General features: G+C 36.9%; 1 protein-coding gene and 1 non-coding gene across 3 annotated transcripts; both read left to right on the forward strand.

The window, feature by feature from the left end:
• The first annotated feature begins 55,235 nt into the window (after positions 1 to 55,235).
• On the forward strand, positions 55,236 to 158,638 carry EMCN (endomucin). Of its 2 annotated transcripts, XM_016223644.2 has the most exons (12): positions 55,236 to 55,389; positions 93,515 to 93,649; positions 100,665 to 100,742; positions 109,551 to 109,661; positions 120,653 to 120,691; positions 139,606 to 139,698; positions 140,133 to 140,183; positions 141,780 to 141,875; positions 145,860 to 145,884; positions 147,327 to 147,388; positions 152,745 to 152,817; positions 157,724 to 158,638. In XM_016223644.2, the coding sequence occupies exons 1-11, from the start codon at positions 55,323 to 55,325 to the stop codon at positions 152,777 to 152,779; spliced, it is 792 nt and encodes a 263-aa protein (XP_016079130.1). In that variant the 5' UTR covers positions 55,236 to 55,322; the 3' UTR covers positions 152,780 to 152,817; positions 157,724 to 158,638. The 2 variants fall into 2 exon arrangements, with proteins under 2 accessions (XP_016079130.1, XP_016079129.1); XM_016223643.2 differs by lacking the exon at positions 152,745 to 152,817.
• LOC148094428 (U1 spliceosomal RNA) lies at positions 116,021 to 116,186 on the forward strand. Its single transcript, XR_015713670.1, has one exon. It is a non-coding gene; the product is annotated as a U1 spliceosomal RNA (small nuclear RNA).
• Positions 158,639 to 288,358: the final 129,720 nt, after the last annotated feature.

Genomic DNA, 288,358 nt, shown 5'->3' on the forward strand with positions numbered 1-288,358 from the left:
GGTGGCAGGTGGGATTTCTCCAGGCCCATTATACACTGCAGAGTCCTTCCACGGACATTCTTGTACGTGTTTTTGGAAAGCATACATATGTATTTCTGTTAGATATAGTCATTTGAATGGAATATCTGGGTGTGCTAAGATATCTTTATTTCCCTAAGGTGAACCATAATTACCCATCCAATGTAAGTTCCCTTTAGCACTTAACAATAACAAGTTTTATCATTCTGAAATCCAAATGTACTTGTTTGTCATCACTTATTTGTACACTTGATTTGTCTTCATCTTCACTCACCTGATTCCTATGTTTATTTCTCCTTTTTCCCAGTAAGAAACTAAATTCCCAGAGAAAGACATTGGCCTTCATGTTCTTTAATTTGTAAACATGGTTAGCGCCTTCCTCTTCTCTTTCACATTAGGCACTCCTCACCCCTCGGTACTTTTTGCATTTGCTTAACTTTTCATGGTCTTCCAAATTCCCAGTTTCCCTAGTTATCTATTGTTGATCCTTCCCTTTGAATGCCATGCTTTCTTTGAATACTCCAAAGAGCACCTATTCCTTACAAATTGGGTCCTAAACACTATTCCTAATTTCTCAGGCTCACTTTTACCCGGGACTTACCCCTTGTTTCTCCTTTGCTCCCTGATTGATAGCCTCAGGGCAGTCTCAGTGGAAGGGGAGTTTAGACTTGTTTTAAGTGCCTATGATTTTAACAGTATTAAGTTACCCTCAGTGAAGAATATAAATATGAGTAAAAACTAGATACATAACCCCTTCTCACAATTTGATCTAGTTAAGCGGATGCCAAATAAATTCAAATAATGATGCCTGATTAGTACTGTTGTTAGAAGTGGTAAGCAATGAAAAGATTATAATGCTTAATATCATCCAAAATAAAAAACAACACAAAGCCATAAAGTTAGTGTAAGGAAATCCAAATTATTTTCACTTTTCCCATGATGACAACATTTAAAAAAAAAAAAATCAACTATGAAATTATTAACATAAAAAAATCTCACCATTTTATAAGTTAAGATGCACCTGTATCTTAGCCCAGCTTCTCTAGGAAATACAAAGGCAAGCCTTTCTGCATTACAAGTCTGTTGGGGAATGCAAGCCTAAGAAGCAAGAGGCAGTGGAATGGGAACTGAGGCAGAGGGAGAATATATATATATATACATATATATATATATATAGAGAGAGAGAGAGAGAGAGAGAGGTTATCGCCAACTGGACAGTTTCCTGACAAGCTGATACTTCAGCCATTCAGGATGTTTATAAAAGCCATATATCGTCACTACAACTCCAAACAATCCATGGTGGTGGGGGTGGAGAGACTTCTAGCTTTCATTGGTCCAAACTCCTCCCATGAAGCATCTACTCTCTCAAAATTTTGGGTTGCGTGTGCATGAATGCCAAGTGAGTCCTGCACTATCCATGTCATGTTGGCATCAGGGAAGCATCACAGCAGTAGATGAAGGTACACAGCATGTGAGGCAAGGAACTGTTGGAGCTTGTATGTGCGCAACAGGTGCCATGGGGAGCCTTCTGCAAGGCAGGCTTTAGTTCTGTGATGGCATTGGCACCGGTAGCAGCTATCTGGCTGCACAGCCATAAGAACAGTGTCAGCTGCTGCTAATGCTTTCACTTAAAGGCAAAGCAAGTGCATGAAGCTGAGGTGTCATATAAACAAGAACTACATTTCAGACCCATTCATTTCTCTTAATGACATCCACGTCTTTCCTAAGATAAAGATGCTCTCAATTCTTCCTGGGATAGGAAGTTCAAGTCTAATTCATTAAGGTGGCAGAAAGCTTTAACCTTCCAAAGAACCTTAAAAAAAGTTAGCAAGGCAGGCTTCTAGTATCCACTTCTACAATCTGTTCCTAGTCTGTAAGTGATACTCATCCTCTCCCTCCATTACTCAACCTCCCTGTTTAGATTTTCCTCACTCTCAGCTAACACCCTTGCTGGCCTCGACTGCTAGCCTAGTAGGATGACCCAGATCTTCATCCCCAAGAGGTTAAAGCCCATAGTTGCCTTGCCCTTGTCAAGCTGTGGTTGCTACAATTGCCCATTCATGGTTTTCATTTGACATAGGAGTGCCAAGGGACACCACAGTTAATTCTCTGTTCAAAATACTCCTCCCTGTCTTCATTGTATAGCAACAATGCTAGCTCCCTGTGGTAATCAGGCTCAATTACCCCCACTAGCACAGTAACTCCTTTCTTTGCCTAAAAAGAGGCCAAATGATACCTGCAACTTCTAGTTCAGTGTAATTTATATTGTATTCCTTTGCAGTCTTCCTGTGAGTACACATAATTGTGCATCCCAGGAAATAACATTTCAATCCCACAGGGTGATGTCCTCTACTTAGCAACTCTGTTGAGACTTCAATAGGCCTTTCCACTTTTTTATCAGACTGGCTATTTCTGGATTATAAGGTACATGGTAAATGAGTGAATGCTATAGTCAGGTGCCCACAGTTGCATGTCTTTCCCATTAGAATGGGCCATTGGTCAAAGATGTATAGAACACTATTTTCATAGATAAGCCATTATGTCCATATTTAGATAATGGTGCAGGAAGAGAGACTGCAGACAGGGACTAGAAGTCCACAATCAGAGCACCTAATAATTCCTGAAAGAACACATCACTGCCCTTTCTAAGGTGGAATCAGATAAAATTGACCTATCACTAAGTGGCTACCTGGTGTCCTTGAGGAATGAAGCCATATTTAGTGCTTAATGTTGGTTTATGCTGCGTGCAGGTTGAGCATGTAACAGGGGCAGTAGTTAGATCAGCCTTGTTGATGGAAGGCAAATGTTGTCAGGTCCAAGCACAGTTTACAACTCTGCCTCTCTTTTGCCTTTGCACCAAGTCTAGCCCATGAGTCTTCAATTTCATCTCAATTATGGGCTATTAATTGTGGGCACTGAGTAGTTTCCATGGCATGTGATGCCTCCAGGAGAGCCCTAAACATAAACTGAGAAGCACATGGTATATATTTAAAACCTATATGAGGAAGAAGTTGCCAAGCTGAGCCCCAGATTTATAGTGTTAGAGGAACAGTGTGTGCTGGTGCTACTGTGCTTCTGACCTAAATGCAGAACAAGTGTATACATACTGAAACTGCTGTGTCATGATTTTCTATCTCCTTAAGCAGCTATTTAGTGTGCTTATTGGGTAAGTCAGCACTGCAAGCATAATAAAAGGCAGATTATGTGATATACCAAAAGTAGGATTGACATTTGGTTAGTGTGTCCTGTTGTGGCTTATTAACCAGTGGGTCTGATGTGTCAGGCTACCCTCTGATAAAACTTCTGAAGTCATGACAAAGGTAAATACAGATTTCTAAAATGACATAGTTCAAAGAAAGGCAGACAGGTAGAAAAATAGAACATGTCACATTAGAACTGGCAATCAACTCATTGTTTGTGTTTAATTAGTTAAAGGCAAGATCCTAAAAGGACTGGGATGACAAACTAAGAAATTTGTTGAAATATAACAGACAAATAGAGGAGGGATATCAAAGGGCTATCATGATCAGAACTTGACTCAGGGGAAAGCAATAGTAGTAATATTGAGAAGAATAAATTGAAAGGTTCAGAGACCAAATGACTTTAGCATTTGGGCACAATGAGGCTTGAATTTTGCCGGCATCAATGGTAGTGGGGAAAAAAGAGGCTTAAACATTGACTGGGTGGAAGCAAGAAAAGATGTCAAAGATGACATGAGATGTTAATCCTACATTGTTGATATAAAAATTGAGCCATCTTTTAATTTTGATTAAATTTCAGGTGTTAGAATGGCGATAGCTTTGGCATGTACTATATATGTATATATGCATGTATTTATGCGTGCATATATGTATGGATGTGTGCATATAGCTGATGTGGACACGAAAATGCCCAGATCACCTTTCAAGGGAGGTTGTGCTGGTTAGAAACAGGGCACATGGTCAGTAGTCAACAGCCAGGTGTCTTACCCATCAGATTTGCCTCAGCTTCAGAGAACATCTTTGCCTGAGGTCACATCCCCCCCAGAGCAGCTTATATTCAGTGACTGGGTAAGGCAGGAGTGCAAATGTCTGGCCATTGTGACCTGTTGCATGATGCTCTGATGGGCAGCATTTGCTTCAGAGTTCCCTTCAGGTTCAGCTTCTTCCTCTGTCCAGTTCTGCTTCCTATCCTTTCCTTTACACACTTGTTGGTCCCTAATAAACTTCGTGCACCTAAACTGCATCTCAACACCTGCTTCCAGAAAACCCAACTCATGGCAGTAGTGATGTATCATTTGGTGTTCTTTTAGACACAAATAATGGAAAAACCAACTAAACATCTTAAAACTTCATTGTCTCATAAAACACAAAGTTCTGAAGCAAGGCAGTTACAGAGTTGACCAATAAATGACTCAGTGATATCATCATACCTTCAAGCTCCTTCTATATTTCCATTTTCTATTCTTTAAGGTTTATCTCTCAGATCATTTGTTCTCAGGTTTGCTCCCTCATAATCAAAAGATGGTTGTCACAAGTTCAGATGATATACTCTCATAGCCAATTCCAAAGACAGAATGATAGTTTTATTTGAATGACTTTTTTGTTTGTCTCAATCAGAGAAGAAACTCTTTCTCCAGGTTTCAGTGGCCTGCATTGGGTGATATTCCCATAGCTTATTAAGAGGCTGGAATAGCAATTTCAGCTCTTACAGCAGAAGGCAATTTGACAACAAGGAAAAATTTGGGGAAAGAAGTGACTTTAAATGAGTAACAGTGTCTACCACAAAAAGTGTCTGAATTTGATTCCATAAATGTGGTATGGAAGAAATATCTCATTTTACTATTTATTTTAAATCACTTTTCATTAGATTCTAAAGTCCCTATACTTCTGTGCATTGTAGGAAATTCAATCAGTCTGTAATCTGGGTTACCCTGGTGCAAAAGTTCTGTGATATTATTTGATGCCAAAGCATGAAAGAAAAGAAAACACTGCAGTCAGCACAGGTTTCCACTGAAGCACCCATTGCTGCAATGCACATAGAAGCTTCAGGCCTGATGTGCCACTCACTGCAGACATGTGAACTGATAGTGAGGCTGAGAACTTTGGTGTCATGGATAGTACCTCCCTAGATACACCAATTGTCATTCTTTTGAAAGTCTCACCATCCTTCTGCTCTAGTGCTTCCAAAGCAATGCACTGGCCCCTGATAAATGCAAGACCTGAAAACCTCTGATTTCCTACAATCTAAGGGAAATATTTCCCTCAAGTCACTCTTCCATCATCTGTCCTCATTCTCTTCTCTTTAAACAGCACATATAATTTTTTTCACTGAATTTCAGCATAGACTTTACATCCTTCAAAGATACTTAAGACTAAGAAATGCTTAGGTAGGGCTTGATTACTGCTCAGAATTAGAAGGGAAAATGCAGAGATGAAAACACAAAAGAACAAAAACTCATACCAACCTCCACCCCAGGGTTGTTAGAATTAAAATACAGGAAGCCTAGCTCAATTTGAATGTCAGAGAAACAATAAACACTTTTTTAGTGTATGTTTGTCCCATAAGTTTGGAACAAATTTAATTGGGTGTCATGCATTTTATCTGGCAACTTTATACCTTTCCTCCCCTGCAATAATGTTGGCTTGAAGCTTGGAAGAGAGGTTGCTACTAAAACTACAGATTTCAAAGAATATAGTTCTCTGAATTAGCATATAGCTGAAGCTATGTAAAAAGATTTAAACTCCAAGGGATAGGATGTATAGAGAAGGGGAGAATCTTTATATTCTCCTTGATGTCTGGAATAGTGCTAGATGTAAAGCTCTTAATAAATTTTTCTGCTATAGTCATAGATTCTTTCTCTCCTGTTTTCATTATCTCTTGAGTAGACTGACATAAATATACGTAGTAATTACTGGGACATCTTTTATGAATTCTTTGGAGAAGAGAGATTCATGTTTACATCATATTTTTATGGTCATTCAAGTTGCCACATAGGTGGCTTGGACATTATTACATTGGTAAAAAGTAAATAATTAGAAAACTTTTTTGAGAAATCAATGTCTGTTTCCAGATGCTATCAATAGAGCTGTAAACTTCAAACAGTTTAAAAATCTACACAATAGAGATGCTGTTTAATGTTTCTTTATAGGTAACTTAAACTTGTCATGCTTTTTACATGGGTTTTCCTGGGCAGACTCAGCTATTGTTTAGAAATCAACGTTAAGTACTCTAACATATCAGATTCCAGAAAGTTTGATTCTGGTTGCATTGATCTCATATGCTCTGCAATACAATCCATATAGCTGGCTTTTCCTCATGGAATAATCAAGAACACAGAGAACCTACTACGACAAGACTGGGAGAGGATTCTCTCAAGCACAGTCAGGACTCGAACCACAGTTGTGGAGACAGAGCCCAGGTGGCCAGGAGACAGTGTTGCAAGTGAAAGGCCTCTCAGTCACTGCCTCTAGTTACTGAGAAAACACCAGTGTTCTATGGAGCACTCACAAAGACCTGCCTTTGAAACTCAGCTTCCCTATAGGCATCCCATGGCTCCCTCCACAGCATTGTATTCAAATGCAGGGCTCACACTAGTCAATAAACACCTTAACTTTGTTACATTTCCAGAAAATAAGAATACCTTAAAAGTCTAAATTACCAGCAGAAAAGATTTTGAAATCAAGCTGGAGGAAGTTTCTTCGGATGAGAAAGATTGTGCAGTCACTTTGGTGATTATTATTCCATCTGTTGATGTGATTATGAAAATTCTGGCTGCAACTGAAGTCTTGTGCACTCAGCTGTCCCTGCTCTTTCCAAAGCATGGATCGCTGCCAGCTATGCAAAGTGCTGGACCAGGATGAAAGCAAACCACTGACCTTGAAGTGCTGTTCAGGAGTTCCTAACCCTTTTGATATAGGTAGAGTGAGTTTGTTTATACATAGTTATACAGCCTTGCAAAGCTCTTCAGATGTTCTTAACTGAATTTTTTTTCTTTTAAGCTGATCTCTGAACTCCATGGCATGGCACCCAAACAAGCTGATGAAGCTCAGAGGGGATAAAATGAAAAGCAGCAATAAGTTTAGTTTTTGTGTGTTTTTTAAAGGGATATTATGTGCACTTGGCACTGTGAGCAGCTGAGGAAAATGTGAGTTGACCAGAACTTCATGTTATGCAGCCAAAACCAATATAAATGAATTAGAACTCTTAACTCTTATGTACACTTTGTTGTTGGCAGTTAAGATGGTCAGAGGATGTAAGAAATGCTACCACTTAAAAAAAGTATTTTACTTTGAGTCATTTATTCATTTTTAGCATAATAGACCAAGACTAAGATGATCACTTTATGGCATCGAATTTCTTAAAGAGAGTGGAAAAGGTCATGTGGAAACTCCCAACTCTCTGGAGTTTTGACACCACCTAGATTTAGTATGGGTTTATAAGATGTTCCTACCTGAATGGTTTGGCTCCCTTAAGGTATGTTCTTCCACCACCTGTGTTTTTTAATGAGGTAAGATATTTTCTCTCTGAAAATAACAGGGTAGACAATCTGTGTGTCTCTTTAGAGCACTGGTATGAGGTGCTTTGTAATTTTTGGAATTCAGTATTTCCAGTGAGCCATAAGATCCAACTGACCCTGTTCAAGAGAAACATGAATTCTTTGTGAATCAGAATTTGTTGCAATATCTTTAAATATGAAGTGATTCATTTCAGCCTCTGAGAGACAGCCTTAAGTAGATTCATTTATATTATTGTCCGTTAAACCTATTTATTACCTACAAGTTTTCTTGTTTGTTTCTAAGTCATATTTCCTCTCCTCCCCAGGGTAGCAGGCCTGAGGGCAGAGATTAATCCATGGCAGTTGAAAATGGATGGTGGAAACCAGTGTGCACTGCCATAGATCCAATGGGATCAGTAGAAGATAACACATAATCATAGCTGAAGCTCTTCAGTGTAGTATGTTTCTTTGGTTAAAAAAGAAAAAAAGAAAAACTTTATTTGATCTCTTTAAACCAAGTCATTTTTTGGTCAGACTATGGGAATTCTAATCCTAATCTTTGAAAAATCAGAATAACCTCATCAATTTAGGGCCTAAATAAAGTCAGAACAGTTTTATAGAGTTAATCAGGAGCCAAGTAAACCTATTATTTGAACAAAAATTGGGAGTATGAATGAAATTCATAGCATTAGCATTAATATTTTTAATGCCAAATGTGTTTTTCCATTAAGTAGAATATCATTGTGATTTGGAAATATGACAGTGTTGTTGAATATTTAATGAATTCAGGAAAATGCTGTTGGCTAATTTTTAGTCAATCAGCCTTTAAAATTGTTTTCTCCTTCCTAAGTGTTTGCTCTTGAATATTATAGAATGACATCTGTTTGGCCTGGGAACCAGATGTAACAGGTTGGCTGACTGTTCCATGGAACCACAAGGCCAACGCAGGAGGAACATCACAATCATCTGGACTGCCACAGTTCCTCAGATTTCTTCTCCTTCTCTTTAGTTATGAGTCCTGGGACCCCTCAGATCTGTTTATGCAAATATTCATAGTGAACCAGAGCGGCACAGTGTTATAAGTAGTACAATTGGGATTATTTGAAGAATTCTTTTCATCATTTTAATGAATATTTACTGAGTACTTACTTGTGCCACTATTATAGTCACTGTGGATATAGCCACAAAAGACAAAAAAATAAACATCCCCAGTGGAAGAAAACACATAATAAACAAATAAATAAAATTTGTAATTTCTAAGAGACAATTACTGCTATAGTTAAAAATAAAGATTGGAAGGGATCAAGGAGTCCTGAGAGTGAAGGAAAAAAACAGCAGTTTACAATAAGGTAGTAATGAAATGCTTTACTGATTAAAGTAAATATTTTTGACCGAAGACCGATAATAGGTGAAGAAGAATATCAAAGGGAAGAGCATTCAGGCAGAAGGAATAGCAAATACAAATGTCCTGAGGCAGGAGCATGCTCACGTTGTTGGAATGAAGAGGGAGAAGGCGTGGTGGTTAGAGAAGACCTCACAGAGGTAGACCTGATGAAGAAGGGCCTTTTAAGATACTATGAGCAATTTGGATTTTACTCTGAAAGACATGGGTAGCCATTGATATGGTCTAGCTTAAATTTTAACAATATCACTTAGCTGATGGTTTTAAAGTTAGACTACAGAGGGACAATAGTGGGAACAAGAAGACCAATTACAAATCTATGATGACAACAAAATGGGCAAGTCACTTGCACTGGGGTGATGTCAATGCTGCTGGAATTCACAGCTTGATTAGATACAGGATCTGAGAGAAAGAGAGGAGTCAAAGGTGATTCCAGCATTTGGTCTGAGCAATTGAAAAAGTAAGTTTTTATTTATCTAGGTAGGGAAGAATGCAACCTTGTCCCTCAATCTGCTGCAGTTCATCCAGAGACAGTCCCTCATTTCACTTTCTTCCTCCATTTCCCAACCATTTGGAGCCTTGAAAAACCGAAACCCTCTGGTATTTACCTTGTAACTCAGAGCATGGACAATGTGATAAGTTTTATATTTTATCAACATGATTGTTATCAAACATTTTACAAACATAATAAAAGTATGTATGTTTGTGTGTGTCTGTTTTTGTGATGGTTGCTTAAACATCTTAATGTCTTAAAAGGACAATCATCATATTCACCCCTCAGAATTTTGCTTTGCTCTGTGCCCCAGGCAGAAGGCACTTTGAGTGCTTGACTCACTTTTGTGGGTGACTTTTAACTACACTATTGTTTCCATCTTGGACACTTGTTTATTTTAGGCCTCATGACAGATGAGCTCACCCAGATCTTAAAATGCAGAATTTAAGGTTGTGTCAGACTATAATTTTATGCTAACTTTGTTTATTCCCCTCTTCAATTACTGAAGCTACCACCCTAGACTCTGGAAAATAACTGGAGACACTGTTTGTTTGGTGGCAAATTAGAAGCTGATGTCCCAGCTCTCCCAGAGTGTGACTACGTGTATTCAATTTAATTATACTGAAACTTAGCATTATGGTGTCTCAACCAACGTTCCTTTACTCTTTGATATTTACTTCATGCTTGGGAAAAGCAAGGGAAAGTGGTGAGTGTCTTCTAAAGTGGAAAATTTTAAACCCTGAGCTACAGAGACAGAATGCATATCCATAATATTTACATAAAACATAATCATTTCTTCTGTCCTAATTGGAGAGCTGAGAGCAGAAGTGAGGACTCGAGCTACCACCTTGCATTGAGTTACAGGAGTGATGTTCTAAAGCCTGTATCTTCAGGCAATGCAGTAAACCGTGATTATGTCTGTGGCTGGGAAAGCATTTTAAATGTAGAATAAGGTAGCAGAGAACCAAGAACATCTACTTTATGGACTCTCTGGGTTTTATTTTTGGCTTTTGTATAACTAAAGGTCTTTATAGACAGAACAAAGTGGTCAATTTTCACAGGGGCTGTGCTGGCACAATGGTACCAAGGGCTTAGTTTGGGAACAAAGTCATTAAAAATAACTATGTACAAAGAACTCAGTCATAAATAATGTGCCACAAAGGATCTAAAGAAATCTAAGGGCAGTAAATGATTTACTTCGGTGTATCTGAAAACCTGCTTCAGGCTGCCTGGCCCTGAGGATGATGAAGCCCCAAGGAACGCCTCTGATTCTCTCTTCTCTATCTCTCCTGTCTCCTTTCTTTCTCCTTTCCTCCCCTCTCACCCCATCTTCCTCTCCCCAAAAGCTGGTGGATTTTCAGTAATTCAGACAATCAGCTGGATGAAAGAAAGAAATAAAAAAATAAATTCCTGAGGCCCTTTTTCCTGTCCACTCAGGCCCCAAATTGTAATGTAGCCTTCCTATGATTTCTTTTCCTCCATCAATGCTACCTTTAAAATGTAGTTTCAGTGAGGATAAAAAAAATGTTAAAAAAAAGAGGGAAACTAACATAGCTTGGAACCAGAAAGATAAAGGCCATTCAAGACCTTCGGGATCTGGCTTGTTTTTGGTCTGATCTTTTCCTCTTTCTCAAATTGTATCTCTTCTAATTACTTGTGGCTTCCTCTGTGACTTCTCTCTTCCTCTCATAGCAGATGTGCAATATTACAGGAAATTCTGTTTTCTCATTCATGTCTCATTCATGTGTCATTCATGAGTATAGTGTGACCTCTTCCTACCACCTCCTCAAGCCCAGCCCTTCAACACTTCCCGGACTTTACTCATTCCGGGCTCTCTCTGTGGCTCAGGTCTTCTTTATGAAGCCTTTCTTCACTCTGCCCTTCGCAAATAGAATTAACCTCTCCCTTCCTCGGGACCCACCTACAAGTTATTAAGGCAAATATGACATTTAATTGATTTTGGAAAACAAACAAACTGCTCTTCTTTCCTCACTAGATGAAGGCCAAGAAAATATTTACCTTCGAATGCCTGTCACATATTAGGTTCTTAAATGATCCTTGAATCTAAGTGTATATTATATACCAGGCACTTTCAATTGCCTTCAGATAGATTGTTATTTAATCTTTATGACAAGTCTGTGATTATAAGTATAATTTTTGCCTGCTTCATTTGTTTTCAGTTGTTTATGAATGATAAAACTGAAGCTCAGAGGATATAACTGGTGGGAAGTCACAGGTCTAATTAGTGGTAGTGACAAGATTCAACTGTCACACCCTCTCCTTCTCAGTGGTTCTCTAATTTGAGAGAGCATCAGGATCACCAGGAAGTGTCATATCCTTAGAGCTTCTGATTCAATAGGCCTGAGGTGGGGCCTGATAATTAGTATTTTTAGCAAGTTACCAGGGGATGCTGATGCTGTTGGTCCTGGGATCATACTTTTAGGACCACTGCCTGGCATCACCTGTGCATCCTAATCTGTGAGCATCTGCACTCTAAGTGGGGCAGTGTATGGCTGAAAATTTGCAAGGAGGTTAAGGTCCAATTTGTGTATCACACATGTCAGTAAATTGAATAGTCCTAATATTTTATCTATCTAATTATTTATTTATCTATATCTATCCATCTATCCATCTATCCATCATCTATCTAACCATCTAGCTAAGTTTTAAGTGCAGATAAATTCAGTTCTGGTCACTAACCTAAAAATTCACTGAAAGTGTCACTGGATTTGTGGGATTATTATCATTATGTGTTCTCTCTTTCCATGAATATTGGAAACACAATGCCTGTTATGTGAAGGGAAACATATTTAACATTATAAAGGGAGATTGTCATGAGGCTCCAATGACTGTATAAATTATGGCTCAATTGTGTGATGAATAGCTATACAGCCAATAAAAAGATGCAGTCAAATGAGTTTATGGCCATGAAAAGATGGTGCAAACAGATGCTGAGTGAACATAGTAGGTTTCTAAAGATATTTTTAAAATCTATCTATATTTTTATAGAACCTGAATTTAAAAAAGAATAAATAAAAGATGAATAGTACTTATGTTTCCCTGGTCGCTTAACGGGTGATTTCTTCCTCCTTCCTCCATGTCTTTCTTCTTCCTTCTCTCTTCTTTCTTTATGTCTGTACCTTCTTAATTTTCTACAATAAATACTTGCAATAACCCAGCTGGGCGTGTCTCAGCTGTTGAGTGTCGACCTAAGATCCAGGAGATCGCAGTTCGATTCCTGGTCAGGGCACATGCCCAGGTTGCGGGCTCCATCCCCAGTCGGAGGCGTGCAGGAGGCAGCCGATCAATGACTCTCTCATCCTTGATGTTTCTATCTCTTCTTCTCCCTCTCCTTTCCTCTCTCTGAAATCAATAAAGATATATTAAAAATAAAAATTAAGAAAATATTTGCATAAGCTTTATAAGTTTCTATAATAAGTGTTTATTTATAGGTAAACACATTTTCCACAATAAATATGGCTCATGGAATAAATACATAATCCAAATGATAAGAAGCACCCTTCCACAATATACTCTGCATGTAAACTAGGGCTCCTTCTTAGCCTAAAACCCTGAGTCTAGAAAGACTCAGGCTATGGCAGCTCCTATGCAGCATAGTTCTTCACATTCACTTCATGCCTTGTCTTCCTGAGGCCATCAGTTTTGGGCACCCCGTGTCCAGAAAGGCACAGCAGTGTGCTGTTAGGCCTCCGGGTGGGGCAAGTCAAAATCGTTGCTCCTTGCTCTGTCCCAACGAGAAACCCAGTCAGCTCATTTCTTTTCACAGCAGAGAGCCTATTTGTAGCTTCTGTGCCATGGTTAGCATAATTGGATCCTCTTACATTAAACAAAATAAGAAAAGGAGGAAATATTTCTGTTCCTGGGCTTCAGATTCTAAGCACAGTTGCTAATATTTATGGAGAACTTCCTAAGCCCCAGGCACCGTGAGAAGCATGTCATGATCTCATTAATGATATCACAATTCACCCAGCTTCTCAAACATGGCGGTGATACTCCCAACACTGCACCTCGTAATTGTTCTTTCCTCTGCCTGGAACATTTTCTCTCCCAGTATTTGCATGACTTGCTTTCTCAGTTCATTCAGATTTCTGCTTAAATTAAACCTTCCTTGAGCAGCCTTTTCTGACCACCGTATCTAAAGCAGCACCCCATATTCTCTATCCCCTTAGCTTACATTTATTCATCATAGCACTTACCATAAGAGGTACCCCAAAATAGTTTTAAATGTATGAATAAATTTTATCCTATGAGGCAGGTACTGACATGAACTCTATTTTCAAAGCGCAAAGAGAATTAAGTAAATTACCCATTTGAACCAAGTTGTCTGACATCCGAGTATGTGTTCTTAATCACAGCACATTGGAATGTTCTTTTATTGATGGGAGAAAGTCTATTGTTTCAATGTTAAACACAGGCACTTGAAAGAACAGAGATGGATAGAGAGTAAAATATTGCTGATAATGAAACGTCCAGACACATGACAAATTACTAAGGTTATGAGTATGAAAAATGATGTGTGCTTCCAAGCTTTCATCAAGCAATTGAAAATAACTTTTTTTTTTTTTTTTTTTTTTTACGAGAGGGTCAAGATGGTTTTATTTTAAGATCTGTACTTACTGGCAAAATTGATTGCAGTATATTCAGGGAGAAATATTTCATTCTCTTCTATCTCTGATAGAAAGTGGAAAGAGGAAACACTGAAAACAAGAAAATATGTGTGATATCTATAGAACAGTAGATACGTAAGCCACCGAGCAGCTGAAGAATGAAATCAGAGGTATGTTTTGGCACTCTTTACAGCTGCTATTCACTTCCCTTCAATTCTTTTTCTTTTTATCATGCAGGTCTTGGATCTGATGCTCTTTTTCTGTCATTGTGCCTGGGAGTTACAGAATGTCACAGGCTAGGCTCTTCCTAGAGGCAGGAGGAAATCAGATGGACACTCCAAGAAACCAAAGAATGGGAAATCCAGCGCAGGGCTGAGTCAGCTGCCCTTGCAGTAGCCCAGACCAGTAACATTAGGGACTTATTGGCCAACATGATTATTTTTCTGCTGTAAAACCTACTGATACTGTAGGTTTAAGTAGTAAGTTAGTTACATTGAGGCTTGAAGTCTTTATGTCTGATCCACTCTATTTCTCATTGTCAGGGCCAGATATCTACCTTAGTCTTATAAGATCTTATTTCTATTCTTTTAGAGATTGTCTCTTAAAGTAACTTTAAACATCTTCAGATATTTTAGAAAGCTTTATAAGATGAGATAGCAGGTAGGTAAAGTTTTAAAATTTTACATTTCAGAGTCTATGCAGCAAATATCACAGTGTTTTGGGTGGATGACATAATGTGGGGGGACTTTAGGTTTCTCTCCCATGATATTTTCACTTAATACACTGGGCCAAGAATCTGTTTCAGTCTCCAACAGAAAAACTCACACACTATATTGCCTTCAACAACCTGGGACTACCCACTTTGCATATCCTAATGTAACTTCAAATGAGACCTGAAACAGGTCTCTGGTTAAATTACATGCTGATTTTAATACTGATTTATGAATCAGTATTAAAAGAAGATTTATTTGCTTCCTTTTCAGTTTTTTTTCTTCATAAAAAGAAAAAGGAAAAATAATAAAAATCCCAGGATATGCTATTACATCTTCATAGATATGGAAGATAAACCAAGGAAACTTAAAATACCATACTAGGAAATATAGAAAAATAAATTGAAATAAAAGGAAACAACATGAGTATTTAGAGATAAATTTATGATGACTTTTCTGAAAGAAAAGACTATTTCAGCTTATATATTTGAGAAGTATACAAAAAGCAAAAATTCAAGGGAATCTTCCCATCTGTTCTTGAGTAACCTAACAATAAGCAAGATTTAGCCAATTGAGAAATGATTGGAAAAGCCTCAGCGAAGAAATTTGTTCTGATCACTGAATCTATGTAACCATAGAACAAAGACAGAAATAAATGTTAAGATTATAAAACTTGATCAAAATACAAGTAATCTAATCTGCAGTGGTTAGAAATGAACCAAAGTTAGAAGAGTAAATATTCTGATCTCTTATTTAACAAGTCAGAGAGTAAAGATGCTGAGTATACTTAATAGCACAAAAATAAATGTACCAAACACAGAACAACCCTCATCCCATATCACCATTGTTTCCAAGGATCCTGTAAAGTATTTTTAAAGCTATAAAAAGAAAAAATAATATAACAAAAAAATCAGTCAAATTAATAAATGTAATTAGACCAAACTCATATAGTAGCACAACATAAAAAGACTATTTGGATTACAAAGCAAAATGCTATGCTAAAACAAAAGAAGAAAGTCATGCCAGGACAATGTTAACAAAAGGAAAGCAGGGTGCCTTACTCAATATGAGGCAATATTACTGTGAAAGAAAGATATCAAAGAAGTTCCTTCCTGTTCAGCTCACTTATAAGCACTGCACCCAGATAATTTCACAGAGAATTCTAACAAATTATGTGATAACAGAGAATGAATGAAACTATTTTGAATTCCATTCAAAAAAGAATGGAATTGCTTAGCATCAACACACACACATTTGTTTGCATTTGCAAAATATGTATTTTTAATGTTCCCTAAAAACATACAATTTTTCTTGCTTTAAATTCCCTATATTTTTCCAGGTAGGACAGTCACTCTTCTGTAATGATTACCCCAGCCCTCATCTACCATTCAGACTCAAGGATACACAGAACTGAACCACTTTATTCTTATTTCATAGCTGCTATACAATAGCAAAAAGGGTCCTGAACCTGTAATTATTTCAGGCAAAGAAAAATTGAGTGAAGAAAGAAAACCATGCACAATTAAAATTTAATCACTGTTATATAAAAGTGTGTTAAAGCAGGAATATAATCATGGTAAAGCTTTCAATTATTGATTAGTTAATTATAAAGAGGATATGTTTTCTATCTACTTAGCCTTCAAAGAGAAAATGCTTTTCACTCATATGTGGGATATAAAACTGAAACTTGTGGACACAAACAGCAGTGTGGTGGTTGCCAGAGGGAAGGGGGTTGGGAGTGAAGGGGGTCCTAATATATGATGAAGGGAGAAGATATGACTTTGGGTGGTGGGCACACAGAGCAATATACAGATCTTGTAACATAGAAACCCACACCTGAAACCTACACCTTCATATTAACCATTGTCACCCCAATAAAGTTAATTAAAAAATTAAATAAAAATTTAAAAAATAATTATCAGGGGAAAAAATAAAATAATAAAAGCTTTATCATGATAAATATTTAGTAAGTTATTTTTATTGACTCATGGTGAGATAAGAGAAATAGAAAAAGCATGCCAATTTTAGTATTTTTTTCTTTTAATGCTTGCTGAGAAATTTGTGAGAAAGCATTACTTTCTTCAAGCTTTTTCCTTTTCACCCCCTGGCTCTCACTCAGAGTTGGAAAACTAATCATCCCATGAGGTGGTGAGTATCTGAAGAGGCAGCCAATCCCCTCTGGCCACTCCGGAGGGTAAATCTCATGTTACCCCACATGAAGCCAAGGCCTCCTGGCTCTGTTCTCCTTTCCCTTGTGACTTGGAGAGAAACAGTTGATAGGTGGGTTCACCAGGTCCCTCCCCTGTATAGGCACCTTGAAAGGCCTAGGAAAGGCTCTAACAATGTGACACTTGGTCATATGTTGTTTCCAAACTTGAATATTTTCCTAAATTTCCCTAATAAGTTCCCAAACAATCCTACACATTTACATAGTATTATATTACTATTAATAAATTATGACTATGAAAGAAACATTTCTAAACTCTCAATAATTACAAATTGATCAATTTTATTCATAGAAGGTGCACAATAATTTATCTTTCAATTTTTCCTATAGAAAATGGCATTACAAAAATTTTGTCATACGAACAGATTATAAAGAGTATGCAAACAAAATATTACAGAAATGTGTTCGCTTGTTAACTTTTAAGAATTATGCTAATTTTCTAGATTTTGAGATGCTTATAGTATTAGACTGCTTTTTTTCAATTTTTATTTATTGATAAGAGAGAGATAGAGAGAAAAAGGGAGAACGACATCAATTTGTTGTTCCATTTATTTATGTATTCAGTGGTTGATTCTTGTATGTGCACTGACTAGAGATCAAACCCAAAACTTTGGTGTATTGGGTCAATGCTCTAACTAACTGAGCTACCTGGTCAGTGCCTGGACAGCTTTTAAAATATACAATTTGCTGTGATTTCTTTTCTCATTCTAAATATTTACTTCTATATCTAATTTTGTAGCTATAAATTTATGTTTTTTTAAAGAAGCCTCCCCAAATTGCATATGCTTTAGACATAGCAAAACCTGTATCTACTTGATCAGGAGGGTTTTAAGTTGAATTGGGAATTAGGGATATCTAGTCAAACAATGTTGGTACAAATCTTGCCCTTGAGGCTTTCTAGCAATATAACTTTGACATTGTTCCTCTAATTCTCTAATCTCACGTATCAAGTTGGATAATATTATCATCTATCTCATAAAATCAATAAGACAACATCACACATAACGTGGTGCCTATGACAGCAGTTGACACAGTTTTCAGAACTTCCGTGAATGTTCAAATAGCTGTCAAATAAATTTCTTAAACTTATAAAGCCCCAAAACTCTCTTTTTCTCTCTCAAACTGACTTTCCCTTTGCCTTGCCCTTCTAGTATTAACATTCATCCCATTTTTTCAGACCAAATACCAAGGAGCTTTAAAATAAATGACCCCCAAATGACACCTCATCACCTCCGCCTCATTGTCCTGGCCCAAACCACCAATGTCTGTCTCCTTGCTCTGCAGTAGCCTGCAAATAGTGTTCTTGCTGCCTGGCTTAACTTGTTTCTGCCACCCCAGCTCCATTCTCTTAGGCTCCTGTTGCCACTCCTGCAATTAACTAACCACTCTCTTCCTCTTAGGAAGCTTTAGTTGTCTGTCTACACTATCCCTAATCCCACTCCTTTATCTACTTCTATCATCCCTTCTATCTAATTCTGTGAGTCTGTATCACCTATAGACTTCTCAGTCACTTTCACTTTCATTGAAGACATTGGACATGACTCAGAGGACACATCTCCAAAAAACTCTTGACAACTCAATCTGGAACCTAATTCTCTATTCCTTGGCCTTCTCCACCCATACTATATGCCACACAAACCTCAAACCCAAGCAGTCTACTTCATGCTAACATTTTACCTTGGTCTCAGACTTAATCTTATGACCCAGAAACTGAAAGGCTTCTTAAATAATAAATTCCAAAACAAATTCAGAAAACACCCAACAATTATTTGAAAGTGCCTGTTCAGACCAATACTTTTTCTTGATGAAAGGAATACAATAGTGAACAGAATAAATAAAATAGCACTCCCTCATAAAGTTTTCATTTTAGTGAGGGGATGGGGAGAAAAAGACAGTAAAAAGAAATTTAAGTGTGCGTGTGTGTACATATCTAATATATGTTAGATATATCAGATATTATATATATTACATGTGAATATATATATATACATATATATGTATATATATTCAGATGAGCAAGGTAAAGGAGAAAGTGGTAAGGTACAGAATGTCAAGTCAATAAAACTACTCATTAAGTTAAATAACTTTCAGAAATCCCATACAGCCTGTAAAGAATGAATATGGGAGAACCAAACTTTGTATTCTATACCCACAAAGATAATTGACCTAACCTAATAAGCAGATAAAAAATGGGAAGATTGGCTGATCCACCTCTCTTCCCTTCTTTGCCTTTTCTATAAGGCCAGGGTATAACAAAAGGAATGTTCAAATGTTCTAGATCATAAGTTGTCAGGTTAACAAATATTCCAAAAGTTTTAGGTTTACATAAATTCTGGGATCCCTAAGATAGCACTGACCTCACACACATTTTAAAGCCTCCCCCACCTGGCCATATGCATCTCCTTCTCCAGCTTTTTATGCTGATATCAAGAGAGAGAACACAACCATCTGCTTTCAGCAAGTACACTCAATTGCCCTATAGACAGATTTCCATGAATTTCAAACAAAAAAAGAAATAGAAAGCAATGGATTTAATATGTTTTTCTCAACACCCACCCATCAGTTTCTTCACCAAATGTCCTGAGCATATGTTTATTGGTGGCTGTTTCATTAAAATATTTTTTCCAACTGAAAATCAAAATTTTCCTTTAATTGTACATTACTAAGTTTAAAAACTTGTGATTTCTAGTAGAGTTTTCTATAGAGAATGACATTGTATAGTAGAATTATGTTCATCTTTGGCCTCTTGGAAGCCAGTCACCCTGGAAACCATTCAGCTTTCCCTAATTGTGCCTCAGTTTCCCTCTGGGGAACCATTCCCTCCCCAAACCCAAGCATATGGCTTATAGTGGGGCTGACTGACTCAAATCTCAGCTACAGCATGGACCTGTGGTTTAGGCCTGAGCAAATAGAAGGCACAGTAGTTGTTTTAGAAATGTTGTGTGGTCCAAGCAGCTCCAATAAGGGCTGCTGGATGAGAGTGAACTGCTCCTTTCAGCCAAGAGCTGATGAGGATGAGATGTAACTAGAACATTCTTACACTGCTGGGTGGAATGAATGTAAAATGGTGCACTAGGGAATTGTCCGTTTTTAAGATTAAAACATAAATCTACTGCATAATCCAGACATTCCACTTCTAATAATTTCAATGTGCTTATTTTACAAATGAGGAAACTGAGGCATAGAAATTTTAAATAATAGTTCATATTGACAATGTTAATGAGTGGAAGCAGAAAGCATTTTAAAACTCTTGTCTATTTTACTTTAAAGCTCATGTTAACATCAATGCTAATAACTCTGGCATTAAGTATTAAAGTACATAGATAATTTCCATTTCAATTTGGCTTGTGTTTATAAACCCAAAGACTTCCTGGTAAGAGATTCAAAAGTTCAGAAATGGAAATTATAACATGAAAAGAAGGTTTGGAGTTTGCTATGACTCCAGTCAAAATTGTCATCCTCTTACAAATATTCCTCTGAACTCAGAAGTGAGTATATTCATAATCACTGCTTTTTATCTCTGTCCAGATAATCAGTGTATGGCAGCAACTTACCTTGAAAAGTGTCATTATTTTTTAGGGTAAAGAACAGATCTGTCATGACCATCAATTCCGAAGACCATCACTATGTTAAAAAGAAACTAAATCATTCATATACTCAGTCCATTTTTTTAAAAAAGAAAGAAAAAGACATTGAAGATAAGTTTTCTGGTTAATGTTAGCAGAGGCTGTGTATTTCCAACTTGAATAATGTTCCTAAGTTATTTTGCAGGTAGATAAGGAGAAGGATAGTGAATGCCTCTGTGCTTCTGTGTTGAATTAATGTGGTTATGTAAAATTTATCTGTCACATTTAGGTAGTATTTTTATGCATACAATCCTTGAACTCAAAGTAATTTTACAGAAAAGAGATACATGCCTGGAATATTCATTTCAGTGAGTTAAGCACTTCTGAAAACCCTTTTTTATTTTTATGCAGGAGTAAAAAAACAATGGGTATTGGATGCTGGGCTGCAGTTCTAGTTTTATCATTTACTGGCTAGGAGATCTTGGCTAATCCTTTAACTTCTCTTAGCTTCAGACTGTAAAAATGGTGATACTATAGAGCCTTGTGAGATTAGTGGCTAGCAAGACACTGTTTAATAGTAATAACCATAATTCTTATTCATCATTCCATTACAAGCTCCCCTTACTTCCAGCAAGCTCAATAGTCTACATCCATGGTTTTGAGACACATGATGAAAATTTCCCATGCTTCTCTCCTCTTCAACTATTACTTCAATCAATTAGTTTCACCTTATATGTGTTTATTTATTTAATATATGTTGATATACCTATCTTGTCTTATCTATTTTTTAAAGTTTTGTGTTTTTTTTAAAAATTAAATGTTTCTACTGATTTTTAGAGAAAGGAGGGAAAGGTATAGAGAGACAGAAATATAGATGAGAGAGAAACGTCATTGATTGGCTGCCTCCCATACGGCCCCTACTAGGGATCTAGCCTGCAACCTGGGCATATGTCCCTACAGAAATCAAAAAGTGACCTCCAGTTCCTGGGTCAATGCTCAACCGCTGAGCCACATGGGTGGGGTGCCTTATCTATTTTAGCTATGCCTCTCAAATGCACCAAGTTTTGCTCATACACTGTTATCATGGTATATTTATCCAATGTGTTAGCTGTTTTCAAAATTTTCTGTACCTACACTTTTTCTAAGTATCTCTGTCTTCATTTATGTTGTAGATTTTGTAGACTGTCAACATATTTTCTACAACCTGCAATTACTTTTGCACCCTAGAATGTAACTCATGTGGACTTTTACTCTCTACTCAAGAGAGAGTCACATAATAGAAAGCAGAAAATACAAACAGGGTTAGATTACCATTCTAGACTAAATACATTTTATGAGCTTAGTGAGCTTAGTGACCTTCTCTTTGCCTTGAGTTCCTCTTCTGTAGAAGTAATGATACCTTCTAAATTCCTAGGAATACATGAGATTTGTGTATAAGATTTCACTGTCAATCAAAGTTCCTTAAACTCAGACTTATTTAATTTATTCATTGTTATATACCTGAGCCTGTAATAGTACAAATAGTAAATTTCCAAAAAAGTTAATTGCTAAATAAATGCATATATCAATAAATGTAGGTTTAATTTATCCTTCTTTGCCTACCTTGAGCCAAATTTCCTTTTGGCAAGGTTTTACCATGTACACTTTGAAGATTATTGTCTTTCATATGGAAAGTGGAAGTAAAATAAACATTGACTTCTTCTTTCTCCCTTTAACATCACAACACCAGGGCCAAGGCTAATCAGTCCTTCCTTATGGTCTTTTTCATACAAAACAGAAAACCCAGACACTTTTGTTATCCTCAGTATACTTCATGAACCCTAGCCTATTCTGGGTTTTAGTATTTTTATAACAAATTTTCTGATTAGAATACTTCTTTATGTTGTTCCTTTGAAATGTGTCTCTTCTTCTATCATTTTTGAATTCTTAGATAACTCCCTGTAGAGCTACATTGATGTCTTTAGAAGTGACCTCTTTTTTTCTTATTTCAGGGGATTATTTATGATTGAATTGTCAGAATTTATTTTCTTAGAGATCCGTATTCTTTTTGAATTATCCTGTTCTTTTAAGTTCTTGAAGATAGACTCATGTTTTTGTGAATATTTTGAAGTTGCTTTCCTAAAGGCCAGTGCACACATCAGACTATACCCTGTATATATTTTTTCTTTGATTTTATGCCAATGTTATACACCAAAAATCAGCTCTTCATTTTTTTGCAATGATTTGCAAAGTAGTAGTCTCCATAGTTACTTCCAACACTTTCTAGAAAATGAATCTATTAATAAGAAATATCAGTAATATAGCAGGTTTTGTACTTTCAGTGGAATTCAGTTTCCAAAAAACATCTTTATATAAGAGCGCTTCAATACACTTCTGTATCTTGTATGTATTATTACATCCCTCTGTCCCTATATTTTGATTGCTTTATCCAACTCAGCCTACTGATTTAATGTGTTAACTCCTGCAACAGCATTTGTTAGTGTCTCTCTCTTTTGTCTTTATTTTTACTTAAACACTTTCCAAATGCATGCAAACATAATAATCTCTTGATAAATGCTCTAATAATTTGGATAAGACTTGGCCGTGAGCTACATGAGATTCTTATTAAAAAAGATCAACAAGAAGATGCTAGGCCAGGCTAAAATGACACTGACATAGCATAATTCCCTCAAATTTGAGGGCTAGTCATGGGGTAAAGATCAGATGAGTAGCAGAAATTTATTACATAATTTTTCTTCTAGTAAACCAAGCTTGAGATCATCTGAAGGGGGAAATAGGGCAGCATGTGTTCAGGCTATCAGGTAAAACTGAAAATCAGATAGAGAGAATGGAGCCCTCAAGTCTAAGACTTCAGTAACTATTGTTGAGCAAAGATGGGGAAAGTAGGGGTAAGAATATCTTCTTACACATACAAGTGTGGCACCTTTCTAATCAGTTTGATTCCATAAATAAAAATTTATTTTCTATTTTCAGTGTAGCCAGGTGCTCCAACCACCAGATTTCACTGATACCCATGAGATAATATACTTCCTTCTACTATAATTTTAAGTTTTACTATGTGAAATACACAAAACAATGAGCAGACATCTCAAGAAACAAATATTACTCATGCTTCTTCTCTCTGTTATTTTATCAAATACATCAAAATTAGTGGGCATTCTTTTTAACATTATTCATTCATGAACTTTCATAACTCATAACTCATTGGATCATTTTATCAGTGTATTAGTTCTTTCTCAAATTCAGCTTAAAACAGTGATCAGCTTGTTTAGTTGCTTAGTAAGAATATAGTGGACACTATCTACTGAGTGACATGTCAGAGTAACTGGAGTAACAAACAACCTCAAAATCTCAGTGGTTAAGCACAATAAAGGTTTGTTTTATTTTTGTAACCCAATGTCAGCAGACAGAGACTTCTGTTCCTCATGATCATTTAATGGCTTGTAAGGGTTTTGCTCATAACTAATTCCTTCATTTCTCCTTACAGATAATGTTGGCTTACCTCAATGATAAACATGTACTTTGATTTAAATCCTGTGTTTAACACCCACTATGCTGTAGTAATTATAAAAGCATGATTATCTTTCCTTACTCTTAAGAAATTTATGGTATAAGATGATTCATACATGGAAATATGTTTGTTTATTGAGAAATATGCATTGAACGTAAATTCTAACTTATTCTGTGCCCTTCATTAAACATAATTCTATTTAAAAATTAAGGCATATTTTGCTTTCCTTTAAATTTTAATGCCTGAAGACAAAAACCTAAAGTCTTATTGTCATCATCTTGTAGTCAAATTTTAAAGCATTTTTAAAAATCCTGAATTACTTGAATTACATGCTAATTAACTGTTCTTTTATATTTATATCACATGTTGGCTTTAGAAATCTTGGTTATGCTATCAAATATGTATGCAATAAATTATTTTAGTTATGTGAATACTAATTTTAAATATGACAACTTTTAAAAAATTAAATTCTATTACTTCAATATTATAGTAGTATTTATTTTACATTGACATTTATTCAGTTTTTTGGAGTAAATTTTCTGTGCTGATTACACTTTTACATAATATACTTTCTATAGTCCAAAATAGTAGAATTTAAAGAATTTACATGTAAAGTCACAAGCACTATATTTTAATGATCTTAATTAAATTTCATTATTTCTACCCACTATTAAAAAGGAAGGAAAGTAAGCTAGTGAAATTTACACAATGATTTCCACCATGGATTAAAGCTGACAGAAGAGAGAATAAATGTAGAGCAAATGCTGAAATACTCTTGGGTTGGCATCTTCCCCACTGCCCATTACAGTTAACCCAGGCCCAACAGAATGAGCTCCTCCTGATCAGAAAAAAAACAAGATGAGACTTCCATCTGGGCAGATAGTGATTGAATTTTTTAGTCTTCTGGAAAATTAAAGCCTGACCCAGGCATACACTTCTGTTTTGTTTCCTTTGAGACCGCCAAGAGTATGAGATAATAATTCCAAGCATCTCAAATACCAAGAGATGCCAAGACTGGTGCATTGTTTCCTATTTCATGAGCTTGGGACAGGATGCTCAGCTCATAAACACATTTAGGGAGCTTTCTGGGACACAAAATCACTGACAAAGCACTATGAGTCTCCATTTTTAATTCCCCTCAAAATTAATTTTTATGACTTCTCAGGGAGTCTTTTCAATTCCCTACACAGATCATGAAATTTTGATTAAACATTTAATGAAATTCTTTGCATAGATCTGTCTTATTTCCCAAGCTCCTTCATTCCACAACGTCTATTCAACTCAGTGGCCCTTCTCTAAAATAAACTATTAAAAGAAGCTCATTATCCCTTTAGAGTATTATGTCATACAGTCTTTTGAATTTTGGCCTCCATAGTCACAGGTCTTTAACCATTGTTGAGAGCTTAGTATGTGCTAGACACTGTGCCAGAATTTTTTTTTTTTTAAAGACAAAGATGAATTAAAATGGTGATTTCTTCTCTCAAATAATTCATAGTATATTTGGAGACAACAGTAAATGTATTAAAATGTAAAGGTGAGAACACAGATTACTATGAAATACCTGGTGCACTGGCATTCTCTGGTACATTATTTTTTTCAAGATTACATGGAAATAAATTCACTAAAAAAAATTTAGATTTATCCATTCAATGGAAACAATAAAATTGGGCTGTGCATGATTCAACCCTCTTGCTTTCTACCAATAAATACACAGCAAATTATATAACTATGCATTTAAAAATAACCTTTGTTTCATATTATTATTATGGTCATAGATATTAATGTGTGTCTAATATTCAACACTTTAAGCATATACCACAGATTGCAATACTAAAATAAGGTAAAATAATGATAGAAGAAGAAATTAAAGCATCTTTGATATAAGAATAGAGAACATAGAACAATTTGGAGGAAGCAACTTACTGCCTGGGGCTAAAGAGTTAGACAAGGCTTCATGAGGGAGTTACATGTATATTGAGATTCAAAGAATGGATATATAGATACATAGCTAGCTAAATGTTAGCTACATAGATTAGATAGATAGATAGATAGATAGATAGATAGATAGATAGATGATAGATAGATGATAGATAGATAGATAGATAGATAGATAGATAGATAGATAGATAGATAGATAGATGATAGATAGATGATAGATAGATAGATAGATAGATAGATAGATAGATGATAGATAGATGATAGATAGATAGATAGATAGATAGATAGATAGATAGATAGATGATAGATAGATAGATAGATAGATAGATAGATAGATAGATGATAGATAGATGATAGATAGATAGATGATAGATAGATAGATAGATAGATAGATAGATAGATAGATAGATAGATGATAGATAGATAGATAGATAGATAGATAGATAGATGATAGATAGATAGATGATAGATAGATAGATAGATAGATAGATAGATAGATAGATAGATAGATGATAGATAGATAGATAGATGATAGATAGATGATAGATAGATGATAGATGATAGATAGATAGATAGATAGATAGATAGATAGATAGATGATAGATAGATAGATAGATAGATAGATAGATGATAGATGATAGATAGATAGATAGATAGATAGATAGATAGATAGATAGATGATAGATAGATAGATAGATAGATAGATAGATAGATAGATAGATAGATAGATAGATGATAGATAGATAGATGATAGATAGATAGATGATAGATGATAGATAGATAGATAGATAGATAGATAGATAGATAGATAGATAGATAGATAGATGATAGATAGATAGATAGATAGATAGATGATAGATAGATAGATAGATGATAGATAGATAGATAGATAGATAGATAGATAGATAGATAGATGATAGATAGATAGATAGATAGATAGATGATAGATAGATAGATAGATAGATAGATAGATAGATAATAGATAGATAGATAGATAGATAGATGATAGATAGATAGATAGATAGATAGATAGATAGATAGATAGATGATAGATAGATAGATAGATGATAGATAATAGATAGATGATAGATGATGATAGATAGATATAGATAGGTAGGTAGATGATAGATAGACAGATGGGGAGACAGACAGGAGTTCACAGCCAGGAAGAGAACAAAGAGAGAATACCCTATTCTGTAGGAAGAGTAAATACATGAAGTGCAGTAGATACCATGGCAAATTTTGGGAATGGCTAAGAGAATTGGTTTCTGCCAAAATTAGAGCCTTATGATGTATATAATGGAGAATTGAGAGTATGAAATTTTTTTGGTCAGAGCTGCAAAAAATGCTTATATATTTGGTTGAATATTGTTAAATAGCTCTGGTTATCACTGTAATATTTGAAGGAGAAATGGCTGAAAGTAGACCAGTTAAGACACCTTTTGCAAAATACAACCAAAATGGTAAGGACTAATATTTTGCAGAAGCAGGAATGGTTTTAAAAACTGTTTTAAGTAGAAGGTAAAAAACTTGGTGACTAATTAGATAAAAGGAATAAATAAGTAGGAAACAAAAAGTAAGAGTGGTAGGTGAAGGTTATTGATTTATTTAATCAAGCAAAGAGAAATTAAAAGAAACCATTTCATGGACAAAATGAAATCAGGAAAAAAACCAGAATTATTTATTTGTGATGCCTACAGTTCATCTAAACAGTGTGGTATATAAAAAAACAATTTCCCTCCTACCTTTTAAATTCTTCTAGCTAGGCTAATAATTAGATTAACAAGAGACAATGTTCAAAGTTTATTATAAGAATGTAATAATGAGACCAGGAGAGGAACTGGGCACTTGAGCTTTATATGCCATTTTGGACAAAGAAGAAGGTGGGGAGGGGTCTGGAATTTTGAAAGAGAAATAGACAATTCATAGGTCTCCAAGAAAGGGCAGAGCACATGGTAAACAAACTCTTGCTAGGCAACCCAGAAACAATAGGATTGAGAGGAGCATCCACCAAAAGAGGTTTTTGGATGGGTCCTTTCTGTTCACCATACTTAATTCAAATAAGGCTAAAATCTGAAAAAATAAATTACATAGAAGGAAACATGGGTACTAAACTCATGGACTTTGGTCTTAGACAAGATTCTATGAATTTTCCCCAAAGGTAAGGGAAATAAAGGCAAAAATAAATGAATGGGACTATATCAAACTAAAAAGCTTCTGCACAGCAAAATAAACTGCCAACAAAACAAAAAGGCAACCAACTGAATGGGAGATGGTATTTGCAAACAACAGCTCCAACAAGGGGGTAATATCCAAAATATATGAAGAACTCATATAACTCAACACCAAACAAAATATCCAATTAAAAAATGGGCAGAGGACCTGAACAGACACTTCTCTCAAGAAGACATACAAATGGCCAGCAGATATATGAAAAGATGTTCAACTTCACCAACTATTGGGAAATTCAAATCAAAACTAAAATGAGATACCGCCTCACACCTGTTAGAACGGCTGTTATCAACAAGACAAGTAATAATAAGTGTTGGAGAGGTTGTGGAGAAAAGGGAACCCTCATTCACTGCTGGTGTGAATGTAGACTGGTAAAGCCACTATGGAAAACAGTATGGAGGCGCCTCAAAAAATTAAGAATAAAGTTACCATATGACCCAGCAGTCCCTCTTCTGGGTATCTACCCGAAAAAGTTGAAAACATTTATTTGTGAAGATATATGCACCCCTATGTTCATTGCAGCACTATTCACGGTGGTGGAGACACAGAAACAACCCCAGTTCTTTAATAGATGATTGGATAAAGGAGATGTGGTACATATATACAATGGAATACTATTCAGCCATAAGAAAAGATGAAATACTTCATTTGCAACCACATGGATGGATCTTGAAAATATTATGCTAAGTGAAATAAGTCAGTCAGCAAAAGGTAAGAGCCATATAATTTCACTCATATGTGGGATATAAAACTGAAACTCATAGACACAGACAACAATATGGTGGTTACCGGAGAGAAGAGGGGTGGAGGAGTATTAAAGGGTAAAGGGGACCAAATATATGGTGATGGAATATGATTTAACTTTGGATAGTGGGCACAGAATGCAATATGCAGATCATGAATAATAGAAATATACACTTGAAACCTATATAATCTTATTAACAAAATGTCATCCCAATAAATTAAATAAAAGTAAATAAATTAAAAATAAACAAACAAACAACAACAACAAAAACCAAATATGGCTAAGGAGAAATTCCTAAGGTAAATATGCTAAGATGCTCTGTCTAAAGCAGACTTTTTTTTTTTTTTAATCTGAATTTTTTTAGGTAGAAAAGGGGAGAGTCAAAGGTTGGAGTTTTTTTTTTTGGTTTGTTTTTTATCTTTTGTTTCTTAATAACCAGCTTAAAATCAATATCCTGAAAGGCACAGCTTCATTCAAGATGACAAAGAAAACACTAATCATCGAAGGAAAAAAAAAACTGTTGGACTACATCAAAATTATAACTTCTGCTTGACCACCCTGGCAGGTTTGACTCAGTGGTTAGAATGTAGGCCCATGGTGTGGGGTTCAATTCCTGGTCAAGGGCACATACTTGGGTTGCAAGTTTGATCCCTGGCCCAGGTCAGGAAGCATGTGTGAGGGAACCAACTGATGTGTCTCTCTAGCATTGTTTCTCTCTCCACCACCACTCCCACTTCCACGCTCTCTAAATAAATAAATAAATAAATGGAAAAAAATATCCTTGGGTGAAAATTAAAAAAAATAAAACAACAACAACAAAGAGCTTCTGCTTGACCAAACTAACCACTAAGAAAAGGCAAGTCATTCTTTCCTTTGGTGGGGTGACCTCCATGTCTCCACCTTTTGCTGGTGAAAGTGAGCTTCTTGGGATGCTGCAGGAATAAGAATTTTTTGAGGCCCTCATAGGAGGATGAGGTATCATAGAAAGCTTTATTTCTGTGAAATTAAACCCTAGGTTTCCAAGGTCATATCTCCTTCTATCCTACCATGGAAAAAGTCCTATATTGTCTTCAACAGGGCTAAGATCCAAGCCAGTGCCTAGAGTTTTTGTTCCATATTTGCACAGTCAAGCCCAGCATCTGGCTAGGTTAGCTTGTGTTCACAGCTGCAGACTATTGCATGTGGGGTCTGCATGGCTATGTGCCATGAGGCTTCTAGGGCCACATGGTGGGCTAGTGTGAGTCATGGAGCAAGTGAGTGCAAGGGCCAGCAAGGGGGCAAGAGAGAGAGAATTCTTTGTCTGGGGGATTTTACCCTTCCAACCCCTAGTTAATTATCTTTGTTCCCAGGTTAGACTAACAGAAATACACCTTCCTTCTATCACCCTGACTTCACTGCACATGCATCTATCTTCCCCTTTGTTGGACGCCTTCCCACAGTGATCTGCAGGGAATGGACCCTGGAGAGTGTTAGCTTACAGTTTCCTGGTGAAGCTGCCCAGATGATCATGTTTATAATGTCTGGCCTTCCCTTTGCTTTCTTCCTATTATTAATATTAATAACTAGCTAATTATGACAGTAACAATAGATTGGAAATAAATATTTTCAGTACATATAGCTAGCAAAGTACATGTATCAGGTACCCTGAATATATAAAGGGTTTTTACAAACAAATTTATATTAAAAAATGCAATCTAATTTAAAAATAAGCATAAAACTTTTCCAGTTGTCTATCACTGCATAATGAGCCATCTCAACTTAATGACATAAAACAGAAAGTATCATTTGTTTTGCTCACAAATCTTCAATTTGAGATAGGATCAGAGAAGATAGAATATATCTGCTTTATTAGGCAACAACTCACACTCCATGAAGACTGAAGATAACTCAGTGCCTGGAAGTTGGAATCATCTGAAAGCTTGTTGATTTACATGTCTGGAAGTTGCTTCTGGAGAGTGATTGGTACCTTATTGGAGGCTGTTGTTCATAAAACACTATACATGTCCTATCTATGTGACTGCTTGGCTTCCTCATAGCAGAGTGGTTGGGTTCCAAGAGTAAGCACCCCAAGAGAAAGTGGGAGCTGAAGGTTATTGAGGTCCAAGCTCAGAAACTGGCACTGTTGAGCAAGTGGCCATTTGTTGCCTATTAACAGGAAAAGTCTGAATACTGCATCTTGGTATTAAAGTTGCCAAAAAATACAACACAGTCAAGTGTTCACATAGAGAAGAGACAGATCTTGCTTCGGTAGTGGGTGTTTGTACCATGTAGCTCATGGGTCTGAGAGGCTACAGCTCTAACAAGCTCCCAGGTGATGCTGCAGTCATCAGTCCAGGGACTGTCCTAAGAGTGGCAAAGCTCTAGTGAACAGTGGTGTGGTTTCCTCTCTGACTCACTGCCCTGTACTGGCTTAAGCAGGAATCTTCCCCAATTTCTGGGACCTTAAAAACAAACTATGGCACCATCCTTCAGACTAATTCTTATGCTAGGCCAAGCCTAGATCCAACATAAAAACATTAGTTAACCACTATACACACAGAAAGTATGTGAGTATCTCATTAATCTGGGGAATAAGATTTTTCATTTCCGTTAATTTTCCAAATAACTGAAATTTACTCTAATCTATATTTAATATTATTTTTGTGCATCTAACTCTTTGTAATACTCATTACACTTCCCTGAAGTCTTAAACAGAGAATACTAAGAATGATTGAATCCTTCGTTATTAACTCAGGGACACTGCTAGTCTGTAATGCAGTGATACTCTCTGGAGCTATTGAGATCTGTTTATTTCTACCTAAAGAGGTCCTAGACTGCAATTCTTTCTGTGTTCTGTGTACTTTTGGAAATAGTTTTGTTTTTCTAATTCCCTGACAGACTCTCAGATATTAGTTCTTATTATTAGACTTCAGATTGCCTGGCTCTAGCAGGCATCTTTCCCTCTTCTAATTGCTTTTTTTGATTCAATTATAAAAATTTAAAATAAATAACCAAGCAATGGTATTACATATTTGTTTAAAATAAAAGTGAAAAGACTCTGGATGAAGATATAAAGCTTCCTCCTGTAGGAAGATACAGGAGCTTTAGTATCTAACTTTCATCAATTTGGTAACTTAGAGGCTAATTTTGCTTTCTTTTTATTATGGGTTATATTCTACAGTGTTTGTTTAGGTTTGGCTTATGGACAACCTGCAGTATAATCAGCTGTGGTGCTTACTAAAATTTAAGTTTCTAAGGCCTTGCCTTCAAGATGCTTCCATATTAGGTTCTGAGTTAGACCCAGGATTCTGCAATTAGCAAATACCTCAGAGGTTTCCTGTGCCCAGAAAATTTGCAAAACCACTGTTTCTGTATGTGTCATTATCAGTTGAATATTAAAGCACCTTCTTTAAATTCTCATTATAGTGCCTCCTTTATTCCCTATCTTCTCCATTGGTTAGATCACCTCTCCATGCTGCACTAGAAGACTTGTTTGTCACAATGAGGAAGCTTCTTATCATTATATGACTCAATCTTTTCCATTTCTTGGAGGTGGAAATTAGATGGGAATGTACTAACTTACATATCAGGACTCTAAGCCTGGTCTGTGACCCTTTGAACGTAAACATCTAAGCAGCAAATTTTTAATTCACAGATCTGCCAACAAATACAAGTTTTTCCTAGATGAAAAAGACAGATATACAACTTAAGGTTTGAACTTAAGCTCACATTGTTGATGTGAAAACAATTTCCTTTATTCAAAATATTTATCGAATATCTAACAATAACATCCATCTGTATTTTAACATGTCGTCTAAAAGTGGCTCATCTTTAATTCTCAACTGTCTGAAAATTAATGAGACATTGAAAAAAAGCCCAAAATTTTCTACTAAAGAAGTAGAAAGGACATTTCTGAGACAAAATTCTGGTGGCTGAAAAGCCCCTCTCTTTCCTTCCCCTTGCCTGTACCTTAGCAATGGACAGTTGTAGAAAAAAAATAACATAGTCATGGTCACACCCTCAACCTGGTGGCCTGTATTGCCTAGCTATCTTAGTACATTTTACTCAGCACCTGGCTCTCTCACTCTCTACAAGAATTCATTCACTCAGCAAATATTTATTGAGCAACTGTGAGCCAGGCACTGTGCTAGCTTCTAGGGATACAGTAGTGAAAAAGCAGATTAAAAGCTCTGCTCTTAAAGACCTTTACATTCTAGTGAAAAAGACAGACCACAAACAAGACAAAAGTTGAGGAATATAATATAATAGGTGATTACACATGTTAAGGACAAAGTGGTAAAGTGGGGATGGGGATGAGGAATGTTGACAGGACAGTTGAGATCTTAGTGTGGCCAGAAAGGCTTCTCGAAGAGGCAAGTTTTGAGCAAATCTTAAAATATGTGAAAAAACTAGACATTTGAACATCTAGAGAAAGAGAATTCCAAGTAGAGGAAGTGGTAGGTGCAAAGGTCCTGCACTGGAATCATGACTGGTGTTTTCATGGGAGTTGAATAAGCACAGAAAGTAGTAGAAGAGCTCAGAAACAAGGCATGTAGTGGTAGGAGTAATGGATGCCTTACAAGTTTTCCTAAAAATTGTCCTGTTCTTCCTCTGAGGGAGATGGAATTCATTGGTGGGTTTGAGCAGAGTAATGTGATCAGACTCAAGTTTAACAGGCTCACTCTGCTAATATGTTGAGAATATATTGGAGAAAGATGAGAGTTGAAGCAGCATGAATGACTTGGAGGATATTGCAGTAACCTAGGTTATAAATGAAACGACATAATTTTCTATACTGTTGTTAAATTTCCAACATACCATTTTTTCACTCACACTTAACTGCTGGAAAAATTGGACCAATTTTCTGAATTTGGAAATGAGGGAATTCCTTCACCATTCCACCACAAACGTCTTCACATCTGCAACTGTGTTGAACCTCTCTTCTAATCACAATGAAGGAAATTATCTTAGTCTAGTGAAGGATAAGTAGTAAAATACACTGAGTGAGAATATTGGTTCTGAAAATAGATGTTTAAAGTATAATTCTGTCTCCTCCACTTAAATTCTGTGTGACTTGGGAAAATTCTTTAGTACTTCTGTGCTTCAGTTTCTTCATCTGCAATATGAGGGGAATGGTGAAAATTGCAACAGATGTTGTGAAAACAAAAAAATAATTAAAACAATATATTTCTATCATTGAGAAGAGAACCTGGCATATAATTAGAGCTCAATAAAACTTAGTTTCACCTTCATCTTCCATGCATTCTATGGAGCCCATTCTACCTCCTTACTTAAAAAACATACCTCAATGATGTTTCTCTCATTCTTCGGCAACATTTTTTTCTTGACAAGATCCTTTTCTTCAGTAACATGCTCAGACCCTTATTAGCTCACATTTACTATAAACTAGAGATCCTGATATAAAAATTAAAGTTCTGATGCCATTTTTGAGAAGAGAAGTGTGGCAAAGAAGGACATAAAGCAACCTAGAATGAGGTGTTAGCAAATAGCCACTCCTTCACTATAAGCTCTGAAGAGTGTAGCAGGTTGTTCAACAGATGACTGCTTGACACTTGCAGTATCGCTGGACAGACAGAGTGCAAGAAGAAAACTTTTCCCTTGTAGTCCAGGGGAGAAAGAAAGGTGGGGGGATTGACTTGCTTAACTCCCTTCTAGCTCTTCTTTTCCACTGGGCAATGTGTAGCCCTTGAGTGATTAACTTTGTTGCTCTTTTGAGTTTTGTAGTCTACTACTCTTAAATGCCAGATTCCACCCTGGAATCTGTTAATGAGGCTGTAATCCACCCAAGTTCAGAAGTGATAAGAGAAGCCAGAAAACCTAGCAGTGCAGCTGGTCAGCTTGGCTGCATAAAGTAGCCCAGGGGGAGAGGTGCTGCTCCCAGGGCAAGTGACTGGTGGAGCCCAGACAAGGAAACTGTGTTGCTCAGAAAGAGTTGGTTGGCCTCCACCGAGGCCAAAGACCTGAGTGGTGGGCAGTGCCAAAGGAATATGTGTCACATGTAGCCCCTAAAATTTACTCCTGCCTCTTCAACACTTTACAGACTTCTTGAAATGGCTGTCTATGCCTTGGTCTCTTCTTTATATCCTATTAACTCTGAAATTTGGTTTCCACACTAAAACTAACCCTAATCCTATATTCAACTAGCTCCCAGTATAGCCATTAGTAATCTCCATTACCCTAAATACAAATGACATTTTTAAATTCTTATCTTATTTGACTTTTTGGAATTGTTTGCTGCAAATTGTCAATTTTCTTTTCTAATTATTCTCTGTCCTTAGCTTCTAAAACAGGGACCTCTTCTGGATCTCCACCTATCTTTCTGGTTGCTGCTTTTCTTCTTTTCCTCTACTATAATTCCTTTAAATGATAAAGTCCCTTAGGGCTGCATTTTAGAACGTCCTCTCCTCTCTCTACATGTTGTTTCTTGATATTCCATCCATTCCACGACTTTAATTACTCTACAAAATTATATCTTTGACTCAATCCTCTTTTCTGAGCCCCAATCCAACTGCTGACAGGCTATTTTTATTTGGTGTTTTTATAGACACCTCAAACTTTAACCCATACTCACACTTTAATGTTCAACATGCTCAAATTTTAATCCATGCTCTGCCCCACAACTCCTTCTTTTTAGTAGATGGTTCTGTCACCCATCTGATTACTCATACCAGAAATTCAAAAATCACCCTTGACTCCTCTCTCACCTTCTCTCCATGTGTACAAATAATCACCAAGTCTTATAAATTTTACTTTAAAAATCTTTCTTAAATTCATCTAGCTCAGTCCATTTTTGCCCTAGCTCAAGCCATCTTTTGCTGTACTAAAACAATGACCTTATCACTGGCTTTCTGCCATGGGCAGTTCCAATCTATTTATCCCACTGCAGTAAAAGTTCAAAAACATTTCCTAGACCTTGTAGCTATCTCCCAGTAATTATTCTCTTTTTCCAAGTTGAACAAAAAAAAATTTCTTATATCTACCTGCAATTTACATTTCCTGGTTCCCATATCTTGATCATAATCAGCCCACACCAAAAGAGTTTCCCCTTCTCAGTCATTCCTTTTCTCTTCTCCTACCCTTTCTAGTTAAACTTCTCAAAAAAGTTCTATTACACTTGAAGTCTACATTTCCTCAGGATTGTGTCCAGCCTTCTAATCATGCATTGGTCCATTCCAATATGGCTTTCATCCACTTTACCTGTTGAGATATTATTCCATCCATAGGCCATTTTTAAAGCCTCGTCTTACTTAACTTTGTAACTGTATTCCATAGTGTGGGTCTTTCACTCTTCTTGTGACACTCTTCCCTTTTTTCTGTCAAGATATTTTAATCTTTTTAGAAGTTTTATTTTGTCTTTGTAGACTCCTCATTCTTCACCCAACAATTAATGTTAGGATTACTGTAGGCCTTTCTTCCTTGGCAATTTCATCAATTGCTATTCCTTTAAATGACAATATATACATAACATGCACTAAATTTACATCTCCAGCTCATGCATTCTCTTTTACCTTCAGATAGACACAAGCACATAGCTACTTGTATCTTCTCTTGGATATCGCCAGAGAACCTAAAACTCAAACTTCAAAACCAAACTTTCGACCTTCTCCTGAAAGCCTGTGTATTTCTATTGTTCTTTATCACTCTGAATGACACCACTATTATTTGAATTTTGCAAGTCAGAAACTTAGCAACAGTTTACTCTCCCTCAATGATTAATTTAAACTTTCATCAAGCCCTCTCATTATGACCTCTTAAGTATGTTCCTAAACAATGTTTTCTCTCTCACAGAATCAGCAACTTACTCTCTTGCCTGGAATAAGTCCATGAAAACTTTTGGCCCTTAAAACAAAGTTCAATATCCTTGTCATGCTCTATAAGATAGACTTTTGCATTACCTGCCTACCTTTCTGATCTCATTTTTTGCTACCTCCTTACTCATTTGTCTGTAGCCATGATGACCTATTTTCCTCTGCCTTGAATGCAGTGATATTTTTCTGTTTCCAGACTTTCATGTTTTCCCAAAGCTCTTTTTGTTTACCTGTCTAAAACTCACTCATCCTCTGGGTTTTGATCTAATGTCTTATCCTCATAGAATTTTAAATTACTAGAATTGAGTAGTTTTGTGATATATTTTCATTGCAAATTTACATTTTCCTTATAACCCTCATCAAAGCTTTAATTAAATGATAATTTTAATAATTTAATATTTATAATTAAATTTCTATATTTTTATTTAAATAAGTGTTATAGACTGAATTTGTGTGTTGAAATCCTAAACCCCAATGTGATGGGATTTGAAGATGAGATCTTTGGGAGGTAATTAGGTTTAGATAAGGTTATGAGGTTTGGCCTTCATGATGAGATCAGTGTCCTTAGAAGAGACACTGGAAAGTTTGTTTTTTCTCTCCCACCATCTGAGGACACAGTGAGGAGGCCCTTTGCAAGCTAGGAGGAGAATCCTCACTAGAAACCAAGTCAGCTGGCACCTTGATCTTGTTTCACAAAATTGTGAGAAATATACTTTTGTTTTTTAAGCCACCGGTCTGTAGTATTTTGTTATGACAGTTTGAGCAAACTAATACAATAGGTAATTAAATATTATTAATTCAATAATTTTAAAGTAATTAAGATTTGCCTTCATACCATGTGGGCAGATGTCCTGTTCGCTGTTTTATACCTAGTACCTATACCAGAAATGAGCTCATAGTAGGTATTCAATAGATATATGCTGAACAAATGATGATTTAACCTTCATAAACTGCTGCATTTTATTTGTTTGACTCCAGTTTCTCTGAGAACTCCCAAATTGTTCACAAATCTGAACTCCATCTAGTTGTTAAGCTCTGGATTTATTTTGTGAGCTGAACTTTAATGTATTGCTAATATAGTCCTGTCAGCTCTTGTTGGAATTGTGGACAGAGCATAGGAATGTAAGCAGAAAATCACTGGACCAAGAAAAGGGAAGTTGGTTCAGATCCTGACCTGACCTACTTAGCTTCTAAGACTTCAGTGTGAGTGTTAGACTAAATAAAGACTTCTCAAGTTTCTTTTAGTGTAAACTCAGCCACCTGAATGATTTTCCTTTATTTCAAAGACTGTGTCCAAAAAAGAAGCCAGTCATTAATCCTGTAGATTTAGTTATACTATCTATTCATCTGATCAAGGGGTTTTCCAGAGACAACAGGACCTTTCTTCTGCATGGTTTTGAGTGGTATTCCTAGTTAGCATCTACAGCATAAATAATCAAGGACAACTACTCAGAAATATAATAGGAGTTTAAAGATAACTCTCAGGAACAGAGCAGATAAACAGTGTTTAAAGACATAGAGGCTTGAGAAGAGTGAACTTTTCAAGTAGATTTGCAATCAATAGAGGGGAAGTATTAATTGGCCGTTGTGGAGACAAGAAAACAAAGTTAGTGTAGAATTCTCTCACTGAGGCTTAGTGATCTCCTATGCAAATTACAATGTTGAATGTGGAGAATGTCTGCTCTATTCTCTAAAGCATGAAAAGTCTAGACAGTCTGTGTGTGTGTGTGTGTGTGTGTGTGTGTGAGAGAGAGAGAGAGAGAGAGAGAGAAAGAGAGAGAGAGAATGAGAGACTGAAAGAGACCTGGTATAGTTTCATGCTGCCCTATAGTGATTTAGATAATTTGTTTTCAGAAACATATTATTTTTTAGTTGAATACTTAAAACATTTTAATAGCCTCATTTAACTCCCCCAGGAAGAACAAGAAAGATTTTGTGGGGCCTGAAGTTTATAAAGTATAGTCTTCATTTTTAAGGAAAAGATATAAGGTATGAAGGTAATTATTCATTAGAACTAGAGAAAAAGGCACAAAAATAACATATTTAAAAAGCCAACAAATATCACAAATGTCACCCCAAACATGCTTCTATAATACTTATTTTCTACATGTTTTGGCTTTGTAATATTTGATCACTTGTTCACATGACCAAGATTTTGTAAACCATTTTTTACAGGAACAAGAGAAAGCTAATCAATCTTTCTCAAGTTTGATTGAACAAAATTTGTTTTAGGTTACTTCTAGTTGAGGTGCTTAAACCTGTGAGACTGCACACACATATATACGTGTTTTTTATAATATTAATCCAAGAAATACTGACAACCTGATAAAGTCTATTTCTCATGATTCTTAATAAAAAATAAAAATTTACATTACATTTATACTTCAATATATGACATTTATTAAGTGTTTTTCTGACAGAAGAGAGTAAAGAGAAACACATGTTCAGAATGTAACTTGATATATCTGATAATTAGAAGAATTATCCATAAATCAGCATCCAACTCCACACATTTCAAACATTGCTTTGCTTCCACAATCCAAAAAATTCCAGTACCAATAGTCATAAAATACATTCATATCATAATCAGACAATGGGTCTTCCCTATGGATGCACAAAGCCAATTAGTGCAGTGATCAGTGAAGACATTCTGACACACTGTACATATGGAACAGCTTGCCATATCTTCATGAAACTGTAATGAACTGAGTAAGAAATAACTCTAGACCACAAAAAATATATACCCCTAAATCTTAACTAAATTCCCAATTCAATTTCCCCTTAGCCATTTCCCCATAATATCCATTTCAGTGCTACCCAGAAGGAGAGGAAGAGAGACAATGGAGAGGGAGACAAACATCTTAACAGATTTCAGTTTAAAGCATCTTCCTTTTGCAAACTTTATAGCAAAAATGTGTAACTACATAAAAATATTTCTAGGTTCCACCCAGATGACCTTGATATAAGTATATGCAAGTGAAAGGCTCTGAAGTGTAAATTTCATTAGGTTGTGGTAATTCTACTTCTGCCCGTAGATCTGTCTCTGGTGAAAGTCTCATCCATCAATCTTTGGTTTTGCTTTCAGAATGAAGACTGGGGAGGAACACATAAGTTGAGAGGAAGGCTGGCTTCCTGCAGAGCCGAGTTCTTGCCATGGGCTCTTAAAGGACCATTAATCCTGAGCCTCATATTTTGTCTTCTAGATATTCTGTCTCCTGAAATGTCAAGGGGAAAATGAACTTATGTTTGGAATAGCAAGTGTTTTTATTTTTTCATTATTTTCATCATGAAGAAAATGAACAGAAGAAACAGGCTCTGCTATTTCTTTTTGGAGTTTTAGGTTGTTCTCTATACATGAGTGATAACTACCATAATAAGAACTTGTCTGAAAAAATAAAATACAGGAAGTCTCAGGCTATGAGTTCTTCTCGCATCTCCAGTGACATCTTTCTCATGTCTATATTTCTGCTTTATATATAGTCTTTGTCCTTCAAAAGTCTCAGATCATTGTAATCATCAAATAATTGCATACTGTAAGACGACTATTCATCTCAGCCTCAGGTCTACCTATGAACAAATTTCCCAAAATTTGTTCTGCAGGTTTGGGTTTAGCAAAATGTCTGAGTCTGTGGTTAATGGGCTTTGTTTTCTTTGTGAAATAAAATCACTAATCCAGCCTTTAAGTAAACAGAAGCATTCCCTTCTTTCACTCCTCACGAACATTCCTACACCTACAAATGAGCTAGAAAGGATGTGTGTGAGGTAGACCTGGAGTCCCGGGTATTGATGATTGATGGACGCCTTGCTTTTGGAGCTGGTTTTGAACAGCTAATACAGATTGAATATCTTTGCGAAAACAACATCAATTCTCATCAAGTTCAAAGGGTTTGATTTTCTTAGTTGCTGATTGACAGATCCCAGGCTCTACATAGAATTCACACTTAGTAAGCCCTAGGGAAAACAAGTAAACAAAATCAAACACACACAAAACAAACTCTAGCTGTGCTTCCCAAACTTCAGCATGCAGAAGAATTGCCTGGTTGAACTTCTCGATAGTATAATTTCTGGGGTCCTATCTTTAGGACTTTTACTATCTTCTCCAGACTTAAACCTATGTTCCTTATTTTTTATCATGCACTCCTGGTGATTTTTATGCTTAGAGAAGCATTGTGCTACAATATTTCCAAGTTCAAGTTGACAAACCAGGATTCTTGATGGCTATTACTTAACTTAACCTAAGATAGGGTTAGCCAATAGCCAATCCTAATATGCAAGCATTGAGTATTTTCTCTTTCTTGTCTTTCCACATATAATAGTTCTTTCTATTTTTTGTTTGTTTCCATGTGTGCATTTTTTATTGTGTTATAATCATTTAAATTTGTTTTAAAATACTGAATTTAGATACTTTTCACAAGTTAACATTGAACTTTGGGATAAGAGATCATTGTGGGTAAATCTTGGTATTTTCAACAATTGTTAGATATTCTTTTTTTTTTTAATTTAATTTTTTTTTAAATATTACAGATGTCCCCTTTTCTCCTCAATGACCCATTCCACCCTGTCCTACCCCCCTCCCCAGTCCCTCTCCCCACTATTGTCCATGTCCTTGGGTTGTTTGCATATATGCATATAAATTCTTTGGTTACTCTCTCCCCGCCCACCCACCTGCCCTCCTCCATCCCTTTGACATTTGTCAGTCTGATCTATGCTTCCATGTCATTGAATCTATTATGTTCATCAGTTTATTAAGTTCTTTAGATTCCACATATAAGCGAGATTATGTGATGTTTATCTTTCTCTGCCTGGTTTATTTCACTTAGCATATTAATATTTTCCAGGTCCATCCATACTGTCCCAAAGAGTACGAGATCCTTCAACAATTGTTAGATATTCTAAATCATGCACTTACAAGTTTCATCTTTTCTTGACTTTTCATCAATAAACTATAAATGTCTTTCAAAAATTATGCTTAAGAGAAAGCAGGCAATATCAATTGTGTCCAGCGTACTATGGAAATTTGGCATAAATTATTTAAAAGTCAAGTCAGTTTTAGAAATTTAGACATATTCAAGTCAAGACCAGTGTCAGCTATCAAGTTTATATGATCTTCTCATTCTCTAAGTGCAGAAAGAGCAGGCTGCAAAGAGAAACTTCAAGATAAAGCACCTGATTGTAATGCAAGACTTGGCTACCCATTGCATAGAACTGTGAATATTGTGAAATTGAGGCGCTTGCTACTTAGCTTCCTTCACAACATGCATAAGCTTCCGCCAAAAGGTATTTGTCGATGTTAACAAGAATGTAAAGCAAAAAGATTCTATTTTTAAACAAGTAAATAATTTAACAAATCAGAGTTTCAGTGAAATGGTAAAAAAGACAAAATAAACTAACATTAGAATTTATCAAAATGGGAAAGCAATTTTTTTTTTCCTTAAACTCTAGAATTCAAGGCTTAAAGTGCCATCCTTGAAGTTTAAAATAATTCTTTTGGAAAATAAAAGAAAATATGTTCTACATAGTTCAATGAATAATAAAGTTTAGAAATTCCCTGTTTTGAAAGGAACAACAGCAACAACAACAAAATAGAGTGTCATCAGTGACACTCAGGCAGGGTTCCATAGGGGAATGACTTGGTTGGGTCACAGTGGATCAGCTACTGGTTTTCAGTTTCATAGACCCAGAAACTCAAATTTGTCAGATGTGGGAAATTAAACCAAGAAAGTCATATTCAAAAGAGACTGATTGTATAGAAACACAAATGCTAATTTATTAATTTATATAGAACATAATTACTGCTAAGGAGCTGAGCCACTTGCCCTATGGGTATTTTTTTTTCCAAAGAGCATAATTCTATGGTGGCAAACTTATAATTAAGATATTATTTGGACAGCATGAAATAAAACATGGTATAATTAAACTGATTAGACAGAATGCCATTCTAATGGAATCACACCTTAGTCACCATCTCTCAAATCTGAGTGTTTAACTCAGCCAAATAGAAAGGGGGGGAAAAAAAACCCTAAAACCACTTGGAATATAACCATTACCTCAAGAAGATGGAGGTATTTTATTCTTGTTCTATAAATCAGGATGCAAATATAATGAGATTCAAAGGGGGATTTATGAACAATTATTCAAGGCTATTTAGAATATTTGGGATTTTAAAGCTCAAAATCATAAAAACTAATTATGTCTTTCCATAGACTGGACTCATTGCCACTTTAAAAGATCAAGCCAGGTTTAATTAGCTGTGAGTTTGACAATATAAATGAAATTTATATTTTAATTTAAAGCAGTAAAATTTCTGTAAAAGTGAACTTCTAAAATACTGTTACTGCTTTTGAAAATTCATTATGCTGATTTGAGAAAGCTTGATAGGAGTCATTTAGAAAGACTTATAGCAGTGATTTTTAACCTTTTTCATCTCATCACACACAGAAACATTACTAACATTCTGCAAAACACCAAAAAAATATATTTTACTTTTTGCCAATCTGACACACACAAAAAAGGGTATAATTTTGATTCATTCACACCAGGCAGCTATTATTGTGGTAACTGTTGTCATTTTTTTTTTATTTGACAGTCTAAGGGAAAAGAGGTCAGTGCCCCTGACTAAATAGTCAGGTATTGCATGTTTTAAAAATCCTTGTGGCTCACCCATGTGCTTCTTGTAGCACACAGTGTACCACAGCACACCCGTTGAAAATTGTTAACTTATAGAATCTCAAAATGAAGACTTTTGGAATGGTTGCTGAGAGTGACGACCAGAAAATGCAGCTGCTTCCTTTTACATATTAGCAAGCACACATTTTAAAAAATATATTTTTATAATGCTCTAAGTCATTAATTATTAACTAAAGATGACCGTCAGAACCACCATAAACATATATATTTTTTCCTTATATAAGTTCTAGTCCCCACCCTGGACTTCCTAAATTGAAATTTTATAGATGAGGCCTACAAATATGTTTTTGAAAAACTCCATATGGTAATTCTGATATTAAGATTCACGGATAAACATGGGCAAAACTGTCAGTTGTATAGCATCAGGCCAGTCCAGGATATCAAAATCCCAAACCTCCCAAGACAGGACATTTGGATTCTATGACTGGAAATGTGCTCAGATACAACACTCATCTTCTTGTGAAAGCCATTACTATGTCATTTCCTCTGACCGCAGTCTGGCTTTGAAAGGATTAGTCAAAGTGGGTGCCAGCTTTGTTTTTCGTCCAAGATATTTTTATGTTTAGTTACACAGGGTGGGAAAATACTAAGCCAATGTTAGTCTAATAAAGTTGAAAACATTATAAACAATTGTAGGTGGTGATGAAATAGAAGTGACTTATTTTGAAAAGCTTAGTTCAAAACCATATGCATTTTGCTAAAATTGTTTGCATTCTGGCAAGGCAAGGCATTTAATGATGACCATGTTCTTAATTATGAACTCCCTGTTCATAAAACTATTTGCACTAGTTTATGAAAATATTCTAATTTTCAGAGAACTTAAAAGGCAGTATCTTATTTGTATATAGAAACTAATAGGTTTTAGCATACTTCCATTCAAATTATTTTTACTTTTTGAAACAATACTATCAACTTAGTAGTTTTCAGAACCAAGAACTGCCATTGTCAGTTGGTAAATGAGTAAGACTCAAACAAAAATTATTTCTATTGTAGTGTCATGTAACAGGAACGTGAGGAGTGCCAAATGCTTCAGGTAATTTACATGTATGAATCTCAGGTATTATTTCCACAGTTCCATGAGAAAATTATTTGTTTTCTCCATTTTAAAAATGAGAAATTGAGTATTAGAGAGCTTTATTAACTTGTCCTTAGTCACATAGGAAAAATAACAGAGCTAAGACTGTGTGCCCCTAACACATGTTCTCATATTACACTAATGTCTCTCAGTAAAATAAGAAACTCTTCATGATCTCTAAGAAGCTGTTTGGACTCCCTCCCTCTCAACCATCTCCTGGTCCAATCAGTGAGCCTTCAATTAGATCAATGTCTTCCATTGCTGGAGGAAAAATGGAGCAGGTGAATGTGGAGGAGAAAATAAGACTCGACATAAGATCTTCTTAAAAGGTTAGGGTCAGAGCTGACATATCAACCTAATTGATATAAAAAGTTAATTATTTTGTGTCAGGCACTATGCTAAACTGTGGGAATAGATGACAAGGACAAATGCTCTGCCACTGAGGAGTTTACTATTTAATGTGGGAGGCTGATGATATCTGAAAAGTCTAACCAATTTAATTTTAATTCTATCAAATCAAGATTTTTAGGAGAAAGTAATGAATAAGATCCTTACTGGTCGGGATAGACTTCAGTAACAAAATAAACTTGAAATTTCATTGATTTAATACAATAGATGTTTATGTGTTGCTCATGAAAATTTACAACAGATCTATGATATTGGAAGTGGAAACCTCTGCTCCACACAGTCACACAGGGACCCAGACTGCCCATCAGGAATACATAATCTCAGAGTCGCCATAAAAGGGAAATAGCAAACATAGAGGACTCATACCTGTTCTTTCATGTATTGTCCTAGAAGTAACACATGTTATTTTTTTAAAGCCTCTGGCCAGAACTAGCCACATGAACCTACCTAATACAAGGAGTTGGACATTCAGTACACAGTAAAAATCTTTGCTACAAATCTCAGCTGATTTTGACAAGAGTCAAGGTGGAGAGTGGAGAACATCAATATCTGGGAAACCTCTCCATAGGTTAGCAGAATGTTGATCTGAGATACAGTATCCAAAAAGAAAACCAAACTAAAACACTAATAGGTAGAGGCATAGACTAAGCTAAAAGTCAGAATTCTGGAAGAAAAAGAACTAAGATTAGGAATGAAATACAGACAAAGAGCAAGCAGCGGTTTCTTGAATCCCTGGGGTATAGCCCAAGAACAATTAGTAAGGTAACTCTCTCATGGAGTTATGGGTAGAGTGGTTTATTAAGAAAAATGGGCTAGTACAAGCATTCTGTTTCTAACTTTAAGTTTACATGTTTCTATAAATACCAGAAAGCTGTGCCTGCAAGTTGCCTTTCTTTACTTGGAAAAAAAAGAGAGAAAAAAGCAACACGATTTTTAAAGAATTAGCTTCAACTTCCATTCATCTGGAATTTGGAAGGGACATGTAAATAAATCACTTCATCATGCTTTGAAATTGGTTCTGATCTAGTCCGGCGAAAGATTCTTTCTAGTATTACGAAATGGCCACAGAGACTGACAACGCAAAAAGGGATTTGAGAAATGAAAGTAAGAACTAAAATGGGTGGCGGGGAAAGGAATAAACTTATGAACAGGTAAATTAATAAAGCAAAATTAGTAAATTAGTGGAACATATATAGAGTGAAAAGTAAAGGTACTTAGATGTTATTCACGTTGTCAACTGAAAGGTCCTTGGCGGAGTCAGTTCAACGTCTACAGGAATCCCCAATTTGGGGTGCGGTCAAGATGAAACTGTTCAGTGCAAACAGCTCGCTTGTGATACAGCACAGCTGTGAAAACAGCACTGCTGTTAGAACCTCATAACTGCTATTAGGAGGCCCTGAGACAAGGAGGTGGCCCTGGGGCCAGGGCTCTCTCTGGCTAGACAGCTCTGCTCTGCTCTTCGCTGGTTTGCTCTGCCCTGCCCTGGTCTGCTCCACTCTGTTCCAGTGAGACATCTCCCCTGTTCCATCTTCAGTGCTTCAGCTCCAGCAGGGGACACATCTCCAGTCTTCAGTGGAAAGGAAAAGTTCTCTGAGTTAGAAGGGCACGGACTGATACAGAAGTCTCCAATGCTGGTCCCAGATTGGTTAGGCCTCATGCAAATGAGGACACCAAGGCCTCACAGTTTATTTGGTCTAAAAAGCACTGTCTTGTTTGGTCAGAATGGAGCTGCCCTGACTGGTTGGTGAAGAAGCTGATGGGGAATATAGCTGCACAGCTCCAGCTGGATGAAGAGAGCCTCAGTCCTACTGGTTGAAATAGAATTTCAGAAACTCCTTTATAAGAGTTGGCTCAATTGGAGGAAACACAGTGAAGGCAGGCAATTCAGTGCAGAGGCAGGTAGTTTAGTGCAGGCTTCTCCCTGAAATGCAGTTCGCATGAGAAGCACTCATATAGAAATAGCCTCAAGGCTCAGTTTTTTAAATTTGAAACCAATAGGCCGCTGGGAGCCCTTCTTAGTATGTATCTTATTTCTCAGGGTCCACAACTTACATATCACAGTTTTCTATGAAAATAATCTATAAAAAAAATCCCTGGCATATACTACACAGTTAATAACTTTTAATAGATATCATTTGACAAAAGAAAAGAATATTTCCCTAAGATACTCTTTTCCGGCACACTAAAAGTGAGCTGAGCAGAAACCTTGGACATGGGGTATATGGCAACGGCTGAGCTAAATGGAACATTGAGGAAAACTATTGAAGAAATTTAGACTTGCTTGTTTACTTTTCAGTTAATTTATATATTCTAGATTTCCAGAGGTAATCATACCTGTGCTTTATCAAATATACTTGAATAAATTATAAGCCATCCTATTTCCCAAAAATTCTTAGAAAAATCTCATTTATTTATTCATATGATTTGCATAATTAATGGAATAAACACACTTCAATTTACTTTTGTACATAAAAAATCAATTTATGACAGTGATTTGCAGAGCATTGTAAGGCAGATAAGGAAAATGAAATTTTTTTGTATTTTTTTTACAAGAAGAATGGTCCAACAGGAGAATGGACTGTCTCACAGAGTAATGAGGTTCAATCGTTTCAACTGTTGACATGCAGGCTCACCCATCATTTGTCATCATTCCTGACAAATGATAATGTTAGGTAAGAATTTGCACTAAAGTAACTTTTTGTATATCTCATCTCTGAGAGACTGTGTTTTTATGATCCCCACTGCCCCCATGTTCATGTACTTTAGTATCAATAGTCTTAAGAGATTAATCCCTATCAGGTTAAGGAGTTGTTGTGAAGTAAGAATAGTTTTTCTATTTTTTTTATTTCATTATTTTATTTTATTTCAATTACAGTTTACATTCAACATGTTTATATTAGTTTCAGGTGTACAGCATGGTGGTAGGCAATCATTTACTTTACAAAGTATTTCCCCTAGTATTTCAACTATGCCCCCCCCCCCCCTGCCTGGCACCATACATAGTTGTTACAATATTATTGACTATATTCCTTATGTTGTACTTTACACCCCCATGACTATTCTGTAATAACCAATTTGTCCTTCACCGTTTCACCCAGTGTCCCAACCTCTCTCCCCACTAACTACCATCAATTTGTTCTCTGTATCTATTAGTCTGTTCCAACTTTTTTATTTGCTTATTCTGTTCTTTAGATTCCATATATAAGTGAAATCATATGGTATTTGTTTTTCTGTGACTGACTTATTTCATATAGCATAGTACCCTCTAAGTACATTCATGCTGTTGCAAATGGTAACATTTCATTCTTTTTTATGGCTGAGTAATATTCTGTTGTTTATACATACCACCACTTTTTTACACACTCGTTTATTGATGGGCACATAGGTTACTTCCGTATCTTGGCTATTGTAATTAGCACTGCAATAGACATAGGGGTGTACATATTCTTTCAAGTTAGTGTTCTGGGTTTCTTCTGATAAATACTCAAAAGTGGAATTGCTGGGTTATAAGGCAGTTTTATTTTTAAATTTTTTGAGGAAACTCCACATTATTTTCCATTGTGGCTGCACCAATCTTCATTCCTACCTATAGTGTACTAGGTAGGGTTCCCTTTTCTCCTCATCATCACCAGCACTAGCTCTAGGTTGATTTTTTTATTTTATTTTATTTATTTTCTTAATTTATCTTTATTGTGAGAATATTACAGGTGTCCCATTCCACCCCCCCAATTGACCCCCTCCACTTCCCTCCCACCCCCTCCCCAGGCCTTTACCCCATTATTGACTGTGTCCATGGGTTATGCATATATGCATATAATTTCTTTGGTTAATCTCTTCCCACCCTCCACCCCCCTTCCCTCTTTCCCCTGAGATATGACTGTCTGTTGAATGCATCAATGTCTCTGGATCTATTTATTTTGTCAGATTCTTTTGTTCATTAACTTCTTCTTAAAGAAGACCCTTCAACTTTTCCTGTAGTGCTGGTCTGGTGGTGATGAACTCCTCTAGCTGTTTCTTATCTGTGAAGCTCTTTATCTGACCTTCAATTCTAAATGATAGCTTTGCTGGGTAGAGCAATCTTGGTTGTAGTTCTGTTTTTCATCACTTTGAATATTTCTTGCCACTCCCTTCTGGCCTGCAAGGTTTCTGTTGAGAAATCAGCGGACACTCGTATGGGTGCACCCTGGTAGGTAACTAATTGCTTTTCTCTTGCTGCTTTTAAGATTCTCTCTTTGTCTTTAACCTTTGTCATTTTAATTATGATGTGTCTTGCTGTGGGTCTCTTTGGGTTCCTCTTGTTTGGACACTCTGTGCTTCCTGGACTTGAAAGTCTATTTCTTTCCCCAGGTAGGGGAAGTTTTCTGTAATTATTTTTTCAAGTAGGTTTTCAATTTCTTGGTCTCTTTCTTCCCCTTCTGGCACCCCAATAATACAAATGTTGGGCCTCTTGAAGTTGTCCCAGAGGCTCCTTATACTATCTTCATATTTCTGGATTCTTTTTTCTTTTTGCTCTTCTGATTGGGTGTTTTTTGTTTCCTCATGTTCCACATTGCTGATTCCTCAGCGTCCTCTACTCTACTGTTGATTCCATGTAAATTATTCTTCATTTCAGTTCCTGTAGCCTTCATTTCAAATTGATACTTTATTATCGATTTTCTCAGTTATTTCCCTAACAGTCAGATTAAACATCCTTATAAACAAAATTCTGCACTCTGTATCTGTTAGCTTGCTTGGATCTATTTCATTTAGTTCCTCTTCTAGAGATTTCTTCTGTTCTTTCCTTTGTGACATGTTTCTTTGCCTCCACATTTTGACTGCTTCCAGGTGTTTGTTTCTATGTATTAGGTAGAGCTGCTATGTCTCCTGGAATTTGTAGAGTGGCTTTGTGTAGTAGGTGTCCTGTAGGGTGCAGTGGCTCAGCCTCCCCAGTCACCTGAGCTGGGCCTTCTAGGTGCTCCCCTGTGTGGGCTGTGTGCACTGTCCTGTTGTAGTTGAGCCTTGGTTGCTGTAGGTGTCACTGGGAGGAATTCGGCCCCCAGCCAATTGGCTGTGAGGACCAGCTACAACTACAGCCAAAGAGCCGCTGTGCTGGAGACACCTCTGTGGAGCAGGATTTACTTTAGTGGGGCTTTGATGTTCACCAAGTGAGCCCCTTAAATGTGTCACTCGTGGATGTGGTAGGGTTGTGATCCAGCGTGGTCCAGTCTGACCACCAGGTGCACTGTCTTCCGGCGGGTGCAAAGTCAGCCTGTGCCAGTGCCTTGCCCAGGGCCACCCAGCATGAGCTACACAGCAAACCGTAGTTGGCCGCTACTTGTGCTGGGCTTGGAGGTGTCCAGGAGAGGCCAAGCTATGAACCAATGCAGCTGCCACTAGTTCCAGGCCTGGGGCCGCTTACCAAGACGTTTAGGGCCCACTGCTGCTTGTTTGAGAGATTTTAGGAAAGTCCTAAGCATGAGACTCGAGAGGCCACTTGCATAGAAAAGCCCCTGGAAGTGGCCTGGATGAGCTGCAGGTGGGGAGGGGCGGGGCCTCTGGGAATCCCGGGGCGGGGCCAAAGGTGGGAGTCAGGTGCTGACGATTCAAATATGGCGCCTGCCTGCGGGCTGTGTGCCCGGAGGACTCGCCAAAGGAGCCATGGCCTCCGTCAGCCCCTCCGCCTGGGAGGAAGCCGCCCCTCCACCTCTCGCCCGGATCTCAGGCAGGTTAGTTCCTCCCCGAGTGTCCCGGGTCCTTTCAGGCTGCTGCCCGGCGCTGGGCTCAGAGGGAGCGTCCGAGTGAGTCCGTGCCGGGCCCTTTAGAGGAGCTGCTGGGGCTCCCGCAGCCTCCGTGACCCTCAGCCACAGTCCCCGCTGGTTTCACAGCCCGGAGTTGTGGGGCCGTCTCTTCCCAGCCCTGGAGCCCTGGGCTGGGGCCCTGCTGTGGGGATGGGACCCCTCCTCCAGGAAACCCCCATCGCTGAGGTTCCCTCTGGGGTTTAGGCCGCAGCACCGGGTGTGGGCCTGCGGCCGCATCTCCAGGATCCGGCCCGATCCGCCCGTGTCCCCGCCCCTCCTCCCGGTCTCGGTGCTGCTTCAGTTCCCTGGCTGTGGGGCTTCTGTGCAGCCAGATCCCAGGAGGCTCTGAGTGATGGTGGTTCTGTATCTTAGTTGTAATTTTGATGTGGTTGCGGGAGGCGGCGGGTGCAGCTGTGACCTATGCCACCATCTTGTTCTACCCCCTTAAGTTGATTTATTGATAATAACCATTCTGACAGATGTTTTTAATTTGCATTTTTCTGATGATTAGTGCAATTGGAGATAAAAGACCTGCACTCAGAAAATTGTAAGACACTGAAGCAAAGAAATTGAAGAAGTTACAAATAATTAGAAACATGGATAAGAATTGACCTCATTAGCCCTGGCCCTTATGGCTCAGTTGATTGGGCATCGGCCCATGCACCAAAAGGTTGCCAGTTTGATTCCCAGGTTGCAGGTTCAGTCAGCAGATTGATGCTTCTCTCTCACATTGATGCTTTTCTCTCTCTCTTCCTTTCCCTTCCTCTCTTCCTAAAAATCAATAAAAACATTTAAGAAAAGAATTAACATCATTAAAATGTCCATACTACCCAAAGCAATCTATAGATTCAATGCAATTCTTATCAAAATACCAATGGATATTTCACAGATCTAAACAAATAATCCAAAAAGTACATGGAACCACAAAGACCCAGAATAGCCTCAGTAATATTGAGAAAGAATAAAGTTGGGGGTATCATGCTACCCAATATCAAAGTATGCTACAAGGCCAGAGTAATCAAAACAGCATGGTACTGGCATAAAAATAGACATATAGGTCAGTGGAACAGAATAGAGTGCCTAGAAATAAACCCACAAGTATATTGCCAATTAATATTTGACAAAGAAAGCAAGAGCATACAATAGGGTAAAGATAGTCTATTCAATAAGTGGTGTTGGGAAAATTGTGCAGATACATGCAAAAAAAGTAAAACGAGACTACTTTCTTACATCGTATACAAGAATTAACTTAAATGGATTAAAGACTTACATATAAGTTTCAAAACTATAAAACTCCTAGAAGAAAACAGGCAGTAAAATCTCTGACATTTCTCTTAGCAAGATTTTTTTCTGATATATCTCCTTGGGCATGGGAAACAAAAGAAAAAAAATCACAACTTATCTTTTCGATTATAAAAGGTATACAGAAGACAAATTGAGAAAAAAAAAAACAAAACAGAAACATCTTTTCCTCTCTCAGGTTAGGGTGGTTTAGTTCTTCTCACATATTTTATTTCATTAAAGCACTCAAGTAACATACTTACTAATAATTAAAATATTCAATTAAGGTAGAATGTATATAAAATGTTTGTATAAATATTCCCTCAAAATATTAAATTAAACAAAAAGTATCAGGTAAAACAAAAGATTTGTTATTTAAAGGTAGAAATATGTGTTTACAAAAAGGTTTTTAAGAAAAATAAACAAATATAAGTTAAAAACCATCCATAATTAACTACCAGGAGATAAACAGTGTTAACATTTTCTAATTCTTTCTCTCTCTGTATATATATACACACATATGTATATATTTACTTATATATTAAATGCATAAATACATAAGTACATGCAATAAAGTATCATATTTTCACATGTATAAAATTTCTCTAATACTATTTTGTTACAGAATAATATTCCATCTTATTCCTAATAATTAATGTTGTTAACAAATGTTCATAATAACATGAACTTTAATGAGCATCTTCATTTTTAGCACAAGTTTCTAACCATATAATTGCAAGCTCAAAGAGTATGATTCTTTAAGAGTTGTAATGTATATTGTCAAGTCACAGGCCAGAAAGGCCATACACCAAGGATAAGACATTAACCACTCTTGAGCATTCATCAAAACTGAGCATTGTCAGAAAATATACCTAATTATATTTTAAAGTAAAAAAAAAAAAGTTATTTCAATTCTTAAATAATCATTTCTTTGATTTCTAGTGAGATGAACACTTTCTTCCATTTTGTGGGCCTCTGTTTCTTCTTTTATGTTCTTGTCTATTTTTCACTTGCAGAGTTGTTGTCTTATTGCCGATTACTAAGAGGTCTTTACACATTAAAAATATCAAATATTTATTGTGTATTATATTTTTCAAATTTTTTATTTGCCATTTCGTCTTATGGTGTGTTGAGCCAAAATCTTTTAATTTTCATGTAAGGAAACAGATCAAGTCTTTTTTTTAGGTGCTCTGCTTTTGATATCATGTAAAAATGTCCTCTCCACCCAGTTATATGCAAATAGTCACCCATAGTCTCTCCTAAAATTGTGTGATTTTGTTTATTACATTTAAATCTTTAACAGTTAAGAAATTTATTTTGGTATTTGAAGTAAAATAGAGACCTAACTTTAATTATTTTAAGATGGCTAACAACTTGTCAAAATCATTTCTTAAATAATGCATGGTATGAACTGTTTTTACTATATATCTAATCTCTCTCTCCAGACACACATAGATACACATATGTGCAAATATATCTATATCTATATATCTATATTTACATTTCTGTCTGTGATTTCTGTTTATGTTATCGATCAGTCATCTCTTCAGTGGCAATCACTGTTATTTTAATTATTTTATCTTAAAAATATCTTCTGATTTATAAGATAATGATGACCCACTATATTACTTCTATATTTTTGCCTAGTCACTTAAAAATGCAAATTTTTTAGTTCTAGTTTTTAAATCTATAGGTCCTGTCTTTTAACTACACATACTTTTTTTATCAAGTATTCTTAGAATAGATATCTAGTCTTTTTCATGGAAATGCTTAGGAGTCAGGGCTGAGAAATCAAAATGCTATTGAATCCTTATAGCAATGATTGTGAGCAACATCAGTGGTGACCCTGTGTGCTGAAAGCTCCAGGGATAAAGCAGAGCAAAGTGCAGGAAGTGAGGCAATGTGAGTACTTGATGGTGAGCTCATGGCCACACCCCATCTTATTTCTGGAATGTGCATGTGACATTTATTCACTTACATTGCTGTCTCTATACTCTCCAGGATATGCCAGATAAAGAAACAACTCCAAAAGTAGTCGGTTTTAGAAAATAAATTAGAAAAGTTAGTAAAATTAAGTCTTGTTTATACACAAAATCGAACTTGTGAGGTTTGACATAACTTTGGATGAAACAAGCTAGTGTTCTGGGGAGTTCTGATTAGTTAAATTGCTCTAACCCCTCTTTAAAGGAATCCTTCCCAGCCCTATGCAGCAGTGAAATGTGTGTAGTCCTTATAAACAGATTAAAGTAGAATTTTGGAATAGTTTTTTGTGTGTGTGTAGCAGATGAATTTATACTGATGCACTGACCCTCTTTTGTCCAGGAAGCTTATGCCTAAAGGTATAGAAAAGGGCAATCATCTGAGATGAGATGTGCAGCCTGTGGCTGAGGAAGAGTGTAGAGTTACTTGGCACACACGGGGGTTGCAGCCAGGGTTGTGGCTGTGTACTCACCATGTTTTAATCAATTACTACTAATATTAAAGAGATCCCCGATCTACAGAATATCTAGCCTGCTCTTCTGATTTGAAGAATCCATCCCTCCCAACTTCACCAGTTTGTTGCTGGAGCATCCCACCTCAGTGCCATTCCAATTGCACCCTCAGGGTATTGTAATTTTTTCTTCTTCTTCATCATTTTCCACCAATAAAACCCAAGAATGATCAGTGAACATTTACATGTCTTTGCTGAGTTCTATTAGGGATATCCTGAGACACTTCCCTGTACATCCCTTCAGAAGTCTCTTTGCTTACTTTACGGGTAGGGTATGCTCTACTTATTAAGATTTTGGACTTATCTTCAGAAGGCGGTCCTTGCTAATCTGGCTTTCAATTTGGAAAGAAAAGAAAAGTTGATTCCTTGTGGACTTTACTCTAAAACTTAACCCTCAGGCAGTTAAAGCTTCTTTATCCAAACTGAGTCACTCTTTAGTGAGGTCCCTTTATAACCACTCCAAAACGCACTTTCAAAACAAAAGTTAGAAAGCTGCATGATCCATTCTCAAGAAAGATCTGTTTCTGTTCAAAACCCGCCCTGACCTTTTTGTTGAAGAACAAAATAATGTAGTAACAAAAACACAAGTGGCTGCCAAAGGAAGAGAGAAAAAAAAAAAAAGTTCCTGTAAGGGACTGAAACAATAAATCTCCTCTGCTGAACTCCCAAAGGGAGTGTGTGTATTTCCTCCCTTCTTTATCAGAGCCCCCGAAATAAGTAGGCATGGGCAGTGGCTGCTCACATTCAGCACACCTTTTCCATTTGCTAATAAGGTCCTGCCAGGCTGCAAGGGAGCTATCCCTGCCTGACTCTGGAGTGAGGAGCCACTGCGACAATCCCCGGGCACCATGAAACTGCTTCAAGTGACCGTCCTTTGTCTTCTGTCCAGTCTTTGTAGCAGTGACGACAACATAGGTACCATTTTCTCTTATTCCTCTGATAATGTGGATCAGATTTCACTAGTAGGGGCTGTTAGCCTCAGTTTACCATCAGGGAGCTTCCCCTGAAGCTTAGATGCAGCGATTCATCTGCTGAGTGGAGTGTGTGGGTGTTGACTGTGAGTGCATAGAGAGGGCTCTACAGAGAGGAGGTTTGTTTTCACCGAAGGGAAATGTTTGCTGGCGCAGCAGCCTTGCAGTGTCGTTGACAACATCATAAAGGTACTGGGAATATACAGTGACCTTTTCAGAGCATAAAAATCTGGGGTAAATGCTGGTTTAAAATGTCCTCTTTTCAGATATAAGTCTAGAAATAACAAGATTGTCGTGTGTGGGCGAAAGGCTGTAATTGGAAATATCACATTGCAGATGCTGGCCTGTGTTTGTCCCAACTATATTTTGGCTTTGATAAACTGAGAGGTTGAGTAAGCTGCTTAGGGGAGTGAATCCTAATACCCTGAGAAGGTGGGGTGGGTAAAGACGGGATTCATTTGATTAAAGTTTATAGATGTTTGCTCCAGAAATATGCACATATCTACACACGACATTTTGCATAACATTTCGGGTATTACAGACATAAAACCCTGCCCATTGGCTGCAGGTTCTGAAACTCGGATAAAGGCTATATGTGTACCTACATAAGCCCTGACTATATTAGTGACCAGTTGCAAGAAATGATTGTAATTGACTTTTAACTCTTCCAGAGAGATCCACAGTGAGCAGTTAAATTTAATCAATATTTATTAGGCTCCTACCATATTCTCAGCAGTGCAAGGAATGAAAAATGAGCAGGACGTTGTTCTTGCCCTCAGTGGTAAATGTGTTATTGGGAGAAATAAGCATGTAAGTCTAGTACAAAACAGCCTTAATAAATGAGAAAACCGAAGTACAAACTGTCATAAAAGAGCACAGTTGGGAAAGATTGACTCTGAGTTTGAGGAGCCCTGGAAAAAAACCCAAAAAACTCCATTCTAATTTCATTTTGCTAGTGCTGTTTTCAAAAGTTTGCTTCCTATAGAATTCTAATTTCCAGTGATAATGTACGAAAAACTAAGCATACTCCTTGAAAAACATTTATCATTAATTTCTCAAATATATCTGTAAATTTAGAACAAATCCCCATATATTTCAAAATTACATATGATGGCTTACCAGGCATCTTGAAGATTTCAGGGTTAAGTTTCTGTAGCTGTCAAGGCCATCCAATTGACTTGGAAGAGCCGAAGAATCTGATTTCTTAAAATAAAGAATTTTTATGAGGTGTCACAGAAATCAATGCACCAGTTTAGAAGTAACTCTTCAGTATGCATGGGAGAGATTTACAGAAGCCTTGAAGGCATGAAAAACACTGCTCACAAACAGGTGTCCGGTCAGTATAAATTCTGAAAGACTGGGCTAGGCTGCTCTGCGAGCATCAGGACACTACTTTCCTGGCATCGTTAAACTCTGAATGCATTACGTGTCTTTCTGAAAGCAAAGTGGAATAGGATCAATAGGAACAGCCTGCAAAATGTGGCCGTTAAGAAGGTGGAAAGATTAAGGATGACCCAGAGATGATCTGGCAGATTTTTCTATATGGTCATTTTTTGGAAAATACCTGTCTCCTTTAGCTCACTGGTAATGAGCCTAACCTCTCTTTTAAGGGTGTCTTCTTTCTAATGAACTATTAACCCAAGTAAGATAATTTCCCATTGGAGCAGAGACAGCAGTTAAATAATGACTACCTTCTTCAACCTCGCCAACAAGCCTGTCTGTTAATTTCAGGCAAGTGTCTGTATAAACCACTCCGTTTATCTTAGAAATTTCTAGCCTGGGAGCATAATTTGACCGACTGAGTGGTGCCTAGGAGTTGGAGAGATTTTCCCATATAGTTGTATGATTTTGTTGCGCCTGGTTCTACCTGTTTTATGTTTTCCTTGCCAGATACTGTGCAGGAAATGAAGCATTTCCTAAGCTGATTTAGTAAGTTTTTTTCCCCCAACCCCCTTTACCGGAAACACATTGATTTCAAAGCTTTATATGTTCCCCAAACTTAGAGTGCTTAACATATTTCGGTACTTCATCTGTCTTAAATTCACAAGTTGTCAAGAAGATCCATGCTTTTTTGCATAGTAATTTATTCTTAAATAATGATCTTTTAGAGAAATTGATGGCTTTCTTTTTCTTTCTGACTTTTTTTGTTAGCCTGAGGTTTAAATAAATACAATATAGTTTTTTGTACTCTTTCTGAAAATCAAGGGAATCTTTCTACATGGCAGTGAGTGACTTTCTATTACTTGGTTGGTGGTATAATATTTTACAATTTCCAATTTGCAAAGCTTTCTATTGAGATATGTATGGGAGTTTCCTGAAAAGGAACTGTCATTCTTTGCAGAGGTTTTCAAAATTGTATTTCAAGCTGAACAGACCCCTACAGTGGCTTTTAAGCCCCTTTGGCTTTTAAGTCTAGATCCATGAGCTTTTGACTGCTGGGACTGAGAGAATTTAAATGAAGAGGGATTCCAACAAAAAGGAGTCCCTGGAAGAAACTTCCTCTTCAAGTGCCATTAGCTTTTTGAACTTTACATTAATTTAGGAAAGATTATAATGTTTTAGGCATTTGCAAGCAGGAACAAACATCAATTTATTGGTATCTGAAGAATTTAATTGCTTGGAGAAATTCATTCGCTAATGATTGAACATTCAATTTCCTGGGGAAAAAATGGATTGTACACATTTTTAGACACACTATGCTAAATGCTGAAGGTTTAAAGAGATCAATCGGACTCAGCCCTTGCCTTAAAAGTGGTGAAAAAAGGAGGAGGAGCCAACTAATTACAAGTTTGATTATACTGTAGGCCTTCAATGGTAAATCAAAAATGAAATGGAGAATTCACAACTAGCTTAGTTTTGTGTGTAGGGACATCAGAAACGTCTTCATATAAAAGTGGAAATTATGATGAACTCTGAAGCTTGAAAATGAGGAGGTTCCTGATGAATGTAAATTCCTGAGTAGGAACATTAAACATGTGTATAAGCTATCCTAGAAATGTAAGGCAATCACTGGTTGAACAGATAAGGTTGGAATTACAGCCTCAGGATATGTTGAATACCAGGATGAGAAATATTGACTCATTTAGTAAATTAGTTTAGAGCCTCTAAATGTGTTTGAGCATGGAAATTACATGATTGGGTTATAAACTTGGACGATTAATCTGTGAGCAGGATAGAGGTAGACTATTACACAGTCGGGAAAGGTAAAAGTTCAAGAAAATAGTTCAAATGTTATTGAAAGTCTAAGGGTCTGTCAGTAAACGAAAAGAAGGGTATGAGGGAAAGTTTTAAGGAAGTAGAAAGTCTGTGATTTGACCTGCTATTGACTGGCAATAGGGAGAAAGTGACTGAGATATACAGAGAGGGTTACTTTAGTAGTAGAAGTAGGGAAATCGCTTGGGAGTAGAGATAGGGAACAATAGATGGTTTAGGGAGAAAAATGATATATTTGATTTGAGACATGGCGAATTTGAAATCCCAGTAACATATCCAAATAGAGATAGCCAATGGTAAATTGAAATTGTCTGGTGGGTAGTTGGAACTCTTCTGGAGCTGGAGGTGATAGTGAGGGAGTGAGTTTTTTTACTCTTGAATCCCAAGAATTCTTCATCATGCCTATTGTAAGATTAATAACATAGAGAAACAATTTATTTCTCTTCTGGATGCTCATATACTGTCTTATGGCACTTATTTTCCAAATCTGTCATAGTTATTTTTGTGTATATCTCATCTCCTTTACCAGACTATAAGTGCTTTGATAATAAGGCCCGTATTTATTATTGTTTGTCTAGTAACAGTTCTAAACACATAAGGACATAATTTGCTAAATGAATACATAAATGAATGATATAGTTGTCTTCTTATTTTTTATTTTTTTCTTTCTTTCTATTACGATCACATCAGATTGCTTCCTTGTCCTTGTGAAAAGGTTATGGACAGGTATGAATCACAGAACAGAACATAGACACAGTAGATTATTTTGACTCTTGGCTATGAAAGTAGGTATCATCAAAAGTAATCCAATTCCCAAGCTCCAGCAGGAGAAGAGATGATAGGGATAGATGGACAATGTAGTGCCAGGTAGTAATAATTTATAAAAAATCTGGAAGAAGAAAGTGCTATGTCTATAATCATTGGGAGGATGAATATCTAAACAGAATTGACTACTTTTTTTTTTCCTTTTGGGACATCAAATACTTTATATAATATTTTCTTGTAGTTAGAAATATTCAAGGAGAAATCTTATTATAAACCAACTTCCCAAAATACAAAATGGCTTTCTAAACAAGCAAAATTCAAAAAAGAGAAGTTGCAAGGAAGTTAAATACTACACATTGCTAATTCATGTATTAAGTAACGTGAATTGCTTTAGCGATCATTTTACTTATCACTTCCATCTAGCTTAATTACTCTCAGCAGATCTTACCTAAAATGGGGGATCTATTATAAGAGTGAGCCAATATGGAAACAAACTCAAGGGGAAAAGTATTCAGTCCCCGATCCATTTGTTTAGCATTCTTTCTTCACTACTTATTTTTTAATGGCTTCTACCTAAAAGTAGACATGATCATTCTAGAATTTTCTGGCAATTTTATCCTGCTGATTGTAATTATTCAGATGATGAGAAAAAACAATGAATAGTTGAGTCTCAGAAAAGTTTTTAATTTAGTGGGTAATTACCCATTTTTTCATTGACAAAGTTACATTTCAAGCCTGAGGTAAATATTTTAACTTGTAAAGAACTATCTAATCCAAATAATTTATATTCTTTTTTCTCTGTCATCATTTCCAACTTCCTCTTCATCTTTGAGAACAAATTGCAATGCACATTGCTAAACAGTGATTGTCAAAGCAGGAATTTACTCTAAGGGACATTCAATTCCTGTGTAGTAAGTGCCTCTTTCCTGTTACTGAATTCCTGTGAGTCATTATAGCACTATCAGGTTAGGATCATAGTGCCTGTTGGGTGTTAGAAAAGCTCTTTTAGTTAGCAAACAAGATCCTTTTGTACTGTTACTCTCAAAATGAGCATCAGCATGGAGATCATTAGTTGCGTTAATTACATCTAGAAAGGCCACTATATGGTAGCTAAATTTCAGGCAATCTAAAATTTCTATTTCTAAACTTGAATAGAAATTTTAGGTCTTGTAGAATAATTTATTCATAGAGATAATCATAACTAGTCTCTAAATAGAAGCAACTACAATATTAAGTATTAGACACCTGTAGTGTTTTTCCCTATATTCTCTCTGGCCATGTTTAGTCCAGCCATTGTTATGGCAACCCAGAATTTATTATTTTTCCTAAAGGAAACATTTTTGTTTGGATGATAATGTATATCTAGGAATAGATTAGTTATAGTTTCTCTGACACTCTGATTAATATTCATTACCTTTCTTCCTCTTCTCTTAAAAACACACACACGTAAAAAGCTTTAATCAAACTTTTTGTTGCATAAATTAAATAATATTCTACTCAGGTTTTATTCATTTGGCAAATTCTGATCAAAAAGGCAATCATTTGTCTGTAAGTCAATTATAAATTATATTGTGAGGTTAGTAGTAAAAAATGTCAGTGTCATTGGTTTCATTCTTGTCATTCTGCTCATCTAAAATGTAAACCACTTTTTAATCTGTTTAATCAGTCATATAATGAGCTAATCCTAAATTAGTTGTATCAAAAAACAGAGACTGGTACAAGTTAACCCAAATAAGTATCATCATAACATCTACTGACATCTACCACTTATTGTGCCTGGCACTTTAAACACATTACTTCCATCACAACACTTCAAGTTCAGTTTTATTATTCCTATTTACTGATTAGGAAACAGAGGTTTGGAAATAATATAAAGTTATATAAGGGTGATATGGCTTACAATGAAACCAAAGGACATTGTTCTTCAAAATCTTCCCCTATAGTTTGATACCTTCCAATGTTGTGAAACTGCAGTAGTTGAATTTTTCTGATAGAAAATAACAGGGATAGAGATTTGCCCTATAAGGTAATTCAGAAGGTATTGCTGACTCTCATAGTATCTTTGGCACATCTACACCAACAACTAAACTCCATGTTGCTTGTGGGAGTGGGCTTCTTGTGATATCCTGAGAAAAGGAATTTTCTGAGATTTGCACTCGAGGATGAAATATTGTAAAAAGCTTTATTTCTGTGAGATTAAACCCCTGAGTCTCCAAGGTCCCATTTCCCTTTGCCGCAGCATAGAAGTATAGCTGTGGCTTCAGCAGAGCTAGAATCAAAACCAGGGTCCAGAAATTTTGTTTCATATTGGAGCAGTGTCCAGTCCAGCATAAGACTAGCTTGGTCTGTGTTCCCAGTTGCAGTCCATCAGTCTATTGCATGTGGTGTATGCAGGGCCACGTGGCTATGGAGGAAACACAGGTGATGCAAGAGAGCCAAGAGCAAGCCTGGAGCCAAGAGCCAAGAGGGTCAACTCCTTTGTTTGGGGGATTATGTAACCCCAAACTTCCTTGGACTTGCAGTGCCCCTGCCCATTCTGGTCAGTGATCTCTGTTCCCAGGTTTGACTGACAGTCACCTTACCTAGTTACCCCAACTTCACTACACATGCGCCTCTCTCTCCTTTGTTGGACCCCTTTCTCCAGTGATCTGCAGGGAGTGGGCTGGTGGTTTTCCTGGGGAGTGTGAAATTGCATTGTCCTGGTGAAGCTGCCCGGATAGTAATGCCCATAATGTCTGGCCTTCCTTTTGCTCCTTTCGTGTTATTAATAACTAGCTAATTACAATGGTATCACTAAAACCACAGAACTATGAATGAATTTTTACTTAGATATAACAACCCTCAATATTATGAATTCATCAACAAAACGAAAAGGGAGCCCACTGTATGGGAGAACATATTTGCCAATGACACATTGGATAAAGGGTTAATATCCAAAATATATAAGGAACATATACAACTTAACAAAAGGAAGACAAACAATCCAATTAAAAAATGGGCAATGGACCTAAATAGGCATTTCTTTAAAGAGGACATACAAATGGCTAACAGACATGAAAAAATGCTGAATATCACTAATCATCAGAGAGATGCAAATTAGAACCACAATGAGGTAACACTTCACACCTCTCAGAATGGCTACCATCAACAAGTCAATGAGCTACAAGTGCTGGCGAGGGTGTGGAGAAAAGGGCACCCTAGTACAGTGCTGGTGGGAATGCAGACTAGTGCAGCCACTATGGAAATCAGTATGGAGTTTCCTCAAAAGATTAAAAATTGACCTGCCATTTGACCCAGTGATGCCACTTCTAGGAATATATCCCAAGAAACCCCAAACACCAATCGTGAAAAACTTATTCACCCCTATGTTCATAACAGTGCAATTCACAATAGCTAAGATTTGGAAACAGCCCAAGTGCCCATCAGTAGATGAGTGGATAAAAAAAGCTGTGGCACATTTACACCATGGAATACTATGTGGTTGTGAAGAGGAAGGACCTTTTGGCCTTTGACACAGCATGGAGGAAACTAGAGAGAATTATGGTAAGTGAAATGAGCCAGTCAGAGAAGGACAAGTACCAAATGATCTCACTTATATGTGGAATATAATAAACAAAATAAACTGATGAACAAAGTGGATCCAGAGACACAGAAGCTTGGAACAAACTGAGGGATCTCAGAGGGAAGGCTGGGAGGGGAGTGAAGTGGGGAGAGATTAATCAGGGAACTTGTATGTTTATGAACATGGCCCATGGACAGGGACATTGGTGTGGGGAGGCTCTGGGGGTGGGATGGATGTGGGGTGGAGGGGATCAGTGGAGTTAAAAGGGGGACATCTGTAATGGTCTCAACAATAAAGATAAAGAAACATTAAAAAATATATATTCTGAATTCAATGAATTCTTAGGGGCTCTGTTGAAAGGAATTGTAGAAATTTGCCTACCTACTCATTGTTATGTTGTTTGAAAAAAATGTGCTTAGGATTCTAATATTAATGTCAGTGCAGTTAATGTGGGACTTGGAGAAAAAGAAAAAAAAGCAAAGAGGAAATACTTATTAGTGAATTAATCACTTGGTGTCACATTTATAATTTTTCTGGAACCAAACTGTCTGTATTCAAATTCCAACTCTGTTACTTACTATTTGTATGTACTTAGGCAAGTAAGTTATATACATTTTAGCTTTCTTAGCTATAAAATGGGGTGAGCACAGTCCCTAACTCACAGGGATATTGAGAGGATCACTAGAGGTAATGTACATAAAACGCCTAGAATAGTGTTTGGCATGTGGTAACTTAATAAGTTTTGCTGAGTTTTAGAATGTAGAGTCCTACAGTTTATTATATCCCATTCCTTAGGTAACTTAATTTATTTCCAAGTTGATTCCAATCCAGAAACAGCAAATATTTAAATAATTATAATGTTAATTCCCACAAAGTGAAAAAGTAGCATATGAAAATTTTTCTCAATAGAATTGATACAGGATACTAGAAAGATGAGTGCCAAGATACATTCTTAATCACAATATATAGAGGAACAATTTAAAATACACAGACTGGTGTATTCTCCAGAATGTCTTTCAGATTTATAAGTTCTTAACTCACTGTGTAAACTAATTATTCAAATTAATAAGCAAAATTATGTTTGTATTTAATGAGAATTGTTTTTAGTCTGAAAATCATCGAGCTTCAATAATGCCTTTTCAAATAGGTATTATTACCTATTTTAAACTATTAAGCATTGCTTAATCTGACAGGTAGAATATGTTAGTGAAAAAAACCTAGGTCTTAATGTGAGAACCAGCTTTGAATCTAGCTTATTAATATGCTGAAATTAGTCAAGACACTAAACATTTCTTAGCCCCATTTTTTTTTCTAATGAGAAAAAATATTTGTTGAAACAGGGTTGGTGTTACATGAAAATAAGAGTGCCTATTTTAGATGCTGTGTAAGTTACAAATTACTATCAGTTGTTAATATGCAAGCTAACATTTAACTTATAGAATCAATGGATAAATAAGAAGGCATTTTATAAATGTGAGAATTTTTCCTTATTGGCTGGGCCTTTAACTGCCAATCCACCATTGTTCTTTTACCACAATACCTTTACATGTTTTTTATGGCTGATACACATTTAAATTGTCGTGTGTTGAAATAATGCTTGAATTATAAAAATCACACACACAAAACACAGAAAAATATTTGTGTAACATATTGAAATTATTTTTAACTGAAGGGAAAAGAAATGAATTTTGGGTATGAACTGTGAAATTGTCCTCCTAGGGTATTTGGCAAGTGTAAGGGCAAAGACACCCGAAGTCTTGGACATTCTCTTTAGGGTACAAAGGCCACAGTCTTGAATAGGTCAGCTCAAGGCCATTGTGACATCTCCTCTGTCCTGTTACAATGAGACATCCCTCAATTATCTGTCTCCCTGCAAATCCAGTTTTAAAAAGTGAGACTTGCTGTTTTAAATGCAAAAGAATGAACTAATTTAAAGATTTCTTCACAGTCATTGCATTATTAGGATTAGGACAATTCAGTTACGTGAATCAATAAACTTTTTGTTAGTTTTTTCCTCCTTTCTTTTTCATTTCTGTCAGCCTCATTTATTGGGTACAAGTTTTATATCAACTAAGTTTAAAACTCTATAGATTTGAAAGTAGAAGAAAGAAAAATGATAATGCTGCCAACCATTTAAAAACCTATTATTATGGTCTATTACAGCCTAACTAAATATAAATCTCTTGGGATCAAGGACCATATCTAACTGATCTTCACCCCAACATATCTTCAGACACTTAGATGATGCTAACTAACTAGCTCTTGCTTTAATTTGGAGAACTTTGTTTCTCCGAAAGTGGGCAGGGTTGAAAATACCCAAGGCAGTTTGGATTTGTTTTCAGTAACTTGAGGGCAATATTTATTTTTATCCTTGGCCTGTGTAGGGGAGAAGTTGTGAGTGTCGTTTTGAGATACTCTCTTGGTCAACTGGACTTATTTGATTTGCTTTATGAAGTTGACTTGCCATCTTATTATTGTATAAATAATAGAAAATGCTTGTCTTTGGTTTATATTGACTGTGCAAATCACACAAGAATGGCCTGATTATCTGAATGCAAGTATTGAATCATTCCTGCGTCTTGCTCACACGCACACAAAAATGGTATCCTATAATTCTATACATCATTCATCAGGTAACCTGAACCATTTAGAGCAGACTAATTCTCATCCCCACTACAATAAAATGTAAACTTATGGAAATTCAGTCATAAAGACACATTGATTATAGATTTTACTTTTCCACTTCTGAAGTCTTGGTCCAGTATTTTGAGAAGTGAACTTTATTCTAATGATGTCCAGAAGCAAAGGCATCAGAAAATTCTGTTATTCCCAGGTTTTTAAAATTTCATTGATCAGTAAATGATCAAAATGTCCTTCCAACAGGTGACATGGTATTAACAGCTTTTTACTTTGTTAAATAAAGACACAAAACCTCTACAAATATATAATATTTACCAGTACACACATAAAATAAAGGCTACTTTAGCTCCCTTTCTCTCTGTCTCTCTGTCTCTCTCTGTCTCTGGCAATACAACAAAGTTCTTATATTTTATTCTCACTGAGCTCTGATTGGTATCATAAGTCAGCACTGTGAGATGGTGGAGAGTGTACTGTCCTTTGAGCCAAGAGCCCTTGGTTTAGTTACCAGGGGTCACAAGTTTGCTGTGTGACTAAGCCAAGCAATTTTTTTAAACTGCTCAAGACTTTAATTTCCCCATCTACAAAATGATCATAGCTTAACTAAATGATATTAAAGACTTCTTCCAGATCTTACAGTAAGACCTTACAGTAATGCAGCCACAATTTCTGTACATTTTGCTTCAAGTTACCTGGCTTCAGTTTCATCCTGTTATTCTTAGATACATTCACAGGAGCAAGGTTTCAGTTGTATTCCCTAATGCTTACTTCCCTGGGGAATTTTCAGATAGGTCTGTTGGGAAGTATTGCTTTGCATGTGAAAGGCTGATTCTCTGCTTTGAGAGACATTTCTCACAGTACGCACCAACAGATGGCATTTAAAAATTTTTTTTCCGCCCAGCTGGGCGTGGCTCAGCGATTGAGCATCGACCTAGGATCTAGGCGATCGGGGTTCGATTTCCGGTCAGGGCACATGCCCGGGTTGTGGGCTCGATCCCCAGTAGGGGGCGGGAAGGAGGCAGCTGGTCAATGACTCTCTCATCATTGATGTTTCTCTCTCTCTCCCTCTCCTTTCCTCTCTCTGAAATCAATAAAGATATGTGGGTTTTTTTTAAATTTTTTTCCATGTGGTATTATTTGTATATAAATTGGAGAGATTTGATGGTGGGAGGAGAGAGAGAAATTCATTTATTGATGTCCAGAAGAAGATTGAAAGTAAGAACAAGGTTAAAAGAAATTGAGGAAGTGATAGAGACGGAGAGAGAGAGAACCCATGTGATAGGGTTGCATGGGAAAGATAAAGAATGAAAAAGGGAGAGAAAACAATAGAGAGATGAGGGGCATACTAAATGCTCTAAAGATTTGGGAGAAGTATTCCCCATAACCCACTAGCCACTTTTACAGGCCCAGTACCCCATAGAGGTCTTTCCTCTTATTAAATCTCTTGCCATTCCTTCAAATGTCCATCCATTTCATTTGTAGAATATTGTACATTTTCAAAGTACTTTCAATGATCAGTTATCTCATTGAATCCTTGCCATTGGCCATGGGATTGGGCAAACTGGTGTCTGTGCTCATTATCAGAGGAGAAAAGTCCAAGGACACACACTATGATACAAAACAATAGCTCTTAACATTTATTACTCATAAAAATCACCTAAAGTATGTGTTAAAATATATTTGTCCAGTGCTCAGCCCCAGAGATCCCTAGGACCCCTTTAAAACCAAACCAAACCAAACCAAACCAAACCAAACCAAACCAAACCAAACCAAACCGTTTCCAGCAATTACTACAGATAATTTTTGCACATTCGTACATCAACACACTCTCTGAGAGATCCTGGACTGGACTCAAGTTTCCTGACTAGGCATCTGAGCCCTTTTGACTGGCCCATGTCCACAAGATAACCAGAACTGTTGACTTTTCAAGGAAAGTGCTGGGGTCTAGTGCTTCCAGGGAAAATTTTCATATTAATTCAGTGAAATATATATTTTTTTTCTTTTTGATTGTACTAGTTTAGGATAATAGGAAGCTAGATTTGGCCAAGACAAGTATTAGTTGAAGGACTCCAATCTCCCCTGGCACGCAGGCTTAAATTTCAGCTTTTATGACCATCACTCCCTACTCATTATAATATCTCATTGATTGCTTTCAATTCTATTATTAATCTCCCTCCTGTTTAACACCGAAAGAGTCTGGGTCTCTGCCCTACAGACTTCTCAAGAAAATTAGCCACCTTGAATAACAGTGTTTGATTAGGGAGACAGCCACGGTGCCACGGTATTTCCATCGAAGTTTCAAGTGGGGTCAAGATGTGTCTGATACTCCAAACACAATTTATTCTGGTTCCCAGAGAACTCTTAAGAGGCAGGAGAGTTTGAGAGGATAGGGAGAATTAAATGACTACCATTAATAAATACTATAAGAGCATGAAAGAAAAAGAAAAAGCTGTGACATTATGAATTTGAGCTAGATATGCAGGAAACCTTCTAGTATTGAAAATGGCAATATTTGTCAACTGGTTCATTACTTTGTCATTATTTAATAAGCTGGGATAAGTCACAAGAGTTTAACAGCCTTTCTTGTAAGGTTCACAAACTAACCTCTAACTAGTAACCTGCAGGTGTGTATTGTTCGGCTTCACTGTTTTAAGACTACAAGAGAATAGTAGCTACAAATAAGAACATTTCACAAAACAAAAACAGTAACAGAAAAGAAAAAAGCAGAGAAAATCATATTTTCAGCTCTTCTGGAAACTCTGGGCTTTATATTTCCTCATAGCAGCATTCAGTTAAACCTGAGCAATAAGTGTCCCTTTAAATTGTGAGATCCTCTCTTTCCTACAAACATATGTACACTTGTACCCTACCTGACTCTCTCACTTACTTCTCTGCCCAGTCCTTGTGCACACTGAGTTAATCCCTTTTCCTATTTCATAGAATCTGTAGAATTTCATCAAAGCATTAGGTGTGAAATTTGCAAAGCTATCACCACATTTGTTGTGGTTCAATGGATTTTGAAAAGGCAGGGTTCTGGGGAAATTTCCTTCAACTAACTAGGCTTGCCAGCTAAATCTCAGAATTTTAAAGACGTGTTCCAGTCATCATTTTTTTTCTTTTTCATTTCACACGAAGAAGAATGCTTTTATTAAAATATTTCGATAAGTAATTAACAGCACTGATTACTACTCTTGTTTCATAGTCTTAAGAAAGCATAACACTTAGAAAATGATTTAAAGAAAGTATAAACTACACATTATAAAATGTAATTAAAATTCTACTTCATTTTTGTTTCCCACAATCTCTTTATTTGATGGACATTAACTTCCTGCCCTTGATGAAAATATTGGAGGCCTGTGGCTTTTTTTCTTGCTCATTCTTAATAAATGCATAGTTCTGTTGACAACTAAAAATGCAGTGTACTAACTCAAAATTTGAATGTACAATCCAAAATAATAATTGAAAATTATCTCCTCTAGTTCATGCCAGTGTGGAATAAAATTCTACAAAGTGACTTTTTAAAATAGGGTCTCTATTTTTCTTCTTCTCTGTTCTCCTCCAGCCCCTTTCTGATCATTCTATGTTGGGAGCAGGGTGAGGGACTAGTAAGAAAATTGAATGAAATGTGTTACTTGACCTGGCACCATAAGTTGTGCCTAGAGCATGGCAGATGGTTAAAGCCAGCTTCCAAATGGTGCATGTTCATGAGTTGTTTGAAGGCGTGCTTTTGGGCCTCTCTTCCCTGTATCTCCTTGGTTCATGAAAATGGATCCTCATTCTGGGAGTTCACTCTTACTCTTTCCAAAGCAGTAGTAGTTTTGTGCTTGTGTCCAACTCTACACAGCCCTAAGGAACAGAACTCAAAGCTCTACGCCCACTCTCTCCTTCTCTCTCTCCATTTGATCCACAGGGAAAGGTCATCTCTCTTTATATATATATAATCACTGCCAGGGCAAGCTTATTATCAACTTAGTAATAACTCCCTGGTCCCACATCAAAGCAGCTAGACAGCAAACTTTCATTCTCTTGATTTCCAGGTGTGAGTCAGATCCAAGGCCACTATACCTTTCAACTGTAGTAGGGCTCACATAATACAGTAGGCTTGAACTGAGGGGGCTATCAAGTCTTGCTCCTTGGAGGTGGGAAAGTGGGAATGGGACTAAAAGAAGTATTCTGCAAAGACAGCCTCCTCTCAGATAATATCTACATGTCTCACTCCATGCTTTTTTTTTTTTTAATGTTGTAAGTGGGTAAAGGAACTCAAGTGTCTACAGAACAGGTTTTGGATATTTTATTTGAAAATCTGTATATAATTATTTGTCCCACCCTTTTGTAATTTTGCATATCTTAGTACCTGATTAAAACTTTAATGTTCATATGCTGTGCCAGATATCTTGCATGAATCTTTCCTTTGAAACAAAAGCCCAAATGTGTATTTCCTCTGAGCTGAATGCAATTATGCTATAAATCAAAACTATAATTAGAACAATTAAAATCTCTGTATGTTTAAAAATTAAGACAGTCACTTATAAATAACCTATGGATCATAGGAAAAAAACATGATAAAAATATGTTAAATAGAAAGAGAAACAAAATATTTTATAACGATATGTGCATGATAAAACTAAACCAGTGATTATAGGGAACTTTGTAGTCTTAAATGCACATATTACTTAGAAAAATATTTAAATAGCAAACTAAACCCTCAAACAAAGTAGATGGGGGAAAATAACAAAATTAAGGGCAAAAATTAATGAAATAGAAAATAAATATATAATGCAAATGATTTCTGTATTAATAATAAGATAGCTAAAACTCTGACAAAACTGATCAAGAAAAAGAAGAAAAGTAACAAATAAACATTAAAAAGAAGACACATTACCACAGGTGCTGTTAAAAATTTGTTTCATAGGTAGATATGATGAAAAGTTTTATGCAAATAATTTTAAACATTTATATAAAATGAATAAATTTATAGAAAAATATAGCCTATGAAAACTAACTCAAGAAGAAATGCAAATTTTTGTAGACCTTTAACCATTAAAAAATTAAATAAGTAATTAATAATCTTCCCACAAAAGAAGTCTCAGTTCAGTTGATGTCACCAGAAAATTATACTAATCACTTAAATAATAAATAAAATTAGTTTTATATAAAATCTTCCAGAGAATAGAAATAGAGATTTTACTTCCTAACTTATTTTATGAAACTAGCATGTGGGTGAAATCAAAACCTACCCGAAATAGAAGAGGAATAGTATAGGCCAATCTCATTATGAAATAAAAAGGAAAAATCAGTAAAACATAAAAAAAGGTACTTAAGTGTGTCAAAATTGGAATTGTATTACCAATGTGAAGTAGATTTAAACTAGACAAGCAATCAATGTAATTCACTACATTGATAGAATACAGAGAAAAATATATAATCATCTGAGCAGATGCAGAAAAAATACTTTTAATAATTCAATATTCATTCATCATAAACACATGTAGGAAATAAGGCTATTTCTTAATTTGATAAAGTAGCTTCAAAAACTATAACCATCATCATCATGCATAATGAAGGAATGTTAGATTTCCCTTTGAGAATGAGAACAAGACAACTTTGCCCAGCAATGCTGCTTTCATAAAACATGGTACTAACTATGCTAGCTAATGTTGTCAAACAGGAAAAATAAATATCACAATTAGAAAGGAAAAAATAAAACTGTTATTTGATATGATATGATATAATTTTATAAGTAGAAAATCCACAAGGATTTACTGATAAATTGTTAGAACTAAATTGTATTTAGTTAGAATTAATTGTATTTCTATCTATGCAAACAAAACTTTTAAGTAGAAAAATTAACAATATGCCATTACATAAAATAAAAAAATATCAAGTACCTATAAATAATTCTAATAAAAGATAGACATGATTTCTACAAGGAGAAGAATAAACATTATAGGGTGCCATTAAAGACAACCTTAAGCATTAGAAATGTATAGTATATTCATTGATTGGGCAACCCAGTATTTTAGTTTTGTTAATTGCCTCCTAAAAGACCTATAGATTCAGTAGAATTACAAATAAAATCCTAACTGATTTTATTGTGGAATATAAGATTATAAATTATATATGGAAATGCATAAAGTCAAGAAAATCTTAATTCTTAAAGAAGACATGCAAGAAAAGAGAACTTGTTCTACCGGTTATCAAGACCCATATCAAAGGAATCAATGTGGGGGGAAAGGGAGACATCTGTAATACTTTCAACAATAAAGACAAATTTTAAAAAATATAGTAATAAAAATTGTCAAATTGTTGCACCTTAGACATATTAGGTAATAGTTGCATTGATACCATGTGGATCAGTGTATAAAATAGAGAGCTCTGGAATTAACCTATAAATATATGGATCTTTGATATAAAAAGTATGGTACAACAGGGCAGTGAGAAAGCATTGGTTTTTTTAATAAATGCTGCTGACACATCAGACAGCCATTGGGGGAAAATTATATTGGATTCCTATAAGGCAATTCAACTAGTAAATTCCAGATGGATTATTTACTAGGATGTAAACTTTAAAACATTAAGAAGGAAATATAAGAGAATATTCTTGTTACTTTGCTGTAGGAAAGTACACAGAAAACACTCACCATAAAAGAAAAGACATATATTTTATTGTTTTAGAATTACTCTGTCAAAAGACACAGTAGCAAAAGTGAAAAGACAGCCACAAAATGGGAGAAAATATTTATATAGAAAAAAACTACAAATCAGTAATAAAAATAAAAATAACCCAATCCAAAAAAAGGGGAAGACTTAAATAGGTACTTAACTTTTGCATAAGAATAGAATACACATATGTTTATAGCAATAGTTTTATAATACACAAAAATTAATGACAACTCAAATGTCTAGAACTGTAAATTAATAAGCAGATTGTTTTTTAATTTATTCATTAAATGAACTGTGTACAGTGACAGTGAACAGACTACAATTTTAATCAACAAAATAAAAAATCTTAAAATATAGAATTAAACAAAATACAAAAAATACCTACAATATATTTCCATTTGCATCAAGGTATAAATAGCCAAATCTAAGTTTTATTATATTGAAATATGCACATAGAAAATTTACAAAGCAGTGATTTTTGAATGTTTTCATCTCATGGTGCACATAAACGAATTATTTAAATTGTGTGGCACACCAAAAATTATATTTTTATAAAATTATATCATACTTTACCTGATCTGACAAAAAATAGGTAACATTTTGATTCATCCACACCAGACAGCTATTGTGCTGGCTGTCGTCAGTTTTTTATTTGACAGTCTAAGGGAAAAGAGGTCAGTGCCCCTGACTAAATAGTCAGATATTGCATGTTTGAAAAATTCTTGTGGCTCACCGGTTGAAAATCGCTGCTATAAAGAATGGCTAGAAATGATTGCTATAAATCAGATTAGCTATGGGAAACCTCTAGGGCAGTGGGAGAGGGATATAACTCACAGGAGCTCCTGAATGGCTGGTAACATTCACTTACTTAAACTGGGTCATAATTACACCAAATTCTGGACATTATTTAGGCATTATACGTATATTTATTTATTTTTTCAGTTTTCTATTCGTATTACCTTTTATGGTTGGGAAGAGTGAATAAATTCAGATCCCAAGCTTCAGAAACTTAAAAGGGATAGAAAATAAACCTGCCTATATCTGTTGGGGAGCAATGGGAAATCTGAATGCAGACTCAGTGAATAAAACTTTGTTCTTTTAAAATTTGTGAATTTTCTTCTAAAATTTGTGAATTTTCTTCACAAATGTGATTGCCAGTCTCCAACACGGCCTCCAATGATCCTTGCCTCTTGAATAGTCCATTCTCAGGTAGGGCTGAATTGTGTGATTCAGAATATAGTGAAAGTGATGTGGAATTTCCAAGGCTAGGTAGTAAAACACATTATGGCTTCTACCTCAGTCTCTCTGATTGCTATCTCTTGGGGAAGCTAGCCATCCTGTTGTGAGAACAGTCAGGCAGGCTTGAGGAGAGAACAAATGGAAAAAAACTAGGGCCTGCCACCAACAGCCAGCACCAAGTTGCCAGCACTGTGAGTGAGTCACCTTGTAAATGTCTCTTCCAGTCCCATCAAGCCTTGAGTTGATTGCAGCCCTAGCTGTAATTTCTAGAGATTGCTATCACATGAGAGACTCCAAACTGGATTAGCTCAAAGCTACTCTTAATTTACTGCCCCATTAAATACTGTGAGAGATAATAATGATTGGTGTCTTAAGACTCATATTTAGGTACAGTTTGTGCAGCAATAAATAGCTAATACAAGTGCCATCAATTAAAACTTGTAATACATTTAAAGTTTTGACACAAATTAAATTGGTATTCAGATGACCAGAAAGAATACCATGTATCAAGAAAACTTTTCTAAACTCAAGGTAAATTATTTTCTCTCAAGCTATATCCACAGTAAATATTCAGTTAAAATTGGCTGAATTAATTTACTTGATCCATTATTTAGTTGCTCCATAAAAACCAAAACATCTTTAGGATTATATGCCTTGCCTATTAAATTCTTTAAGTTCGGTGTTTTAATTTATCATTGAAGAAGAACTGGTACAGATAGAATTAGAATAATGCTTTATCACCATTTTTGTAATAGTATAATAATCATAGCAATATATTTTATAAGAAATATAATTTTTCTATTCTTCCAACATAGATAATTTTAAAAGTTATACATTGTTATTATGGAAGTTATCATGTTATTTTTTTTTAAAACTTATTTTTATTGTTGAAAGTATTACAGATATACTCCCTTTTTTTCCCCCCATTGATCTCCTCTAGCCCGCATCCACCCCCCCACCAGGCCTTTACCACACTATTATCTATATCCTTGGGTTATGCATATATGCATACAAATTATTTGATTAATCTCTCCCCACCCACTCTCCCACCCCTGCCTTCCCACTGAGCTTCAGCAGTCTGTTCCATGCTTCTATGTCTCTGGATCTACTTTGTTCCTCAGCCTATTTTGTTTATTAGATTCCACATATGATTGAAATCATGTAAAACTGAATCAGGAAGAATCAGAAAATCTGAATAGGCTAACAACAATTGATGAAATCAAAGCAGTAATAAAAAAAACTCCTAGCAAACAAAAGCCCTGGTCCAGGCGGTTTCACAGGGAAGCTTTCTAATTCTTTAAGTTGTAGGGTTAGATTACTAAAAATTTTTCTTCCCTTTTGAGGTAGGCCTGTAGTGCTATGAGCTTCCCTTTTAGGACTGCTTTCGCTGTGTCCCATAGATTTGGCTCTGTTGTCTGTTCATTTTCATTTGTTTCCAGGAAGTTTTTTATTTCTTTCTTGATCTTATTGGTAACCCATTCATTGTTTAATAACATGTATTTAGCTGGGCAGGGCAAGAGGCTCTCCAGCAGGGTGGGGCAATTACTTCCTCCCTCAGGCAAAAGCCAAAAGTTCACCTCCCAAGAAAGATGTCCCCCCACAGTCTGGGGGAATGACTCTCCCCAGACTCTCCCCACATAGCTCCAATTCACTCCACTCCCCCTCTGCCAGAGCCCAAGGTGAGTGGCTACACACAAAATGTTGTGCATTGGCTCTTTAAGAGGGTGCCTGCACTTCCAGCTGCCTCTCCCTGGCAGACAGAAACCCGGCTGCTTTTCACAGCCAGATGTTATGTGGGCACCTTTCTCAGTTCTGGTGCTCTTGGCTGGGAGTCCCAGCCAGGGGTTTATGCCCCAGAGTCCTCAGTGGGAACCCCCACAGCTGAGATATCCCTTGGGACCTTCAGCTGCTGCCTGTGGGAGCCCAGCCAGCCCTCTGGTGTCCGCACTTCCTACCAGTCTACTTGCAGACTCCACTTTTCTTCTTTGGTTATGAGGGTGCTCTCCAGCTAGTCTTCAGTTGGTTTTCAGGATGGTTTTTCTATGTTTTAGTTGTAAATCCAGATTAGTCCTAGGAGAGTGTCAGTGTCGCTTCCACTGGGTCTGCTCCATCTTGGACCTCTCCTAGAATGTTTGAATTACTGTAGCCCAGAACCTCTTCTTGGCCTGTCTTTTGGGATCTTAAAATGCTGACAATACCTTATTAGAGCACTTAAACCTAGTTATAGAAAGCAGTCCATCCTGAAAGGTACCCTAAAAAAAAAAAATAAAAAATAACATGTATTTAGCCTCCATGTGTTTGAATGTTTTTGAGTGCTTTTATACTGTAGTTGATTTTTAATTTTATGCCATTGTAATCTGAGATGCTTGATATGATTTCAACCCTCTTGAACTTGTAGAGTCTTGTTTTGTGTCCTAACACGTGGTCTGTCTTTGAGCATGACCCATGTGCACTTGAGAGGAATGTATATTCTGCAGCTTTGGGGTGAAATGTTCTGTAAATATCAATTAAATTTTTTTGATCTAGTATGCCATTTAAAGTCACTGTTTCTGTGTTGACTTTTTGTCTGGAATATCTATCCAGTGAAGTCAGTGGAGTGTTAAAGTCCACAACTATGACTGTATTGCTGTTGATCTCTCCTTTAAAGTCCTACAGTTATTATTGAGAGGCCCTTATTTATTGCCATTTTAATTACTTATGCCTATGTTTCTCTCTCTACTTCTTCTTCTTATTATAGCAGTCCCTTTAACATTTCCTGCAATGATGGTTTGGTGGTGATAAATTCCTGTAGCCTTTTTTTGTCTGGGAAGCTCTTTATTTCCTCATCTATTTTGAATGATAGTCTTGCTGGATAGAGTAGTCTTGGTTTCAGATCCTTGTTTTCCATTACCTTGAATACTTCATGCCATTCCCTTCTGGCCTGTAGAGTTTCTGATGAAAAGTCAGCTGACAGCCTTATGGGAACTTCTTTGTAGGTAACAGATTGTTTTTCTCTAGCTGCCTTTGAGATTCTTTGTCTTGAATTCTTGGCATTTTAATTATGATGTGTCTGGGCATGGGCTTCTTCGGATTCTTCTTGCTTGGGATTCTCCGTGCTCTCTAACTTGTGTGGCTTTTCCTTCACCAGGTTAAAGAAATTTTCCACCATTATTTCTTCAAACAGGTTCTCTAACCCTTGCTTACTTTCAACATCCTCTGGCACTAGTATGATATGAATATTGTTACATTTCATGTTGTCCCACAGCTCCCTTAGACTGTCCTCCTGCTTTTTAATTGTTTTTTCTTTTTTGATCTCTGATTGAGTGATTTTTTTCTACCCTGTATTCTAATTCACTGATCCAATCCTCAGTTTCCTCTAGTCTGCTGTTTATTCCTTCCAATGTATTCTTTATTTCTGCTATGTCATTATTCACTTCTGACTGATCATTTTTCATAGTTTTCATATATTTTTTCATGCTCTTGAGCATTCTTACAATCAGTAATCTGAACTCCATATCTGATAGATTGCTAATCTCCATTTCATTTAGCTCTTTTTCTGGAGACTTCTCTTGTTCTTTCATTTAGGGGTTGTTTTTTGTCTCTCCATTTTGGCTGCTTGTTTGGGTTTGTTTCTATGTATTAGGTAGGCCTGATAGGACTCTCAGTCTTTTTGGAAGGTCTCTGGTGCAGGCCAATGTCAGATGCTGTTTGTAACTGGCCTTGAGTACCCTGTATGGGGCTATCAACAACCCATGGCTTGAGTACCCCTCTGCTGGGGCTGGGTGCATTTGGACAGGACCAAGATGCACACCAAAGTCTGCTTTTCGAAGGCTTGGGTCCAGGAGCAGATCAGGCAAAGACTCAAAGGACTCTGAGGTCTGCCTCTGCTTGCAGCCTGATAATCTGATTCTCTTAATGAGCCTCAGCTGTAGAAATCCCACAGGTTGGGGTGGCTGATTGTTATCAGTCTCTTAATGAACCTCAAGCTGTATAAATTCCATGGGGTAGGGCAAGAGGTTTTCCAGCAGGGTGGGGCAATTTCTTCCTCCTCAGGCTAAAGCTTCTTGGAAGGTAAATGTCTGCCGGTGAAAGATGTCCTCTGCAATATGGGGGAATGACTCAGCACAGGAATCCAGAGGGGTGCCCTCTGAGCTCTATTTCCAGAGCCAACAACCCTAGATTCTCCTCACACAGCTCCAGTCCACTCTGCCCTCCCTCTGGAGCCCAAGGTCAGCGGCTGCACATGAAGCTTTGTGTTGGCTCTTTAAGAGGGTGCCTGCATTTCTAGTCACCTCTTTTTGGCAGACAGGAACTCAGCTGCTTTTCATAGTCAGATATTATGTGGGTACCTTTCTCAGTTCTGGTTCTCTTGGCTGGGAAGCCCAGCCTGGGGTTTAGGCCCCAGAGTCCTCAGTGGGAACCCCCCACAGCTAAGATCTCCCTCCAGAACTTCAGCTACTGCCTATGGGAGCCCAGCCAGCCCTGTTGCACCTCCACACTTCCTACCAGTCTCTATGTGGTCCCCACTTTTCCTCCTTGGTTATGAGGGTGCTCTCCAGCTAGTCTTCAGTTGCAGTTGATTATTCAGGATAGTTTTTATATATTTTAGTTGTAATTCCAGTTTGGTCCTGAGAGAGTGTCAGTGTAGCTTCCACTCAATCTGCCACCATCTTTAATCTCTTCATGTTGTTTTTATAGCAGATATATTTTACTCATGAATTTGGCTTATAGTATTATTTGCATTTCTTGATGTGCTTACATGAGAATTAATTTGTTAATGAACTATATTTGCCTATTTATTTTCTCTACATATTAGTAAAATTATTGATTTTTTTAATCTAGTGAAATATCAGATATTAGAAGGTGAAATTCTTTCCACTTTTCTTCACATATTTGGAAATGAAGTTAGAGAGATAAATGATATTATAGAAACTTAAATTTGGAAAGGATTGAATTTAGTTTCAGACATTGTTTCCTCAGCTTAAACAGTAAATTATTTCAACTCCTTTTTCTTTTCCTCCTGGAATTCAGTTTATATCTTTACTCACATTAGTTCCTCTTCTTTGAATACTTTGCTCCTGCTTGCATAAAACGCAAACAAAAAATTGAATTCATGTTGTAATAAAGATCTAACCACAGTGAACAAAATAACAATATTTACTTTTTAGTTATAAAGCATAATCTCATCACTACCGTTTCATTTGAAAATACAGTTTTAAGGTAATATATTAATTATTTATTACTTGCTTGAGGCTTCCTTTGGCTTTACATCTTTTCCTGGTGTATTTATTCTTATACTGTTTTACTAAATTTGCATATTTTTTGCTTTTGCTCTTTTTTTGTTTACTTTATATTTATTTCTACTGAGCTTTATCCTGTAAATGAACAATAATTTATCTAATTATTTTATATCATTAATTTCCTTACTATTAGCAGAGATTTTAAAACTGTAGTTCAGCATACTGTCCTTTAAAAACCTGAGTCGGATTTTTTTTTTTTTTAATGTAAAGGTCAGATTTGTTTGCAATGCTATATTAAAATTTTTCTTAAATTGCTTTTATCCTTTTTGGCTTATAATTTAGTGCTTAATGTCAAAATCAAAAGCCTTACTCAAGCCTAACTAGATTATTATAAGCCCTATGGCTTCTGATTTGTACAGTAGTCCCCACTTATCTATGGGTAATAATTCCAAGACTCCCACTGGATGCCTAGGACCACAGGTAATACCAAACTTTCACTTTTTCATTTAAAGAAAGCATTTAATGGCTTTTCTTCAGCAGATCTGAATTGCCAGCAATACTACTCTTCTGTTCTGAGGCCACTATAAGTAAAATAAGGGTTACTTGAACACAAACAGTGAGATGCTGTGAGAGTCGATCTGATAACTGAGAAGCTACTAAGTAACTAATGGGCAGAAAGTGTATATAGCGTGGAGACACCAGACAAAGGGATGATTCACAATGCAGACAGGAAGGTTAATGGCATGAGATTTCATCATGCTTCTCAGAAGGGTGTGCAATTTACAACTCATGAACTGTTTATTTCTGAAATTTTTAATTTAACATTTTTAGACCATGGTTGGCAGTGGTTTACCGAAAATGTGGAAAGTGAAACCATGGATAAGGGGGGACGACTGTATATATTTTCTCCACAGAAGTATTTAAGACATTAAGTGATTATTAACCACTCAGTCGGCCCTTACTTTCCACCTGTATTTATCAGGCACTTAAGCAATACTGATCTTTTGACTCTTTTGACCCTGGTTTTTAAAGGGTGGGAATGAATGCATGTTAGTATGAGAAAAGAGGATAACCATGGAGGCAAGGCTGACTTACTTCGATATGGACAAGCCATAATTTGCTGCATTACTAGGTACTTTGGAACTGATTGGGCGGCTTTAAAAGGCTTTCACCCAAAGCAGTATTTATAGGGCGTGTAATGACTATAACTGGTAATACTTGAGATAACTTTAGGCATAAATGGCCACAGAATTAAATAACATTAACTCAAATTTCTACGATACTCCTGGTTATCTAGGCATACATTTGGTGTTCTTGTGTCTTTACTATGTTTTACACTCACTAATTTCACTTGTCCACATAAAAAGAGCAGGACTCAAGCAAGGAACCATCATAGTTAGTGGTATCTATATTAAAAATGACTTTTTCATAATATTTATTTTTGTGGTTAGTTCAATTAATGATTAGAGATATTATTCTCTTTTTGTGAGAGTATTATTGATTGGTTGCCTCCCACATGTGCCCTGACCAGGACCAAGGATCAAACCTGCAACCCAGGTAGGCACCCTTGACAAGGACTCCAACCTGCAACCCTTCGGTCTGTGGGCTGATGCTCCAACCTCTGAGCCACACAGGCCAGGGTGAGATTATTATATTTCTTTTTAAAAACTAAATTCAATTTTCAAAAGTTTTTATTTTAAGAATAAGAGTAAGGAACTAGTAGTAGATAAAGAATATGAAGATCTCAAAAGTAGTACAGGAGTGAATTAAATTTTGGACACACTTTCCTGGAGATTAAACCTTAGGAGGCAGCTGTAGCTAAATTTGGCATTTCTTTTTGTCAACTCTTTTGTTCTCAAAAGTAGGCTGCTAAAATAGACAAGAGTTTTGAGGACACTTTGATAGTTGATAAGTGACTCTTCTGAATTTAACAAATACATTTTATTTCAACCTTTATCACCCAGAAGAATATGAAGTGTAATGCTTTCAAATATTTCAGAAGACTCATGAGAGATAAGAGAAATGCCAAAAATATATTCTTCCTACAAATTCTTCCCAGATTTTAAAGTGACACTACATCAGAAAAAATATCATAAATCCAAATTTATCAAGCATTTGACACTATTGCTGTCATAAAAGAGCAGAGATGTATTTACAAATATTAATAGAGCATAAGAAATGAGACCAATAAATTAAAACCCCAAATTTTTATTTCAATATATAATTTCAACAGATCATCTGTTCAGTATAAATTCAATCCAAGTTTTACTTTCTAGCCATTGGTATGATAGAGTAATTATAATATTTTGAGGATTCTGGCTATTCAGGAAAATTTATTTATATTTACAATTTAATAAATATTTAATAAGGACCAATTGTTAAGTATAGCACTCATAGTGGAAGATACACAGAAATGTTAATGCTATCCCAATTTTCAATTCTAATTGTTTGAAATTTATCATTCTGGTATATCTTACATAATGATTCTAAACTAATAAAAAATATTTAATTATACAAAGCACTGTATTTCTTAGGCTTCTGAATAAATGAAACTAATTACATATTGATGATAATAAGAGATTGTATCTATTGATTTCTCTTACTATCTCTGTTACTCTGTCAGGCAAGTAAATTTAATTTTTCTGATTAGAATTCATCTTCAAATCAAGAAAAAAATCAGTTCCCAAATAAATGCCAACTGTAATGGCAACTTTCACATGTAGAAAATACTTTATTGCTTAATACCAGTGATATCTCAGATTCCAATAATTATTACTGCTAATCTACATAGCTCTAGAATCTATTTTTCTGATTATCTATCTTGCCATATTTGTGAAGCAAACTATTTATAGCCAACTCTGTCTGGAATAATTTACTATAAAACAAATTTATGATTATCCTCTGCTTAGCAAGAGCATAACTATGACTCAGCAATTCTGAATCCAGTAAACAGCATTGAATAAACTAAGAAAATAATTTTATATAACTTAGATGTCACCTGGATATTGCCATCTTTTAATATAAAAACATGCTCAGATTGAAGACTTCTCTGCTCAGAGGAAAAACCAGTGCCCCATATTTCTGCAAACAAATCCTTTGTGACAGAGGGATGATTAAATTCTCAAGCTCACCTTTCCTTCCAGCTTCCTGCATCCTTCAAATCCTGTACTCCATTTGGTATCTTGCAACATATAACTGCAGTGGCAACAATCAAAATGTAGTTCCCCTTTCCTTGGTGCATGCCCAGAAGATCCACGTAACTAAAGCTTTGGTGAGCATTTGCAGACTGTGTGTGTAGAAACTGACTTTACTGAAGGAAGGAAGGAAGATTTTACATCAGACTGATGCAAAGTTATGGTTGAGTTTTAGATATCCCAGTTCTTTTTCTTAAAAGAAATAGTTTATTAATTTTTAGAGAGAGAGGAAGGCAGTGGGAGAGAGAGAGAAACATTGATGTGAGAGCATAACATCTCAATTCAATCGGCTGCCTCCCGCAAGGGTGATATCCCAGTTCTTAAACTCTTTTCTTCTTGGCCTTCTTATTCCTGTTTCCCCACATCTCCTGCCCTTTCACCCTCAGGGGAAAAAAATAACAAATTGTTTTTGTTTTCTTGGTCAGAAGAATTCAGCTCTCTCTAGCTCTTTCTCTTACATCCCTTACAACCTGGACACACTTTGAATGCCAAAATCACCTTTAGAAAAAATACATCTGACCATTTGTTCTTAAGACAAGAACAAATTTTCCATGCTAGTCTTGATCTTGGCATTTGGAGGGTTCATTCCTCTAGTTAAAATGGGATGATACCATGCAAAAGGGTACTACTTTTAAATAATAAGACATACTTGAGTTGATTGAGAAGTAAAAGTATGCAGTTTACTTCTTGCTCTTTTTTTCCTTAAAAATGAATTTCCTGATTTCACCCCCTGTCAACAGAGCAGATAGTTTCCAAATAGGCTTTGAGGGCATATTCTGGAAACGTGCATATTGCCTACTATTAAATAAAAAATCAGAGCAGATAGTTTCCAAATAGGCTTTGAGGGCGTATTCTGGAAACATGCATGTTGCCTACTATTAAATAAAAAAAATATGTTGCCGTGTTTGGTGTAAGATCTTTCTTTTTCCAAGGGCTGCATCTGTCCCATGACATGCGGAGTTATTTTTAAATGTGTTAGATTTAATTAACCCACTGCGAGTCACTCCTTTGATGGCATCCTAATGAAAGGTTCAAAATAGTTTTAATTTGGAAAACATACTGTATAAAAGCTAGTCTCTAAAATCAGAAAGTAGACACCATGACTTCTCTGTTCTTGTGTAAACACATGATGGGCTCCTGCTGGGCATGTGGTTCAGAGCAGTTTTCCATCTCCTATGTGGAGGAACTGTGGAGAAACGGGTTTGCAGAAAGCACTTAGAACTGGGACACACTGGAACCAAAGGGGCTTATAAATCCTCTGCTCTGTAAGTCTTTGCTTGTTTGTTTCTAATTAAAAAGAATGAGTTACCGTGTTTAAAGAGTGGCCCTAACCATTTGCAAGGAATGGTTGAGGCAAGATACGAAATTCTGATTTAGTTTGTGATGCTAGATGAAGCTTTCAGTTAAAATAACAAAACTGTACTGTTACTAATATACTAAGATATACAAGGAAATGGATCCCAATTTTCTGAAGATAAATCTCATTTACATGGAATTTATTGTGAACTCCCTTCCCAAGAAGATTTTGCACCCACATACTTAGAAGTAGAATCCTTCTAAATATTTATAAATTTAAAAAATTTTGTATTTTATTAATCACTGAGGAAGCTATGTATATTTAAAAATAGTAGCATATATGTATAAATTAATTTTTTTAGTATAAAGACAATGTTGAGTGTGGATACATATTTAATAATCTCTGGTAAAACTCTGCAGATCCCAGTAGGACCATACCCACAGCATCGTAGCCACCATGGGCCTATGGAACTGCACTACGTAAAATCTCTTTTACTACATGAAAGCAACTTCCAAGTTTTCTTTTTCTTACCCTGTGATCTTTCCATTCTACTACTATAATCAAAATTTCTTGAAAGAAATGGTATAAGGGTGTTAGAAAAAGAAAGTAATGAAACTAATTTATAAAATCTGGCAAAGTAGTTTTCAAAGTTAGGACTTAAATGGGAGGCAGGTTATGATTTAGGAGGACTTAGGTCTTTTTCAGAAAGACTTTACTAGCTTGAACCTGCTGATTGCGTTGAACATGGCCCTGTAAGAAGTTAATCAAGTATTAAGGGACAGTATAAGCAAGAAATATAAATTTATCTGACCTAATGGTTTTAATTAGGATAAATTTAAGTGCAACCCAGATATTAGTTGTACCTCTCACCTTTATATATATATATATTAACCTTTTGGTCTGCACAAAAACCCTGTAGGGTAGGTTTCTATAATATTGGAAACTGAAGCTGAAGAGTTTAAGCAATTTGTATAAAGTCACATGGCTGGTAAATGGTGGGGCCTGAGCTCAAGCTGGGTGACCTTTTAAATCAGCTAGAGAGTTTTCCTTTACATTTAGAGAAGCCAAAAATAACAGTAGATTAAATGATAAATAAGACATCTCAAATTTAGCCAAATATCATTCGTTTTCTAGCTCCAAATTAAAAATTGTAGACTATTTTTAGAAACTCAGTTGTCTTTAATTAAATATAGACATGAACACACATGCACATACATACACTACACATACACACACACATACTGGCGGGAGGGAGTTGACTAGCTTATAGGATATGAGCTCTATTTGTTCCCATAGGAATTAACTTACCTATACAAAATACTTCATCTTATTACACTTGGTCTTCTATATTGAAAACAAAGTATTTCAAATGTCTGTTTCAAACTTTGTCTTTCACATTTTCTCTAGGTCTAGGTAGACCAACATTCTAAAGGGGAATACACTTAGTCTGGGTAACATTATCAGATTACAAATGAATGTAGACATTTTTGTTCTTAAAGTACGGAATTCCCTTTAGGGCTCTGATTTCTGCCAGGTAACAAGTTAATAAAGCCCTTGTGTAAAACTGCTAAAGTACAAGCCTCCTCTTGGTTTGTAGAGATGCAACTTACACTTTATTTTTTGCCATAATGAATATTTACATTATAATTCATCTTAGAGGTAATACAATCTTAGAGTTGAAAAAATATTGTCCCACAGCCACTTTTTGTAGAGCAAAAACTGAGGCTCAGAGTGGTCAAGTGGCTCACTCAAAGTTACATAGTTAGCTACTGTCAGAATTGTCAGGTCTTTGTCTTCCTTCTACCTCCCAGCATGTCATTTCATTTGTGTAAGTCACTATTCTAAACTAACGTGATCTGCTAGTAAAGTGTCTAGTAAGACCTTCTCTCTTTCTGAGGAAATGCTCAGGAGAGCGTGTAAAGACCCAAGACCTCAAGTGGCTACATTCTAAGCTCAGAGGAAAGCTGGAGGTGCCATTAGGGAGGTAATAGGATTGTACGCTCCTGTTATCGCTGCCCCTATCTGGAGCCCAGCGAAGGGACTGAGAGGTGCTGTTTCTCCCAGAATTTAGAGGGCACCCAAACTAGTCCCCTTCCTGAAGTTATGATATGGGCCTAAGAGACTTGTTTGTGAAGGTTGCTGGAGCATATAAGAGTGTGTGAAGCATAAGCATCTTGTTTTGGGGGAAGATGCTTTCTGAGCTGCAGAACCATAGTTCCTCTCTGGAGTCAGAGCATAGTGTGGGACAATTGTCTACAAACCGGGTTGTTCCTTTCCCCTCTTACTCCCACTCTTATAAATATTGAATATTGCCTTTGCCTTTTTACACCTCAAAGAGTTGAAACTCTTCAATCAAATTTGGTACAGTAAACAAAAATCCTGTATCATACAGCCCACAATTTAAAAATATCTCATTATTTGGAACATGATTTTAAAGAATTGCAGTTCTTTTGCAAAGGAAAAATAACTGCATTGCCCCACAATTTCCAACCTAACCCCTAGGTGAGGGGAAGCATTTGCCTTGTACATCTTCATCCATTTGTCAGCAAAACACCTCAGATTTCCAGGTCCATTTTGCAGATATTGTTGTTTTCTGTTTAAGGAACTCACCAATGTAATGTTGCCTTCCTGTTCTCCCCAGAGGGGCCAGGTGGCTGAGGCACCTGTCCGTGCTCAGAGCCTGCTGGGCTTGGCGCTCCCTGCACACCTCACAGATGGCTGGCAACCTGAGGAGATTCCTGTTTCGGGCACAGCTTTCTCCCACTGATCTGAATATTTTCCTCTCTGTGAAAATGAGATTTGCTTCTTATTTATCCCCCAAATTTATTCCACCTAGAAAATTTAAGCATTCTCAAAACGCATCTGCTTGCTACTGTACCTGTTAGCCTTAACTGAAAATATACTTTAAATTTAAAATTCTTTTATCAAGAGTGCCATTAGTTCTGATGTTTCTTTTGAAAAATGGGATTTTCCTTTTTATCTCTCCCCAAAGATTCTGCTTATAGTGTCTAATATCATCAGTGTCTCCTTACAGGCCTTTATTATACAGCCTCTATTTTATTTGACACTATTGACTTTCCCTTCTACTTCAATATACTTTCTTTCTTTTTTTCCATGAAACATTTTTTTCCTTGTTGTCCTCAATTATTTGATTCCTCTTCAACCTCTTCCTCCAAGAAAATGATTCTAATTATTCCAGACACATAGAGAGATGTCACCTTACTTTGATTCCCTTAACATTGTGTAGAGCCAGCTGTATGTAATATTAATTTATGACACCATTTTCCATATCACCTTAACATGATCTTACAGATGTTTCATATATATAACTCAAGTCTCAAATACCTAAAAAACATATTTTTATCTATGAAAATTGAGGTAAATAATGTATTGGTTAATGCATTACTTTCACATTTCATAGAGGATTTATAAAGTTTGGATTGATGCAAATAGAAGAAATCATCAAGGATACATCCCCACATAATAATTGTTTTTTTCTTTTAATTGAGAAAATAATCAACTATGTTATATTTGGTTGGCAGTGAACCTTTGCTGTGTTGAAAGAGAAAGATCCCTATTAGTGTAAATATGTGTTAGTATGAAACTGATCATCTTAAAGAATTTGTGCCTTATCTTTCATGAAGGCTCTGTTTTGGTGGGAACATGAAAAACAAAAATCATATTTAAATAAATTAATTAATTAAAATGTATTTTAACTTTATACATAAATTTGCCATATATTACATTTTTGTTTTTTAATATACATTTTTCATGAGAGAAAATTGAAATTTTCAACTTAAGCTTCACTCATGATCATTTACTTACAAAGATATAAAGTACCCATGGAACAAAAATTATTATAATGATGTCAATTACTGACAAATTATTATGAAAAGAGACCTTCCTACCACTTGTAATACCCTGATTTATGCATTGCTATCACATGCAAACTTCAGAGTGGATCTATGTTCATTCAAAACTGTGATGCATAAGGAGCTAAGCATCAGAAAATCATAACTAAATAATCGACAGTTTATTTCAAGATAAAACTTGTATAAAATTTCTGAATGCCTGAAAGCATAGGGATATATAGGATGTGGCATTGCATGAAGATATCAATTAGTGGAAATAATATATAATAAGCTATTGAAATATAGAGTTATCTACTTTGTCTGAAATTCTATAGATTAGTTGTTCTGGGTTAGAAAAGTATTACCTAATAATGGTACTTTGAGGGTTTATGAGACCATTTAGTAACTAGCATTTTGTATGTACTGTAATTTCTAAAGAGATCATTCTTCTGTTTCCTTAAAAAATTTAACTCTTCTGAAATTTTGTTTATGATTAAAAGTGGCAAAGTAAATATTTTCTCAGAGATAGTTCAAGGGAAAACTTCAACACTGTCTCCTTTAGGATTGCTTTTCACATGACCATATAGTAGAATGAGAAACCAACACAGATCTTTCTAGATTGCATAATAGACTGCTGAATCGGGAATCAGGGGAACAGTTTTACTGGAGTGATATTCTTTTGAAACTGTCTTAAACTCATATATTTTCTAAGCCACTGATAAAATGTAGAGATTCTATTAAGTTAGGATACTTAAAAAGTTCTTGCTAGGTCTCAGTTTCTAGAAATATAACAGCCATTCAGTGTTCCTGTTGACCTAGAAGAAGCAAGATCTATTTCCAGTGGACTTTAGACATAGACTTGGTAGGGGAACAAATCCTGGAGAGATAGATGCTTATTATAAGGATAAATGAAATTTTAACTTTTAGAGACTATTTGTGAGTTACCTAGAAAGATTGGAGTAGGTGACTAGGTCATTTGACAACATGAGAAAATGTGATACTTGGCTTCCAGACATAAGCTGAATTCTCAAAGACAAGATATGCAAGTTCACAAGAAAGATCCCATATGGTGTTACTGTATATATGAATAGTGGGGGATTCCCTACCTTGAACTTCAGAGAGTGGAAGACTATTTAGCATCTATGGAAATACCTTAGCATAAATCTATCCTATAATTTCCATAATTAAAATAGTTATTTTATTAACATCCCAACAATGCTTCATCCTTTCGAAGCACAAGAAACTAGTGTCATGGTATCCCTGTGCTCTCTCAGTCTGGGTATATGGACATAGGGTGGAATCAGAACAAAATGCCATCTGTTTCTCTTACAACTTCCCAGGAGCAAAACTACCTATCTGACTTGGCACAAACAAAGCACAGATCTTATTAAATTTGTGTTGAATCACCTTGGAGAGAAAGGGAGGGAAAATGCTACCTCACTGTGTCCTGTAAAGAGAAAATACTTCAGAATAAACCATTTCCTTTTATAGTTTGTGATGACATCATATCAAGCCTAGAGGAAACTTTAGGCAATAAATACAGCACAATCATAATTCCTTCTTGCATTATGGTCAATAAAGCCTTCAACAGTGGTAGGTAGTTCTTACCCACCAGACAATAAGAAAAAGTTTCTATTTGTAGAATTTTTGAACTGGCTAAATCTCTATTTTTATTTTTCAAATACTATTTTTAGCAGATTGGAAATTTCCTTTAAAGTGTTAAGTCTAATATGGAAACATTTTATATGTGTGTGTATATGTATGTGTATGTGAAAGAATGAATGTTTGTGGATTTTTGTAAGAAAAAATGGTGAATTATTATGTCTATTTCCTCATTCTAGGTACATAAAGGCAAAACATTGTCTAGTCACTTCCCTCGTTTTACTGTCACACCTTGTTAAAGACAGAGAGCAGGTGGAGCTGGAGTATGTGGCTTTGCAGGGAGCCACCACCCCATGGCAAGATGTGTGGTTGTTAAGGGCATCTTCTCTGGAGTAAAGGCTGTCTGAATTAAAACTTTGACTGTACTACCTCCCCATGTACAATGCTGGCAAATTGCTTAGCTTCTTTGAGCTTCAGTGCCTTTATCTGTAAAATGATGCTCATAACCGTATGAGCATTGTACTGTCTTTCTTAGGATTAAATGAGATAATCCACAGAAAGAGCTGACACTGAGCCTGGCACATGGTTCACTCAGTACTTTTAGGAGTTGTTGTCAGTCCTTGCCAAAAGAGGGCATCTTCTCTGTTAAACAATATGAAGAACTAATAATAGGGATTAATTATGAGTATGAGTGCTAATGGATTAAGGTTTACTCAAGGAAATCAACGGCCAAATGTGTAGGAGGATGGTGAAAGGGAAGTCTTACAGTACATCTCTACTCTACCTCATCAGTGGTCTGAAATTTGCCTCCTTGTAATTTGCCTCAAGTCATTTCATGGGTGGGAACTCATTGATCTCACTTGCTGACTTCAAGAGGGCAGAGAACATTGCTAACAAAAATGGGAAGTTCAGTTCATTTCCACTGGTGTTTTTTCATTCTCTGCCACACCATTTCTCATCATTTTTCCTATTGGGGAATTTGTGTTTGGTCATTTTCCAAAGCTCCCCACTGACTCCTTGATAATGTCCCAAATCCCCAGCTTGGTGTTCAAGATTCTGGCGTCCAGAATTTTACCAAACATCCACTACATCTTTTCATAGGATACTGCCGTCCAGCCAAACAGAACTGTTCGCAGTCTTCTCAGTTACTTCTCAGTTCTCCACTCCAGACCTTTGCTCATGGCCTCTCTTCTCCCTGTATGGAAACATTCTTGAAGCTCCAGCTTTTATGTCAACTCTCTAATGAAAAATTCCTTGCTCATGACTGCACAGTGGTCATCTTTTATTTATAAACTCTTGCCCAATATTTTGTCCAGTCGCTTTCAAATTTTTAGCTGGAATCAAAGTAAGAAATATATTTTGCATTGGCACATATTTCATTTAAATTTACACACACATGCATACACCTATAAAAAGCTTCGTGAAGTTATTTGCAAAATCATTCTAATGTTGTCCCTTTTCTCTTTCATTTGGCAAAAGCTCTGATTATAATCCATTAAACAGATTTTGTGGGTTTTTTTAAATTTAATTTATTAGGGTAACATTGGATAATTATATAGAATTCAAGTGTATAATTCTATGATACATCATCTATACATCTATACACCTAAAAAATGCTTCATGAAGTTATTTGCAAAATCATTCTAATATTGTCACTTTCTCTTTCATTTGGCAAAAGCTCTGATTATAATCCATTAAACAGATTTTGTGGGGTTTTTTTTAATTTAATTTATTAGGGTAACATTGGATAATTATATAGAATTCAAGTGTATAATTCTATGATACATCATCTATACATTGCATTGCATGTTCACCACTCAAAGTTGAGTGTATGGCAACAGAAGGAGATTTGACTTTGGGTCCTGGCCATTAGACAGATTTTAATTTCTCTTTAAATGCCTTATAACCTGCACTGTGAAAAACACTTTGAAAAAAAAAATATCCTTTATTATTTTTTGTGTATAGGCATTATGTTCCCTACCAGATTGAAAGCTATTCAAGGGTGATACTATGTGGTACATTACAGAATATTTTACTGTATTAAACCATGCTTTCCATATTTGTTCCTAAGTGTTTGTGAAAGAAAGGAAGGGAGGGAGGGAGGGAGGGAGGGAGGGAGGGAGGGAGGGAGGGAGGGAGGGAGGGAGGGAGGGAGGGAGGGAGGGAGGAAATAAGAAAAATATTTCTGGAAATGTTAATTATACTCAGAAGTCAACAGATGGGAATCATTCAAGTTATTTACAAGAAAATTTTCCAGTCAGTGTGGTGTGTGCTTCTTTGAACAACTTCTTCAACCTTAATTTAAACTGAGATATTAGGGTCACTTCATGGACTCTAGGAGAAAAAGAAAGCAAAAACAAAATGTCCAATAGAGAGAAGATAACCTCATCTATGCTACGTTCCATCTCCCCGATCAATATTGTGGGAGGGAGAGGGGTGACACCAAGGGTGTGAAGTGTATCTCCATAGGTGAAAAAAGCTTTTGGCTTGATTTCCATAAAACCTGTGAAAAGGCAGCTCTGTCATTTCTGTATGTGCTGAACACACCTATATATGACGAACACATCAAGCAATTTCTGTGTACTGTCATAGACAAAGTTGGTACTAAGTGCTGACTCTTCCAAGCACCTCAACACTATAAAGCAGCAATTTTCAACCAGTGCACTGCAAGAATTTTTAAAACATGTACTACCTGACTATTCAGTCAGGGGCACTGACCTCTGTTCCCTTAGATTGTCAAATTAAAAAATGACAACAGCCAACACACCAATAGCCACCCAGTGGGAATGAATCAAAATTATACCTAATTTTTTTGTCAGATTGGCAAAAAATATAACATATTTTTTGGTGTGCCACAGAATTTTAGTAATTAGTTTATGTATGCCATGAGAGGGAAAAGGTTGAAAATCGCTGTTATAAAGTGAAAAAGGAAATACACCCAATCTCATGGCACCTGAGATATTACTTTTCACTGACATGAGATTACTGATTTTTCCGAGATTCAAAGAGGAATTTTTTTTAAATTAACTTTATTTTTATTTACTATAACTGAAGAAGTTAACATATTATATTTTCATGTAACAAAAAGTTATAATTGATGAGTTTATATCTACATTTTAAAGGATTACAACAATTATTTTAGTGCAGCCAGAGACAATATTTGAATTTTGCTATTTTTAAAATGTAAAATGTATAATTATAATACTCAGGCTAAGTATATTTTTTTATAATATTTTAATTAAAAATTAATTGCAGTTGACATTTAATATTTCAAAGGGGGAAATTCTGGGTGAAATTTAAACTTGAGAAGTCATACTCGTGATATACATTTACTGAAATGATATAGACAGTTGGGATTTGAAAATGTCTTTGTTATTCAAATCTATCCTTTTAACTAAATGCTACACTATACGTTATTGACTATACATACAAAGTAACAACATAAAAATAATGCCTTCTGTGGATATGAGTACTTTTTCCAAATCCTTTGTAGACATTTGTGTGTTGTTTTTTGATCTTCAACCTAACAATGAGTGTACTGAGACAAGAGCAACAAAATAGAGGATTAAGAAGCTTATATAAGTGCTAATAAATTATAATATTACATGAAATAAATCTTTTATAAATCACTGAGAATCAACTCCTACTTCACTTTGAAAAATTAATAATATTTCAATGGAATATTTAAGAATTATTATTAAATATTGACTTTTTTGCCAAAAATAGAATTATTAAAAGTAAATTCCCATGTCTAGGAATATATCCTAAGAATCCTGAAACACTACTTAGAAAGAATATAGGCACCCCTATGTTAATAGTGGCACAATTTACAATAGCTAAGATCTAGAAACAGCCCAAGTGCCCATTAGTAGATGAGTGGATAAAAAAGCTGTGGGACATTTACACCATGGAATACTATGCAGCTATAAAGAAGAAGGATCTCATACCTTTGGGACAGTAAGGAAGGACCTGGAGAATATTATGCTAAGCGAAATAAGCCAGACAGAGAAAGACAAACCTCACATGATCTCACTGATATGTGGAATCTAAAGAGCTTAATAAACTGATGAACAGAAATGATTCAATGACATGGAAGCATGGATCAGACTGACAGATCTCAGAGGGAAGGTGGGGGTGGGGAGAGATTAACCAAAGAATTTATATGCATATATTCATAACACAAGGACACAGACAATGGTGTGGTGAGGGACTGAGGTGGGGCGGGGGGCAGTGAAAGGGGTCAATGGGGAGAAAAGAGGATATCTGTAATATTTTGAACAATAATTTTTAAAAAGTAAATATATAATATAGATCATAGATCACAATTGCCTTCATTTCTATGCTCTTGCTTGTTACAATTTAGAAAAGTAAACCATTTGAAAATGCAGATTTGTGGTGGCTCAGTGGTCAAAAATTTACACATGTTGCAATATTGAAAATATTTAGTAAAATATCCACTGCCCAGAGTGTCTATTTAATCATTTCATCTGACATTAGTTTAGTTGACTTAAAAATATAGTTAAGTTTTAAATTGACACACTTGTTCTTCACTAGTTTTGTCATATATTATTTTGTCTTAGACCCACAGGCTACTCCTGCCAGCCATATTGAAAATGCCATTGGTGAGAAGCATATGGAGTTCTGAATTAATATTAAGCCCTAGGCTGAATTCATAACAATTAGAAAATTAATTTCAAATTCATGCCCTACTGGATGCCTTACCAGCAATATACATACAGTTCATTTATTTAAATAAAATAGTCTGTTGATTGGCAAAATAAATGTAAATTTCAATGCAACCACTTTAACACAATTTACTTTTTTCAGATGCTGGAACTGCTACCACTCCTGTATTAAATTCATCAACAATTTCTGCAGCAAAAACAACTGTACCAACACTATCAGCAACAGTGAAATCACTAAATTTTTTTGAAAAATCAACAGTTGGAACATCTCCCAAAGGTAGGATAAATACTTAGTGAAATTTACTCTAACTCTAACAAATAAAATTAGTAGCTCCTATGTAATTTAATCACAGGAAAATAAGTAATTGGGACCTTATATCTATTGTTATGAAGTTCTGTGCTATTTAACTATTTTGAAACTCATGCTATTTGAATTGAATACAGAACCCTGAGATCTTAGTGGGCTTCTTTGGTAATGTCCCTTAGATTACTTCCTGTTTGAGAATTATCCTATTGTGAAAATTACATACACACAGTTTATTTTTAGAGAAGAAAAAAAATTGCCATTTCCTAAATCAGAAAAATACCTTTCTAAATATTCCAGTTCTCCACTTAAGCAGCACAGTTGACAAGGTGAAACTACATTAATAACAAGCTGATTTTGCTAGTTATATTGGGTTGATTATAGCTTTAATTTGTAGGTTTCAGTAGCAATAATGTCATCATTATTGTTATTGGACTAAGTGAAAACTGTATCAGGTTTCATGGATCTAGGTATAAAGGGGATTACCTTACCATCCATGAAAGTAAAATGAGCCATTGAGATCATTGAATTAAAAACTTCAAGAGATTATCAATCCAGTGAATACTAAATTGTCTATCCTGCAACACACATGAAATGAGGCAGATAGTTCAGGCCCAATTATCAACAGAGAGAAAAAATAAAAAATTTTGTTGATCACCTGTGGGCAGAAAACCTGCTTAGAATGCTAAGTTCACAGTACCTCCTGATGAATTGATGACTGAAATTCCCGTAGCGATCTTCATTACCTCTCTGTTCTTCATTCACCTTTCATTCCGATACCAAGCTCAAACACATGCTGAGGACTGATGAGGGCTATTTCACTGGGCCTGGATGGGGTAGTGATTCTCAGAGAAAAAGGGTATTATAAATATAGTCCACTATTTCTGAAATGTTTAATTTTAAAGTGAAACCTTAAACTTCAAGAACTGCCCTACCAAACCAGGAGAAAGCATTACACAATGAGGGCAACACATGGTATTTTATTTCCAGAATATGGCACAACCTTCATTTTCAACCGAGAGGAACTCCAAATGATATAATCAGAAAGCCAGGGCCTATGAGGCCTCCAGCCAACTCCTGCACACTATATTTTTATTTGGCTTTTAAAAATGGTCTCAATTCTTTTTCCAGGGTTTAAGTGCTCTCCCCCCCCCCCCCCCCCCAGCTGAGAGCTTGACATAAAATAACACTAATTTGGTAAGAGCATATTATTTTTGCAATCAATAATGCCACCCTTTTCAAAATAAGTGCTGACTTGACATGCAGACCCAAAGGGTTGAAGTTTCATAGTTTTTAATGTTAACTACTTGGGACTTAACACTTTTTGGATAGAAAGATCCCTAACCTTGCCTACAACGATTGATAGTGAGTACACTGTCCAAATAATAACACATATCCTAACCACTATGTTAACTGATGGTGAAAAGCCAGGGGTGGGGGATGGTTCAATGAAGGAATTCAGACAGAATTGTCATTTGTGATACCAGGAATGCATCTTACATTTCTGACTGGAAGGGACACTCTAAACCTACTCAGATAAAGCATAACTGAGAGACATTTTTAGTGACTTTAGAGTCAGGGGCTCCTGTAAAGGGACAATGAAGCCCCTTTCTCTGAAGCAAGTGCATAGAACACTTGAGATTGTATGTACACACACACACACACACACATGCGCGCACACACACGCTCCTCATTCTTTTCCATGGTACATTTACTGCTTCATAGTACCCAGTTAACAAAAATTAAACTCTAGTCTGTGTTCTTCAGAAGTTCTCCTAAAGAATTTTAAATTATTCACATTTAATTATAAAAACTGTACTAGGCTAGAGAAGCTTTTGTTTTTGTTATTTTTATTATAAAAATGTTCCTATGAACCCAAAGGTAGAGTACTGTAATTAATAACCATATGCTCATCTCCCAGAGTCAATGATTATCAAGACTTTAGATTTGCCTCATTTTTCTCCTTCCTTCTCCTGCCTACATTTCCTCTCCCTCTGTTCCTCCTTCCCTCCCTTCTTCTCTCTTTTTCTTTCTCTTCTCTCTTTTTATTTGGTTGTAAAGTATTTTGAAGGGAATCCAGACTTTATACCATTTTCTCTCTACACACTAAATACACATCTCAAAAATATAGAGAATTTTTTGCAAAGCTACAATGTCATTATGAAATCCCTCAAATTAATAATAATTTCTTAGAATCATCTAATATTTGTTTAGAGGGATTTTAAGGATTAAAATCTAGGAACCATGAGGATAGCAGTGAAGAGGGGTTAGGGAAAAGAAATGACTCAATTTTTGGGGTCTCTCAGGGAAGAGGCTGAGAGAGTGATGGTGGAAGGCAGGTGAAGAGGGAGAGGCAGGCAGGCTCTGATGGCCGTGATATGCTCTGATGCAGGGTGAGAAACAGAAAGTCTGGCAGGGTGGTCATGACAGGTGGAGCCATCAGGCAGCTGGGGGGCCACGATGCCTATAGGAAAAAGAGAGAACCACAGTGGAGAAGGAAGACAGAGAGAGGAACTCCTTTTTGTCTGGCCTATCTCATCACCATTTGTGTATTAGGGTGTAAGCAAGTTGAACCACATATACTAGAGATTGCCCCTGATCCTAAAGGCAACAAAATTAATACACAAATAATGAAAATGATGGGAAGTTTGTCTTGAATTCTCATATTCTCAGCAGTGTATCAGTATAGATGTTTTCATTTCTATGATTTTTTTAGAGAGAGAAAGAGAAGAGGTTGAGTTACACTGTTTTGTTTTTCCACTTAGTTGTGCGTTCATTGGTTGATTCTTATATATACCCTGACCGGGAATGGAACCCACAAGCTTGACATATCAGGATGATGTTCCAACCAACTGAGCTACCTGGACAGGACTTAAATGTTTTCGTAACTTTAGACCTGTGAGGGGATTTACATACTGGGGAGTTTTATACAATGTCCCATCCTCCAAAATAACTATCTATTTCACAATAATATCACAAAATGTATATCTATAGTGAAATGATTCCATATTCCCCCTTCCTCATGGTCAACATGGTCATTTTAGCCACCATGGTCAACATGGTCATTTTAGCAATAAAAGTGCTTAACAATGACAACTACAACAGAAAGCATGCCATGGAGAAGCTTCTTTATTTTCATTGTATAGTTTCCCAGTCGGATTTTCTTGTTTAAAGGTCTAAAGACACTTCATTTATTTTTTATTATTATTATTTTTAAATATGTCTTTATTGATTTCAGGGAGAGGGAAGGAGAAGGAGAGAGATAGATAGAAACATCAATGATGAGAGAGTCATTGATCAGCTGCAGCCCGCAACCCGGGCATGTGCCCTGACCGGGAATCAAACCCAGATCACCAGGATCCTAGGTTGACGCTCAACCGCTGAGCCATGCCCAGCTGGGCTCAAGACACTTCATTTAATAGTACTTATGTGTATTCTAAAGCATGAAAATTTTCTTTCTCTAGAAAATGCCAGAAATGTTATCATCAGAAAAATGGAAAATGTACAAGTAAGATGAGAATTCTTATAGCCAAGGCAGAGGAGGACTTGCTCTCAGATTTAACCAATGAGAGAGCTAGGACTTCATCTCTTTCCAACATTTGGCAGACACTGAATATTATCATCATAAAATGAACTTTAAAGATAGGAAAATAAACCTGAAATTTCATTCTTTAAGTGTAATTATTTCCATCTTGATTTTTCAAACATTTAATAGTCACTTTTTTTTAATGAACTGAATTACAATGCAGGAATAAAAATTTCTCAGCACTGATATTAAACATTTCAGTAATATTGATATTAAGTAGAGGTTCAATTCCAACTGAGGTCAGTAGAGGAACCAGGAGTACCAGCTGCGGTGATGTTTAAGATGCACTTTCTCTCTAGAGACTAACATGAATCTATAAAGAAGACTTTTAGGAGGCATTTTTGTAAATTTTCTTGTATTATTAATGGGGAAAAATAGGTTTGGGTACCTCTTTTTCCCCATATCCTTTTTAACTTTATTTATTGTTTTTATATCCCTTGTTAAGTTTGAATCAAAGATGAATTACCTAAGATATCTTTGCACAAGATCTCTTGGTTTTTCCTTTTCACTGAATTCCTAAGTGGTAAAGTTGACATTTTGCTTTTAGTTTATTCTCACAAGATACGAAATGTTTACAAGTTGACATTTTCTTGAAACCCTTGTGTCCTGAGTGGAATTAAATATGGTTATAAAAGGTTATTTTGGAAAGTGTGATGAATGATAGTTTACTAAACAATTTTACAAAGAATAGAATTCTCCTCTGATTTAATCTTTTATAAACATCTGTTGACTCAAAATGATATTATATTCCTAAAGATATATAGCTTTAGTACTCTCTTAATGTTCATATTAACTTCAGTCTATTTCTTTTATTTACCACTTTAAAGTACTTAATCATTGTTTTGCACATAAAATTAACAGAAATAAAAATCCTCATTAGTTTCTGCAATATTTTATTTTACAATTATGAGGGTGCATTTACACTTCAGAATTTTAACATGTTTAGCACACAGAACAGTTCTGTAAGTTATATGTAGAATCCTTATCAACATTTGAAAGAAAACATTTATATATTAACAATAAATTTAAAATAAATTATATCTTATTTATGTTATAGATTTATATCCTATTTACTGATTAAATATGATGATCATCAACATGATCACAAGGTCATCATTCAGAAATGTGCAGCCATTTAGATCTTCTGTTTCCCAAAGATCAAGGCTGAAACTGAACTGAAAAATAAGATACCTATTTGGGCCAAAGTTCAACTTCATTACATCTCTCTTCTCTCTAACAACCATGAAATCAAGATAATGTATAAAAGAAAATGGTCAAGGGCTTCAGAAACTGACATTTTCTCTATTTATATTATTATCATTATATGTGTAATTATTTTCTGTAATCATATCTACGTCTTGAATTTTCAAGCAATATGCAAGACATATGCCAGTAAATCATAATGTCAAGGTGTTTGTAAAAATCCAATTCAGCCTGTTATTGGTACCAAGAGTATCAAGAGTAGGGCTGAAGTGAAAACAAAGGCACCATGTCTGGCTAGAGGGGACACTTTATTTATAGCGTTACACCTTCACTTTAATATGTTGGCATCATGTGAGTGGGCAACATACAATCTTAAGCCTAGCTTTTAGGAATAATGTTTCCTTTGTTGGTTTCTTCTTCTAAAATATAACCACATATGAATAAACAATTTAAAAAAATAAAACTTTTAGAAAGCCTTAAGTGCCTCAGTGCACTCATTTTAATTCACAAAATCTGCCTGTTACAGCTATTGTCCATTACTGTAATAACCTATTTCCCTTACTAAGCAGTGAGGACAGAAGAGTGAGCAGTAGACAAAGCCTTCACCACCTGCTTAGAGGTGTTTGTCCTCAACAATTATCCAAAGGTTTTATCTTCTTCTTGTGGCTCCTTAGTATATTTTATTTTATTTTTATTTTATTTATTCTATTTTATTATTTTATTTTATTTATTCCATCCCCTCTACTCCCTCTTCCACCTCCACCCTTCCCCCTGCAATTGTATAGCTCCAGCCAGCTTACCCTTGAAAACCTCCTCCAGAGTAGGATTTTAAAGCATTAAGTAAACTTTGCAAACTCAAATAGCCCCTCCCCCCAATACAGATTTTATATACATCATATAGTAAAAATGGATGTGTCCTAATCACAAAAGGACATTCTAATGTGTTTTAAGAAAGAAAGAAATGCTGACTATTATGGGTATCTAACTGGTAAGTTGTGTTCACTAAAAGCAGAGCTTTGTCCCTTTGTTGGTCCCCTGTCTGGTTTGAAGGCCACCTTATCTGAAACAATATTCACTACATGAGGACTGTATGTCAGGAATTATTCTTAATATTATTCAGATTAAAAAGATGACTGGAAGTTAGATGCTTCCCTTTAGAGTTTAAGAATGGGCCTTGTAGAGAGTGAGGACTCAATGAATGTTTCATAAATAAGCAAATTAATTAATTATAGGAGTCTGCAAGTTTCCTTTTTTTTTTTTCTTTTAATCCTCACCTGAGGATATTTTTTCCATTGCTTTTTCAGAGAGAGTGGAAGGAAGAGAGAGAGAGACACTGATGTGAGAGAGACATATCAATTGGTTGCCTCCCTCCTGCCCCAGCCAGGGCCAGGGATCGAACCTGCAACTGAGGCATGTGCCCTTGGCTACAATCAAACCTGAGATCCTTCAGTCCATGGGCCAATGCTCTAACCACTGGGGAAACTGGCTAGGGCAGCAAGTTTCTTTTTAATTTATGTTTATTTGGAAGTCTAAATGTCATAAGTAAACCAACAAAATGAAATGTGATTCTGACCAAAAAAAAGGCATGTTATTCCTACGTCATGTTGACCAGGTCATTTTTCCCATTGGGAAAAATATAATGATTTTATTTAATGAATTTATTTTTTTTATAAAAAAATCTGTATAAATTTCATTTTAGTTAGGTTAACAGGGAGAAAAATTGCCAAATGTCCCAGTGCCTCTTGATTGTTTTAGCTATATGTTATATTTATGGAAAAGAGATTTCAGATGTTCCAAGAACAATTTTCCTGGTTCTTCTCATTACAAAATTGTAGATATGATTTTAAATCATTTGTTTCACAATAATATTTTTGTACATTTAAAAATCCCTAAGTAACAAACTAGTAAAAAATTGTTTTTTGGTCCTATCATACAAAATGTGTGTGTGTGAGCACACAAATAGGATATGTGTGTATATGGGTGTGTTTTCATCCTGTCACCCAAGTGTTCAGGACTTACATTCTGCATTTTGGACAAAAGGAGCTGCAAAATGGACAACTTAAAGACAGGCAAAGGTTTACCGAGTACCTCTATAGAGGGATTACAGCCCACCTCCAGATTTGACTTACTTTTATTTATTCCTTGGCAGGTGAGATGAAATAGTGATTAATAATAATGTCATCTATCTTATCAAATTAGGAACAATCAACAACCAATCCTCACAAACATCTCCGCTACCAACACTTCTTTCATTAAGCACTACAGTTAAAAGTGAAGGTGAGTAATAACGTTTTGCCTCCATTTTTCTTTTCTATATATAATTTGCATGCCATAATGGTATAATATCATATACCATACTGCGCACCCTTTTAAAATACACAATTCAGTGGTTTTTAGTATATTCATGAGAATATGTAACCATCACCATGCTCTGATTTCAGAATATTTTCATTGCCCCCTGTATCTGTTGCTAATCATTCGCTATTCCCACTTCTCCCAGCCCCTGGCAACCACTTTCTGTCTCTGTAGATTTGCCTGTTCTATAAATTTCATAAAAATAGAATCATACGATCTACGACCTTTTGTGTCTGGTTTCTTTCACTTAGAGTAATGCTCTTAGGTTCATCCATGTTGTAGCATGTTTCTGTAGATCATTCTTTTCTATGACTGAATATATCATTATATGGATCACTGTATTTTGATGATCTATTTATTAGTTGATGGACATTTGGGTTGTTTCTACATTTTGGCTATTACAACTAATGCTGCTAAGGACATATGTGTACAAGTTTTTGTGTGACTGTGTGTTTTCATTTCTCTTGGGTATATACCTCTAAGTGCTGAGGCACATGGTAACTCTATATTTAATTCTTTGAGGACTAATTTCCAAAACAGCTGCATTGTATTACATTCCCACCAGAAATGTATGTGGGTACAAATTCTCCATCTTCTAACCAGTACTTGTTGTCTGTCTTTTTCATCATAGTCATTCCAGGGGGCATGAAGTGGTATCTCATTGTGGTTTTCATTTACATTTTCCTGATGACTAATGACATTGAGCATCTTTTCATGAACTTTTTCGCCATTGTGTATCTTCTTTGGAGAAGTGTCTATTTAAGTCCTTGTCCCCCTTTTTTAAATTGAGTTATTTGTCTTGTTGAGTTGTAAAAGTTTTTTATACATTTTAGGCTAAATCCTCATTGGATAGATAACTTGCAAATATTTTCTTCCATTCTGTAGGTAGCCCTTTCATTTTCTTGATGGTATCCTTTGAAGGACTAAAATCTCTAATTTTGATGAGTAAAATGTATCTGTATTTCCTCTGATCATGTAGAGGAAGCAAAACTTTACCTATCATAGGTTTCCAGCTGGGACCTGTGGCAAAAAGACATACAAACCAAAGAAAAAAAGTTTATTAACACAGGCAGTGCACATTATGTGCTATATCTAAAACAAAGTTACTCAAAGCAGTGGCTTAGAATTCAGCTAGTATAGTCTTCAACAACAACAACAACAACAAACCCAATGAATTTGTTAAAAAAAAAAAAAAGAATGACAGGACAAAGGAAAACTGTCCAGCCTCCCAGCCGGGGCAAGCTGAGGGAAGACAAATAGATAAATATATGAAAGGAAACTAATGGACTAAGTTTTGTTTGCAAATTCCTCTGGCGCCTTTCTGGCCTGATAAGAGTCTGTCTCCAGTAAAAGGAGAATTTACATCCCGCCTTTAGGCAGAAAGGGGAAGCTTTTTCTGCATTTGCTGCTCCTTAATTTAAAATTTTTATGTCAAAGAGGCATATTTTGGGCTGACATTCTAGTATTTTTTAGTCACTTGTAGAGTGGGTTCAAATCTAAGAAACCATTGTTCAACTCAGGTTACAAGATTTACACAAATATATTCTTTTAAGAATTTTATAGTTTTAGCTCTTATATTTAAGTCTGATTTTGTATATGGTGTAGGGTAGGTATCCAGCTTCCTTCTTCTGCATGTAATTATCCAGTTGTCCTAACACCATTTGTTGAAAAGACTTCTTTCCTGATTTGAATTATCCCGGCACTCTTGATAAAAATCAATTGGCTATAAATGCATGAGTATTTTCTAGACTTTCAAGTCTCCATTTATCTATATGTCTACCCTTATCCAGAATCATCACTCCTGATTACTATAGTTTTGCATTGTTTTGAAATCAGAAAATGTGAGTGCTTCAACATTTTTCTTCTTTTTCAAGATTGTTTTGGCTATTTTGAGTAACTTGAATTTTCATATAAATTTTAGGATCAGTTTGTCAATTTCTGCAAGAAGTCAGTTGAGATTGTGATAAGGATTGCATTGAATCTGTTCAGGAACATCAATTTAGGAAACATTGCCATTTTAACAGTCTTAATTGTTCCAATCCATGAATGTGAGATGCCTTTCCATTTATTTAGGTCTTTTTAAGTTTCTTTTCATAATGTTTATAGTTTTCAGTCTAGAATATTTGCTCTTCTTTTGTTCAATGTATTCCTAATATTTTATTCATTGTGATGCTGTTATAAATGGAATCATTTTATTAATTTTATTTTGAGCTGTTCAATCTTACTATATAGAAATACAATTTTTTTTTTCGAATAATATTATATCCTGCCATCTTACTGAACTCATTCATTGGCTCTAATTTGTGTGTGTGAGTGTGTGTGTGTGTGTGTGTGTGTGTGTGTCCTTAGGATTTGCTATATCCAAGATTCATCTGCAAATAGAGACAATTTTACTTCTTGACCCAGCCATCCTACTTCTTTTCTAACCTGGATGCCTTTTATTTTATTTTCTTGCTTATCTGCCCTGGCTAGAACCTTCAATACAACACTGAATGGAAGTGGTGAGAGGGGATATCTTTGTTTTGTTCCTAATTATAAGGGAATGCTTTCAGTCTTTAATCATTAATATGATGTTATTTGGGTTTTTCACAGATGCCCTTTATCAGGTTAAGGAAATCCTCTTCTATTACTAGTATGTTGAGTGTTTTTTATCATGCAAGGCTGTTGGATTTTTGTCATATGCATTATCTTACTATACTGAGATTATTATGTGTTTTTTATCTCTTATTTTATTAATATGGCATATGAAGTTGATTTCTTTATGCTCAGTAAACTTACATTCCTGGGTGAATCCCACTTGGTTATTGCATATAAATATTTTTATATGTTTCTGGGTATGATTTGTATTATTTTGTAAAGAATTTTTGTATCTACACTTATAAGATACAGATTTATGGTTTTCTTTTCTTGTGATGTTTTTGTCTGATTTTGGCATGAGGCTAGTACTAGTCTCATGAAATGAGTTGGGAAGTGTTCCCTTCTGTATCAGTTTTTGAAAGAGTTTATGAAGAATTATTCTTTAAACATATGTCAAAATTTATCAGTAAAGCTATCTGGTCTGGCTTTTCTTTATGGAAAATTTTCGATTACTATCTCAACCTCTTTGTTTGTGATAGGTCTATTCAGATTTTTCTATTTTTTCTTGACTCAGTTTGCTAGTTGGTGATTTCTTAAGAATTTGTTCATTTCCTCTAGATTATCTAATTTGTTGGCACTCAATTGTTCATAGTATTGCCTTATAACCCTTTTTATTTCTATTAAGATGGTAATAATGTCTTTCTTTCATTCATTATTTTAGTAATATGAGGTCACTATCTAAAACATTTTTAGATTGTTTTAATGTTTTCATTTAAATATTATTATTTAAAGATAGGAAAACTGAGTTTCAGAAAGGCTAAATGACTTCATTTTTAAAACACACAAATTTTATAACAATTTTGAATTTGAAATCTGTCCTTTAACTTCAAATTTTTATTTATTATTTAACAAATTCATAACTACATATTTCTTACTGAATTGATATTATTTTAATCTCAGTTCAATCTCAATTGTCTTAACTATTAGATAGTGATCTCTCCAGGTATTAATAAGGCTCACATAGCATTTTTTTCTCCCACCACAAAGTGGTCACCAAATTCTGTAATTGTGGGTGTGTTTTTTCTGGTTTTGATACAGGTTCTTGTTTTTCCCCTGCTCCCAGGCTATCCCTTTGGTCATATTGTCAGCCTGCTATGGATGGTTATTTCTTTTAAGTTACTCCTTTAAGTGGGAGCAACTTAACACACACAACAAGAACAACAACTAGTTAGAATTGTGTTTACAAAAGAAGTCCAGGTGAAATTTCATGTTCTTGAGCATAGTGTAGAAATATTAGTCGCACATGAATTTCACAGTGACAGTAAATCTTATTTCTGCCTGCTTTTCTGATGTTCTTCATCTTGCTTTTAGTGTGGATAGGCAAGGTTACCATTTTGGAGCCTCATTATTGAGTAAGGCTACTGTTGTCAAAATTTTTTTTACTTGGCTGAAACATATTCAAAGAAAATCTTATTGGCAAGTACAAAATGCCAATATATGAAACAAGTAGAAGTTGAATTGCTCAATTTTAAACAGTGTTGTGGTGGTGTAGGGCAAGGTAGGGTGGACTTCTACCTATTTCTCAATCTTACCACTAAAGGTGATCCATGAAGCTTCGCCACTGAGCCCTTAGGGCTACAGCAGCACAGATAAAAGTTCCTGAAATGGGATATTATGTTTACTTAAATTCCATTCATAGTTTTAAAAAAGTATAAGCTATAATCAGGAAACAAACAAAGCAGCCCATTTTCACCCACCACCTGACCTGACCCCATTGCATAATTGTTGTGAACCACAGTTTTCAAAAGGACAACTCAAATGTTTCAGAAGCTTTTAAGGTCCCCATAAGCATCACTGCTAATTATTCACTGATATGTAAAACCTTGTAGGTAAATAGAATCACTAGATAGGAGACAATAAAGGTGAAGCCCCTACCAATATTTTCTCTAGCTCCAATAAACACTGTTAAAATAGATTTTAAGGAAGTAGAAAGTAAACATCTACTTGTTAGTAAAGTCTCTAAGGAAGAGCAGAGAGATTGAAAAAGAATACCAAATTACTGGATTCCTCTGAAGTCACCAAACTACCCCAATCCGTCTGATTTCTGGGGTACGTATGCAAAGAGCATCACTAAGTACAACTTTATTCCTGGCCTAAGATCAGTCCCAAAGTCCTATATAAACTTACCTTGGTAAACTGGGGTAGATAATGGATAGATCTGGAGACACCTAAACACCCTATTTGCCTAAGTGGCAGGGAGCTCTTCAGTGGTCTGTTCTGGCTCACTGTCCTTGGGGTACTACTCAGGTTTTAACTGGTCTTGCAAGAAGGAGGACAGTGGTAAACATACAATTCCAAAGGGCCATTAACACCTACCTTAACTCACCATCTAAATAATATGAAAAAGAGAAAGAAATATAAAATTCACATTAAAATAAAACTCTCCCTCTTCTTGTCTCCTGCTGAAAGCTGTAGTTTTATTTTACCTATATTTTTTTACCACCACCATTTCGTTTCCTTCAGAATCTTTGAAACTCTCTTATAGACTGGTTCCTTAGGAGAGAAAGACTGAAGGAGATGAGATCTTAAGTTCTTGAATTGTTCAGGTGTTTGCTACCCTCCTTCACATCTCTTTTATGAGTGTTTTGCTTTTTTCTCTTGGGCTTAGCGTTTAAACTTATCTACAGTCTAAGGTATTGCTTTTCACTTCAAGGGAGGAGATTAGGAGAATCTAAGCAAAACGTTAAGAAGCTTCTTTTCCACGTCAGCTTTGATAGATCTCCCTAGGACCAGTGGTATAAACATTTATGCTCCTCACAATCTTTCTATGAGTGACTCTTTAATATTTCTCCAAAAGTCAGTTAAATGAATCAGGACATTAATTTAGCTAATTTATCCAAGACTCCCCATGTTATCACGGGGACAGAATTTCTATGGAATTCTAGTACATAAAGTGATCCCTGAAAATGAAGGTTCTTGGGAAATTACTTTAGAAAATACTACCCCCTTGAGTTTTGCAATGCACAATAACATTTTTTTAATCTTAGTAATACTAACACAAAGACATTCATTTGATTTTAAAATCTATAAAAACTATGCAGCTTCAAATAATTTGACTATAAAAACATATTTTTTTGAAACCAAATAACACACTATAGTACTAATATTCCCACACCTTAAATTTCTAAAGTAATTAATGTTCACACTTACTACTTTCTCCATCAAATTTAATGTCCCAGAATATACAAGATGAATCCCAAATTAGTATTTTCAAGACAATTATAAAACAGCCTCTATCCCTCACACTCTTTCTGCTCAGCCTAGCCAATAGTTGGCTAGGGTATGGTTGGAATCAAGGTCTTTTCTCTGTACTTACACTCCAGTATTGGTGTGTCTCTCTCAAGTATCTCTTGTGTTAGATTTTCCTTATTCCAATTCAAATATGGATTAAAAATTACTTATATTTTGTCTTTCATGCATTCCACCTAAAACAAAGTTCTAAGAATTTAAAAGTCATGAATTTCAAAAACACAAATCCTAAAAGTAAAGCCAATATATATCGATTTTGCAATATAAATTTCTCAACTAAAATAATGTTCATCAAACCTAATACATATATTATTAACTAGAGTTAAGTGCAATGAGAACCTGTAGACCAAAGCAGACACATGCTGGTATTTGGGGGGGGAGGGGGGGAATGGTCAGACAGAAAAACTGAAAGAGAGCAAACCATATATGTTGCAGAACAGATTTAAGATTGGGTTTTTTTTAGTCTGAGGAGGCAGTCAGTTTTGGCAGGAGCACAGAATCTACTATGGGTGAACCCAAAATGCAATTAGGACAATTTTCCCATCAAGATGTTAATACAAGATTTGAAACATTTCAGTACACTAGTAAAATCTGAGAATTTACAGCTCTGGCAGTGTCTGTCTCCACATCTTTTATTCTATTCATTTTAGGTCCACCATGGATATTTAAAAATATTTCGATTACCTTCAAAGCACTCAAGATTCCTTCCATTGCCTAATTGGCACTGTGTAATTGAAACTTGTTCTGAATTGAGTGTAAACTTGAATTCTACTCTTGTTTGTGAAGTATATTCCACATCAACAATAGGCAATTCTCACCCTAGCCTGTTTTGCTTAGTGGTTAGAGCGTTGGCCCCTGAAGGGTTCCAGGTTTGATTCTGGCCAAGGACATCTACCTCTGTTGTAGGCTCGATCCCTGGATCCAGGTGGGGCATGTGCAGGAGGCAACCAGTCGATGTGTCTCTCTCACATTGATGTCTCTCTCTCACTTTCTCCTTCCCTTCTACTCTCTCTGAAAAGCAATGGAAAAAATATCCTCTGGTGAGGATTGAAAATAAAATTTAAAAAAAAATGCACAATTCTCTAAGCAAAATCTTTGGTGTTGCATCCCCAGCTATTCCATTATTCTACTATTTTGTTTGTATTTTTCTAATCTGGCAGCTCCCCACATCTTTCTTAGCTGTATATTCTCTTTCTATCAACAAGACTGTTGAGTTCTCTTCATACTACAAAATTCTTTAGGCCATCAGGGTGGTTTTTTTCATGTTTTCCAATTTTAACTCAACAGAATTCTTCTCCAAAGATTTCTGAAGAGAATCTTCTGTTCGGATATTTTCCAAGCATTTAAAAAAAAATTCTCTTGAGAATCAAAATCTTTATCCCCACATGTACCTCCATCCTCTAATATTGAGTTTCTGTACCTTGAGTGACCTTCCCACATTCATGCTATCAGACATTGATTTCTGCCTTTTTGCTACGATAAGACTTTTCTCTACTCCCTCAGTTATTTTCCTTTCAGATTAATCCTTCAAGATGCCTCTGAAGTTTATACCCAATTTCACTTATTATTTCTCATGTGCAGAGTTAATGCTATAGCTTATATTTGAATTTATTTCACTTTTGTTTGCATGCCAATTCCTGGAGGCTTTTTGTCTGAAGACATACTTAGCCACATGTGAGAAACTATTAATTTCTCTAGCATAAGTATCTCAACTGCACTAAGAATTTGCATTACATGATATTGATTAACACTTCTGGAAGGCACCAGCAATTCCGGGTTTCAGCTGACTTTGAGATAGAAATCTATTAAATTGCTTCCCCCCATCTTTGGCCAACATCCTATCTGGCTAACATTAAGCTTGGACTAACTTGAATGCTGGCCTTTTCTTCACTAAACAATGTTCCCCATACTGGAATTTGAAAAAACGAAGGGCATCAATCATTTTGTTTTTATAATATTATACAAATATAGATTGTTTCAAGTAAACTTATTCCAATGTTATTTTTGAAAGCTTGGCTTATCTTTGTGGTTTTCTTTTTAAAAAAATAAATGAGGTATAATTAAAAGTTTATTCTATTTACTTCCTGTTATCCCTCTCCTCCTGGCTGTCTGTTTGTTTGTTTTTTAAATATATCTTTATTGATTTCAGAGAGAGGAAAGGAGAGGGAGAGAGAGAGAGAAAGAGAAACATCAATGATGAGAGAGTCATTGATCGGCTGCCTCCCTCACGCTCCTGACTGGGGACCAAGCCCACAACCCAGGCATGTGCCCTGACCTGGAATTGAACCCCAGTTGCCCAGATCCCAGGTCGACACTCAACCACCGAGCCACGCCTGGCCAGGCTCCTCCTGGCTATTTCACCTACCTTAAAATGATTTCCCGGACAGCATGGGAACCATGATACCATCTTGAACTATCACCACTTCCTTACCATCCCCTTTCTAGGGTAGTCAAGTGGTTAACTTTTGCACCAGAAATACTTGGATACAGATCCTGGCTCTCTTCTGCTATAAGTTATGTGACTGTGAGGGAATTATTTAAATTTTCTGATTCTTATATATAAAATTATTATCACAATTATTAATTCATAGTATTACTATTATAATTAAATGAGATAACCTATTGCAAGCATATAAGAGAGTCTAATGTGCCTCTTAGTTTCTTTAATGTAATTAACTGGATCACCAAAAGATAGACATCAAAATGCTGAAATTCTAAATGTTGATTAGAAGACTTTCAGTAACTAATCTTTAAGTTGTAGCTGGATGTTAATATGAATACTGAAGAGACTACCTGGTGATTGGTTATAACTCTGATGACTGTTGGTTCTTTTTACATAATTAGAAGCCACAACCAATGTTTCAACGAAGAAAGTGTTGACCACCCCAAGTACAACAGTGACAAATCTTACACTTCCAAATGCTGTTTCAACATTACAAAGTTCCCAACACAAGAGTAAGTATAAGATTTTGTGCTGAAATGTTAAACTAGTGTGTTAAATAGAATTAGACTCATTGTTGTCTAGACCATTGCTACCAAAGAATCACACCCCCTGTATATTTCCTCCTAGTCTCTACCAAATGAGACAACCATTTGGCAACTTTGCTTTGTACAGTGATACTCTATCCCTCTATAGCCACAAATGGTTGGGTGCCAACAAAGATCAATTCAATAGTGGGAAGTCATCTATGATATCTGGTACAAAAATGTGAGCTTGGACAACAAATTAGACAAGTTTGATAAAATGGGAAAATTCTTAGAAAGAAACAAATTGCTAAAACTGACTCAAAAAGATAAGATGTCTGAAATGACCTAAAACAATTATAGATATTGCATTAGAAATTTAAAATCATTCCATGAAGAAAACTCCACGCAGGGTGGCTTCACTTGTGAATTCTGTAAAATATATATATTTTTAAATGATAGCAATTCTCTTCAAATTCAGGAAGTAGAAGAGGGAATAGTGCATAAGTAATTATCTGAGGCCAGTGTTATCCTAATACCAAAGCTAGAAAAGAATAATGAGAAAAAGCAAGTTAAGAAAACTACAGACCAAATCCCTCATATATATAGATGAAAATATTCTGAATAAAATATTAGCAAACCAAACTCAATAACATATAAAAAAGGATATAAAATATGAATAAGTGGGGTTTATCAGGAATGCAAGGTTGGTTTAGCATATGAAAGTCAAGTAATATAATACACCATATTAATAGAATCGGTAGGAAAAGAAAAATAGTTGCAAAATTAAACACACACTAACTCTCAATAAACTAGAAATAAAATGATATTTCTTCACACTGATAAAGGACATCAGTGAAAAACATATAGCAAACATCGTACTGAAGACTGAGAAGCAATGTTTTTCTCTTAAGTTATGGAACACAGCAAAGATGTCCATTCTCACCATTTCTGTTCAAAATTATAATCAAAGATTCTAGATAGTGCAATAAGGTGATAAAGAGAGAGACAGACAGATAGATGAATTTATTCAGACTAGAAAGAGGAAAACAAAATATCTTTTCTTAGCAGACTACATCATTGTCTATGTAGAAAGTCCAAGAATCCACCAAAACTGCTAGAATTAATAAAGGATGTTTCATTGCACAGGATATAAGATATACAAAAATGAATGATATTTTTATATATTAGCAATGATGATTTAAAAATAAAATTAAGGAAATAATGTCATTTATGATTGCATGAGAAAGGATAAAATATATAAGAATAAATTTAACAATATTAGTGTAAGATTTGTACACCAAACTACAAAACATTTCTGTGAGAAATTAAATAATTTAATTAAATGGAGAGGCATTACATATTCATGGATTAGAAGACTCAATATTTTAAGATAACAGTTCTCCCCAAGTTGATAAATAATTAATATATCAGTACAGTCCCTATCATAATCACAGCAAGTTTTTTTCTTTTTTTTTTTAGAAATTGATATGCTGATACTAAAACATATATAGAAATGGAAAGGACCTGAAATAGGAAAAATACCTTTCAAAAAGAACAAAGTTTGGAGGACTTACCCAAGCCAGTTACCAAACTTACTCTAAAGCTATAATAATCAAGACAGGGTGTTATTGAGATAATGAATGTTAATAGTAACATTAGTCATAATACTGGAAATAATCCAAATAGCCATCAAATGATGAAATGGAATATTCTATTGGATCTTCCATTTGGAATGGATTTGGAATGCTACAAAACACGGGCTATCCATATGATGGGATACTATTCAGCAATTTAAAAAAGCAAAATACTGATACATGTGATACTCTATTCCTCCATAGCCACAAATGGTTGGGTGCCAACAAAGGTCAATGAACCTCAAAAGCATTAAGCTCAGTGACAGAAGCCTTTCCAAAAACATGACATATTGTGTAATTCCATTTATATAAAATATCCAGAATGAACATTTTTGTAGGAAAAAAGAACAGACAAGTGCTTGCTTCAAGCTGAAGGTCAAATGGGATTGATTGCAAAAAAGTCTCAAGGGAGTTTCTTGAGTTAATAAAATATCCTAAAACTGGATTACAGTGATGGTTGCACAACTTTATAAGTTTACTAAAAAGTATTGAGTTGTATACTTAAAATTAGTTAATTTAGTTTTGAATTTCCTTATAAAACTTGTTTAAAAACTAAAAAGAAGAAAATGCTGACCTAGGCCAATCAAATTTCCTTTCTGGGCCACGTGAACTAGAAAACCCAAAGAAACAAAAACAAGTGATTAGTTGTGGGAATAAAAGCAGCAAGGTCTTACTAGAGTGAGTCTGAGACATCCATGATTTCTCCCCATGCCTATGACATAATAAAAAATATTATGAATAAATAGAGTTGATAGAGAAGAATGGAGAGAGTATATGGGGACATGGGGAAACCCCATGAGCAAGATTAAGTTGTTCATGAGAGACAGAGAGTAGTAGGACCTAGAACTCCTCTAATTTCTGACAGATTTCCAGTTCTAGTCTACATGTATCTTCATAAGAAGCATTGCTCATATTCTAGCCTCTATGATATGAGGAAATCTATACTTTTATTGAAAATATCCTGACTAGAAAAGCTAGTGATCTACCATAACAGCATTACCAGATGCCATTCATTAGAAATAATGTATGCATTTTCGACATATCCATAGTTCTTAATAAGAAGCAACTACAGGTGATTCAGTCTCTGAATATCTTCTTGGGAGACCTCCCAGCTAGAAGGAGATGGCAAGTGGGAACCGTGGATATCTAAGGCCCACTCTTGTCTTGAAATACATCAGGAACATCCATTTTCTTCCTTTTTATTGTAATCATCTTAAGCACAACATAAAGAAGCACAATATCTAGAAGGAGTCTACTTTCACACAAAAATTGTGAATAATTATATTTCATGAGACAATAACCACAAAGAGAAATTTGAAGAGCAGGGTCATTTCTACTTCACACAAAGAACATTTCCTGGGGTAGAGTTTGGCTTCTTATAAGGAGAATCTATTTTGTAGGCAATATATGCATGAAAGATGCCTTTACCAAACCAAAACCTCATTCATCTCATAATATGATTGCCCCTTATACAAACAAAAATAAAAGTAAATATGCATTTGCAAAATGTGTAGCAATTGAAAATTACACTCAAATAATTAGTATGCTACACTAATACATTCAGTGACTGATGAGGACAATGTCATTCAGGTCCATATTTCATTCAAATTAGCACTTATACAGAGTGAGTGGCCAACCCTATGAGTCACTTAAGATTCTTAATTTTACTTTGATTCATGCAGTACAATGCCCTCTGCATCTCAGTTCTAGGGACTACTGTATTCATTTGGCTTCTAAACACAGTTAAAGTGGCTTTCTTCCAAGTATTTTTAAAAAAATTATGCCCACAAAGACATTTCTTGAAAAATGAAACACATGGAAAGCAGGATAATGAAATAAGGGCATTTACTGCTGCCCTTTGCATTTGTCATTGGAGTCACCAGTTTTATACTAAGTATTTTAGATATTTTGTTATGAAACTCATTCTTCCCCAGATTGCTCTCATTCCTCAAGGTGCTTCCTAGTTAGCATGGAGTCCACTGGATATAAGGAGTTTATATACATTTCCATTTGTGCTTTATGAAACCAGGAGCCTGTCCAGATTCCTGGTTAGCACCCTTTCCATTTCTACCCTTCACTACATAAACATTCAGAGCTAGTGGAGCCAAGACAGAGAGGCAGAAAAAGAACACAACAGTCTACTGGTAGAGGAAGGTTGAACAGCTGAAGTTCATCTTCCTCTTAAACATATGGGTAATGGGGTCCTCGAATAGTGACTATCAGATAAAGGCTCTTTGTACATTATGTCAAGTGCAGGTTTGATTTGGAGTAGAAAAGAGTAAGTGAGGTTTGCTGCTTTCCTCCCCAGAAAGGTGGAATGTAGGTCAAAAGGAAGATTGTCCTGAAAACATTTCTCTGTAGTTTTTTTCCCCATTTGCTTAAAGTTGTGTCTATTTCTCGCTCTCTTTTAGTGATAGCCTTGCTGGGTAAAATAATCCTGGTTGTAGGTCCTTGCTTTTCATCACTTTGAGTATTTCATGCCGATCTCTTTAGGCCTGAAATGTTTCTGTTGAGAAACCCAGACAAGAAAAAGCTAAATGAGTTTCTTACCACCAAACCAGTATTACAAGAACTGTTAAAAGTCAGAGAAAGACAAATACTGTATGATTTCACTTATATGTGGAGTCTAATAAACAAATAAACTAACATTAAAAATGTTGTGTGTCTTTCTCTTGTTTTATTCTTTTATTCTGCCTGTAGAATACACATTCCTAGAATTTTTAAGGTTGAAATCCTCATTCACTCAGTGCTCTGATGTTATAAAAAAAATGGGGGCCCTTCAAATTAATTAATAAATTACTTTATTCACTAAGGATTCTTTGGAGGAGATCTGTGTGGCATCATGCCTCATAACTTCTGGCCAGCATTTCTCTGTGTTCCTTCATTTGTAGATGCTTTGCTTTAATCTCTGCTTTCATCCTCATACAGCCTTCTCCTCTGTGCCGCCTCTTCTGTCTGTGTGTTTTCTCATAAAGATATGTGCCATTGGATTTAGGGCCCAGCCTAATCTGGAAGAGTCACCTCTCAAGATCCTTAATTATATCTGCAAAGACTCTTTTTCCAAGAAGGTGACATTCATAAGTTTCAGGTGCACATATCTTTTCATGGAGGGAAAGGGTGTTACCATTTAACCCACTCCAGACCATGTCCTGAATTTAGCCTTACTACGCCTAGGTTTTGTCATCAATGCATTTATCATTATCCATACGCAGAGCTGCTACCTTGCTGGGCATTGAGGGGTATTCAATGGAAATATCAATCACAGGAGTCCCCACCCTCCAACACCTAAACTGTGGAAGGACTGGGTGTAAAATTCTGTCATAAAACTCCAAATCTTTTCTTCCTGAGTTCTCCTTTTCTACTAATAACCTGAAAATGTGGCATCCTCTCTGACTCTTCTTTTTTCGTTTCCTGTGCACATCCTGATGATTTCTGAGGAAAGAAGAGAAAAGGAAAAGGAAGATAAAAGGAAGGAAGCAAAATAGATGCTTTTCTTGCTGGAAAATGAGTCATTCCAGTTTTGATAACCAGATTTGAAAGCAGGCATGGTGCACACTCTAAGAGATTGGCAGGGAAGAAGAGACTATTGCTATATCTTCCTTTGGTGAGTTCAGACTTGGCCTAAGAAAAATTGTGGAATAAGAATTTAGGTAGAAGGCAAATTGAGATAGACAAAATGCCAATACGTAAATCTACCAAGGCAAGTTCTTGGACAGAAATTCTGCAAAAGATTCTTCCAAGCCAGAGCTCCTGCTCCCACAGCATATACAATATTACAGACGTGAAATTCAAAGGGGAAAATCTGGCTGCTTTTAAGTAGAAATGAATAACACGTATAAGTAATCAATAGATTATTAAGCAGGGGTTAATTGCATTTATATATAATAAGTAGTTTACCATAGGTTTCCTTTTGCATAATTTATCCTAGTTTAATATGGAGTTTATTTTTGTACAAAAAGCAGACATAATTGTAGACATGTTAGATATATTCCTGGATGAACATGAGAATAACCTACACACAAGCCTGTGATTTTCAAGGCAACACACCCTTCTTAAAATAAAAATTGTGCATTCTAATCTTGCCAAGAGGAACTTAGCTTATTGGTTATAAATACTGATTCTGAAGTCAGATTGCTTGGGGTCAAATAATAGCACAACCATTTGTTTACTTAAGCTCTCTGTGCCTCAGCTTTCCATCCATAAAATAGCTTATAATCATGTTATTCCCTTATCAGATTCTTGTGAAGATTAAAAGACATAAAAACATATAAAGCTTAAAACAGTGTATAGCAAGTAAACGCAATAAATTTTGTGTGTGTGGGTGTGTTCCCTTCCTTCCACGCTTGTATGGTCCTTATTTATTCTTTCCCTTGTCCTTCTTCCAACTTCTTATTAAAATTCCACACTTTCATCAAGGCCCTCTACAAGATTTTACCTCAGTATTGCCCACAACTTAATGAGTGTTGCCATATATGTGTACCATCTGCACTACTATTTATTTAGTACTTTCTTGAAAGCGATGCACTTTTTATTCTTAAATTTGTTTGAAAACGAAACTATCATAAATGAAAAACCAGTTTCACTTGGCATAAGCAGGAGCTATCAAATCATTATGATGTAAGCAAAATAAAATAAAATTCTAGCTAGCTTTTGTTGCTTGCCAAAGGCTCTAAGTTTGAAGCTTGCTTGTCCTTGTTTACAAAAATAAATCAAATATTTACCTGGCAGAGGAGATACCAGGATCATAAGGTGGTTTTTCAGGGCCAGGCTTATATCCACTCTGCACTCTGGATATGCTGACCCTTGCAATTTCCCCAAATGTGGGAAACTCAACTGTATCATTTGTGGTCATGGGAGACTGTGTTCTCACATTCTCCTGAAAACAGACAACCAAAAAAATCAAAGTAAACCCATGATAGGTTTTAATGACATATTTGCATTAAACTGAAATTTTGAAACTTCCTCATTGAAATAATCAAATAAACTGAAAGAAAGCTAAAAAGAAATAACTTTATAATTGAGTGTTTCAATGTTATTTAATGCCGCTTTCCAGTACACCTTATAGAATCTCTCATACAGTGCTATCTACGTACCTTATCCTTTGGAAAACATTAATTTATCTGATCTTCCAGGCTCATTATTTCTTTTGTGAATGGCATGATTGCCACTTATTTAGAAGCTGAATCATGATGTTTCTTATAGGCTACTTAGTTTGTATCATTTCTTGTGGACAGATACAAGAGGAATCCTCAAGATAACAAAGTCTTAGTCACAAGTCATGGTTCAGCCAAAGGAGAAATAATTTTACATACCATGACTCAGTCAGTACCATGCATAGGAGAATGATAAGGAAAGTTGGAATTGTTTATAGCAAATTATTTTTAAGCAAATCAGTCAAGAATTCTATTTGGGAATAACTGTATGTGTTTTTTCTCCTGGACCTATTAATGATGTTCTGTGTATAACTATATACAGCTCTGTATAGCTGGAAACACAATATCCTTTGTAAGATAAGAATATTCAGCAAAGTTATTTGTTGTATTGTTGTTTAAGCTTTCTGTTTTAAAAGCTAATTATTTGAGTTAAAGTTTAGCTTTGGATTAATGTGGATTAAAGTTTAGCAGTTTAGAAGTTCATTTGCATTTCATAAGACTTCAGTTTCATATTAGAAAATCAAACTCAACAAACAGATTTTAATTTGGCAACCACCCTAAGATGTTGGTCTTTATTAAACATCTAAATTTGAGAATAGAGTAAAAGGATGCACTACACTCACTTGCTATTTGTCTTTACTCACTTCCTCTGTAGGTCAGATCTTGGCCCTTTCTCAAAACACACGTGTATTCTGATCATTATAAATAAAAACCAAAAATAATTGCAATTATCATCACTTTTCATTAATTCCCATAACTTTAGCCATATTTATAGCATTCACCTCTATTAAGCTTTTTTATCCACAGAACTGAGTTCAAATTTGAAAATGGTATGCCATGTGATAAAACTGTATTATCTTCAGAATAATTCTCCTTGGTTTCAGGAAAAAAGTATATACTATTTCAATTTTTAAAAATTTAATTTAATTTTTCCCATCACCTTTTATCCCCTCTATGCACTCTAGCACCTCCATCCATTCCCCTCCACCCCTGCAGTTACCACACTGTTGTCCATGTCCATGAGTTCTCTATCTTTTTTCTCTTTTTTGCTCAGTCCCTCCACCACCACTCCTAACATCCCCTCCCAAAGCTATTTCAATATTGACTGAATATTTAAGGTTTGCAGAATTTTGTCCTCAGAATAACAATATATTCATTCATATATAAAAGTCTGGACACCTTAGGACTCAATATAAGTCCTAAGTCTGAATTGGTATATGAATTTTTTAAATTCTACTATACCTTAAAACATAGTTATTTTTCATTTATATCTAAGTCCTTCTAAAATTATTATACTATTTTGAAGGCTGAAAAGAAAACACAACTAAAGGATAGTCAGAAGTTTTTGTCTGATTCAAGTTTAAACATTTTTCATTCTCAATGAAGTCTATCAGCAAGAAAGGTTATGACCTGATATTAATAGCAGGAGAAACAAAGGGTTTTGGTTTTCTTTGTTTTCTCACCCTCTAGCAGCTGATAAATATTTTAACTGCATCTTCTACAGAATTAAGCCATATTCAAAAGCATTTTAACTAGTTATCAAAAGTAGGACTTGATTACATAACTTTTCCTTTCATAACTGTTTAGTGGAAGAAAAAGCTGTCTATTTTAGTAAAAGAGGGTGGACATTATAACCAACAGATCTGAATTTTAACCATTGTACCCCCTTGAGAAAGTAGTTTTACTTCTCTCAGAAAGTGTTTGCAGATGTGCAAAAGGAGAGTCTCTCTTGTAGACATCAACAAATAATATATGGTATCGATCATACAAGTTGCATTAAAAATGGTAGCTATGATTATCAACTAGCTATTTTAAATGAAACATTAATTTTTGCTTAAAATTAAATTTAGGTGGGTATAATTAGTCTTATTCATCATCATCATCATCATTATTATTATTATTACTGTTACTTTCTATTCTCAATTGTTCATTCCATATGTTTTTTTATCAGAGCTCTATTTTGCTATGTCCTGGTAGTGGGCACTAGAATTGTGGCTCTGAGTAAAACATGTAATCTTGGATGGACCTGGAGGGTATTATGCTAAGTAAAATAAGTCAGACAGAGAAAGACAAATATGGTATAATTTCACTTACATGGGGAATATATAAAAAAATAAATAAATAAACAGAAAAGAACAAACAAAACCAAACAGAAACAGACTCATAGAAACAGAGAACAAAGTTATGGTTCCCAGAAGGGGATTGGGTGGGGAGATGGGTGGAAAAGGTGAAGGGATACAAACTCTCAACTATAAAACAAATAAGTCACAGGATGTAGTGTACAGCATAGGGAATATGATATTGTAATACTATTGTCAATAATATTGTAATAACTTTGTATGGTGACAGATGTTACTAGACATATTGTGGTGATCACATAGTAATGTATGTAAATGCCAAGTCACTATGTTACACTACACAGAAAATTAATATAATATTACATATCAAGTACATTTTAATTTTAAAAAATGAAAAAAAGAAATCACTATCCTCATGGCGTTTATATCCTGACAACAAAATATTTTTTAAATAAAGTAAATGTGCCCTAGCTGTTTGGCTCAGTGGTTAGAGCACTGAGTCTCAGACTGAAGGGTCTAGGGTTCAATTCTGGCCAAGGGCACGCACCTTCATTGGAGGTTTGATCCCCAGCTCCAGCTGTGGCAGGCTACCAACTGATGTGTCTCTCTCACATCGATGTTTCTCTCTCTCTCTTTCTCTCTCTCTCTCTCTCCCCTTCTCTCTCTCTTTCTCCCCTTTCTACTCTCTCTAAAAAGCAATGGAAAAAATATCCTCAGGTGAGGATTAAAAAAATAAATTAAAAAAATTCATAAAGTAAATGTCACTGTAGTAAAGAAAGTACTGTTGAGCAAATGAAACAGTGTGGTGGACTAGTATGAAGGGAAATGAGACAATTTTAGATAAGGTGGCTGGAGGAGACTTCTTTGAGTGTGATGTGGTGATATTTGAGCAGAATCATGAAAAAATAGAAAGAAGCTGATGTCAGCCTGAGAGAGCAACATTGAGGTACAGAGAAGGGCAAGCAGACAAGCCTGAGGCGGGAAGAGCCCCATGACTTTGATCTAAGCAAGGGTATGACTGGTTGGAGATCAACTGAGGAACAAGGCAGGGGCCACATCCTCTTACGACCTGCCAGCCTAGTAATAGTAGGGAGCTACTGAAGCAGCCCAGTTTAAATTTAAAAATATTTTTCTAGGTGTCTGTTATTGCAGTTACCAACACAAGAGATATGGGTTCCAGATAAATAGTAACCAATTAAGTGGTGGGACATATTTGGAATATATTTTGAAGCTAGAGCTTAGGGAGGTGAGAGAAAGAAGAAAATCAAGAAAGGCCACTACTTTTTGTCTTGTGCGACTGGGGGGCAAATGGGCTATGCATTGAACCAAAAAGGCGGATACCAGCCAAATAAAGGTACAAAGAAGGCTAATGAGTACTTTAAACATTTATTATTGGGCTTCTATTTGTTTCAAAAATATTTTCTATATTTTCCACATGGTAAATATTGTTCATGGTGAATATACTTAAAGTTGTTGAAGTGAATTTTATTGTCATTCTCGCAAGTAATTGGACTTGTAGAAAGCTCTTCTCCATTGTATTTACTTTAAAGGAATCCCCTAAATTTCAAAAGTATCTGTCTGAACCTTCCTGAATCTTCCCCAGGTGAGGAGATGGATCAGGTCTTACTGGGCATACGTCACATAGCAGCACCAAACATACAGCACCTCCCAAAGGACCTGTAGTTGTCTGTGTCATCTTGACATATTCAAGATGTGAGGTTGTACCAGACGGTCTAAAGCAGAATTCAGCAAATTGTGGCCTACAGGCCAAATCCAGCCCTCACCTGTTTTTCTAAGTAGTGTTTCACTGGAACACAGACATACCTATACTTCGGGTATGATGTGTGGCTACATTCACACTACAACAGTAAAGCTGAGTAGTTGTTAATGGCCTGCAGAGCCTAAAATATTTACTATTTGGCCTTTAAGTAAAAGTTGGCTGACCCCTGCTCTAAAGTAGCTTTTAATCATGAAGCCTCATGATTTTCTAATTTAAGGGAAAGTGAATCACAGATGAGCTAAGTTCTATATTCATTTGCCATCTGAAATAATTATGAGAGTACCTGTGATGTTCAGCATTTAATTTTAGTGATTTTCTTTTCTTTCCTTTAAAGCTGAGAATCAGAGTTCAGTCAATGCCACAAAAATATCAGGTAAGTAAATGTTTTTATCCTCTGAGGATGTTCATGTGTAAAATCTCAAAAATAAGAAAAAGTAGATCAACCAGTTTGAGCACAAGGTGAAATGATACAGGAAAAACATTACATAGCAACTAAAATGTTTAGGAGAGCTTGCGTTTCAAAATAAATGCAGACCAGGGAACCGTACAAGAATGTGCCTGAATGTTCTGTGGCTTTAGTGAGTGGAAGCAGCCCTGGTAAATGCAGGAAGCCTGTCGGATTGTCCTCTGAAGAACCTGCTTCTCCTGGTCTGTTTCTATGGTTGGCATGCCCTTTCCCAGAAGTATAAGGAATCTGTGAGCTGTTCTCTGTATTTCCTAACAAATCCTGGTCCTGGTATCCAAAGAGATGATGTTATAAACCACAAGCAGCAGCCTAAAATGTTGTCACTCCAGGAAGTGCTCATGTTTTGCTATCCTTAGTTTTAAACTGAATGAATTTCAGATGATGGAACAATGGGAATGAAAAAAGAACATTGGGCAGGGGAAGATGGTAATGTTGAATCTTTCTGTTATTTTGAAATCAAAATTATTTTATCTTCTTACATCTTACCTTGTACTTTGACAAACCTCTTAGGTTCTCAATCCTGGTCCCCTCTGGTATTTATAAAATGAGAAATATGTGAAATAAACACAGAAGATCTTGTAACTTTTTTAAAAATTGGAAAAATAAAGCTATGAACATTTTGAGTGAATCTAATAACATTTTCACAGCTGATGTCCTAAATAATCATCATAGTCCACCTTCTACTTTTTACGTTTGAGGAATTCAAAACTGAAATGGTTATGCGTTTAACTTTTAATTATTTACCTTCTACATAATATATTTCATGAATGAAGAGGTTAGTTTTATATTATTAATTCTCTGTATTTTTTTTTTATCTCATCACCATACTTGCATTCTCATTTCCATCTACATAGTCTGGAAATACACTCAAAAGAGCACTGGAAACAACATAGCAAAACAAAACATGAAAACAATGCATCCAGGCAAAGAGGGCAGCTTTTCGTTGGCAGGAACTGTGCATGTTCTGGGGAAATTCTTCCCATCTGCTTCACGGATTGGTTATCTTGGAGCAGCTACAGATGAGGAACTGGGAAGCTGCCAAAATCCTCAGCTTCTTTTCAGGAAAGATTGAGGCATCCTGTATTGTGTTTAGAAAAGTTGTATTTACAAAATGCCAGTTAACTATCATTTATTTTTAAATGTAATGAAAAGCCCATTTAGAATATTTTAATTTTGAGCTATGGAAACTAGTTCTCCTAAAACAGTAAAATGAGCCAATGATTTGAATAGTGGACTAAAAAGAAATGAGACTGATTTTATAACCCATAAAGAAAGTCTGTCTCAAGTTTCAGGTATGTGTTGTGGCTAAAGACTATGTCAAGATTCACTAAAAAATAATAATAATAACATTTATTAACAGGGTATTCGTTTATACCTCTGTTAATGACTGTAATTGTGTTTGTTTATTTAAAACTTTCAGTTATACATATGTATCCAAGCTGTTCAAATATCAAATTTCTGATGCATTCACCCATATGGTCAAGGATAGAGATATTAAAATAATTAATATTTCTTTTTTTAGGTAGAAGTAGAATTCCAGTCCACAGAATTATTAATACTGCTTTTTTAATAATTAATATGAGCTAATATGCATGTGTTTGACTATTTCATACATATTTATCACATTTGATTTTTTTTCATATTATGCATCCAGCTTTAATTTTCTTGAAAAATGATGTTTTTACCACCCACTTCAAAAACTATTAGTAACGGTCTAGAAATTGATGATTGTTTTATATAGGATCTTTTTTTGGGAATTCAAAATAAGTAAGGCAACTGTACATAAAGTGTGAATTATAAGAAATTGCACATAGATATGATGTTTAATGTTATATAATAAAAATAAAAGAAAGGTAGTCATAGTTATACAGAAATGGTTGATACAGGTCTAAAGACATATCTATTCATTCCATTCAGTTGTATGCAGTAGACAGCTAGAGTTAACAATGCTAAGCATGAGGAAATCATGCTTAATGTCTAAAACATGTGGGAAAGTTACACCCCAACTGCCCACTGTATCAGATCTGGTAAGACTTCAAACTTTGTATGATACCCTGCTAAATATACAGAATAGTATATGCCACTAACTGTGGAGTAATAGTAACCACCACTAGCTGAGGCATTCGATACTTTGTAGCCTGCCAGTAAGGGAGCTCAAGGAAGACTGGTAGGCATCATACAGAACTCTACAACTCTAGTCACCCTGGAGGTATAACATGATAGACAAGTTTCACATGACCTTATGTTAAGATTGGTGGAGGGAAAGATCTTTTTCCTTTTAGCTGTGGTTGTGTTATACATCGGATATGGGGAAAGCAGTTTAAGATAGATGAGGAAAGGGTTTATGAAAGAGGTGACCTTCTAGCCACCAGATTATTCTGCTTATTCATTTTTCTAACTCTGAGTTCAGAGCTCATGAGGAGATTGAAAGACCCACTGAAAAGTGATGAAAGGCTGTTTATTTCCTAGAGATATATGCAGATGTCATGTGGCCATTACAAGTTTAAGCAATGATGCAATTCACTTTTCTTTAGCGCTATCATTTTTCCACAGACTTCTTCTTGTAAATAAACCTCTTTATTTTTTTGATAAGAGACTTCAGCTCTGAAGAAAAATGAATATACATTCCTCAGTGTATTGGGAAAGGAATAAACCATTTCCCCTTAATTTTCTGGAAAATACAACTATATTAGTATTGGGAAAGGAATAAACCATTTCCCCTTAATTTTCTGGAAAATACAACTATATTAGTCAGGGTTCTCCAAAGAAACAGAGCAAATAGGATAGGTAGGTAGATAGGTAGATAGATGGATAGATAGATGATAGATGATAAATAGATGATAGATAGATGACAGATAGATAAATAGATAGATGATAGATAGATGATAGATAGATAGATAGATAGATAGATAGATGATAGATGATAGATAGATGATAGATAGATAGATGATAGATAGATGATAGATAGATAGATATAGATAGATAGATAGATAGATGATAGATAGATGATAGATAGATGATAGATAGATAGATAGATAGATAGATAGATAGATAGATAGATAGATAGATAGATAGATGATAGATAGATAGGTGATAGATGATAGATAGATAGACAGATAGATAGATAGATAGATAGATAGATAGATAGATAGATAGATAGATAGATGATAGATAGATAGATAGATAGATAGATAGATAGATAGATGATAGATAGATAGATAGATAGATAGATGATGATAGATGATAGATAGATGATAGATAGATAGATAGATAGATAGATAGATAGATGATAGATAGATAGATGATAGATAGATAGATGATAGATAGATAGATGATAGATGATAGATAGATAGATAGATAGATAGATAGATAGATAGATAGATAGATAATAGATGATAGATAGATAGATAGATAGATAGATAGATAGATAGATAGATGATAGATGATAGATAGATAGATAGATAGATAGATAGATAGATAGATAGATAGATAGATAGAGATAGATAGATGATAGATAGATAGATAGATAGATAGATAGATAGATAGATAGATAGATAGATAGATGATAGATAGATAATAGATGACAGATGATAGATGATGATAGATGATAGATAGATAGATGATAGATAGATAGATGATGATAGATAGATAGATGATAGATGATAGATAGATGATTGATAGATAGATAGATAGATAGATAGATAGATAGATAGATAGATAGATGATAGATAGATAGATAGATAGATAGATAGATAGATAGATGATAGATAGATAGATAGATAGATGATAGATAGATAGATGATAGATAGATAGATGATAGATGATAGATAGATAGATGATAGATAGATAGATAGATAGATAGATAGATAGATAGATGATAGATAGATAGATAGATGATAGATAGATAGATAGATAGATAGATGATAGATAGATAGATGATAGATGATAGATGATAGATAGATAGATGATAGATAGATGATAGATAGATAGATGATAGATAGATAGATAGATAGATAGATAGATAGATAGATAGATAGATAGATGATAGATAGATGATAGATAGATAGATGATAGATAGATAGATAGATAGATAGATAGATAGATAGATAGATAGATAGATAGATGATAGATAGATAGATAGATAGATAGATGATAGATAGATAGATAGATAGATAGATAGATAGATAGATAGATGATAGATAGATAGATGATAGATAGATAGATGATAGATAGATGATAGATAGACAGACAGATAGATAGATGATAGATAGATTAGATAGATAGATAGATAGATAGATAGATAGATAGATAGATAGATAGATAGATAGATAGATAGATGATAGATAGATAGATAGATAGATAGATGATAGATGATAGATAGATAGATAGATAGATAGATGATAGATAGATAGATAGATAGATAGATAGATAGATAGATGATAGATAGATAGATAGATAGATAGATAGATAGATAGATAGATAGATAGATGATAGATGATAGATAGATAGATAGATAGATAGATAGATAGATAGATGATAGATGATAGATAGATAGATAGATAGATAGATAGATAGATAGATAGATAGATAGATAGATGATAGATAGATAGATGATAGATAGATGATAGATAGACAGACAGATAGATAGATGATAGATAGATTAGATAGATAGATAGATAGATAGATAGATAGATAGATAGATAGATAGATAGATGATAGATGATGATAGATGATAGATAGATAGATAGATGATAGATAGATAGATAGATGATAGATAGATAGATAGATAGATAGATAGATAGATAGATAGATGATAGATAGACAGATAGATAGATGATAGATAGATTAGATAGATAGATAGATAGATAGATAGATAGATAGATAGATAGATGATAGATAGATAGATAGATAGATAGATAGATAGATAGATAGATAGATAGATAGATAGATGATAGATGATAGATAGATAGATAGATAGATGATAGATAGATAGATAGATGATAGATAGATAGATAGATAGATAGATAGATAGATAGATAGATAGATAGATAGATAGATAGATAGATAGATGATAGATAGATGATAGATAGATGATAGATAGATTGATGATAGATAATACAGATAGATACAGAAATTTATTATAAGGAATTGACTCATGCATTATAGAGGCTCAGAAGTTCTGAGATCTGCAGCCAGTGAGCTGGAGGCCTGGAGACCCAGGAAAGTTGATGGTGTCATTCCAGTTTGAGTCCAAAAGCCTGAGAACCAGGTGAGGCAATGGTACTAGTCAGAAAGCCAGTGGGCTTGAAAATAAAGAAGAGCCAGTATTTCAGTTTGAGTCCAAGGTAGGGAAAGATTGATATCCCAGCTCAAGGCAGTCAGGCAGGAAGAGTTCCTTCTTACACAAGGGAGGGTCAGACTTTTTATTCTTGAATGGGTTTAAGATGAGAGCAACCTACACAGGAGGGCAATCTGCTCTACTCAGTCACTGATTCAAATGTTAACCTCATCCAAAAGCACACTCACAGACACACCCAGAATAATGCTTGACCAAATATCTGGTCATCCCAAGGCTAAACCAAGTTGACAAAATTAATCATTACAACAATATTCCCATAATGACCAGCACAACTTGTGAAGGATCTTGTTGTACCTATTTTCTTCACTTTCCTTAGCTATATTTTAGAAGCTTGATTGCATTGTAGATATTAACTTCAATGGAAAACCAGAAGCTGGAATAGATGTAAGTACCACCAAACTTGACAACTGGCCTTTGAAAAGGAGAACACGTTGTCCTGTCATGTTCTCTATGCTCAGTACCCTGTGGAATGCCTGGGGACGGGTTGCTTATTTCCTGGAATTCATATAACATGAAGCATGAATCATTCTATGCAGAATTACTTATCTGAGAATTCTAATTCTGAATGACAGATTCTTGACACTATTGTTCAGTTAGGATCTACTCAAGCTAAAAATATATTTATATATACCAAAGCAATACTTAGAGGTGTGTTTTTTTAACTTGGAAATTTTATGATGTTTGAAAGATGAGTTGAGAATAAAAGAACTCACTTATGGAATGAGAAATATATCAATATTTATGTGGTAGGGAGAGTATGCCATAAACTTCCACTTAGGAAATTGTATAAATCTGGGCATGGCTAAGTGGTTTCTCCTCTGGTTCAGAGATCTGCTGAGTCTCTAAGAAATGCTCTGCACTGTTCTTGTGCCTCTCTAGTCCACGCTGAAAGGCCATAAGAACTCAGTCTGTCAGCTCATTAGCTGCCCAGCATTCACTTCATAAACCAACATTTTCAATGGTATTATTATGTGTGTGTGCTCCTCCACTGAGCTCTATAGTGTGTTTTGTTTCAATATGTTAAGAATAATCCTGTTTCTTTGTATGTATCTGCATGGTCCAGTTTGGTCTGTTGAAGGAAGGAGGTATTCAATTTGTCTTGAAGGAAAGAATACATTCCTGACAGAAGCCTAAATTGAAATAGATTATATTTCAGGTAACAAAAATAAGAGACGTGTACCTATAACTCATTCCTACTGAAATGCAGCAGCTTAGGTAGCATTGAGCTGTGGTTAACTATACAGACACTAGAGCTTGCATTCAAATCCTGGCTCTGCTATCTACCTGCTGTGTGACCTTGGGCAAATGAGTTAATCTCTCTAGATTTCAGTTTCCACTTTGTACAATGCAAATATTAAATATACAATAACTGAATGAGTTAATATTTGTAAAACACTTAGAATAATGTCTGCCTCACAGTGTCTAGGGCTTGGAAACAAAATCTTTTAAAATATTTTCATGTCCATATTTTGGATCATTTACATTCACATTCTCAGAAAACATGTGGCATAGGCACAGTTACATATTGAAAAGCTTCTCAGTGTTTTCAGATCATACTGTACAAAGTGTGAATCTGAGTTAAGATCATGGGTGTATGTTGGAGGAGGGGTGAGAACATTCTAAACTTTTCAGAATGCTGAGAAAAAAATGTAATTGATCATTGAGAATGATGCCACTAACAAGTAAGATAATTCAATTCAACTGTGTTGGTTACATGGGGTAATAGAAAGGAAACAAAAAGAGTTTTGAGTCATACTTGGCTTATGGCTTAGTTCTTCCACTATTGTCAGATGTATTACTTTATCTTTCTGAGCCACAGTATCTCTCTTTCTTAAAGCACAGGATTAAAATGCTTAAGAATAAGGTGAATTAGCACCTATGGAAGTAATTAGCATGGTACCTCATTCATTCTTTGTATATTGTACATAATTTTCTGTAAATTAATAACTAGTCATATTCAAATCACAAAAGAAAAATACAGCCTCCTTCCTCAGTATATATTTCTACAGACTTATCTCAGGTAAATAAATCTCCTTTCACAGTTTTTCCTGGGTCAGAGGACATTATTACCTCAAGTTAGTCACATTGATGGCCCAGAGCAAAGTAAAAAAAATTTGAGATAAAACTTTTTCTTGCATTGCTTTAAGGATACAACTGTGTCATAAAGGTAAAGTCTGGTGAGAGAAGAAATCAGTTTTCATCATGTGAAGGCAGAAAACTTTCTCTTTGTTATTTTACCCGTTAAGTAAACAGAGTATGCCCTTATGGGTGAAAATACATTCTAGCTATGACAAAATCTGTATTGAAAAGAACCTTCACAAGAATCTTAAAGCTAGAAGAGACTTCATATCAGCATATTTCTGATATGTCATATCAGCATATTTCAGGGATCATATCAGCATATTTCTCTCCCCAAACGCAGCCTGGTACCAACTAAGCTTATAGCATTTATTGCCTGTAAACACTTATGTGCCACTTTTATAATAAACCATTTTCCTCTATGATAACAAAAGCCTAGAGTAAACCATGCTTCCTTTCCCTGAATGTCAAGATGCTCAGAGTCAATGCTCTGGCAATGCCAGCAACTACATTAACTCTTATTAAGGAGCCTGCTTGTTCCTTCCATTGGCATTTGTTCTACTTCCTATTTCTATTTTATTCATTTTATGGTATATGTCATTGCTTAAGTTCCTCAAAGCCTTCTTCGTAAGGCTTAGTTTCTAAATAAGAGTCAATAAACAATAACATAGTCTCTCCTATTTTGGTCCCTGACCTCCTGTTTTGTCTTACCCTTTATCTCTTCACATCTATCACTTCTGGGCTGCGCTTCTCACCTTGCCTGCTAGAGGTCCTTAATCTCTTGTTCTCTGCTGTATTTCCTTCAGCATCTACTCCTGGGCCCGAGTAGGTGTCCATTTTTTTCTGTTATTGCAGAATGAATCAAAAAACTAATAATAAATATGTAGCAGGTCTAATATTAAGATTAAAAAGGTAATCTCATTAATATACTGAGTCTTCAACAGTAAACTTTGCTTCTACAAAGTTTAGGCATTCGGCAAAGACTTGTGGACCCAACTTCTGGACACTCTTCTAGCATTTGGAAACAACAGTAAGAAAGATAAAGATTCTTGCCATCAAGCGTTTTATATTTTGGTAGGGGAGAAAAACTATAATCAATAAATATACTAATCAATTCATATAGTAAGGTGGTAGGTGATAGGGGCTGTGAGAAAGAGAATGTATAGAGCAGTTTAGGGTTTAGTTCTGGAGGGATGTAGTTTGCATATTGAAAAAAGTGGTCAGGTAAACCTCCCTGAAAAGATCTGAGTAAAGACAATAATTGAGCCACCCAATAGATGGGGGAAGAGCATCCAAGCAGAGATAGAATTTGAGGAGATGCCTGGAATGTTTAAGAAACTACACCAAGTACCTGGGCAGAGGGGGAAGGGACGCAGGGGACTGGCTGGGCATATGACCCAGGGTTTGGTGGGCTATTGCAAAGACTTTGGCTTTTTCTGTAAGTGGGATGGGGAAACTTTGGGGGTTTGAACAGAGTCATGATATGATCTGACTCATGTTTTATAAGTATAAATGTGAGATCTGAGGAGAGACTGTCCGGTGAAGCAAGGATACCTTTTGCAAATTTTCCAGAAGCCAGGTCATGGTCACTTAGATTGAGGTAGTATCAGGGTAGGTGGCATGAAATCTCCAAATTCCGGGTATATTTTGAAGATTCATCCCATAGATATTCTTGATGACTGTATGTAGTATAGAATGGAAAGAGATGAGTCAAAATAGTTCTGAGGTTTTTGGCCTGAGCAATTGAAAGGGATGATTGCTATCAACTAAGATGGGAAGGATGCAGATGAAGAAGAAGCCCAGGTTTAGATATGTTGAGTTATAGATTTTTATTATTTCCTGAGAAGGCATCTGGATTTATGGAGACAGAGTTTAAGAAAGAGGTCTGAGCTGGAAATATAAAATTGGGGATTATTAGCTTTGATGTTGTATTTAAACCTTGAAACTGAGTTTGATCACCAAAAAAATAGTGTAGTTAGAGATGAGGAACAAGGGCTATGTTTTAGGGCCTCCAAAACTGTGAGCTAGAGAGAAGAGGAGGAACGAGGCAGGATACCAAGAAGAATAAGCCATAAGATAGGAGAAAAAGAAATAGAATGTGCTTCACTGGAGCCACATGAAGAAAGTGAGTTAAGGAGAAGTGAATGATTTATTTTATTATTTTTTAAAATTTATCTTTATTGTTCAAAATATTACAGCTGTCCCCTGTTTTCCCCATTAACCCCTCCCATCCCCCACCCATTTCCCTCCTCAGGCCTTCACCACACCATTGTCTGTGTCCATGGGTTGTGCCTATATGCATATAAATTCTTTGGTAATCTCTTCCCACTCACCCACCCCCTCCACTTTCCCTCTGAGATTTGTCAGTCTGATCCATGCTTCTATGTCACTGAATCTATTTTGTTCATCAGTTTATTAAGTTCTTTAGATTCCACATATAAGTGAGATCATGTGATGTTTGCCTTTCTCTGCCTGACTTATTTCACTTAGCATAATATTCTCCAAGTCCATCCACACTGTCCCAAAGGGTAAGAGATCCTTTTTCTTTACAGCTGTGTAGTATTTCATGGTGTAAATGTCCCACAGCTTTTTTATCCACTCATCTACTGATGGGCACTTGGGCTGTTTCCAGATCTTGGCTGTTGTAAATTGTGCTGCTATGAACATAAGGGTGTACATATTCTTTCTGATTAGTGTTTCAGGATTCTTAGGATATATTCCTAGAAGTGGGATTACTGGGTCAAAAGGCAGCTCCATTTTTAATTTTTTGAGGAACCTCCATACTGTTTTCAATAGCAGCTACACCAGTCTGCATTCCCACCAGCAGTGTACCAGGGTTCCCCTTTCTCCATACCCTCACCAGCCAGTACATGTAATTTCTTGACTTGTTGATGGTAGCCATTCTTTCAGGTGTGAAGTGATACCTCATTTAAATTTGCATCTCTCTGATGATTAGTGATGTTAAGCGTGTTTTCATATGTTTCTTGGCCATCTGTATGTCCCCTTTGGAGAAGTATCTGTTCAAATCCTTTGCCCATACCATGGGGCTCCCTTGTATTTTGAGGCTGTTTTCTTTTGCTGTGCAGATTTTTAGTTTGATGTAGATCCATTTGTTTATTTTTTCTTTTTTTTCTCTTGCCCTAAGAGATATATTGGTGAAAATTCCACTACATGAGATGTCTGTGACTTTACTGCTTATGTTTTCTTCCAGGATTTTTATGGGTTTTCCAACTTACATTTAAGTCTTTTATCCATTTTGAATTTATATTTTCTTGTGTATGGTGTAAGTTGGTGATCCATTTTCTTTTTTTTTTTGCACATACATGTCCAATTTTCCCAGCACCATTTATTGAAGAGACTGTATTTACTCCATTGTGTGCTCTTGCCTCCTTTGCCTCCTTATTGACTGGCCATAATGGCTTGGGTTGATTTTTGGGGTCTCTGTTCTGTTCCATTGATCTATATGTCTGTTGTTGAACCAATACCAGACTGTTTTGATTACAATGGTTTTGTAGTATATTTTGATATCCAGTAAAGTGATCCCTCCAACCCTGTTCTTCTTTCTCAGGATAGCTGTGGCTATTCGGTGTCTTTTTTGGTTCCATATAAATTTTTGGAATATTTGTTCTAACTCTGTGAAATATGCTGTTGGTATTTTAATAGGAATTGCATTGAATTTATAGATTGCTTTGTGTAGTATGGACATTTTAATATTAATTCTTCCAGTCTATGAACATGGTATATTCTTCCACTTGTTTATATCTTCCTCTATTTCTTTTTTCAGTGTCCCGTAGTTTTCTGAGTACAGGTCTTTTACATCCTTGGTTAAGTTTATTCCTAGGTATCTTATTTTTTTAGTTGCAATGGTAAATGGTATTATTTTTTTTAGTTTCTCTTTCTGAGGGTTCATTCTTTGTGTATGAAAATGTCATCAATTTTCAGATGTTAATTTTGTATCCAGCTACCTCGTTGAATTCATTTATCAAATCTAGTAGTACTTTGGTGGAGTCTTTAGGGTTTTCTATGTATAATATCATGTCATCTGAGAATAATGATGGTTTTACTTCCTCCTTGCCAATTTGGATACCTTTTATGTTTTCTTCCTCTCTGACCGCTGTGGCAAGGACTTCCAGTACTATGTTGAATAATAGTGGTGAAAGTGGACAACCGTGCTTTGTTCCTATTTTTAAGGGAAATGGTTTTAGTTGTTGACCATTGAATATGATGTTCACTGTAGGTCTGTCATAGATGGCCTTTATTATGTTGAGGTATGGCCCCTCTATTCCCACTTTGCTGAGAGTTTTTATCAGAATTGGGTGCTGGATTTTGTTAAATGTTTTTTCTGCATCTATTGATATGACCATATGATTTTTTGTCCTTCATTTTGTTTATATGATGCATCACATTTATTGACTTGCTAATATTATATCAGCCTTGCATCCCTGGGATAAATCCCACTTGGTCGTGGTATATGATCTTTTTAATGTATTGCTGGATCTGGTTTGCTAATACTTTGTTGAGGATTTTAGCATCTATGTTCATCGAGGATATTAGCCTACAATTTTATTTGTAGTGTTTTATCTTTGGGATTAGGATGATGCTGGCCTCATAAAAAGAGCTTGGGAATTTTTTCTCCTCTTGAATTTTCTGGACTAGTTTAAGGAGAATAGGTGTTACTTCTTCATTGAATGTTTGATAAAACTTGCCTATAAATCCATCTGGTCCCAATTTCATTCGTTATTGGCTTATTCAGGTTTCCTAATTCTTCCTGATTCAGCTTTGGAAGATTGTATGTTTCGAGGAATTTATCCATTTTACCTAGGTTGTCTAGTTTGTTAGCATATAGTTGCTCATAGTATTTTCTAACAATCCTTTGTATTTCTGAGTCAGTTATTATATCGACTCTTACATTTCTGATTTTATTTATTTGGGTCCTCTCTCTTTGTTTCTTGGTAAGTATGGCTAAAGGTGCATCAATCTTATTTATCTTTTCAAAGAACCACCTCTTGGTTTCATTGAACTTTTGTATTGTGGTATTTTTTTTTCTGGTGTTTTTCCTCTCTATGTCATTTATTTGCACTCTGATCTTTACTATTTCCTTCCTCCTACTTACTTTGGGCTTTTCTTGTTCTCTTTCTAAGTCTTTAAGTTGTAGGGTTAGATAATTTGTTGGATATTTTTCTTCTTTTTTCAGGTAGGCCTGTAGTGCTATGAATTTCCCTGTGAGGACTGTTTTCATTTGTGTCCCATAGATTTTGGGTCATTGTGTGTTCATTTTCATTTGTTTCCAGGAAGTTTTTGATTTCTTCCTTGATCTCTTTGGTAACTCATTCATTCTTTAATAATATGTTATTTAGCCTCCATGTGTTTGAATGTTTTTATTGTAGTTGATTTCTAATTTCATGCCATTGTGATCTGAGAAGATGCTTGATATGATTCCAATCTTCTTTAAATTGTAGAGACTTGCTTTGTGTCCTAGCATGTGGTTTATCTTTGAGAATGTCCCATGTGCACTTGAGAAGAATCTATACTCTATATCTTTGGGGTGGAATGCTCTGTAAATGTCAGTTAATTCCATTTGATCTAGTGTGTCATTTAGGATCACTCTTTCTTGTTGAATTTTTGTCTAGAAGATCTATCCTGTGATGTCAGTGGGGTGTGAAAGTCTCCTACTATGATTGTATTGCTGTTAATGTCTCCCTTAAAGTCCTCCAGAAGTTTTTTTATATATTTGGGTGCTTCTATATTGGGTGCATACATGTTTATTAGTGTTACATCCTCTTGTTGGATCGATCCCTTTGGTATTACTTAGTGAGCATTATTGTCTCTCATTATGGTCTTCATTTTGAAGTCTATTTTTGTCAGATATGAGTATTGCTACCCTTGCTTTTTTTTTTTTCATTTCCATTTGCATAGAAATTTTTTTCCATCCCTTCACTTTTATCCTGTATGAGTCCTTTGTTCTGAGGTTGGTCTCTTGTAGGCAACATATATATGGGTCATGTTTTCTTATCCATTCAGCTACCCTATGCCTTTTGATTGGAGCATTTAAGCTGCTTACATTTAAGGTTATTATTGATAGGTACTTATTTATTGCCATTCTTTCTTTATGTCTGTGTTCCTCTCTTTACATTTCTTCTTCTTCTCACACCAGCCCCTTTAGCATTTCTTGCAGAGCTGGTTTGGAAGTAATGAACACCTTTAGCCTTTTTTGTCTGCAAAGCTCTTTATTTCACCTTTGATTCTGAATGATAGCCTTGCTGGATAGAGTATCCTTGGGTTCAGTGTCTTATTTTTCATTCCTTTGAATACTTCATGCCACTCCCTTCTGGCCTTAAATGATTCTATTGAGAAATCAGTTGTCAGTCTAATGAGTGCTCCCTTGTAGGTAATTTTCTGTCTCTCTCTTGCTGCTTTTAAGATTCTTTCTTTATCTTTAATGTTTGCCATTTTAATTATGATGTGTCTAGATGTGGGTCTTTTGGGGCTCATTTTTATTGAGACTCTCTGTGATTCTTGAACTTGAGTGACTTTTTCCTTCACCAGGTTAGAGAAGTTTTCTGTCATTATTACTTCAAACAAATTCTCTAATCCTTGCTTGGATTCTTCTTCTTCTGGCACCCCTATGGTTTGGATATTGTTATGTTTCATATTGTCCCAAAGTTCCTTTAAACTGTATTCCTGCTTTTTTTTTTTTTGCTTTTTTCTAATTGCTGCTCTGATTGGGTGTTTTCTTCTACCCTGTCCTCTAATTTGCTGATTCTGTCTTCAGCTTCTAATCTACTATTGATTCCTTCTAGTGTATTCTTTATTTCAGCTATATCATTCTTTATTTCCTATTGATTCTTATGAAGGCTTTTGAAGTTCTCATTAAGTTGCTTGAGCATCCTTCTAACCATTATTTTCAACTCTATATCTGATAGATTGCTTGCCTCTATTTTATCTAGTTCTTTTTCTGGCGATTTCTTCTCTTTCATTTGAGTGTTGTTTCTTTGTCTCTCCATTTTGTTGTGTGCTCTGTCCCAGGGTACCAGGTCAAGGCTGCAGGGGGTGATCAGGGCTTGTTTCTAGTAGTCCCAGGGCCCCATCAGTCAGGTCCTGATGGCAGGTCTATGTGTTTAGTAGGTGTTGTGTCATGATGGCAGGTCCAGGTGCAGTACATCAAGGCTGTAGGCCAGGTAGGCAGGCAGGCATGCCTCACACCACATCAAGGAGGCACAGCAGGCAGGCAGGCAGGCAGGGTGTACCTCATTAAGGAGGCAGGCCAGGCAGGCAGGCCTTGTGTGCCAGGTCAGGAAGGCACCGCTGGCCAGGAGGCAGGCAGTCAGGTTGGCTGTGCACCCTTGTCAAGGAGGTAGGCAGAGAACCCTGTGTCCCTATTAAAGAGGCAGGCAGGCAGGCTGGCTCTCTGACTGTAAGCACCCCATCAAGGAGGCGCTGCTGGCCGGGAAGCAGGCAGGTCAGCTGGGCCACCCTATCATGGCGGCAGGCACACAGGCAGACCAGCCATGCCACCCTGTCATAGAGACAGGCAAATAGGCAGGCAGGCCAGCCAGCAGTGAGACCCCCTCAAGTTGTGCCTCTGGCAGGGAAAACTGTGTCCACCAGGTCTGTGCACCAGATCAGGGAGGTGCAACCACTCAAGGAAGCAGTAGGCCATCTGTGGGAGCCACATCAGGGAGGCAGTGTGCTAGTCAGTGGCCTCTGGGTGCTGGGTCGGGTTGCCCCCCATAGCCTCCTCCCAGGGCAGACCCTGGGGATCCTCAAAAATGGCCGGCTCTCCCCTCTCAATCTGAGAGAAGCGCCCGGCTGAACAGCTCTGCAGCAGCTGCAACTTCTCTGCAATGAGCTCCCCAGCTCCCACACCTCCAAGGAATTCCTGCACTGACAGATGCCCCCCACACTCACCCCACACACACACTCATCCACTCACACTCTCAGCATCTGTCAGGTCCTGTTGGCCACCATCTTCAAGAATTGAATGATTTAGTTTCAAATACTGAAAAGTTATTTTTTAAAATGGAACAGGAATCCATCAAACTGCAAATAGACCAGTTCCAATTATTTATAAATAAGTGAAAACAATAATTATTCAATTCAATTGAATTTAGCTCCTTAGACAAGTTGAATGTACACGTATCCCCACCAAAAGTGTAGAAAATATAAAGAAAATCAGAATAGAACACAGTTTTATTTTCTTTTATAGGCTAGAATGTTTTTTCTCTATTGTGTTTCACACCGATCTGCCATTAATAACTATGTATTATTTTACTTCCTCTAAGGAAGGTTCCAGAAAATCATCAGGGACTCTTCCAGTCCAAATTCCTTCTCAGAAGAGTTCAGGACTTCCGTAAATAACCTGGTTTCATATTCTTGCCAGGCTCAATCATTGGCATGGCATCAGTCCAAATACAGAAATGGGATTTAGAGAGCAGGTGGGGAACTTTGGTCAGTTATACTGTCTATAGTTGCCTTTCTGTGAAGTGCATTTTCATAGCCACCTCAGGTGCCCTGGTACATCAACAAGGTCTTCTGTCTTTAAAACTCCCAGTGATTTATCTAGTAATTGGTTTACAGCAAAGGCCAAATATCTACCACTGTCAGACACCAGTGGGATAAATTTGTATACATATTATTACAACAGTCTTGGTTCTAAGGGTCTCTTTACTACAGTAGACTTTGTTCTGAGGGTCCCTGCCTCAAATAGCCAGCTCCAAGTTCTGGTCTGATGTTTGAAAATTGCATTTAAATTATGACACAACATATCTTAAATTCAATAATCAATACAATCACCAAAAGTAAGGGTTCAAGAGTAAACCCATGTCATCTAAGGGTACCGCCCACTCCAGTTTTTCCCACTCCTGACCAGAGCAAAGAAGAATCTGAAAACATACAGGCTTCTTAAGAGTCTATTTCACATATTTTTACACTTAAAATTTTGGAGAAACTTAGGCAAATTGACTTTGGTTGAAAGGTACAACTCTCCAGGGGCCTAATCATAATAATTGGATATTATAAAATAATATAGTATATTAATAAAATATAATTTTAAATATATAAATTTTATAATATATACTATAAAAATAGTATCAAGTACTCTTCTAAGCAATTTAAATTGTTTTTATTCATTTAATTTTCACACCATGATGTAGAATTATTATAATCACCACTTGTAGATGTGAAAACTCAGACACAAAGATGTTAAGTGACTTACCCAAGATTCCACAGCAAATAAGTGCAACAGTCAAATTTGGAACCAGTACTCAGTCTTCAGAATCATGCCCTTAACTATCTATTATACCTCTCTTGTACCTCCTCTGCCAATATTACTGTGGTAGTAATGTAGGATAATAGAGTATTAGCAAAACCCACAGAGATCATCAGCTCTCAACACATCATGGTTCCCACTATCTTAGTCACAGAATGAATTTCATTAGGCTCACAAGTGATCATTTCAACCAAAATTAATAATTTTATTAATATGATCGTGTTAATGGAAAGGATTTCTCAAATTGTGAGTTAACTCCCATAAGTGCCCCATGACCAGCATTTAAAAAATGAAATAAAAGAGAATAGAAAACACCAGAGGGCATTACATATAAGAGAGGTAAATTGTATTTGTGTGTGTTTGTGTGTGTGTGTGTGTGTGTGCTAGATTTAGAAATGATTTATTAACTGAAGGTTGAGGTTGAAAGAAAAACAAAAAGAAAAAATTTAAAGTCTTTGTCCAAGGGTCCCATGAATTCTCCTTTTAAGAAGAGTTCATTCTATTGCTTACCTATAGATTATTATCAGTAACGTTTGGCACTGGATCATCAACACATTTTAAATAGGAAAATTAGAGTTTCATCTGAACTGGATAGACTATACTTAGAACTGTAGCTGCCACTTAACCTGTCTATGAAAAGGTAATAAGGTAAGAGTCTTGAAAATTAACCCTTGGGAAATCCCAGATGGATTAATGCCATTGGTTATTTCATCAGCCATCTCATTCTCTACCAACACAATAGAAAGAGCCTTCATTTTTACTAAAACCCTTGACACTGAAAAAAGCAACTAAAATTACCAAGGATTCAGCTAGTTCCCACTCTCATTTAATATTCTTTTTTCTGCCTGCCTAGTGCACTATCCTAACACTTTTCTTTGTTCTTATGGGCATATATCTAGCTTCCTCCCACAGATCTCTTGCATGGCAAGAATGGTACAGACTTTAAACATTACTCTTCCCCCCACAGATGTCAAAAATGCATGAGCATGCAGTGCTGGGCCGTGGATAGCACCGGAAGAAAGATCCAAGGCAGTCATAGGCAATATCAGTTTCTTTGTGGCAACTCTACATGGCCTCAGCACTCCTGAAGGGACCATAATTATAAGTGATGCCTCTTAGTTCAGCCAAGCTGTCAGCTACATTTTACTGCACACCCACTGTGGTCAGAGCTCCATGTGGGGCATGGTGGGAGCTGTGACCTCCTCACTCCAAGAACTTGCAATTCAATGATGAGACAAGGCAAACAGGTGTGATGAAAAGATACCACTTTATACTACAAGAAAAAGAATGATTTTTCAAAAATGTTCTAAATACAAATTTCATTTTATCCCAAATTTACAAGAATAAGTGCTATACACTTATAACACATTTGATTATTTATATTTCTTTGAAATTTATTGAGATTTGTGGATTTTGAATGGTATATTTTTATTTATTGTTTGTTTCAGTCCTTTTGACTAAAGATGCCAAATGTTGACTTAAGAAAACAAAAATAATTATAATATGTTTAATTTATATTTTCTTTGGAAGAAAAGATTACGGACAATGGTAGAAATGTAACCAAGCAGCAGTTATTCTAGATAAGCCACATCAATGTAAACCACAGCTGAGCTTTAAAGACGAAAATGAAGGAATTTCTTATTTTTTCCCCATTCAACTGAAACCTTTCTCTTCAACCACTAAAAAACAGAATAGAAATAAGGTCCTGTGTGTTTATGTTCATTTTAAGTATGTGTGATGAAAAAAAATTCACTATCACCCAAAGTTATAATATCTGAAATTTGAATAATGCTTTTGCATAGATTTTTACCCCAGAAGAATTTTGTGCAGCGGGTGATACAGACTATAGTCTGAGATAAGAGACACACTCACGTTTTCTTGGCAGTTCTTGAAGATATAATACTGATACTCAGGTTTTGCGATTCCACATTTAATCATTGTTACAGGAGGAATAGATGAACTTAGGATTTAATGTACGATTGTGTGTATCCTATCATTCAACAAGAAACAGTTTTCACAGGTCTTCAGAAATGCAAACTGTTTGAATCTGAAGAGAAATGCAATAAAAAGAGTTAACACTATAGTCTGACTCTGGATTTCTGATTTTTTCAACAGGTAGCACTCCACAACCAGATACCTCACCTTCTAAACCCAGAATAGTACCCTCAGTATCAACAACAATTCCAGAAAACATCTCACTATCTCAGGGTATGACTTCTGTGTGCATGACAGGAAACTCCCTTTGCTCAACTCCTTCTCACTAAGAAATCCCTTCCAATCTTTTAAAAAAACTATAACAACTTTATTGTTATAACTGATATACAAAAAATGCATATCTGCAAAAGGGGAGGGCACAAGGAAACTGTTGGAGGTGGTGGATATATCTATTACCTTGATTGTGGTGATGGTTTCATGGATGTATGTCCAAACTCATCAAATTATATACATTAACTCCCTACCAATCTTGATTTGCAAAACAGAGGTCTCTCAGAATGAGACCAAATGTATTAATTTGAAACATCCTACCTATAGAACATGGAGGCTTACTTAAATGGGGGTCATAGGGAAGGAAGGGAGGATTTGTGAGAATTGACACATGTTAACCAAAGGTAACTCGTTTTTTTTCTTTCTTAAAATAATAGGCACTGAGAATGCAAAAAATGCAAGTCCTTCAACCAACCCCTCTCGTTCCAGTGAGTAATGGGCATATATTCATTCATAGTGATAGATATGCAGATTATTTGAATTTTATCGATAGGGGATTCGATTATAGATAGACTTTTATCAGCTTTACTGAACCTGCAACCCCATTATAATCCTACCTAACTGCAACCTGCTTTGAGAATTTCCTACTTGTGAGTCTGGTTTTAATGAGCACACTTTAAAAATTATTTTCTTACCTTAGTGCTAAGCAATTACCACCTAAGCTCAAAGTGAATTGATGGGACTAGTCTTAGATAAGCCAAAGTGTACAGACAGAGATCTCCATAAAAATGAATTGTTCACCTTTACAAAACTTTGTCTTCATGTTAAAATGGCCTTTTAAGAGATGTTCCATTTTAACAAAAACAGATACATGCCATATAACATGCAGGGAGGGGCACAGGTAGGTTTACAGTTGTGAGTACAACAAACACAAAGTTTATTCTTGGATTGTGATTTATTAATTATTGTATTATTTTCCATACGAACAACTGTAGACCTACTTTTGCTCCACCCTGTGTATGTGTATGCTAGGACTAAATAGAGAGTATTCATTAATTTCCCTGGAAATTAAGAATAAAATGAATACATATGAAGCTCGGATGATGAAAGAGTATTTTAGGTTTCGGTAAAGCTGTTCTATGCAATAGGTCAGAATTGCATTTATTGACCTGCTGATTCGTGGTTTCTTCATTTGGGAGGCACTAATTACTTAAAACAAATATTTGATCATAACAGTGGAAGTGTAAACCACCCTGCAAATGCATTGAATAACTATTATCATTCCCTGATAAACAGGAGGACCACATAAGCAAGCAGATATGAATACTTAACTAAATGGAAACTATAATGTCTAGATCTTTAGCTATATCCATAGGACAGTGTTTTCCTTTCATCACTGTTGTTTTAACCTAGAAAATGACTGTCAGAAAAGAAGGCAGATGCTAAAAAACAAAAAACAACCCTCCTTTTAATAAAAAGAAGAAAAGCCATAATCGCTCAGACATATATGCACCTGCACACACACACATGCATATTATTCTTGAACCATTTGTGCATGTTTAGAATAATATGCACCGTATTATCCAACTATATCCATTTATGTTATTTTATGCCTTTTCTAGTTCTAAAATATTGTTATGGAAAGATATTTGTGAGTTTTTTAGAATGCCAGCTTTATAACTAGAGTAGTTCCGGTATCTGTGGTTTTCTTTTCCAATCACTTCACTATAGAGTAGTAAAGGGTATAACGTGTGAATGTGGGTCTGCCTGCACATCTAGAGGACATCATCTGCCCATTGTCTCCCACCTCCTCCGTCCTTCAGTCTCCAGGAAAGGGGGGAACTCTCTCCCTTTGGTTTGAAATTTTATTTCAGAAAGGCTACAAGACTGACATCAAGTGGATGTGTCAGAAACGACAACTAAAGCAAAACCTATGAATCAGATAGATCTTTGCTTAAAAATACAATATTTTAAATAGAATGATGTTTAAAGAAGAAAGAAAACATGGATGCTTTTGCTCAGTTCTTAAACTATTTATTGTGAAATTCAGTTGCCACTCTGACAATGTCTTTGATACTTTTTAGGTATTATTTTGCCTGTGGTTATTGCTTTGATTGTAATAACACTATCAGTATTTGCTCTGGTGGGTTTGTATCGACTGTGCAGGAAGACAGACCCAGGTGGGTAACCGTGTTTTGTTCCATTTTGATTCCTGAAAGGAGAATGCTCATGCTAGACCTAAACTTAAATTTAAAGTCTTCAGGGGAGAGAGGAATTATAGAAAGAAAGAAAAGGCCATATTGCCTGATCACAGAAAGAGAGGGGAAGGGACAGAGAAACCCATGGGATGCTGGTGAATGTAAGAAATAGGGCTTAACTATTATTGGCCAATAATTTTGAATGTGAACAAATACTTTTTAATGAAGCAATCCTAGTTTTGGGGGTGGTGGGGGGAATGTGGTAGTCCAGAAGGCATAAAATGATGTGCCTTCTCTGTAGTGAAGATCTGTTTTTTTCCCACGTAACAGAGGCTAAATGGAAGCCTTGCTAAGAATTTAGTTTTGGGGCCCATAATCTCAAGAAGAGTGTTCTGTGACTCACTTCCCCCCTGGGAGGCACAGCTTCCTTCCCATGAAGGTGTCTCCCTTCAGGACTGTGTGTTCTGCTAATTGAATTGGCTTCTCAGGATTGAAGATTATTGCAATTTTTAGTGGAATTCTAGTTTGGAACTTTTTATTATCCCTCTTAACCTCTCCAGTAGCATTTAGAAGTCTTTCTCCTTTTGTTTAAAATGACACTGCTCTCTTTTAAACATCTTCACTCTTTGTTTTCTTCTTTTTGATGTTTTATCTTCTCCCTGCTGCTGAAATACTTACAATCCTGTAATGTCATTATCTTTTTTATGCTTTTTTTAAATAAATGTTTTATTTTAAAATAGATTTACATTCACAGAAATGTTGCAGAGATAGTTACAAAGAGTTGCCATATACTCCATAGCTGTTATTTCTTTTATTAATATGTTTGTCACAATGAATTAACTACTATTGGTTGATACATTATTATTAACTAAGGCCCCCACTTTTTCAGATTTCTTCCAGTCTTATTGTCTTTTTCTGTTCCGGCAAATTGACCTTTTTTATTCAAAGCTTCATCTGAATCCCTTCCATTCCTATGGCTCACACTCTCCTCTGTTATCTGAAACATTAATCTATCTTTCCATTCCCAACCCCTGTCCTGCTTGTGTCACATAGTGTTATGTACCTGTGCCTTTGTCCATGCTATTCCTTGTTCTAGAATGTCCAGTCCACCACTTAACTGTTATAACATACCCAACCTCCAATTTCTCCATTAGCATCTAGCTCAAACACCAATTTAATGCATCTTTGTATAACACACCATCTCTTTAAGCAGAATGGAGTGTTCTCACTTTAAATTCCATAGAATTTTATGACATGCACCATATTATAGTACAGTTACTTCTCTATGTACCGATTTCCCCATAGTCTATTCAGGGCGCTATAACAGTACCATAGACTGTGTGGCTTAAAGAGACAACATTTATTTCTCACAGTTCTGGAGGCTGAGAAGTCCAATCAAGGTGCCAGGTTGGGTGTCTGGTGAACGTACTCTTCCTAGTTTATACATGGCCACCTTCTCCCTGTGTCTTCACATAGTAGAAAGAACAAGAGAGTTCTCTGTGGTCTTTTTATAAGGGCACTAATCCCATGAGGACTCAGCCCTCAGGACCTATTCAACTTCCAAAGGCCCAGCATCTTAATACCATTATATTGGGCATTAAGATTTAACCTATGAATTTTAGGGGAACACAAGCATTCAGTCCATAACTTTAGGCAACCTCTCCAGGCACACACCATGTATTGTGCACAGTGCATTGTGCATAATACATAACAGAACCTACTATACGTTTGTTGAGTTACATTTTTAAATTTTCAATAAAATAGAACCTTGCCTTTCCTCACTTTATTTCTAAATATTTCACTAACAGAACTCTACCTAAGTCTCAAATACTGTTAAAAAGCAAAAATCCATTTTTATAAGATATATAAGCTACACTGTTCTTTGTTTACCCATAGACAGTGTGCCCCCAGGATACTAATGCATGCTGTTCCTGAGCCAGTCTCTAACCAGCACTGCACCGACAGCTTGGTGCAAGAGCATGACAGTGTAAGGAGAAGTTACAGAAAAAAGCCAAAACACAATAGTGTTCATTTTCGCCCTTGGTGGAAAATAAGAGGAAACAAATCAATCACTTTCCCTTTGGGAGTTAGTGAGTAAACTTCTTAATAATGTCTAAAACATACTTTCTTAGTTTCAGAGGAGAAATAGCATTTTTATAAATCAGTTTAATTTCTTTAAGTTTCTAAACCACCAATACTATCTTTCATGTGGGAAAGCAACCATCCAAGTTGAAGCTTGTGGGTGTTGAGTACATAGCAGAGGGGGAAAAAATTAGTGTCCTAAATCCATTTTGTAAAAATACCCTTTACTGAAAAACTGCTTTGCATGGGAAGATTTACAAATAAGTTATCTGAAAAGTTGACATTTGCTATGAAAGAAGAGTCTGTGGATGAATTGAATCATTCAGGGGAAAAATGTTTAAAATTCGTACCACTATGTAGAGTTATTCTGAAGGCATACAATACTTTATAACCAAGTTTGGCAATTGTACAATTAGCTGAATCTATTTGGTTGCCATTAACTGTGTTTGCCAAACAGAATTTATTGCATTGCTATCATTAAATTAGCACCATTAAACATCCGCAGCAATCACTCTTCAATATGTGGGTGAGACTTCATTAAGTTCAGAAAATTAGTAAACCCACTCTGCTCACTGGAAGACAACATGAATCAGAGATTTCAGTATGAAATTGAGCTCATCTGGATAATGTTGACAGTAGTCTGAGTTTTAACCCAAATAAGAACGGCATATATGCCAAAAGTAATCTGTTGGTATGTGTCTATCTGGTAATAAACTCATATTACAGTATTCCATATTATAGTATTAAGGAAAAATATTAAAACAGGCATACAGAAAGTATCAACTCATGTTGGAACAAGGCTGTGAGCATCACAGCTGATATCATATAGAGTGGTTACAATAGGAATTTTAAAGTGCTGTTAAACCCTTCTGATGGTAGGGAAGACAAGGTTAGATCTACTTGGTGAACAGCACATGGTACCACAAATTAAATTGTAGGGATTAAGAATCATGGTGGTGTATCTTAGCCAAGGTGAAGTAGAAGTAGCCAAAATATTAGTGGAAATCAAGGTCTTTATAAAACAATGATGCTCAAAGCCAGAATTATATTTAAAGGGCTTTCTTATATCCCATGACAAGAGCTAGATTAGAGATAGAAAGAAATCTAAGAAACAGAAACTGAGTAGCAATGGAATGAAACCACAGGAAAAAAGGGAACAAAACAAGGGATCCTTAAGGGATTACATTACATTGTTTGCCTAATAGGCCACAGTTAATGCCAGGTTTTACCACCGTTGCTTCCGGAGGCCATGCTCTTGTGCAGAACGAATCACCTGAGTTCGCACGCTAAGCCCAGCTTGTTTTCTACCAGACCCTGCTGAGCAGCCTGGCAAAGCATAGAAGAAATTAGTTGGCGTTAGTAGCCTCAGTGACATGCTGCAGGGCACTTTAGAGAGAATGAATCAGTGTGATTCAGATGCAATTAGAAGCAGTATCGTAGTTCACCACAAATACAGTGATTTGTGTCCCCAGAAAGAGCAAAGAATAAAGTAATGTCAGAAATTCAATTCTGTGGTCTAAAAAGGTAATTCAGTACTTTGAGGAGAATTTTTTTCAGAGGTACTGAAATAAACAGAGACATTTTCTGGTGTTTTTGGAAAGGGTGATAACAAATAGTAGTTTTATGTAGTGATATAAGACTTAGCTCCGAGTTAAGGTCAGTGAAGCTGGCCTACTTAGGACTATCCCTTGAATGTATTAGCCATACCTGAGGGATGAATGGTACCCATATCTGAGAAAATGATCAATGAGTCAGGGAGCAGAGAGGTTTAAAAAGTTTAAAATTGGCTTTAGAAATATCTTTGCACTGAAAATGGCAGAGATCTCAGGGGTTTTTTGTAGCCAAGATTCTTACAACTCTAACAACAGTTCTCTCCTCTTCTAGGCACACCAGAGAATGGAAATGACCAGTAAGTAAGGCTACATCATTTTTTTTCCCCCTAGAAACTCTGTCTGTATCATTTACATAAGGAAAAGTAATGATCCTCTAATTACACTTTTGTTTGTATTTTGAAAGAATTTGTGTAGAAAGTATTGTAAATGAACTTTGTCAGAGCTCTGTTTTTTCAACAGAGAAATTTCAACAACTAAAAGAGGACTGTTCTTAAACTTGAATAAAGTGTTAAAATGGAAAATCAAAAGATAAAATGCAAAAACAGAAGAATGAATGTAGCTACAAGAATAAATATAATAGAAAACATACCTAGCCCAGCCAGGCATGGCTCAGCGGTTGAGAATCGACCTAGGATCCAGGAGATCACAATTCTATTCCTGGGCAGGGCACATGCCCAGGTTACAGGCTCGATCCCCAGTCAGGGGTGTGCAGGAGGCAGCCGATCATTGACAACTCTCTCATCATTGATGTTTCTATCTCTCTCTCTCCCTCTCTCTGAAATCAATAAAGATATATTAAAAATATATATATGAGGCTTCCCCCCCCCATTTAAAAAGAAAAGAAAAGAAAAAAGAAAAAAGAAAATAAAAGACATACCTAGAGTTTTAAAACAGTTTCCCAGTGAATTTTTCATTATGTGTCTCACAATTAGAAAAAAATCATGCCCACAACTTGAGACAGCTCTGAGTGGCTTTATTAACAGTAGGTGTGTGTTCTGCTTTGACTTTTTAGAAACAAGCAAAGCAGTTCTTACCAATCCAGCCAACTGTTGCAATCAAGGTGCTATCAAGAGTCAAATTGTTTTAATGTCAAAAACCAATTCTGTGGTTAAGTTTTCTCTGTTGACCTGAATTTGTGCCCTGCTTTATATAGGTGTTTTTATATGTTCCTCAGGCTATGAACTTTAGAAATAATATCTGTAGATCACCTGTCCTTCTTAATTTGAAATAAAGGCTCTTGAGTTGTCCATGTAAAAAGAACAGGGGTTTTAAACCATTTAGAATCTGAGAAAGAATAGGTGGGAACTCTCGGTTAAAATAGTCCAGACACTAGACTGCAGTATCCAGGACCTCTTAAAAAGGGGTATGCCTAGAACTCAGCATTAGCCCCAAATGTTTGGAAACATTTCTATGTTTTCCCCTTCATAATTCAAGACGGAAGACATGTACCATATAGACCTGGGACAAGTGTTTCACATGGCCCATCTCGATGTTTAGTTTATCAGATGATCATTGCTGTAACAGAATGATGGAGATTTATTGGCTTGATTCCAGAGTGGAAAGTGCTATAAAACTATGTGTGTGTCTGTATGTGAAGAGACATAGGTTTTGCCACAGAAACACATAAAATATATATGCTTGTGTCTTCTTCATTATGTGTATATAATGTTTACTTTCTATCACAGACATACAGTGCTAATTAGTGTGGTGCTAATTGAATGTTTTCTGTTCCAAATAGACCTCAGTCTGACAAAGAGAGTGTGAAGCTTCTCACTGTGAAGACAATCTCTCATGAGTCTGGTAAGCTCCCAAATTGTTGTTTAGATGAAAAATGGTTGCTTCAAAATCTGATTTGGATTTTGTTCAGGTTGAAACATAACTGAAAAATATATCAAATTTTCCTTTAAAGGAAAGACAAGGCCTAAAAATATAATTTTTAGTATAATTATTGAATTATCCAGCTTTTAAAAGTTGCTTTTTATAACATGGAGATGTATTTTAAAGAATGGTAGTGCCCTAGCCTGTTTGGTTAGAGCATCGGCCCACGGACTGAAGGGTCCTGGGTTTGATTCTGGCCAAGGGCATGTACCTCCATGGCAGGTTCGATCCCTGGCGTAGGTCGGGGCATGTGTAAGAGGCAACCAATCAATGTGTCTCTCTCACATCGATGTTTCTCTTTCTTTCTCCCTTCCACTCTTTCTGAAAAGCAATGAAAAAAATATATCCTCAGATGAGAGTTAAAAAAAGAAAGAATGGGTGGTAACTAGAGGCATTTTGCATTCTGCAGTAGTGGCAAAAAGAACATTACCTGTATACTAAAGCGTTTCTATTATCACTGTGATTTTGTTTCATTTTTGGTAATGGCTGTGTGTAGTTTCCTGGAACCAGGATTTATCAGTTAAAGTATAAATCATATTTTGTGCAATTTCATATGATTTTAATTGAGTTTCCCCATGAGGGCAGAACACAATTTCCTGTTGATAAAATTTACATTTCTTTTTCCAATTTCTTAGGTTTTGATTTTGCTTGATTTGAAATGTAAACATTTTTTCAAAATACAAATATGATTTGTATGAGTTATAGTGTATCAAGAGCAATGATAAATGAGATGCTACATAGCTTTTAACATTAAAAAAGCACAGATTATTTTCTTGTTTTGAGTAGACCACATATTTAAAACACCAATAGCACAAAACAGACAAATGAAAAATAATTATTAGCTTTACAAAACAATCCATGTGGCTCTAATTTAAATATCAAGTTACATTAATACATTTACAACATTCAGTTCCCCCAGTTTTACCTATGCAAACTAGTTCGAGAATACAGATGTTATATAAAGTCTGAGCTATAGAATAATAACTACATTATAAATATGTAGCAAAAAAATTTGTTTAAAAAAAACCCTATAAATATTGTCTCACTTCAAGAGCAAGATATAAAAGGCTGAATGTGGTCTTAATTTCAGGTAGGAAATTCTAACTAGAACAAACTACAAGAGGCAAACAGAAGATGTGACAAATGAGGGCACCCAAAATCTGTAGAGGCCCAAACCCCTCCCATGAGCCAGTCTCTTAAAAGAGACCTTCATTCATGCATCTCTTCTACTCTTTGATGTACTGGTTATTTTACTCCTACACTTTCCTCTTAGAGGTAACCATCTGAATAGGCAGAGGAGTAAAATTCATTCATAGGATGATTAGAAACCACTCACAGGTCTCCCTGCCCACTCACCTGGCTCCACTAAGTAGCCAAACCTATTCTACTCTGTCAGGGAAAAGCAGCCTAAATGGGAACTGATTCTGAGTAAGTTCACGAAGGATCCTGAGCATGACTATACCATTGGTCAAGAAGAGTTCTCAGAACCTGCCTGTGACTTGCAAGCAAGCATCACAATAATTTCATGCTCTTTTCCTACTCCACTGGTTATTTAACCTAACAACCTGCAGCCTTGGGGCTCTTCCGGCTGTGGATTGGCCTACTAACCAGCCTTTGGAAGAAGTGTCTGTGTAGGTGCCCCTGGCTCTCCGTGTGAGGAGGGGGCTGGGATCAGAACTACCTTCTCTACCATTCTTTTCTGCCAAGGAAGTGACAACTGACACTAGAATTGAGGCTTTCGAAGGAGGAAACTCTAAAGAACCTTGTGTTTCTTGATGGCAAATTTAATATCTGATTCTTCTTTAATGCCTAGGGAAAGTTCTACATAAGCTGGTATCTCCCACTCTCGTAGTAACTGCCAAATTAAGTGGAATAGACTATGATGGGATAATTAAGACCCCTAACTCCCTAAGGTTCCTTTTCTTCATAAGGAGGCAATATTATTATGGAAATAAGATCTGCTCTCTGGTACTTTTATTTCTGCCAATTTAGGACTCACTCCTCATTTAATAAAATAACCTTTCAATGGTCAACCCAACTAATTACTGTGGAAATATCTGATCAGAGGACAAGACTGAATTGGTGATTCAGAATCACTCTCAACAGCCTAGAATAAATAATCTAAAACATAATGATCTCCAAATGCTCTTGTTCCACCACAGTTTTTATTGAAGACTGGCTCCTGACAGTCACCAACAAATCTCTTTCTACTGCCTTTTAAATTTATTCAAATATGCTTTCTTTATAAAATTATGTTCATCATACTCAACAGAAGTTACATTATTATAATGATTTTTTTACTTAAATATATTTTTCCCAACAGTGACATATTTTCTAAAATATAATTAAAATAAAATCTAATATGATTAGGTATGATATACATTCACAGATTTAGCCCAATTTTCCCCTCTTATATAAAAATTTTTAGAAATTTTAGAAATATAGAAAATAGTTTGATAGAACAAATACCTGACTACCCATCACTCAGAATTCAAGAGTGATACATTTTATGTTATTCCCTTCTAAGAAATGTAGTGGGAATTAATGTGCCTAAGTGGTAATAAAGTGAAATTTGAGCTTCCCTGGCATGAGTTCATTGGATTGGTCAGTACTTCAATTTATAATCTCTGGTCTTATATCTGAAAATGAATTGTGTCATTTTAGAGGTCAATAATTCATGTTTCCAAGGAAACAAAGCTCTGCAGCCACCCACCTTCAAGGGAAGTGCCAGTGGGTGCTAAATTGTCTAGGTTTCTAGAAGCCTCAGTGAACCATGGCTATTGCTCTGGTTATTTTCTGCTGATAAGACGGCTAGTTTCTTGTCCCCAAACCTCCTCTGATTTGACCATGGTGTTCACCTGTCCACATCCAACTGCTTCCTCTAAATATGTGCTCCCTCTAACAGGGATCTTGGGCTGAAATGTAGCCCATAAGTGTTTAAAATTTGATTCTTTATATTAGGAGTTTTCTTTAAGTAAAAGAGAAAGCCTATTAGAGTATAACAAGAATGTGCTTTTAGCAAAAATAAGCCCCAAATGTGGTTGATCAAGGAGTTTTTTAATGAGAACATATAAGATACCATACAGCTTCAGTAAGGAATCTGGCCAAATTAAACATCCCATGGTGACTGCAAAATATACATGTGACATGAGGCATGTTAAATGTGATTCCCACTGACATCACATCTCAAAAAGTTAATACACTATCTCATGTTTAATATTAAAGGCAATGAGAATTATGAAGGAGACCGCTTAAATTAAAGAATACATGACTCCACATTAGAAAGAAAACACGGTATCTTTGAATTCAGTTTCAAAGCACTACTTGATTTTAAACCATTTGGAGGAAGAAAAGCAGATCTGAATTCATTATAATACTGCTCTGCTTAAAAAACTCTGATAAGTGTGTATTAGCTAAGATTAAGTTCAAACACTTTAGCATGTCTGCCTGACCTGCCATGCTGTGCCAGACTTCTCTTGCTCAGTCTTGAACGACTTAATAAGGCATATCCCCAGACGTCATTCATCTCCTGTCCCTGTCTTTCTCAATGCACTAGAGCTCTTTTGAAGGAAATGGTATCTTGGTCTCCTTTGTCTCTCCTACCTCCCCCTCCTAAGTTATGGTCATTACACATTATGAGTGTATTATTAGTATGCTAATACTAATCAGTATATGATCATAAATGCACAGTCCCTTTTATTTGCTTATTTATTTTTACAAATAAAAGTTCATTAACAAGAAATGAGCAAAAGTATACAGATCAGCAAAAAGAATAGATTTATAAAGCCAATAGAATCAGCTTGTGTCTTTCCAGCCCTTCAATATTTGGCTTGATCTCTGCATGCATTTTCACCAAATCATCTTTGACTGTCCCAGCTGTAAATGGTCTTTCTCTCCTCTACTGTTAATTTGGCAAATCAACATATATCACCACATTGTAATATCTCTTTATGGCTTAAACTGCCATTTTAATATTTGACTACATTATACATAATGGAAGATAGAAAAAATACAAAGCAGAAAAGAATTAAAAATTACTCATGAAACACAACCTTGACCCAATCACTATTGGCATCTGGTGTATTTTCCTACAGTTGTTTTTTCTAGATACATGTGTTTTACCTGCTTTCACCATAGATATTATTATCACTCTTATTGGAATCAGCTTGTTATTGAATCTTTCTCACATCCTTTATTCCCAAGTAAAGAGACCTTGAGGGGAGATATTAAAAATTGTAATGATTTTCATATGATTTGCTTTACATGACTTCTGGAAGACAATAGGGGGTTCAATACATGTATATTTTTACTTCTCATTCCTGTACTTCACACCCATAGATTCTAGGAGGTGCTGTGCTTTTAGTGAGCAAAGGGTTGTTCTGGGCTAGAGGCCACGGGGAGCCATTACTTGGGGCTTGGCATTTCTCAGAGCACAGTATCTAAGGGGCTCTTGGAGGGAAGTTCCCAGAACAAACTCAGTTTGTTGTCCTCATAGGTCCCTGACACTATTATCTCCGTAACTGTGCAGGTAACAAGTGACATCAACAACGTCCCCAAAAGACAGGTTTCCTAACTGGTAGATAAAACCTGGAGCAAAATGATGACATTTATTCTCAACGCTGGAGACTTTAATCCATGTTGATTTTATATAATGTGACAGGTGGTGATACTTGAATCTACCTGAAAGACACAGGTAATGTGAAATGTGCTGATCACGAATCCAGGGGCATGTCTCTCAGCTTCCTAGGTTAATATTTATCCTTATATTGGATAATGGGATAAGACTGTTATTTTGAGTAGTGTCCTCGGTGCTATTCTGTATGTCATCAAAGTGTTCTTGTTGACCTATAAATTCAATTTCACAGAACTCTCACTGAATTAAACAGAGGATCCTAGAATGTGTTCCTGATAAAATGACACTTTAAATATATGACATAGTTTTACTGAGGCTGAGCTCGCTCATGGAACAAGTAAAAATCAATAACTCATTCCCTAGGGCGCTTCTCTAGTTATCACCTCCCACTCACACCCCACACCCCACTCCCAGGGAGTGAGTTAGCATTGCTCCTTCAGGGTGAAAACAGATGATGGCCAAAAAGAGCTCATAAATCTTTGTGAACAATTTCCAGGCCATACCAGGAGGTAAATTGTGGCTCTAATGTCATTCTTACAGGGAAATTGGACTTCTCTTAAAAAACAGAAAACGAGCCAAGAAACTTTATTTTCATCCTAATTCTCTCTCTGAGCTTAGAGATCGAATCATATCTTCTGTTCTTAGGTGAACGCTCTGCACAAGGAAAAAACAAAAACTGACAGCTTGATGGATCCTCCCACACCTAGTCAGTAAATATGTAAGTTTCCTAATTTCATTCACTGAGATATTCATTAATATCTGTTTTGTTAGCCTGCTGCATCTTAGATTATTTCTAAAGACTTTTATAAGGCAACAAGTTAGTGGTTTGTGCCAGTGAAACCATCAATGTCTATTTGTCTCAAAACAAACACTAAAATGATCTGCCGGAGCGATGAATGACTTGGGGGCTGTAAAAAATGCTTCCAGTTGCCCTGCCTCCCTCAGGAATGACGCAGTTCCTGCCTGCTGGTAATGTTTCCTTCTAATTGCAGTTTGCCTTTACCTGGGTCACTATACACACTGCCAGTGGCAGTCAGACAGGGTTATATGGCTATTGAAGACTCGCAGGACTCAAAATGACAATGCTTACAAATGTGTAGTTTGCTGCCAAAGGTTATGATACAAAAGGTGCATTAAAGTTAGGATGTGCATCACAGCCAAAGGCTGGCTCAGGGCATGAAATCCAGGGAAGCCAGCGTGGAGGTCTGATTGTCCCTCTGTAAGAACTGTACCAGGATGTACTTCCTCCCTGAGCCCAGGAACCATGGACATGTGCACAGAGCACCTCAAACAAGGTGATCCAAAATGCAGCTTCACCTGGGGTTTCTTATATTCAGCATCATGTAAGAAATTTCCTGGCATATAACTAGCTGAGGGACAGAGCCCTTCAGGTGCTTCAATCAGACCTTTTGCAGATGATCAATTTCACTACAATGATAGGTAATCAATAAATAATTGAAACCTTTCAAAACTCTGGTTACCAGCAACACTGTTATTCTGCAAGCTCCATGCTTTGACCAGGAATCAGTGCAAAGCAGGTACATTTCTTATTTCATTAAAACTGCTCACCAATTTTAGGCCTGCTGGAATTAACTGTCCCAGTTTAGCATGGGATTGTTTTGCTTTCCTAGAATTAGCTAAGAAGATTTTCTTCTAATTTCATTTTCATAGGAAGCACTGATGAAGTGCCCTCACAATTAGTGTTTGATGCTTTTCAGAACCTGCAAAAGAATTTGCTCTTTGACAATGAATATTTTTTTAAAAAGAACAAAAATATCTATATGCCCATAATTGGCCTGACCAAGATGGCATCACACTGGGTATTGTCTAGGGAGGAGAATGTCATTGCTGTGTCCACTATCCAGGTCTCATGCCCAGCCACTAATACAATGCTGTTACAGACATTCTAATAAAACACTTGTTTGTTGCTATATTGGTTGCAGATCTTTGAAAAAAATGTTCAATGCAATATTAATCATGAGCATTATCCTTCTCACATAAATCCAGATGTTTACCTAACTGATCTATGCTGCAAACTCTTGACTTTACTTGGAAGCTCACCTACAGAGGAGCGTGGTTCAGTTAAACAATAGCTGGGACCACTGTCAAAATAGCTATTAGTACAAAAATAATTTGTGTTAAATTTTGAAGGCCACTGAAATCAAAGATTAGAGATATGTAGCTCTGTACATTTCTATACATATTTGTGTTTACAATGCAAATGTGCTCTGTTATCTTCTTCTGAGATTAATTCTCTTTGCTACAAGAAGTAGCAAAGATGACATTGCTAAAGGAATTGATTTATTGTTATACAGAACTTCTGCTAAGGTTAGAATTTCTATGCCAAAATGTGAAACGAACTAAGCACATCTCTTTCTTATTGATGCCAACAAAGGGTCTGAACAAATTGGTCAATAATAACTGTGGAAGTGGGGACAGTAGCTAGTAATATCTCTATGGAGAAAATGTATCAAGAACTAAATGCAAAAAGAAAGAAAAAAAAGAAAGGAAAGAAAGAAAGAAGGGAGGGAGGGAGGGAGAGAAGAAGGGAAAGAGGGAAGAAGAAAACTTAAGTACGCTTTAGATGTCTGATTAAGAATTTTCAAAACATAAAACATAAGAAAATTCAATGGAAAAGATAAAAATTCTACTATAACATGACTTAAAACTTTGAAATATTAAAAAAACAGTATTGTAAAGAAAATTATAAGACAAAACAAACAAATTGCAGAAATGTCTAAATATGGCACCAGTTAATTAATATTCTAAACATACAAATATGTTGTATACATATTGGGAAATAAAAAAGTAAGCAAAGGCCATGAACAGACAATTTATGGAGGAGGGAATAGAAATGGTAACATAAAATTATATTGAGGATTCTTATACTATTACTAATAAAAAATGTGAACAAAGACCAAAAAACATGTAACCTTCAATTTACTTGAAGATTTTTGTAATTTTAAAAAATCATTCTAGTGAAGCAAATAATTTCATGCATCGCATTTGAAAGTATAAATTGGATTCATCATTGCACTGGGTTCCAAGTCTGTAAAACCAGGATAAAACAATCTTTTCTCTAAAACCATTGTGCTTTTTTGTTTATGAAGTGTTGTCAATATTCTTAAAGAATCTATCATGAAATCTATCATGATATCATGACCATTTATTCTTTGTAAGAATCACAAATTTATGAAATTTTAAGGTTGTAAGAGATTCAGTGATTATTAAGTCCTGTATTATTATTATTAAAGCTTACACACTGAAATTTAGAAGGATTATAATGCTAGAAAGGAAGCAAATTATTAACCAACAAAAAAAAATCATTAATGAAGAAGATATTTTTCATGGGAAAGATAATGAATAAGAAATACACTCTGATAAAAACCTCAGTTTGTTCTTACATTGGTTCCTGATCTTTGAAAAAATTGGTCAGTACAATATTAATCACGAGCATTATCCTACTCACATAAATCCAAATGTTTGACTAGCTGATCTATGCTGCAGACTCTTGACTTCACTTGGAAACTCACCTACGGAGGAGCATGTTCAGTTGAACAAAAGGTGACCATGATTTTACTCCTTGCCTAGTACTAGGCCAGGTATAAAGGGGGATAGGACATGGTTACTGTCCTCAAGAAGCTTATAGAAGTGGAGAGAAATAAGTATAAGGAAGACCACTTTAATATAATATGGTAAATAATAAGATAGTGGTATGTAAAGATAAACATGGCACCTTGAAGTTTAATGGCAGGTTTTTTTTTAAAGAAGATGATATTTGGTCTGAGACTTCCAGGATAGAGAAAAAGGGACCTAGGTTTTTCTGGGCACAGGGAATAGCATGCACAAATACAAAGGAACTGTGAAGCTGCATGGTGTATGAAGTAAATTATAAATAATTGGTTGGCCAAGAGCTGCACTGTGAGCATCTGCTGTTGGATCAGGGAACCATTGATACTGTTCCACAACAAGATCAAGAACAGAAACTGAGTGTGAGCATTTTTTTAAAAAAAGAAATTTAGAGCAATCTGACATTGCTGCAACATTCTACTCATGTTATTGTATTTTTAATATCAGTTGGCATCTTATTAGAAATTAAAAACAAAGCCTAGACTTCACCATAGATCGCTTGAGAAGCACTTGCCCAGAGGATATAGTTCAATGCCGGAGGGCTAGGAAAAGAGGCTGGAGCAGAAGAGGGCACCAGATCATGGGAGGTCCTGTTTACCATAGTAAACCATTAAAGGCTTCACAAGACAAGAATGAAATACCTTCTTTTTGTAAGCAGGATAAAATCAGATACTTTCTTCCTTCATTAATGTCATCAAGAAGTCATTTATTCATTTGGGAGATCTTCTGACCTTGGATGTACACCACACCCAGGAAATCCATCCAAAATTTGAGAGGAAGAGTCTGTTCCACAGTCCTCCTTATAATCTCCGTGCTCCTTCTAGAGCTGCACCACGCTCTGGTGTGTGCTGGACCCTATGTCAGCCACAGATGCTCTGGGGAACATCAGAAATACCCTGTTCTACTGTCCTTCCTACACACTAAGGCTTGACATAGATCCTAGGGCCTCTCTATGCCCTTCAAACTGCCCCCATCCCAGCCATGGCAGCCAGTGGCCAGCTTTCCCCCATGCAAGGCAACAGTGCCACCGTCCCGATCTAAGACCCTGCCTCTGCCAACCATGCCATGAAAGCGTAGGGTAGTCTCCACCCCAGCTCTACTGCCCACCCTGCCCCCACCATACCATCCGCCCAGACTCCAGCAAGCCCCAGCACTGCCACTGCAGCAAACATCTAGCCCTGCCAGGACGGGCCACTGCGCCTTTCCCACCTGAGGCATGGAAACCTCCATCTCCTGCTCCTTTTTGGAACAATAGAGAAAGATATTTCTGCCCCAAAGTGATGGAGCAAAGCCCTGGCTCTCCTTCCTGTGACGGAGAAATGGAGAGTTTCCTGTTTCATTCTCTCTACTTACTAGAAGAAGAATGAAAGTTGCCAATACATTTCTTAATTACTCACATTGTCACTGCAAGCAACAGACCTTGAATTATGTCCCGTTAGTGGTAGGGTACAGTTAAGAGTTTTAATCAGAAGAGGAATGTGATGAGATTTGTGCTTGGGACACACACCGATGTTTACTGTGAAAATTAACTTTTGTTAATTCAAAAGGAGTGAGACTGTGAGCAGAGAAGTCAGAAGACTATTGCAGTATTATTTAGAAGAAGGACAGGACTTTCCCACATCTACAGGGACAGGGGAGATGGGATAAAGAGACAGAATGGATAAGGAAATGTCTGGCAAATAAGATTCTCCAGAGGTGGTGATTGATTGAATGTGGGCAGTGGGTAATGAGGAAGATTATGACTATATATGATGTCCACACGGTTAGTGTGAGTGCCTGGATGGATCATGGGAGTAATAATAAAGATGGGAATCATGGAATGAGAGGGAACAGGCTTGGAAGGAAGTATAGTGGTTTTTCTTTCAGATAGGTTCAGTTTCAAATGACTCTACTGGGCGGAAAAAATTCAGCTAGTCACTAACATCATCTCCTCCAACATCCACCATCCCTACTTCTTCACTCTTTTGGAATCTGAACTTTTATTTTCCCTACAGGCTTAATCTTCAGCTTCTATGATCCAGGAGTAGAGAGAGAGAAAGCCCTGTGGAATGAATCCTGACTTCCAATCCTGCTCGCCAGTCTATACCAGTCGCCTATCCCAAGAAAGCGATGTCCAGATGACATGCAATAATCTGACAGAATCAATAAAATCCTGGGTCTCATTTGTACATTATACAGGAACATTCTCAGGAGAACACATTTTAGGAAAGGCATTTGTGATCCATTAACCTGACAGCCCAGGCATGTGAGTTCACTGATGACATGATCTTCCCTCAAGTTTGAAGTTTCCAGAACCCACAATTTTTATCCATGGGGACTTTCCTACTTCCTTGGTGTTCTTCTATTACCTAATGTTTGTATTTATTGTTTTCCACTATGTTAATGCAGGGAACACTTGCAAGTGTATTATTAAATATTAGGTAGAAATCATGATGCACCACTTTGTACATAAAGATATTTTATTCATATTTTCATGCGTTACTTTTAATAAATATTTACTATATTCAATACACTAAAGTATCATAACATGACTGTGAAAATGTCAAAGGTATTGTCTTTTCATGATTATGAAAAATTGGGGATTGATTATTAGATTATGGGAACTCTGTAATGAAAGGCATCTGTAATAAGCGAGGGACAAAGGATTCACGTATCAGACCCTGATAGAGGTAAGTCATACCATTTCTTTGGTTTTTCTATTTGTAATTCACACTATGTAACAAGGATGTAAGGGCATTTATGACACTCTGTACTGCATTCATTAAGAAGATAAACAGGATTGAGAGTTTTTCATAACCTTTTCAGTTAATGCTATCTCTGTGCATTTTTTATTTCTTTTAGAAATGGAATGATTTGTTCTAACGATCATTGTTAAATGAACACTTCATAAATACATAATTGTTATATTATTCTTTGTGTATCCCTTTCCTAAAAAAAAAAAAATTTGATAATAGCTGCTACCCCATCAGGAGCACATTCTTCTGCTGAAAGCTGACTGATAGGCCTTGACCACTTCTTGGACACATGCAATCAAAATGTCCTGTTGGTTGCAGTTCTGTGGAAAACTCTGGAACTAATAAGCTGCCAGTGGCAGCTATTTAACTTTTATGATTACCTTAGCTGATTTCGCTGCTAAATCATCTTAGTGATGTGAGGACAGTGTAGTAGAATCAGAACAGTGTATATAGAACTGCCTTTTAAAAGTTTTTTGTTGCAATGTTTTTAAAAAATTTCAACTTTAAGGAGTATATAAATAATCATCTTGGTTTTAGCTTCCTGATGCCTAGACACCAAGACAACAACAAGCATATCTATATTTCTAATTGGTGTCACTTTGTGTTTCTTTGGGAAGAAAGACAGGGAATTTGGAGGTGAAAAGGAAAGTAAGAGGGAAGAGAAGAGAGCAAGGATTTCTAATACATACCTGAGAGATGTTCTGTCCATGTTTAACTCTAACCTAAGTCTTTTAAACTGATGAGATGGGCTAGAGCATGCCAATCATAGAGCATTTGTCTTCAGGAGAAAAATATCCTAATACCCCTAGGATGCTTTACTGAGCTACTCAGCAGAAGCCGTATTACACAGAATGTACTGCAGAGAAACAAACTCTTCTGCAATTTAAATTACTGCAAGTGATATGTTATTCTGATGTCTAGAAAAACCATCTTCTTGACTTTTCATAAGAATTGTTGGAAGAATTTACAATGATTGGGAAAAGAAAGCTTTTTAATGGTCATGAAAGAATAAAATTCATTCTAGTTCAAGAATTATACTTAAAGAATATGTTTTATACTAACAACTATAGCATTAAATCTTTAAAAAGTCAAAGTGATAAGAAGATTGAGGAATTTGCAGAGACATTAATGGCATTTTGTAGCATCAATCTCAGAGGTAATGTCTGCATTTTTATAAATCAACTTAAACTTCTATTGAAATAGGTTTTAAGCCACTATTATCATTAATTAGATTTTTTTTAAGTATCTGATTTAAATTGTCTACCTTTTATGCCTCACTTGTTATAAGCTTTTTATTCTGATATACAGTTCAAATGTCGCTGCAGAAAAGGAATGGCTGTATTTAGATCAAAGGCAAACTTTTCTGTGTTTGCTCTGCATGACAATTTGAATATAATTTAAGTCTATCAATAGTCCAAACATAAACAAGAGCTAATTAACTAACACTGTTGTTATGTGAAAGTAAGAGGATATTGTTGGCTGACACACTGGCTGTGATCAGCCAGCAGAGAAAGACTTCTAAATTCCCCTTGCTGAGCTGAAATATCCCATTACATTTCTGACAAATCTGTGTTTTATTTCTTGTCTGCCTGACATACTTAAGTTCATGAGAATCAACTCATGACATTAGAGAACCTTTAACAATGAACCCCCTAGCTTCCCCTGATTTTCCTCAGTTGAACTCTATTTATGATCATTCAAGTTGTTATGGGATCCTAAAAAGAAAACTGGTTATGTCTTTTAGAAGTTATGTTTTGAGTAATGATAGTCTCAAGACTATGAAATTGTTAATTTTTGCCTAATATTAAAGATATCCATCATTGTGATTAATTAAATGATAGATACCCTGAACTAATACTTTGTGATGGATTATCCAGAGATCTTCCCTTAAAAATTTCCCCACAAACACAAACAAGACTTGTCATTTTCCATTAAATGAGTATAAGTTGTCATTGCTTCAAGAGGATTTTTCCCAAGGGCCTGAATATACCTATTTTCTGTTCTAGATACTTTTTAAAGGAAACCCAGCTTTGGTAAGTTATGGAAAAACATCTATCTTGTTCATCAATATTGCATTCCTGAACTTGAAGCCAGGATTCTACCAAAGCGGTCATGGATAATATTGTTAGTTAGCGAATACCATCATATCTAAGGCTCACTATGTGCCAAGCACTATGCTAAAAACTTCACATTCACCATGTTGGTTAATCATCACAATAATGGCAAGGGAGAATTTCTAATATTATATTATTATTTTTATTATCATTATCGCCATTATTATCATAAGCATATCTATTTTAAAGACATGGAAACCAAGATAGAAAGCTAGTTACCCAAGGTTGTATAACTAGTAAATAGCAAAAATTTGAATTCCAACCTAAATCCCAAGCCCCTGTCTTCATCACTATGCTACTTAGTCTTTCTAATCTAAGTTTACTTATCTATAAAAAGGGGTTATATCATCATGCTCCTGGCTATAGTTAAAAACAGATTTATCATCCCACTATAAACTGTTATAACACTGAATAACTATTTCAATGGACAAAGGTAGAGTTGGATTGTGATCCCTAAGAAGAGAGAACAAAATAAATATGATCTCTATGAATACCCAACTCTTCTAAAGAATATATGTTTTTATTGATTTTTAGAGAGAAAAGAATGGAGAGGGAGAGAGGGATAGAAACATGGATAAGAGAGAAACATCAATCTGCTGCCCCCTGCACGCTCACTACTGGGGCACAACCCAGGTAATGCCCTGCCCAGGAATCAAACCTTCCACCTCCTGGTGCCTGGATCGGCACTCAACCACTGAGCCACACAAGCCAAGCTGAATACCCAACTTTGACATACTTGAGACTAGCTGCATAGAAGAGGGCCCCTAAGTAGAACTTGATAATCACTCTGAGTTGAGAAGACATAGGTTGGAGCAAGGAAACTAAGGTAGCTGGAATTTTCAGAGCACAGCACCAGACAGGAGAGAACAATGTAGAAAAAAACACAAAAAAAAATCCTCAAAAAACCCTGCATGTGTAGCTGACTTTGTATCTATCTGTTAATGAGATATTAAGCTGTATGTATACTTAGGGTGAAATGCCATGAAACCAAGCAAAGAATTACTGAGGAGTGTATGCTGAAAATTCCTAGATAGCATACAGGGCAGAGAGACATTCAAGGTCTGATCAACAATTTTGGAAAATCCTCATTGATCCCTTTGATTAATGAATCCAGAATATTCAACCTTAGTCATTACACTAACATAAACCCCTAGAGGGTGCTTCCCGTCAAGGTGGCAGTGTAAATACATGAGGAACTTGCCTCCTCCCACAACCTCATCAAAATTACAACTAAAGTACAGAACCACCATCATGCAGAACCACCTGAAATTTAGCAGAACAGAAGTCCTACAACTAAGGATATAAAGAAGAAGCCACATTGACACTGGTAGGAGGAGAGGAGAGGTGGAACAGGCTGGTCCCACACTTACATGTGGCAGATAAAAATCAGGAGGGATATCTCAGCTGCAAAGGTTGCCCCCGAGGAGTGAGGGGTTCCAGCCCCACACCAGAACCCCTAGCCCAATGTTCCAGTGCCAGAAAGAGAAGTCTCCATAGCTTCTGGCTGTAAAATTTAGCAGAGATTGTGGCTGAGTGACACAGAGGCCACTAGAGTCCCAGGCATTCCTCTTAAAGGGCCCATGCACAGACTTACTCAGACTCATTTACTCTGAGCTGCAGCACTGGGCAGCAGCTTGAAAGGCACCAGAGACATATGGGGAAGAACTGAATTGTCTGGAATCAGGGCTAGAGGTGGAGGGGCAGCTTCCTCCCAGGCAGAAATGGCATCAGAGGCCATCGTTCCTTTTCTGAGCCCTCCCCTCACCGAACAAGCAGGTGGGTGCCATACCTGAGTCTCCACCAACCTGGCTAACACTGCTCACCCTGCCCTGTGATTCCCTGAGACATCCCCCACACAAGTTGGGGACAGAGTTGGCCTTGGCATACCTCTCGCCTCTGGCTAAGTGGCCCCAGGCCTAGCACTAGCAGCAGCCATCTGCAGATTGCTTTGTAGCCAGGTGGGCCAGGGCAGGTTGTGGAGAAATAGGGATGCTCATTCACTGTTGGCAAGAATGTAAACTGGTAAAGCCAGTATGGAAAACAGTGTGGAGGTTCCTCAAAAAATTAAGAATAGAGTTACCATATGACCCAATAATCCCTCTTCTGGGTATCTACCTGAAAAATCTGAAAACATTTATTCACAAAGATATATATATGCACCCCTATGTTCATTGCAGCATTATTCACAGTGACCAAGACATGGAAACAACCAAAGTGTCCTGCAATAGAGGATTGGATAAAGAAGATGTGATATATATACAAGATGAAATACTACTCAGCCTTAAGAAAAGATGAAATAGTGCCTTTTGGGACGAGATGGATGGACTTGGAGAATATTATGCTAAGCAAAAGAGGTCAATAAGAAAAATCTAAGAACAACCTGATGTTACCCATCTGTGGGATATAAAACTGAAAGTCATAGAAACAGACAACAATATGGTGGTTACCAGAGGGAAGGAGGTGAGGAGGTAGGAAAGGGTAAAGGGGGCCAAATATGTGGCGATGGAAAATTATTTGACTTTGGGTTGTGAGCACACAATTTATTATACAGATCATGTAGCATAGAAATGTACACCTGAAACCTATATAATCTTATTAACCAATGTCACCCCAATACATTTAATTTAAAAAATAAAATTAAAAATAAAAATAAAAGCAAATAAAAGCATTTGAAACAAACACTGTCGGCCACTACATTACTGTTTCCACTGCAATATCACTTAGTTATCTCTAAGAGCTCAGATGACTTGATAGGCTGGAGAAGGCACAGATGAGATTTCCTCTGGCTTTGCAGGAAAGCCCACTTATCTGCTGAGTGCAGATCCACTGTTTGTCGTGTGTGTGCTGCAAGAGGCTGGTTTTAATTAATGCCTCTATTATCTAAGAATTGTGTTCAGAAAAGTATTGAACTTCACTTTCGCATTCTAGAAGTGTGTGCTCTGTCTCAGCTCCATCCTGTTACTATAATATGGCCCACTCCCTAGGATTGCCCTAAATTTTTATTTCAGAAGAATGGTGACTCTAAATTTCCGCTAGCTGAGTCCTCCCTCTGTGGAGGTTCAGAGTGTGAAGTATAAAACTGAAGTCAAACTGTCTGCATAGAGAAGTGTGGGAAGATTTCAAAAGTTGAAGCTTTAAGAAATGTGTGTGGGAAGGGAACAGAAATTGAAATTATCTGTTAATACCAAATACTAATAGTTATTTTTTTCATCATCGTCAATGTAGCTTTATTACCTCCTACCAGTCCAAGGTATTATTTTAGGCACAGGAGTTATGAAAATACAACGTAAGTGATAATGCCCTGTAAGAGCTTATTGTCTAGTATAGAAGGTGAGACATACAGCTTAAAGGGGAGGGCTTTTTTGCGTCGTTGCTGATATGGGCAGATGAGCTGAGGTGATGAAACGGAACACTATCAGTTATGTGGCACTGCATACGCTGGGTACAGTGCAAAGGAGTGGAATCAAGGATGGTTCTGAGTTAGACATGAGCTTAAGTCTAGTTTCCATCAGTTATCCTCTCAATTCCAAAGTGGCAATATTAAGGTTTTGAGAAGATTAGCAGAATGCTTGCAAATAAATCAAGCATGAAAAGCAATACCTTCAAAATAGATTTTTTTTAAAGAAAGAAAGCTAATAAAGACAAGTAATTTGGTATACAAGGATAAACATAAATAGAAGCCAAATCCTGGGAAAGTCCTACCTCTTTCCCCATAGGCATTGAAGAAGTTAAATATATTTCAGCCAAGTAGTATCTTATGGAGGCAAGAAACAGTTTAAGGAAGTTGCAACAGAAGATCTTTTTTATTTTGCTTTGTTAATTATTGTTTTAATGCAGGAAGAAAGGAAAAACACACAGTCAAGAATATTTCCAAAAGAACATATGTGCTTTTGATGCTTAGAAAAGCGTACTTTAAGTGGCACAATTGAATGACACAGGATTATGTTTCCTACTCTTAATCTCTTCTAGGAAATTGTTTTGGCCAAAAATCAAGAAAGACTCCTTTCGTTTTGCTGAGCCAAATTCATTAATAAAGTATTTTACTAAAGCAATAAAAAGTTCACACCTTTAAGATACAAACAGTAGTCTATTTCCAGAAAAATCCCTTTATTTGCTACTCAACTTAATATTAATTAATAATCAAAGATTATGTACACTGGCTTCTCAAACTTCAGTCACCTGAGTATCTCTCTTTAACTGTTTCAAAGGCCTGAGATTTTCTGTAACTCGCCCACTCTGCTTCCATCTTTTAAAAAGTGGATTTTAAAAATTTGATTCATCTAGGGCCAAGATGCACTGATAATTGAATCTCTCCTTTGAGGTAACCTGTCTCTTTTTTTATCCCAATGTGATGGACAGCAGTAATAACCAATTACAATCTGCATTTTCCTATTTGGACATCAGGAGGCAGGTCTCCATTATTCTGTAAAAGACATTCTAAAGTTTTATGTAGGCAAAAATTCTCATTAAAGTATAAGCTATGATGATTTAAGTGTATTTAGTACTGCCATTTTCGTTTTATACACAAATTTCTGTTGGAATAGAATGGCATAAGGCTTTCTCTATGGCACTTAGGTGTGCCAGTTTAAGTCCACAAGAAGGAAGCCTCAGTAAAATTGTCCAAAATCCTTTTAAAAAAAGAAAACTTCACTGCTGGATTCAGCTGTGAATATACTTTATCTAATCATGATGATGTAAGATGTGTTTATAGGTTCTCAATTCAGTAGACATGAATTTAAGGTTGAACTGAAACTTTGAAGATATAAAATAATGGCATGGTTAAAAGAAATTACAAGACAGAGAGGAGAGGTGAAGATGCAGTAGGGACCCTAATGCCTTCATTTTACACGAGGAGAAACCAAGAGACACTGCCTAAATTGATGAAAAGAGAAGCAGTGAAAGCATTCAGTGGTGATATAGATTACATAACTTGGGAGGTGGGAGGAAAAAGAATGCCAAGCAGTATCATATCAGTAAGCTAAATCCTTCTTTATTCATAGCATGGGGTCATTAGCTACTGTCTAAAGTTGTTACAGGAAAAAAAAAAATACACTTATTATTTGTAAGCCCCAGAACAACCGAACACAGAAACAGCTAAAGTGATCATTTCTGGCTGAATTAGGGGGCAGAGAGTAAAAGTATCAGCTTAGGCTCTGCAAGAGCTCTGCTAAATAAATACTATGTACATATTTTTCCCTTCAAAAACATAATAAAACAAACATATATACATTCTTAATGTCTACTGAAATCACAACATCTTATTTATGTAATAAGGCTTTACAAAAAAAATTTACTGAACACTCTAACAATTAGGGTTCCATTTACCACAATAACCTTGTAGATGGGTTGTGTTGCTATTATTAACTTTCCTCTTCTAATAGATATGAAAATATATTGTTGGCTCCAGGCAAGATAAGTTATTACTGGAGAACATACAGTTTGTAACTGTCCGAGAAAGCTTTGGCTTTACCTAGGTCTTCTGACTTCTAGTTCAGAGCCATTTCCATCAGAGAAACTAAAATGTTTGCTTTCCTGTGACTTGAAAGAGCAGCTAGCCTATCCACCTTGTCTGGGATGTAGCCATGACTGCTGGATTACCAAAAATTCTCTTTGTGTCATCAAGAAGTCATTCAGTCACCAAAGACTTAAGAGCAAATTCTCTTATCAACCCCTTAGCTACATGAGAAAATAATGGGTATACATATTTGGAGACACTTATTATCAGAATGTCTTAAGCTAATAAAATTATTAAAGCTGACATCTAAGCAAATTGCATCACTAAACTCACAATCTTATGACACGTTTTTTATAGTTTAAGGCCATGCTATTTAATAGAAATAGAAATATGTAATTTTAACAGACTGACAGCTGTCAGAGGGGACAGGGCAGGGGAGACTGGATGAAAGACAGTGAAAGGATTTAGCCAAAGAATATATAGGCATAACCAGGAACACAGACAATAGTGTGGTGATGGCCAGAGGCAAGGGGGGTGGGGGGCTGGGTGGAGGTGGGCAAAGGGGGAGGAATATAAAATAGTGTCAACAATAAATAAATAAATAAATGGAACAAAATTTTTTTCAAAGGAAAATAAAATTTCTAGTAGCCACATAAAAAACTGGGACAGATGAAATTAATTATTTCAATGTGTATATAAAATATATATATATTTTTAAAACTATAAAAATATGCACTTTTTTTTCAAACTAAGTCTTGGAAATCAGGTATATATATTTTACACTTACACCCCATCTCCGTTCAAATGCACCACGTTCAGATGTTCAATAGCCATGGTGTTTAAGGTCTACTTTATTAGACAGCACAGGTTCAGGGACTCCAAGGGATCCCAATCCTCAGATTTTTTTTTTTGATTTTTTTGTTTGTTTGTTTAAAATATTACAGATGTCCCTTTTTCTCCCCAATGACCCATTCCACCCTGTCCCATCCCCCTCTCCAGGCCCTCTCCCCAGCATGGTCCCTGTCCTTGGGCTGTGCATATATGCACATAAATTCTTTGGTTACTCTCTCCCCATCCACGAGCCCTCCTCCATCCCTCTGACATTCGTCAGTCTCATCTATGCTCCATGTCATTGAATCTATTCTGTTTATCAGTTTATTAAGTTCTTTAGATTCCACGTATAAGTGAGATCCTGTGCCAATCCTCAGATTTAGAAACTCCAACATCCAAAACTGAAAAGGGAGGTCAGGAAGGCAGGATACTTTAAAATATCAAACAGTTCAGAATCAGTTCTTAGTGATGGGATCAAGGTTTGTCAAACTATCTAATTCTTCAAAATAAAATATTGTTTATATTATCTTTATAAAGAAAATACATCTTAAATTACAAATTCATTGCCCTACAGATATTCCCACTCTTTAGTTTTCTTCTCAAAAAATATTACAACCAGGTTTTTAAATCTAATGTCCTGCATGTGGATCCAGCAGGTATTTCTACTTTGCATCAACAGTGAGATAATTGTTAAGAATATAGTCAAAGATAAGGTAAGATTGTTTTCAGTTTTACCAACCAATCATTAGTTTGCAAATTCATAAAGAAGGAACCACCTGTGAACCAAATTGGATCATGATTCTCTCTCTTACACTATTAATGCTTCCTTGAGGCTATTTCTAATAAAATTGCTGATACCACAGTGAGTGGAAATAAACTTATGACAGAAAAAATCCATTGGTAATGATGTGAAAACCAAGCCTATGTCCTAAAGTCCCCACTCTACAATAAAATTTAAATAGTTACTAGGTGATTGGATGCATCTGTTAGGGCATTCATTCTTTGCTAAGTTAAGAATAGTTCTACTCTTATAACTAGGAGGTAAATTTAAGAAAGCTGAACATACTAGCTGAGCATTAGCCACAAAATACATACATACAAAGTTCCTCACCAACTACATTAAAATTGAAATCAGCATATTTGCAAATATAATTTAATTGGAAAATATAAAGCAAGCTCATCAAACAGATTACTCATTGCTTTGACACATATTCACATATAAATTTATTTTAATAGGCTCATCAGGATACAGTTCTATTAAAGCACCTTTACTATTATGAAATAATTATCACCTGATCTTGAAAATATTTGTCAAAATTGCCTTTTCTAAGTCAAATGCCCCAGAATTCTCTGGTTGCAAACCCTTACCTGTGGACAATCTGCAGTGGATCCTGTGCAGATATGAAATACTCTCCATCTAGGACAATGCTGGTCAGGTTTTTACCAATTCATTCCTTCATTCGTTAGCTCACTCCTTTACATATTCTGTACTCAATCATCTGAACTGAATCTGTGACTCTTTGTCAAGGCTACACACAACTAGGCAACAAAAGTCATTTCAAATATTATCTTCTACATTTCTTGTATTCTACTTGCGTTACTCAACACTCGAGCTGTGTTTCCTGACCATAGCAACATACTCTGCAATCTCTCTTTTCTGTAACATGTTTTATTCAGATAATATAATTACCTTTCTCAAATCTTCTCCAAAGGTTCTCTGAGTAATTTTTCTTCAAGCTCTTGTCTCAAGACTCCTCTTCCTTCCCTCCTTCTTATGTTAATTCTCTATTTAAAAATCTCAAAGAACTATGCAGGCTAGCAAAGATGGAAACCTCCAGAGAAGCTGAGGGGAGGGAAAGAAATGAAATGACAAAACCTCTAACCTCTTTTTAAAAATCAAAAAGACAGGGCCATTCATAATTTAATTATTTATTTTCTCCCATTACACATCCATTTGATAAACATTTTGCGACTAAAAATGTGTCAGAAAAGCAAAAATGAGAGAAAAAAATCCATGCTATTGTGGTGCTCCAGTCTAGTGTGTGTGTGTGTGTGTGTGTGTGTGTGTGTGTGTGTCTGTGTATGTGGGGGGGGTACAGGGGGTTGTTATAATATAGTTCCATTTAAATTTTATTAGTGCCTAGACTAAGACAATTACCATAAAGGAAGAAGAATCAGAAAATTGACAGAATTCTGCAATGTAAGATATGAAAGATGACCAAAGGGGATACATCTTGGATGATTCCCAGATGGATGGCCTCCTTGAATGACTGGCCTTCTTGGTTAAATAGTGTTATTAATGTCAGAAACATAGAAGTGAGTGAAGCTGATAAGTTTAATTTTGAAGAAGTAAAGTGTGCAATACCTATACATACATATATTCCTCCGTGTGGTGATGGAGTAGGAATTAGAAGCCTGGATCTCAGGGGAGGTATCCCAACTGGAAATATAGTTTGGGACATCATAGCATATGCATGGTGGTTAAAGAGAGTGTTGTCACAGGAAGAGTTCACACAGCAAGAATGAAAGAGTAAAAGAGCACTGCTTAAAGAATGGACAAAAGAAAAATCGACATTGAATAGTATTGGGTAGTGACAAACCAAGAGAAAGAAATGTAGCAGAAACAGGTGAAAGTGAGCATCAATAGAGAGCTCAACTCCTGCAAGTTAAACATGCGAGTCCCATTTCAACCAATACATAGATTCATTTGGCACTAGCTATGCTCCAGGTTCCTACCGGATAAATACCCAGTGTCAACTCTGAGCATTTGTGAATAGATCATTTTAAGCAACTGATATGTCGGGGAAATAACATAATGGGTATCTTAACCTAGCATTTTCCTAGATGCTTTAAACTTAATGCCCGCATTTAAAAAGACCATTAGGAAGTAATATTCCTGAGCCCAACTCATTTTTTCCTGCACAAATGCCTTCCCTGAGTGATGCTTTAATGTTATTCCCTCAAGTTTCATAGATAATATATTTATAAAACTCCATTTTGAGCAACAAATATGGGTTCTTTGCAAAATCCTAATTGAAAACATTGCCGGATATGTAACTCCATAGCCATTAAAGACACACAATGGATTAATTTTTGTTTTTATTTTTTACTATTTTATTACTTTTATTTTTATTGAATGTATTGGGGTGACATTGATTGATATAATTATATAGGTTTCAAGTGTACAATTCTATGATACATCATCTGTGTATTGTATTGTGTGTTTACCACCCAAAGTCAAATCTCCTTTCATCACCATTGATCCCCCCTTTACCTGCTTCTACCTCCCCCCCTCCCTCTTTCCCTCTGGTACTGTTGTCTGTGAGGTTTTTTGTTTGTTTTTTTGCTTAATCCCTTCACCTTTTTCACCCAGCCCCCCAACTCCCCTCCACGCTGGGGTTGTCAGTCTGTTCTCCATATCACACAATGGATTTAAATTTGTGCCACCAAAGTTTGTCTCCGCAGATGAGCTGGCATTATTTCTCTTATTAGACAATATAAAGCCAACACAGGGTATGGCAAAAGTAGGTCTGCAGTTGTGAGTATGTGAGACAGAGTTTATTCTTGTATTATTATTTATTAACTATTGATTATTTCCATACAAACAACTGTAAACCTACTTTTTGCCACACCCTGGTATGGCTCCCATTTTGCCAGCTATCAGGAAACTCAGAACTCAATCATTATATTAACTTATTAACTCATAACTAAAAGGTGATATCTGCCTCATAGGTATTTTTATTTGTTAACTTTTAAATTGTTATTTAATTGTTACACCAAACTTAAACACTTCTTAGTTAAAAAAGCAGCTGCAGCCTCCCTCACCTCCTTATTCTCCCCACACTGTTCCTCCCACAAGACCTGGGCACCTGTCAGCAGTGGCCCCAATTATTATAATCCTGGGCATGACTTTCCCGAAAGAAATTCAGAAATGAAATTACATTAAGGAGAAAAATCTAAATATCATCAAGCTCTTGGTCCCTTTAACTCTGCCCAGCAGCAGATATCTACTAACTGGAATAATGATGAATTCTTATCCTTGAAAGAGCTATTTCAGCGCTATAAATAATCAGTTTGGGCTGGGCAGTAATTTGGATAACTAAAAGACACGACAAAATAGTGAAATTTTTTATATCTTCACCCATAGGACACTTGAACACATATAAATAAAATATATAGAATATATATAAATAGAATATATTCTTGAGATTTTATTTATATGTGTTCTGATTTAGAAGTAGCACACATTGCCATGACCTATACAACAATTAAATTGTGAATATTATATATAAATTGTTGTAGAGGTTGTAACAATGGATACCACTTCTAAACAAGAGTATGAAGAAATAAAAATTTTAAAAACTTAGACTATGCCAAAAGGCACATGTTGGGAATGCAAGAAATGAAGCCATTGGTAGGAGGGGAATTTGGTTTTGAATAAAGTGATAGAAATTTGGTACCATCATGATGAAGTTTATACAAAAGTTCCTAGAGATAAAGCCTGATTGTAAATAAGAGTGAGTGTCCATTCTTGTGAGCGTCATCTCTATGTATGGTGCCAGATGGGTACTACACTTATCGGGGTGATCACTTTGCAAGGTATATAAATGTCTAATCACTATGTTGTATACCTGAAACCCATATAATAGTGTATGTCAACTATAATTTTGTTAAAATCATTCTCAATGATTTTAGCATCATAATCCTTATATACTGATTGCTTGGACCCACTCTTGCTATAAACCCCTTACTTAATAGAAGTTTTCTATCTTTATATTTACTATTTAAGGTTAGACATTCAATTAGGACATCACTCCTCTGATATCCTGGAAGATCTGTGATGATGTTTCCCCAACAATGTCATTGTTCTGTTCTCCAAGAATTCTTAGCTTATACTTTAATTTTATCTGTACTTTTCCTGTCTTGGATTTGAGCCAGTGTTTAAAGGCATGACTTCAAGGGATACCAAAAAACGCTGGCTGACTAAGGCAGCCACACAGCTCAAACTCTAGCTCAAATATGCTAGTGATCACACACACACATACATTGTGCACACACATACCTCTTTCCATAAGTACACCATAATTCTCACAACACTTTCTCTTCTTACCTATAAAATGGTATTTTAAATCCACTTCCTCATAGGAAGCTTTTTCAATTATATAACCCTTATCCACATACACTTCTCACAGCCTGACACTCACATATCTTCCCCAGTCATTATCACTCTGGCTTATGGTCCAAGACCCTTCTGAATCTAGTACCATCCACACATTCCAGGTAAAAATTCCCCTTAGTGACCAACAACTAACTTCATTTTCAAAACCCTTTCAATTATCTTCCACTCTCTTTTTAAATCACAATTAACTACATGCAGTTCCCTGACTGTTCCAGATTCTGTGTGTTACTGCCTTCTTCAGAAATGCCCCTTTTCTTAGATCTTTAACCTTAATAACTCTTAATCATCATGATTTTCTCTAAAGACCAATACCATAACTTAAATACTACTCCTTCTGTATCTCATTGCACACTTTACATAAAGTCTATTATATTTCACAATACATTGCAAGTATTTTTAATATAAAAATATATTTATATATTTAACCTATGTTTTTCATATTTATATAACCTACCCCAAGCCCCTATTCCCATGGGGCTGGAAAGAACTCTACCATGGCATAGGACTAGCCTAAATGGTCACTCAGTACATGTTTATGGAATGAATGATTGATCTTACTATAATGTATTGCATATCAAAGTTTCCAAATCAAGTCATTAGGCTTTGTTATAATTATAGCTATATTACTAGGTAGAAAGAAAATTAAATTGGCACTAAAATTTAATAAAACCAACCTTAACAGGGAAGCCTAGTTTAAAATTTCTTCTAGCTACTTGTCCTAATAACCCAGTAATATAACAATGGTGACAGTCATTCACTTATTAAATGAATTATTTATCAAGCACTTAGGGTATCCCAGACACTGCAAATATGTCAGAAGTAACCTAATAAGACAGGCTGCCACTTAGAGGCCAGAAGAAAAGATGAAAAATCATTCAATTGCCTAAAATTGGAATTAAAATGATGAAGTGAGACTGCAAACACAAATATGGTCCCACACATATTTCACTTCTGAAAAGAAAGCAAACCTGTTGTTCTGCAAAAGCAAGATGATGGTGCCCGACTGATCAATGATTCTCTCCCTTCATTGATGTTTCTATCTCTCACTCCCTTCCTCTCTCTGAAATCAATAAAAATATATTTTTTAAAAAGATGATGAAAAAGAATATATCTTTTTATTTCTCCACTGCTTGCCCCTCTCAGAACAAGGATATGAACCAACTAAAACATTGAGCATGAGTCCTGCTGCTGCATGGATTCTATTTTGAGGGAAGCAAAATGATACTCATGCATCTCCTTCCCCTGGACCTCATACCTCTCTTTCTACATCTATATAGAGACTGCAACACTCAGAAAACAACCGGCCAGGAAGTAGGAACAGGTCTTGAGCACATGCATGAAAAGAATCGGAGGAGTAGAATATCCTGGATATCATGATTTCCATCTAGTGCTCTGATTCAAATTGTTACAAAAGGAAGTTGGGGTGGGGGAGCTTGAGAAGTAGTGTCACATGGTCGAACCTCAGTAGGGCTGCATTAGGTAAAAGTCTGCCAGACTCCAGCAACAAAGTGGAAACTGTGCGACAGACCATTGGCCCTCTTTTCATGCATATGAGAAGATTGAACAAACACGACAAACGCTCAAGTGGCTGGGATCAAAGGCTATCTATACACTATATTTGTTTATAAAAACCAGGTATAGATCTATTTCTTTCAAGGAAGAGTATAACAGCAAGCTAGTTAAACACAATGCAGGACAGGAAAGAGTGTAGGTCTGAAACTGACTTACCATGAGAATCAGGGGAGGAGGCTGGAGAAGACAGGACCTCCGTGACAGAGAGAGCCACATGAAGAGCAGAGGTTAGGGGGCAATGGCAGTGTGTGAGGCAGTGCTTGGAAGACTCCAAGTGAACCAAACACAACAAAGGGATTTAAATTCTCTTTTGAGACAGTAAAGTATAGAAAAGAAAAAAAGGCAGAAGGCAAATAAAACAAAAAATGAGAAAAGGCCTGTAATAATTATAAAAGATGTATTTTTTAATTAGAAAAAAAATATATACAATAATTTTATAATCTTGATGAAATGGATGACTTCATAGGGAAATATAAGTAGCTCATATTTACTCAAGAAGAAATAAAAAAACCTGAAACTGCAAAAAATGGCACTTTCCTCTCTTCTGTGTACATCCTCCTGCCTAACAAATTGGGGGCTAAAATGGGTATGAATTCAGGGCAGGGAAAGAAGTTTTAGTTCTGTCCCTCAGCCCAGCAAACCAGAGCTCTCTAATGAAATTCTCCACCAAGCCTGGCTAACAGCATTGCTTTAGCAAATATCTTCCCTGAGTGCCTTGGGGAGAAAAGTGCTGTGGTTTAAGGGAGGCTCTAGTTCTCCTGGGACTCCTTGAACAATGCTGTCTATTAGCCCAATCTTGCTGTAAGTTATTAAGAACATTCCAGTGGGCTCTTCTTCCCTCATTTGTAATTATCTCTCTGAGTCCCCTTTTCTCTTTCCTCATTAAGATGTTATATTAGTTTGCTTGGGCTGTCAAAAAAACAAAACAAAACAACAAAAAACAATAGCAACAACAAATACCCACCTCAAGCAGGGTGGTCTAAACAACAGAATTGTCTTTTCTAACAGTTCTGGTGGCTGGAAGTTCCAGATCAAGGCGCTGGGTTGGCTTCCTCAAGGCCTCTGTCCTTGACTTACAAATGGTCACTTTCTCACTGCATCCCTCATGTCTTTTTCTGTGTGTCTTAACCTCTTCTTAAAAAGATACCAGTCAGATTGGGTAGGTAAATTTAACCATAATTAACTCTCATCTCCAAATACAGTTACCTTCTGAGGTAGTAGGGCTTCAATATATGAATTTTGAGGGGACACAAGTCAGCCCATAATAGATGCTTTCAAACAATGTTGATGTACATTGCATGAGTTTAGGTTTCCCAGGTGCTTAGCCTATGACCTTCCACTGAAATCTCTACTCATTTTACTCCACTTTATATTTGGTCACATGTGACTATGAACATGTTGCCTCTTACCTCTGTATGGATATAAAATTTCCAGTTTTGTAAAATAAAAGATTTGACTAGATATAGATAAAATGTATAGTGTCCTCAAGCTTAACAGAGCAGAATCCTAATTCATTGTGTATAAATTCAGACAGATGTTATAGTGAGAGAGCAAGAGGCTGAAGGAAAAATAGTGTCAAAGCTCAAAAGAAGGAGATAGCTGAGTTTTTTGCAGTAAGTGGATGCCCCATCCTTCTTGCTCCAGCCCTACCAAGGCAGGACGAGGAGAGAGAGGAGGGCACAGCACTTCTGCCTTGACCTCTGAATCTCTCAAAAAGGCTGGTCCATAACCAATGGGCTGTGGATTTCTCATTTTTCACTGACATATTGAGCATAAAATGTTATTTCAGCTTACCTAGCTGCCTACATATATACTTGCATAGAACTCCTCACATGTACCTATATAGTTTACAGGGTTTACTTGGCAAATGCCATGTTTTGTTGTTTTACTTTTTTTCACTTTTAACATCTCTGGAAATGGAATACATCTTAAAATCATGTTAGCCAAGCAGCAGTCATGATGGAGTTGTCACTGCCTGGACATGTATATATAAATACTTAAAGAATGGGTATGAAATTTGTAAGAAATTATTGGAGACAATAGTCAATTACCTTTTTTAAATGTGCTATCACCAAGTTCTTGATGACACAGAAGATAATATTTGAGAGGGGGGAGGAAGGAAAAAAACACCTAAATTGAGTGTTAAAAAAATAAATCTCACAACAATGTGAATGTATTTAAAAACAGTTTAAAAACTACACTTTATGCTATGTGTAGTTTACCACAATAAAGAAGAAAATAAGACACATCAGAAGAGCCAGATTCTAAATATGAAGATGTTTAGGAAATATACTAGCCAATTTATTTCACTTTTTCCTTTCCCTACATGCACAAGAGTAATATATGATAAAAACTAATGTCTAAATAAGACTAAACAAGATCTTCTAATAAATTTAGAATAAATGTGATAAATGAGAAGAAAACACCATGTCATAGCTTAATTGGAAATCTTTTCTTCCTAGGGGTACATGAAATACTAATGTGTCTTACAGTCAATGCATCGATTAAATGTAGTACTTAATGAGGCTCTGCTACGAGTCAGGCACTGTGGTGAGAACTGAGAATATCAAGTGAACATGGCCTTGCCCCTCATGAGTTGACATAATCTTAGTATATACAGTTACTAGAAAATATAGTAAGAGCCCGGCTGGGCGTGGCTCAGCAGTTGACCGTTGGCCTAGGATCCAGGAGATTGAGGTTCGATTCCCAGTCAGGGCACATGCCCGGGTTGTGGGCTTGATCCCCAATGACTCTTTCGTTATTGATGTTTCTGTCTCCCTCCCCCTCTCCTTTCTTCTCTCTGAAGTCAATAAAGATATATTAATATATATATATTAAGAAAAATAATTACATGAAAAATGGCCCTAGAAGAGGGGGAAATATGTGCACTTGGAGCATATCTCAGGGTCTGACCTCACCTGGGGGACCACAGAAGCCCTCCTTGAAGAAATGATCCCCAACCTAGGACAGGAGGATGAGAAGGAGCTAACTAGGAGTGAGAAACAATGACCTCCACAGAAAGGAGTAGCAGGTACAAAAGCCTGAAAGTTCAGATTTCCAGTTGGCAAACCCCCCGTCTTCCCAGGTTACGAAGGTTGTGGGTTGATATATTCACAGCGGCATTTTTTTTCACAGTAGCATCTTGAGGAGAGTTGTATTTCAGCATTTGCATCTTTGCTTGTATGCTGCAGGAATTTCCTCTGGGTGTTTTTTAGTAAAACATCTGCGACGTTTCACAAATTCCCCTCATGTGCAAGGGTGTTTGAGTGGCAAGAACTCTGCCTTACTTTGGCAGTTTTATAAGCCTGCTGTCCAATGGGTGCATTGCAATTCCACCACTTAAGGAAGGTCCTCCTATTTTTATACATTGGTCTACTTTGAGTCTACTGTCTTTTCAGGCAACTTATTCTTCTTAAGCTGTTTAGTGCCAGAACAAGATGTGTCTCTCTGAGAAGAAATGTCCTTAAATTGTAGTTGAAATTATTTTTTCAGCCAAGCAGATTAATCTTTGAATCACATGTGTAGTCTCCTAAGAAATTTAAAACATTATACACATTATTCATATTAGTTATTTATACTTGCTTTTATTTCTCTGTTGATCTGATGGATCTATTTGCACAGATCTCAACTCCACACACACACACAAAAGATAATATGATAACAACAAAAATAACCATAATAGATTAGATGGTTAATTTTATGTAACAACTTGACTGGGTCATGGGCTGTCTAGATTTTGTTAAACATTGTCTTATTCTGCTTTGGCCGTTAAAATAAAATGTCATAAACTGAATGGCTTATAAACAACAAAAATTTATTTCTCACAGTTCTGGAGCCTGGGAAGTCCAAGATTAAGGCACCAACTGATTCAGTGTCTGTTGAGGTCCCACTTCCTAGATGGCCCTTTTTTTGCTGTTACTTCACATGGTGGAAAGGGCAAGGGATCGTAATAAGGTCTTTTATACAAGGGCACTAATCCCATCCATAAAGGTGTCATTCTCATGACCTAATCACTCCCAAAGTGCCCACCTCCTAATAACATCCCTTGGGGGTTAGGATTTCAACATACGAATTTTGGAGAGACTTAAATGTGCAGTCCACTATAAATATGATTTCTGAGTGTATCTGGGGTGGTGGGAGGGTTCTGGATGAAAGTTAACACTTGAATTGGTGGACTGAGTAAAGCAGATCACCCTCTCCAATGTGGATGGCACTCATTGAGGACCTCAATAGAATAAAACCCTGAAAAGAAAAAAAAAAAAGAAAGAAAGATAGGATGCTTTCTGCTTGACATTCTGCGAGCTGAGACATCAATCTGCTACTTTTGGGCTTGAACTCAGATTGGAATTAACACCATTTGCTCTCCTAGGTCTCCCATTTGCCTACTTCAGAACTTACACTTACTTCTCAGCCTCCATAGTATAGAAAGCAACTCCTTACAACAAATATGTGTGTGTATATACATATATATACACATATATGTGTGTATGTATACATATATACACACATACATATGTGTATGTGTGTGCGTGTGTGTGTGTGTGTGTGTGTGTGTGTGTGTGTATATATCTATCTCCTATTTGTTTTGTTTCCCTAGAAAACCCAAACTAGTTTAATAGCTAACAAAAATAGAGTCCTTCATAAGTCCCAGGTACTATCTGAATGTATTTACATTAAGTCCAATTAACCTGAAAAGAATCCATAGGTGGTACTTTTTATCTTCATTTTGCAGATAAATAGAAAATGAAGCTTAGAAAGATCACGTAGATTTCCAAAGGTCGGCTAATGTATTCAACTTCTTAAAACCAATGTGGTTTTTAAATTTATTTTACAAACACTAATGTAGTATATATGCCAAACATGGCTCTAAACATTATCCAAATACTTTAGTGATGCCCTCTGGGGCAGACATGGAGGATAAGTAACTTACCATAAAAAAACACAATCAGGCAGGATTTAAACCCAGATCATCAAACCCAGAGGTCTGAGCCTAATCATTAGGTCCCAGCCATTAGAGGCCAGACTTGCCAACAATTTCAGCTCTACAAATTATCAGCTTTATTTCCTTGGTAGGTTCGTTTAATCAGAATTAAACTCTGAGCCTCAATTTTCTAACCTATAAAACAGCAACTACACAGAAAATCAAATGAGATGATACACATTTCATTATTATTTTATTAGTCATCATGATCATTTTTAGTGTACCACTTTATAACCAATGATTAAAGATATGCTGTGTTAATTTGGTAATGAATGCTTACAACTATGGCTGCTTCATTAAAACTATTGCACATTGTTACCATTTTAAGATGTTCTGTGTATCGTTAAGTATTATTCCACTGTGTAAATGTACCATAGCCTTTATCCACTCAAGGATGGGCCTGGAGAGTATTGGGTTAAGTGAAATAAGCCAGTCAGAGAAAGACAAGTACCATATTATTTTACTCATATGTGCAATCTAATGAACAAAGTTAACTAACAAAGTGGAGAAAGACTCATGGATATAGGGAGCAGACTGACAGCTGTCTGAGGGGAGGAAGTTGGCAGCTTGGTGAGAGGGGTGAAGGAATTAAGCAAAGAAAAAAAGACTCGGACACAGACAACAATATGGTGGTTGCCAGAGGGAAGGGGATCGGGGGGAGGTAGAAGATAAAGAGGGGATAAATGGGGAAGGAGACTTGACTTGGGATGGTAAACACACAATACAATATACAGATGATGTATTGTAGAACTATATATTTGAAACCTATACAATTTTATTAATCAATGTCACTCCAATAAATTCAATAAAAAATTTATTCTGTGTAAATGAAGCTTTATCATCTATTACTTATTTTGCAGGCTTGGCTCTGCGCCTCAATCCTTAATAAGAATAAAGAGGGAGGAAAGAACAAAGGGATCAGGGTGAAGTGCCAGGAGACAAAGGAATGGCTTAGAAATCCATTCCGAGTCACGGATCTCTCTCGAGAGGTAGGGCCAAGGTTTATGTTACCACCCCCCCACATCACTGTCCAAGAATTGAGGCCATTTTTTTTTCAATCTGTCTTGGAGTGTAGAACAAGTGCCAACAGCAATCCAAATAGGCCTAGTGCCCTTTTCTAAATCCTTTCTTCAAGGTGGTACAATCCAAACATACTACCCAAGCAAGGATATAAATAAGAAGACAGTAAGTACATAAAACACTAATCACAAAATACTCATGTTCGTCACCAATTAAGCACAATCAGGTAACTAAAGCCTTCCTGTCTCACCTGAAGCTTCAGAGTACGTGGCCATCCATTATTTGACTGATCTGCCACCTCGGTTTGTTATTGGCCATGGGATCTTATAGCTCTGTTTTCTTTTTCCCAACCCCTCCACCTCTGGGAAAACTTCAGGGTATTTTTCCAGCTAAAGTCTAAACCTCATTTTGCTGCATGCAACTTTTTTTTCTCATCAACTCCCACTCTAAATGCTTTAATCCAAAAAAATATGTGAGTTGCCATGGTGACTCCCATTGTAGTTAGAAGTTTTTGTAAGTTGCTGTCATCTTCTTGTTATATTTCAGTCTTAAAAGTTCCAGCAACAAGAAAAACAAAGAAATGTTTAATTTGTTAGAACAGAAAGTGAAGTGCTTAGCAATTTATAAGCAAAGTGAAATAGCTGGGGAGTGGGCACCATGGGGGGCACTCAGGACCCCTAGGGAAGGTAGCAACCCACAAATGCGGACTGCTGGGTGAAGCATTTCTAAAGGAGCAGGTGCCGACGCAAAACAAAGATCTTCCTGGTCTTTTTAGCTTAAATGATCTCAGTTCTTAGGGGCCTAAATAAATGACTGAATACATGAGCCAAAGCAAATCTCCAGTAAAAACTTGAAAGACCAGGATTCCGCAAACTATAATTCACAGAACAAATATGTCCTGCCTCCTAGTTTTTAAATAAAGCTTTATTGGAACACAGCCATGTCCATTCCTTTATATATTGCCTATGGGTGCTTTTGCACTGCAGTAGCAGAGTTGAGCAGTTGCAGTAGAGACCATAGCACTTACAAGCATAAAACATTTATTATCTTGCCCTTTATAAAAGTTGACTGACACCTACTAGAGGGCGGGGAAGAGGCAAAAGAGTTAAGGGAGAGAAAGGGTGGCCTGCACAGTTCAGAATCTTACTCAAATATTTGCCTTTTGTCCCTTGGTTTTCCCTATCCCATTATTTACATCCAGATTTTGAGCTCTAAGTCAGGAGAAGTCTACTTCCATCCTGTGTTAGCTTCGGTCCTCCAAGGAGCAGATACCATGACAACATTAGGCTTTCAAGAAGAGAGTTACTGGAGACAAGCAGTGTGAGGGGCCAATGGGTGGAGGCTGAAGGAGATAGAGAAAGTCTTCAGAGTGGCCTGTAGGTCTGACTTCTGTGGGACAAGAAAGAAAGGAAGGAGGGTCAGTAGAAAGTCTTACACAGCAGTACAGCTTTAAAAGGCCTCAGCCAGGCTCAAAAAGAGTCTGCAAGAAAAGTCACACACAAGAAGTCTGTCCCTGCAGGAATGGGTCTGCCAGAAACAGGGCCCTGTGCACAGCCATGGAGGATTCAGAAGGCGGCCATGGGTCCATCCTTCAGTTACGCTCCCCACATCAGATCCATGCTCATGGCTCTCATGCCGCCCCCATGCTACCAGCTCAGATTTATCATATTTCCAACCTGCCCACAATTGTTGAGAGGCGAATGTGTATATAGAGCCCTACGTTCAAGTTTAGTGATGGGGGAGGAAGAACACAAAAGATAAAAAATTTACTGACAAGTTCAAAGCAGGGTGAAGGTAACTGGAATTACCGACAAGCAGACAACAATGATTTCTGAGTTTTCTCTGCAATTGTTTGTTAGGCTCTCAGAGCACATGTAAACCTGGAAACTCCTCTCCTGACTTTGTTCTGAGCCCTCTGACTCAAAGGACCACAGAATAAAGGGTCTATGTTACGCTGGCTCTCCAGTCCCTGTGCTCTGGGCTCTCTCTCTGCTGTCAAAGTGCAGACTGACGGAGTACAGATGTTATACACACGAAGTGCAGCAGATGTCAAACTGCTTCCGAGTTTCCAGCCATTGTTCCTGCTTTACAGTGGAAATACGCAGAGATGGAAAAGGGATTTCAAAAAGATGAATCCTCTATATAATGTTATTTCACTGTGCAAATGCTTGGCATCTTTCATTGCTTCTCTTTTGTTCTCTGCCCAATCTCCGTTTGATAAAATCTGACTGAGGAGTCACTGTGATCACTAACTGTACAGTGAAAATAATATAGCCCAGTATCACTCCAAAAGGGCTACAGTATTGTTAAATAAACGTGTGAATGGATGGAGTTAATGTCGAGCATGTATTTTTGCTCTCTGTTCAAGCAACTTAAAAGGATGACCTGGAATCTCAAGAACTTGTTGGCTACAGTTTTAAAAAGCAGAATTCTTCTGGAATGCACTTTAGTTTCAGAATTAAAAGACACCTTTCTTCAGCAGGAAGGAAAATCAGCAGGTCAGCCTTCTTTCATTGTTTTCTTAGTGATACCTTGGAGATCAAAGCAACAGACCCAGATATTTGTTCATCTCAAATGTATGTCACCCTTCTCATGCCCCGGCTCCTCACTGCCATTTAACAAAGCACTGTCACCCTTTGTCTTTTCCCTTACAGTCCTAATTGGTATTAGGAAGAAAAGAGAGAAAAGGACAAGTAGCTTTCTGCTCCCCAGAAGTTAAAAGCTGGTAGCTTTCAAGGACCTCCTACCTCTGCTCTGTGGTTTTCTTGCCTTAGTAACAAGTTTCTTAATATTTGCTGGTAAAAATTCTGCTAATTACATAAGAGAAAGAAAAAGACCCAAATGCCCAGACTTTAATTTATCATCCACTGTACAAAAAGTACTAAGAGCTATATTAATGAGCATCATATTTACAGATGTATTTTTAAGGTCAATCATTCACACCTTACATAAGACCCAGACTTACTGACGATAGTGATTTTGTAAAATGTATTCTGAAGTTGAGCCTCCCACAATCTCACCACCCACAGCACCCATCCCAGGAAAAGTGAGGGTGTGAGATTCAAATTTACTGAAGATACATAAAACATGAATTTTTTAAAAATCATAATTAAAATTAATTCTTGATTACAGCTGTCAATATATAGATAATTCTGTCCTTAATAATAGATTTGTCCCTTTTTCAGTCCTATCTACTTTATAACAATGTACACATCTGTGCACTTACACATATATATAAATTACTATGACCAAGAGAGTTATTGATTAAAGAAAAATCAGATTATTTCTCCTGTTACTTATCCTATCTCATTTGAGGTCAGTGATTTCCAATCTTTTTAGCTGCCATGTGCCCTTTTAATTATTATTTTTTTCTATGTGTCCCATGTTTTGAAATGGTCTATTAAATGATCAAACTTAATTAAATAGAAATTTATTTTTTCTAATTTTATTCATCCAGGGACATGTAAGTGTTCATTGGAGCTTCCAAATGCTTTTGATAGTTAATAACCATGAATTGATATAATTTTAGCTTGAAGACAAGAGAAAAGGTTTTAGCCAGCAGCTGGAGATGTACAGGTTCCATAAGGTTTTTAAAAATAAGGAACATGGCCTGCAGGTCTCCATTACTAACCTCATGAATCCCCAAAGAGCTAGGGACGCTGTCGAGAAACATTGCTCCAGGATGGTGGAGCTGTTTCTCAGCCTTCCTTCCACTCCAGTATCCAGGACCTACAACCCACTCTCGTAAGTAACCATTGGGGCAGATTCAGTCCACACAGCTCCACAGGCACGAATGTGCCAGAATCCTGGGGAGAAAACAGGCCCTGTTGAGAAGAGAGAAAGTGTGAGTTGAAAAGGCATCACAAGCTACTCTGACAGGACCCTCACTTCACCTCCTTAGTTGAAAATGACTGCTGGAAGTTATATAATTACTGACTAGAAAGGGAGTATATTTATTCAGTTATGACAATTAAACCCTTTTCTATGAACCCTGGATGTAGCCAGATCGCTAGGAAAATTCTCATGATCTGAAATATTTTTATTATTTTCTCTGTATCTTGGAACAGTGATGTGGTATCTTAATTCACTTTTGAAGTCCAATCCCTTTGAGAACACAGTGCTGCTCCAGAATTCCTACAAGAGGAGTTTGGTGGGTAAAACATCTATCTTATTATGAGCACTCAAATATTACTCAACATTCTAAAAAATACAAGAAAAGGGACTTTCAGGGACTGCAGTCAGTTTTCACCACAAATACCTCCACATGCTCCATTCACTCCAGCTCCTGGGTGGCCTTCTCCTTTGGAGGAAGCCCTTTGAATTTCAGATGCTAAGATAAAACAACATGAGGACACACAATGAATGTGGGAGGCAAAGCTTATTGCCCCCTTCCCTGTGATTATGAAAAATGCCTCCCACCCACACTCCCCAAGTTAACATTCCAAATGAAATGATAAACCTGAAACCCACCATCTATTTTGGAAATGGCAGTCTCGGATATGCATAAAGTTGATTTTGCTAAACTTTGATAATCTGCCAGTGTCTTCATCATATTTTCCAGGGAGCTTATTATTAGCTGTACTCAAAGTACATGGACACCTTGAATGCATTAGAGTAATCCCCATAGCTTTATCTCTGAAAAGATTTTGAGCTGGAGCTTTGGCTAATTTTATTTTCCAGTGGAAGTCCAACCCTGCCAAGGATTCAAAGTTGGAAGCATTCCCAAAACCAAACCTATTTATGTTAATACATTATCTTCCTCAGTAGAGGTATGCCAAACAAAAGAATTGTGCACATTTTTAGTTTGTAGCTTATGGAATAAGTTTCAGGTAGGCAATAATTTGCATTTATGAGGATAAGAAAGATACAGCACAAAAGAAGCTAAAGTAACAAACAGAAGGTAGCATAAACAAACTGATCTCCAAATTGAACAAGTAGGTAAGATTACATCTAAATAATAAAAGGAATATTATTTTAAAAGCCTATATCCACTGGACTTTTTTTTTTTTTTTTTACACTGAAATGTCCTGTGTAGGCAACATAGTTATATAAAAATGTATTAGAATAATAGACTCACTGAGCAGGATACATAAGGAACTGAAGCTTCATTAACCTGAATCTGTTTTCACACATGAAGAAACTAATACACTGAGTAGCTAACTGCATATTTTACGTCACACAATGGCAGACCCAGGTCCTTTGGGTTTAATATCTTTCCATTACAAAATCTAACACCTTATGAAGATCCAAACTGCATTTGATTCTTTACCAAAAAGCACACGAGTGGAATTGGGAGTAATAAATCTTGGCTGTGGAGGACACTAAAGAACAAAAAAAGTACTGATCTAGGCAAGGTGAACTGTTTGTCATAAGTCCTGTAGTTGTGCTGCGATGTGACATGTCGAACTCCTCAGTGCTGAGGAGAACTTCTTGAACTAAAGATCATTAAAAAAATATATTGTTTATTAGTTGTCAAGAAGAGACTGACTGCATGTGTCACATTATGGAACAGAAAGGACGTTGGCTAGTCTGAGTCTGCCTGATGCTATTTCTCCACTTTGGAAAGAAAATTGAATTTTCTTTAAAATAAGAAATTTTTGATGCAACATCAAGTTCCCTATATGATCACATTATAGAAATTTACTCAAATCTTATAAAGATTGTTTTATTTATTTACCTGTGACATAAAGAAACTTAATCCAAATGTCGGTGCAATTGTATCTGAGTTTGTGATAATTAATCCTCTATAAATGATGCTTCATTAAAATATAGGAAGAGTAAACCTCCCGCACTCTTAAAAGAGACTAGCACTTATTACGCTGTATTGAAATTGGGTTTTATTAGAATGTAATGTCTATGAGTTCCCTGAGGACTCTAACAATTTCTTATCTACCATTGATATTCACAGGCTCTAACATTGCACCTCAACAATATTAGATCCCTATAATATTTAGTACAACAATTTTTACTGAATTGAACTGAATGTAATCATTTTTATTTTAAAATGCAGAGAATTGGATATAGATTAGATGTGTGTATTCCAAATGCAGAAATCATCAGAGAAGTAAATCAAATGGGGTTCTGCTGCTATTTTCTGAGGACAGTGACCGCTCATGTGGAAGAGAGTTAACTGTCCACCAGATCACCAGAGTACAGAGCTGACACTGAGAAGTGGCTTCACAGGCCCAGATTTCATTTCCCAGCCTCCATTGCAAGTAAGTGGGAACATATGATTCTACCTCACTGGATTGCTACATCAATGAGAAATAACTTGTCTTGTGTTGAACTAGCATATTTCAGTGCTTTTAATGACTGCAGCAGCTACTCTGAACCTAATATAGACCACAAAATATTACCATGCCTATCAGTTCTTTCTATGAAACTCCATACACAAACATTGTTTCCTCCTGGCTGCACTGAACTGGTAAGTTAAGCAGCATGTCACTCAGAAGTTGCAACACTGCTTTTGAAGCACCGCCTGTGCAACAGGATTTGCTACTCAGCTGAATTCATCATCAAAGTGACTCTGATGACTTTTCTGCTGCTAGCAGGGCTCTGAAATACTTGTTCACATCTTTAGAAAAGCATCAATGTTTTCCTCTTCAGTCAAGCAGAGGTAGATATCCCTTCGCTTTCCTCTCTTCCTCCCCTGTCATTCTCCTGCCTCCCACTCCCACTTCAGTCCTCTACATACTACAGAGACTTCTTATCTAACAAAAAAGCTTAAGTTTAATTGCATTCTTATAATAATAAAATGAATATTTTCCATATCTGATAAATTACTGACAATTGAAGAACTCGGTATTAGCTTGTATTTTACTTATGACCATGTTGCACTCTTCACTGTGTTTAAAACAGGAAACTCAGACCTGTCCATGATACCACCTATTACTGCGGCGCTGATCCTTTAATGAGACAGTAAGTAGGCTGCCTTTGGACACTGGAGGAACTCTTTGATGTTATAAAGATGTATAAATCAAATTTCCTTTGTACATATTTAGCACAAGCTCAGATTTATGCCTTTAATAAAGCACAGCAGTGATCTGGTGGCATATCGAACACTGACAATGTGCAGTAGAATTTTCCCTGTGGGTGCTATTTGCCTGCAAGCCATCGAAGTAGAAGGCTGCATGGTCCCAACAGAGTAAAAACATTTTCCAAAGTTCTGCTGGGTAAGTGAACAGTGAAAAGGACTTCTAATGAGGAACTGGGCAGTTAGCGACTCTGTGATCACTTAGTGATCATGTCTATCTGCACACATTTGTTGTTGGCTAAGTCCTATCACACCTCAAAAAATATTTTTACTGTTTGAATGAAATTGGGACCCTTTTATATTCCAGAATTCTCTACCTGACAAATAGTTTCCCACCTAGCTCTTTTAATCAATGAACTGTGTCTAGCACCTACAGCTATGGTACTGCTAGTGGTATCTAAGGGCCAAAACTTCTCAAAGTAAATTATAAGATCCTTTGTGATTTAAGTAAAGCTTGCTTTTCTAGATCTATCTCCCATAATGCCAAGCCTCCCCACCATCATTCCACTTCAGCACACATACACATGCACGCACTGTCTATTCTCCAACCATATGTGCTATCGGTACTTACTGTATATATTCTTATTTACACTCACTTTGGTTCTCAAGCTGAATAACATTTTCTCAAGAAAGCCGTCTCTTATAGGCCCAATTCCCCGAGAAGAAGAATAGCACAGAGATAAATCTGCCACAGGATTTTTAGAGCGTTCTCTTAGAATCAATATCTGTGGAAAGAAAAGGCAGAAACAAGATTGGCAAAATACACGTACATACATACATATACACATATACATACATACATATACATACACACACACACACACACACACACACACGTCTGTGATGAAATTTCATCAAAAACCTCAGCTGAGTCTAGGGGAAGTTTTAAGGCTGACCTTTAAGTGTGGTTCCTAGTTGGGAAGAGAGGATCAGGAATTCATAGGATGCAACTAAATCACTATGTAGAGAAAACTGCATAGCCTTAGTAAATGAGCTAGGAATCCATCACAAGAAGTTTGAAAATAAATAATTTTAAAGAAAGAGAAAATATTAGCAAAATAGAAAACAAATATAAATATGGTCAACAAAGTCAAAGGTAATTGAAAAGTCTATTAAAATTAATAGGCTAATGGAGAGAGAGAAATAACCAGTTTTAGTCATGAAAAAGCAGATATTACAGATTTTACAGACAAAAAATGTTATAACTTGTAGAAATAAATAGATTTTTTTAAAAAAAATTTTTATGTTAAATTAGGGCAGTAATTGAAAACTTTCTACCATGAAAACTCCAGGTCCAGGTTGTTTCACTGATGAGTTCTAATAAATATTTAAGTAAGGATGTTCTAATTGTACACAAACTCTTCCATAGAACTGAAAGTGTGTCAATTCTCAACTGATTTTAAGAACTAGCATTGCCCAGAGAGCAAATCCCAACACTGTCAGTAAAAGAAAAAAGTTACAGACCAATCTCATATATAAACAAAGAAACAAAAAAAATCCTAAAATGTTAGCAACTCAGAAACAGCAATATGTGAAAAGAATACTATATCATGACAAAGTTAGGTTTCTATGTGAATTATAAATTTGGTTTAACATTTGAAAATCAATCAATATAGGTTTGTTTAGTCAAGTAACCTGCAGACATATAATTCATAACTTCTCATCTAATTGAAGCAAATAAGAAAGCTTTAAAAATCTTGATTAACCCAAGAAGACATAAAAAGGAGGAGGAGGGACAGGAAAGTTCTGAAGAAATAGAAAGCACAAAATAAGGTTGCAGAAATTATTATAAAGATAACAGTAATAATTACACATACAAATGCACTAACTTGCCAAGTAAAGCAAAGTTTGTCATATTGTTAATAAAAAATGATAAGTCAAGGAATAGTAGTACCAGCACAATATTTGAATATATAGAAATAATGACAATAAGACCTGAAAATAAAACCAATAAAAGTTGTTGCCTCTGAGGAGCTGTAGTAGGACTAAGAAGCTGTGGAGCTAGGAGTTTTCTGCCTATTTAAAACTTCTAAACAGAAAGTTTTAAATAGGCAGAACTAAATGTTTAGAAGTATCTACATGTCACTACTAATATTTACCAATACCTAAGTCTCATCTACTTCCAAATATTCCAACTTTTTTCTCAGTTTAGAAGTTTGCTTAAAAGTTTTTAGTGAGTTTGAGTTTTGGTCCTTCTGTACTGCCTTATAACAATGTACATGGATTCTGTGCCATGGAGTTTGAGAAGACGTAAAGTTAGATCCTGGCTTCCAGCATTTTTGGAAATGAAATAGTCTTTAATGCATTGTTGTTTTAAAAATGTTTTCCTTATTTGCTGACCGGCATCACAGCACGTGAAAGACACCCAGAAAACTATCTGGTGATTTTAGAGACTCAAGCAAAAACAAAAGTTAGGTGTCTCATTTGAAGTGACCCCAATGATAACCCCTGAAACCTCATATTAAAGTGAGTACCTATAAATTGATTGAGTTACTTAAATGTACTGTAAGAAACTTTCCAGGATATGAGATATAAACTATAGAATGTCAGAAGCACAGAGAATACATATAGACTATACAAGTTTACCCACAATTTTTCCTGAATTGTGGAGAATTGGTGCAGAGGGATCAGGTAATCTAAAGAGAAAACGTTTATAATCTTTTTATTTAAAAAAATAAGGTGCAGTGTTTCTGTGAATAGAAAGGATATTATAGATCAAATAAGATAAATTATTTTAAACATTGATAAATCACAAACACATATATAATGCTCACCATAAGCAATACTCCCTGACCTAAGTGCTTTTTATACATTAATTTATAAAATATTCACAACCTATAAGAGAGTTACTAAAATTATACCCATTTCATAAATAAGGAAACTGAGAGGAGAGGTTAATAAGTTTTCCAAATTGACTCAGCTGGTAAGAGGTGGAGCCAGGTTTGGACACAGGTATATGGCTGCAAAGTTTGTGCTCTAAAGCATTATGGTATAAAGGGAACATATAAACATGGGAAGTTAGGAAAGTAAAGGAAAAAGTCACCCATAATCCCTTCATTCCTATATACTGTTGCATATTGAATAGTCTCTTTCCACCTTTTCTATATTCTTAATTTTGTATCATGATTATTATAGTACATATTCTGTACTTGGGTTTCATCAATTATCATATTATAACTATTTTCTGATGTTTTTGTGTAATTATTACAATTCAGTTAATGTCTTTATATTATTCAGTCCTGTGGGTGGAGTAATTCACTTATAATGCTCCTATATTGGATAACTGGCTACACCCAATATTTTCCTACTGTATATGTATATAAACCGACCCTTCACATCTTTGTGAACCCTGCTTTTATAATGTTTCTAATTATTTCCTTAAGGAACATATCCAGGAGTGGGATTATTGAGTAATTTAGAGTGAACTTCATAATACACTTTTTTCTTTAGAAACACCTAAAATGCTTCTCATTTTTCCCAAGCACTGTATGTTACTAGATTGTTAGTCCTTAAAATCAGTGATAAACTAAATTCTACCTTTTTAAATTCTCTCTTGCAATAGGTTACTGTCAATTATCGAATTGCTCTACATCAGGCTAAATTATTGGAAGCTCCAATTTACAACCTTATTAAAAATCACTAATCTTCCTTTTTTTGAACCTGGCAGTAATGTGATCAAGTTTCTTTATTTGGCACATGGGCTTTTATACAAAGAATACAATTTCTGCAAACATAACAAAGTCCTTTTGTTTTGCCAAAGGAAGATTGAAACATGATTTTTCTCTTTTCAGGTGGGTGCTGTAGAGGTTCATAGTCACAGCTGGATCAAGCAAAGCCACAGTGGAGCTCTACCCACTTTAATTGTGTTTGCTCTGCCCTAAAAGCTGCAAAGCTCAAGCTCAAGAAAGCTAGGCTTTTGAACTATTTTTTTTTCTTTTCAAATGTACTGAATTACTGAACCAACAGCTCACAAAATAAACAACTTTTGCACTGGGCCTGGTATTTTGTGAAATTATAGAGAAGACAATTTTAGAACTGGAAAAGAACTTAACAATATTCATCTTGTCCAATTCCTTACTTTATAAATGAAGAAAATGAGACCCGGAAAGTTAAAAGTGCCTTTTTTAAACTTAGAGTTAATGGCAAAGTCAGACTGGAACTGAGTCGCCTCACTCCTGTTTTCTCTATGTCTAATTTTGAGGTTCTAGGACTGGTACTGAAGCAGTTCATGGAGATCGAAAGCTGGAATAAGGAAGGACCTCCAATCATATAAACCAGACCCTTTCCTATATCAAGAATATAAAATATTAAACAAAAAAGTCAGTAAAGGAGAAAAGGTAGATATAAACGTGTTGACGTTTCCTGCTCATCATATGGTCATGGTATTAACTTAGGTCACAAAATCGATGGGCAGGATAACCCATCAATGTGTGCACAATGTGTGATAATTGGTCTTTCTCAAATGTGTAAGGTAGAACTTATAATTAAACAGTTGTAAGTAATTATTTTCTTCTCAAATGAATAATTTATTAATGTAGGCATAAGCTGAATCCAAGTTCTTAATTACTAAACGCTGGATGATATTATTAGAAGTGAAGGTCTGTCTGAAAGTTTCTTAAGGCTGTGCTGTACTCATACAAGGCTAAGTGTAGTCCACAGACCAGTAACATCAGCTTCACTTGGGAGCTTGTTAAAAACACACTACTCAGCCCCACCTAAACCCATCTGCAAGTACAGCACAGGAATCCGAGTTTTAACAAGCTCTCCAGGTGATTCCTGTGCATCTAAAGTTTAAGGAGCATTGTTCTACTAGCGACAAGCTCAACCTTTTTTGCACATTGGGATCGCAGGGGAAACTTTTTAAAATACTTATGCCTGAGTCCCATCCCAGATTCATATTTAATTGGTCTGGGTGAAGCCTGGGTATTATCATAGTTGAGAATCAATACTCCTACAATTCATTTGGAGCGTTTGTGTTGGTTCTTTTTAATAAAATTATTGAAAATAGACCTCAGCCTATCCAACTCCCCAAGGTTTAGAACATGGGTCTGCAAAGTGAGTGGGTACAATACAACCATCAGAATACAGGCATAAAATATTGGAACTTTCATTTTTATTTATTTTAAATTTCAATATTCTAGAATTAATTTTTGCCAAGTTTATGATTTATATAACATATTAATATAGTAACACATGTGTAAAATTTATAAATATTATAATAAATACAGAGGATGCTTATTTTAATAATTTTATAATTATAAAGCTTTAATTTATAATTTTTAATAAATACAGAGTATCATTAAATTCCTTTGTTTATCACAGTCATGATATAGAATAATAGTTCACAAACTTGAGTGTGCATGAGAATCACCTGAAAAGCTTGTTAAAAATAAATTCCTGGGGCCTACCTGCAAGAGATAAATTCAATTAGTCTGAGTTTACACTTAAGGATCTATACTACAAGACATACTCCAGATGATTCTTGTGTAAATGCTTCACAAACCACTCTAAGGAACACTCATTTAGAACCAGGCCCAGTTTTAGTTAGAGAAAAAAGAGCGAGCTATCTGAGAAGGCAGAACACCCATTCAGAGCCTCAAAGGACAGTTGTACCTCAATGAGATCATCAAGTTCAAAGGCTCAAACCTCAGCTCTGAAGGATATCAGCACACTCAGAAGGTTTTCAGTTTCCTGAGGTTAACCCTGGTTACAAAGACAGCTATGTAACCAGGAATTTCAATGGACAACTTTACAGTGAGAAATACAACTTTTAGGTAGACTATAAGTGGTTCTTATTGGTTGCCAAAGCATTATAGTCCCACAGAAAACCAATGGAATGCAACATTATAATTATGATTTTGCCTTGTGAGCCTAGAACCAGAGCAAAGAAAAATAATTATAATGTGAAGTTTTAATAGTTTCAGTCTTCAAAATATGATACGTTATATACTGCCAAGAAGAGAGAGAGAATTACACCAAATATAAATGTAAATGATATCAGCACATCAATTAAAGGGCAGAGATTGTCAAATCATACATAAACAAAACCAACTATATGCTTCCTATAAGAAACCCACTTACAAATAGGTTAAAAGTAACAAGATGTAATAAGATGCCTATGTTAACACTAATCAAAAGAAAGCTGGAGTGTCTATACCGTATTAATAAAATATATTTCAGAGGAAAGAATGTCACTAGGAATAAAAAGGATTATTTCATATTGATAATGGAGCCAATTATGCAAGAGAACATAGCAATCCTAAATGTTTATGTATCAAACTATAGAATTTGAATTAAAATGAAGCAAAAACTGATGGTGCTGCAAGAAAAAATAGGTAAATCCACAATTATAGTTAGAGCTAGAAATGCAGGACTTTCATACCTGAGGAGGGAATTGATACACTCAATGACATGTATGAACCTCAAAGTTCATGAACTGAATCTATAGTAACAGAGAGCAGATCATTGTTTACTTTGGGTAGGGTGTAGGATAGGGCAGAAGGAACATTTTTAGGTGATATGTCTGTTTATTAACTTGATTGTGTTATGATTTCATAAGTATATTTTCATGTGTCAAAAATGCATCAAATAATATACTTTAAACATTCAGTTTATTGTGTATCAATTATACCTCAATAACTGTATTAGAAAAAAAATCACTCTTGACTCAGCAAACCACCCCCTGTAGCAGGGCTAAAAGAAACTCTAAATGAAAGGCTGTTGTGGACCCACATTAATAAAATTTAAAGGCAAATGTAAAAAACCATACCTCTTATAATTAATTGTATGTTGAGCAGTCTCATAATCCTTAAAAGAATATAACAAAATCCACTACTCAACAACATGATGTTTGTATTGTTCAAGACACAGTAAAAAATTACTTATATAGGCAGAAGCATGGATTACACTGAAAAGCATTTAGCATCTTAAGCAAAAGTAGGGTGAGATAAAAGGCTGATTCAATTCAGATGGAAATCTAAAACATGACAAAACTCTAGTGACAGCAAGCATATCATTGGTTGCCAGGGGCTGGAGCTAGGGAAGAGTTGGACTCTAGGGGTCACAGAAAAACTTGTTAAAGTAACAGAAATGTTTTATACTTTGATCTGGTGGTGGTTCTATAACAGTGTACATTTATCAAAGCTCATCAAATTTTACACATAAAATGAATGAATTTTATCACATGTAGATTATACTTCAGGGCAGCTTAAAAGGAAAAAAAACTGAAAAATAGTAGGCATGGGATCCTGGCCATTTCATGTGTTCCTTATTTCTAGACATAGAGATTATTTTATGGACCATACATTTGATCTGAGACAATCAAATGAAGATCAGCTTTTTGTCTTTTGTAGCTCTCTTTGCTATAGTTATTTAACCAGTCAGATATAGGTCTGGATCTGCTTCTAGCTGTCTTGCTATGTAATGGGGAGCCAGCCTGAGAAGGAAACCGTATTCTGTGCTTCACATTTAATCCTTGTAACAAGCCTCAGAGGTAGGTATTGTTATCTCACTTTATAAATTAGAAAACTGAGAGTTGAGAGATTTGTAGTCACATAGCTAGCAAACAGAAAAGCTGCAGCCTGGTCTATGCGATGTCAAATTTCATGCACATAACTGTTACTTAAATGAAAAAGGAATACAACAAAGATCTATAATTTTAAAATTTCCTATATACCATTGAAAAACGTGACTTTGTGGCAGCCAGGACAATTCCCATATTCTCAACATAGCTAATTAAAGAGAAAATTTTGAAATCACATGACACATTCTAAGTCGACAATGTATATTTTTACAAATTGCTGTTGTTACTATTCATATATACATATTCACAGGCTTTTAAAATTATTTAAATTGCATCAATAAAAATACAGATTGAGAAAATAATTGCAATAGGAGTGAAAGCAAAACAGGAAAGCAGATTCTTTTGTTTTAAACAAGAATCTCATATACACAAACTCACACAGACATAATCATTTGAGATGCCCTATGTGGATTGCAACATGAAAAAATTGGATAAACAGGAGCCTCATTAGGTATGTTCAGGGAGAAAAGGATAACAGTACGTTATATTAAACTGGGACACCTGACTAGGTCAGTTTACTGCTATATTCTGAGCAGCATAATGATTTGAACGCTATTGTTATGCAAACAAAAATGCTTCAAGTTTCGGAGTATTGTGGCCATTATGCAAATATGATCCTCTGTGTCTAGCTTAGCCTGGTTTGCAACATTAGATATTCCCAGCCATGTTTCAAAAGTTCATTAAATCATCCTATAATAAATACAAGCCACAATAACTGAGAGAGGAAAGTTAGCAAAAAATCAAATGGCTGAGGCTGAGAAAGCAAAATATCTAGTGTAGAAGTGCATTTTCTCTAAGAAAATGGCAAAATTAAAAATAGTTACAAGCAGAAGATGCTGCTAGCTTAATAGAATACAATACATGGTTTTTATGTGGACATCTCTGACCCAAAGAAACCAAACCATTATATTTCCAAAGCAAAGAGCTGTTTTTCTTTCACATTTAGGACAGTAGGACCTTCTATTCGAAATTCCTTATTTCAAATTGTAAAAGATGCACTTGCCAAAGTCACTAATATTGGATATACTCAATTCATTTAGAATAAAGTATCACATTTTATGTACCTACTATCTTCCAGACATTATTCTAAATGCTGTATTAACTCATGTGATCTTTACAACAACCTTATGAGGTAAATAGCATTATTAACTCCATTTTACAGATGAGGAAACTGATCTAAGCACAGAGAGGTGATGTTGCCTTGGGTCACACAGCTGTCAGATGCTAGAGGCAGGATTTGAGTTTAAGCAGTCTGGTTAGAGAGACTGCACACTTTATCACTACACCATGCTAACTCTTCCATGGGCGTGATGTTGTGTGTGTGTGTGTGTGTGTGTGTGTGTGTGTGTGTGTGTGTGTGTGTGTGTGTGTGTGTGTGTGTAGTGTGGTGTGTTATGGCTCTTTGGAGAGTATTTTTCCATATAAAAAATGTTTAAATAAAATTTACCATCTTACCAATTTTTAAGTGTACAGTTCAGTAGCATTAGCTACCTTCACATTGTTGGGCAACCGTCACCACCATCTATCTCCAGAAAATTTTTCATGTTACAAAACTGAAACCCTGCATCCATTAAGCAAGTCTTCCCTTTCTCCAGGCCGTGGCAGCTACCGTTCTGCTTCCCCTCTCTATGAGTCGGATTACAGCACAGACCTCATAGAAGTGGAACTGTACAGTGCTTGTCCTTTTGCGGCTGGCTTATTTCACTCAGCATAATATCCTCAAGTTTCATTCATGCTGTGGCATGTTTCAAAGTTTTCTTTCTGAGTGATATGCCATTGCACATACAGACCACATTTTGTTTACTGACCACTGGTGAGCTCTAGGGGTGCGTCCAAGAATAATGCTGCTTTGAACATGGCTGTGTAAATATCTCTGCGTCTGGATCCTGTGTTCAGTTCTTTTGACTCTATACCCAGAGTGGGGTTGCTGGATCATATAGTAATTCTATTTTTAATTTTTTGAGGAACAGCCATATTGATTTCCATAGCAGCTACGCCATTTTACATGCCCACCAACAGTACCCAAGGGTTTTGATTTTTCCGTATCCTTGCCAACACCTGTTTGTTTTTAATAGGCGTCATCTTAATGGGTGTGAAGTAGGGTATGTGTTTTAAATTCTTGGTAGTTTCAGATTTTGTATTTTGAGTTATGATATATACTGTAGAGGACTTTATCTGGCTTTGAACTTTTGCCATGATTATGTCCTAAGACCTGCTAAGAAAAAATGTAATGGGCATAAGACACCATAATTTGTACCGGATGGCCCCTTAGACATGTGATCTCATGCTTTATATGTGAAACCCTGCTCTTCTGGCCACCACTGATTGGACCAAGAAATGGCACCTGGCCTGGCCAGCGTGGCTCAGTGGTTGAGCATTGATCCAGGAGATCACGGTTCAATTCCCAGTCGGGACACATGTAGGAGGCAGCTGATCAATGACTCTCTCATCACCGATGTTTTTCTCTCTCTCTCTCTCTCTCCCTTCCTCTCTCTGAAATCAATAAAAATGTATTTTTTAAAAAAAGAAATGACACCTGAGCCACAGTTTGACCGGGTGTCTTAATGCAGATAAGGTGTTTACAGCATCAAATTGTATCTCCTCTCTAGTTTCTGTCCCATAGTCAGTCTCTGTCTCCCTTTAAAGGAGTAAACTCACAAAGTTTGAGTTTAATCCTCTGAGCATTAAACTCAGGTTTGAGTACCCTGAGCATGCTGCTGCTCTTTGCAATCTGAAAATGTCCAGCATGGAGATTTTAAACAAAGAAACATATTTACTAATTAAAACCAAAATATCTTTTTGCATTTTATAAGGTCATTCTGAATTTTTTAAGTAACTTTTTAAAAATGTAACTTTAATGAGGCACTTCTGCTTTGCATAACTGTGTTCCTGTTGTTGTTTTGATGCACATCTCAAGGGTTCTCTTTTATGTAGCTAGGAAAATCAGAAAGAAGTTACAAGTACAAGGTAATTGAGAAGAAAATGAAAACAGGATACTTAGCTCTAAACTAGAATTAGTAAAAAGCAAGCAGGAAAATTTTTAAAATGAATACATCCACAAACTCCAGCTACTTTCTCTGATTAAAAAATAATAAAGAAAAAAAAATTTTCTTATATTCCATGTGAAGCTCCAACTTTCAAAATATTATTTCAGTAAGTCAAATTTTAAACTGAGGAACCATCCAGACACATTCAGGTGCAAAGGGGAAAACAAAATTGCTGTAATCATTTTTTTAAATAGTATGCATAAAAGTTAAAATAAAAAAAATAAAAGGCACTTTTCCTTAATTCCCACATTTCCCCCTGCTGGCACATTTGTGTAACTGGTTGCTGTGGCACCATCCTCCTGGTTAACTCACTCCGTTAAACCAGAGGAACAAATAGGCCATTTCAGTGTGCCTTTCTCATCTGCTAATGTAAAAACAAAAGCTAGTTCTGCATCAGTAGTTTTAAGTGGTGGCAAAATGAGGGGAGGTCCAGAGGTCAAACTACACTGATATTCAAATGCACATTGAAAATGTTGAGGCATTGAAATGTATAGGAACGAGCCCACGGTGGAGACCAGAAACTTCAAACTCCAGATGGATTTTTAAGTGTCAGCAGAGGTCATCTACATCCCCTCTGGTGCAGTTTGTGAGCCAGGCTGACAAAATATATACCACCTTTTGATCCCAGTGGGGAATTAAACCAGACCACAGACTGAAAAGTAAAAGGTGAATCTTAATATTCTCAGTTTGCTCAAATAATTTAAAGTGAAGCAGGCAGGATAAGTAGGAGTAAATATTGATATATATGCCAACTAACCATAAGTATGGTGCCATCCTGCTTTTAACAGAGCCTTCCTAATGAAGGAATCAGTAGTAATATCAGCAACTATTTGTTGAGTGATTATTGTGGCAGCCACTTTGTATACATTATCTAATTTAATATCTACAGCAATCCCATAAGGTAAGAATTGTGAATTGTGTTCTGCATTTTACACTTGAAGGTCAGATATCTTACCAAAAACACAAAGCTAGTAAGTGACAGAATAAGTATTAAAAAAAAAAAAAAAAAAAATCTTACCAGACACCAAAACCCATATTTTCTCATTATATTACACTACATTTCAGAGTAGCTACTAAATACACAGTAAAAATAAAGAATTTAACATCTGTTGAGTAAAACATGCCAAATGCTCCAGTCACAAAATGCTATATGTTCTGTGAAAGATGCAATGTGTATTTCTATAGTACTTTAATTCCTGGCTTGATGTGAGCAAACAAAAATTTACAAGGCCAATGAATTCTGTTTACTATTTCTTAGCACAATTTATTCTGTCTTCAGCATAAAGCAATTTCTTTACCTCTTTGTCTTACTTTCTCTCCAGTAAACTGTTAATTCCCTTGTTTAGGCCTAGGCACTCCTTTTCTAAACAGCTATAACCCACTTCCCTCCAGTCTACTAACACCATGGCCAAAGATATTTTCTATGCCTACCACTTTCATGTTGTATGTCCCGAAGGTTTTCCATGGTTCTACTAATTTTATAAATGGGGGCTGTTCCCTTCAGGAGCTCACCCCACCATATTTGTCTGTTCCCTCTGCCACTACAATCCAGCTGTATTATGGATTATGGATTACAGATTACAGATTACAGAAGGTGGAACACACCCTCCATCCAAGACTAGCTGGCTCCCTTACATTCTTCTTTATCTCTAAGTTTCAGAACACTGTTCCAAATCATGTTCTCAGCATGGGTTGCCAAAGAAGATATGCAAGATTGACAAAGGGCTTCCTTGCATTTTATGAAGTCCTTTGAACAGATCTACTTCACTGTTCACCCAAGGGAATCTCTCTTCATGTATTGTTGAATTTGACAATCAGATTGAGGCTGAGAGGCCATTCAAATGGATTTGCTGAGTCAGTTTTTATCCAGAGACTGACAAGTGACAGTGTCTTCTGGCAAGAAGAGTGTTCCAGTTAAAACAGAAGCTGGTCTTTGTTTTGCCCTACTCCATCTGTTATCAGCATTCTTCTGTTTTCAACTCTAAACTTCAAAGCAAATGAGCTCCAGTTGAGGATTGGGAGACGGTACTCCTCTGAGCCAGGCACTGTTCTTTTTTATTCACAGCTACTGCTGGGCCAAACTGCAATGGGTTTGTTAATTTATTCTGCATGACTGCCAATGTGACAGCCAGGGAAGCAACCTCAACTACACCCAGCAGTTCATCATTGGAATCACACCAACGATGTGTATTAGGACACTTGCAATATCGCACATACTCTTTTTCTGGGATTGCAAGCTGTGAAACCACTATAGCCAGAACTGCGAATGTCCATATTTTGCATTTTGTAAAAAGGATTTGCCTTAAAAAAAAAAAAGCAACACAAGGTAAAGCCAAGAGAAGGAGAGGGCCCAGCCAATATTATGTGAGCTCTTGGACTCAGCAATGCCTGAATACAGAATTATCCCTTGGACTTTCTAAAGATACAAGCTAATAAAGCCCTATACTTTCTTAGCTTAGTTAGTTGGAATATTTTTGTCATTTGCAAATGCATGATCTCTAAATAATAGTGTATTTCCCAAAAGGAAACAGATGGCACTCTCATATTGGAAAATCCTAGAGGATTTTTTAAATTAAGGTTTTATTTACAAAGTATAGATAGGGTGGATCAGAACCTCAAGGGTTGTGCATTAACCCAGAGTTGGTTAGAACAGTCCTATAACCACCCACAGGCCTACAAAGACAAGGGGAGGGACCAGTTACCAAAACATGAAAGAATAGATTCACGCAGAAGTTATCTTGAAACAAATGGTGATATTGAGTCAAGGGACACAGATAGTTTAAAGTGAACTCACAAGAAAGAGCCATGGGAATAAACACATCGACCTCACTGTAGTTCTGACCTTCTGTCTGGAATCCCTATTGGCCATACTCAGCTGAAAGTCAGAGATGCAGCCCACACAAATCCATTTCCCAAGGCAGAGATCGAAATTTAGAAGGGCAGAAGTTGACCTGTAGCTTTAAATGAAAGGTATTCAGCACAGCCTACGTGCTTTGCCCCTTACCACTCATTCTTGTCCTTCATCCAGTTAAAAAATAAATGTTCTCATCTGAGGAGACATGATGAAGTCCCATCAGCTGCTGTATTATCATGGAGTAATAATAATTTCACCATACTGTCACTTGTCTTTCAAGGTCACCACTGCGTGTGATTGTTGTGCAGTGTCTGTCCTTCAGCTGGTGCCAGTGAAGCATGGGGATCTAGCCATAAATCAGACCGATGCTTTTGCTTTCATAATTACCTAGTCATTTAGAACTCTCCATGAAGTCAGAGCTGTGGATGAAGAAAAGATGGCAAATCAGTAGAAGCAGGTACAGTATGAGTCTGAGCCACCTGCTCCTACAGTTGATGAAGATGTTCAGGACCGAACACTACTTTGATTTTATAGTATAATATTATTGTTTCTGTTCAACTTTAATTCTGCTAATTAAATAATACTTTATCTATAATGAGAATTTCAGATTGCATAGTCATTTTACATTCCATGGTCAAGTGTTTAGTGTCTACCAGAGCCTGGAAAATAGTTGTCAGTAAATAAAGACATGGCTTTATTCCAGATCCGTGGGTGTCTGTGCTGTGGCTTTTTCTATTGAATTTGATAGACCCTCAAAGGGGATCTCTGTCATAAATACTTTTTCATTTATAGAGTTCTATACTATGAGGTCCAAATACCAGAGCAGTCTACATTGCAACCTAGACCTGCTACAAGCCCATTCTTCCTATAGGTCAAACTAAAAACTTGCAAACTTATGAATTTACCAATAAATGGGTGAGAGGATCATACATAAAATATGCATTATGTGCAAAATATTAACTGGTCTTAGGTGTATACTTTTTTCTAAGTAGAGAGTACTGTGTATAGAAACTTGTCTCTCACTTCAGAAAGGAAGTCACATTATTCCTACTGGACCCCTCATATTTCAGACCCTGAAATTTTATAATTTTCATTTCTGCCCTCTAGAATATATGTGTCATATTAAGATATCTAGAGTGCTTGCTATTTCTACTGGCCAGACCCAGTTAACAATGTCATCATTATGCAGTAGACGAGTGAGATATTTGTGAACTAATCAAGGTCTATCTAGATTATATTATAGCACTGAGTTGGAAAGTTGGCATAGCCCTTGGGCAAAATAATAAAAATATACTGTAGTCCCTGCCATGTAAATGCAAACTGTTTCTGATTTTCCTCACTGATTGAAATGGAATGATAGCACAGCTGCAAATATAATCACCACATCATTAAGTTTGCTATAGTCTGCTATTACTCTCCATGATACATCTGGTTTTTGTACCAAGCAAATAGGCATGTTAAATAATATGTGGTAAGCAAAACCATTTCATTTCTCAATTTTTTTTAAGTGACACTAATCTCTACAATATCCCCAGAAATGAGACATTGTTTTTGGTTCATTATCTTATTGGGGAGAAGGAGGAGAAGGATTGGAGGAAGTATCAGGGATTTCTACTTGATCTTTTGTATCATAACATCTTTATAGTTCTCTCCCTTGCTTTCAAACCTTTAGAATTCATTTCCCCCACATCCACTAAAGTCATCTACTGATACAGATTGGTCAGTTCTTCTGTCCTTTTTTATACGCTCTTTCCTCATGGAAGCAGGTCTTGAACGTCTCAAATTGTTCTATGTTAAAAAATAACTTCCATTTTAGGTCTAGAAGGAATGAGTGTTGGTAAGTTTGGGTCAGAGGAAAGTCAGTACCAGGTTACAAAGCAATAGCCTTGGGATGAATCATTGAAAAGATTTTATGCAGAAGATGGCTATTTAAAGGGAGGGCATGGAGCATGGACTACCTTTCCAGGCAAGACAATTTCTGGAGAATTTGGAGGGTCAAAGCTCTCAGCCCAATGACTACTCAAATGTCCTAAACCCCTGGGTTCAACTCCTCTTCCACCCATTTCCTTAAATGAAATACCTGACAGGCTTGAGCATTTGATTGACGCTGCCACCCCACACCCCTTACAACCACACCCTGGGCTTGTGCTTAGCCAAATAAGTCCTCCCACAGTAGGAGGTGAAGAATTCCTTCAAAGCTTCCACAGAGGCCTTCTTGTTTTCTATGTGTGTTACATACCTTTGTATCTCTTGAGGAGAAGCAGCAGGCTTACTCCACAATCTTTACAATGTCTATTTTTGGCATAGTGATCTGCACATCTTTCTATACCATCAATGAGAATTTGCATAATAGTAATGCCACTCGATTACATGGAGTACTCATGTGCCCCCTTCCCCTGGCAAGATGATAATCCCTGTGCTCCATAAAATTAGGAGAAATTCAATGTCAGAGTCTCACTTGGAAGGCCTATTTTCTATGGGCATTTCCAGTACCAATAAGTACTACATCTAATACTAATTATTGTATCACTCAGGATCACAGCAAGAAAAAGAGGGCATATTCAAATTAAGATAATTCAAGGAAGGCTTATTACAAAGGGACAATTTAGAAAGTTGAGATATAGAACCACAAGTGATAGTGCATCATTCTAGATTCTTTGTTATCATTTGTAGTCCAAAGGTGGCAATGAGGGGAGAAAGCAGCTATCAGAATCTGGAAGTTGACAGACAAGTACAGCTCTGATGGAAGAGTGGTAGAGGTTCAGGGCAAGCCGTCCTAGAGTGTGCACCCTGGTATGCAGATGACTTTGAGCTGAAGACGAAGGAGGGCTCAAGAAGAGATTTTTACCTTCCCCTTAACTGCCTAAAAAAAAATTTAGATAAAGAGCCTGGTCTAGGAAGAGCACTATCCTGAAAGATATCTACAGAGAATATGGGCTATGTGTTGTAGGGGGACTCCTCAGGGATTGAAGACCAAAAGTCCTCTCTATGTCCCATTGTCTCTTCATGTCCAGCAAACAGTTGTTCACCAAACATTTGTTTTGCCATCTCTATGTAAACTGGCTTCATCCCTTTCTCCTTAGTTCACAATAGCATATAAGCACCAATTGTTTGACTGCCTGTGGGCCCTCATATTATTGGGGAGCCTTTATATATACAAAATTAAATTTGGTTTTCTCCTGTTAATCTGTCTTATAACAATTTAATTCTTGGACCAACCAAAAGAACCTAGAAGGATAGAAGAGAAATTTTTCCTCCCCAACAGAACATTCCAGGACAAAAGCAGCAAAAAATGCAGAGACCCTAACACTATAGTGTGCCTGGCATTGTGGAGAAAGAGCAGTTAGAACAGCACCTAGAAGAGAGTAAGAGAAAGACTGTTAGGAAATGAGAACAGAGGGGTGAAGGAGGTTACACGTATTGCAGAATTTGTAGGTCATTTTAAAGACTTTTATTTTACTGTCCATATGTTGGGAAGATTTCAGAAGGTTTGAGCACAGGGGTGACAAAATTTGATTTCCAGTTTTAAAGGATCACACAGGAAACTCTGTGATGACAACAGATAGGGAGAACAGTTAGAATACCATTACAATAATTCAGATGAAAGGTGATGATGGCTTGGACCAGTCTGGTAGTGGGGAGCTGGCACAAAGCAGTCAAATTTTGGATATATTTTGAAAATTAAATTTGATAAGAATTTCTGAGGAGTTGAGTATGCATTGTGAGTTAGGAAAGAATAAGAAATAACCCCAACTTTTTAAACTAACCTAAAAATGAAGTTGCCATTCACAGAGCTGGAGAATACTTTTAAAAATAACAGGCCTGTTGGGGAAAAACAATAATTTTGTTTTGGACATGTTAGGCTTGAGATGCTTTTAGACACTAAGTAGAGCTGTGAAGTAGGCAATTGGATATACAACCTGGAGTTCAAAGGCAAGGCCTAGACCAGAGATATAAATAAGGGAGTGTCAGCACATATACCATATTTAAAGCTATGATACTAGATAAGATCACCCAGAGAGTGGATATCAACTTTAAAAAATCAACATAAATTTGAAATATGAATTAGTCCCTGAGAAAATTTTATCCTAAAGCAGTTATTCTTAGGATCTTTAAAATTGTGGAAGGTCAAAAGATAATTCTGTTTATCTATGAAGTTATGTAAAATTCTTATTTAAGTGTGTTAAGCATCATAGCCAAGTTAAAAATAATCATGGATATGCCTGAAATACAATCTCTTTAGACTTACATTTTTTTATTCCCTCAGGTTTCACACATTTAAAATAGGCCAGAAATGCTTTAATAAAGACCTCCTCAGGGCTTCCAGAAGATGAATGAGGCACAGCCAGTGCTTAGCTATAGGCCTTTTGTAAGAAAACCTTTGTCTTAGTTAAATCCAAAGTAATTTCTCAAAGATTTTCCTCAGCAATCCTTTGGAGGCCACAAGAGGAGAATTAATATGCATCCAACAGAGGCAGTTGCTGTCCTCATAGCATGTCCCCTGGTAAAATCAGCAAGGCCCAAATGTAGCCAGTGAATAAAAATTTCTGTGTAACACCCGACATTAATGCCTGTGATGGTGTCCGCCTGAAGAGACCTGAACTGTGAGACTTAAATCCTTCCAACACTCTGACGCGTATATGGAAATATTGTTCCTGCATGAATTGCTTCAACAAATGTTTTGTTTGCTAACAATCACAATGCCCATGCCATTCCTGTCCTGGTGTTTGCCCTAGTTTGCATTTGGAAGTTAACAAGGTATGGATCATAAGTGACTGGTCAGGAGTGAAGAGCACGTCGGGAACTGGCTGTCCTGACTCCAGCCCTGGATTTACCACCTGCTTTTTCACTTCAACAAAGGATAACTTTAAACCCCCACGCAGCCACCGCCGAATGTCAGTTTTACACACACTAATAAAACTGGGCGCAGTTTGGAAGCCAGTTTTATTTTGAAACCTTGTTCCCTGTGGCCCGTTAGTCTTAAAATTTTGAGTATTACTTTCTCAGTTTTGAAAGATAATGGAGACAGAGCACAGAAATAAACCCTAGCTGAAACTAAATTTTGTTTAAATGCATCAAGGAATATCAGCTGTGAAATTGTTTACTGGGGGATTGTCAAGACATACCATATATTATTTTGTGGCCACTCAGAAATAATATAGAAATAATCATTTTTCTGTTGCTGGTCTAATTGGTTGTGGCTCACAAGGAAACAGACAACACTGAACTAGGCTACTGAAGGGTTTCTTAGATGAAACTCAGTTTCCACATTTAGTACAACAGATTATAACATCAGCTCCACCTCATAAGTATGGCGAAGATCAGGTTAGGTACTGCATTTTAAAGTGTAAGCACTATGTCCATTGGCCATCTGTATGTCTTCTTTGGAGAAGTGTCTATTCAGGTCCTTTGCCCATGTTTTAATTGGGTTGTTTGTCTCCCTCTAGTTGAGTTGTATGAGTTCTTTGTACACTTTGGAAATTAGCCCTTTATCAGATACATCCTTGGCAAATATTTCTCCCATACTGTGAAGTTCCTTTGTATTTCAAGGCTGATTTCTTTTGTTGTACAGAAGCTTTTAGTTTAATATAGTCCCATTTATGGTTGTTTTTGTTTTTCAATATATCTTTATTGATTTCAGAGAGAGGAAAGGGGAGGAAGAGAGAGAGAGATAGAAACATCAGTGATGAGAGAGTCACTGATCAGCTGCCTCTTGAACGCCCCCGACTGGGGATCGAGCCCGCAACCCGGGCATGTGCCCTGACCAGAAATCGAACCCCGATCGCCTGATTCCTAGGTCGATGCTCAACCGATAAGCCACGCCTGGCCAAGCCCACTTGTTTGTTTTTTCTTTCATTCATTTTGCCCTAGGAGATGTATTGGTGAAAATTCCACTATATGAGATGTCTGTGACTTTACTGCTTATGTTTTCTTCCAGGATTTTTATGGTTTCGTGACTTACATTTAAGCCTTTTATCCATTTTGAATTTATTCTTGTGTATGGAGTAAGTTGGTGGTCTAGTTTCATTTTTTTTGCATGTACCTGTCCAATTTTCCCAGCACCATTTATTGAAGAGATCGTCTTTACTCCATTGTATGCTCTTGCCTCTTTTGTTAAATATTAACTGATTGTAATTGTGTGGGTTATTTGGGGGGTTTCTGTTCTGTTCCATTGCTCTATATATCTGCTTTTGTACCAATATGAGGCTGTTTTGATGACAATGTCTTTGTAGTAGTAGTTTGATATCCTGTAACATGATTCCTTCCTAATCAGCAGAGAGATGCAAATTAAAACCACAATGAAGTATCATTTCACACCTGTCAGAATGGCTACCATCAACAAATCAACAAATGACAATGTGCTGCTGAGGGTGTGGAGAAAGGGGAGCCCTGGTACACTGCTGGTGGGAATGCAGACTGGTGTTGCCACTATGGAAAACAGTATGGAGGTTTCTCAAAAAATTAAAAATGGAACTGCCTTTTGACTCAGTGAGTCCACTTCTAGGAATATATCCTAAGAATCCTGAAACACCAATCAGAAATAATATATGCACCCCTATGTTCATAGCAGAGCAATTTACAATAGCTAAGATCTGAAAAGAACCCAAGTGCCAATCAGTAGATGAGTGGATAAAAAACTATGGGATATTTACACCATAGAATACTATGCAGCTGTAAAAAAAGAAGGATCTCGTACCTGTGGGACAGTATGGATGGACCTGGAGAATATTATGCTAAGTGAAAGAAGCCAGGCAGAGAAAGGCAAACATCACATGATCTCACTTAAATGTGGAATCTAAAGAACTTAATAAACTGATAGACAAAATAGATTCAGTGACATGGGAGCATGGATCAGACTGACGAATCTCAGAGGGAAGGTGGGGAGTGTGGGGGGTGGGTGGGGAGAGATAAATCAAATAATTTATATTCATATAAGCACAACCCAAGGACAGTGACAATAGTGTGGTGAGCAACTATGGAAGGGGGTAGGGGCAGGGTGGAAAGGGTCAGTGGGTAGAAAAAGGGACATCTGTTTTGAACAATAAAAAAAATAAATAAATAAAGTGTAAGCACTAAACAAATAATAATAAAAATAAAGTCATAATAGATCATATTTAATAGCACTTTGTGCCAAGTTACTCCTCTAAGTGCTCGTCTCTCAGTCTTCAGAGAGGCTGTGCAACACACACAGGTATTATTTTATTTGCATTAACCTACTTCATATCTAATATATTAGAGTGTTGGGAATGAATGACTCTTGATGCTGTTTTACTTGGATGTTAAAACTGCATCACGACCACTTTCTTAGTCACCTACCATCTAGACCTTATTCAGCGAAGAGCCAATTCTGAAGAGGCCAGGAAGTGCCTCAGGGGCCTCAAAACTACAAGTTGGTTGTGACTGACATGATGGCAGACCCAGAACTGCACACAGGAACTTAGACTTCATGACAGCAATGTTGGTTAAGGTAGAATCAGGCAGGACAGTGGGTTGGTTAGGAAATTCGTTTTGAAGCTGTGTTTGATTAGCAATCACACTGCATTTGTGTCTAATAAAGAATACATGCATAATATATGTAATGTATACATAATGTATGCAATGTTTAGATAATGTGTGATGTATATATAATATAAATTAAATATAGCCAGATTTTCTTAAAATGTTTTTGTTCACAGTCTACAAAAGGTGAGAAAAATGGCAATTGTCCATGTCAAGGTAGGTGAAAACTAGTAGTGATTTTAGAGGAATATCTTTAACTTGACCCACCCTGTTAGCATGATTATTGGGTTGGATTTTGTTTTTGTTCAGGCAGGCAGTGAGTAGAGATGAGCCCTCCGATTTGCTTTTCCTCTATTTGTTTTCTCCTTTCTAACTTATTTTCTTTTCTACCTCCTTTTCTCTCTCTCATTCTATTTCTCTTTCTCTTCTCTCCTCTTCAACTCTTTCTTCTCTTCTCTCTCACTGCTAGCTTCTCCCCCTTCTCCTCATTTCCCTTTTCTGTCTCCCCTACTCCTTTTCTCTCTCTTTCTCCCCTTCCTCCAGCCCTTTCCTCACCTCCATCATGTGGTTTGGGTTTTTGCTTCAATCTACTAGCCCAACCCCATTTCCTAATGAACCTTCCTTCCTACTCTACCTAGATTTTTCCAGAACCTTCCCTGCTCCCACATCCTGAATGGCTTCCTTTCAGGAGAACATTGTTTAACTAGTCACAATAAAATCTGCCACCCAGATTCCCACCATCTTGTCTTGTCCTGCACAACTAATCAGACTTTCACCCCAACATTGACATGGACTACCTCTGACCACCTCATCCCTGGGACGTACAGCATTGGTCAGTCTTGGTCTCCCTGAGAGCCCAATCTCTATGGACAGGTCATCTTCCCCCTGTCCATCTCTGATCTGGTTCTACCATTCCTCGCCCCCCCCCCCCCAGAGGGGATGTGTCACTGAGGTCCTCACATGTTCTAAACTTAGATAAAACACCCAACATTGAGAAGTTTATAACCCTATTGAGAAAAGAGCATAGGTATGTAGAAAAAAACTGGTAAAATAAGAAAAAGAGAAGGGCCAATTTGGGAGTCTAGGTACTAAGAAGAATGCAAATGAAAAGGGATTAATGTCGGTTTAAGTGCTTAGAGAAATTTCACAAAGGAGATAAAACTTGAAATAAAATTTGAATGGGGAAGGTTTAATTAAGGAGAGAAACCAGTGGAAAGCATTCCAAGAAGATACAACATGAAAATGAGTACAAAGATGGGGACATCTATGACATTTGGAGGAAATGGTTTGTCTTATAATTTACATGTCTGTGACTTCAAGGTCTGATGGGCACTCTACAATGGGCCTGTGAAGCAGGGAGATGTTCAGAAATAAATGGACCCAGATAAAAGCAACAAGCCAAAGGGGAGTCTCTCAGTTACCCCCATCCTCAAAGGGCTTGGCATACCATAATGTCCATGAGGAAACAGTGAAGCTGGATCTTCTCTAATCTGGCACCATCTTCATAGTCTGATTTTCATAGTCTGATTGGGGGAATGGGTAAGTCCATGGTGAGGACTCGTAGCCAATGAGTAAGAGTTATGATTGTAGAAAAGGTTTTCCAAGTTGATAAAGACCCTGGCTGGTGACCAGAGAGCCAGGGAGCAGTCAGTCATTCAAAGTACACTTACTGAGAATCTAACACTATCTTAGAGGGTTAGGTATGCAAAGATGAACTCTTTGGTCCTTAGCCTCAGGAACTTCACAGGTTTGTAGAGTGGGGATGTGATGAAGCATATGTAGAATCTTATTACGAATATAAGTACAAACAGAAAATTACAATTCAGTTTACTATAGAGAAATAAAGGGAAAAAATGTGCCTACTCTGTGGACTAGAGAAGTGTTTCTGGAGACATTTACATCTTGGTCTTCAAAGATGTGAAAGTTTTATTGGCTAAGACTTTCCAGGCAGAAGAAATATAAGCAAAGTTCTAGAGACAAGAAAAATGGATAAATAAGAAGCTGTGTGTTGCTAGAGGATGAATTTTGAGGCAGAAAATTGAGAAATTATCATGACAATTCACAAATTGCTTTGCATGGTAAGAAGGAGCAAGATCCAAAGACCAGGGAGAAGAGCTGTTCCAGAAGAACAATGTTCCTTACATACCTGCCAAACTTCATCCATATTGGTACAAGGCAAGAGTAATGCTGAGCTCACAGCTTTTTAGTACTACCTGCCAATCTGCTGAACCTGGGCCTGCAGAACTGATAATAAACTTACTTTATTGGCTAAAAAAAAAAAAAATAGACAATAGTAGAAAAATAAGGTTGGAAATGTAGGTAGTGTCCAGATTCTAAAAAGTCTTGTTGACCAGTCTTAAAGACTTCCATTTTTTTCCCCATAGGCAAATGGAAGTTCATTTGCAACTGACATTTCAATAAAATCCAGGACAAAGAGCCCTGGATTGAAGCTTCTACTAACAATTCCAGTCCAAGAAATGTAGTTTAGGCAAATCATATTTCCTTAGGCCAAACATACATAAAGCTGAACTTTTAATAAAATATAAATGGAGAAATAGTATGTTTTATAAGCACTTTTACTATAGAGTTTCTTTACCTTGACAGCTCTGCTACCTCTATCACTTGCTTGATTTGTAAGCATTCAGCTCAGGTGCCAATTTATAGGAATAGAGCTGTAGCATGAAGTAAGTACCTTGTGTTCAGGCTGCTCCATTTAGTAGGAAAAAAAACCCCTATCACTTCCACCTTAAATCTCAAGGTCACTTTAAATTAAAAGCAATAAAAATCCAAAGTGACTTGAATTCTTCAATAGAAATGTGCTACATGAGTGTGAAGTCCATAAATTTTATGAGTGTCTCCTTTTCTGCATCCTAACAGCTGGCACAGTAGGGAAAGGGACTGATGTAGACTCAAGCTAGAGTCACTCTGGGCAGCGGTGTGATTATCTGACTGAAGGTTACAGAAATTCTTGTTTAAAGCATAAGAATGCAGACCTGCCACTGTTAACACAGATATCAGCATAACCACAGAAAGCAGCAGCCGTGCAAGTTGTGTTGAACTCACTCCTGCAGGAATGCTGGCCAAGAATAAGATGCTGTTGCAAAAGGCTTCTCACCATGCGGACAGAGGGGATCCTCAGTGTTGGAAAGCGGACTGCAGCCAGTGACTAACACACAGAATATGCCAATATAACAGAAGTACACTTATTGTTTATTTACTTATGTAAAGAATTATGAGTTTAGAAGCTTAATCTTTCTGTAAGAATGTAACCTACATGAGAGCACGACTTAAGTTCAGTATCCTCAGCATTATATTCTACTTTTCAGTATAATAACTGACGCATAATAAGCTGCCAATTAATATTGGTTCAGTGATGTCCCAGTGACCTGTAATATCATTACATCTTCATTTAAGGGAACAAAATCATTGATTTAAAACTTATGTATTAAAGTCATGTTAAGCATTCGATTCTATCTGGGGTCCTGGTAATGCCTGGAACATTACAGGCACCAATACAAATCTAATGGCTTGTCTTCTCCACTTGATTGTAAACTCCATGAGTCCAGGGATCACCGTTTGCTTTCAACAGCCAGCATGGCTCCCAGGATATGGTAAATGCTCTCTACCTCTCCTACCAACTGGTAAAATTGATGGGTCTCTGAACAATTCAGAGGCAGTATAGTTTGTTAGAAATAACACCCAAGTAAGAATTATGACCCCTGGTTTAAATTTCAACCCTAGTATACCATGAACACAGACATGAATTTAAAACTTCTGGACCTCATTTTCCTCATCAGCTCAGAATATAATTTCTAAAATCCCCTTCTCTTTATGGCCTCTTGAAATACCCCTTATTAATCAGAATTTGTTCAGATATCTAGGCAGAGAGAGAGAAAGAGAAAGAGATTATTTATATATGTGTTTATGTATCTTTTTTGCTTTGTATTACAGACTTTATGTTTCAAAAAATGATTACCTCCTGTAGAAATTTATGTCACATTAAATGTAATATTATCAAGATTTCTCAGTCTAGATGCTACCTTCCCATAGAGGCCTGCTCTGATCATCTTTTTTAAAGGAGGCTTCCTAATTTGTTCACTGCTCCATCCCCAAAACCTAGAAAAATGTCTTGCTCATAACTGATACTCAACAAATACATGTTGAATGACAGAAAGAAAAAATGGCATAAAGGACGGAGCAAGAGAAAAAGAGATAAATATTCTTGATTCAGGTAAGAAAACCAGCAGTGAAACAAAATGAAGTATATAATTGGGACTTGAACTATATACTGGAAATATTATCTGGATTTTTTTAAAAGCATCTGATCCATATTGACTTGCTTTTCTGACAGTAAATTTTTAAGAAGGCTGAGGATGCGATAAAAGACTGGTTTTAAGCATGAAGGAAACCATTGCTAGATATCATTTCAAGATGAATTTATTAAAGTGATAGTTTATTACACAACTGTACCCAGTGAACTCTTACCACAAGTCCAACTGAGAAAAACATACATAACCCTGAGGCTAGGAGTACTGAAATCTCTCTTATCTCTTAATAGAAAGTTATCCCAACAACATTTGTTTAGTGCCTCCTGTGGGCTAGATATTTAGCTCTAATCTTAGAAGTTAATTATTACTGCCTTCAATTTACAGGTAAAAAACTGAGGCTGAACCATGGACACCGACAATAGTATGGTGAGGACTAAGGGAGAGGGGGCTGGGTGGAGGTGGGCAAAGGAAGGGAAATGGGGAACATGTGCAATAGTGTCTACAATTAAAAAATTAAATAGAAACTGAGGCTCCAAATGACTTGCCTGAGGTCACTCAGCTAAGGACAGCATGAGACTGAAGTCCCAAACTGCCTAATTTAAAGGCTTGACATCTTCCTTTATAAAATACAGAAGAATATGGCCTCTATGGAATATACAGAGTTTTCTCTCAAACATATACACTAGCTTATGAAATATTAAAAGTCTAAAAACCTTATCAAGGCCTTATACATAGTATTATTTAAAAGTTGCTTTCAAAATGAAATGTTTCTATCTTAATCTTATTTTCCAGTAGACTCCTATTATAACATCAAAAGCACATTCCCATAGGAAAACAAGGCCTAGGGCATAATAGAAACCACCTTGCTCAAGCAGGACTCTTTTAAAAAATCGTATGCCAGATAAAGTTAATGTATAATGATAAAATATTTATGTAAACTGAGTTACCCAAGTCAAACAAAACACAGAAGTTACATTTCTGCCTCACAATAGTTCAACGATCTAAAAAAGAAAACAAAGGACAGAAGTTCAGTACCTTAAAACATACTCTTCTATGAAATCCCCTTACTGAAATCCCACATGGAGCACTCAGTGGCTGACATAGCTTTGTTTCAAGGCACATAAAGAAGCTGCTGGCTTCTAGAAATAAACAAGTTGAGCTGGGCTGCAGTGGGAAGGAGACAAAGAAATCCAGAATTTCAAAATAAGTTGAAAGAGCACTAATGAGGAAATTGATTTCTAGAAACACACAGCCAAGAGCATCTGAAATGTAACTCCTAGGAGTCCTCAGGCAACATGCTCAGTGTGTTCTTTATTTTATAAATTCATAGAATTGTTGCATTTTATTGCCCAGAGGCAAGTGGAAGATTCCACCCCTTATTTTTGCTGCAGAATAGAGGTCTGGAAGGTCTAGGAACTCATCCAATGTAGCACCGCCAGTGAGAAAGAGAGCTTTTTGAGCCACTCTATTAGGGTAAGTATCTCTTGGTAAGATTTACTTATTCAAATTAAAAACTGTGTTTTAACTAGCCTAAGCACAGTAGGTGACATTAACAAATTAGCAAACCATAGTAAATTCTTTAATAATTATCTTTTTGTCAAATTGTTAAAGTGAAACATTATCTAATAAAAATAACTTTTTGAAAAAGAATGCAATGTTTTGGAATAAAGATGTTTACTGAATCTGCAGATAAATAAATTGAACATAAAACTAAGCAGTCAAGCTTATCTTTGTAAGATTCAGCAGCGTGATTTAGAGCAATCAACATTATATCCAGATAGAATGAAAGAGACTGGAGGAGAATTCAGAACAGCTAGGATATTATAAGCAAAATATTTCTTTAATAAAAATGTGCCAATTGGCACCGGATATACAGGGACAAATTTGGAGTGGAAAATGAGACAGGATCAAAGTGCCACGGAAAATAGGAGCGAATGAGAAGGAGCTGAGATGAATGCACGCAACAAAACACATTTCCCTGCCTTGGCTGCTCTGCAGGACCAGTCAAACATGGTTCTGTCAATGGCTGTATCCAGCAAGTGTTCAAGAAATAAAATACTTCTACAGCTCTGCCAAGCTACACTTAAAAAAAAATTTTTTTTGAAAACCACTCTGACAATACTCTTGGGGGATGTGAGGCTCCAAGAGTCAAGAAAGCACAGAGCTGACGTTTCTGCTTCTACCTCCTTCTCTTTGCTGTGTTTCCTGCACAGACCAGACACAGAGCTACAGCCAGGAGATCTCAGAGTAAACTAATATGTTTTACACTATGTTCCTCAAAGTTTGAAAGGTTGTTTTTTAATACCATTGGCAGTATTGCTTTTATTATTATTTTAATCGCTTGAAATCTCATGTTGGACTTTAACATAAGGCCACTTTCCACTTCCGTTGCCAGCAGCAGAGCTTGGTCAGCTGCCACGCTGAACTAGTTCCACACTATCTCTCCTTACTGTCTGTAATGTGACCCAGGTTTGGTGAGAGAAAGGAGCCCCTCATCCTTAATTAGAGCAGCTTGGGGACACTCTCTTCCCGACATGGGGAGCTTCTGACCCTCACCAAACCTCACAATGTGTAGGTCAGTGTCTGGACCTTATGGTGAGTAGCAGTGTTGGACACAGGAAAAGATCTCTTGGAAGGTCAAATTTAAAGAAGGAGAGCACAGCATCTGCTGATTCATGCAACAGGCTGGGACTCCACACTGCCTGGACAGGGCTTCCTGTGCCTCTGAGGGACAATCAGCGAGACAGAAGATGTGCTGCAAACACAGTGGGACTGCACATGGGGCCCAGCAACACCCCTCACTTGCCTTGTGAATGTGAGGCATTAATCTCACAGAGCCTGGACTGTAGCATCTAAACCCAGGAAGACACATTAACATTTTCAGGGCTGCTGTTTGATAGGAAAATGTCTATGAAAAAGTCCTTCATTAACTATAATATGACTTGTGGAGATTAGTTATTAATGTTATCAAGCAAAATCATTTCCTTTATGAGTACACACACACAGAGACACACAAGTGTGCATATGTGTGCACACACACAAACACATACATGATACAGAGGGAATAATTTCAATTAATTTATTATTTCAATATATTTTTATTTCTTTAGCTCATGTAACTTAAAAGCATTTTTACATGATTGTGATACAGCCTATCAGTCTGATAAGATGTGAAATGAATTTTACTTTGATGAGGTTAATTGAGCGATATCCTCACTGGGGTTTTATAGGGAAGCCCTCATGGAGCTCCCACCATTTTCCATTGACTGATAATAGAGTTGGAAGCTGAAGGTAAGTGGATGAGCAATTTTTGGGATCCAAGCCAATTTCTTAATTCTGTGATATCCATTTAAAAGTGAAAATTTTGCGTAAAAGGACAAATATATTATTATATTTACATGAGGTACCTAGAATAGTTAAATTCATAGAGACAGAGAGTAAATTAGTGGTTACCAGAGGCTGGGCAAGGGAGATGAGTAATTATTATTTAATGGATACAGAGTTTCAGTTTGAGATGGTGAAAAAGTTCTGGAGCCCGGCTGGGCGCGGCTCAGCAGTTGAGCGACCTGGGATCCAGGTGATTGAGGTTCGATTCCCGGTCAGGGCACATGCCCAGGTCGTGGGCTCGATCAATGACTCTCTCATCATTGATGTTTCTGTCTCTCTCTCTCCCTCTCCTTTCCTCTCTCTGAAATCAATAAAGATATATTTTTTAAAAAAAAAAGTTCTGGAGATGGGTAATGGTGATAGTTACAGAGCAATGTGACTGTACTTAATGCCACTGAACCGTACACTTAAAATGGTTAAAATGGTAAATTTCATGTTATGTATATTTTCCCACAATAAAAGAAAAAGGAAAATTTGTTTCAAATATTTGGGTCATTTTATATTAAATAATTGATTTGATTGAAATTTTTGAGGAATTGCTAAATGCACGGAACTAAAAGATATATATTAAATTCTATCACAAGTCAGTAAGGAAAGGAAAGCAGTTCTTGATGAAGATTTTTCATTCCATGTTTACTTCTGGATTGGCATACCACCAAAGCAAATTAGAAAGAGTGAGACAAATTGACACTGATCAGATTGTCCAGATTTTACTAAAATATGGCATTGTTACATCTAAGTACACTCTGTCGGTACATTCTGTATAATGGAGTTTCAAATACTATAAACCCATAGGGAAAAAGTCATAAGTAAAATAAATAAAAGAAGTGGGCCTGCCAGGTCTGGCTCAGTGGTTGAGCGTTGACCTATGAACCAGGAGGTCACAGTTCAATTCCCAGTCAGGGCACATGCCCAGGGTTTCAGGCTTGATCCCCAGTAGGGGGTGTGCAGGAGGCAGCAGATCAGTGATTCTCTCTCATCACTGATGTTCCTATCTCTGTCTCTTCCTCTCTCTGAAATCAATAAAAAACATAAAAATAAATAAAACAAGATCGTACCCAGAGCAAAAAATAAAAACAAAACACCTATATTATACTGCCTATATTTTTCCTTTCTCTGAAATTGATAAAAAACATAAAAATAAATAAATACATACATACATACATAAAACAAGATGGTACACAGAGCAAAAAATAAAAACAAAACTATAAAACCTATATTACACTGTTATAGTCATGATAAATATATGCACAAGAAACAGTAGGCTGAATTCATTGTGGAAAACTTTGATATTCACAGTAAAGAAGGAAATGAGATTTTTAGATAGATATAAGGAAGTAAATATGAAGCAAATTTCAAAACCATATAGAAAATTATTAACTTTGTATCACCATTACTAGAAATTAGAAAACAGAGAAAACACATAAGACAACCTTTCTCCAACACAAAGAACTATGACACTGAACTGAGTTAATACAGTCTATTTCAAAACAAGATTTGCTGAAATCATTGGTGTGATATTTGGACTAGAAGGGCAAAAAAGACAAAATTAACTCAGATTGCCTTGAAAAGGAGTCATTCATTGTCAACCAATAAAACTCTGTAAAGCAAATTAAAAGTTTATTTGGGGTCTTAAAGGATTTGAATCTGGAAGACACAAATTCAGGGGAAGACCTGAAACCTGCTCCGGAGAAAACAAAGGGAGCCAGAGCTTATAAAAGCAAAAACCACAAGTTGTAACAAAAGAAACTTTCCTATTGGCTGTCTAACCTGATGTGATGACTAGCTCAAAAAGGATTGGTCAGGTCCCCAGTGGTGAGACTCTGAGGTAAGCAATTTCCAAGAAATGCTTCTAGGGCAAGCATGGAAGCCCAACACTTCCAACCTCACTTAGGTCCTCCATGCATGTGAAGGATGGTGCCTGGTAAAAAGAATTGGTTCCTTTCAAGGTGAAGTGTGCAGGTGGTCTGGTTGCCATGGTGAGAAGGAAGCAATGTCCAGGATGTGGTTTTGTTGTAGGCAGCGGACAGCACCAGGTGTTAGACTGCCAGGTTCAGCAACGTTGGTACTGGAGTCCTGGCTAGGAAAGAAAGCAGAGCTAAGACTCAAACTAAAAGAGAGCATCTATTTGAAAAATCGCAGAGATAGAAAAGCAATTCCTAGAAGAAATGGGCTTAGGAAACAAGTTATAGAGGTAAAGGAAGGGCCCATGCCCCGTCGGCAGGGCTCAGAGGTTGAGCATAGACCTATGATCCAAGAAGGGCCCTTGGAGCTTGGGAGTGAGGAAGGTAATGGTACTGCACCTGGGGAACAGGGAAGGGGAATAGGAAGGGAAAGGCCCTGGCATGCTCCAGGGAGGGAGAGCCCTCTGCGTCCTCTGTCCTAGGGTTTTGAGGGTGGAGATTTTAGGGGAGGTCCCAGGGGAAGATCTCAATAGAATGTTCAGCAGCTTTCCAGGTGTGTCCTTTCAGAGTTTAGGTCTCCACTAATTGACTGGTCAGCACCAGGGCAGGAGGGTCATTATCCAATGCAGCTGGTCCTGAGGTCAGCCCTGGTGTTGCTTGTCTGGTTTTGCTGCTTTTCTGGGCCTGGGGCTGAAATACAACTGAGGCCTAGATGTTATCTCTAGAGAGAAAAGGTCAGGGGGGTTCAAACCGCATGACCTTGCCTGGGGGCGAGGTTCCACCCTACATTTGTCCTCTGCTAGGCACCTGGGGCTTTCCACCTTGGTGACCTTCTCTGCCTGGCCCATTGTCCTTACTCTGCTCATGTCTAACTGCTTACCACCATTTCATGGTCGGTCCAAGAGTTCATGGGTGGGACAAGAATAAGGCAAACCTCTTCATGGCCTCCCAGCTCCATTTTACTTTTCTTAACATAACTGACTCTATCATGGCAATTTCCATTTACACATTAACTATGTTCATAAAAGCAAACTTATCCCCAACCTGACAGTCATCATAATAGATTAGGTGAAATGTGGGAAATCTCCAACGCCCTCACTAAAATAAATGAAAGTGTCTGATTGTTTTCATTTCCAAAACAAAGACTCTGATTTTATAAAAGCATAATTTTGATATAAGTAGGTTGTTTATTTCAGTGGTAATCACTGTCTTGAAATCCATTCTTTTTAATAAACAATACCTGCTTCAAATAACTTGAACTTTTTTTCTCCAAACTGGGCAACAGGTTGTAAATTGTTTCATCCAAGCCACTAAGATTCTGAGAAAAGTGTGGCAACACAGAAGAAAAAACTGTCTTTGAGCCCTTGGAGGCCTTAAAGCACCTTGGAGCAATAAGACTGAGATGCACCAAGACTCTCAGGAAGTGAGTGCATTCTCTGGGGGGAGCAGGTAAATTTCTTCCAGCTCTTCAAGACATGCATGTTTCCCTGCCATTTAAATATGTTTCCCTTTCCTTTTGCTCTACAAACATGGTAGCTTGGTCTCAGAGGAGCAAAATTTCATTTCTTTCCCAATCTGCGCCACCCCTCCCCTTTACACTGTTTTCTGCTTTGTTATTAAGGTAGCTATGCCAGTTCTAGTCCTCTGGTTGTTTTCTTGTTTGTTACCTTACACTGGAATTGGATTTATTGATCCGGCGGGTACCCAGAGAGCCAGACAAAAAAAGCAAATGTTCTATTGGTTTTTTATTTTCATCTCATATAAATGTGGTTTTTTTCTTCCACTGAGAATTTAAAATTCAAAAATCATTCCATCTTATTTATTATCTTACCAGAATAACATTAAGTCTGAAATACTTTCTATATATTTATTTATTTTGGTTTTCATAATTTATTATTTCACTTGGTCAAAACTGCATCCACCTTGTTATGTTCTGAGATACACACACCCTCACATGCACAAGCACACAAACACCCATCTTGGTTTAAGTTCTTATTGTGTACTCAGGAAATTCTAACAAGACATTCCCATTAATGTAACTCTAGTAACCTACCTATCAGAATACAATGTGCTAATGTAAATAAATATACCTCTACAAAGTGTGATGAACTCATATATGTGACATTCTCAATCATAAATAACCATATTCTGTTTTAGCATTTTTTGCTGAAATGTACAATAGGAGCAGGCACAACACACAAAAGCCTGAAGGAATAAGAACATTTGGCTCATGAAAAGACTAAACAGATTTTTCGAATATATTATTTTTCAAAGAAATAACCTGCAACGTGAGAAATGAATGGAAAGAAGCACGGTTATTAATGCATTTTCTTTCTCAAAATCCTGAAAACCAGCCATATGTTCTACATTATGAATATGCAGATGGCCTCAATGCAGCTATTTTTTCTCTAATTAAAACCATCAGGGTAAAATAATGCCATAGTGTAGGAAGCTGATTCAGCTGGGTCTCTTTCTTTCCTTTTCCAAAACTGCACCAAAGACTCTACATATTTATATAATTTGAGGATCCTTGCTGGTAAATGAAAAAGAGAGATGAACAAAGCAGCAGTAAGGGTAGCTTTATTCTTGCGTGCTTTGTGGTAAATTGTGCACTTTATGAAGAAAATGCATTTCACAGATGGATTTCTCTTAGCTGTTTTGTAAAAAACCCACCTTTGGCATTTTGTAAGCAATAAAGTCTCTGAATTCGGCGCCCTTGCTGTGTCTGTCTTTCATCCAACAATGATGTGGAAATCAAGTGTATCAAGTTAACCTGTTGGCCTGCCTGTGTGTCCCCTTATTGACAACTCTAAGCCCAGCATGTCAGCTGAGCCTGGCTGGATTGCTCAAGGCAGAGGTTTGACATTCTATTATAAGATGCCTTACACTCCTCGTTGAGGAAAATCAGGGTGGATGATGGATGACAAGTCTAAACTATTACTATGCTTGTTCTTCAACTACTGACAACTCTAATTAAATAACTCTGTCCCAGGCTTTTTTCTCTCCCCTATACAGTTTCCATACCTCAGGCCCTTTAGCAACCATAAGCCTCTATGATTTTGAAGGCAGCCCTAAGGGTGGGTAATAACCTTATAAAGGTAAGTTTAGGTTTAAAGTCATAGAGTTACCTTACTTGACATCACCATTCTGATGAAATGCTTTTCCCTTAACACATACATATGTTGGGAAATGTGGTACTCAATCTTCATCCAAGAAGTGGATAGAAAAATAAAAGATGCAGGGAAGGGATGTGTGGTCAGCCTGCCAGTCTTATAAAGTGCTGTTACAGAACGGACTTTTCTTTAACCCACCAAACCTGTATAGCTGAAGCCCTCATTGCTTCAGCTTTGGCTGCCAGAGCAGGATGCGGGACAAGATGAAAAATACACACCCACTCATCTGGAGGGTGTTCCCTTTATAGGAATTTTGAATCCTTAAATGCATTTTTTTTTATTTACAATGAAATAACAATCCTTAACCAAATAAAATGAAAAGAACTTAAAAAAAGATTGTACTATATGTAAACTTCCTGTTTATCAAATTTTACCAAAGCGCAGGCACAAGCACAACTCGAAACCTGGGCACAGACAAAGGAAGAAGTCTAAAGTCTGGTGCCTACTTAAAACAAAATGTTTTCTTGCAGGAAGCACTCAGAGGGAAAGTCAATATTCTGCAGGGTGAAGCGTTCCCTCCCCTTTTCTAAAGAGTGTACACCTGAACACTTTACCGGTCTGAGCCAGAATTATGTATGGCATAAATTATCAAAAAGTTCTTGGGGCAAAGTGGAGCTACAAATATTGTGAGGTCTGGAAAGGTCATGTCAGCTGAGTCTTCTGAGAGTTCATTTGACCATCAGAAGATCTCCCTAAACTGTCAGAACTACTGCAAACGCAACTTGGAGGACAGACTTCAAGGCAGTTTGTACACCTCTCCTAGGTTCTTACTGCTCAAGAACATGACTACACGCTCCCTACATGCACATCTTTCTGTACTTTGTTTGTGACTCTGAGGTTAAGACTCCGCAGCCCTTGGTGGTGCTTTGCCAGTTGGATGGCTGTTCAACTCTGCCAGTAGGGGACAAGGGAAGATAGAAGGAGGAGAAGAGGGAGAGGGAATTGGCTCCTCGTTGTCTGCTTTCTGAATCTCATGTTTCCTGCTCCTCCTGGGCTTGCCTTTATTAGCATCACTGAACAGTACTTCTTCAGCCCAGCAATGGAATACTTTCCAGTAGAACTTTGAAGTTCTAATACTCAGAGCCAGCCTCTTGGTGCCACCTCAGGGACTCTAGAACTTTGGCATGCCCTTTTTAAGACTCCAGCAGCAGCTGACCAGCACCCACTGACCAGCACTCATTCTCAGGGGCCAGCCTCAAAGAGTCCCTTCTCTGAACTCAGAGGCACCAGCACCAGGTGGCATCCACACTGCAGAAACCCCATCTCCAAGATTTTTTGTTTAATAATCTCAACTACTTCTCTTTGTTCCCCCACCCCTAAAAGTGGTAGCTGCTACCTACAGATGGGTCCAGTGAAAAATGAAAGTGTGGACTCCTTGTTCAAAAATTAGTAAGAATTTCAAGATGATGACAGCAGAATATAAAACCAAACATGGGGCCTTTCTAAATGTAGGAGCCTGTGCAAATGCAGGGGTCACACACACATGAAGCCAGTCTCATTGACAGGGACTATCTCTCTGATACATTAATTTACATTTTTGTCATTTTTAGTTCATTAATACCAAGTTGACAATTCTTCACATTAAATTCTCTCTGTTGAAATAACTAGTGCAGTTTCTGTCTTGAGACCAGCTCCTCACTAAGATCCTGTGCCTCTGTGCTCATGATGGAGTGATGAGACTGTGTCTCCAGAGTGACCTCCAGGGGGCCTCTCTTTCTGTGCTCTCTCCTAGAAAGAAATAGAACTCACAATTCAAGTTCTCACCTTCATCTTGAGGTTCTCAGGATCAATGTTCAGAAGTCTATAGTCCAAACTATCCTGACACATTTCATTCATGTCTGTTTCCCAGCAATATACCCCCTAATGTTCTGAACATTCACTGAAACATGGTAGTATATAGCCGTGAGTTCATATAGGCCTAAGTAACCTATCTATACTATACGTGATATTTGCTCCCCCAATAATTAATTTAAATAGAAGAAAAAAAAACTAACATGGAAATACTTAGAAGTTTAAATTCCTCAAACTCCTTGGCAAGTTGAAATCAAATCATGCAGTAGTAAGCATTACCTTCAATAATCATTTCCAAATCTGATAAAACATTGCATCTGCTTCTCTTACCTCTTCTGGAAGCAGAGAGAGAAATTCCTTTGGGCAGCAGACTAACAGAAGGGCTATCAACTATTAACTTGAGCTCCCTCAAGGAGAGAGCCCTTTAGTCAAGCATTCTCAACTGAAGACACTGCAGAATGGAGCATCCTCAAGTCCTAGTTATTAAAAATAAAAATTATTTTACTCAGTAATGGGAGAGAAAAGTATCAAACTATTGTGTGACTGAGTGCAATTACATGAAACTATCCCAAAGCTTTGTCAATTAGCCTAAGTATTTGATACCATCCTACAGCTACTTTTTATTGAATACTTACTATACATCAGGTCCTAGATTAGGCATTTTAACACAGGTTGTCTTATTGAACCTCATAACAACTCCACAACTGGTATTTTTATGCCAGTGTTCCTTAGGAAGGAATGGAAGCTCAGATTAGTAAAGAAGCATTCACATGGTCACACTTAATAATAATAACCGTAGGTAACACAACAAAAGATTTTCATTGATTTCTTCTAGAAACAAAACCGAATTTCCCCAGATGTTTATATGTCATTTCCAGAGACATTGTTATCAAATTATTCTCTGGGAGCAATTGTTTATCTTTTGAGATTAAGTTAATAGATCACTAAGATCTGTTGTTCAAGGTGGGATCATGAAAAGGTAAGTAAATAAGTAGAGACCTCCTAGTGGATAATGCTATTAAGTCAGCCTCTAACTTTCCAAAAACTTCTGGGGTCACAAACACAGAAGATAGCACTAGAGACTTCCAAGAATGAATGTAATTGTTTAGAGTCAGGTCTACCTCTAAATGACAACACAGGTCATATAAAATCTAGAAAAATCAGCTCATGATACAGATACTTTCATGCATCTGGCTATCTGATATTATGGAGACAGGATGTCTGAATATTTATGTGAGTTCTTTGCTTTTTATTTAGATATTTGGCATTAGTTTATACTTTTCCATACAACTACTTGCCAGGCTTCTTAGTCATGCCACGACTTTTATGGCTCAAAAAATAATAACTCAATTTACATATAAACCCCTTTTCCTCTTGTCCCTTCTTTTTTAGGCTACTACAGTTTCTATGAATGAAAGATCCATAATTTTGTTTCTGTAGGTAATAATATTAAAAATAAAGGTAGACATATGGTTTGGAATTTGCATCTGTGAATAGGCATGGAAAACATAACTGGAGAGTTTTAGTGGGTGCTGAATTCTTTGGCTAAAGGAGGCAGTATGTAGTCCATTCAAGAATAAAGCTGCATGGGACAGCTTTATTCCTGCAGATTTCTAAATCTGAAAATCTATTTAAAACCCCAAGTGGAAAAACTACATGTCCAATCAAGCACAGTGAACACAATTTGGAGCTTCTCTCTACTAAACACATAGGCTTTAGAAATGTAAAGAGCGTAAGAAAAAAAAATCTGCAGAATTTCAAAACTCAGGGAAAATGCCCATGAAGGGTTAGTCTTATTACACAGACTGATGGTGAGCAAAGGCATCATTAAAACCATCTCAGAGCTTGCAGGAGGACTTGTTGTTTCCCAGAGAGCTGTAAATAATACCAGTCAGGTGGAACTCAGTATTTTCTGAGTCAGCAAACACTTCTCCCCATCGTTCACCCATTAATTATATATATTTGTACTTCTTAAGCATCAGTGAACATCTGCCGAGAATGGCTTTTCGAGATAGGCAGCTCTGTTCATAGTTTAACAATACAATGAAGTTGCCTATGGTAAAGTCTGCACTATATTACCTGAAGATTTCTTTAATGCAGTAGCTGCATTTCCAACCACGTCTCCATATATCCTCCTCTCAGTTATAAGCAAAGCCTCTAAGTCTTTATTAATACCCTTGGTGCAAGAACTTTCTCATTGTCATTAGCATGTACCACGAAGAAATGCTTTTTTGAGGTGTATGTGTCTGTATTTACCAGTACTCATCTCAGCCATGTAACTGATGCTCAAGAAGGCACCACAGAGCATGTCAGGGGAAAGGCAGTAGGAGGGAACAAATAAAAAGAGTTCTAAAACAATGACTAGTACTTATAGAATTAGTGCATAGACCTAGTACCAGGTACTACTCTAAGCACTTTAAATATTACCTCAGCTAGCCTTTACAGCACCTCCAGGAGGTAAGTACTATTATTATCCCATTTTATAGTCAAGGAAAGAGAATCAGAGAATTAAGCTAATTTGCCCTCATTCACATGATTGAGAAGTAGTGGAACTGATTCAAGCCCAGGTAAACTAACTCCAAAGTTTATGCTCTTAAGTATAATGTCATATAGACTTTTGTTGCAGATAAGAATGAGTTGAAAGATTATTCCAGAGGGCCCAACAACATCGGTGACTATCCCTCTGCTAAAGCTTTAATCAAGCAAGAACTAAAACAACAGGATTTTTAAACCTGCTCCTCTGGACTGTCTTATAGAGGTAGATAGATGAGAAACATGATAGATACATAGATGATAAATAGATGATAGATATAGATAGATATAGATAGATAGATGATAGATGATGATAGATAGATGATAGATAGATGATAGATAGATAGATGATAGATAGATAGATAGATAGATAGATAGATAGATAGATAGATGATAGATGATGATAGATAGATGATAGATGATAGATAGATAGATAGATAGATAGATATAGATAGATAGATAGATAGATAGATAGATAGATAGATAGATAGATAGATAGATAGATGATAGATAGATAGATGATGATAGATGATAGATAGATAGATAGATGATAGATAGATAGATAGATAGATAGATGATAGATAGATAGACAGACAGACAGACAGATAGATAGATAGATAGATAGATGATAGATAGATAGATAGATAGACAGACAGACAGACAGACAGACAGACAGACAGATAGATAGATAGATAGATAGATAGATAGATAGATAGATAGATAGATGATAGATAGATGATGATAGATGATAGATAGATAGATGATAGATAGATAGATGATAGATAGATAGATAGATAGATAGATAGATGATAGATAGATAGATAGATGATAGATAGATGATGATAGATGATAGATAGATAGATGATAGATAGATAGATAGATGATAGATAGATAGATAGATAGATGATAGATAGATAGATAGATAGATAGATAGATAGATAGATAGATAGATGATAGATAGATATAGATAGATATGATAGATGATAGATAGATAGATGATAGATAGATAGATAGATAGATAGATAGATAGATAGATAGATAGATAGATAGATAGATGATAGATAGATAGATATGATAGAGATAGATAGATGATAGATAGATAGATAGATAGATAGATAGATAGATAGATAGATAGATAGATAGATAGATAGATAGACAGATAGATGATGATAGATAGATAAATAGATAGATGATAGATAGATAGATAGATAGATAGATAGATAGATAGATAGATAGATAGATAGATAGATGATAGATAGATAGATGATAGATAGATAGATAGATAGATAGATAGATAGATAGATAGATGATAGATAGATAGATGATAGATAGATAGATAGATGATAGATAGATAGATAGATGATAGATAGATAGATAGATAGATAGATGATAGATAGATAGATAGATAGATAGATAGATAGATAGATAGATAGATAGATAGATGATAGATAGATAGATAGATAGATGATAGATAGATATAGATAGCACACATAATGTATATATTTAATACATAAAATACTATCATAATTTCTAGGAAAACTAAGTCAGAAAAACAGTACATTTAGAGAAAATTTTTAAAATTAAAAGAAAAAACAGTTTTTTCCAATCAAGAAATTATATATCAACTGAGATACAATACTCCAAAAAGAATAAAAATTTGGGAGCTGGGGGTTAATAGAGAACTGCAGGAGCAGACTGAACACCTCAAGTTCTACATTTTTTTTAACCCCTACTTAATGAAGTAGGCTTTTCAGGAATTTCATAGCAGACAATGGAAGATGGGATCACACGGCACAGAAAAGGTGAGGCTGCTACAACAAATAAACTGACACAGAAAACCCACTCCTACATATTTTTAAATTTCTTATAGTGTTTAATTCCTTGACTATTGAATAATTCCACATTTACCTGTAAATATAAAATTCCAAAACCTCATTTTTTAATAACACTTGCATAATTGGGATGATCTCCATTATCCGTATTGTAATTTTATTGCCAATCGAAAACTAGGCAATAAGACTATTTCTATATACTTATGCAATTCTATTCACCTAACAGTTTTGGAGCCTCTGGAGTGGGCGGGTATTTTACCTAATGCTATAAACATTTCCAGCTCTCTCTTAGTGGTTCATAACTAAGGAAGGAGATAGACACACACTAAGAATCACTAATAACACACAATCTCTGATGGATGCTAGTCAAACCATAGTGGAAGGAACATGAGAGCTGAGAGGGCATGTAGAAAACCTTGAAGAAGAGTTGAGATGCAAGATGTTAGTATATCAAGTGGAAGAGACATGGGAGGAAAGCATCCAGAGGAGGCAAGTCAGAACCACCCAAGACATGTGGGGTCCAGGGAGAGGGAGGAGTTTAGCATGGGACGCTGAGAAGCTGGTGCACCAGGTGGGTGAATTGTTGAGCTGTCAACAGGACTGAAGAGACAACCCAGGAACAGGCTGGAGGAACTAGTGTCCTTAGCTAAGAAAGCTGGGCTTTTCCCAAAGATCAGATAGGAAAGACCAAGTTATAAAAGCATCCAACTCCTTTTAAAAAATGAGAAAGATCTAAACAAAAGCACTAACAATAATCATAGAGTTCTTTCTCCACTGGCCCCACATTATTTTTTTAAATATGTTTTTATTTATTTCAGAGAAAGGAAGGGAGAGGGAGAGAGAGATAGAAACATGAATGATGAGAGAGAGCTATCGACTGGCTGCCTTCTGCACACCCCCTACAGGGGATCGAGCTCCCAACCCAAGCATGTGCCCTGACTGGGGATCTAACTGCTATCTCCGGTATCATAGGTCAATGCCCAACCACTGAGCCACGCCGGGCTGCGCTCCACATTATTTTTGAGTGAGAAAAACTGATTCCTACTATGTGATGCAATCAACCTGGAGTCAGTAGAACCAAGTTCTAGCTATAATTACTTAAATTACTTACAGCAGACCCTGGGCCAATCAACTCCAGGCTCCTCTGAGCCATAGTTTACTTAGGAGTAAGCCAGGCAGTTAGATTTAGAGAATGATCCTGCTAAATCTCTCCAGTTCTATGGAGTGCCTCAAGGGAGGTTAAGAAGGGCAGAGCCCTCACCCACCACCCCTCCTTATGCAGGAAAGCTTTACTCTATATACTGGTCTTCTGCATAAATTTTCAATTGGAGAAAATGTTCTATGGTTTAAAAACCATTTGAGAAATACCTGACTGCATCACCTCTAAGATTCCTTTAGCTTTTACCTATTATCAATCCTTGGTATCTCTTTATCTGTGTAATTTAACAGTGTATTTCTCATTATTATCCAAACATGCCCATATATGTCTACATGCTTATGTGAATGCATGTGATTGAGCCTCACATGGGTTCTGTGGGGTTTTTTTGTCCAATGGGCTTTGTGATACATTTTCTCGTATTTGTTCATGGGCATATAGGTAGGCAAATAAATGCAGAGCACAATTAGCAGTATAAAATAACAGGAACCAAGTAGAACCCGATGAAAGATGAGCTTCTGGCTTAATCATCGTCTCAGCAGTTCTCAATACCCTGGAAAATGCAGACGGATATCCAGGTCACTGGAATTTGCCAAATCCTCTGTCTTGCTCCATTAATCCTCAACGTCTCAGGGAGCATGGTCCATAGCAAGTTGCCTAGTCAGTGAAATGGCCAGCATACAGAGTGAACTGTAAACATTAACTGACAAGGATGAATAATTCTGCTAGACTTCCTGAGCATTTTGGTGACTTGGGCAAGGTCTAAAGGGGAAATAGTTGGGTTCTCCAATTACCAAGGATAGATAGATCAACTTAAGTAGAGTAGCAGAGGTGAAGATCTCCTCTCCCAGTCACTAACACAGTTCAACTGAGCCCACTTCTTTTTTTTTTTTTTTACAAGTGCTGATTGTCCCACACCTTTACACATCTCCTCTTCCCAGTGCAAAATCCACCTGGGCTAGGTCTTACTTGCTTAGGATTGTTCTCTGCTAGCTTCCATGCAGGAAATATGGCCAACTTACCTGTGCCCATGTTTTAAAGTTTTAGTTGAAACTTGTAGCATAGCTGGGAAGGGATCAACCTGGCTAAGGGAACATCATGTGAGAGGTTCCTCCAACTGGTTCCGCCCACCCTGGAGACACCAAAATCTTAACTGTAATCACCAGCAGGATGCTAATAAAATCTGGGGGTTCTCTTTATCTTGGACTTAGGGAGTAAGAAAATAAAAATGGATTAGTCTAAAAAGAGTAAATGAAAAATAGAATTAAATATATATTTATTTTATTATACAGTTAACTTAGGCATGAAATTACAAAGGATGCACAGTAGGGATTTTGATATAAATTTAGTTCCTCATAACCACAAGTTGGTGAAAATCCTTTGTTAGATATGGCTGAGAGAATGGCTTTGGGTCTAATCTGTTCTGAATTGTCTTTACCTTATATTGTGACATCCTGATAATCTGTGCAGCATCATCTATGCTGTTCTACAACACTCTGCTATGAAATAGGGTGCATTCTTATATCTGTATCACTAGGCTTAGTCTCTGTATTTGCTCAAAGTTCAGATTTTAATAGCAATATCTTAAGCAGTCTTATTGTAAAGAGGCTCTGTTGACTTGCAGTATACAAGACTTGCTGTATCCTACTTTTTCCAGGAATGGTGTGAGTAGGTTTGTTTATGGTGCACTCACATCTGCAGCTTTTATCCCCCAATTATACCCAACTTGCTTCCTCTGTGTTCTTCCTGATTAACATTGCTGCTGCCCTGAGGTGGCGGTAGGAATCACAGTCTACTTGTTTGGATAAGAATAGAAACTTTCAATGTCAAGTCATACTTTTGAAAAAGTAGATACTCCTCTGGAGCAGAAATGTTGAAATCACAGATGCTCTATTGTAATGTTATCAAATCTCACTGTCTAGAAGCTTCTGTTTCACATGGACAACCCCTGAGCTCCTAACTCTATATACAATTACCTCCTTATACTCCAGAGGAATATTTAAGAGGAACTCAAAATTACATTTCAAGCAAAAATTTTTGAACTCCACCTCATTTTTTAAGACTGATTCTTCCCTCAGTCCTTCCCTATCAGTAAGATGATGCAAACATTCAAACAGTGACTAAAGTAAAATATGTTTGGAGCCATCCAACTTTTTTTCCTTTCTCATTTTCCACATCCACTGATAAGTGTTGTAGTCACAACCTTCAAAATATTTCCCACCCTCCTCCCTTCTCTCCATTTGTGCAGCCAACCTCCTTGTTTCAGGGACTGTCACCTCTGGCCAGTACTGCTCTATCTAGCCTCTCAACTGCTCTCCTTACTCCTGCATCTCCACCAACTATGGATCACCTTTATTAAAACAGAGTGTTGTATATAAAATATAACTCAGATCACTTGACTTCCTTGTGGAAAACCCTTCCCACTGTACTTAGAATAAACTGAAGCTCTCACCAGTACATATAAAGCATGGCCTTGCCCCTTTCTCTTCCCCTCGGTCAACCCTTTCCCAAGCTCCAGTCACAGGAACAAGCTCTTCCTCATTCCCATGTCATATCTTTTGACAGGGGGTGCCTTCTCACTCTCCAAATCCCCCTTCCTTCCTTGCCATATTATCTGAAGTAGCCACACTTCACAAATAACCCAGTCAGACTTGATTACATTACCCCTGTTATTTACTTCATTGTTTTTATCATTGTCTGATTTATAATATTTATTTATTGGTTTATAACCTGTCATCCACTTCTAGAATGAAAGCTCCATGAAGACAGAAACCCATCTGGTTGGTGCATCATTCCATCTCCCAGAACAGATCAATGCAAGGCATAGAGCAGATCCTTAGAAAATATTTGATAACATGGGGTGGTCATTAGATTGCGATACTGCTTCGGTCACTTACTGTGTCATCTTTGTAAAATTACTTAATCTACATTTGCCTCAGTTTCCTCATCTATAAAATAAAGGCAATAACAGTGTCTGTCTCATTGTGAGGACTAATTAAAGTAAAATATATAAAGCAATTAGAAAAGTACTAATAAAGTGTTTATTGTTTTGGGAAAATTAACTGATCCACATCATGTAAATTCTATTATCAAATAATAACTATCAGAAAACATGACATTAAAAAGGGTCTTCTGAAGATCATGCTTTAACCAACAATAAATTTTAAAGGGCATTTCTGAATTTATGGCATATAGTGGTTGAGATTAATATAAATAGGAAGTTTTGTGGGTCCCATCAAACTCTTCTTCAGAACCTGCTCCTCTTTCTAAGCATAGGTCTGAAAGGAACTTCACAAAGAAGAGCACAATATTTTCTGGCAAAAAGAAATGGAATTCAAGTCTGGAAGTATGCACTTATTAAATATACAACCTTAGTCATTTAATCACTCAGCTTCCATTCTTTTGTCTGTCAAATAGTAATATAAGGATATCAAACTCTTAGAGCTAGGTGAGATTCATAACAACCTATATAAAAATACATTGCCTCCATAAGGGCTAGCAGGGAGTTGGGGTTGGCAGGGGTGTCTTCATTTCTTCTCAATTAATTGAGGTCCTTCTAAGCTAGCTGTTAGGAAAGTACTAGACGCTGAAGACACCTGGGGACACAGAGAATAAAACAGAGCCTTGCTCTCAAGGAGTCCAGAGCATGAGGAAAGAAGACCCAGTAAACAAAGTGAGCAATGTAATGATGATAGCAAGGGAGGCAAGCAAGAGTTGCAGAGGTTGCTGGCAGGATGGCAATTATTAACTCCATCTGGAATGGGTGGGGTTGTTTGTTGGGGAGGGCTTCCTGATCTCATCTGCTCTGACCCAGAGATGGTCTTGTGGTCAGGACCGCTTCCAGGAGATCAGGAGAGCTCTGTAACTAATCTAGAGTTTGGCTCTGTTTGAGGTACACCTAAGCTGGCCTTGACGCAATCAAACCTCAAAGAAACTCAAACCCCATGTATTATATTCCAACTTGTAAGCTGACCCTAGGGCCACATACACTTCTTGGAAGTCCTCTAAATTGAAGAAATAGAGCCAGGATAAACCACTAGGTTTTCATGGAATGCTCATTACCCCAGCAATCACCTCTTATCTGCCTGCAGAAATTTTATACTTCATTCAAGGCCCAGGCCAAATCGCCTCTCCTCCAGGAATCCTTCTAGTCTTCTTTCTGTTAATCTCCCTTGGCCCATCTCTTACCCTGCCCCTGATGCATTTTTTTAAGTCACAAAATCTGTAAAATTTTTTCTTGTACTAATTATTTATGTTGTCACGTTTCTTACATTTGATAATATAAGCCATTATAATAAAAATATGTCCTTTTAAAATTGTTATTCTGCTTTGTTTTTAATGTTTTGCATAGAGTAGATGCTCTATCCTCAATGCCAGGCTCATGTTTTAAAAACAAGGCCCTAAAAGGAAACAGGTCTAGTTTTTAGGAGAAAGGAAAAAAGTGGGCAGAACACAGGTACATCCCTCTGGTGTGATTAAATAACCTAAGGAAAGAGATCTGATTGACTCTGGCACCATAATTGGCCTAAAATTCTTAGGCGGACTAGAGACTCATTCTATTCAAAAAAGCAAATATCACTTGATAAGATATCAGTTTTTCATAGAAGCTATGAAGTTATTTTCAAAGACACCTGGGGACATGGTGTCTAAGACCACATGTTAAGAAGGGAATAGATGACACATCTGCCCTTTATTAACTGAATAACCTTGGGAAAAATCTCCCTCAACTCTTGGACTCTCAGAGTCCTTACTTATAGAGATTTACATTATTTACAAAATAGGGAAAAGAAATTTTTGTTCAGATGTGAGGATACAGATAAGGTATCTGTGAAAGTGCCTGGAGTAGTAGAAACTCAAATTTGGGCCTCTATTCACTAGCTGGTTTATCATTCATTAATCCATTACCCAATAAATATTTATTGCATACTTCTATAGGCCAGGTTCTATGGGCACAGCAGTGGTTCCTATCTTCATAGTGAGTAAGATAAATATTTAGCAAATTATAGCACAATCAATCACTGTTGTGACATATGCTATAAAAGAACTATAAAGTACCAAAAGAGTAAATAACAGGAAGAGCCTATCCTAGCCTTTGGGCGATTGATTAGGAAAGACTCAGGAATGCATGTGGGGAGAGGACATTTAAGAGTATGAGGCCTTTTGGGTACTGGTTATCCAACTGAGGAATTGCTTAAGACCAATAAAGTGTAGGAATGGGGGAGATATGTTCAGAGGCATGCGAATGAGAACAGATGAGGAAAGTCGCTAAATTACAAGTGAGAGATGAGATAAGGTTACTAGGCATTATCCCAGGGCAGTCTCCTCTTAGCCCTGGGATTACTAAGGTGAAATCATATTTTTGAAATGTTAATCAATACTATTTTCCCCTAAAAATGTTCCCTCCTCTGCTTCCTACCTCCCACAATCTCACCCCAACCCCTCCTTGCCTTAGGGGAAGGATATTTTATAACAAAACAAAATAAACAAAAGCAAAGGACAAGAAATATCTTCCTAGATATTGTTTCCAAAGACAAAGTCTTCAGGTGCAGAAGTGGCTTGACACAGACAGATGTTTAAAAGCAGGAGATCTGAGGATTGTTGGGCTTCCCAACCCAGGGGGGTTGAGGAAGGTAGAGTTCCTCACTGTGCCCGCGACTCTACCTCAAAAGTAGAAAATATCGCCCTTGGGGGCAGAGAAGGAGAGTTGGTGACAAAATGTTGAGGGTATAAACATTGGCGAGTCTAATGGAGGCTCTGCTTCTGAAATGTGGTCAAGCAGAGAGGTATGAAAACTCCAAAAGCAGAAGAACCAATGCTCTCCTTGTAGCGCCTCAAGGAAACGGCAAGACCTTGGGAAGGCACGGACTAAATAGCTGGTCCGGACACGGGTGAGCCTCCCGTGCACTGTGTCAAGTGGCACAATAACTCTTGTGCCCCGGATTCTACACAAAAATAGTAAACACAGCTGCTGGAGCCAATTATACATAGGCACAGGGCATCGAGATGGTGCATCACGTAGGCAAATGGCCAAGTCCCAGCAGGATAATGGAATGGATACCTCAACACTTGCTATTTGAGAGATTTATACAGATGACCTTGAGCAACCATTAGGACACTGAAGACCCTGAAGAGACTAAGATCAAGTTACCACCTTCATGAAATGGGATCTAGAGATAAAAATTAGTTGTTTTATCAAAATGGAAAATTGTACGCTTGTACACCTTAGTTTGTAAGCTGATATTCACACCTTCTTTACCTGTTATACTACCTGTACTGTGATGCCAGAATTGCTTTTCCATCATCTGAGCTATTCCTGAATGCCTTTATTAGAATTTAATTCCCACACTTGTATTAAGCTCCAGTATGATTGCAAAGATTTTTTTAAGGGAAATCAAATGGTTAAAAATTTTGTTCTTATTGTGAACCTATGTGTCCGCTGTAGTGACCTCCATTTGATAGGCTGCAGAGATCATTAAAAGGAGAGCCATTACGATCATCCTCAGTTGCAGGAACTGAGCACAGGCCCTCGTGACTGGAAATCTGTATGTCCTGGTGCCGGCGGAGCTATGAGCAGTTCCTCCGGAGTCTGCATTTGAATTGTGTCCAAATGGGACTTTGAATCACAAACACTAGCCACTCCACACTACTCAACTACAAGACTGAGAAATATACCTTTGTTTGATGGTGTCTCATCTACGGTGGTTTTTAGCTTTTACACAAAAGAGATTACTCAAGCTTCAAAGCTAGCTGTTCCTTGGCAAACTGTTACACAAATTCTTGAGGGAAGAAAGAATAAAAATTCAGTGTTTCCGGTTCTTTTCTGGGGTTCCCTTTTTAGGTCACTTTCACCAATTAGCTCCTAAAGATTCTTGCTGACAGCAATTTGCAGATGAAAATCCAAACCAAATGAGCCCCAGCTGTAGGGCAAAGGCTTCCATGGTAAAGCAGGGAACAGATTAGAAACTGGCTCAATAAAATACACTAAGTGTGGGAATTTAGCTAAGGAACCTCAAGGAGTTTGGGGCTCCAGGGAATAAGTTTTCAGTCAGCCCAGCTATTTCCCGTCTCTATCTTTTTATTTATTTATTTTTTAAATACCACATGGCCTGATCCTGGACCCTGGCTTCCTCTTTCTGCATGCTACATTGAGTCACCTTGGCCTTGAAGATTGAGCGTGGGCTTACCAGGCTCACTCTAGGGTCTGTTTTTACCAAACTCCCACCATCTGGATGGGTACACCACTATTTTGTTCTTATAAAAAAGAGATGCAGGATGTCACATTCAAAACTTGGAAGGAAAATTCAAGTAAATAGAACAATAAACTTCACAATAAATGAAAAGTACTTTCAGAGTGTGTCCTAGGCAAGCTTATGCATTGTTTTGGAAGAACAGACTTTTAATAGACACAATATTCCACTCCACATGTTTTTCAAAATGATTAGCTAACCCCGTGATGACCAGCTTTTTGGTTAACAGAGGAGAATCGTGTTCTTCCTCTGATATGCCAGTACTTAACACCTTGCTGACTGGTTATTTTGAACCAGAACACACCTGTGTGGCAAAGCTACTTTTCTGCACTTGAAAACTCATGACCGGTCAGCAATGAGTATTTAAGTGTTTAAAATTACTCAAATGAATGTAAGTACAGACACGAGTTAACTTGTGACTGGTCAGCAATGTTCGGACATGGAAATACATGTATACTCATGACCCAGTCAGCGTTAATATTCGTAGAAATGATACTGTGCTTGGGGTACCTGAGAGTAGATCAGAAGAATTTCCCAAAATAGCAAATGAACCAGTTGCAATAATTTCAGAATATTAAGAGAAAGGAGGGTTAGAAAAATAAAATAAAAAATATGTTTTTATCCCATCTGTATCAGTCTGCTAGGGCTGCCATAGCACAATACCACAGACTGAATGATTTAAAGAACAGAAATTTATGTTCTTACAGTCATGGAGAGAAATCCAAGATCAAGTTGTCAGCAGGCTTGGTCTCTCTGAAGACCTCTCTCTTTGACTTGTAGACGGCATCTTCTCCCTGTGTCCCTACTCGTGTTTCCTCTTCACACACATCCCTGCTGTCTCTTTTTGTATCCTAATCTCGTCTTCCGATAAGGACACCAATCAGATTGGATCACAGCCCACTCTAAGTGCCCAATTTTAACTTAACTACCTTTTTTAAGGCCCTCTCTCTAAACACAGTCACATTCTGAGGTAATGGGTGGGGAGAGGTTGGAGGGGAAAAAACAATTTAGCTTATAATACTTACATTGATATTTTAACCTTGCTGAATATTATAGTGGGAATCTTCATGTTTGAGTCTTGAGAGAAAGTAAACCACACAAGTAACAATATTCAGATAACGAATATTTATAATTTTATTGATGTTATTAAATCAAGATATTTTTCCCTGACTACTGCACAGTATGTTTTTGTTCACCACCCCACTGTCCTCCTCAGACAAAAAATGAAAATCTGTGGTAAAAATCTGTGGCTCTCTATGGCTGTCAGCCTGCAGACTCTCTCCCTCTGGGAGAACTCTCTGGTGTATCTTCCTATAAGAACACTATTCCTATTAGATCAGGGCCCCACCCTTGTGACCTCATTTAACTTTACTTCCTTAAAGGCCCTCTAACCCAGTCACACTGGGGGTAAGGGATTCAACACATGAATTTTGAGAGGACACAAATGTTCAGTTCATAACAGAAGCTTTCTAAGCAGCAGAGATGTTTGGTTTTTTTAATTCAGAGGCAAAAGAAAAGATACAGAGGTGGATTAAACACAACACCTTGTCGAGGCTTGAAATTACTGTACAACCTAGCACAGTGTCTAGTACATAGGAGAAGCTCAGTGAATTTTATTGAATGAAAGGACAAATGAATTATTCTATTACTTTTAGTTTGAGGTCTAAAGTATAAAATACATGCTTCAAGGACAATTTTATGAGTAATATCATCTCTCAGAGAAAGATAATTAAACTGATTCTTTTTGAAATAGGTTGCCTGGGAGTTCATAAAGAAGGTCATCTATGATTACAGGAGCATGCAAAACATATGGAAATATGTAATATGTACACTAGGTGTTCCTAGTACCTGAGGCAGCAGTAAATGAACAATATGAGCAGAAGAAGAAGGATAAGGAGAGAAGAGAGTCAAGAAAAATAGAAGAAAGATAAAATCTGTATGATAAGATTTCATATATGCATTTATGTTAAATAATATATTAAAAAGTTTCATATTTTTAAATGACAAGGACCACTCATCCAGAAGGAGTAATGAATAGTTTCTTCCAAATGTAAGTCACAAAATAAACAGAGATAAGATGTCACTATGCTGAAGAAGGTCAAGTCTTCAAATTGCAGATAGCAATCCTGACCTCAAGGCAGAATTAATAAAAGATGGTTTCTGAACTTATATAAAAGGTTCAGACACAGCCAACATGGGCTTATCTAATAAAACTACTCCAAACTGGCCTCTTTCTCTTCTGGGTAAAATACTAGAATAGACAATCAGCACAATCCTGTAGGATAGTACATTTGGATTTCAACAAAGCATTTGAAAAATTACTCTAACAATTTTGTGGGCAAGATTAAGAAATAACGGTTTAAACTCATATATCCTGAATATTAAATGGATCTTGTTATTATGGAAATAAAGGTTTGTAATAGTTTGAAACAGGTTTTGCCATGGACCCTGTTCAGGACAACATTTTATCAATACCTTCACAATCATACCTTTAATTGTCAGATTTCCAGAGAATAAAAAGTTGTGAGGATTTACTAACATTGAGATCTTGACAGGTTAAAATAATGGATCTAAACTGAAAAGATAAATTTAACAGAAAAAATATAAAAGTCATACACATAGGCTAAAAGAATAGAATTGAGCAGGTTTTGTGTAAGTGTGGTTTGTGTGAAAAAATAAACAACAGTAACTTGTGGTTTTGGCTGACAACAGGCTCCATCTGAGTCATGTGTCATTAAACCCTGGGAAGTTAATGACCTTTGTAACTACATTGCTAAACATGTAGGTTCAGATAAAGGGAGATGATGGCCCATGACATTAATGGGATGCTGATCTGATTGTATCTGGAATATTGTGTTTAATTTTGAGCAGCAAATTTTAAAGGGATTCCAACCAACTAAAATGTATGCAAAGGGGATAATCAAAGTACTAGAGATTCTGGAAGCTACATTCTGTACAGAACTGTGAAGAAGCTAGGGTTTCAGTGCTTCATAGTAACTTACATTTGTCAAACCCACCTCCATAACATAAAACAAACTCTATTACCTACACTTGTCCATGGTCCTCATCGTGGACCATTTGCTCCAACTGCCCTCTTCTATATCCTGATTGTCCCAGCTTCTGCCCTCGTGATAGCTTTTCTCCTGGTAAAGGAAACAATTCATTCAACATTTATTGATCATCTACCATATACCAGGCAACTTTCCTAAGCACTTTAAATATCAATGAATGTAACAGACAAAAATCCATGTTTTTGTGGGGCTAACATTCTAGAAAGTGACAGACAACAAACAATAGATATTACAAATCAGTAGATTAGATGGTACTTTGAAAGTTGATAAATATTATGGAAAAACAGAAATAAATAGAATAGTGTAGAGGGATTCAAGGGCTGAAAATAAAGGTATAATTTTAGGTGGTGTTGTCAGGGCAGGCCTTGTTGAGAAGATGTCATTTGAATAAATTATGAAGGGCTTAGTCACATGGCTATATGGGAGAAAAGTGTTCCAGAGCAAAAGCCCTAAGGGCTGCGTGCCTGGAAAGGAGTAAGAGAAGGAATGATAGCAGGAAATGAGCTCTGAGAGGTAATGGTAACAGGTAAAGACTTCAGCTTTTATTCTAATTAAGGTGGGAACCTATTGGAGGATTATGAGCAAAGGAGCAACATGATCTGACTTACATTTCTAAAGGATTGCTCCAGTTACAGTGTGAAAGATAGGTTCTATGGGATTATAATGGGAGTTGAGATATTGCAGAAGTCCAGAGGAGCAATGATTCAGCTCACACCAACATAGTAGTCGTGTAGGTAGTGAGAAAGTAGAGCAAACAAGACTTCCAGGATGTTTAGACATAGGAGCAAAATAGAGGAGTTGAGACCTATTAAGATTTTTAGCCTAAGCAGCTTGGGGGATGAAGCTTCCATCAAGTGACTTGGGAGAGGGTGGTGGTAGACCATCTTTTGGGAGGAAGATTGAAAGTTCAATGTTGGATATACAGTATAAAGTTGGGTATGTCTATTAGACCTTCAAAAGGAGGCATCAAGTAGAAAGTTTAATATAAGAGACTAGGATTATGAATATAAATGTGGAAGTCTTTGGAATGTAGGTGGTATTTTAAGCCATGAGACTGAATTATAGCATCAAGGAGGTGACTGTAGACAGAGGATTAGGTGTGAACTCTGGGGCTCTCTGACTGTAGGAGGTTAAGGAAAAGCAGAAAAGGAGAATCTAGAATGTTATGAAAACCACTAAGAGAGAACAGTGTCTTAGAAGCCAAGTGAAGAAATCAGAGAGAAGGGCATGATCAACTGTATCAACTGCTTTGATAGGTTTGGTAAGATGAGAACTGAGAATTGACCATTGGCTTTAGCACCATGGGAGATTAGTGATTTTGGCAGGAACAGTTTCAGTACTGTGGTCATGGATGAAGCCAAACTGAAATGGGTTGAAAAAGGAACAGGAATTTTAAATTTTTGCTCCAAATGGAAAGTAGCTAAAAAAGAAAGTGAAATCAAAGGAATATGTTTTTAAAGATGGGATCATTAACAGAATGTGTGGTTGCTGCTAAGCATCATTAGAGAGTCAACACAATCAGAGAGAGAAGAAAGAACTGCAGGAGTGATGTCCTTTGGTAGATAATTGATGCAATCTAGTGGAAAAGAGGAGAGAGCTCCTGTAGTTGAGGACACAGAATTTGTGGAAGCAAGTAGGAAGGCAGAATAGGGCGGCATGCATGCTGTTCGTGGTTAGATAAGGTGGTGGGAGTTGAGAAAGTCCTCTTCTGGTTATTTCAGTTTTCCTCAGACAGGGCAGCTTTACCCCTAGACCACAAATTCTCTCAACTTAAATGCTGTTAGCATCACAGAAAATCCCTTACTTGTCCAGCTAACCTAGGACCCAACATTTCCATGCAACATCCTTTATACAACATCCTTGATCCATCCCAGCCACCACACGAGGGACCCAGAACATATGCATAGCCAAGAAAAGTGAAGATACATGCAGAAAACTAGCTATATTTTAGTGTTTACAGAATTGGTACTTTGTGCAATTTTAACAAAAAAGAGTGAATGTATAAGGCTCAAGCTGCGAAGTTAAAAATACGTTGCTCAAATGCTAACTCTTCTTTCTCTATGTGAGAACTTGGGTAAGTTAATCTGTCTGATCCCATTTCTTCATTTGTAAATAATAGAAGTAGGCACTTCCCTCTGTCACTTCAGGCCTCCAAAATGTGGAGATTTGAGACCCTCTTCTAGCCTAATAGATATCTAGGACCTGGGTGTCACAAGCACTCCATGTTTGTTCATGGAGGAACCTCATGAGGTCTCAAAGCAGAGGCAAAGAGCAGCTCTCATCCCACAGTGGAGCAGTCAGACATGGGGAGTCACCCAAGGCTGCTGTGTCCAGCCCCTGCCCCTGCCCCTGCCCCTGCCCCTGTTGGATGCTGTCACCCTAACCTTTACCCCAGCCCCTGGCCCCACCTATTCCCAGCCCCAGACCAGTTTCTGAGTGGTTTTGGGAAGAGCACAACCTTCTGATATCTGAACCTTCATTTTTCTCTACCTCATTCCTCTACCTTCATTTTCCGTGCTTTCGTTCTGAGCGTAAGAATGGTACATCACTCCACCACCAGTCACAGAGGGGCTTCTGTGCCATCCCCCCTGTGCTGCCTGTATAGAGAAGCAGTGGCAATCACTAAGAAAATCACTAGACCGGAGACTTCACCCTCCTCACCAAGACCTACCTGGATGCTTCTCTTTGTCTGTTTTAATTGAGTCTTGCGAATTATTCAAAGTTTCTTCAGAAAGTTTTTGTAATGTGAATTATGATGGAAGAGTTTAAATCTAGAAACCTGCTTAAAGTTAGATCATCTGATTACCCCTAATCATTCATTAAAATGCAACAATATTAATAACAGGCTATGGGTTTATCTCTACTCAACCCACATCAAACTGGCATTCAGTTTATTATTCTTCACACATACAGAGTAGAGAGGCAAAGTTGCTGATCACTAACATGATATAATTAAAAGGAGGTCTAAAGGTGTCTCAGAAGTGTCTCCTCCATCTTCCTGAACATTCTTCTGTTAGTGACAGTGATTTGGGTTAAGGCTTTATGTCTCCAGAAAACTTGCATTCCCAGGAAAATGAAAGACCCTGGGGTGGGGGAAAGCCCATTAAAATGTTCACTCCCAGTAACATATTCTAGTGATTAGCTGATCAAATTAGCACTGTGCCAGTGTCACGATGTGTACAAAACTTTCAAAGAGATGGGAGGGAAAGGTCAGAAACATGAAGCAAATATGGGCTGCTGCAGTGGGCACCTGCAGATGCTGGGTCCCGATAAAGAAAGTGAGGTCAGGTCTTGAGGACCCAGAACACGAGGCTCAGTAACTTAACTCCCACACTTCCAATTACTGTGCAACCAGAGGGGAGGTTTTACTGATGTTAATAAGATAGCTTAGGCATAGAAAATAAAAGATTAGTCAGCCTTCTCTGGGATAAATTGTAAGATCTCCAAAGAACTGACCTTATTTAATATAAATATTTGATAAATGCCTGAAAGAAGACTATGTCCTAAACTCTCCAAATCTGAGAAAGACCCTAAGTTCTTTGCTTACAGTAAATGCAAACTGACAGACTGGTTAGGTGGAGAAATGAACGGAAATTAAAATTGCAAATGAAATTACTCAGGTTAGTGTTGCTTTCAGAAGAAGGGCAGGTTCTATCTTCACAGACATGAGTGGTATTTAACACCAAATAGTTTAATACGTTCTCTCCCCAGGCAAACTAAAGCATCCCTATGACTTCTTTCCAGCAGTCTGTCTGTAATTTTTGCAGCCACCAGCAGGTTGATGGTGGACCATTAGGTGAGTATTTCTCAGCCATGATGTTCCAGGATCCCAACATAGTGAACTGTGAAGCTCGAGGAAGAGAAATAGGTGGTGTTCTGACTTATTTTTAGGGAATGTAGCATATCACCAACCTGTTTTATCCATTGAGCTGCCTTGTCACAAGACCATCAAGTTCCAGGCATGGGCTCCTTCACCAAAGATTTCAAATGAAAACAACATGGAATAGATATACAATCTACCCCAAAGAATTGGTATCACAGCAAGAAATAAACCTTTATTTAAGCCAATGAGATTTTGAGATTGGTAGTGCAGTGTAACCTAGTCCGTGCTCGCTAACATGGATATGGTTCTTATTTCAATCGGTGAGAATGAGGTGGGATTGTGGTAGGAGGAAAACCTGGGAGAAAAGACTGGAGCCAGGGTATGCCAGATGACAAAGGGAAGATTTTAATTTTATGTGTGGGACGTTTAATAGGGAAATAGAGAAAGAAAATTAATTCTGAGAGCAGAGGGAAAGATTATTGGAACGGGACAGATATAGGAGGCAGGAAATCAGTTAGGCTATGATAATAGTAGACCCAATGAGAGGAGCAAGGGCCTGAACATGGGCAGGGTTAATATAAGTAAAAAATTGGAAGCTTATGCCAGAGTGATTGAGAAAGAAAAAAAATAATTGACCTTAAAAATTGACTTTGGCCCGGCCGGGTGTGGCTCAGCGGTTGAGCATCGACCTAGATTCCGGGCGATCGGGGTTCGATTCCCTGTCAGGGCACATGCCTGGGTTGCGGGCTCAATCCTTAGTCGGGGGCGTGCAGGAGGCAGCCGATCAATGACTCTCTCATCACTGATGTTTTTATCTCACTCTCCCTCTCCTTTCCTCTCTCTGAAATCAATAAAGATATATTTTTTTAAAAATTTACTTTGTATGGCTAATGAGAAGACTCAAAGATGATATCAAGATTTTGAGAGTGATTATCTTGGAAAATAGTGTTACATAGAATATGTTTTAGAATGGATATGATAAATTCCTCCCAGAGTTTAGTGAGCTCCAGATAAAGATGGGCTAACCACTGAGAGATGCTCAGAGGCAGGTGGCTATGAGGATCTAAACAGTGGGAATCCTAGTATGATTTACATATTAGGGTATCTTATGCATAAGAGTGCAATTTGGACAATGTTATCTAGGGATAGTGGCTGGAAGTGAGGGAGAAATCTAAGAAAAGGAAGTTGGAGTTTGGGCAAAGAATGAACCTGATCAGAGGCATGCCAGGCACTTGAGGAAAATGCTGCCATGCCTGGCTGGTAAGGAGCTATGTTTGGATCTTGCAGAAGTAATTAGGAGTGTAAGGAGGCAAATTAATGCTTATTCCTTGGTTAACTGCAAATAGGTGCTTAAACGCTTTTGCTATTATTCTGAAGCAGTTAAACCCTGGTTAAAGAAAGTAACACACAGCCTGGCCAGCGTGGCTCAGCGGTTAAGCATCGACTAATGAACCAGGAGGTCATGGTTCGATTCTCAGTCAGGACACATGCCCGGGTTGCAGTCTTGATCCCCAGTAGGGGGCAGGAGGCTGCCAATCAATGACTCTCTCTCATCACTGATGTCTCTATCTTCCTCTCCCTCTCTTTCAAAAATCAATAAAAACATATATATTTTTTAAAAAGTAGTACTCATCTATAAGGTCAGGAATTTATAAACACTCAAAATGAGAGTATGAATTTAAAGTTTTCCTCATGTAAAAATGAAAACCAGAAACGGAGTAGCACTTACTTGAAATAATTCTTAAGTTATACGTGGAAGTTTAGAGTTTTAAACTTTATTTATTATGTCTTTGCTATGCTTACCAGTTAGAAATTAGAATACTACATTCTTTATTGATTGATTGATTGATTATAATTTTAAGTAAAAATATTTATGATTAGATAATGACGTATTAATCTCCCTTCTCAGTTTCCACACCTCAGGGAAATCTAAAGAGCCTGTGTTCACATCCGTAACTAAAGGTCTGAATTGCTTGTCCACACCCTTTTCCAGCCCCTCTAGGGTTCACAGGCAATACACCCATCAGTTTGGAAGTTTTGCCAAGGCAGCTCAAAGGCTAAAAGAGGCTGGTGATATGCCACATTCCCTAAGAATAAGTCAGAACACCACCTAGTTCCCTTTCTCAGGCTTCACACTTCAGTATGTTGGGATCCTCACATGAAATGGCTGAGAAATGCTTCCCTAATGGTCCACCCTCAACCTGCTGGTGGCTGCAGAAATTACAGGCAGGCTGCTGGAAAGAAGTCACAGAGGAAAGAATGATGGCAGAACTCACAGTGGCTCCATAAGCTCCTACCCGTATTTCATTGACCAAAGCAGGTCAAACGGCCACACCTTGTATTAACGGGGTTGGAGGTATAATTTTTCCACATTGAAAGTCCTAATAGGGAGTGTCAGCAAATATTTTGAGCAAACAATACAATCCACCACACCATCATTAAAGGTACAGCATGAATCCCTCCATGCTTTCAGAGTCTCCATTCTTTTTGTAGCCACAGCATCGTAACCTCACCACTATTGACATATTGGGCCAGATCATTCTGTTACAGGATTTGCCTGCATTGTAGGACATTCAGCAGTATCCCACCAGATATCAATAGCTCCACATACACTCACCCACTGTGCCAATCAAAAACGGTTCCAGAATTTGGGAAATGTTGCCTGGAGGGGTAAAATCACCCGGCCAACAACCACTGCTCTAATCTATGAGTCCTTAAAGAACAGGAACCACGTCTTTACTGTACTCTCATTGCATCAACTACTATAAATGGTATACATTTAATAATTGTTATAAAATAGAATGGAAATTATATAACAAATTTCTCTTTATTCATAAAATGAGGGCAGTATTTGGGTCTCTCAGGTTTCTTTAGGGAAAAAACATAATTTCTAGAGACAGAGAAACCAAAGTTTAAATTTGGCTGCACCACTCAACAAGACTGGAAAGTTGCTTAACCTAAGCTTCTTCATCTGCAAAATGGGCACAATAGCATTTCCCTTGCAATTTTCTGGTGACAAGTCAATGCAAATCACATGGTATGTGGCACATGCTCAATAAATGGTGACTGTGATCAACAGCAGCAATAACATCACGCCCATAAAATATGAGACGTTTAAAAACAATTTACCCTTTTGCGTAGAAATGCCAAATGTTACTCCCAGGAAGAGAACAGCATGGTTCGACACAATATTGCCTATGTTTGTTTCTCCATAAATAAGACTTGTCAAGAAACTTGAGCTCAGTGCTAGTGGATTTGCCATGAAACACACAAGCTTGGATATGAGCAACAGGTTTTTGCGGCACTTTCCAGGGTGTCAGCAGAATCTCACAAATCAGGCAAGAGAAGTCCAAAACATATGCCCTCAGCAGCTTGCCAAAAATCAATAAAAGGAGCTGTGAGTGAAGCCAAAATCGAGGAGGCAGGCAGGAGTAGTGTGGGGCTGCAAACCCAATAAAGTCACATGGAAATGCATTTCATTTTAGTAGGAGCCTGACTAAACAAAATCATTTCAAATGATGAAAAGAACTGTCATAAAGCTACATACTATAGAGTCAGGAACAGCAAAACGACAAATCTCTTCTGAATGTTTAAAATCCAGCTATTTGGACCAAGATATGTTGGTAACTCGGTGTTTTTGTGGATAAGAAGTGTAATTCAACTTTGGCAGAACTGGCCTTCTGTGAGAGGGTAGCATCTTGCTGACGTTATCAAGACTTGTGACATTTTATATCCTGGTGCAAAGTACCTCTTTTTTTTTTTTTTTCTGGTTAAGAAATTCATGGCATGGCAATTATGACAAAATCAAAATGCAGAAAAAAAGAACAAAATTCTCAGTTTATAAAACATAGGCCAGTTCTATTTTCAAATTAGCATGATTCACTGTCCAACAAAACTAAATGTGAAGGGCTCGTGGCTTTGTGTTGTTTTTTTAACAACTCTGTGAGACGTTCATGCTGGTAGAAAGATTTACACCTGAGCATCCTGGAGACTGAAATGCTTGAATTTCCAGCATTAGAAGCAAACACTGCAGCAGCAGCAGCGACAGTAAAGAGCTCGTGTTCCGTAGGAGCTAATATTTCAATCCAAAGACCGTTGTGATTCAGCCCGTTCCTGCAGTGAAGCGGGGGTCAGCCAGCACAAAAGATTAAGCTTCTTTGACCTTGCATGTCAACACTCAAAAACCTGTTGCCTGAGGCATGTCATCCCAGCTTGCAGTAAGAGGATCTCCTCCTCTGCAGCCCAGAGCTGTGCAACACCTCAGCCTCCCAGGACACCTGCCTGCCCTGGGCCACCTCACCCTCCCAGGACACCTGCCTGCCCTGGGCCACCTCACCCTCCCAGGACACCTGCCTGCCCTGGGCCACCTCACCCTCCCAGGACACCTGCCTGCCCTGGGCCACCTCACCCTCCCAGGACACCTGCCTGCCATCGGCCCTGCTTAACCGCTCCCTCTCACAGGCGTTGTAGTAACCAAGCGACCTTTCAGCAACAACATACTTGATTCCAGAACGTATTTTCTTCCCTTGCAGCACTCCTAAGCCTGCTGCCTTAATGAGCCCCAAAGGGCAGCCTCTATGTAGCTTACTGAATTCTAATTTGATAATTAAACCAGATAGCGAAAGCCTTTATTTTTGTAGCTATAAAATGTGGGCTGTTACTATATTATGCGCAACTGAAATTCCACAAGCAAAGCACTTTTCAAAATAAATAAAAGTTTAGTTCCAAACTCAGAAATTAATACTTGCTTTGGTCAAGGTTCTAGTTCATTCTGTTTTCCGTTCTTCCATGCACCCTAAAAATTACATAACTTTTGTCTTCAGTTTTCCCATTTATTTCGTACAGATGTTTAAAAGATTGCTCAAATTACCCTATATTTTAAAAAATTTTCCTTATGTTCTTTCTTAGTTGCCAAATCATGTCACTGTTCGTTCCATATTTTTTAAAGATTGAGAGAGAATAAATAGAGACCCTCAGTCATGCATGCAGAGTCAGGAGATATTTATTCAGCACCTGTTTTGTGCCAGCCACTGTTCTGGGCACCAAATAGTCATAAGGTTCTAAGGTCAACTTGATGTTGTGATTTAAAAATTTGAGATAAACCAATGGTAACAAATATATATAATTTAGGTTAAGAAATAGAACCCTGTCAGCCTTCGTTTTCCATATTCATTTACCCGACCTCGCCATTCCACCGTGAGCAACCAGCCAGACACATGCGCTTCCTGTGTACTTTTTATTGTATGTACTTTATGACTCAGTTGTGGGCCAATATGCAAAGTAAAATGATAGTTATTTTTCAGAAAGCAGTTTTGACATACAAAGCAAAAGCAAGGGCCTATCAGTATGGCTGTTTCTTCAGTGCTAATGCACTTGCTTAAGGAAAAGTTATTCTAACTGAAGGTAAAATCGTTGACAGGAATCCATCGCATTGCTATTCTGGAAGACATTTGGAGAAAATGGGACAATTTTCAGTTATTGAAATTTTTGGAGGGAAGATTGAGAGAGAAAGAGTTTAGAAACATTTTAAAAAGGGAGAACCTGATTTATTCTTTGTTCTTCTTTCATGCACCCTGAAAATTACATAACTTTTGTATTCAGTTTTCCCATTTATGTTGTGCAGATGTTTAAAAGATTGCTCAAATTACCCTACATTTTTAAAATTTCCCTTATGTTCTTTCCTAGTTGCCAAATTATGACACTTGTTTTTGGGGGGGAGAGGAGAAACAATATTTTAGATGATAAAGTAAGTCAGGATTAGATATTATCTTTTTTATTATTATTATTTCTCTTTTCTCTTCTATTCCTAACTGATTTCTTCAGGGAATCAACAGATCACACTGCTATTCCCAGAGCAAATTTTTTTGGCAACTCAGTGCTAACCAAAAGTATCCCAGAACAATGCTAGGCTGTTCTGCACAATGGCAAACACCAGATGGAAAAGTGAAATATTCAAACATCTGGAAAGTTCCCAGATAATTGTTTCACTTGAACAAATTCTATGAATTATTAAAAATGAAGTTTTTGCTTTCCACCTGGATGTGTGTTTTTATAATAGCTGTAGAGCTGGAAACAAAATCTTGGTGATCCCACAACTATTGAAATGTACATCTCCAAAAGGGTGAAGTAAATTAATCAAGTTTGCCTGGGACAATAACATTATAACATCGATATTTCCATGTCTTCCACTGCAACAGGCTGGAAAGAGAATTGAGGTGCAAGGATGAGTGTGGTAAAAGCCTCTCCTTGGTCCACTGTGCTTTGGATCCTCTAGAGTAACACACACATTTCTCAGAGATGTCCTTAAGTCCAATGTCAAGAATAGAACATGATTTTACTACATTTAGTGACAATTTCCACTACAGAATTTATCAAAGTATCTTTTGAACTGCATGTCAGTGTGAATGGGGCAGATTTTGATTTAGAATATAAACAGTAACTATATGGTTTTATTGTATTGACATCAAAACTCACTGCAATGATGATGAGAATCCACACCAGGAAGATCTCCAAAGAAGACCCCATATCCAGCTCTTGGAGTCTGAGGGGCTGAGAGGACACAACACAAGCTGAGGCGGGCGAGGGCTGAAACCTGAGCCCCGAGTCACAGATCTGCGGGCAGATTGGAGTTGGTGTAAGTGATACAGGGAGCCAGGTGCAGTCCCAGGGAAAGGGGCTAATAGGAACACGGCTAAGGAAAGCAGATTGCAAATTAGGCCTAGAATTTAGGTCCAGAAGGGAAATGCCATGAGAATGAGAAACCCAGGCAAAGGCAAGTGAGGCAGATGACTGTGAGCATTGAATAAGGCTGCCACAAGATGCAAATGTCACTTGGACAGCAGGAGCCACATTCAAACCAGACACCAGAAACATATGTTTCAAACGATTTCCAGCCTCTGCTCCCTGATGAGAACACAGCCCCTCGGGTCCTGGCAGCCCAGCCCTTCAGTGGTTCAAGGAGCAGGCCAGGCTCTCTCTGCGGCAGCAGACTTTCAGTGCAGCTCCACGGCTCCTACCCAAAGCCACTGGGCTAAATGTGTTTTAAAGATGAGAATGTTCAGATATTAAAAGACTTGCGCCCGGCCGGGCGTGGCTCAGCGGTTGAGCGTCGACCTAGGATCCAGGCAATCGGGGTTTGATTCCCGGTCAGGGCACATGCTCGTGTTGTGGGCTGCAGCCGATCAGTGACTCTCTCATCGTTGATGTTTCTATCTCCCTCTCTCCCTCTCCTTTCCTCTCTCTGAAATCAATAAAGATATATTTTTTAAAATAAAATAAAAAATAAAAGACTTGCAACAACTTGTGTGGGTCTAAAAAGGAATTAGGCTGAGTGAATAAAGCCAATCGCAGAAGGTTACATAATGTACGTTCCATTTGTCTAGCATTGTTTAAGTGAAAAAGTCACAGAAATAGACCAGATTACTGGTTGCCAGGGGTGAGGGAGAATAGTAGTGGGAGGGGTGGTTGTGGCTGTCACAGGATAGCATGAGGGATCCTTGTGAAGAACTCTTTTGCATCTGACTGGGGTGGTGGTCACAGGAATCAACATGTGACAAAATTGCAAGGAACTAAATACACACAGACACACACACAAAAGTGAGTATTCGGTGAAATCCAAATGGATTGTCTCGATCTCAATTTCCTGGTTGTGATATTATACTATAATTATGCAAAATGTTACCATTGGGGAAAATTAGGTGAAAGGTATATTATATCTATTATTTCTTACAACTGCAAGTGAATCTATAAGTCTGGAAATAAATTTGTAAAGGAAACATTTAAATAGGCAACAAAGTGCATATTCAGTATATTATGTAACACTCCAGCAGTGTCAAACACATTAATATTTCTTCAGCAAAGCATGTGACCACTATTCATACCAAGTGAAGTGCAGATTATAAATAGCCTTCCATCAGCTCAGAGTTCCATGAACTCTTGTGGCCACATGAGTTCAGGTTTTGTCTAGTATTGCTAACAAGTCAGATCTTTTTTGGCTCTGGAGCTACAGGTAAAGAGTTAACGCCTCCGAGTCCTGCTCTGGCCACACAGAGGAAGGCATGGGTAGATAGCAACGACTGAGCTATTTGATATCTCCTATTTCTCTTCTTCATTTTGTCTTTTACAGAGAAAAATTAAGGGGAATTGCAATTTTTAATATAGTACTCCCATCACAGAAAGTTTGAGAAAATATTTTTTAATGAATCCTATTCAGGAGTTAGCCATCAATTCCCAGGATGGAATCTGATGGAAGGAGACTATGCATGGAAAGGCAAGATCAGAATGGAACAAAAGGACACTTCCTGAGCCTCTCCAGGGTTTCTCCATAGCACCACTTTTTTGTTTGATTGGGAACAAACTTTCAAGACATTAGACATTTCTAAATTCAAAAATAGTAAATATATATAATCAATATGTATTAATTTAGAATTTATTGATGTAATCTACCATTTTGTATTGTTCCCTTCTTTGTTCCTTCTCACTAAGGTGGAGATAGAGATTTGACCCTATCTGAAATACAGGCCCATAATGCAGGTATTTCCTGGGTATACAACTTTTCAGTAGTAAATGAGGATAGGCATTCAACATGTGCAGTGGATCTCATTCCAATTATTTTTAATTCAAAAAGTATGGTAGGCACCTGATTCATTCACCTTACCTGAGTCTCCAGGTGTTACTCTATTCTGTGCTGTTCTCCCCTCTGCAGCCAGAACTATTCTCTTTAAGCATTAAGATAACTAAAGCACTCTCTATTGGTCTCTTTGGAACTTTAGGATAGTGTCTGAGATCTCTAGGGTGAAAGGAGAAGTCCTCAGTCACCTGGCTGTAGCTGATCACAGTTGAGAGCCATGTCTCTCTATTTTGCCTGTCCCAGACGTGCCTCTGTCATAGTAATTACGTCCCATTTTCTGTATGAGCTATGCTTCCTCACCTTCACACTTCTGCACATGTTCCTCCTGTGATATGGAACATCATTCTCTCAGTCTTTATCTGGTCAACTTATATGGTCTTGTAAGATGCCATTTACTCCTAGAAGCCTCTCGATCTCTCCCTTCCTCTATCCAATCTCATCTGGATGAAGAGCCCTGGTGCACCTCTCTACCAAAGCAATTACAGGCATACCTAGTTTCTCTGCACTTTGCTTTATTGCACTTCACAAGTGTTGCATTTTTTCAAAATTGAAGAACCTCCACCAGCAAAAAAAACATGGCTCACAGTACGCGCTTTATTGAGATATGTGCAATATTTATTGCAGTGGTCTGGAACCAAACCCACAATACCTCTGAGGTATGCCTGCATTATGCTACATCATACTGTACGTATCTTAATGTGGGAAAACACACATTTCTGCTTCCCCAAAGCTTCACACAGTGCCTGACACTGAGTACATTCAACCAATCAATCAATAAACACACAAACAAGAACCTTTGTTGATGAATGAGTAAACAAATGAGTGAATGTACACGTCACCAAAAAATATCAAATAAAATATTACAGAGCTTGTTGACTTTAAGACTAACAACAATAACAGTTCTTGCTCTATCAGGTTAAATCTGCGCATAGAACAATTACAACTCAGATGATTAGGTAGGAAACACTCAGCAAATATCAAAGTTTTAAAGTGCAGGTATACACTGTGAAAAACTTTAAATTCACTTTCTGTTCTCTAAGCTAGGAGACTTTGAAATGTTCTAAATTAAGGTACATTAAAGAAACACTACTATAGCTAAAGTTTATAAATGTTCTCATCAAATTTTTTACAAATTATATTGTGTTTTAATGTCAAACAAATTTTTTTTACTCCACAAAATTTATAACCATAGATAGTATTTATTGGCCATTAGGAAAGGAGATACTCAATTAATCATTGAGAGATTGGCTTTCTGATATTTATATGATTGCTAGATCTTTTAAATTTATTGTGACTTGTGTTTGAGTAAAGTGTGTGTTATTGTTCATTAGGTCACACATCAAATCTATATATTTATCCATGAACTTTTCTTTGAGGGACAGGTTCATGCCACTTCCTTTCTGGATGTATATATTTGGATGTCTCATGAACACTTTAAGATTAACGCATCTAGCTGGATTACTCATACTTCTTTTATAACCTGGTCTTTCTCCTAAGCTCCTGATCCCAGCAAACAGCAACACCATCTACCGCCTTACCCAGACCACAAACCTGGGTCACTGAGGAAATACTGGTGCACAGAATAGTCACATCCCCTGTCCTCGTGGAAATAGCAGTCTTAGGAAACCATGAGTGTAAGATCCCTTCCTGGATGAAGAGAGGTTTCACCTGAATAAGCGTGTAATAAAAGAGAAACCAGAGCTGAATAGCCCATGCGTTACCAGGAGGTACAAAAAGCTGCAAAGAATAGAAAGGAGACTAAGTAGCTTAGACATATTAGGGCGTACTCTTTCACATAAAATGATGCCCAAAAGTAGGCAGTTGGGCCGTGAAGGGTAGCTCCACTGGGTTCACAGGGACCCAGGCTCTATCGAGCTTTCTGCTCTGCCATCAGGTCTTCCAGCCTGTCACAGGATGGTTCCTGACACTCCAATGCTCACCTCCACTTTCCAGCAAGAGAGGCTGAAAAGGCAAAGGGCTACGTGTGTGAAAATCCCCACCCAGGGGCCACTTCCCGGCCATCCCTATCAAGAAGAAAAAGGAAATGGATGTTCGATGAACAGCTAGCCGCCTCTACCACAGCTTGAGAACGAAGAGCCCATAAAGAAGAGTGAACCCTACCATTTGCAACCACATGGATGGACCTAGAAGGCATTATGCTCAGGGAAATAAGTAAGACAGAGAAAGACAAATACCATAAGACATCGCTTATATGTGGAATCTCAAGAACAAAATAAACAGACAAGCAAAACAAAAAACAAAATCGAAGAATGAAGGGCCAGATTATTCACTGGTGCTCAATACAGGTCATGATCCTGTCAGTACGAATTAGAAGGGAGCAAAGTACGTCTCTCAAAAGAGAAAAGGCGGGGAGAAGGGAGGCTCAAGTCATGAAAATGTGGGGGTTTTAAGTGAGGAAAGGGCTTTTGATTCCTGTCCAACGGCAAAACAAAATTCAGCCTTAGACCTGCTTCTGGGGTCAGGAAGTCAAAACGGTGGCGGAAAGCCACATAAGTGAGGGCTAAGCGTTGAGCTGGGGGAGAAATGAAATAAGCGAGATGCTTACAGAATTTACCAGCCCTTCGAGTGTAAAAAAGGGCTAAGGGCTCGCTCCCAAGGTCCTGCCTCTACTCCCACGGCCCTGGCTAGGCCGCTGGCTCACAGCGCACTCAGTCAGTGTGCTGAATGGATTCGCCAGGGCAGCTTGCCCACCGGGCTGGCCGTGCCCCAGGACCCCTGTCACGCACGGATCCAGGCCCCCACTGCCAAGGGATCGGGGATGTGAGGAGAGAGGAGGCCAGTCTGCCGTCCTCACGCTGGAGTGAGCCTGTGCTCAGCAACGTGTCTGTTCCTAGGGAACTTCAATATTTCTTCCATTCTTCCTTATTACTTAGAAAATGCTTTATAAGGGAAAAATATCAACAGGGTTAACAGTAAGTAAGGGAGGGGAATTTTCCCCTCTAAGCACAGAATATAAAGAGGGGCGCTGAATTTCTTATGAGAAAACCCTAAATGAAGTTGCAACTTGGAGAACTGTGGAAACATCTGTCTTTCCCACATGCACTTTCTTCTTTAGAGAGAGAGAAAGAGAGAGATGCATGTTTTAAGTGAGACCAAGTTTTCTTTACATTCAGAAAATCCAAACAACTGTATGTTGAAGATGATTCTCTGAGAAAGAAGAAAGTCACCCAAAACATCAGAAATGCTGAAGAAAGAAGTTATTCAATTAACATTTATTAAGTGCCTACTGTATGCACAGTACTGGTGTGGGGTTGCCTAACAAGGAAATAAGGAAAATGGCCATTAATTAAATTATCATATTTATGATTATCTAATTTCAAACTGAATTAAGAACTCTGAAGGAAAGGGGCACAGTTCTGTGAGATCCTAGAATAACAACAATAATGCTTATATGGGGTTTTCATTTGAATGTGTAGGGAGGAGGGGAGGCAAAATTCCAAGAGGGGAAGTAGCATGTACAAGGGCCCTGAGGCAAGAAGTAGCAGAGCAGGTCCCACAAACTATAAGGAGGCCTGTGTGGCTGGAGTGAGGACAAGCGGCAAGTGGTTCAAAATGAGGCTGAGACACAAGCAGAGGTCACCAGCTGGGGCTTGAAGGCCATGAAAAGATTTACATTTTTATCTTATCAGCCACTGAATTCTATTATAGAGTCTTAAGAGGTGACATAATCATGTTTGTGTTGCCTGAGTACCTGTCTGACTTGATTCTAAGACAATGTGGTAAACTAGGGCAGTAAACACATTACACAAAAACAAAGCCAATAAAGGAGTGAAGAGTTTTATCAGATAAATTACTCTGGCAATAGCATGAATAATAGGTTTCCTAAAGGCAAAATTGTACAGCACTAGATTGATGAATTTTAACAATACAAACAGAAGCATAAATGATGAAACAGATGTAAGGTGCATTTAGGTAGTGAAATGTAGAGGTTGATGGAGGGAAGAATGTAGAATGACCCAGGTTTTTGGTCTGGATAAGGGGGTAGATGGTGTTGCTGTTTGCTGGGATCAGGAGCTTAGGGGAAAGACCAGGTTATAAAAGAAATATGATTAATCCAGCTAAATTTGTTAGTCTTAAAGTGTTTATAAGACATCCAAATGTATACATCCAGAAAGGAAGGGAGAGCATTTACCATGACTTACCATGAACTACAAGAGAGCCCTCAGCATCACTAACTACAGGACAAGCTCAAGGAAAGAGAAGACCAAAGGAAACCACGTGATTAGAGCGTTTTCAAAAAGGACAAAGGTCACAGGGGCATACAAAGAAAGGAGAGAAGTGTCCATTGGGTTTAGGCCTTGGTCCCCTTTGTCATAGCAGCATAAGTCCAACCGTGCGTCAAGCATCAGAGTGCGGTGGGAAAGGAGGTGCAGGCTGTTTTTTAACTGAGCTTGGCTAAGACAGGAGATCATAAGAAGGTGTAGAAACAAGAGAATGTTGTAGGTTCAAGAATGCAAGAGCGCCCAGCTGGGCGTGGCTCAGCGGTTGAGCATCGACCTAGGATCCAGGTGATTGGGGTTCGATTCCCGGTCAGGGCACATGCCCGGGTTGCTCAATCAGTGACTCTCTCATCACTGATGTTTCTATCTCTCTCTCCCTTTCCTTTCCTCTCTCTGAAAATCAATAAAGATATATTAAAAAAAAAAAAAGAATGCAAGAGCCTTAGTAATGAGATAGGAGGGCTATTATAAAAAAGACAAGAAATAACAAGTGTTGGTGAGGTTGTCGAGAAAAGGGAACCCTTGTGCACTGTTGGTGAGAATGTGCATTACTGCAGCCACTATGGAAAACAGTATAGAGGTTTCTCAAAAAAAATTAAAATAAAACTACCAGATAATACAGCAATTGCATTTCTGGGTATTTATTAGAAGAAAATGACAACACTAATTTAGAAAGATATCTACACCCCCATGTAATCATCGCTGCATTATTCACAATAACCAACATATGGAAACAACCTAAATGTTCATCAATGGCTGAATAAACAAACAGCTTGTGGTAATATACACGATGGAATATTATTCAGTCATGAAAAAGAATGAAATCTTGCCATTTGTGGCAACATGGATACACAAGGCATTATACTAAGGACATTATACTTGAGGGCATTATACTAAGTAAAATAAGTCAGACCAAAAAAAGACAAATACCATATGATCTCACTTATATGTGGAATTTAAAACCAAAACAAAAGAAAAACAAACAAAAATAACTGAGCTCAGGGATTTAGAGAACAAATGGCTACCTGAGGCTGGGGGCCTGAGAGAGGGGGATAGGTGCTGCATGAAATGGGTGAAGTAAGTCAAAACGTATAAATTTCCAGTTATAAAATGAATATCATGAGGATGTAATGGACAACATGGTGACTAGTTAATAATGCTATATTACATATTTGAAAGTAGCTAGGAGAGTGGATCTTGAAAGTTCTTACCACATACAAAAAATTTGTAGTTATGTATAAATACTTATTGTGGTGATCATTTTGCAATATATACAAATATCAAATCATTAAATTGTGTACGTGAAACTAATATAATGTTATATGTCAATTATACTTCAATAAAAATTTTTTAAAAAGCATGCAAGAGCTTTAAGCATGAATGATAGGCTGCAGCAAAAAGTAGAAAAGAGACAATACCAATAGGTAAAGTAGACTGCTGGTGAATTGTAGAGTATTTGTATCCAGGCACACAATTTTTAATTCTACCTGGTTAACTATATCATATTAGACAAGTTAATAACCCTCTGTAAATCTCATGTTTTACACATGTAAAATGAGAATAATAATAGAAACTGTCTCATATGGTTGTTATAAAGTTTAGATAAGATAAATGTGTTTGTGTGTGTATATATATATGTACACACACATATGCATATATACATTATGCTACAATGTCTGTCACAGAGTAAGCACAGCACTCAACTAATTCTCTCTATGATTACTATTATGCACAAAATTAAGTAAAAAGGTATGTGATTTTTGGTAATGGTAATGATGAAAGCTATAAAGATAAGATCATATAAACAGAAAATTGTATGTATGTATTAGAAAAGGCCAATAATTTGTCCTAAATCACACAATCAGAGTAAAGGAAATTAGATAATTGGCAATTTGATAAATACTACCAATAACCTCAGACATTCTGAAAAATCAGATACTAGCATTAGCATTGCTCTGAGAATTAAATAACTGTGCATCACTAGGAACAATGCCTGGCATGCAGTAAGTGCTACTAATAGCCTTGTTTCTAGTGGTGATTGGAGTAGTAGAACTAGTGTTTCGGAGTAAACTTTGGTGCTATGCTTAAGGCAATGTGGTCACATCTATTCCCATATCTTTGAATATTACCTTCATGCTAGATAAACCTCAACTTCTTTCTTAATTTATATTCCACATCCTAACTTCCTGATACCTCACTAACATCTCAAACCCAAATAATCTAAAATAAAAATCATATTTTTAAAATTCCATTTCTTTCCCCATAAACAAAGATATCTATTCAGTTAATGATAGAGATCATGGGGACATACTTTATAGCTGGACAAGGAGAGAAAAAAGAAATTAAGAGTAGAGAAAGGGAAAAAAATGAAAAAAGTAGAAAAAGAGAACACTTGTGAAGTAGGGGAGAGAGAAAAGATGAATTTCTTTACAGTGTCTATATTATCTTTGAATCAAACCAGTATTCTAACTCTGTAAAATTGAGTGGCTTTTGCTATTTTTTACTGGGAATAGTCTACCTTTCTCAGTTGACTGATTAATCCACTCATTCACCCATTCAGCAAATATTTACTGACCAACCATTCTGAGAGTAGCCCTGGTAGGCATCATCTGAGAACGGGAAGACTATGAGCCACAATCTTTCTCCTCAATTTGCTATCAGCTTCTCCCAGAAAAAGAGATGTTATCCAAAAATATCACCAAAGTTCAAACTACAGGGCTACATTCCTAGATCTCCTGATGGTGCAAAGGTAAATAGAGATACTATTCAGCAACTTACCCTTAGAGTTTCACCTTGGAGAACTCTAAACAGATTGGCACCCCATAAATGTTTATTGAATGCAGCAGTGAAACAAGTATGGTGGCTCAGGTCATCCACAGACCCTACTTTGTCCACTTCTTTTTAGTCACTATGTAGATGCATTTGTATCTTGGCCTCCTGAGACCACTTTTGAGTTCTGCAAAATAAGTTACATCTATTTGGAAAATAAACTTAAAATAATATCTGCATTTAACCTTCCTGCTCCTCACTCTAACATCAGTGAAACCTGTTGGAAATTTGAGGTTATCGCAACAGCTCCAGCTTACACTTTTTTTTTTTTAAAATATGTCTTTATTGATTTCAGAGAGAGGAAAGGGGAGGGAGAGAGAGAGATAGAAACATCAATGATGAGAGAGTCATTGATCAAGCCCGCAACCGGGCATGTGCCCTGACCAGAAATCAAACCCCAATGGCCTGGATCCTAGGTCGATGCTCAACCGCTGAGCCACGCCCGGCCGGGCCAGCTTACACTTTTTAATGCTTCTAATTAAAGGTATTTCACACTTATCTAATGAGTAAGGCAAAAGTATTTCTTTAAAATTAAAACAAACAAAGCAATAAATGAAAAAATAAGAAGAAAAAAAACAACTCATAGGCACAAACACTATAGTGGTTACCAGAGGGAAGGGGAGTGGAGGGTAGTAATGGGTAAAGGGGTCAACAAATACATGGTGACCGAAGATGGTTTGACTTTGGGTGGTGGGCAGACAATGCAATATACAGATCATGTATCATAGAAATATACACTTGAAACCCAAACTTATTAACCAATGTTGCCCCAATAAATTTAATTTAAAAATAGACATCATGGAAATGCCAAAATATTAAAACAAACAAACAAACAAAAAATCTTACAGTAAAGCTGGGTGGCATTTATAGAAATCATTTATTTATCAGGATTTGAAAAAATTTAACCACTAGCAATTCGAGGAACTAAACTATCTTATTGATTGTTAAGTGCATAGTAGCATAATACATTAGTTCACTCAAGAGTGAAAGTTTGGGAATCAGACTAACTACTTTCAAATCCCAGCTCTACCTCTTTCTTGCTGTGTGACCTTGACACCACTTATCTTTCTTCACTTTGGCTTTATTATCTTTAAAGTGGGAATAAGAATATTTATCTTTTAGGACTGTTTAGAAGATTAAATATATGTAAAGTGGTTTGTAAAATGCCTAGCACATAACATGTTCACAATAAATATTAGTTATATGGACAAAGTTCCTCCTCTTCTCACAAAGTTCATAGTCTACTGGAGAGAGAAATATGCCATGCGTAGTCACAACACAGTGCTATAGGTGAATGTGCATATCCTCTGGGAGCAGACAAGAGGGGATAAGTAATTCTACCTGGGAACTCAAAAGAAGCCCTAAAGAAGAGATGGCATTTGAGTCTTCTACTTGGGCTGTATCCATTAGTTACATGAATTTACTCACACATAATTCCATATGCATAACATTTATTTAATGTTTGTATCATTTATTATAATATTTAATTGATGTTTAATTATAAACATATGGCCAACTCAATCAAAAAGGTTAAAATCTCTAGTTTAAGGACTGAAATCTGATGTGCTTTCTATATTTTCTCTTCCCTCTAATAGATCTTCCTGCCCTCTCTTCCCTCCTCTCTTCTCTCTTTTCCCCTCCCTACCCTCTTTCCTCCTCCCTAGGACCTTTTCCAACTCTGATTCTTCAGCATAGCTCTAGGATTTTATTCAAGATATTTCCCATGAAGGCAGTCACGACAAGCTCTTGCAGAGATAGCTGTAGTGCTTGTCTGGCTACCATGTTTCATCCCAGCAAGACAAAGAGGAGATGGAACAGGATTAAAGTGAAAGATCATCAATGGGTCAAGTTTTATGAAATTGTCTCCAGGAGAGAAGATGCTTCTTAATTTATTGAACGAATCAATGAATAACTGAATTTTAACAAATAATTTACCTTACTGGATTAAATATTTTAAATCCAGATTGTTTTTATCTTAATTTACCTAGAAAAATGACCTACATAATTCCTGCAAAGGATAATGACTGCTCAGGTTTTTGTTGTAGTGATGAGCATTAAGAATTAAATAAGACCCTTTAGTTCCCACTAAAATTTGCAAGGCAGGTCTTATTAAGAACAGAGGAAAGAAAAACAACACTTTGTGCAAGAAAAGGCCAGACTGCTTTAAAAAGTTCAAATCATCTAATTCCATTCCTGTTCCTCCTTCTGCCCTACCACACAAATGCACAGTGCAGCAAATAGGTGTCATTTGCCTTTTAATAGTCTTAATAATGGACACAGTAAAGAATGACCACGTGGTCTTGTCTATATTTAGTTAATTAAGAGGAAATATTCTACTGGTTTAGAATTTTTCGGAACAAACAACAGCTGTTCCATTGCATTTTTCATTAGCACACAGTGAATCTGGAGTTGTGGTAACATCTTGAGACCACATCGAATGAGGTCATTACTTAAGGCAAGATGAGTATCTGGGGGTAAAACGGGAATAAACTTCAGCTTGGAATTTGGGTTTAACTCTTTAATTAATTTTTTAAAAGATTTTTTTATTGATTTTTAGAGAGAGAGGAAAAGAGAGGGAGAGAGAGAAACATCCACATAGGAGTGAAACATTGATCAGCTGCCTCCTGCACACCCCCTGCCTGTGATGGAGCCTCCACCTGGGAACACGCTCTGACGGGAATGGAACCAGCAGCCTTTCGGTGCACAGGATGACACCCAACCACCTGAGCCACACCAGCCATGGCTGTTTAATTACATTTTAATTGGGATCTAATAATTTCATGCAGATGAGAAAAGACCTAAAAATAGCTGTTTTAAGTTTTAAAATTATTTGGGAAAATAAAGATGAGAAATTGAATAAGAAGAAGAAAATTCCTTGCTTAGTGGAAAGTTATTCCACACTTTTCTGTAAATCACATAGAAAAGCATGGTACACTGCACACAGCCATAAATGCTAGCCAATTGCTCCCAAGGCCATATTTCCCCCAACAGTAAGGTCCTCTCAGTAAATACCAAATGTCTAAAGTTGGTGATTTTTAACTAATATTTATTTTTCCACAAACAACAAACCAATTAGAAAGAATCCAGAGTTCCCAGACTCAGTGCCACCTCCTATTGAGAGGTCTTTATACATTTACAGCAGCAGAATTATGAAGCTCTACTGCTCAAATAGAAGGCTTACAACTTTCAAAAGTGAAGAATTCCATACTCTCCAACTTCTAAGAAGAAATAGTCACCTACTCCTTATTCCCTTGCATAATAAGTGCAAATTCTGACCTTTCTTAAAATGAATTTTCAAAAGGGAATGGTGGAGTTGAGAAGACAGAAATGCTGTGAAAGGAGCTTCTCACAAAGCAGGACTTAGGAGTAAAGGGAAAGGTCTCTGTCTGGTGTTTTCCTTCATGGTCTAAACGCTGAATATCTGAGGATCATATGTGCACATTTTTCCTTCACTACTTTCTACCAAAGTCCTTAATTTTTCTTTCAAGTTGTGCCTGTTCTGTGTCATCCATTAATTAGAATTAATTTAAACAACAAAAGTAACCGAGATCTTCAATGATCCTTCAATTGATCTGCCTCTTTTAGAGGTAAATTACTAGTCCCAAGTACTCTATAGTGAGTTTGTTGGTGGCATATTCATAACCAGGGCTGGGGTCCATTAAGTGATTCTGATCATCCCTCCCAGGTCTTTCAAAAAGCATCATTTGTCCTTGACAATGTTCAGGAAGCGTAAGAGCTACTGAAGGAATTGGTGCTCCATCTCCAGAACCTTTCTAGACCAATTCAGCTGACTGGCTCCCTCTGCCTCCTCAACCTGGCTTTTCTCCTCCCCTCACCTCTCCTGCTTCCTAAGAATGCTCTCTCGGCGGGTCTGTTGCATCTCTTCTAGGATGTGACTTTCCTATTTTTCCTCCTCTGGCCCACTCCACACACTGCACCCGTGTGTGAGAATCACCGTCGGTGCCCCTGTCCACCCCCCACCAGCGATGCCTCCGCTCGGCTCTGCTGTAGAAGAGGGAGCCCCTCCAACACAGGAGCCTTCCACTGTCACCCCCAGACACCTAGAATGCCTCCTCTTGGCCTTTGGTTAAAATACTTTTCACCAAACATAGCCAAATATGTGGCTTTCATTTTACCACAGTTTCAGCAAGAACATTGGACACACCTGATACTTTCCCACCAGACAATTCAAAGTATTAGCTGTTGTGTTCAATACTTAGCGCTCTAGACTTTGCAGACATTTTGCCTATTAAACAGGAATTTTCTTCTCTTCTGGCTTAAAACTCTTGTTTGAATTAAATGCCAATGAGGTCATGATATAAGCCAGACAGGGCTTTCAGAAACCATCACCACTGCGTCAGTAACACCATGGCTGAAGGGAGTGGGGGAAATTACTCAAAATCCAATAAAAAAGTAACTCGAATGGTCTGCGGGGCCTCTGAAGAAGAATTCCTCAGGAGGGAAAGCGATGGGCACACATTCACACAGACAATCCAGGCTTAATTAAAGTGCATTCTTTGTCAGCATTGTGTCTCTGTGAAGTTTTCACTTCAAATATAGCAAAACAACTCAAAGTGCCTTTTCCCATCTTCATGTAATTTCTCTCGGCTATTCTGTCAATAAGCAAACTGGGTTTTCAATCTCTTCACCCTCCCACAGCCTAACCTACTGAAGTCTAAAAAAACAACATGTTTTTGCCACTCCCATGCCTACCAATTTAGTCCTTTGTGCGATGAACCTCACATTGGTTCTTGTCTTGCTAAATGTCCTCCTACATCCTACACATCAACCTTTAAAACAAGTTAGTCCTTCTGCCCGTTAGGCATCCTATGTTATCCACACTCTGTTCATTTTTAAGTGATTCCCAAGCACAGCTTTGCTCTCTTCTCATCTTTTCTTTAAAATAATAACTGGGTATTTCTTTTATAAAATGTACACAAATGGTTTTATCACAGGGGACCGGCAGCTCTGAATAGCCCTGGAAGAAACAGTCATTTCGATCTATAGGTATAGAATGCAAAATCATATTGTGTTAAGTTAAATAGCTTTTATTTCAAGACTAAGGTAAATATTAATAATAACAATGCTTTCAGAATAATTGAGATGGCTCTAAAAAGTTTTTTATCTATGAAGACTGTTGTAAATTATAAGGTGCTCTCTGTTTTTTCCAATGAAAATGGTATCTAGTACAGACTTTCTCCAAGCAAAATGATAAAATTTTACAAAACAATGGGGTAAATAATCATCTACCATTTATTTAGCCCCTGCTATAAATAAAAACCAAGAAGTGTGTAAATGTCATTTCCTCCTTACACTCATCCTGTAAAACAGGTGTTATTGGCTGCATTTTATAAGACTCAGATTAAGAGGTGGGCAAAAGCCCAGAGCTAGGAAATGACAGAATGGAAATCTGAATCTATTTCTCTCAAAGGCATGAGCTCAGGCTCTTTCAAAGCTCACTACTTCCCAAAGGTGCCTGGCATCTTTGAACAAAAGAGGAGGAAGTTTGGGAAGAGAAATGGCATTAAAATAGCTACCTCTTGATATCCTACAGTGAGAAATCCTATGTCAAATTCCTACAAACTTGAAATCTCACATAGTTTACAAATTCAAACATGATTTAACCTGTGTTCATTCATCCTGCTTTGGTAATACAAAGATGCCTAAAAATTTAGTGTATATCTCTGCTATACCTGAAAAATATGCATGCTGCATGGCTTAAAAAATATTCATTATACTTCAACCACAGTAGCTATAAAATGACCAGTACAGACCTCAGCCCATTCAGTCTGGTGGAGGAAATCAATGTGTCTCAGTTAAAGCCTAAGATTTTCCAATTCTGCAGAATCCATTTTCATGACTGTGTATAGACATGTTGGGCTCCAAAACGTGTACAAGCTTAGAAAGTCCTAGGGGGGAAAATACTTGTTCCAAGAAATGTGTATAAGGGCATCCTGGGGGATGGGCTGGATGGATAGACGGAAAAGTCAGGCAATCAAAATGTGAAGCAAGCCATTGTGTGGAGTTGACACTCTATGTATAATACCAATTTCTACGAGGTAGACTGAAGAAGATTTTGTCTGAGAGAAAAGCATCTGACCTAACAGACCATGAAGAAGAACTGTATTGTTTCTCTTGGAAGCTCTATGCCTTTTGTTGACTTATCTTGCAGTCTCAGGAGTTAGACTATTGAATTTAAAAGACTAATTTTTTTATCTGTCTCAACAAGATCACTACCCTTTTTTTCCTCCTCAAATTCTGACTTTGTATTTAAAAGTATAAATGTTACCTTGGCCTTAGAAAAATGCCTTGCCCAGGGAAAACAAAAACAGGCTTATGCAACAACTTCCTCTGGATTTTAAAAAATAAAAGGTGATTTGATACAAAAGGGACATTGAATAGCTTTAGTAAGAACTGGAATTTCTCTTATGAAATTACTTACCACTTTCTTAATTGGCTGTTTCTACCCTAGCATGTCAAGTCCTGTGTCTGAATGGTTTCCTGTGACTCCTCAGAGGAATATTCCAGTAACAAGATCCTATGTGTGTCACTTTATATTTGCTGAGAGAATTGTTCTTGCTCTAATTATATTATAAAGGGGACAGCTTCATTAAGCAAAGTGGCAGAAATAACAAAAGCTTCTAATACTTATTCCACCTGGACAATTCACAAAGCTGAATGACTCTTTCCTATTCAAAAATGTCTCTCTAGTGCATTTATTAAAATGAGTTTTCAACAAAACCATTGACTAGAGAGAGAAGACTGCCTCGGCTCTGCTAAAACCTGATTTCCTCTGAGTACTAAATAGCTCCATAAATATTTTAAGCACAGGGATGGAGGGGGGCACTTAGAAATTAAATAGTGTCGCAGTGTCTAAAGATTTAGGAATAGTCACAAATGATTCACATCAATTCAGACTTAGAGAGCAACTACTGGATACCAGGCTATTGTCAATGCCAGTGATGCAAAAACAAGTGAAAATACTTTAAACCTTCAAAGAGTCCACGGGGCTCATGGGTGAGATAAACATATGACTACTATTTTAAAGATCTGGTGTTAAGTGCTCTGGTAGAGACATGGAAAGTTTAAATAGCCGTAAGAGCAACTTTAACATCTTTCTTTGGAGCCTCTGCCATCTGACCCTGTGCTAAGTGCTGTCATCCATGTTGTCTTGTTTAAGCCTCACAACTAATGATGTGACCAGGTGTTATAAGTGCCGTGAATTCCACAAGGATTTATTGAATACTTACCATGCGCTGAGCACTATTCTATGCACTGGATAAACAATGGCAAAGAGTAAAATCCCTTCCTTCATGGAATTTCCATTATCTTGGGAAGAAACACAAAGTAGTATAATAACCAAATTACATAGCATATTAAAAAGTGATAAGTTCTAAGGAGAAAATTAAAATATAATGTGAAAAAGAGGGGGATGGGTGCAATTATAAATAAAGTGGGTAGCAGGGAGGCCTCACTAGGAAAATAACATTTGAACAAAACCCTGAAGAGGTGATGTAGCTAGCCACACTGAAGAAGTGGGAAGTTAGACATACTGAGCAAGGAAGGGAGGTAACCATACTAAGGAAGTGAGGGAGCTGATCAGATGAGAAAGTGAGGGAGCTGGCCACACTGAGAAAGAGTGGGAGAGAACCATGCTAACATCTGGAGAAAAGGCACTGCAGAAAGACAAGCATAAATGCAAATACCTTAAGGCAAAAAATGTCCATCTAGCAGATTTAGAGAAAGCAAAGGTTTTATTAAGAAAATGCCATTTCTGTAAAATTATATAGTGTATGTACAAAGAGGTTTGTGAAAAATATTTACTGAGATAGTAATAAAAACTTAACTCTGACTGATAGAATTTCAATTCTATTTATTCTTGTCTTCAAATTTTCTGACTTGTTTGAATTGTTTCCAATGGATGCATATTATAACAAGAAAAACAATGTTGTTTTCCTTTATGAAAAAATTCAATTGTCACACATCATAGTTGTGTTTAGTGACTCAACGGAGACCGCTAAGTCTCTCTTTGTTCTTTCTAAACAATACACACCCAATGTTAGTGATCACATTACCAGTAACAGTTACTTTACCCAGACTGTTTTCCAGCTAGGCACAGCCATGTGAGTGGGTTCACCCAAGGATCTGTAAGTGAAAAGATTACAGATGATTCTAAACAAGTGGCCTTAATGGATGGGATATCCTGAGATTCCTCAGCTCTTCTTCCTGCTACTGGCCTGGAATCAGACATAATTGTTGGTGCACACTTTCCTGGAACATAAGGACAAGGATCTCGTCCTAGAGATGTCAGGCACAACTTCATAAACCACCCTACCAGCCCTTGACTTCCACCTTGGGACTTCTTTCACAGTAAGAATAAAACCTTGTGTGTTTAAACCACTCTTGTGTTTCTGACACATGCAGCTGACCAAAGCCTTGTTAATATAGTATATAAAGCAGCATTTAACCCATGTCTTCTTAGTGCATGTATAGCCCTTTTTCCATTCTGCCAGTTTCTCCTTGTATGAGGGAAGCTGATCATAGCAGTCAGACACTTGACCTGAGTCGTGAGGGTTGAATCAGAACTTGAAGACAGCTCTATACAGTCACATGCTCGAATACTTATTCAAAAGATATTCATCAACTGTATGCAATTAGAAATAATAGAGTTTACTGGCAAGCCTAATTAATATTTCAAAAGGCCAAAGCCTTCATTTATACCAAGAATGTCTAATTAGAAAAAACAAAGAGTAATGATAGCAACAAAATTTATAAAAATAAGTATGTTCTTATTATTATTTGTTTCTTTTAATTGTCTTGAGTTCTGCAGTCCTCGCCATGACCATGACCAAATGAGAAAGACATTCAAGACCTTTGGCCATCAGGATTTGTGCTGGGCTTCCTGCTGCAGCTGCATCAATTCACACTTCTTTTTAAAAACACCACTAATCATGAACAAGACCTTCTGAGATCCCACCTGTGTTAAATCAAGAGCAGCAGAGAGATTTAAAACTTTCCTCTCCATCTCAGGCAAGCCAGAAATGCTCACTTCATTACTAATATCACTTCAAGTCCTGGCATATGGCAGATTTATTCACACAGTAAAAAAGTTAAGAGGTATTTTTTTCTTTTCATAAAAATTTAAATTCAAAATGATAAGGTTAATGAAAAGCAATTGTTTATATAAGCTCCATTTTTATGTGATTTACCTCTCAGGTAAACCAAGGGATGAAAACCTTGACCCATCATCATCTTAAAGAAAACCCTTGTTGATCCATTTAGTTGATAAAAGTTGGACAAGAATTACATTATGCTGGGCCCTTCAAGGAGTAGAGTAACTTAATAAATCTTTGTTGGCACACTTGTCTCATGCTTTGTGCAAAGTACTATGTTCCCTCATCTACTATGAAATCCTACCTAAAATAGAAGGAGTGAAGTTGATCTCTCGGTGAATGGCTGTGTTGACCCAAATTCCTTAGGATCCTGTATCTGGCCAGTCCCTGAGGCCACATGCCCTCAGCCTGGTCACACCTGGCAGGCTGAGAGCATCTCTTCTCCATGCAGGGCATGGCTGCAAAGCCTCAAGGACAGCATGGCCCACTCCAGTTTCACCATGCCCTTGAAACGTATTCACCATGGAGGATAAGAGGCAGCCTGACTAAGCTGACTAGGAGGCTTTGTGGTATGATGGGAAAATAACTGAATTTGGAATCAGGAGGCAAGTGTCCCTGTTCCATTTCTAAGCCTTATTAGCTCCATGACTTCAGGCAAGTCTCTTCAAATCCCTGTCATCATTTCTCATTTATAAATATGAGTAATGATAATTTACCATAGCAGGTTGAATTTTAATAAAATGATATGTGAAAGTACTTTGTAAACAATGAAACAATATACACATGTAAGAAGTTACATGCAATTATTAATCAAAATTTAATATTTTCTGATCACTGGATGTCAATTAACTAACCTATTCCCACATAGTTACATTACTGATTTTCTATAGATGGTCAATTAAACAAAGACCCTGGTCTCCTTGAGTCATTTGACCCAGTAAGGCCATGTCTAAGTATTTACCCTTCAGAAATGTTCAGTGCAACAGTATCTGTAAGAGGGAGAAATTGAACATTACCAAATCATCATCAATAAGAAATGATTATATAAAGTATGGTATGCTGGTGTTTTTAAAATGAGACAGCTTTGTCTTATTATTGTATAGAATTTATTGTTTCATTATACCACAATTTATTCATTCTATTGTTGGTGAGCATTTGGATGGTTTCCAGGTGTTGGTTGTTACAAATAGCCCTACTGTGAACATCCCTGTACATGTTTTTGGTGAATATATGAACATATTCTGTGGCTATATACCTAGGAGTGGAATTACTAGATCATAAGGTGTATATATTCAGATTTAGTAGCTAATTCCTGCCGTTCAGCCATGGAAATGGGCTGCTCAGATATCCTGCTGTGGGAAGCATAGTTCACTGACAGCCCCAGCTGCTGTTCTGATTCACCACTGTGATGGCACCAAGGCCATGGTTTCCCCAAACTGCTCCCAGCCAAAGACTGAGCACAAAACAAGTACTACAGCAAGTCCATTCCTGTGGGATGGGATTCATCTAATGGGCAACTATGGTTCGAGAACTCTCGATCTTCTTGGCTGAAACTTTCTTAGAACTGTGCTGCAGCTTGAATCTTCTTACCTAATCTTCATTCCTCCATCCTTTCACAGTGGTTTGAAGGCTCCCCGTGCTTACTCATGCTCCCTACCTTTGTCCTTCACCAGGGTTTCCCACAAAAAAAAAAAAAAAAAAAGATCTTGGATGTTCCCTCTGTCTTGGCATCTACTTCACAGAAGACCCAAGCCAACAGACACTTCCAAAGAATTTTGCAAAGTGGTACTCTCCCACCAGCAGTGTGTACAAGTTCCAGCAACTCTACCTCCGTATCAGCACTGCTGTTTTGTGTCTTTTTCATTTAATTATTCCAGCATGTGTGTAAGTGGTATCACATTGTGGTTTTAATTTTTGTTCCCTAATGACTAAAAAAATTGAGCACTTTTCATGTGTTTCTTTCCTATCTGATTATCATCTTTGCAGCGATTTTCAACCTTTTTCATCCTGTAGCACACATGAACTAATTAGTAAAATTCTGCAGCACACCAATATATATATGTTTTATTTTTTTAACAGTCTGACAAAAACAAATAGGTATAATTTTGATTCATTCACACCAGACGGCTATTGTGTTGGCAGCTGTCATTTATTTATTTGACAATCTAAGGGAAAAGAGGTCTGTGTTCCTGACTCAATAGTCAGGTATTGCATGTTTTAAAAATTCTTGCAGCACACCAGCGTGCTGTGGCACACAATTGGAAAATCTCTGATCTATCATGAAATACCTGTTCGGATTATTTTGCCTACTTTTCTATCAGGTCTGCTTTCGTTTTGAGTTATAGTACTTCTTTTCATAACCTGAATATGAGTCATTTGTCAGGTGTATGTACTGAAAACATCTTCTCCCACTCTGTGAGTTGCCTTTTCATTCTTTTAATGGTGGCTTGTTGAATATGGATGAATCTCACAAACATAATGTTGAACAACAAAGAAAATGCCAGATACGAAATCATGCGTGCTGTGTGATTCAGTTTTGGATAAAGTTCAAAACAGGAAAAATTAATCTACAAAGTTAGAAGGCAGGATAGTTTCTATCCTTGAGCTGTGAGAGGCCAGTAACTGAATGGAAGAAGGTGCCAACGGGACATTTTGAGTTGACGTTTGTGTACGATGTAAGCTAGGGTACAGTTTCATTCTTTTGCATGTGGATATACAGTTTTCTCAGTACTATTAATTGAAGAGACTCCCCTTTCCTCACTGTATATTCTTGGCTCCTTTGCCATAAACTAATTGACCATATATACAGGAGTTTATTTCAGAGCTCTCTCCTGGTGCTACATGTATCTGGTTCCATGCCCATACTAAACTGTTTCGACTATGCAGCTGTAATGCAGTTTGAAATCAGGAAGTGTGATGCTCCAGCTTTTTTCTTTCTAAGATTGTTTTGGCTATTTGGGGTCTTTTGTGGTTCTATATAAACTTTAGGATTGCCTTTTCTATTTCTTTTGAAGTTTTGACTTTTGGTAGGGCTTGCATTAAATCTGTAGACCCCTTCAGGTAGTATGCCATTTTAACAATATTACTTTTTCCAGTTCATGAACAGAGAATATCTTTCCATATATTTTTTGGCTTCTACAATTTATTTCATTAATGTCTTATAGTTTTCCATGCACAGATTTTTCACTTCCTTGGTGAAATGTATTACTAAGTATTTTATTCTTTTTTTTTCCTTCTTCCCTCCCTTTCTTCCTTCTTTCCTTCATAACCTGTTTTTAAAATTTATCTTTATTGTTGAAAGTATACAGATGTCCCCTTTTTTTCCCCATTGATCCCCTCCACCCCTTATCTACCCCACTCCCAGGCCTTCCCAATGCTAATGTCTGTGTCCATAAGTTATGAATATAAGCATATAAGTATTTTATTCTTTTTGATGCTATTGAAAGTGAAATTGTTTCCTTAATTTCTCTTTCCAATAATTCATTGTTAGTGTATATATACGCAATTGATTTTTGTATATTGATTTTGTATCTAGCAACATTACTGAATTAATTTATTCTAATAGTGTTAATAGTTTTTTTTGGTGGAGTCTTCAGAGTTTTCTTGTAAATGCAAGACCCACTGGCTTTCAGATCTAGGTTATTTGGGGGCCTGTCCCTCAGGTAAAAGATGGAGCACTAGATGTGTGGTCCAAAATCAAGATTAAATAAATCCCTACAATAAACAAAGAGAAATGGTCCTTAAAAGTTGGAGCACTAGATGTGTGGTCCAAGCCTTTCACTCCTCAGGGAAAAGTTGGGAGTCCAGGGTCCCCTCCCCATGTGTGATGCTATGTTGGGGGTAGGGTTTATGGGATGTCTCCACCTTTCTAACCATTTCAAGGTGGGTATTTTTGCAGTTGCCTGATATATAGGAGTCATTCAGCTAGTTTCTGGATTCCTCTCAGAGGGAATATATGTGTAGTTGTACATTCAGTGCATAAGTAAGAGGAAGAAAATTCAGGAGCCTCCTATGCCATCATCTGTGTTTTATCAGTATCTAATGTAGATATTATTATTATTCCCAGTTTATAGAGGAAAAAACTGAGGCACAGCAAAGTTAAATAAATTGCACATCATGGCTCATACAACACATTGGTGAACTAGAATTTCAATCCAAGCATTCTAATCCACAGCCCTTAGTAATAACCTCTATACCAGTGGTTCTCAACAAGGGGTGCTTTGAACTCCAGAGGATATTTGGCAATGCCTGAAGATAATTTTGATTGTCACAACTGGAAGGGTAGAATACTCCTGGCATCTAGTAAGTAGAAGCCAGGAATATTGCTAAACATTCTATAATGCACAAAACACTTCCCCACAACAAATTATTCAACCTGAACTGTCAATAGAGCGAAAGTTAAAAAAAATCCCGCTCTATATTATACTGCCTCTGGGATAAGTTATACCTTGCTATGAAAAATGTGGTCTGCACACTAGCAGCATTGTATCACCTAGGACCTAGTTAGAAAAACCCACTCCAGATCTACTAAATTAGAATCTGCCTTTTAATAAGATCCATAAGTGCTTTATTTGCCCCCTGAAGTTTGAGAGGCATTGAATTATACTTTTAGCCCCACCATGCTGTATGGGTCTTAAATAAGACAAATCCCATACACCAGTCTAGTCTAGCATGAAGATAGTGAGGGGGGTGCAAGGTAGTGGTGAGACAGGAAAATGGACAGATCGGCAGGGATGTAATATTAGGAACTGAAACTTTCTTCAGCAGATAGTTCTTAAATGGATGACTTCCTCATAATGATAAAAGGTTGTAAACAACTGTGCTAGCATGCCACAAGGACAAATGGCCGGGGGGGGGGGGGGGCGTATCCTATGGACTATGCCTTTTATTCAACTACTCAAGCATCACAGAGTCTACATAAAACAAAATCACCTCATTAAGAGAATTCATCAAGCCAGATAACTTGTATTGTGCTGATAAAGACAAAAAGAGAATGGACTAAATTAGTTGTGTGGTTTTTTTCACTTTTTAATTGATAATGTTGGTGTCATGGAAACTTAGTTTTAAAACAAATCTAACTCTCACTGTCATTTCTGGGCATGTAACATGTATTGAGTTGTCCTCCAATCACAAAATCTCATGCAATTATTATTTCTTTGATGATACACAAAGATCTGGTCTGACTAAAGCAATGGCAACACAGATAGATTCTTCTCCCAGGCACTCTCAAACTCAAATTTCTAGTTGTGTGTTCATTTAAACCATTTCCTAGAGCCCATTTTCTCTTTATTTATCATAGGGATTTATTTAATCTTGACTTTGTATTTCTATATTAATATCTTAGTATTCACATTCTTGTTTAAAGCAGCTTCAAATCCTTGTGGAATTATTGATGAATAAATATATAAAGTGAGAGGCATATAGATAGAAGTGACAAGTTGGGTATGGGAGACAACCAAAGAAATGGACGTTTAATTCAAACTTTCTTGGCTTCTTTTAAAACACTGACTTAAGAAATTAAAAAGTATATGATAAATAACTTCTACAAACTCTCCCCCAAAAATGGAATCATCTGAAACAAGAACACACCTACAATTTAAGGCTTGAAGATATCCCTTTTCTAGAGACAAAGATGGAAAACCAATTGTGTCTTCTACACCTAATTACTTTAAATTACTATATCTAATTTTCAATAACTCCTATAAAAATATTTGTGGTAAAATAAGAATATACATTTTCTTGGTTCTAATATTTACAAGACTCTTGGCTACTATAGGCATAAAAAATGTATATGTGTATACACACACAGAGACACATTTACAGCCAATTACATTGCAGAATGTATACATCAATAGCTAAAAAATCAACCTCTCTTCTTTATCCCCTCTAAAAATATGTAACCCAACTTTGGTCTTGATTGAAACCATTTGTTCCATGATTGTACATTTTCCAGGTTCGGTCTGAGTCTAACTCAAAACCTCACACCTTAGCCTATCCAACACCTCTGGCTTAAAAATGCCTGTTCTACCATTCCCCACTCATGATAAGCATCTGCTTCTGTTGTGCACTGCTGGAAGCTCTGCTTCAGGAAGAAAGCCTTGCAGCTCTCCTTTTATCTATTCACCCTAGGAAGTGCCTAGATAGTTTGATTGGATTATAGGAAACTTAAATTTTAACTGAATGTATCTTCAACCTTATTGTTGGAAAAGAGCCTTATTTGAAATTTGATATTAATCATAGACACTGGACAAACAGCTTAGGGAGCTGGAATTGTCATCTGTGACCAATCAGGTCTCACTGGACACAACCCACTGCTCAGTGTTGCTTTAACTTGTTGTGCTGAGATATCACACCTGTCAGCCAACTCATACATCTTTCCAAGGACTTGCTAGATTTAGTTTTCTCCCTGTCTAAAAATGCAACATATGTTAGCAACATGCATTGACAGATTTCAGCAGTATTTTTCCCCTAGCTCAGTTGTCAAATACAAGAATTTCTCTCTAGTCTTTAAATAATTCAGAACCACAATCATAACTAGGGAGAAACAGTAAATTTACACCCTGCCCATCAAGATATTCCAGCAGTTGCTTAGCTGTTTATATGCACTGCTTACCCTACCAACACCTCTCCAGCAAGTGGAATAGTGAAGAAACATACCTGGACTTTATAAATATAGACAATTGGAAGACACCAGTGTAGATGAAATAGTGATTTAATGAGAGTTAATTTTAAATTTTTCAGTTAACTGGGGATAGTAATTTTTATGATTTTTATTGTCAACTGATGGTCATTGGTGCCAATTCAACACCAACAGAAATCCCCAATTTGGGGTACAGTGAAGAAGAAACTTTATTTAGTGCAAACAGTGATGCAGCATAGCTGTGAAAACAGCACAGCTATGAGGCTGCCCCAAGGCTAAGTGGCCCTGGGGCCAGGTCCTTCTTCAGCGAGGCAGCTCTGCTGGGAGATGGTCTGCTCCGCTTTACTCCACTCTACTCCAGGCCACTTAGCTCTACTCCAGTGAGACTTCAGTGTTTTCACCTCTAGCCAGGAAACACATTCTACAATTTTCATTGGAAAGTGCACTCCTTGAGTGAGAGAGGAGCTGGCTTATATGTACAGAAGTCCCTGCCCCGGGTCTCTGATTGGCTTGTCCTCATGCAAATGAGGATGCCAAATCTTCTAGGTTTGATTGGTCCAAAAGGCACTGTCCTGATAGGTCAGAATAGAGCTGCTCTGGTTAGTTGGAAGCTGTACAGTTCTGATTGGATAAGGAAAGCCTCGATTCTATTGGTTGAAATAAGATTCCAGGAACCCTTTACAAGGTCTGGCTCAGATAGCAAAAACAGTGCAGATAGGCAGTTCAGTGCAGAGGCAGGCAGTTCAAGCAGGGGCAGTTTAGTAGCAGGGGCTTCTTCCTGAAGCACACTTTGCATGAGAGGCTCCTGTGCAGAAATGGCTGCTAGGCTCTGCTTTCTTTCTTTGAGCCCAGTTAGCCATCAGGAGTCCTTCCCAGCAGGTGTCTTTTTGTTTTGTTTTATTTCCTCCTAGGGATTATCTTTGGTGACTCCCACCGCTATGTCTGGAACATGCCCAGAAAGCCAGAAAAGATGGATGGTGAGCAGAAGCAGCAGAAAGCTAAGGACCAGATGGAGTTTGGAGGTGCTCCCTGAGAGGACTCCTTCCAGTTACTAAAGCCATGTCAGGAAATGAAACAGTGGCGGGTAAAACTGTACTTAAGTGTAGATATAAAAGAGGAAAGTTGGTGAAGTTGGCTTTGAACAAAATTGTGAGAATAAAGTGGCAGAAATTTGGGGTTGAGTAAAACTAGATTGTCAGGTATTTAAAGCCAAGCACACTGGATGTGAAGCTGAGGATTCTCCTTAAGTGGTTCCTGAAGCACCTCTTTGAAGCAGTTTTCTAAAACTATCTAGATACATAAGGTGTTCAAAACAATTAAATCATGAAAAGGAATGGAAATAAATTATTCAGGACTCCAGTAGAAATACTGTCCATGAAGAAAATTTTTTATTTTGTATAGAAGATTATAAGTTCTTTGCTAAAGAGGCATTTCTCTGTTTATGATAAAATGAGACTATGTTCGGGGTCTGGTGAACCAAGGTTTATAATGCCTGCAGAGTACTCTTCAGTTCTGCAGTCCTGGCCATGACCATGACCAAATCAGAAAGACATTCAAGATCTTTGGCCATTAGGATTTGTGTTGGGCTTCCTGCTGCAGCTGCATCAATTCACACTTCTTTTTAAAAACACCACTAATCATGAACAAGACCTTCTGAGATCCCACCTGTGTTAAATCAAGAGCAGCAGAGAGATTTAAAACTTTCCTCTCCATCTCAGGCAAGCCAGAAATGTTCACTTCATTACTAATATCACTTCAAGTCCTGGCATATGGCAGATTTATTCACACAGTAAAAAAGTTAAGAGGTATTTTTTTTCCTTTCATAAAAATTTAAATTCAAAATGATAAGGTTAATGAAAAGCAATTATTTATATAAGCTCCATTTTTATGTGATTTACCTCTCAGGTAAACCAAGGGATGAAAACCTTGACCTATCATCATTTTAAAGAAAACCCTTATTGATCCATTTAGTTGATAAAAGTTGGACAAGAATTACATTATGCTGGGCCCTTCAAGGAGTAGAGTAACTTAATAAATCTTTGTTGGCACACTTGTCTCATGCTTTGTGCAAAGTACTATGTTCCCTCATCTACTATGAAATCCTACCTAAAATAGAAGGAGTGAAGTTGATCTCTCGGTGAATGGCTGTGTTGACCCAAATTCCTTAGGATCCTGTATCTGGCCAGTCCCTGAGGCCACATGCCCTCAGCCTGGTCACACCTGGCAGGCTGAGAGCATCTCTTCTCCATGCAGGGCATGGCTGCAAAGCCTCAAGGACAGCATGGCCCACTCCAGTTTCACCATGCCCTTGAAACGTGTTCACCTTGGAGGATGAGAGGCAGCCTGACTAAGCTGACTAGGAGGCTTTGTGGTATGATGGGAAAATAACTGAATTTGGAATCAGGAGGCAAGTGTCCTTGTTCCATTTCTAAGCCTTATTAGCTCCATGACTTCAGGCAAGTCTCTTCAAATCCCTGTTATCATTTCTCATTTATAAATATGAGTAATGATAATTTACCATAGCAGGTTGAATTTTAATAAAATGATATGTGAAAGTACTTTGTAAACAATGAAACAATATACACATGTAAGAGGATACATGCAATTTATCAAAATTTAATATTTTCTGATCACTGGATGTCAATTAACTAACCTATTCCCACATAGTTACATTAACTGATTTTTCAAAAGAAATCAGTTAAACATTGTCTCCTTGCTCAAAAGTGCTTTAGCTGAATGTTTATTCTTCCAACATGGTTGCATTAAGACTGCATTGTACACTTAAGTCATGTAATACACTCAAGATTTCGCATCTGCATTGATGAAGCCATAGTCATGTTTCTCAAGGCCTGGTGAGAAAGATGAGTAATAACAAAAATAAATGCTGCTTTGTTGACAATTTCTGATTTCAGAGGCCTCTTTCAGCCACATATAATTGTTAGGCAATGAATCTCAAATAAAGAACTTTCATCTCACCTTCCTTTGGAAAATAATTGAGCAATAATGATAGATAAGACTCAAATATAATCTTATCTGGAGTTTATGCGGGCAGACTCTCAGTTAAGGAGTCAAAAAACCAGCTCTCTGAACTCATTTGTGCTAAAAACATATTGGAGGGTGGGGGGGAGTAGTTTGCAAACTAGTGCAGCCACTGTGGAAAACAGAGTTTCCTCAAAACATTCAAACTACAACTACCATATCACCTAGCAATTCCACTTTCGGGTATTTATGTGAAGCAAACAAAAACACTAATTTGAGGTGGTAGGAGGGTAAAGCAAACTTTATAATGTTACTTGCCTTTTAAAATTACATACAGTAAATACTTTGATAAATATAAAAATTAAACCTTAGCAAGATAATAAAAAGGATATGGAGTCGACAGCTGTCACACGTGCCTCTCCCTAGGAGAAGTTAAGTGCTGTCACCGCTCTTCTCCTCAGATCCTCAGGTGCCCCACTTCTACCAAGGTCATCTTTACAGAACCTCTGTGGACCCCATCATGCACTCCAGACAGTATTCGAACGGAAACTGCCTTGTGGTCTTTTGTTCATTGTCTTTAGTTACGATTAAGAAGTGACATGAGAGCCTCGGAGGAAAAGATACTATCATTGTGTGTCAAGTAATTATTTTGAGTATATGATTCAGTGCAATGTTACTGCAATATTGTTGAGTCAAGATCAGTTGTGGGAAACCCTGATTTTGTCTTCTCAAGTGCAAGGTGGTCAGTGCTTTCAAAAGCCATCACTCTTACAGTGCTATGTTACTTGGTAAGCAATTCACACAACTACTGAATTTATGCGCTCCAATCTAAAAACAAAATTGCATTTCAATCAGGAAATCCTGACTGGAGACATAGTGAGAATGTGAGGCTTCCTCCGTGCATTTGGCTGCTAAGAGGAAATGTCGCTGCAGTCTGCCCAGGGCTTGAAGGCACCACAGATGTGCCAGCCAACACTTGCTCCTTGCACTTCTGCAGTGTGACAGGTTATTTCCACCTCGGAAAGGATAACGAGGAGCAAGCATTCAAAGTGGGTCTTGGGCAGAGCACAACTTTTGTCCATTCTGTCCATCCGGCTGCTACAATAGATGCTAGACTTGGCATGTAAGGAATGAAACCAGAGTAACACTATAAACAAACAAAACAGAAACAGGCTCATAGACACCGAAATAGACTGATGGTTGCCAGGGAAGAGGGAGTTGGGGTTGGGTGAAAAGGTGAAGGAATTGAGAAGTACAGATTGGTAGTAACAAAATAGTCACAGTGACGTAGAGTACAGCATAGGAAATATAGTCAGTAATATTGTAATAACCATGTATGGTGCCAGGTGGGTACTGCAAATATTGGAGAGAGCACTTTGTAAAGTATATCAATGTTTAGGCATTGTCCTATGCACCTGAAATGAACACAAAATAATATTGAATATAAACAGTAATTGGGAAATAAGTAAATTTTTAAAAAAGAAACCAGAGTAACAGACTTTATTTTATTTTATTTTTTTTGTCTTTGGGACACCTTTATTTGTATTCCTTAACACATATTTTGACACCTTCCTTAAAATATATTTTATTTTATTTTATTTTATTTTATTTTATTTTATTATTTTATTTCATTTTATTTTATTTTAAGAATCATTTAAGTTTCTCCAACCACAGACCCAAACCACCATGGCAGACATCTCATAAGTTCACACCTTTGAAGAAGACACTATATGTGACTTACTCTCATAGTTACTAGAAAAATAGCCTTAAGTATAAATCCTATTAAAATGTATGAGTTCCAAATCAACTTTCTTTAGTCTACAAAGTATGTTTATACACATATTTCATTGTTGAAAGAAATTTTTTTTTTAAGTATATATTTATTGATTTCACAAAGAGGAAGGGAAGGGGAGACAGTTGAAATAGCAATGATGAGGAAGTCGTCATTGATCGGCTGCCTCTTGCACGCCCCCAATTGGGGATCAAACCTGCAACCTGGGCATGTGCCCTGACGGAGAATCAAACCATGATCTCCTAGGTCATGGTTCCTAGGTCAATGCTCAACTGCTGAGCCACACCTGGCCGGGCAGGAATTTTTTAATTAATTTATTTATTTATTAATTAATTTTGTGTGTGTGTGAGAGAGAGCGAGAGAGGGAGAGAGAGACTGATTTGTTGCTCCACTTATTTATGCATTCATTAGTTGATTCTTGTATGTGCCCTGACCGGAGATTGAACCCACAATCTTGGTGCCTGGGGATGACCCTCTAACCAACTGAGCTACCCAGCCAGGGCTGAAAGGAATTTTTAAAGATAGCAGACCAGTCATCTAAAGCATATTTCCCACTTTATCACTGCCAGTTATGCAACACTCTAGAGATAGAGATCCCACTTCTTCCAAAAGCAGCCCTTTTCTGTCCACCACTGGGAGTTAAGAAGGCCTTTGTTTGATCTATGGCTTGGTGCCTTCCACCCAATAAATCTTTTCCTTTTCTTTGGAGTCTACATTATAGCCCTGAAAACATTTGATAATAGCTTCCATTGCTCCCATCACGAGTTTTTTCTTCCCTCCACCCTCGCTCCCACAATCCCCACAGCAGTTTCTTCAGCCTTTTCTCACTCACCAGGGCCATAAGTCCCTTCACTGATGAGAGTACTGTGAATACTAGTGTCCCATGGGGCTTTGAGCAGGACCATCAAAGTCAGAAAAATCAGGTTTTTAATCTTACATCTACCCTGTACGTATGTGACTTTGAGCAAGTAAAGTCTCTAAGCTTCAGCCTCCTAATCTACAAAAAATACTATAACAATACTTACTTTTGCCCAGCCGGGCGTGGCTCAGCGGTTGAGCATTGACCTAGGATCCAGGCGATTGGCGTTCGATTCCCGGTCAGGGCACATGCCCGGGTTGCGGGCTGCAGCCGATCAATGACTCTCTCATCTTTGATGTTTCTATCTCTCTCTCCCTTCCTCTCTCTGAAATCAATAAAGATATATTAAAAAAAACAAAAAACACACAATGCTTACTTTTAAATGACATAATACGTGCACAGAATGAGGTGCCTGAGATATAGTAGATGTCAAGAAAACACTACATTGCCGCCGTGGTGGCCCAGTGTGCATGTGTTGTGGTCTGCCAGGTCTCTGTAAAAGGATATGCCCAAGTCTCGGCATCCTCTCCTGAGCATGATCTGACCGGCACAAAACAATTTCATAATCTCGGACCACTGGGTGGAGCTTCCATGATTGGCAGGTCCCTGTTACTTTTTTACTCACTCCTCCATCTTACAAAAAGTTTTAATTTCAACTAAAACCATGAAACCACATCAAACTGCCCCTGTCTGCCACTGAGCAAGAATGTGAATAAAGAACCAATGAGGTTTGCTTTGAATTCCAAAGCATCTCTCCTTAGCCCAAGGGAGAAAACAGCAGTGTGCTCTCCCTGCCAGGAAGGTAGAAGGGTTGAGGAGTAATAAAAGCAGTCAGATTCTCCTTTCTGATCCTTTTCGAGCATTTAGAATGCATCCAGATGCCACAACCACCCGGAAAATATGACTTTCGGTATCCAAGATGGAGCAGTTACAAATCAGACAGCAAAGCTAATGGCAACTGGACTCTACACTTATTTGGATGTCAGAGAAATCTGTTTAAGAGAAACCTCCTGGAATTCTTTGGAAAAATAACCCATTTTAATTCAATTTAGTTCATTTTTTAAAAATGTGTCAACAACAATAGGTGACCAGACAGCCAAATGAATAAATACGTTCATAGGTTTTACTGGCATTCTGTGGATATGGCCCCTCAGGAAAGAGAAATTCAGGAGGTCTCTAAATTTTGAAAATAAGAAACCACAATAAAAGGTAGCATGACTAAAAGCATGACTGGTTCATTAGGATAAATGTCACTGATACATAAATTGTGTGACTTGAATGCATTAATTTTTTTTTTTTTTTTGTAGAACTTAAACTACTCAATTGTTAAATATAATATGTTTTTGGTTTTTTTGTGTGTGTTTTTAAATATATCTTTATTGATTTCAGAGAGAGGAAGGGAGAGGGAGAGAAAGACAGAAACATCAATGATGAGAGAGTCATTGATCGAGCCCGCAACCCGGGCATATACCCTGACCAGGAATCAAACCCCAATGGCCTGGATCCTAGTTCGATGCTCAACCCCTGAGCCACGCCCAGCTGGGCTATAATATGTTGTTGTGTTTTTGCCAAAACATAAATAAATAAATTAGAAAACACTGAGAGGCAGAAAGAACATGAAAAATCTCCCATAAAAACCACCATTATCAAAAGGAATATTTTGAAAAACTAGATTTTAGAAGGCTAGCCACCATCAACAAAGAACAGCAATAGCAGAAAAGTTATCTTTGGAATCTAGTAGCCAGAACACTAAACATGGATCCCTATACCTTTCTACTTAATTTCCCCTAATAATTACATCTTGCCAGTGATTCAGAAAAAAATATACTCCCATATGTTTCCAGACACAATTATAATAAGTGTAGCTTTGTAGAAATTAGGCAAACCATCTTCACTTGCCCTTACTGTTTAAACAGAAGAATCACAATGTCAACCTGAGAGTAAAATCCTAATTATTAAATAGTGATGGATTCTGGATTAAGGTAAAAAGGGATGTGTCCAGTGAAACCAGTTTTTTGCAAAAGAAGCTTTCTGGTAAATTCATATTTTTAAAATGATGAAAAGAAAGATATATACCCAATGAAAAATAATGGAGCTAAAATAATGACAGAAAAGCTAAAATTATATAGCCAAAAAAGCTAAATATACTTAAAGGGACCTTTAAAGTTAGATTTAAAGCAAATAGAATCAGGAAGGTAAAATATCACTGATTGTAGAAGATAGTGTTATGTTGACAGATGTTTGAATGAAGATGGAAGTCTTTCTTTTGCTCTTATCTTCCCCAAGGAGCACAATGGTCTTTATATTAGAAAGCATAGATGTTCACTCAAGTCCCTTCCAACTTGAACAGAAGGGATCCTAGGGATATTTCACTTTTCAGCAGATTGCTGGAATTTTGGGTAAATATCACCAGGCATATGATTTCAAATTCAGAAAACTTCTTGGAAGTTTCATAACTAAGAGGCAACATATTGTAGAATAATGTACCTGATAGCAAGAGATTGGAAACCTTATATTAAGAATATGAATATTTGTACCCATAATATGACATACATATGCAAAGAATTACATTGCTGTGTACAACTGAAAATAAAACCTTAAATTCAGAAGGCCAGTGTTAAGGAGCATAACCTTTAGCATGTCAATAGCAGTCATTTTCCCCCCCAAATATCCGAAATCACAGATTATTTAAACACATACCACTGATTTTATTTTTTAGAATGATTGCTTAAAAGTAAAGAAGTTTTGATCATGTTCTGAGTTGCATACAGAAAGATAAGCCAAACTTCTTTTTCACTCAAAATTACAATGATTTTCTGTATTAGTCAATGTGCTCTGATCACTCTCCTATGGTTTCCTTAGGAGTAAATGACATGCAAGTATCAAATTTGTGAAAGATACCAGGATAAAGGTAAAGATAATTGACTAATGTTATGGGGAAACAATTTAAGTTTTAGCAGTATAAGCTAATATGTTATAAGTGTGGTATCATGAAACTGTTTTTATTTCTTACACAGTTCTCAGAGTATAAAGGTAAGATGATATCCGCATTCTTTTTTCAATAATCAGGTAAAAAACAACTAAAAACCTTTTAATGAAATAATTTAAAAATTAAAAACACACACAGTTCTTTGTTCTTGTGTTTATTTGTTTTGTTCTATGATAGAGGATGTTAGGCCACAGGATTTTCCCAAAGAAATTTGGTTTTAACATGAACTGCATGCCTGTCTCTAGGAACTACCAGATCTGCCTGAGTGGTACCCAGTGCTGTTGTAATGTAATCTGAGGCACACTCAGACTGAAATAAGTTTATGGAAGTAACTTTATATGAAACTTGAGGAAAGGGGTGCAGTGCTGTGTAATAAATGTAATATTTTTAAAATTAGCACATTTTCTACTTTGTCTTTCTAAGTACATTGCCTGAAGTTGGTTTTCATTGTTGGGTGGGAAAAAAGACGTGGCTAGTGATTAGAAATGCAAAGAGGAAGGGCAAATTTTGATGTTCAGACTAGGATTAAGCAGCAAGATCCAGCTACTGTGATGAGAGATGATTTTCTAAATAATTTAATTCCAACCATCTTTGACAAATCAGTCACCAGTCCAAGAGGAGTGAGTCCCATAAATTTTCTAAAGTATAGAGAAGATAATGGTGTTTTCCACTAAGTCTTGGCTAGAACCAAGAGGGAAAATAAGATATAAGAGAAGTAAAGGGAAGATACTCACCTTTCAGTCCCAGTGATGGTGGAAGAAGAAAGCGAGGGAAAGTGGGACAGTTAAGTGGCCTGGTGGGGATCCTGATATTCCCCTTTGGGGGATGTGTCCCAGGTAGAAAAAACATCTTCATATCCTTGAAGGTAAACAGGTCAGGAACAGGCTATTGTCCCCACTTCCTGTAACAATTCAGGTGAGAACTAACCTGTTTCAACATCTATTTGGCATGTGGCCACATCAAATTTCTAGGAAAGTGGAGACAAGTGCAGGTAGAAGGGCTTGAGAATTAACCCTTCCTGAATTACCCTTGCAGCCCACATGACTCATGTAGAATTTGTTAGAGTCTGGGCTGAAGGGAATGGGAGGTGCTTGTCAGCAGACTTATCACAAAGTCAAGACCAAATGTGATTTCCCACCAGACCTGAGAGAATACTATAGTCCCAACAAGGGCCCAGGTGATGTCAAGCCAGCTGCATCTCCAAGGCTGTAGGATCCCAACCAAAATGAGGTTACACTGGCCACAAGCTTGAGCTGTGCATTATCAGCTGTGCATTAGCAGGCAAGCAACATCAGTTCAACAAGGATCATCTAATTTGAGGACCCTGATCTTCCTCATCTCCACAAGACCACATAAGTCTCCATCCACCTTAGGAAACAAAGCAGAGAGAGAAGAAAGCTACTGAACAACTGAGCATTTTTATCCAAGAAAGACAGACTATTTTCTAAATGGACTATTTAAATTACTAGAGCCAATTAAGCTTTAAACCACAGAGGACATTTAAATCTTTTTCTTGCTAATTAGTAAATAGGGATTTTGGAGGAAGGCCAATTAGCTATGGATATAATAAAGAAATTGTATTTTTATTGTACATTTTAATTGTAAGATAAATTACATTTGTGAATCTGCTGCCCCTGGTTCTGCCCACTCACAAAGATCTTGATTCAAATTGTCAAGAAGTTCCATGCCTACGATGATTCTCTGTACTGCGATTTTAAGGGTACGACTAAGGATTGCTGGAAAAGAGCAAATCCATACACTGCAAAAAGAACTAGAATTACCTCAAGTCTGAATCTACACAAATTGTACAAAGATACAAACTCAGGTTCTCACGCTTCACTTTATTCTCCAAAAGAAACAGGGAAAACCCTTGGTTGCAGCTCTTGTGCTTGTCTCCATTCCGGTCTAGTCATCTTCTTTTTCATGTTTTCAAAGCTTCTCCTCTGCATGTCCCAGGTTTTCTTGTCTCGTGTCTTAGATGTTGCTTTCTTTTATCAGGGCCCTTTGTTATTGCATCTGCTAACATACTAGCTCTAAGTCCTGTAGGTGCACTTGATTTAATGAATCTCTGCAAAGGTTGGCTGCCTCAAACACACACTACTGCACTCTGCGTTCCTGCTTTATAATCCTGAGCTTGCCTTGTGTCACCTGAATTTCTTTCTGGTTATAATGGTCTCTATCCTACCTTCAGCATGAGGTACATTTTCAAGACTTGTTGAAAATGGCTCTCCCAGGGTTCAGCACAAGGATGCTATGAGAGTTCCTATGCAAAGTCATTGCATATCCCACACTACACACCCAGTGTGTGTAGACTCTAGCATGAAAAAGGATCTGAGACATGGCACCCATCCTGCACATTTTCGCCTAGATTAATGCCTACAATTACATTTTTGACAGCAGTAGTTTTGAGTTTATTACTTGCTACTTTGGATGACTTGCTTGGGTTTTTAATATTTTTTATTACTCTTTTTTTGAATGTCTTAAACTTTTGTAGTTACATGAGTACATTGCCTTGGGTTAGTTAAATTAGAGTGTAGAACTTAAAGAAGTTATATTTAATGTGGTTATAGGAAAAGTTTGCTTGAGGACATTTCACAGTCTAAACATAATTAAGATTTTTATTCCTCTGTGAAATCAAATGACAATATCTCTCTAATGCAGTCAAATTTTCATAAAAAATAAAAGGAGCAGTATCTTTTCTGTTCTGTTCTTACATAAACACATTTTTTAAGTACCAAGAGTTAAATGGAGAATAGGAAAATAAATATTTCATTTCTGAAATGGGCACTGAAACCAATAAACGACACATTACGGAGATCAAAACTAACTGTCTGTGTTTTCTTGTCTCACTTCCTGGGTGTTGCTTCCTTCATCAGGGCCTTTGTTGGCACATCTCCAGCCAGCTGAACTCAGACAGAGGAGACAAAGAGCCCAGAATTTCCACCTCTGTCTGGGCCTATCATCTCTACAATATGAGCTGAAAGAGAGGCAGGCTGAGGGGATGCAATTTGCTAATATGAGTGCATATTCCCTAAAATACTATATTCATGCACTCAAAAAATAGTCTTCTATTTTGTATCAAGGACTGACCTGCACACTCTAAAGTAAACAAGGACACAATTTCCACCTTCCAGGGGCTCACAGGCTAGCAGGGGAGATAAAATGGGCACAGATTATACTAGCATTAAGGAAGAGAGAATGGCTGTGATAAAAACAGTACCAACAATAACACTACAAAAGATCCCCTGGGAAGAAAAAGACTTCCAGCTATGTTTTGGGGAAAGGGTTCAAATAGAAGATGGTTTTCCAGTGGGGCCTTGAAGGATGGTTGTGATTTCCCAAAGCAGACATTGAGGACTGTGGCTTTTACAGGTGACATGTGAAATAAAAATATACGGAGAGAAAACCAATAAGTCTGTTCAAAGCCTAGAGGTCACCGAAAATTCAGAAATAGGGGCAGGAGAGAGTAGGAAGTGAAATGACAGAGAAGGAAGAGCCAGTGCTGCCTGGGAGGAGGAGAGGCAGGGGCCTTGGTCTCCTGTCTCCCGCAGCTCTGCTCCAGACTCCCAAGGCGCTCTCAGAAAATCAGAACTGTTTTCAAAAACTGCACAACTAAGGAAGATAGGCTTGTTCAACAAAAAACAATGTAGACTATTTAAAAACATAATCCCCTAGAACAGAAAAAGCTGACTGCATTAAGGTGTGTTGTCTTTCTGCTGTATTAGTATGAGTTGGCTGACTTAAGAATCTGTGGCTCATTAGAAGTAAAAATGTAAACATGATCAAACAAAACTTACCTAAAATGCTTTATTCAGTTGAGTTTCCCTTGAAATGCAAATTGGTTGGACAAAACAAAAACAGTGGAAGACTGCAAACAAAGTCAAATTTCTGTAAGATCTCTGTATATTCGGCCCTAATTTTGCAGTAAAGCTGTCACCTAAAACAAGGGACCATTTGCTTGTATTCCATCAAAACTTTGCCGTCATCCTGAACAGGGATATGTTGTGACCTAAGACTTCCAAAATAATTATTCCAGGACATTTGAAGAATTGCTTAAATTATCATTTAGAAATAAGTTTGTGATTAATGTGAAAGCAAAAGAAATTTTTCTTCAAAAAAAAAGAGAAATGAAATAGATAGTTTTTGTCTGTCAAGACTGCACACAATGCTATTATCCACTTTTATGGATCTGAAAGCCCAGCTGCCACTGAGACAACTGGGGGCACTAGACTGGCAATTTCACGCTATCCAAGAACACTGTGCGCCACTGCTGTTTACTCCATTCCTCACTAATGAGTTATTTGTTAATGGGCCCTTTTAATTTAGGAAAGGATTCAAGCAACATCACAACTTTAAAATCATCACCATGTAAATATCGGTACATAATTTTCAATAGAAGACCGTGTACTGGGACCGTCTATTCCAAACAAGTTAATCACATACGTCCTGGTCCAACAAGACCTTGGTACCGAAGGGAAAGGTCAGAGTCAAAAACAGCAAAGCAGAGCAAGGAACAGCATAGCATAGCTGGGCTGTGCAAATGTTCCTCATTGTTCTCTGCTAGCTGGCTTCATGCAAAATTTCATGTTCTCTGCTATCTGGCAAATGTTCCTCATTGTTCTCTGCTATCTGGCTTAATATCTGCATCCACTTTCCTCAATAAATTTAGTTCAATGGTTGCTTAGAAAGGAAAAATAACAAGGCTATTGCACATTAAAAATTTTCTTCCTAATGATTAATAAATGTTTGGCTAGAAACAGGGGTGAATAAAAATACCTTAAGGGAAAAGATGAAGTAGAAGCTTATCATCCTTCAGTAAATTTGCTCTCTGAGGGAAAATGTCCATCTTATTTTCAATACAGCACTTAATTAAATACAAACTTACTACAAAGTCAACCCAAGTAAAGATTACAAAAATGAAAGTTTTTAAGTAATGATGCCAATTTTTAAAAACCCCATACTTCCACCTATCCTTAGAAAAATCTTTAAAAACTTGTTTTAAGGTGCTCTTACTATTAAGCACACATAACTTGCCTAATATTAACACAGGTCAGCATGGAACAACAAGTCGAGATGAGTTAACAGATCTCTATTTGTGACTCTAGGGAAAATGTGGAATTTTCTAATTACTATTTGCTAAACTGTTGGAAATTTGGGCCTAGGAAATCTTTTTTGTTTTTTTAAAGGTACTATACATAATCAGTTAAGTCAGCCACCAATTCTTGAGGTGTGTATTGAATATTTATTACTTCCTAGATATTGTTTGGACCATGTGGAGTCTGGTGACACTAAACTAAGTAAGACAGTCTCTATCCTTAAGAAGCTCAGCTACTGGAGAGGAGGGGGAAGCGCCAGGAGAGGTAAACTGAAAAATTAAAACCCAATATGGCCAGTGCTATAAAAAGAGAGACTGTGGAGTAAGTGCTGATAGGTCTGTATGTCAGGAAACCTAATTTGGCTTCTTGTTTTTCTCCTCCTTAAATTGAAATCTTTAAAAATTTTTCTGTCATCCATCACACCCCAAGGTAGACTTAAATGTCACCCTGTGTACACTGAAGAACATCAACCAGCATGAGAAGCAAAGTTTTTATTTAAAATGAGGAAGCTACCTCTCTGCAAGGTATAGCATTTCACTTTGTAAGTAGAGATGCAGGAAGATCATCTCTTTGCTAGCATCACAGAGTGAGCAAGTGGGTCCCATTCTTCCAAAGTTTCTTTTCCAAAAAACAGATCTTCAAATATCTGCATCCTTAGCTTTACTAGACCACAGGCAGGCTACTTAGCCTCTCTGAACCTATTTCTCCATCTGTAAAATGATCACAATAATAATCCCTAGCTCACATAGCAGCTGCCAGAAATAAATAAGGTAGCAATGCTTAAAAAACGAGAAAAGTTCCTGGAACCTTTAATAAAGGATCAATAAATATTCACGCTAATTAAATAATGCAATTCTGAAGATTATAACTATTATGGTATACATGACTTCCCAAAAGGCTTACTTATAGTTATGGGAAAGGCAGGGTAATGGATATCATTGGATCATTGGATTTTGAGAATATATTTTGTTTCATATAGAGTATGAATACTACAGTTCCAAAATTAGGTTTAAAATCTACTAAAGTTTCAAGCAATTGCTTTATTGAACCCCAGGTATTGGCCTTTTGAGTTAATACATAATTTTCTCTTTAAGTAGTCATTGCAAATGTTAACCAGGAAAAGATAGGCCACAGCTGCAGGATAGAACAGCGATGATATTGGTAATGCACTGAGGAATCTGAGGGGAAGCCTTCCACATGGGGAGAGTTCGCTGAAACGCAGACTTCATGATTTGGGTTAGTGTCACATCAGCACAAGAGTCTCAGGATGACGATTTCAGACCCGTGAAGTCTTTCAATTATACAAGGATCTTCAAGTGAAAATTTTAAGTATACATTAGCAAAATAGTATGAAGAAAATCTAGCTCTCCCTAAA

The sequence above is a fragment of the Miniopterus natalensis genome, chromosome 1 (genome assembly GCF_054644295.1).
Source record: "Miniopterus natalensis isolate mMinNat1 chromosome 1, mMinNat1.hap1, whole genome shotgun sequence".
Lineage (NCBI taxonomy): Eukaryota > Metazoa > Chordata > Mammalia > Chiroptera > Miniopteridae > Miniopterus > Miniopterus natalensis.

What these genes read in the sequence shown, in the direction of transcription:
- EMCN (XM_016223643.2), top strand. Translation starts at nt 55,323, where the DNA reads ATGAAACTGCTTCAAGTGACCGTCCTTTGTCTTCTGTCCAGTCTTTGT. An exon ending in TAGCAGTGACGACAACATAG is followed by an intron (nt 55,390 to 93,514) that starts GTACCATTTTCT and finishes TACTTTTTTCAG; the next exon opens with ATGCTGGAACTGCTACCACT. An exon ending in CAATGCCACAAAAATATCAG is followed by an intron (nt 120,692 to 139,605) that starts GTAAGTAAATGT and finishes TTTTTTCAACAG; the next exon opens with GTAGCACTCCACAACCAGAT.